The 288,358-nt window shown below is 50.0% G+C and overlaps 1 protein-coding gene across 1 annotated transcript; it reads left to right on the forward strand.

The window, feature by feature from the left end:
* Window positions 1–10,216: 10,216 nt before the first annotated feature.
* On the forward strand, window positions 10,217–200,364 carry LOC147736749 (uncharacterized). The gene is made up of 5 exons (XM_086952689.1): window positions 10,217–11,045; window positions 54,452–57,751; window positions 155,033–156,718; window positions 168,915–169,174; window positions 189,113–200,364. The coding sequence occupies exons 1-5, from the start codon at window positions 10,445–10,447 to the stop codon at window positions 190,400–190,402; spliced, it is 7,137 nt and encodes a 2,378-aa protein (XP_086808815.1). The 5' UTR covers window positions 10,217–10,444; the 3' UTR covers window positions 190,403–200,364.
* Window positions 200,365–288,358: the final 87,994 nt, after the last annotated feature.

Raw genomic sequence — 288,358 nt, forward strand, 5'->3', positions numbered from 1 at the left:
GGCTGAGGATGAGAGGGACTGAGGGTGAAAGGGGAGAGAGGGGATGAGGGGAGAGAGGGGATGAGGGGTTAGGGGCTGAGGACTGAGAAGGGGCTGAGGGTAGAGAGGGGCTGAGGAGTGAGAAGGGGCTGAAGGGTGAGAAGGGGCTGAGGGGAGAGAGGGGCTGAGGGGTGAGAGGGGCTGAGGGGTGAGAGGGGCTGAGGGGTGAGAGGGGCTGAGGGGTGAGAGGGGCTGAGGAGTGAGAAGGGGCTGAGGGTAGAGAGGGGCTGAGGGGGGCTGAGAGAGAGAGGGGCTGAGGGGGAGAGGGGCTGAGGAGGGAGATGGGTGAGAGGGGCTGGACCTGAGGGCGAGAGGGTCTGAGGGCAAGAAGGGATGAGGGGAGAGAGGGGCTGAGGGGTGAGAGGGGCTGAGGGGGAGAGGGGCTGAGGGGGAGAGGGGCTGAGAGAGAGAGGGGCTGAGGGGGAGAGGGGCTGAGGAGGGAGAGGGGCTGAGGGGTGAGAGGGAGGGACGGGGAGAGGAGATCAAGGTGAGGGGTGAGGGGGGCTGGACCTGAGGGTGAGAGGAGGAGAAGGAGACAGGGGCTGAGGGAGAGAAGGGGCTGAGGGGGGGAAGGGGCTGAGGGGGGCTGAGGGAGAGAGGGGCTGAGGGTGAGAGGGGCTGAGGGTGAGAGGGGCTGAGGGTGAGAGGGGCTGAGGGTGAGGAGGGGCTGAGGGTGAGGAGGGGCTGAGGGTGAGGAGGGGCTGAGGGGTGAGGAGGGGCTGAGGGGTGAGGAGGGGCTGAGGGGTGAGAGGGGCTGGACCTGAGGGTGAGAGGGGCTGAGGGTGAGAGGGGCTGAGAGTGAGAGGGGCTGAGGGTGAGGAGGGGCTGAGGGTGAGGAGGGGCTGAGGGGTGAGAGGGGCTGGACCTGAGGGTGAGGAGGGGCTGAGGGTGAGAAGGGCTGAGGGGATGAGGGGAGAGGGGCTGAGGGTGAGAGGGACTGAGGGGTGAGAGGGACTGAGGGGTGAGAGGGACTGAGGGGTGAGAGGGACTGAGGGGTGAGAGGGACTGAGGGGTGAGAGGGACTGAGGGGTGAGAGGGACTGAGGGGAGAGAGGGACTGAGGGGTGAGAGGGGCTGAGGGGTGAGAGGGGCTGAGGGGTGAGAGGGGCTGAGGGGTGAGAGGGGCGAGAGGGGCTGAGGGGTGAGGGGCTGAGGGGTGAGAGGGGCTGAGGGGTGAGAGGGGCTGAGGGGTGAGAGGGGCTGAGGGTGAGAGGGGCTGAGGGTGAGAGGGGCTGAGGGTGAGAGGGGCTGAGGGTGAGAGGGGCTGAGGGTGAGAGGGGCTGAGGGTGAGAGGGGCTGAGGGTGAGAGGGACTGAGGGTGAGAGGGGAGAGAGGAGATGAGGGGTGAGAGGGGCTGAGGGGTGAGAGGGGCTGAGGGTGAGAGGGACTGAGGGTGAGAGGGGCTGAGGGGAGAGGGGCTGAGGGGTGAGAGGGGCTGAGGAGTGAGAAGGGGCTGAGGGGAGAGAGGGGCTGAGGGGAGAGAGGGGCTGAGGGGTGAGAGGGGCTGAGGGGTGAGAAGGAGCTGAGGGGAGAGAAGGAGCTGAGGGGAGAGAAGGAGCTGAGGGGAGAGAAGGGGCTGAGGGGAGAGAGGGGCTGAGGGGAGAGAGGGGCTGAGGGGCGAGAGGGGCTGAGGGGCGAGAGGGGCTGAGGGGCGAGAGGGGCAGAGGGGCGAGAGGGGCTGAGGGGTGAGAGGGGCTGAGGGGGGAGAAGGGGCTGAGGGGAGAGAAGGGGCTGAGGGGAGAGAGGGGCTGAGGGGAGAGAGGGGCTGAGGGGAGAGAGGGGCTGAGGGGAGAGAGGGGCTGAGGGGCGAGAGGGGCTGAGGGGAGAGAGGGGCAGAGGGGAGAGAGGGGCTGAGCGGAGAGATGGGCTGAGGATGAGAGGCTACTGGCTGCCATTGACCGGGTGGTCACACATGCCCAGTCGGGTGGACCCACCATCCGCAGGTGAGCCGTCTTCTCCACCTTTTCCCAAGGGGAGCTCTCCAGGTCATTCCCTAGCAAACAGTCTACAGGCATGGCAGTTCTCACAACAACCTGCAGAGTTCCAGAGACCCCCCCCCCACCACTCAAAGGGAACCTGAGCCATTGGACATTGACTCTCTGAGTTGTCAGCATTGATACCCTACAGTAGGCATGGGGTACAACCTGCTCTTGAGACACCAGGTGCCTCTGGACTGCAGTCACACTGGCTCCTGTGTCTCTAGGAGCCTCTACTTTCTTTCCATTGACGGTCACTACTTGACCATATTTCTTAGTGTTAGAGGGTAAATAGTTTTCTGGGGCCATCTCGCTGTCTCCTAAAGAGACTAGGGTCATCTGAACAGGATTCCCATCCCCTTGGACGGCTACTTCCTCCCCAAAATTAACACTAGCTATTTGCTTGGGGGGAGCAGAAGTGGGTGCGGGTTTTCCAAACATGCAACACTTAGGATCAGTGGCAATGTGACCCTGGTCACCACACCTGAAACAGGCGATGGGCCCTCTCTGAACACGTTTACCTGTCGGGGCCCGGGTCGGTCTCGGGGGTGTGGGAGGCTGAGAACCTTTCCCTTGGTTTCCTTGGGGATTACTTTGGGGGCCTTTTTGGAACCCTTTCTGTTTACCCCTGTCCCCCCCACTCTTTGACTGGGGACCCTGCCCACCTTTGGCTGAGTCTCCCACTGGAACCTTGTGGACCCTGGTGCTGAGTCAGTGGTCCGCCTTCTCAGCGAGCTTCCTCGGGTTGGACAACTTGCTATCGATCGGGTGCTGGCGGAGCTCAGGAAAACAATTACTGGACAAGTGTTCCCATGCCATTAAATCAAGATGCCCTTGAAAATTATCCACTTTGCTACCCTTCACCCAACCATGCAGTGCTCTGCAGAAAAAGGTTACATACTCCACATACGTACTCCCAGGAATCTTAGTACAACGCCTGAACCTCTGTCTATACATTTCAGGAGTTGAAATGAAATGAAATGAAAAATTCCACTTATATAGCGCATAACTACCCGGAGGCCTCGCAGCGCTAATTATTGATTACTGTGTAGGGCTGCGGGCAGAGTTAGTACGCTTTTGAGAACAGGTAGGTTTTTAAGTCTCTCCTAAATGACATCAGGTTGTCGTTCTGTCTGAGGGGTAGGGGCAATGAACTCCATGCCTTCGCCGCTAAGCAAGTGAATGAACGGCCACCCCAACGGGCTTTCTTGATTTTTGCCGTAGTTGCCAGATGCAGAGAAGCCGAGCGAAGAGTTCTAGGCGGCACATAAGGCGATACCAGGGGGTGCAGCACTGCCGGGCCAGTTTGATGAAAAGATTTGTGCAGAGTGCACATGGCCTTAAACAGTGTCTGGCAGCAACTGGGAGCCAATGAAGCTCTTTTAGGGCAGTTCTCGCTGACCGCCAGCGAGGGATGTTAAACAGTAAGCGCGCGGCACAGTTTTGAGTGACTTGGAGTTTTTTTGTCACTGTTGCCGGAGCCCCTAGATATAAAACATTTCCATAATCCAGGCGAGAGAGTATCAGGGCCTGTACCATGACCCTTCTCGCCTGGAATGGAAGTAGGGGGAGCACTTTCCTGAGCATTTTCATCAGCCCCACGCAAACAGAGCCTGTTTTAGTGGCTTGGACCGAGAAATCCAGTGCTCTATCCAGCCAGATTCCTAAGCTCTTTATCTGGTCTTTTGGGGGAGGAGGAGCACCGAGACACGAAGGCCAATTCAGCGACAGGGAGGTAGGAGAGGGGTTACCTAGTAACATTATCTCGGTCTTCTCCCCATTGAGTTTGAGATGGGAGAGTTGCATCCACTCAGCAACAGCCTCTAGACACGGGCCCAGGGTGTTAGACGAACCCTCCTTGTGGTCCAAAGAGACCACAAGTTGGGTATGGTCAGCGTAGGTGACAATCCGTACACCGAAAGGGAGAACTATCTTCTCTAGAGGCTGCATATAAACATTAAATAGTGTGGGGCTCAGGGAGGAGCCCTGAGGAACCCCACAGCTGAGCGGATGCTTGGATGAAACCACCTCGCCTTCAAATACCTAGAAAAAGCGTGCCTCTAAAAAAGAGGTCAGCCACTTCAGGGCCGCGCCCGACACCCCCATGCCCTTCAAACGGTGTAGTAATGTGGCATGGTTAACAGTGTCGAACGCGGCACTGAGGTCCAGCAGTATGATGGCAGTTTTTCCACCTTGGTCCATTATTGTTCTGGCAGCCTCTGTGACCGCCAGGAGGGCGGTCTCAGTGCCATGCTGAGGACGGAACCCTGTTTGGGAGACCTGTAGAAGTTTATTGGACTCCAAGTAGTCCCCTAATGTTTTGTTGATATGTCTCTCCAGCAGCTTACTCATCCACGGAAGCAGCGAGATAGGGCGGAAATTGGATAAGTTGTTGGAATCCAAGTTCGGCTTTTTCAGCAAATCCCTAACCAACGCACACTTCCACGTAGAAGGGACAGAGTTGGAGGTAACAGAGGTATTCAGAACCTCCAGCATAGACGGGCGAATGGCGTCCATTGCTTTCACTAGGGTCTGGGGCGGGGCTGGGTCATTAGGTGATCCTGAGGTGACCTTCTGGACCAAAGTATCGAAGGTATTGGAATCCAGGAGCGGAAACATGACCAGAGAGCATGGCACATGCGAGTCTGAGTCCGAGACAGAGGAGGAGGATATGCCATTGCCATTTATCGCAAGTTGGGAGTAAATGGCCTGAATCTTCTGAGAGAAGAAGGTGGCAAGATCCTCACAGCGGGCCTGTAAACCCTCTGATGGTGGTCCTTCATATGGAGGGGATATCAAAGATTTTGCAATTTTAAAAATTTCCCTCGGGGAGTTGGCTGCCATACTAATTTTGGTTTCATAAAAGTCAGCCTGGGCAAGTTTTATCTGGCTCTTATAGTGCCTTATAGCTGATCTGTACTCTGAACTCTTAAGTTGAGAGCGGTCTTTCCTCCATGCTCTCTCTGCTTTCCGGCAGGCTTGTTTCAACAGCCTAAGGGCAGGAGAGTACCATGGAGCGACTTTAGGTCTTTTTATTGTTTGCAGAGAACACTTCGGGAGGACTAAATCAAGTGTGCTAGAAATCCAATTGTGGAAATTAAGAACTGCTAGAACAGGATTCGTCGTTTTCCGGGGCGGCTGTTCAGAGAGGGCCTGTTCCCATGTGGGAAGCGAAAGAGCATTCCATTTCCTACCCCAATGCCTGGCATGAATTTGACCAGTAATAGGAGTATTAATAGACCATGTGAGGGGGACTAAGAAGTGGTCCGACCAAGGCAGTGGCACCGGCGTTTCCACTGAGAGCTTATCTAAGTTGCTAAAGATATGATCCAAAAGATGACCCCTGTTATGTGTCGCTTGAAACCCCTTTTGAGTCAGGTCGATAGCCTGAAGGTTTAAACGAAGATTGTTGGCAGCGGCATCAAGAGGGTTGTCTAAATGCAAATTTAGGTCACCTAACAAAGTGAAGTTGGCTGAGGTAAGCACAGAATTGGCGACTAAGTCTGTTATGTCGGAAATGAAGTCGCCGGGAGAGCCCGGTGGTCGATAGACTAAGATTCCAGAGAAGGTGCTTGTGGAGGAAAGATATAAAGAAAAGTATAAGCTTTCACATGTTAAAGAGTTTGAGGAAGTAACACGACAGCTGTAGATGTCCTTATAAATGATAGCCAGTCCCCCACCCCTGCCTAACTGGCGATCAAGGCGTTTAATGGTATAGCCTTGGGGGATGGCCCAAACTACAGTAGGATCGTTTTGGAGCTGCAGCCAAGTCTCAGTTAAGAAAAGGGCATCTGGATTGTATTCCTCAATCAATAGTGCCAGTTCTATATGATGTTTAGGGAGAGAGCGACAATTAAGAAGCAGCATTTTTATATTATGTGAAGACTGATGTTTACTGGCTTGTGTCCCTATGTTCAGAGAGAGTAAGCTCCAATTACAGGATTTGCAGCGTATATTAGTCGGGTAAGGAGGGACAGAAATCATGCAACAATGATTGGAAGTGGGTCGTAGAGCGTGCAACGAAGAAGCACTGTAAGAAATGCGCGAACCTACCATGGTGCCTGGCCACGAAGCCTGAAGCGTCTGAACGCGGACTGGCGCAGACTGGCTTCTCTTTGGCGCCTCTTCGGCGCGTCTGAGGTGCTCCCGCTGCGCGTTACCGCTGCGCTGGGGGTGGAGGCTTATAAAGATTAGGAGGTGTGGGGAGACTAGACCGTCGCCCTTGGTAAAATGTCCACCCACCAAGGAGCGATCCGGCAGCACTAGCGCTTTCCTCCCTCCACACAAACAGCCTAAGATCGCTGCGGTGGACCGGGGAGTAGCGCTAGCAATTACAGTGATTCAATTATTCAAAATAAAGTGCTCAACAATTTTTAAAAGATTCTGTTATTTAAAAGTTGCAGTGTTATTATATTAAAACACAATGTTAAAACACTCGTCCCAATGCGTTACTAGTACACCCGTTAGCGCGATGAGGTTTGTAGTCAATCTCTCGAGCGCTAGGAGTCCCGCCCTTTTATAGTCAGGGAGGTGCGGGGAGACTAGGCCGTCGCCCTTGGTAAAATGTCCACCCACCAAGGAGCGAACCAGGAGTTAACCCAAACCTGGTCATTAAGGCATCTTTCATGTGAGAATAAGAATTGTATACTTCAGAGGGTAAGTCTAGCAGTGTGTCCCGCCCTTCGCTAAGGAACCGCCCTCACAACCCCGCTCCCCAATCTCTCTCAGGTACCCGGTGGGAGGACATAGCTACCTCATAGGCTCTGAACCCCTGCCCTATGTCATCCCCTTAAAGTATTCCTTTACCACATCCTTAGGCATGTACACCCTTGACTCTAACTGCACCGGCGTTGTGCTGCCACCAGAGGGAGTTGTTTCCAAACTTTTCGCTTTCAGCTCCAACACCTTCACTCTCATGTCATGCTCCATCTGGAGCTTCTTTTCTTCCATTGCCAATCTTTGTTTCTCCATTTCCATGTGTCCATTTAATTTTGCCATCTCCACTTCATGTGCCCGGTTTGTTGCCCTGTCTGCCAGCTCCTCTGACGACCGGACTCTGCCGAAATCCACAATGCCTTCTGGTAGTTTCACTACCACCGCATTCTGTGGCTCCCTTGACTCCTTCCAGGCTCTCAGCGCCTTGATGTATTAGGCTTTCTTTTTGCATCCTGTTAGGGCACCTCTGAACTTCTGACAGTATCTTCTCAACTGCTCTACTGTGTAGCCCTCCAGTCCGCTGTGTTCCCAATCTACTTCATCAATCCCAGAGATTATGGAGGGTGCCTCGTGGGCTCTGTACAATGCTGTGCCTTGGTTGGAGTCCCGCTCGGGGGACTCAAGATACACAAATGCCCCCTTGAGCCTCTTGGGCTCTAAAACAAATATGCCCCACACATTGGAGCCTCTCGTGGGCTCGGGAAAGGACTGCGGGACAACGTGGGAGCGGCCCGCTGCCAGCCGGGGCCGCTCTACCATCAACAATGCCCCCACGCTCGATGGAGTCCCGCTCTGGGGACTCGAGAAGACAATGGACCCTAGGAGCTTCGGGGCTCCAAATTACAAATTCCCCCTGAGCCTCTTTCTCGCTTTGGAGCCACCGGGCTCTGAAAAGAAATATGCCCCCTCTCCCCTTAGTACTAGGGAGCTTCGTGGGAGCGGCACACTGCCAGTCGGGGCCGCTCGGTGATCGGTGCGAGGATCCCCGCACCTCCCCGAACCCAACAGCCTGGATCTTCACTCACCGGGTCTCTGCTGGTGGGGTAGAGCGGCGCGACTCCTCTCACTGCGGCGGGGGCAGGCACCGACAATGTGCTTCGGGCCCCCTCTGCCCCGCCTCTACTGCTGCTGCCCGTCACGGGCTCTTCTCCTTGATCTCGCCGGCACTTTTCAACCTGACACCGGAGCGCGGGGTGGGCTCCCGTTGACATCTGGTTTTTGGAGGCAGTACTTCCGGGTCACCTCGGGCAGCACGGTGGCCCCTCCAGGCACTGCAGGCTGGGGGATAAATCAACCGAGGGGTATGCTCCCTCGAGTCCAAAAAAACACAGCAGCAGCGGGGTAGACCCCGCGAAAACACTCACAAGAGGGGTGGGCACCTGTGTTAAAAACGGCAATCTTGCTGGGAAAATGCTGGGTGGGCACCGGCTTGGAAATGCAACCAAGGGGGATCTTCCCACACGCTGGGGGATCCCTTAGGGCAGGGATCACCGCTCCAGCGGTGCGAATGCGCTATTTCCAGCAGGGGGAGGCTATCTCTTCCCAGGGGCTGGCAGGCAGGGATCCCCACAGTCCAGGAAAGTCTCTAGGAAGGAAAAAGCAAGAGGGGGCAAAGGCTGGGCCCAGGGACCAGCTCACTGGGCCCTCCAGGCAGGAAGGCAGTCCTAGTGGCGGTCCTCCTGGCGCCCAGCAGCAGCAGGCCCCCTCCAGTCCGGAAGGAACAGAGAACATTTTTCAAGAGGTCACAGCCTCTTCTTATACACAGGATTCCTTTTTTCTTAGGTGCAGGGTAAAGGTAAAACCAGATGCAACTGGTTTTGGAGCACTTTGTTCTACTCAGCCACCCTTTCCATTTACTGGCCAGGCTAGGGACATTAGACGCACCACAGGGGGCGGAGCCAGCATTGTGTGGAGCCTATTCAGGTCCCAGGTGCACTCCTCCCCAGCCATCAACATGCAGATCTCCCATTCACCCCTGGGGCAGACCAATCCTGACTCCTGGAGCCTGTCACACCAGCCAGCTCCAGCCAATCACAAGCCAGCCAGTCATTTTACCTTTTATACACAGACAGGCCAACTTCTAGAAGTGGCACTTCCACACTAGACACAATCACGCCGCACACATCATCGCGCAGCATTCAATCACACGAGTCTGCACATACCAAACTCGCAACTGCACTCCCCACGCATCAGGAACTAACATGGACACATACATTCCCTATGCATTCCTATGGGAGGTCAGACCAATCTCACCACATGCACGCACTTTACCCTGGGACACAGTGGTAAAGTGCGCAGAAACCAAAAATCACTATCACCAGGTCACCATTAAAAAGCAAAAAGTTTAGGGGTGAACCTGCCAGAAGGGCCAAGTCCAACATTGAGGATGGATTATTTTGAAGGCGTGTGGTCCAATGTTGGAGTTAGAGCGAGTAGAGCGGATGGACAGCAGTGTTTCTATAGGTTTGACCTATAATAACAGTCAGAAGCCCAATGAATCCGAGGAGAATGAGGGGATGTCCAGAAGGTGCCAGTGGCATGGAATCCGAAGATGGGCAGTGACGGTGCCCACGGCCATCGGCAATGACATTTGAGAAGGATGCTAAGAGGCTTTAGACAGAGAGGAAGAGCGATAGGGCAAAAGGTAGGGTCAAGGATGAATATATATCACTTCAATACATTGAATTATCAAGAGACATGTCAATGTAGCATCGCCTGGCAGGATGACCGTGGTGTGAACAAGCATTCCATAGGACAGTATCAATCGTATTGAGATAGTTGACATTCTAGCACCACAGTCCTGCAGAGTGAATGAGACTTTCAATAGGACCTTCAAGAAGAAACCTTTAATTACAAGTCTTACAGCTGACAGATTGACTACGCAGGCCCCCAGAGAGTTATTTACATTTGAGGGGTCCTGCAACACCACAACCCACTCCAGTAAGCACAAGCACAACTCTAGGTGTGGATCGAAGTGCACTGAGAAGCCAAGAGTGACATGTTGTAGTAGAAATCTCAAGTGAATGATGCAGGGGGATACTGGGATAGAGGCTGTGACGTCTACCCTGTATGCTCTTCTCTCCCCAGCAAGAGGGGCCAATTTTTCACTCCAGGATGGTTTTTCCAGAGTACTATTCATCTGATTGTGTGCCCCTCAGGCCTGTCTGATGGATTATGATGTGCACCAGCTGAAAAGAAGCTGAGCGTGTAATGTGAGACTCAAGGCGGTAATAGCTGACCAGAGTGAGACGGTGGAGTGTGCAGTGTGAGTGTCATGGCTGCAGTGACTGATGGGAGCGGAGAGACTGTGAATCAGCTCTGATGAGACTGGACGACTGTGAAAAGAAGGGTCTGAGAGGTCAGACACTTATAGTGACGTTATAACAAATATTACAGCATTTGGGTTGAGTTTTATTGATCTGACCATGTGTTTAGTAACCCATTTCTCTTGTTGTTGCAGATGCTATATGGAGTCTTAGAATTTACTCTCATTGCTCATAGATATGATGTGGAAGTGGACACCACGCTGAAGTGATGACATTGGTGCAAGAGCAGGAGATCTCCATGCTTCCCCGCTGCGTGACACTCCAGGTGTGACATCCTGAAGAAGGGCACTTCTGAAAAGAGAGAGGATACTGAACGGATGCTATCGGATCAGACTCGGGGACGCTTCAGAGACTATCAGTGTTTCCATCACTAGAAGGCCACAAGAAGATGCAACCCTTTCAGCTGGACCCTCTTTCGCATCCCTTCGGTCCACACCAGACGGAGATGCAACTAGAGCTTGAGAGTGACCTGGAAGCCTTCCTGTCCGCGTTTGAGCGTGTGGCTGAGGAATCGCTATGGCCTCGAAAGGACTGGCCCAGGCATCTGGCTCCGCTGTTTTCAGGGAAGCTCCAGGCCATGATCCAAGCGTTGCCACCACATGTTACTGAGGACTATGATGAGTTTAAGGAAGCGATCCTCGAGCATGTAGGCGCGAGTGAGGACAGATATCGTAAGAAGTTCCGCAGCCTTGCATTCACCGCAGGAGCACGACCTCAAACGGTGGCCCATCAGCTCAACACCTTGGGTCGGAAGTGGCTCAAACCTGGGATCAGGAGTCCTGATGATATTGTGGAGCTAATAATAGTGGAGCAATTCATCCAGATCCTGCCGGACGGTGCCGGGCAGTGGCTAAGCCGTCGCCCTCTCTCATCCCTTGATGCCACCGTTCAGCTGATTGAGGAGTACTTTATGGGAGAAGCTCTCGGATGTGAGGAAGATAGCTCAAATGTGAGGACATCAGCCCACAAGCCCCAGCACCTACTTGAGGGTATGTGAATTTTTTGGTGATGTCTTTCTGCTGCTTGGTGGTGTCTCTTGTTTGATCTGCTTGAACATAGTGCACATCAGAACCTTTGTGGTTCTTTCTTCTGCCTGATGCTCTTTTTCTTCTGCTTTCTCCAGTTTTTGTCCTTGTGACACTGTCTCTCCTGTTTGATACTCTTTCTGCTGCTTGACTCTTGTGTTCTCCTCTTCATGCCCTCTTCTGCCTGTTACTGCTTGATGGTTTCTCTTCTGCAGGATATCTTTCTCTTCCCTGATGCTTTCTCTGCAGACGAATGCTTCTTGATATGTGATGTTCTCTTCCTGTCAACTGCATGTTGCTCTTTCTGCTTTCTCTAATACATGATGGTTTATTTCCTTCTTGATGCTTTCTTTTTGCACTTGTTGCTATCTCTTTGTGCGGGGTATTCTCCTCCTTCTCTTATGGTCTATTCTTGCAAGATGCTCTTTGTCTAGCACTTGATGCTCCTTATCGGTCTGTACTGGTAGTTTCTGTATTTTTCCATCCCATTCCCTAATTCTTTCATGTGCACAGAATGGTATCTCTTCCCTCCAGGGAGAGGAGTTGGCCTAACGGCTAGCGGATCAACCTTGAATCTGATGAACTGGGTTAGAGTCTCGGCAATGACACTGAACATACTGTGATTCTGGGCATTTCACTTAATCTCCCCTTGCCTAACAAAAAATGAATGTATCCTCATATAACCCAGCCATGATCCATGATTTCTCGGTCTGGGTGAGGTCCGTGTCCTCCCATATATTTAGCAGGCATAGTTTCGGGGTTGCCATCAATTTCTCCCCCCTCCCGCACTCTCCATTTGCTCAGCGACAGCCTTCCAATATATTTGGGTGACTGGACACTCCCAGATGGAATGGTAGAAAGTCCCTTGCTGACGACACTGTCGGAGGCAGTAACAATCAACCCTCCTGCCCATCTTAACCAAGACCCTGCAGCAAGATAGACTCGGTGCAGATTCTTTAACTGTGCCAGTCGCATGGGGATGGCCACCTCCCGAGGGTGGGCCAAGGTGCCCCGCCAATCATCCTCTTTCAGCTCATCCAAATCTGCCTCCCAATGTTTCCCTAAGTGCATTAAAAGATCCGGGCAGTTATTTATTAATTCATTATATGTGCGGGATATGGCCTTCCTAACCATGGCGTCAAGTATAAACCTGTCCTCCAGTTGGTGGGCCTCAAGAAGTGGACCACCCCCCAGCACTGTGGTTTTAAGCGCATGGATGATCTGTAGATATCTAAATGTTTCAGATTGTGCAAGGTCATATTCCCTCTGTTGATCCGCAAAGGTGGCCAGTCCCTTGGAATTTCACATGTCCCCCACCGTTGAAATACCAATCGGGTCCCATTTATCGAAATCGTAAAAAGTGCTCAAACGCCCAATTGCTCAGGTTCCCAGGTGGGATTGCATGTGTAATTTTGTTATGCCAGTCCTGTTTTTTATTGACAGTATGCCAAGTTTCAATGGTGTGTGCTGTCGGTCCGTGAGACCCAATTCCCTGGGGTTTGTGTATAGTTATTTGTTGTATCCACCATGCCCCATGAGCCACTAGTCTGTACGGAGACTCGGGTCTCCCCGGTCCCCGTGAGCCCAACTGTTACCCACCACTAGTTGAGGTGCCTGGTAATGTAGCCGAAGGTCAGGGAGCGCAATTTCCCCATCATACCACCCCGCCGATAGTTTCTGCATCTCAATGCGTGGTACCTGGACGTTCCATAGCTAGGTGCATACAGCAGCATCAATACCAGAGAAGTAGGAGTCTGGAATCTTAATAGGAGTGTTATGCAAATCATAGAGAAAGCGAGGCAATGCCAACATTTTGAAGAGGGCGGCTCGTCCCAGAAGGGTCAAAGGAAGGGAACGCCAGCGTTTTACGTCCGAGTGGAAACGCATCAACTGTCCTTGCAAATTAGTTCAATAAAAACAGGTTTGGTCTGTCGTTCTAAAGATTCCTATATATCGGAAGCCTTCTAGTGCCACGGGGATATCATAGTCCCTTGGTACACGCTTGGACGGGCCTTGCAGTGGGTATAGTTGTGACTTAGACCAATTTATTGTGTACCCGTAATGCTCGCCAAATATATGGAAGATGTGAAGAATACGATGAAGGGTAGACACTGGAGAGGCCATATATAACAGTATATCGTCCGCATAAAGCAAAATTCTATCCTCATGACTGGCAGTTCATTTAAGTCCACGAATCAGAGGGTCTCCTCTCACCCAGACTGCCAGTGGTTCCAGCACTAAGGCACCCCTGTCGAGTTCCCCAGCCTAGTTGGAATTGCCGGGATGTATGTGGGTTCACCACTACTTGAGCGATCGGGCTAGTGTACAATAGTTTGATGCATTTAGTAAACTTGGGCCCGAAGCCCATTCATTCCAGAAATGCAAACCTAAAGTTCCATTTGATGGTATCAAAGGTCATTTTGGCATCGAGGAACATCAGAGCCACTTCTTCCCTAATTGTATACTGCCTCCCCAGCACCCTATGCAGGCGTTGCAAATTTAAGGCGGTATTCCGGCCAGGCATAAAAGCTGACTGGTCCGGGTGTATCAGCCCAGCGATCAGAGGGATGAGTCTATTGGCCAACAATTTCACAAGAATCTTAACTTCTACCGTAAGGAGAGAGAGGGGTCTGAATGCCTTACAATCATTAGTTGGTTTGCCCGGTTTGTGAATAACTACGATTGAGGCCAACCGGATCTCCTCTGGCAGCAGCCCTCTCTCATTACTCTCAAGATACATCTGGCAGAGATAGGGAGTTAACTTTGAAGCCATTGGCCTAAAGAGCTCAATTGGGAGTTTGTTAGGTCCCATGGCCTTGCTCGAGCAGATATCCGGGATGGCTTGCTGGATTTCCTCCTCTGTAGGTTCCCCCTCAAGGGAGTCTTTGTCCTCTTGCGATAGGCAGGTGACTTTGATTGTGATGTGAAGTTCCCGCGCTGCCAGTAACGAGACCGTCCGGGCAGATGTGTGAACCGAGTCAAAGTAGGTGGCGAATGTCTCTGCAATCTGTCGGGGTTCAGTGATTTCTTCCCCGGTGGGCCCTTGTAACTGATGTACCCATCTCAATGCCTCCAATAATTTACATGTTCTCGCCCATGCCCAAGCCACCTCTCTGCAGAGCTGTTAGTAATCCAGTATCTTAACCTCTAGTGACTGCTGCTCCACCTGGTCAGGGGACCGCGCAAATGTTTTTTCCCCTTGTATGATATCTTTCTCAAGTTGGACTATGCGTTTCGTCAGTTTCGTATTGCGGCTTACCATTAAAGCAAGGGCTCTTCCCTTTATAACCTCCCCAAATGCACCCTAAAGGACTTGGGATGAAGTGACCGAGCCAGTGTTTTCTTTCAAATATAATTTGGTGTCTTTGATTAACGCCGCCTTGATATGGGGTAGTCGGAGTGCCCACAGATTTATAGTCGGGGTCGGCACCTTGGTTGGGGGCCCACCGCCATCGTGGTCAAGACAGGAGAGTGATCTGAAATTCCATGTGCAAGGCAGCGGGCCTCACTAAAGACGGGCAGATCCTCAGCGTGAGTAAGCATGTAATCTATTTGCGATTGGCTGTTATGGGCCACGGAGTGAAAGGTGAATTGTGTGGTCGTGGGGTTAAGTTGTCCCCATATGTCAACAAAGCCCTGGGTTGATAGGAATTCGGCCAATTTGGACCCAGAAGTTGGATCTCTACGTGGGGGCAGTCTAGCTAATGAACCATCTACTGTCAGATTAAAGTCTTCTCCGATTACTCGTGTGCCAATTGGGAGGTCAAGAATACATTTACTGAGGTCTTGCAGGGTAGACTGTCTCAATGCAGAAGGATATAGACTGAAAGCACGTTGAGTGTTCTCCCCTCCCAGGAACCAGACACCGCAACAAACGTTCCCTGTTCGTCAGTCCATGTTTTCTTAACCATGTAGAGGCAATTTCTCTGCAGGAGTATCCCTGGCCCACAGGAGCCTGAGGTAAACTCCGCGTGTTCAATCAATTGATAACCCCATCTGTTTAGGGCCTCACACGTATTACCAATAAGGTAGGTCTCTTGCAAAAGTGCCATATCGGAAGCCTGTCTCTTTAGATATTGGAGGACGATTCCTTGCGTCAGTTTGTCCCCAAGCCCATTTACGTTCCATGTGAGGAACCTAAATTCCGTGCTTGATCCCAATAGTGGAAATACGAGTGTGAAGCGTGTATGTCAGTAATGCAACACCCTTTCCCCAGGAGTCACGGTGATAATTCAATTTGCGATGGCACATATTGTAAATTTGCCCTGACATTAACCCTAGAGCGCTGTGTGAAAGCAGACAGAAACAACCCTCCCCACGTACCATTATTAGGTCGCCAACCACCCAGATATTGGTATCAAACGTCATTTTTGACTTCTATCAATGTTGCATCGCTGTGCTACACACAAACTACAAACTATCCAACTCCCCCTCTCTGCCTCCCTACATAATGGAATCCAGTGACCCGCTTCCACAACAGTGCAGAGTGCCCGTCGTCCTCCCAACCCTGAAGTGGAGGAAACGTAGGCTCAACCCGTCCCTCCCCTCCCATCTCCAGATAAGCTACAAGAATCTGTATATACGGTGGAATGTACTCATCACCGTCCCAGACAGCGGTTCTCCAGTTCATCTGTCCTGTTGGCCGGGTCATACTAGACACCAATGTGTTGATAGGTCAATGCCGATCACCCAGCTCACCTCAGGCCCCCTTATAGTGAGGCGGCACAGTGTATACCCCGAGATGGTTATCAACACCTCAAGTCTGAGTACAGGTTACTGGAGTGGTTTCAGGGACCACCTGTGTAGGTTCACCAAATTGCAGACAGATTCTTGTTGTTCTACTTCTCTGGCCCTTAATGGTCCTGCCGATCCGGTCTTCCTTTCGCACATACTCTCCACCAGCCAGCGAGCCAGTCCATTGCTTTTGCGGGGTCCGTGAAGAACCAGCTTTTTCCATCTGCTTCTACACGCAGTTTCACAGGAAACATCATACCTCATTTGATTTCCTGCTCCCTGAGGGCCTTTTTTCTGAACTTTGGTGGTGAAATCCAGAAAAAATGTTTTAATACTATTTTCAAATTTAAGGGGGAGGGCACACCGAGCAGTCTGTAAGTGTGGTAATGGTTAGAATTAGATGATGCAGTCATGATGCAGTGGAATTGCGTCAATGTGAATGTTCCAATTTATACCAGTATTTGGTGGGCTTTCTGATGGTTGCTGTACTTAACTTGTATTGAATAAAAGATACTTTAACTCAATTTTGAGTGGATTACTACATATTTTGGCGACGAGGACCTGGGCAGAGGACAGGTAGACACTCAACCATGGATGGAAGTGTGACTCTCCGTATATCGAGGTGGTTATTATCGGTCTTAGAATACAATTTTGTGGTTGAATATGTGCGAGGGAATAGAAATGTTATTGCAGATTGTCTCTCTAGGATGCCTGTAGAGGATGATGCTTATGTGTACATTTTGGAAGATTCTGTGGTAAATATTGACAGTGAATTCGCTGTTAATCAGGAAGAGTGGAGAGAAGCTTTGGAGTTGGATGTGGAATACAAGAAAGTGAAAGAACTGATTATGAATTCTTGGGATGGATCTAGTGAAGAAATGGTACATGAACAATTTATAACTGTTAAGGATGAACTTAGTTTGCAAGGTGACAAAATTTTAAGAAGAAATAGCATAGTTCCACCAATGTTGTTGACATCAAAATTGTTGAAAATTGTACATGAGGGACACCTAGGTAGGAGTCAGACTAAGCGTAGACTATGAGAATTTTATTGGTGGCCAGAAATGGACAAGAATTTGGAAGATCTTGTGTGTGATTGTCATGCTTGTAGCAATAGTGATAAAGTGAAGATTACAAAGGAACCTACGTTGAGATGTGTGGAATTGCCCATGAAACCTTGGGAGAAATTAGCCTTGGATGTTTTGGGTCCGATTGACAAATTGGGTAGCAATAACCGGTTTTTATTGGTGTTGGTTGATTATCATAGCAAGTGATTTACTTGCAAATCTGTTGGGCAAATTTGCACTGGAAACGTGATAGCATTTTTGAAGGAAGTTTTCTTGGAAGAAGGGGTACCCAAAACTCTTATAACTGATAATGGTGTTCAGTTAGTTTCGTCAGATATGACTAGTTTTCTTTTAAGTTTGGGTATTAGTCATGAGAAAGTGGCTTTGTTCCGTCTGCAGGCTAACGGACTTGTAGAAAGGGTTAACAGAATGATAATGGATTCTATTCAGCTTTCTTTGGCTAATGGATTATCTTGGAGAGATGAGTTGCGAAGGATGATGTGGGGTCACAGAGTTACTTCACATTCAGTTACTGGAGTTTCTCCTTTTGTGGCCTTGAAGGGAAGAGAACCAGGTACTAAGGAGTCTCCAATGTGGTTGAAGGAAAAAAATCAAGTTTGGGTTGATAGAGAAAGGATGAGATCGAGAGTTATTGATTGTCAGTGGCGCAATAAGATGGAATTTGATAGTAGGAGACGTGTTAAGAATGTAATCTTTGAAGAAGGTGATTGGGTTGTTGTGAGGAAGTTTGGTTTTGTAATAAAGGGGGAAAGTAAGTTTTCTCAGCCACATAAAGTTGTTTCTGTCAAAGGCTCTGTGGTTGAACTAGATGATGGGAAGAAATGGAGTTTTGGTAGTTTGTGTAAAGTATCTCATTTGGAATATGTTTTTATATGCAATGTAAATTGTGAATGTTTTCCATTTGTAAACTAATTTATGCATTGTATCTTGCAAAGAAAGGAAAACAAAATTCGTTATATTTTCTAATGTTTCTTATTTTTCTTTCTTTTAGCTTCCATAGGGGGGAAGATATGTGGTAATGGTTAGAATTAGATGATGCAGTCATGATGCAGTGGAATTGCGTCAATGTGAATGTTCCAATTTATACCAGTATTTGGTGGGCTAGCTGATGGTTGCTGTACTTAACTTGTACTGAATAAAAGATACTTTAACTCAATTTTGAGTGGATTACTACAGTAAGATATGATCCCGATCTCAAAAATTGAACACTCTCGCCAGGCAGGTAGTGGGGGCGCCCCTGGCAGGGGCTTATCCCCTGGGATACGATGAGCTGTCTCAATCGAGAAGTAGTTGGAAAGGTGCTCAGGCTGCAGGTGTTTGACCACCAAGTTCTCCACAACGAGATCTACTGTTGGCTTCTCTGCCCTCTCCGGCTCTAGATGCGAGCATTGTTACGCTGTGACCTTCCTTCATAATCATCAAGTTGGGTCACAAGGGAATCAGTTTGTTGTTGTAATTCCGCTAAAGTGGATGCATCGGCGACAAGCTTTTTTGTGACATCCTCCACTTCCTTCACTCGAGAGTCCATTTAACGTAGGTCTGCTCTGAGGAGGGATATGTCCGTAGCAACGGAGTCAATATGATTCCCCAGTGATGTACATACGTACGCCATTGATGGCCGCGAGGACGTCCTGGGGCGTGGGTGGTTCCTGTTCACTCGCCCCCCGTTGGGTGTCCAGCTCTGAGCCTGGAAGAGGCTGTCCTCCCTCCTGTGCCTTCTGTAGTGTGAATGTATTGATTTTCTGTTGGTGCGTATTGCGACTTCCCTTGTTCGTCGCCATCCTAAGTAAGTTTGCGGAATTCACGACCAGGGGTGTCCACCACCGCCTACCGTAGTAAAAACCAGGTGGCCTGTCGGTTCTCCCCCTCCCTCATAACTACAGTTTCCCGCTAGAGTCCCCCTAGATCAGGTGCAGAGTGTGGTTGCGCCAATGCAGTTATTTGTGTCTACCCAAAAGGGCAATAACACTGGTCACTTAGATACTAGGGCACCAGTTGTATGGAGTCTAGGTAGGCAGCACTTTCCCCCCCCCGAAACCCCCCCCCCCCGACAGGATCCGGAGCCTACCTCAAGGTCTACACCGATTCTGCGAAAACAGATCCACGCTAATGCTCTGTATCTTCATGGATAACGTTTTCAGTACCATGCACGTTCCTGCAGGTCAGGTTACATGAACCTGGTGGCAATATGTTGTACCCTTGGTCCTCCAAGTGCCTCCAGGCTAGCAATCATGGGTCACCTCCCACTACAATCTCACCAAAGGGACCCCAGTACAAGGCCCCGGGTCAGGGGAGAACTCTGAGACTAGGTGGCTGGAGGTGTAAATGAGATGTATCACAGGGTCACCATATCCTTTGTCTCTCGCGGTGGCGGTCCCAAATGCAGCGGCCTGCAGGCAGAGTGAATGATTCAAGGGCCAGCCCGCCCTTTATAGTCCACATCGAGCCCCGCGACAGGGGTGTTATCGGCACTAACGATGGGTGCCACCAGGATCCAACTGGCAACATGATAGGCACATGTGCATAGATAGTCGAGAAGGCCCCCCCCCCGACTGGAGGCCGTGCGCTCCGACATAAGCGCCGGATTTTCGCTAGCCCCGCACCCAGACCCACCTCCACATGTCCGGGTACATAGACCGCGCAAGTCCGCGGCTTCTCTGTCGTGTCAGGCTGCGGCAAGCGACCATCGTCTCCGACAGTTCTATAGGAAAGTTTTGATCAATATCACTTCCCAATGCTGTTTAAGCATTTTGTAGAATGCCATTGTGACGCAGTGAGACTACATTCTAGCTGAGGCACAACCCCGCTACCTCTGATAGCAGGTTACACCGCTGTGTATTAGGTGGTGATATTAATCTCAGTCAAGGGGTGCTGTGTGGTCCTGTGTGTTGCTAATGGTATTCAGTTGCTGGTTGCCGTTTAGAGGTGGGGGGTCTTGGGGATTTGGGAATACTCATCAAAGAGATTGTTTTCAAGGTTCTCTTGAAGGTGAAGAGACAATTCTGTGCCCTTATGGGCCTTAAGTGTCCCTTTATCATTAGGATTTGGGGGGAGGGTGTGTGTGTGTGTGTGTGTTTGTGTTTCATATGTATCAAATTGGCTGAAGGATGTCTGGTGTTGCCGACCACAGATATACACACTCTATAAATTTAGGGAAACTTTCCACTGGTAGTCCATGATACAGTCAACAAAGACCCACACTGAATGAAAAAGGGGGCAAGAAGAGAGAAAAAGAGAGAGAAATACTCCTGTAGGCTGTTTTTTGAAAATTCAGACTGAATTACCAGGGCATACTCCTTCATGTCCCAAACTATAGTTGGTCAAGAGTACACGAGTTTATGAAGTTTTACATAGTATAGGGTAAATGTGATACTGAAGGAAAGGAATTCAAGACTTATTCAGTGCAAGCAGGTGATACACTTTCTGTAGCCCCTGGCTGTACAGTGAGTCCCACTCAGGTGGGAGAATAAGATGGAAAGCCAGTAGAGCACTAGGAAGGAGGAGGTCTGGAAAAAGAGAAACAAACTGACACGAGGATGACAAAGCAGCTAATAGAACAACAATGAGATGAGGAATCCTGGAAACTGAGGGGAACCAAGTAGGGGAAAAACAACAAAGGTGAAGGGAAGAGAAACAGAGTGTGCACTATAACGAGTTGAGAGGCTTCAGCACAACCGATGTTGCTGGACAAGGGAGCTCGCTGCAAGTTGGGTCTTTATATCTTGTGCCCTTATTGACCATGAAATGTATCTGAAAATGATGGTCCTATAGTGGCTGGAATTGCGTACCCGACTCTGGGAAATGTGGGTTTATAGCATGGGTGGATAAAGATTGTTTTTGTAAGGCCTGGATGTTTGCAACTTAATTTTGTTCAAAGAAGTTAGTCACAAGACCTGTTTTGATTCCTCTTACGGTCCTCAATGCAGAAGGATGTTAAACTACACCTTAGATTGTTTTCTTCTGTCATATATTTGGTATGCTTTGGGTACAAACTCTGAGCATTTGAAACGGTGCACTCAGAAGGCAGCTCGCAAACATTCTCCCACCGCCTGGACGCTACTTGGACAGCTTCTTACTTACAGCCGTCGGCGTCACATGAACCGCGGCCCTTCTAGCATTAACTGGCATTTGACAATGTTACAAGAAATACTGATCGTGTTTTTCCGACAATGACTAAGGGACCATTATGTTTACTCTGAACATTATGAACCAACTGCAACTTTACACACTGAAAAAAGAGATGCTGGATGCATGTGTGTAAAATGTGTGTGTCTTGTAAAGCGCACTGCTACCCGGAGGCGTCCTGGCGCTATAGACCACTGGGGAACCCGTCCTGGCTTTCCCTGTGAGATGTTCCCTCCTGGGTATCTCCAAGGTGAAGCCAGGCATCCCCGGCGTTTGTGGGGGGCCTTTGTGGAGATGAGGCAAGCTAATGCCCAGAGTTGCCGAGTGTGATCTCTGGTTAGAGTAGGCACCGAGGCGAGAATTATCGAGCCCGCTGACCCTGGTTCACGACCCTGACGCGTCGGGAATTGAACCCTGGTCCCCGGCCATCCTCTGCTTCCGGGTCTGCCGCCTCTAACCAGTGAGCCACACCACTCCATAAAATGCTGCAACAGCCCTCGTACTAGGTCCTCGACGTGTTTGGGGAACAAGACTTTCTTGTCGAGGAATGAGAAGTAGACTCTTCAGGCCTTCCAACAGAGCAAGGCGTGATCAGCCAGAGGTCGTCTCCAATGCCTCTAAGGAGAAGCGTGAAAACGTTGACCCTCTGGCTCTGAAACCTTCGGGCCTACACACCAAGATCATGCCTAGAGCCGCAAGTCCAACACCAGCACTCAAGGGCCAGGTAACAAAGCCTCGATCTCCGATGGACACCCCAGCTGAGGAGTAGCACTGCTCGCGAGAGAGTCGGACATTGGGCCTCAAGCCATGCCTCAAGAAGTAGCGACTCCTCCACCGGCCTCCTGTAAACCCTGAGAGCACCTTTGATGTCAAGCTAGCCTATGCTGTAGGGTTTAGAGGCATGCAGTGTGTTAACTCTGCCACAATGCTGACGCGTTGATGTTCCTCCTTCCAGCCATGGTCGAAGTGATGAGCTCTACCGAAACCTTCTGCTGGGCCAGCATCAAAAAGCGCCAAAAGCTCCTTTGCTGTTGAGGTCGGAGGTTACAGAGGCCGCTATTCTTCTGCAGCTGCCTCAGATCACCGAAGCCAAGTAGAGCTCTCTGTTTATACATTCCGACTCTGTCATGATCCTCATCAAGGCGCCTCCAGGTGAGCCTCCACATATGGTTTTGAGCATCCCCAAGAAGCACTCGCTCACATTTGCGGAGCAGCGAGCTTTCCAGGTAGCCATGCCTCCCCGATAATGTTAGTGATAGAGGCACAAGCCCAAACTACTATTCCAAGACACTCTCCTCCCCTATCACCATGACTCCATGGCCACCATCTCCTGAATCCCCGTAGACATCAGTCCATACATATTCAGACCCAAGCAGTCTCTATTAGCCACTTGACACCTTCGGCAAGCCTCTAGGTCTGGGGTGGGGAGGGGGGGGGGGGCTGAGTTGGACATTGCTGGTACTGACTACAAGTTACCCAGCACCATAAGGCGGACTTACATGTCCTACAAGAAGGGAATGATTTCCTCATTGTAACCCTTTCTAAAGCCAAAAGGATAGTTATGTTTCTCCCCATGATAAAGTACATGTTAAAGACTGCTGCAGGCATCTTTAAACAAGCATTGACATAGCCAATTGGTCTCGCCTTTGGGACCTTATAAGTTTTTAGCCATGCAACAGTTGATGTTGTTGCACAAAGGATGTTGTGCTGCATAACTAAATACTTACACGGTCCCAAAAGAGAGACCTATTGGATATGCCAATGCTCTTTTTTTTTTTTTCTTTTCTGATGATGATTGCTTTGCTGTGGGAGTCAATGTGCTGAGGTAGTTATTTGCCACATAATGAAGTGAAGAAAAGAAAAACAAAAGTAACGTACAAATTACTTACGCCAGTGTAATTTCCATCTCCTGGCCGAAGCCAAAAAAAAACACTTGTCTACAATGTATTTATTTAATTGTGGTGTTTTCAACAGCGCTGCATGGTTATCTTGCGGCTGCTTCAAACTAGCTTTTGCAATTAAAACTAATCCATGCAAATCAGAATTATTTAATAACATTCTTCCTATTTATATTTCCTTTGTGCGCGGGCTGCCATTGCATTCCTGTCAAATGTTTGCACAATTTGTGGAAGTCTTCAGTAAGGAGGTACCACTGGATCCGCTAGTGAAATTCCTGAACTTGAAACACAGGCTGCCGTTGCTGCGCTGGCACGAGGCTGGAATGCCTGTTTAATCTCACTGTACTGGGGTTGCCAGCGGTGCCGAGGCACCCAATCATAAGGGAGAACTGCCCTCCACCGAGAGGTAGCTAGTAGATGGAGGCCAAATGGGCTGTAGATGGGATTAAAACCAATGGGAAGCAGGGACAGCCTGTACGACCTGCCAATCAACAACAGGTTTACAACCAGCGCAAGTTTGTGTTTGCATGGGACCAGGTAGTGCAGGCATCCAGGCTGCTTGCAGCTAGTGACAGTGTGTCAGCTGACAGCTCAGTGGCCGGTGACAGAGTCGGTTGGTGGTGCAGAAATGGGTCCGGTGGGGGTGGGTGGGGGGTGTTCTTGTGTTCGAACGATGGGGTCATATTGGTGTCCTCGAGACAGAGGGCTTGGAGACAGGTGGGGATCTGGACTCAAGGGGAGGGGAGGGTGGGGCAGACGATAAGACACAGGGAGGTAGAGACGAATAGCAACAATAGGATTGCGGTGGGGGCCGGTGACAGCACAGGGACGTAAGGGTCTGAGGGTGGAGACATCTGGAACAGACGTGGTGGTGGGACCAGGACTTGGTTTTATCTTTGGTTACAGTCCAAGGACAGAGGTGTGAGTTGGAAGGCAGCCATGGGGTTCCAGGGATAGATTTGGGCGGAGTGCCCAGACGGAGTCCTAGAGCCTGAAAGGGGCATGAGAGGGGACCGCTGGCAGCACACGGGCAGAGCATCCCATCTAGAGGAGATGGTGACACCCGAGGACGGTAGGACAAACCCCTTCCGTGCTCTCCTGTTTTGCTTGTGAGACCCCTGATGCCAACCTTGAGCTACCTTGTATGTTTGCTTGGTCTCACTGCGCTTCTGGGTGAGTGAGTGCTCCTTAGGATTCTAGCTCAGTGACCTGAATTGCCTCTAGCCGTTTGTTTTGTGAGCTAACTGTGTTGGACACTGGATACGGCTGCGGGTCACCGCACACCCGACCTTTCCATAGTCAAGGCGATTACCTTTTAAAGCCATACCTCTGGATTCAGAATGTAGTGTTGCCGTCTATAGTACGGGCAAATGCTGCGTTTAGCAGGTGGCTTTGCGCCAAGGATCGTGCCACACTCCAAAACGAGCGATTGGTGTCCCTGCCAATGACTTACATATGTCTTTCTTCGTAAGACCACCCTACATCTATCTCAAGTGGCAATAAAACCACTGCCGCTAAATTTTTATTAGTTGCCTTCCCGAATTCTTTGGGGTAACCTAATAAGATATGTAGTGACTGTTTCTGATAGATTTTACCGGAATATGTACAGAGACTGAGGAGAAAGCAAGGGAATCGCCAAACGTGCACGGGTTGCCATTCCAAGCAATGCAACGTGTGCACGTTTTTGGGCCACTAACTAAATCGATTCCTAAAGGTCTCCTCCTATGCAGCGCATTCTCGCTTCGTAGCCGAGACCTAAAAACTGGTAAAGGCTAAAGTTAACACTCCAAGGGTGGAGAAAATGTTGAAGGCCTCACTCACTGGCCCACTCTGCACCTGGGGCCTGATGTTTGAAGGTGGAGGGGAAGGGCGTTCCAGGATTTTACTGCGAGTTGGGAGAAAGATCGTCCTTTGGTGCAGCAGATGTGCGGTGTCTGTGTGAGGGCGAGGTGAGCGGAGCAGAGGTTTCTGGCTGGCTGGTAGAAGTTCAGGCAGTGGTTCATGTATGTCGGCCCTTGGTCATGGACGGCTTTGTAGGTGTGGGTCAGAAGCTTGAATTTGCATCTTATCTGGATGGGGAGCAAGTGGAGCTCAGGTGCTGGGTGATGTTAGTCCTTTTGGGCAGGTTGAGGATCAGTCTGGCTGCTGCATTCTGGATCGTCTGGAGACTTCTCACGAGTTCGCTAGTGGGGCCTGCGTAGAGCTCGTTGGCATAGTCCAGACGACTTGTGATGAGGGCATGCGTCATTGTTTTCCTGGTGCTGATGGGAAGCCATTTGAAGATTCTGCACAACATGAAGAGAGTGTAGAAAAAAGCTGAGGCGACCTGCCGTTTCATGGAGACTTCGCTGTCCAGGATGATGCTGAGGTTACGTGCTTGGTTTTTTTGGAGTGGGAGTAGGGCCGAATTCCGCTGGCCACCAGGAGCCATTCCAGAGGGCGGTGTTGCTGCCGAAAATTAGCGCTTCGGTCTTGTTCATGTTGAACTTCAGTTATCATTCATCTAGACTGAGACGTTCTACAAGCAGTTGTGGAATTTGGTTTTCGTCATGGTGGGGTCTGCTGAGAGAGTGGGGACGAGCTGGGTGCGTCGGCGTAGGAAATGATGTTGATGTCATGGGTTCTAACAATGTTTTCTAGCGCCTTCATGTATATGTTGAGGTGGGATTGAGCGATGAACTTGCGGGACACTGCAGATGGTGCTCATAGACTTATGTGAACGGTGGGATATGGATTATCTGGGTGCGTCGTATAAGGAAAGATGCAATCCATCTAAGAGCATTACCTTTGAATCCGATCTGGTGCAGTCGGTTGTGGAAAATGTGATAGGTGACGAAGGCTATAGAGAAGTTGAAAAGGATCAGGGCGGCTGATTCACCTCGGTCAATTAAGTGTTGATGTTGTCTGTTGCAGCGATCAAGGCCATCTCGGTGATGTGGTCATCTCTGAATCTTGATTGTGAGGGGTCTAGTGGTTTGCTTCTTCCAGGTGTTCGGTGAGCTGATGGTTGATGACCTTCTCCAGTACTTTGGTTGAAAATGGGAGCAGCAAGTTTGGGTGGTAGTTCTTGAGGTTGCTGGAGTCTGCAGAGGGTTTCTTGAGGAGGGGATCTGACCTCTGCATGTTTCCAGCCATCGGGGAAGGTGGGTGTGGCGTTGGAGGCATTGAGGATGATGGTGAGCTGGTGGCTGATCACGTCACCTAAGAGTTGAAGAGTCGGTGGGGGCTCGCCTTGGTGGGCGCTCCTGGGTTGATTGAGTTCATTAGGATGTAGTGTTAGACGAGGTCTGTGGGTTGGGGCTCGAATTTCTGTATAGGGTGGCTATATTGTTGTGGAAATAGACGCAAAGTTCCAGTCATGATGAGATCAAGTTTTCATTGGCTGATGGGCAGGTGAATTCTCTGACAATGGCAAAGAATTCCTTGGTCAAGGTTGGTGCTGGCCACGATGCATTGTGTCAGGGCCTCCTGTTTTCCAACTTTGAGTTGGTGGTGGTAGTTATTGAGGGCTCGCTTGAAGGTGGCTCGATCAGTGTTGTTTCTGCTGAGGCTCCTTCATTTTTCCAGTTGTTAAGAATCTGAGCTTCGCCACGCTAAGTTCTGGGGCGTTTAGGTTGGCTCGTTTGGTGGGTCCGTGTGTCCTGGCTGGTTTGGTGGGGTGACTTTGTCGGCGGCGCTGGTGATCCAGGCATTAAAGATCTCTACTGCCCACTTCAGGTTGGTGAGGACGTCGAGCTGCGTGACGCTGAGGGCTTTGGTCCAATGGGGCTGAGTGACCTTGGTCCAGCTGCGGAAGGGGACGCTCTGACGGTTAGGGTTGGTGCGGGGGATTCAGCGATGAAGTGTGCGATGGAAAGGTTGGACCAGGTGAGTTCCATGGTGTGGCTGTATCTGATTCTGTTGCTAGACGTGAAGATGGGGGTCCAGTGTCTGTTTTATATCTGCTGCGTGAGGCCGATGTTTTTCTTTCATTCCAGGAGGTTGCTAAAGTTGGTGTCTGTGGGGTCATCTAGGTGGAAATTGAGGTACCCCAGGAAGACATCGTGTTTGGATTTGATGGGAGAGGGGTGATGAATTCTGTGATGGTGTTGCTGGGACCGGTTCATTATCCTTGGGGACTTTATGCAAGGTTGATGGTGGTTTTGTCATCGGCGTAGAGTTGGAAGTTCAGGTGATCCATGATTGACGTGGTTTCATCTTTGGTGGGTGTGCAGAGGATTGATTCTTTGTGTACGATGGCGATGCAACCTACATGACTGTTGGTGCATGTTAGAAATTGGAGTCTATAATTGGCAGAGGTATGCACCTTTGTCCAAGTCGGGACCCTTCTTTCTAATCAGGGTAAGGGAGTTACGCACTTTGGATAACCTCTGCCCACTTGCTTGGTAGCTCCCAAAGACAATGTGTAAAGTATTTGTACGCAAACTCACAGTAACACAGTGAAAACACCACAAATGAACACCACACCAGTTTAGAAAAGTAAAGTATCTTTATGTATACTAAACAAGACCAAAACCTCAAAAATTCCACATACAATTATCATACTATGACCTTTAGAGCAGTTATTTCACAAATAACACTTGTAGAAACTAATAGATCCACCTGGGGCTAATACGACGTTGTGACAGGCATACATCCAAAGTACGGAGCTGACCTCGATGTGCACGGCGTTAGGCACGGAGTTACATGGACCCCCAAACAACAGTACCTTAGAAACGAAGTCAGTAGACTGTGCACGGCATAGTGGAGGTGAGGCGTCTGTGTTGAGGCAAAGCCAGTTCCCTGGTTACCAAGGGGAGGTGAGGCGTCGAATCCAGGACAGGGGAAGTTAGGCGGTGTCGGCGGTTAGACGTAGGTTCTGGTGAGGCGATGCAAGATGAAGAGCTAGTGAGGTCACCCTCGTTGGTTATTGGCTCCGCAATAACTTGATCCTGGGGGTGACGGCGTCAATCAATCAATCCCTGTACTTGTAAAGTGCGCTACTTACCCATAAGGGTCTCAAGGCGCTGAGGGGAGGGGCGGAGGATGCTGCTACTGCTCGAAGATCCAGGTCTTGAGGAGCCTTCTGAAGGCGAGAAGGTCTTGGGTCTCCCGTATGTGGGTAGGGAGGGTGTTCCAGATCTTGGCGGCAAGGTAGGAGAAGGATCTGCCGCCGTAGGTCATTCGTTGGATGCGGGGGACAGCTGCGAGGGCGAGGCTGGCGGAGCGGAGCTGGCGGGTGGGGTGTGGAAGCTGAGTCTGCTGTTCAGGTAGGCTGGTCCTGCGTTGTGGAGTGCTTTGTGTGTGTGGGTGAGGAGCTTGAAGGTGATCCTCTTGTCAACGGAGAGTCAGTGTAGGTCTCTCAGGTGGGGGGTGATGTGGCTGCGGCAGGGGACATTGACGTTTTGGATGCGTTTTTGTCGTTGTAAGTGTTTGGCTGGGATTCCTACGTACAGTGCGTTGCCGTAGTCCAGTCTGCTGCTGACGAGGGCCTGCGTCACCGTTCTTCTTGTTTTGGTGGGGATCCACTTGTAGATCCTGCGGAGCATGCAGAGGATGTTGTAGCAGGAGGAGGAGAAGACGGTGTTGACTTGCTTCAACATGGAGAGGGAGGAGTCGAGGATGAATCCTAGGTTGCGTGCATGGTCGGTGGGTGTTGGTGCTGTTCCCAGTGTGGTCAGCCACCAGGAGTTGTCCCAGGCTGAGGGGTGGGTCCGAGGATGAGGACCTCCATCTTGTCTGAGTTGAGCTTGACGGCTGCTCCTCATCCAGTCGGCGACGGCCTTCATTCCCTCGTGGAGGTTGGTTTTGACAGTGTGTGAGTCCTTGGTGAGGGATAAGATGAGCTGGGAGTCATCGGCGTAGGAGAGGATGTTGAGGTCGTGATGGCGGGCCACTTGTGCGAGGGGGACCATGTAGACGATCAACAGCGTCGGGCTTGGGGATGAGCCCTGGGGACGCCGCAGATGGTGTCGGTGGCTTCGGATCGGAAGGGTGGGAGGCTCTGGGTTGTTCTGGGGGGGAAGGACGTGGTCCAGTCCAGAGCCTTCTCTTGGATTCTGGCTTCTAGGAGGCGTGTCTTTAGAGTGCGATGGCAGACCGTGTCGAAGGTGGCTGACAGGTCCAGGAGGATAAGGGCTGATGTTTCGCCGTTGTCTAGTTGGCGCCTGATGTGGTCTGTGGCGGCGATGAGGGCAGTCTCGGTGCTGTGGTTTTGTCTGAATCCGGACTGGGACAGGTCCAAGATGTTGTTGTCTTCCAGGTGGTGGGCTAGTTGCATGTTGACGATTTTTTCGATGACCTTTGCCGGGAACGGGAACAGGGAGATGGGCCGGAAGTTCTTGAGGTCCTTGGGGTCCGCTTTGGGCTTCTTGAGGAGGGCGTTGATTTCGGCGTGCTTCCAGCTTTCCGGGGATGTCGCTGTGTCGAAGGAGATGTTGATGACCTTCCGTAGTTGGGGTGCGATGGCAGCGTCTGCTTTGTTGAATACGTGGTGTGGGCATGGGTCAGACGGATATCCTGAGTTGATGGAGTTCATGACCTTGCGTGTCTCGTTGTCGTTGGACCACGAGGTCAGGTGATTGGCGCTGGTGGTGTTCACGGGGGGGGGGGGCTGTCTGGCGCAGTCGGGGCAGCCGTGGTGTTTAAGCTGTCATGGATGTCAGCGATCTTGCGGTGGAAGAAGACGGCTAGTGAGTCGCACAGTTGTTGTGAGGGCGGGATGTCGTTGGCGTTGTCGCTGGGGTTGGAGAGTTCTTTTACAATGCTGAAGATCTCTTTGCTGTCGTGTGCGTTGTTATCCAAGCGGTCTCTGAAGAAGGATCTTTTGGCTAATCTGAAGAGGTGGTGGTGTCTGCGGGTTGCGTCCTTGTGGGCTGCGTGGTTGTCTGGTGTGAGTTCGTGGAGCCATGTCTTCTAGAGTTTCCGGCATGCGCCTTTGGAGTCTTGCGTGTTCTGGCGTCGTGAAGGCCGATAACTGCAGGCGTTGAAGGGCGTCTGAGCTGCGGTACAGGTAGGGCCGGGGCGGTGCGTCGTGGACTGTGCGAGCTGTGCCTCTGGCCTCGGTGCAAGTTGCGTCACTGGTGGTGTCAAAGTTATTTTTCTTTCTTTGCAGCACCAACCACACAATTCTACAGGCTCGAGCTGGATTCGGAACACTTTTGAATGCAAGAGTCGATAGAGGTGTCCAGGTCCTGCTCAGTGGGTTGCAGGTGAATTCTTTGTGGTGCTGAGACTTCAGAATAGGAGGCCAGCATACACAGGCCCTTGGAGATTCTTCTTCAAGCAGGTTCACAGCAAAGTTCTAGTCTTTGTCCTCTCTTTGGCAGAAGCAGCAACTGCAGGCCAACTCAACAAAGCACACACAGCAAAGGGGTAGTACTCCTCCTTACAGCTCTCCAGCTGTTCTCCTTGGCAGAGGGTCCTCTTGAGTCCAGAAGTAATCTAATTCTCTGGGGTTTAAGGTCCAATACTTATACCCCATTTTCTCTTTGTTCTCGTTGTGACAGAGGACTCTGAGCCCATTCCAAAACAGTTCTGTCGTCTCTGGTGCTCCATGACCACAGGAGGTGGAGACCTCATTGTGCAAAGGAGACACAGCCTATTCAGGTGCAAGTGAAATTGCTCCCACCACTCTAAATGCAGCCAAGGTCTATTCAGCCCAGCTATGAGTCACTAGGAAAGGCAGCCCACACCTCAACCCCCTTTGTGGCTGTCAACACTGAATGCACATCCCCAGCTCCGGTCACTTCAAAACCAGACAGGCAGAAAGTGCCTACTTTCTAAAAGCCTTCTATTGATTGGGCAATCCGAAACACCGTTGTGGGCTTGGGTAACATCATCTCTTACCTGGTAAAGGTGCCTACAAGGGATTTTGTTTTGATTTATAGAAATAGCATTTTATAATATCAGTTCTGAGTGCCCCAAACTGGGAACTCAAGTATATGTATAAAGATACATTTGTATGATCAAACATGAATGATCAAATATAGCAAGTGGATGTATTCTTTTTCTGTATAGAAATGTATAATCAAATTAATCAAGTTCAAGGGTACAAAGCAATATTCACATAAACAGAAGTGACAGAGATTGACAATCTTGAACTGAAAAAATATCTGCTTGTCACTAATGTACAATACCCATTTCTAATACCTATTTACAAAAATAAATTCTTCCTATTCATTAGGTAAAGAATTATGTACAACGATATTGTTTCATGGATGAAAGCGGGTATGCCGGTCGAAGTTTCAGCCATCTTGTGTTATACATCTAAAAGACCATCTACAGGACATAACGATTCTTGTGTAGAGAGAAGGCCCTTTTTTAGCAGAATTAGTCTGGTTTAGACTTTAAATTAATTGGTCCAAGATAAATCTATAAAATGTATAAACGGTTCCCTGCGTTTTTGTTTTGGAATCCTCTTGCTCAATCAAACATGTGACAGGTTCAGCATTAGGTTCTCCAGGTCTCAACTTGCTTTCCAAATCCCAGAAGGATTCAACACTGAGCTTGATTATTTTGGGGGGAGAGAGCCAAATCACCTACCTGCTTGGCGCTGCCACGCCGCCACCGCCAGGAGTCATTTTTGGGGCAAACAGGCGCCAGGATACAAGCCGCCACCGCCGAGAGTCATTTTCCGGCAGGACTACACGCGCCGCCGCTCCGGGACTTCAATTTCCGGCAGCCTACGCGGCGGCGCGCTCACCAACGACGCGAGGGTGCCTGGAGGCGCACAAAAGAGCCTCAGTTACCCGCTCCGCGGGACGCCCGGGGCTAAGCCCGGGCAAAGGGCGGGCCCTCTGAGGCCCTCCGAGCCCTGCTCGATTACGTTTAGCCCAAGGACATCGAGACTTCATAACTGTAAGTTGGCTAATTATTGAAGCTACCCACCACTGTGAGCCTGTAAGATATTGATATATTGAGATTGGGTTTGGTAACTGGCTGAAACCTCCACTTGCTTTACTGTTGGACATCTATTAGGCCTGCCATGAACTGCCCAGAGACCAGAAGCATGGCAGCTGCGGGAGTAAAGAAACTGACTGGTACCCTAGATTACTTTATTGTCCGCACTCATGCCCTAATTGACGAAGGGATTATATTGATGGACAGAAGGGTGTCCCAAGATTTAGCCATGGCAAAGCACTCTTCTTTAGGTCATATTGCGCAAGCTTGTACTCCTAATAGTCTATCCGCTCCAAACACACGTGTAATGGTACACAAGGACGGGGGCTGTGATGTACCAGCCTCACAGGAAGGACTGGAGGCAACCCCCAATCTTTCCTTATTGGTGGAAAGTGGCCCGGCCGCTAACGAGACGGAAACTACAGCTAGTACCTTAAATGAAAGGGGCAGGAAAGAGGGGGCAATCCCTAAACAAAAGTGCAATAAACAAAAGCCCATTAAAACTACAACCCGAAAAGGGAAAAAAGCCCAGACTGGTAAAAATCACGATCCAATTCAGCTGGATCCGATTTCTTTGAATATGAGCGCCAATTTAGATGCTCATACTCATATTAAGGACAATACGGGTGGGCCTCAGGCAAACGTGGGCATAACATTAAGTCTGCCAGACGAAACTGTCTTAGATAGCAGCTTGGAGGGAATTATGGAACTAAGCGGGGAAGTTGATAACCAAGCTAGAGGGAGTGAGGACAGTAGTAGCCTAATCATGGTCAATAATAACATCCTTGAAATGCTAAAAATTCTCTTAGAACCAATTGAGGTTAGGCTACGACGTTTGGAATCCATACTGAATAATATCCATAAAGATATTAGTGCCCCTAGCTTTAATTTGAACAATAAAGTTCCACAAAAAAAAACGATTACGAATAGGCCACCTACAGCTGCTAAAAGCGTCCCTACCACTAATCTACCTCCAAAACCCTCCACTAACCTACCTCCAAAGCCCACCACTAATCTACCTCCAAATCCCATACCAACACCTAAAAACCCAACCACAACTGACAAAGTAGCGCCACTCACACAAACTCCCAAATTACAACAGGACAAAGACAACTTAGAAAAAAGGGAGTTGCGTAGAAACATACACCTACCCCCAGAAGCTGCACCATATGTTGTGGTTCTCACCGGAGTCCCTCAACCGGATGCCAAATCAAATGAAAATAACGGAGGACTTGTCAATAAAACAATACATTGGCTGAATGATAACTACCCTCTTCCCCCAGCCTTCAAAAGTAACATCCTGATGGTTGAAAGGGCTCCATGGGTGGGGTATAATAATAAAAAAAGGACACACGGTGATTGCGTGGTGATAACATTTGAGAACCCACGCACCGCTGAATTTATCACAACGAGGCCCCCAAGAAACTATGGTCTGTCCCTTGTGGCTAGGGCTTTATCCTACTTCTACCCTGAGGGTGAACACCCGGATAATAGGTCGAGTTGGACCAGGGATAATCGACATCAAGGTGGTAATAATGGTCAGGTTTTTGAAAACAACTACCATAATACACAGTGGAATGGGAGGTATGATGATGGCTGGAATGTTGTGAAACATAGAGGAAGGCCTCCTTATTTTCGCCCACAAGGTTATGACCCAGGATGGTCAGGCAATCTGCAATTTCCTCCAATCTTTCCGTGTTACAATCGGTTTGATTGTTTGGAAGCGGTGGATTGACTCCCCAAGATCAAGGAAGATGCCCCGACGACTAATAAACCTGTGGACTTGGGTCTGATAAACTGTTCGGGGTGCGAAGAAACCCCAGAAACACGAGTGGGGGATGAGATTATACAAAGGAGCGAGGTCAGACAAGCTGGTGTCACTGTAGACATTTTACCCGCAGAAAAAGATTATTGCAAGGTGGTCTTTTGGAACGTGGCAGGGTTAAAACAGAAGATCCCCAATCCAACTTGGGACGATGCCATTACCGACGTGGGTATATTAGCCCTTCAAGAACCCTGGGCCACCACGCCGATACATCTTAATGGCTATAAAACTTACTTTACCCACGCGGTGGGAGGAGTACACGGAAGACCCAAGGGCGGGGTGACTGTATATATATCCAATCTCCTAGTTTATGACAGAATCTCTTTTTCCCCTGGATCCAGTTACTATCAAAAAATAGTGATAGATACAAGGAAGGGTCCAAAGATGGTTCTTTTTAACTTTTACAATAACTGTTTAGATAGCATGATTAAGGATGTACTTGCTAAACTAACTTCAGACATGCAATACGAACTTGATATGAGTAAAAGGGGCGAAGTTATGTTATTATGGGGGGGTGATTTTAATTGCACTCTTTGTAAAAAGGGCCAGAAGGGTATTTGTGGTTTAATGCTAGAACAAGATATCAACCTGACGCATTTTGAACATACCCTACTAGGTGATTTATTAAATGAGATGATTTTTAATTTTGATTTTGGGTTTTCAAATGAGTTAGCACACCACACAACGCCATTTACTCCAACCTTTATTGGGCGGGGGCCTCATCTATTATTGATTTTAGTTTATGTACGCAAAGCTCCGCGAATAGACTGACTAGCGCGAATATCATGGACTTACCATTGAGTGACCACCTCCCACAGGTATTAAAAATGGAGAACCTATTTGTTGTAACCGATAACAGAGAATGTCCCAACCAAATGGTCCAGGATGTGAAGCTGGGTACCCAAAATGGCTATAACCTTAAATGGAGTAGAGTGGTTCCGGATGATTTTCTGTTTAAAATATTGAGTAAGTGCACGAGTAGTTTCTCGATCTGTTTAGATGATTATACGGAGAGTAGCGAAATAATAACCCATTTTAATATCATCTCTACTACAATTAAGGAAGCACTGTGGGTTGCTAGGAAAAATTCCCTAAAGTCCAATAGGAAATGGTTTGATAAAAAGTGCACCAAAGCCTTAACAAAGCTCAGATATGCTATCCATAAAAGACCACGGGATGTAATCCTAATTAGAATTGCAAGGAGGGATTATAATGTAGCATTGAAGGACAGGAAGTCCTTGATAAAAAGGGAAGCATGGGACAACTTATGTGCGGCGTCACAATCAAAGGATCCGGCTGCTTTCTGGAGGGTCATTAACACTCCCCTCCTACACGAACAAAAAGCACGTATGGAAATCGCCGTTACAGAAGATGAGTGGGTGGCTCATTTTTCTTCCCTCTATAAGGTTGTGGATTCAACCTCTGACACAGGCCAGGACGCAGTGCTGCTAAATTTAGATACATCTAGAACCCTGGTAGTAACACTTCCTGAAGTTATTGCAAGCTTGAAGGCGACTAAGGGGGATAAGGCGGCTGGACCAGACGGTATACCAGCTGACCTCTATAAGGCTAACATCGAACTATGGGGGCCACTGCTAGTCCAGCTCTTTAATGCCGCTTTGGCAAATAGTGCAATTCCCACTTGGTTTACATCGGTCATAGTCCCTATTTTTAAGAAAGGTGACAGGCTAAGTTGCAATTGCTATAGACCAATTTCCCTATTGGACTCTTCCATAAAAATTTTGGGGAGAGTGATTTTAGCTAAATTGCAAAGCTGGGCTGAAGATACTGGGGTGTTAAGCGATTTTCAATTTGGGTTCCAAAAGGGTTTAGGGACCATAGAGCAAGGATTGAATCTGTTCACCTTGCAACAGAAGTATATAAAGGTCAAAAAACAACGTCTATACCTCACATTTGTTGATTTATCATCAGCTTTTGACTGTGTGTCACATATTAAACTGTGGTCAATTATGGCCGAACTGGGGGTAGACAATGCCATTATATGCTTTCTGAGAGATCTATATTCCGGGGCCACCGCAAGTGTCAGATATGGGAAAAATGGTGAATGCAGCAGACAATTCGGGATTGGTCGGGGTGTGCGCCAAGGGTGCGTTCTTGCCCCCTTTTTATTTTTGTTATATATAAATGGAATGGAGAAGCACCTCGTGCAGGAGGGCAGGGACATGCCTATGGTGGGAGGTAGGCCTGTCCCTGCCCTGATGTACGCTGATGATGCTGTTTTGATGGCACGCACCCCAATGGCTTTACAAACTTTGGTCACATCCTTTAACAGTTTTATGCTTGATTTAGATCTGAAAATCAATTGTTCTAAAACTCTGTCTATGTATTGTGGGTCAAGAACAAGCAAGCATCTGAAGCCAATTTTTATAAACTCCAATCCCTTAGAAAGGACCCCCACCTTCCCATATCTGGGGATATTGTTTCATGAAAGTGGCTCATGGACTACTGCAATCCATGCTAGATCTGTTATTTTCTAAAACTATTATGCCCTAAAATGCTTTATGAGAAAATTAGGAAAAAAACCCATAAAGGAGATTTTAACTGTTTATAACGCGACTTGTTTATCTGTAGTTTCCTACGGTGCAGGATTGTGGGGTTACTCAAATATCAGTTCAATTCAAATCATGGAAAATAAGTTTTTATGCCACATTCTGTCCGTGCCCGAAAGTACTGCAACGATGATATGCCATGCTGAATTGGGAATACCTTACGTTACTGATACTATTAAAATTCAGCCAATCCTTCTTTGGCATAGGGTTTGGACAAATGATGAATGTGTTGTTAATCGGGCTATTTTAAAGGATATTTTAGCATTGGACAATATCAATGACTTTAAATGGATATGCTATGTCAGAAACTTTTTTGAAAAATTAAGTTGCCCCCAATACTTTGAGGACCCACAATCAATGGCATACATATCTAGAAGAGACTTGAAAAATCTGTGTATGTCTTACCTCAGGGAAAAAAGACATATAGAGGAGGCGAGAAAAAAGACTGTTTCTGCCCACCAGGACATTTTATGCGGAGAGAAATTGCAGCCATATTTATCATTGTACATGTCCAATCATGAACGCTTCCTTTTGACCCGATTTAGATTTAATACTGTTTTTAGGACATTATCCTTCCCCGTGATGAATTGCTGGTCGAAGGATTTATGTCTTTGTCCATGTGATGATGTATCCCAACAATCCGATATACATATACTTTTTTTCTGTAAATTTTATACCTTTTTCCGAAGGAAACTCATCATCCCTATCCTCAAAGATTTAAATGTATATAGATGTCGCCTAGCGTTTTTAGAGTGCCAGAAAATGGAAACTGTTTTTATGGTAGCCTCAATTGCTGAATTTCTAAAATTAGTTTTTAAGTGTCGCAAATCAATGCAAATGGATTAATTTTTTATATTGTGTATATATGAACTTAATTTTGTAGTTTTCTTTTTCTTTCTTCCTTTGTGATTTTAAAAATGTTTACTTGACCCCTTGTAAATTGTACCTTTCATGCTACTTTTATGGTTATTTTGCTTTTATAACCGAATAAAGTACTTTTGAATTTGAATTTTTGATTATTTTGATTATAAATTTGTATACAGAAAAAGAATACACCCTCTCTCTATATTTGATTCATTTATTTTTGATCACAGAAATGTATCCTTATTCTTTTATTTGAGTTCACTGTTTTGGGTAATAAGAAGTGATATTATAAATTGCTCTTTCTATACATCAAAACAAAATCCCTTGTAGGCTCCTTTACCAGATGAAAAATACTTTCTAAAGGTGGCATTTTCAAACATACAATTTAAAAACCATCTTCCTAAAAAGACGTGTTATTCAAAATCTAAGTTCAGAGAGCCTAAACTTTATTTCTCCATCTTGTCCCACTTGAAAGTTATACTTGTAAGATGTTCCAAAGCAATTCCCATGTTAGTCCATGGGATATATGGCCTTTCAATAATGAAAAACGAAATTGACAATATTTCACTATAAGGACACGTGACATACACCAATACTTGTCCTACGTTTTACATACACTGCACGCTGCCCATGGGAGTACTTTGGGCCTACCTGAGGAATGCCTTACATTTAGGAATAGGGAAGGTTTTGACCTAGCAAGTGGGTGCACTTGCAAGGGCGACATGGTAGTTTAAAACTGCGTGCGCAGACACTGGAGTGGCAGGTCTGAGATACTTTTCCAGGGCTACTCATGTGGACGGCACAATCAGTAGCATTTGATTTACAGGCCCTGGGTACACTTGGGACTTACCAGTAAATCAAAAGTGCAAATCCATGATAACCAATCATAATAACAATTTACAGAGAGCATATGCACTTTAGCACTGATCAGCAGTGGTAAAGTGCCCAGAGTCCTAAAGCCAACAAAAACAGGTCAGGTAAAATAGGAGGACGAAGCAAAAGCAACTTTGGAATAACCCTGCAAAAAGGCCATTTCCAACAGTGCGGTTGCGGTGTTTGATCTTGTATCAGTTGGGGGTTGCACTTGCGATGTCTGGGGCCGATGAGGGGGTGAGTCAGATTTTTATGATGAAGGTCTTGTGGGGGGTAAAGGGTGTCCTAGAATTCGGTGGCGTGTTTGCACAGTGATCTGGCGTTGATCAGAAAGCATCTGAATTGTTGCGGGGGAGGTCTTGGCCGGCAGGGACATTGTGGAACAGGTTTCCATGAGGGCAGTCGGTATTGTGGTGGCAGTGAACTGGCTGCAGAGGCAGGTAACCAGTGCTGCTGTGGAGTGGGGTAATGCGGGCAGCACTTGTTGTGTCCGGAGTCCAGGGCACAGAGATATGTGGCGGATTATCTGTGGGGGACCGGAGGGCCAGGGCTCCTGGCTCTGGTCACAGTCCAGGCATGGGAGGGCGCAGACGGGCTTGCCTTTGGCGCACCTGTGGCGCGCCCACCGCAGACTTCAATAAATTGGTCATGACAGAGAACCTGGAGAGGCGGGAAGGCGGTAAAGGCGATTTGGTGAAATGAAGAGGGCGCAGGCTGTTGGAGGCGAGAGCTCAGGGCCTGGGCTTGCACACCACTAGTACCTCTGCTTTGTAGTATATGAACAACACTCCCCTTTCAAAGTGCTGACCTGTGGAATCACTACAGCTCCAAGGATGTCCAAATATTGCCTTGCTGTCGTGGGAGTGCATCTGCACATAAATGCCATTCAAGTCTTGGACGAATGGCTGATCAAGAACAGCAGCAACCAGCAATCCCTGGCACACACTCAGACAGTGGTGACCCTACTCAACAGTCTAGGGTTCATCATCAGTCCCTAAGTCCCACATCCAGCCTTTCTTAGGTTCCATTATAAACGCTGTTGTATGGAAAGCATGCCCCCAACAAGCAGAGGGTGATGGCATTCCAACAGCTTCTGCCCCTTTTTCAGACGGGATGTCCTCTGACTGTAATGCAGCTGTTACACTAGATGGCAAATGTGCCTACTCCAGGAGTGCTGGCGCGACAATGGTCGCAAAAGCAGGGATATGTAGAGGAGTCTAGTACAGGTTAAGGCCCATGCTCAGCCCTCACTGCAATGGTGAAAAGCCATCATCATCAAAATCGTTGTATTCGACTAACAAGTCATGAAAGCACATACAAATAAAAACAGATATATTAAAATAAGTTCTCAATACAAAATTAAGATCAAGTTAAAATCTAAAATCAATACATTTATACAAAATACAGACAGTGCTATCTTTTGCAAGACCATTTGGATGAGAAAACCTTCAGCTGTAGTGTGCCAGGTCTAAATTGAAAGTAAAGTTTCCGATCCAAAGGCTTTGTAATTTGGTCCCAGTATGACTTGGGGATGGTTTGATTTTTAAAAAGAGCCCCATGAGGGAAGATGGATCATATAATTTAAATTCATCTTGTGCGACCATTTCCCTTGAAGTCTCTTTAAGAATGTTTTTTGAGGGCATGACTAAGTGGAGGGGAGATCCCACAAGTGTGAAAGACCCATTTTATAATACACGTCTCCCAGATCTCGCAGCCATCTTATTTTATGGAATTGATATGAGTTAATAACATCCCTTAAACCCTCAGTATGTACAAACAATTCCTACGTTAACCATAGTCATCGACAATATAGGATCGGGTGGAGCCTAGCATGATCCTTTAATGCTTTCCTACCCAAATCATACCTTACAGGGAGGGTGGGTGAGCTCTGTGGGAGGCTCGTTATTGCACGTATAAACGCGTTCTCTGCTAATGTGAGCTGGTTTGCATTTTCTAATCCCCACAGCTCAGCCCCATAGAGAACTGAGCTCACCACTTTGCAGTCATAAATGGCTGATTAGCTTAGTCCGTGAGGTTTTGATTTCTTTTCTAAGGGTGCCCGCTAACTGTCGGTGCTTAAATACCACATCTTCAATTTGAAGCTTCCACCTCATATCCTTATGAAGTTTGATGCCCAGATCGAGGAAAGCATCCATCTGCTCCAGGGGGAGCCCATCGATCATTATTTCCCCCCTGAAAGATCTACGCTGGTTAAATGCCATGAGTTTTGTCTTTGCAGCGTTGATCTTAAGGCCTCTCATAAGACACAACTCTTCATAGCAGTTTAAGGCACGCTGCAATCCTCTAGATGTTTTAGAGATTATCAAAGCAGCAGCGTGTTGCTCGGCAGGCCTTCTCTCAACCCTCTTCTGCGGGCGACCATTACTACCGACTCTGCACTCATAGAATGGTGAGCGCACCTAAATCATATAGCTCTCCAAGGCACCAGAACCCCTCAGAACTAGGGCCATCACATATACTCTCTGAAACACCTGGCAGTCCGTCTACCCCCTAAAGCTTTCTTCAAGCTCAACCAAGGATAAACAGTCCTCATACAGTTGAACAACATGACGGTCACGTATTACACCTAGAACCAGAGGGATATGGGCTCCTGCTAGCTGTCTACACTCACTCGAGATCTGTCATCGAATAATCTGCAACAAGATCAGCGTCTTAGTGGAGCGCTTACCTGGAGTGGACAAGAGTAGATTTTGGAGATCTGCTCAGCTGAAACATCAAGTCCGTGAGCGGGAGCTACGCCAACAAGTCATGCACAAGTATTTCCATTGGTGGGGCACCCTGGCCATCGCTCTGTTTGCCACCCATGCAAATGCAAAAGGATCAATCTACGCCTCCAGGTACCAACACCCCCACAGTCCATGTGGAGGGTTTCAAGATGGTGATTCCTCCTTATAGCGCCTCATGTCCGTGTGTAGAATCTCAGCTAGTCCTCACTCGACTCACGAGACCATCCGTTGAACTCCTGTGACTTGCAGTTCCTGTCATGAAAAGCCTTCCTTGAAGCAATAACCTTGCTTAGGTGCATTAACGAGCTTAAAGCTCTCCCAGCTCAAGACCTTTCACCTGGGTCTGCAAAAACAGGGTGGTCCACTGTATGCTTAGAACCAACCCAGAATTTTCTATCAGTCACAGCATTGAGTTGTCAGTCTTCTTCCTGCCCATTAACAGAAATGGGGTAACCCAAGTCGTGGACCTGGGTATATCTAGGTATAGAGAAACATTGGTCCTAGACCTTTTACTTCATTGAACTGAATCAATCAGTACATATTTATCAATTCAACCAAATTATAGAGCATATTCCATGATTCCGCTCCAACAAATAAATGTATTAATCAAAGGAAGAAAGAAAGCAACAAGCCAGAATTAAAAAAATAGAAACTATTTTAATTAATTGGATCTAGGTTGTAGAGCGTAATTACTCTTTAGTCATTCAAAAGAGTGAAGGTTGCCTCAGAAGGCGTGCAAAAGGAAGGGTGATTGAGAATTGTGTTTGATGAAAAGAAAGCAGAGAAAGATCATTAGGTTTTGTGACATAAAATCTTTACAATTTTTATATATACAAAGGATCGATTCGACTAATCACCGTCCTAGTACACCTGGCCGTAACGCATATTAATCATGCATATATTTACAGAAATATTCACACAAAACTGGACATATTGTTCCAATAGTGAATGCAAAAAAGTATAATGAAAAAACAGGGTCCAGGTTGAAAACAACAAGAGCATCGACGTTTCGACTCGTCTTAGGGCCTTTGGGATAGTTAGACCTTGGCCGTGCGAGTCTTCATCAGGATTATAGAGAAAGGGACATCCAGGGGCTGCTGAATGACCCCTTCCGGTGAACTGTGTGTGTAATTGTCACTTTGTTGAAGGAGATCACTTCATATCAATAATTGTATCACACCTGGAGGGAGCAGATTCAATAAATGTATATTGCTCCTCTGTGCTGTGGAGGGAGCAGATTCAATAAATGTATATCGCTCCTCTGTGCTACAGATCCCAAAGAATTCAAGGAGCTTATCGCTTAAATATATCAGCGTACCTTTTAACCCAGTATCACGAGGATCTAGAGGTTCATATGGCTGTAATACGTCAGTGTATCTTTTTAAAAACGGGTTTCACGGGTATCCGAATGTTCATATGGCTCAACGCTACTGTGAGTCAGCGTATGTAATCAGCGTGCTGCGCGTTGCTGCAACTGGAACAAGCCTTATGAACATTCGGATCCCCACGAGACATATACATGTATTGAATCTGCTCACTCTTTTGAATGACTAAAGAGTAATTACGCTCTACAACTTAGATCCAATGAATTAATATTGTTTCTATTTTTGTAATTCTGGCTTGTTGCTTTCTTTCTACTTTTGATTAATAAATGTTTTTCTTGGGACACGCCCATGGTTGGCCAAATTGTGTTAAGAACTTTGTTCCAAACATCTGCATTATCTGTTTGCTTGCTACCACTTTTGGGGGACACTACTTTACAGTTTATGCAGAGCATGTCCGACCATGTGTATCTACAACCACACGTGTTACAAACTGAAAATGATACTTAACCTGTAAGCATTTGTTCGTAGCTTGTTGTGCTGTAGCTTCTTACCCTCCTCCCCACAAGCGGGCACTGATTACAGATGTTTAAACACCTTTCTGTTCATTTTACCAACCACAATACACAGTACACATTACATTTGCCTTCAACATTTCTCCCCGCTACTCCCCTGCTAAGCAGAAAACCGTCTGAGGTGAAGCGTATGTCCTTGTGCATTGTGGATAAGGGGAGGAGACACAGCTGGAATAGTGACTCTAATTTCTTTGAACAAAAACAAATTGCCAAGTTTGGGCCCAACAGTAGATGTCAGGTGAATGCAGAGCATGTGACTGTAAAGCACTACACACTGTGAGCAGACGTGGACAGGACAACTAACATATTCCTTCCACAGGTACGATTCTTCCCCCGTTCAGTGCACCGTCTCCTGTTTTCCAGCTTCTTAGCCTCTTGTGTCTTAATCTATCCTGTGACCTGACATCTGTGGCAGTAAGCATCTTGTACAGATCTCAAAACATTAAACGTGACTCTTCATAGCCAGGCAATGCGATCTGGTTTTACCTCGTCAAAGCAGAGGCTGACTATACTTTTTGCAAAATTTGTGCAAAATCGCAAGTTGTGAAACATTGGGCAAGCATAAAAAGCATTCTTTGTAAAAAATAATTCAGCAAAGAGAGCACACTCAGACCACAAACGCATCCAACATGGTCCAGTATTTTGAATATCACTGAAAATGTCTGAATTAAGCAATGTTTGGTTGCACAAAATCTGTCAATATACTTTGTAGAGTGAATTGTTTACTGTTGCTTTTGGTTGGAATGGTTGGGGCAATACTCCACCAATCACAAATTGAGAAGTTTCATCCCACACCATACATGGAAGTGCAGAATTTGGATATCGGAGAAAGGCCACAAGGGTGAAACTCTCAACCTTTGGAAGGTGGCTTCTGCTTTTGGGTTCCAAGAAAATAAATCTCCTTTCTGCTTCAGGGACTGGTTACAAGGGCAACAAAGCTACAGACGTTAGCAATCAATTGTCTGTAAAAATGTGTAAACCCTCTGTATTTTTTAGTCCGTTTAAATACCTGCCAGGGTGTTAACTTAGTGTAGAAAATCAGCATTTGTTATGTGGAAAATAACATTTTCAAGCTCAATGAAAAGATGGTGCACAGGTAGATGCTGAAGGATAGCCTGCACCTGTTCCACAATCTCAGTATTTGTGTATTATCATCTATGTAGACAGCCACACATACATCAAGAAAGACCAGAAGGACCTCTTTTATAAAAACCTGGAACCCTACTGGAGCATTACAAAAGACATAATGGAGTGCTTGTAGAGATTTGTATTTCATACAAAATGTGGTTTTCCATTTGTTTCCTCACCAGGTCTGACAAGGTGGCATGCCCTGTGTAGGTTGAGTTGTGCATAAATGGATTGCTATTGTATTTTTTTTTCAGAGCTCTGTACTCTATCCTGGTGCTGCTTTTCTCCACTCTTTTTTGGCACAGTAAAAGCATTAAGGACAACAGAGATGTTGTGTGTAAGATTAAACCCATTTGCAGAAACTCATCCAGGTATTCATACAGCTGTTCATTTTATTCTCAGTTAAGGTGCATACTCAACTGTTTACAGGATGATCCTGCAGTTAAAACTCCAGTGTTGAGGGCAAGACACTAGTCTTTATTTTCTTGAACACATCTTGGAAATCAGATGGAAGGCAACCCTTAGGTGTGGTTTCCACCTATGTTCAAGAAACAAAAGAGGGTCCCTGAAAGTAGATAACCAGGAGAGGAGGCAGGGAAATACAGTCCAAAAAACGAAGAAGATTCTTTCCTAGAACCTTATATAACAATAGGTAATATATCCATCAATTTTTATATAACATCATTGTCCCACACAAGAGAATGTTATGCTGGTGGTCGCGTAACTAGTTAGCATGATAACGAACGAGACTCCTCCATGCTAACTAGTTATGCGACCCCCAGCATTAAATTCTCTTGTGTGGGACAATGATGTTATATAAAAATTGATGGATATATTACCTATTGTTATATAAAGTTCTAGGAGAGGTTTTTTTTCGTTTTTTTGAGTTGTTTCCACCTCTGCCCATGGTTTCCAGCTGTGCCCAAGACAACGAGTTAACTGACTGTGGAGGTCACTCAGAACAAATCTGGTAACAACTAATCAAAAAGCACCAATTAATCTATGGAATATGTGCATAGAGACATGGGCTACTCAGTATGACACCAAATAAGGAAGCGTCATCAAGGCCATGTCCACGTTTTATGATATCATGATCCCGGAGGACAGTTCAGTGCCCTTTATGGCGCGAACAGGTTTGGGTGCTCTTTCTTATGAATCAGTATATCTAAGAACTTAGCAAAGGTTACGTCAGTGAAACTCCAGCGTCGCTCCGGAGTCCTGGAGGCTTCAGGGCTTCGTGGCGTAGGGTGGCCATAATCTGGATGTGGCTTTTTTAGTCTGTGGGATCCTTGAATCCTGCTCCAGCCTGACACTCAGATGGGGACTATGAGCACAATGTTTTGGGTGCCTTTATGGGGACAAGATTGACTGTACTGGTGATTTGGAAACAGGGGGCTTACAACAACTAGACTGCACACATGTGATAGCCACAAACCTAGATGGCATGGTTCCTGTCACATGGATGACATCCTAACTCGTAGTACCCTAAGCAAGGGTTGAAGCTTCGGCTAATAATGTCCAGCAGTGCTGCTGTATAAGAGTGGGGATGCGCACCTCTGAAAAGCTGTGACACATAGCCCGAAAGTCCCAGGAAAATATTACAGTCCATTTCCTTCTCTTAAACCTTTGGGTTGTAACTTCTTTGGTCCCTGTAAGAGAGACAAGTCTTTGGTCTGGATACTTCCCCTTCTGCTTTACATTATCTTCCTCCACCCATACCCTTTCTCCACATTTTCTTGTAGATTGACATGGTTTTGCATGTTATACACTTTTTCTGTACTACAGGTCTCTGCCATAGTGCCCCATTGAGGGATTCACAGTAAACCTTCTACCTCTGTATCTGCCTCCTTTCCTTCATTGGGTCTTTCCCTTGGGGCGTCTCAGCGAGGCGTATAATGCTCACACGGAGTTGATGGCAGTATTCGGTCCACCCACTTTGTGACCCGGCAGCATCTTACAGACCGGTAGAGCTGTCTCTTCCGTCACCAAGAAGACAGACTCCCAAACCCTCCAGAAATCTCCATCACACCGTACTCTGGAGTCTGCACGCTGCAAGGTTCATAATTCACTGCTCCCCTGACTAACCACCTCAGGCAAGCTCCTAATGCATCCAGCTTCTCAGCCTCCAATATACCCCTCCTGGGCCCTGCTGCTGGGCAGGGGTATGTAACAAAGACTCCACATTACACAGAGGTGAAAAGGACTTGTTCATGGCAGATCATGTGAAAGGTTGCAAAGCTAGAAACCAATGTAACACTGGTTGGTTTGAGTTCCTGTTGTTTGCTAACCAGACTAGTCGTGTGTGGTTAGTACAGATGGAAATGAGTAGTTTATATCTCGGAGATTCTGCTGCCACTTGCGAGGCAAACATTCTTTCTTGATTGTTGCTTCGTTTATGTTACGTGGCGACAGGTTCATGCTAAAGTGTAGCATTTCACGTATGATGGGGACATTCTGGGATAGGATAACTGGTGGGCCCACCCCAGCAGCATCAGGAATATCAAAGCTGGGGTACTGAAGCCCAGGGCCAGATGTCAATATTTCCTTTAACTGGGCAAAGGCTTGTTCTTCTGGTCGCCTCGGAGCAATATGTTAGGCACTGTCTTTTGAAACAAAGCAGGAAGGAGGCCAGCAACATCTGCAATTGTAGGGCTACATTTTCTGTAATATTCCAGAAAACCTAGAAAAGCTCTAACTTTTGATTTCAGTGTTTGGTTGAAAAATAATGTCCCTTAGTACCTCCTCTTTGTCAATCTGGAGTTGTATTAACCCATTGTCAAGTGTGTATCCAAGACACAACACTTTGGAAACATGATGCTGGGACATGACCAGTGGACTGGTGCAGGGTTCAGTACTATCCATTCTAGCATGTTTTCAGTTTTTTAGCTTTCCTTCTGGCTTCTGGAATACAATATGGTTGTATCTTGGTTCCAGTACCTGGTTTTTGTTTATTTTGTGTTTAATGAAAGAGGTGAGGCAAGGAAAAACTGGAAACAAGTCTTCAAGTTGTGTGAAGAACCTCTGAAGACCCACTGATTGAGATACTATTGATGTGCTTTGTTTACTACATTTTCTGCCACACTCCCGGTTACTTATGAAAAGCAGGTCCTCCTCAGACTGAGCGGCTGTAGTTGTAATGCGCAGTAAAGAGTCTTATTCTTTTAATACATTTTAAAACAGATTAATATCATCGGACTGTAAGTGCGGGTTTTATATCTTGTTGTTCAGTGCTATACATTGCGGGTCCCAAAACTTCCTTCACTTCATGGGGTCCATTCCTCGGTGCCAATAGTTTATTTCCCGAAGTAGGTATCCGGAGTAGAAACTTATCATACTCCTATTACCTACTAGCTTTCGTATCTGATGCAATATATCCGAGCTGTTTCCTCCCAGTCTTCTGGTGTGATGTCCAGAAGGTTACAGGACAGTCTTTCAAATACCAGTTCAAAGGTGCGAATCCTGTAAAAGATTTGGGGGGACTTCTAAGGGCAAACCAGGCCAATGTTAATACTTTGCCCCAGTTCTTTCTGACTGCAGTGGTCACTGCTCAGATCTTCTGTTTGATCGTTTGGTTTTATCCTTCAACCACTTGTCTCTTTGTGGATGGCATATGCTCTTTTAATTTGTTTGATGTGAAGAAGGTGACAGTTGTTTGAACAAATGGGACATAGATTTGTGTGTTCACAAATTGCTTTCCTTAGGGAGGTCTGTGCGAGCAACGAATGGCAACAGAACATCTGCGATGCGAGTCACAGGAAGGCCTCTGGGTAACAGGCGGCATAATCCACAGTGGTTTAACTAGTCCCTTTAGACCCATGCCTGCCCCTTGGTAACGGATATAGGGAACTTTTCATATGCAACTTGGATTTTTTAGTTGCTGTATGGTTCTTTTCTGGCAGTGTGCAGTGGTCTCTCCATGCATTCCTGGCAAGTAAAATGAGTTTTATGCGGCCCTTGATGTCTCGCTATCTAGTGACAGTGTGCTAGTTGGAAGACCACCTTCCTGAAAGACTGAGGTGCAAGAAGCTGTTTTTCTTCAGTTTGAGGTACCACGTAATATACTAACCAGCTGACTTTTGAAAACAGTGACTAGTGGTTGCCAGAGTACCGTCGTCCTCTGATGTGGCTTGGAGTAAGGCATTTTGTAGAGTATATATTATTTTTTATTTTCTGAACATAGTGCAGTTGTCAGTCTTATGTTGGTTGTGTAGCTCGGAGTAGCGGCCCTTTTTTAGGTCTCGCAGAGAGACCTATTGCAGTCAAACCACAAAGCTGACTTCACGGTGCGGATTTGTAGAAGTGCACGTGCTCGTGAACGCGCTTCTATCCCCCTGCCTTGCTCTTCAAAGGCTCCCCTTACCATTGGCTCCTGCCTCCCCGCCCACTGCTTCACACTTCACTCGCATTTCTGCCCAGTCATCTGTTCCCCAGCTCCAGCACCTCCCCTCTCTCTCCCCGCACACAGCCTCACTCGGATTTCTCCTCCCCCTCCCCAGCCAGCTTCCCCCAGGCTGTGTTCCCTTCCACCTTTCCTCCTCTCTGTCCCTCTCTCTCCGTACATCCAGTGCAGAATCCACGACTGCATGTGCCTTCTAGCTATCACCCTAATGTGCCTCCTCCCTCCCCCTTAGACTCTGGTTTGCTCTCTGCAATCCGTATGCTTTCCCCGGCCCCCTCCTTGATGAACTCGCCCTTGTGTGCTTCCCCCACATGTTGCTCTCTCCTGCACTCCTCCTTTTCCCACCTGCACTCAACATTGTCTCCTGCCTGGCTGTTTGCTTACTACCAAACTCTGTGGGGATCGACCTAGAAAAAAATTGAACGCTGAGGCGGCCCTGCTGGAATCTGAATATGAGAACCTCATGCTCCGTTGCACGTGCATTATCCATCCATGCTATCTTGCTTGTTATTTGATGGTCTACCTAGAAACAATGGAAGGCTGAGGCGGCCCTGCTGGAATCTGAATCTGAGAACCTCATGCTCCGTTGCACGTGCATTATCCATCCGTGTTATCTTGCTTGTTATTTGATGGTCTGTCTCTGCGTTTTGTCTGCATCTCCATCTCCCTCTCTGCCTTTGCAGAGCACACCTGCCCTCCAGCTTGCATCTTTATAATCATGATTGCTTCTATCGATTGCCTCTCCAGATCCAGCCTGCACACCTGAGCTCCCTGTCCCACCGCCTGGTAAAAGCCACTGACGTCAGATATTACCAGTAGCTATAGCCAACTGGCTCTCTTTGACTGCGGTTATGCATACTTAGTCACTAGAACGCACTTCTCAATGATCTAAAGATGACGCAGCACAAACAAACATTTCTAAAAGTGAATCTGATGGGCCTGTAGGCCTGGGTACACATTATGTCACACTTGTGTCTGAGGTTTGTATTTAGGAGAATAAAAGAATTCCTGAAATGATCATTATATGCTTTTACCAAGGAAGGATTTATGGTGAGCACTTCCAAAGAATTCTTGGACTGAGGCAATCTTCTCCCCTGTACTTCCACACCCCATGCAGCTGTTTCTCCGATTATTCGTATTAACCACAATGTCACTCAAAAATGGCAGAGTTATTCCTTGATAATGGGTGTTGTTGCTACCCAACACTCAAGGTCTTTCTTTTTACTGTGCTCGTAATGATGAAAGACTGAGCCAGCCCTGCTGCATGATCCACGCACGTGTGACCTGCAGTTCATACACAATTCTGCAGCACGTGCTCACTGGGCATCTTTTTTCTAAGCTCCCAGGCCTGTTTCCACGAGGGGCTTTCTCTGGAGGGCTCCCCAGCGAAGGGAGCAATCATGTTTCAGAGAGCAATTCACAAATCCCTCTACACCCACCACCCTCCCACTGTGCAGACCAACTCTGCACGCTGGGACAACTTGTCTTTCTTCTTGGCAGCCTTGTTTACATTTTTCTTTGCTTCATTCAAATCACCCAGTTCCCCATGGCATCTGCTGATAAAGCAGGTAGATATTTATTAAGACCAAAGGTGGGAAATCCTTCACGGTTTTGGCAGCCAAAGCCTGGAACAACCTTCCTGCCAACCTCAGACTTACAGAAAATGAGAACAATTTTAGAAAACTTCTCAAGACATGGGTCTACCAACAACCAGACTCTTCTGTTCTGGCTGCCATTTAGTTCCATTCCCTCATCACACTCCACTCTTTTTCAGTCATCTTCCGCAGCTTGCCCAGCGCCATGATGCTCCCCTGGGAGCGAACGTCCGCGCTTTACAAATGCACATAAATATCAAATAAATAAATATCAAATTAAAAATAACGAGACGAGCAGATGTGTAAGCTGGACTAGGGCGCCGAAAGGTTACCCAAGGTCGCAGTAACCAGACGCTAATTTTAACAACCCTGTCGAGACTGCCCTGACTTAGAAGGAATTGTTTCATTCGCCCAGCTCCCCTGCTTTGCTTAAACCCTTTCTTTCTACTGCTACATTCAGGGCCTCCCATTGTGCCCTCTTTTCCCAGCTTGCCACCCTGCCCCACCCTGCTGTTCATACCCTTTCTCACAAGAACCAGAGGAATTTGAAAACTATGCGCAATCAACAAATACTTTGTTTGAATGCCTAGCTCCTGCTGGTTCTCACCCCCAGTCTTTTAAACTGAACTTTATCTGGAAGAATATGTTTGCAAACTGGATCCGACATCTGACAGATGGAGTTTGTTCGAGTAAATTACGCCATTGTCTTACCACTGGGCACAAGTCTGGGCCTGCTTCAGTAAAGTATTTCAGATCACAGGGTTAATGAGCTTTAAACAAAACTCTATGTATGAGGTGAGGTTACGAGTTTAAATACGTTTAGTCCGTATTTATTATGCTCATTTACAGAGGATCCTGGCACTATCATACCTGTACCACCTCGGCATACACCGGGTGTCTGGTGGAAGCTTGGGGTGGCATTGGGGTGAGAAACCAGGCAAAGGGCAGCTGCAGTCACTGTCTGATTAACCAAGCCAAAGATCAATGTGTAAATGCAGAAAGGGCGTCCATAAATGAGACCGCGTTCCTACTCGTCCACGTGATTTTGTATTTCCTGGTAGTTGCAAGCCTCCCTGTGTAATTGTTGGATTACAAGTCCCATAATGCAATTTGGTGTTTGGTGAAAGTCAGGCCTTGTTGGTGTTCTTACACATATTATGGGACACTAATCATCTTTGCATCTCATCAGTCCCAGCCAACACTTTCCTTCTCCCACAAACTCTTTCTCTTCCTTTCTGTTTTTTCTCTACCTTTCTGTCTTCCTCCTTCTTCCCCTCCCCATTAATTGACTCTTTCTCGCTCACTGGATTTTCTCCTATAGCCCTTCAATCTCTTGTTTTTCTATCTAACTGTCTAATTCCTTTAACCTCATTTCCTGGCTCATGCTTTTTAAGTCGAGCACCCAGCACGGCCATCTGCCTTTCCTTTGTCATGGGTAATTAAGCGCCTCTCTCCGGGCACCCTTTCATGTCCGGGGAGCAGGCCAATGCCCCATGCTGTTGCAGTAACAGGCTCACGTTTCACCCGGCCCTTGTACCACTACAGACACAACTTAACTTTTCCAGAGTCACCATCATTTAAAACAAGACTTATTAAATATGCTGTTTGTGTGTGTGCATTTGTTTCCTGGATTTTTTCTGCTTGTGTAACAGGAATTTAGCAAATGATATTCACTCCTGGCCAAAGCACAAGCTGCGTCAGTTTATGTAACAATAACATATATAATTAATAGGCAATACGTTTATTTTTTAATGCACCCTTTTAAATATTCTATTATGTATCCCGTAGTTGACCTTTGCCTGATCACATTTTACCAGCCTTTTATTTTTAATTTAAAGTGAGAAGAGTCAGTATCTACAGGTTGTGCGCAGATCATGATACCTCGTTGCATTTCCGCCTGCGCTATAAACGGTTAACGCCACACCCCTCTCTGTGGGCTCGTGAACTTTTCATCCCACTGAAAGCACTAGGACTGCCAAAGGGACTCTTTTCCTCAGACCCTGCGCTTTGGCAGCACCGGTGGTTGTGCTATAAAATCTACGCATGCATGGGTTTCAAAGCTCGCATTTCGTGTTTTTTCATGTCAGATGATGCATTTGAAATGATTAGTTGGTGGCGTAGACTGGAGCTACTGTGTTTCCTCTTTCCCATAACACTTTATTTTAAAAGTTCGAAACATGCTCTTGTGACTTGGGGCCCAGCATAGTTAATTAAGGAACTGCAATGAATAAGCCATCTTAGATAAAGGCCCTCCTTAACTCTCTCTACACCCCTCTCTCTCTACACCCCCCTCTCTCTACACCCCTCTCTCTCTACACCCCTCTCTCTCTACACCCCCATCTCTCTACACCCCTGTCTCTACACCACTCTCTCTACACCCCTCTCTCTACACTCCCCTCTCTCTACACCCCTCTCTCTCTACACCCCTCTCTCTCTACACCCCTCTCTCTCTACACCCCCTCTCTCTACACCCCCCTCTCTCTACACCCCCCTCTCTCTACACCCCCCTCTCTCTATACCCCTCTCTCTCTACACCCCCTCTCTCTACACCCCCTCTCTCTACACCCCCCTCTCTCTATACCCCCCCTTTCTTTACACCACTCTCTCTCTACACCCCCTCTCTCTACACGCCCCTCTCTCTACACGCCCCTCTCTCTCTACACCCCTCTCTCTACACCCCCATCTCTCTACACCCCTCTCTCTACACCCCTCTCTCTACACTCCCCTCTCTCTACACCCCTCTCTTTACACCCCCTCTCTCTACACCCCCCTCTCTCTCTACACCCCTCTCTCTCTACACCCCTCTCTCTCTACACCCCCTCTCTCTACACCCCCTCTCTCTACACCCCCCTCTCTCTACACCCCCCTCTCTCTACACCCCCCTCTCTCTACACCCCCCCCTCTCTCTACACCCCCCTCTCTCTACACCCCTCTCTCTCTCTACACCACTCTCTCTCTACACCACTCTCTCTACACCCCTCTCTCTACACCCCTCTCTCTACACCCCTCTCTCTCTACACCCCTCTCTCTACCTCTCTCTCTACACCTCCACCTATCTATCACCCTCACTCTATCTATCTATCTATCTATCTATCGCCCTCACTCCTATCTATCTATCGCCCCCACTCTATCTATCGCCATCACTCTATCTATCTATCGACCTCACTCTGTCTATCTATAGCCCTCACTCTGTCTATTGCCCTCCCTCACTCTATCACCCTCCCTCCATCTATCGCCCTCACTCTATCTATCTATCACATCACCACAACATCAATGAACGCCACAGCATCACTCGTCGCAACCACAACATCACTCCGCGCCACTACAGCATCAATCTGTGCAACCATTCAACAACAACTGGTTCAAATATGTTCTCTCAATGTTTCAAGCTTTATTACAAATGTCACAAAAAGATGTTAATATTTCACTTCTGTTCTTGGATTTTTGTCACAATAAAATACACTGAACATCATCTTCACAAAAGTTATTTACAAAAGTTTAAGCTATTACCATTATAAATTACAATAACTTTTATTTAAGTATTAATTATTAAAAAATAAATTTTAAAAAGCCATTGTTATTTGTAATAGCAATACATCTAAGTCACGTAAATACAACACATATTGCATTACACATGCTATAGGTGTCACATTTGCGAAAGTTAAAACTATTGGCATTGTAAATGACAAAGCTATTAATTTAGCTATTTTCAAAACCTTAGCTTGCCTCATCTTCACTAACGGCCCCACCAGACCGCCGGGGATGCCTGGTCTCACCCTGGAGATACCCATTAAGGGACCATCTCTCAGGGAAGCCAGGAAGGGTTTCGCAGCGGTCGAAGCGCCTTGGGACCCTACGGGTAAGTAGTGCGCTATATAAATGCCTATACATTTACATACATTTACATTTGTCCTGTGCTTTTGTGTGGTTTTGGGGCCTCTATTTTGGATACTTCTGCCTCTTGGACAAGAAGACTGCAAAAGTCAGACATGGAGGGAATTGAAGGGACAAAGACTTGTAAGGCAGGAATTTGTCCAAACCCCCCAGTCGAGGTAACTGAAGTAAAACTCAAACGGTCGACTTTGTATCCACATGAATGCAGGTGACTGCCCCACCTGCCCCTTTGCAAGGCCCACAGTAGACCCCTCCTCTGCACTCCCCACAACATAGATATGGGTCGCTGGGCTCTCTGTGAACCCCAAGAGCTCTTACTTCCTTGGTGCAGGTTTAATGCTCAGACAGCAGCTTTGTGACCCCAGCCGCCATTTCAAACCTTGTGGTCCCATTTGGGCAACGATTCCCCTGTAAGAGAGAGAAAGTGCTTTGGTCCAAACAATCCCTCAGCTCTGCCTCATCTCGTGGACTGACATGGTTTTGAACTTTAAATACCCGTTCTGTCCTTAAAGGCTCTGCCCCGTTGGGAAGTTGTAAGTACAACTCCCACCTCCTTTCTATCATTAGAGCTTTCACCAGAGGCCCCATCCCGTTTATTGGTCCCACCCGCCTCTCTGCACAGAGCGCCAAACCCACAGGAGGACTGCGACGGGAACTTGGTGGGATTTTCCTAACTGGTAAGGCTGCCTCTAACTGGAGTAAAAAGACCTAAATCTGTGCATTGTTTACTGTGTCACTTAAAATTAATTAATGCTTTGCAGGCGTTATTTGGGGGCCTCTTTCCTACTGAATATATGGTTAAAGGAAATGGGAACTTTTTACCATGTATTTCTTTTCTCTTTTGTCTGTTTAGGTGTTACGATCAGGAATGCTCTTGAAACGACAGATCTTGAAGAGCCATCGGACCAGAGCCATGTGACTGTAGCGGGCAGAGAGCGGCTTGGAAGCCCCACTACGGCGAGTCTGGCTGCGGCTCCAGAAGGAATCCAGTTGGGTGCCGACCGAGAAGAACCACTCATTGAGAGCGTGGGGGTGACAGGAAGTGCTATTACAAGGTTCGTCATTGTGAATTCTGAAGTTATACCATTGACCGAACACCGGGCAGAGTCCTGCCTCGTGGATCCACCTGAGCATAGCAAGATCGAGAGCCGCGGGAACTCTGAGGTCCGAGTAGTGATAGCGGAGCCCGAGAAGAGAGAGAGCAACGACCTGTCTAAAGCAATGGGGAACATACTGGCACCAGAGAAAGATTCACAGATGGATGAAGGTGAGGATTGCTTTATTGTGAATCGTGAACATGAGATGAGCAGAAATGAATCCTCTGAGGTGGTTTGTGTCACGGTGGATGCAAGCGATAGACCAAGAACTGAGGAAGGGCAGGATTGCTTTATCGTGAATCACCATGAATCTGAGAGGGGACCCAGCCCAGAGAGCTTGGGAGCACTGGAGGCCAACCTGGAGCCGGAGGATAGATCAATGGCAGATGGAGGCGTCGCTTGCATTATTGTGGATCATTCGGAGTGTCAAAGGAGTGAGATTACAGGGAACGTGGAGGTGGTGTGTGTCACGGTGGAGCCAGACACCAGCAATGGTGGGGATCGCATTGCCATGACTCTTCCCTCACAAGACATGAGAAGGAGTGCCAAGCCATTGAAAGCGCTGAGTGCCACCGTGGAGCTTGAAGATCGGTCCGGGAGTGAAGAAGGTGTAGAATGCATTACCATGACTCACTCTGAGATAGACAAGAGAGCAAGTATAGAGAGGTCTACGTCATCGTGTACCACAGTGGCACTAGAGGACGAGTCAAAAAGTGATGACGGTGTGGATTGCATTCTCATGCCTCACTCTGAACAAGACGGGAGTCGGAGTATGGAGTGGTCGGAGACTTTGTGTGTCACCGTGGGGCCAGGAGATGAGTCCGCAAGTGAAGGAGGTGCAGACCGCAGTATCATGAACCACTCTGAACAAGGCAGGAGAGAGGGTACAGAGACGTCAAAGGTATTGCGTGCTGCAGTGGGGCCACAAGATTGGTCAAACACTGAAGAAGCACAGGATTGCTTTATCGTTAATCACCATGAATGTGAAGAGAAGATGGAGGTCTCCGAGGGAAGGTGTGGCACTGTGAAGCGTAAGCATGTGCAGAACCTTAAAGAACAAGAGGGTTTGTGTGCCGTAGAACAGCCTCAAAGTGAGGGTCGAGCAAACACGGAGAGCTCTGGGGCAGAAGGTGCAATAATGGTTGAAGAATCAGAGGATTGCATGATCATGGATCAACTTGAGCCTGACAGACAAAAAAGTAACAAGAGCTCCGAGAATGTGGAGGTTGTGACTGTGGATCCTGAAAGGCTGGTGGTTGTTGAACCAGAGAAAAGCTGTGCCAAGGGCTGGGCCGGGACTGCCAGGCAAGAGAGCTTTAAGGCAGGCGGCGAGGCCGTGACATCGGAGGGCATGCAAAGGAATGGCAACAGGAAAGCAACATCTGTAGTAGATGTCTCTGACCCTTGGAGGCAAGAGATTGCTAGGAATTCGATGGAAGGGCTTGCGACTGGTAAACAACCGGGGCTATCAATGATTGTAGAGAGGGAGAAATACAGTGACATGGAAAACTCTGAGCATGAGATGAAAGCGAACCCCAAGAACTGTAAGGTTGGGTTTTTAACTATGAATCCAGAGAGTTCTTTGGAGATTATGGAGTGGAAAGCTTCCTGTGAACACAACACTGAACCTGGCCTGGTGGACGAAAGTGGGCACTTAGTGGTACAATTTGTAGGTATAAAACCAGAGAGACAGTCCAAGGTGGATGGGTGTTTATTGACTTCTGCTGTAGGTCCTTCAGAGAGTCGAGAGGGCTCTGAGGTCCATAGCAGGGGGCCTGTGAACATGAGATCTGAACATAACAGAGGTACTGAAGGAGTTGAGGATTCCTGTAAAATAGATAACTCCGAACCTGTGAGGAAGGAGGTCAGCGCGACCTTGAAAGAAGAGTGTTTGACAAAGAAGGATGTAAGGGAGAGGCCATATGCAAATACTCACTCAGAAGTGGAATGTTCTGAGATTATTACAAACTCCACAGTCCGGTTTGTGAAATTGAAAGCAGAAAGTAAGCAAGCAACTAGTGATTGGGAGAACTCCTTTATCATACGCCACCCAGAACTTGAGATCGGAGAGACCTTTGAGACTTGTGAGGCAGGATTTGTATCTCTGACGCCTGAGCACACTCCAGGGGTTGGGCCTGAGAGAACCCTGATCACTGCCGGCCGCAATGAAGGGGCTGCACCTGTGAAGCCAGAGGATAGGCCAGTGGTAGTAGAACTGGGAACGGCTTGGATCATGGACCACCCTAAACCTAAGCATGAGAATACTGAGAGCTGCCAGGTAGAACCTCTCAAACCTGCGAGAATAAGGGAGCGGACCTCTGGCAGGAGTCACAACGACCCTGCGAGGAGAACGAGCACTGGGAACCTTACGACAGGAGTTGCATCTGCAAAATCTGAGCGCATTGGAGGGTTTGAAAAATATGAAGATGACAACAGACCAGATGCCATCTCACCTGGTATGAGAGGGAACATTAAGAAAGCTAGGGTCGAGGCTACAAATGTGAGGACTCCGGGTAGGTCAAGAAGTGAAGAACTAAACACTGAGAACCGTAATGGGAAATGTGAGACTATATCAAAGACTTCAGAGTGGGTGAGACCATACCTTAAGGATTACCTGCACTCTGAGCACATAGCCGGCTGTGAGGACCGCAATGTTGAGTCAGAGGCTGGAGCTGGGGCGAGTTCATCGACTCTGGATACCCAGCACTCCGATATGCTAGAAGATATCGAACAATATATACATGTGGATCCTCGGGCAGAAGAGCACAGTACCTTCTCCAGCGCAGGTTTTGGTTTAAATAAAAGACCGGCGTCTTTACCATATGGAGTCCATTTACCCAGTGACATTACAAACCATTCCTTACCTGGTGCAATCCATCCACAGTCTGAATCCCAAACTGAAAAGCAGTGTTTTGTCGTTGTGAACAATGAAATTATCCCTGTCACTGAAGCAGTAAGAGAGTCTTACGGCCGAGACGTCCCGCACTCTGAGAGGATGGAGAGCAGCAGTCGTTCTTCTTCGAATGAACACGGCGCCTTCACCGTGGCAGCATCAGGTAGTACATCTTTCATGAGGAGAAACCATGTTTTCACGCACAGATGCGCGCGCATGCACATATGCTGGTGTCTGTGTCTGGTCCTTGAGGCATGTTGTAGCAACAGGCGGTGGAGATACGCACATACGTACACACACATACATCCTGGGTTTATGAATTGGGTCAAAAAGTCTCAAGTTTCTCCTTTGAGCAGCTGGAGAGCACTTGATGCTAATTTGGCCACTTTCAGAATCAATGCAGTACTGGATCCCAGGAGATGACGGATGATCCGTGGATCCCATGAGATGACGGATGATCCGTGGATCCCAGGAGATGACGGATGATCCGTGGATCCCAGGAGATGACGGATGATCCGTGGATCCCAGGAGATGACGGATGATCCGTGGATCCCAGGAGATGACTGATGATGAGATGATCCCAGGAGATGACGGATGATGAGTGGATCCATAGGGACGATCACTGCATCCAGAATGACGAGGATGTGGGTGGTGATCCGTGAGTCATAGGACAGTGGTTTCACTGAGAAAACTGATTCCAAGGTGATTAGTGGATCCCATAAGATCATTATGGATCCAGTGAGATTATTTATGGATCCAGGAATCTATGGATCTATGGAGATTATCAGTAGATACAGGGAGATGAGTGAATCTATGCATCACAGAATCCAAAGAGAAGATCAGGTGATTCACGTATCCAGGGATATTGTCGATAGATCCAGGCAGATGGTCAATAGATACGTGGAAGTGGAGGGTTTCCCTAATATAGTGCGGCGGTGTGTCTTGTCGTAACAAACGAGTACCGTTGGGCTGGAATTGACAGAGGAGGAGGATGTCCGAGTGTCTGTGGGAAGGTGGAGGAGGTTAGAAAGGACTGTGTGGGATGCGGTGGAGGAAATTCATGAACCTACAGTTTCTGATGGTTGTGGCTGGGAAGAGAGATTGAATAAAGGAAAGCGAGGCCTGTCCGAGTGCCGCCAGCATGCAGGTAGTAAGAGGACCTAAAGGAGGAGGTAATATCACAATGTCAGGGAGTGTAAAGAGGGAGCGGGAGAGTTCCCAGGAATAAACCTTGGCACATCCACCATCATGTTAATAGCGAAGATCAGCAAGCGAGGGAGAATTAGCGACTGGACCGAGAATAGGGGAGCGGTTTGAAAGATTTGCCTGTGCGGCGTAGGTGGCGTTGGTCGCAGGAGTGGTTAGCCGCTAGATTATACTGAATGGATTGGCCTTTACCTTATACTCGGTGATGTCTAGTTACAGTAAATGCTCACTGATGCCGAGTATGTGGCCGGTTCCAGCTGTGGCAGTGTATGCCAGTTTACATAACTTCGCTGATTGCTGGGCTCCTGATGTCTGCGATGAGTATTGTTCTGCCGCTCACACTAACACTTTGGGCTTTGGTTTGGATTAAATGAGCAGGGTTTTGAGACTTCTGAAAGAATTTCCAAAGTACTTCTTGGAATTTACCACTGACAAAATGTTCCAGGAAGACTGAGATGGACATTTACACTTCCGTAATTGGAGCAGGTGTATATGTGTTCACGCATGAATTAATATAACACTTCAGAGTATTTGCACCTACTGACATTTTTCCTCCATAGTGAAAGTGTTCGGACATGTGTGAAAAGCGTCCACGTTGTAGTGTGTTCATCCTGCACACAAATCATGCAGATGTGTTTTACTTGTGAGTAGATCCAATTATCAGTGCCATTTCACGTGTTGCAGATAGTAAACCTGAGTTCGCCTTCTTAAATAGAGGATCAGAGGGTACTTTATTTCGGCAGAAAAACACAGCCATAAAAGCACAATACAAATATTGAAACATCATTAAAACATTTGTCATGGCCTCAGCTGCGCAAAAACTTGAAAAAAACAGCAAACAATATTTGCTTAATAAAAAAAAGGCCATATAAAACCATTCAGAGGAATCTTCAGCCGAGAGAGGGTTAGGGAGTCACACCGTGGCTCAGAACCCAGGGTGGACCCATCAGGTGGGTGCCCCTCCAGCAGCCTTCCCGCGGATGTGGCTTACAGCTTCAGCCTGTTAAGAAAATGTTTTTCTTTTAGCGATGGCAAACTTTAAAAATGAGCACATGCTAGGAGTGTGGGACAACTTACCTGTTGCAGATACAACAGCGCCTCGGCACACATTCTGATGCCACAGACACTCTTCGTGGCACTAGAAACCTTGTGGAGTCGGCCAAGTAGTACTTGCAAAAGAAGGTGAAGTGGAGTAAACTCGGGGGTGAAGTCTCATCACAGGGACAAAGTATCACATTACTAGGATCAAATTGACCCAGGGGAAAGCTTAAACCCACCTCACGATACCAAACCTGAATCAGGCTACAAAGACTCTGTCCCAAGTGGCATCCATCCATGTCCAATACGACTCCAGATTAGGGGTTGTTTGCAAGTAAACATACTCCCTTACAGAAATTGTAGCTAGTTTGCCTTCCTAGCTAACCTGCCTTTTCCTAGTTTGGAATGCTTTTCTAACCCAGGTTAGATCAGCTTTGAATATTGTGAGAGGGAGAAGAGAGTTCCGGTCTCCCCAAGTCAGACATTCCATGCTTGATGTATGCAACCAGGGTATGGCTAAGCCTCTGTCTCAAGCAAGACCATCTGTGAGCACCCCCCTTTTAAGGCCTGCATGCGGGTTTACACAGACAGCACACCATAACACCAGGGGGCAATGTGATAGTCTTCTACAAACCCAACCCCAAGCTCCTGATGAACTATATAGGTGGCAAAAGCTGGGGGTACACCCAGGAGACCTCGCAGAACCCTGTTCTCTTCAGTATGTAGGGCGGTAGTGTTGATATAGCCCCAGATGCCGGCCCCATAAGTAAGAATGGGAAGGCACTTGTTCCTGAATGCTTCCAACAGATGGGCCATGGGCTGTCTGCCGGCCTGTGAGGTTAAGCTGTGGATGTAGCCGGCCATACTGGCAACGCTTTGTAACACTTTATACTTACATGTACTCCAACCTCCCCTGGCATCAAGGACCTCACCCAGGTAAGAATCCTGGGTAGAGGCAATCTGGTGGCCTCGGAGGTATTCGCTCTTCGGTTTCACAGATTTGGGGGCCGGAAAATATAGTGTAGGTTTTCAAACAGTTCGAGGCTAAGCCCAGGGACCCCAAGAAGCTGACAAACTCCTGGAAAAAGAGGGGCTTACTTAAAGCCGCTTGCACCGCTTTCGCGTCATTTCTCCCATGTTAAAAATGACGCAAAAGTGGCGCAAGGGGCTTCTAAATCTGCCCGAGTGTTTAAGCTCTTGTGTGTTCTCTCCAATAAAGCAGCATTATCTGTGTAAAGTAACGAAGGAACTTTTTTCTTGCTCACCATCAGGACATCCACAGCCGAGGCAGAGAGTGCAGCCACAAGACCATTAATGTACAACAGAGAAAGGATTGGGGCCAGTGCACAGCCCTGGTGCACGCCCTTCCCTAGCAGGAAGCTGGCGGTGCGCTCGTCAGCAGGGCCATACCTGACAGATACTGACAAATCAGAGAGCAAGGCTTGCTAAAGCTGGATAGGCCCGGATCTTCCCCCCAAGCAGTGGTGGCTGTTGACATTTGAAAGTGGTGGGGCGTAGCACGCGTACCCGAACAAACCCTCGTCCACCCTCCCCCTCCTCCCCCCCCCCCCCCCCGAAAAAATTGTCTTTATGTATGAACTGGCTTGGCCGTTCATGCTGGACTGTTCCGTTTGGAGCAGGGTGAAGACTGGTTTGCGTACAGCTGGGTCCAAATTAAGGTGACATGGTTTGCACTGTGCACAAAAATAACGAATTGGAATGCAGCCTGTGTAATCACCTGATGAATTCAAGAATTCCATCCATCACTTTTTTGTATTCTTTAGGATGTTTATTGAGGTCAGCTTACTGTAATCCGCCTCTGACTCGGTGACACCACAGACCAAATGTTGTGGCCCCTGGGAAAACGTTTGCTAGTACCCATGGTTCGTAACAACAAATTATTCCCCGAGGGTCCAGCTTCCCACAAGCAATAAGGGTAACATCCACAATTAAAGCGTCACCCCCTAGGAAACATCTGTTCTACATTTATGCAAATGATCTACTCGAAGTCAAGATAATTTCCAAGTTACTGGCTTGTGGGGGTTTATTTCACCAGCATTGGGGGCAGAGACACGAATCCCGAGACACACATGTCTGCCTGGCAGAATGAATGCTGTTGTACATCAGCGCTGAGAGTTGTCTATGCTGGGCGCTCCACATTTTGGCTAAATGGGGAACAGAGGTACAGCTGAGGGTGTGCCACAGAGCACACAATTTGTTTAATAGTAGCTAGGCATCAAAATGCTGCTGTGCTTATTCCTCCCAGCACTGAGGCAGTGTTCGACGGAAGATCCAGGATTGGCTGTGGAGCAGCGTAACTCCCTGCCCCATTCGGAGACCGGGGGCTGCGGCATGAGGCAACCCTCGGTTTCCCAAGGGGGAGGCTACTGCGCATGTTCAGGCTGGTCTGAAAAATGACCAGCCCGAAGCAAACAAGGGTGCCGGCGCCAGTAGCACTGCTGAGCGGCGTGAGCACGCACGCTCACAACAACCCGTTATCTGGTGCGGCCGGTGAAGTTTCTGATGGTGGTGCGCATTGGTTGGTGGGGCAACGCCCGAATGCCCCAATGGACGCACCGCCGCTGCCCCCAAGTCACTCAACATAATTCACAGCGTAGATCTTACGACGCTGGTGAAGGTGCTGGACAGATTCGTAAAGGCCAGGCAGATGGAGTCATGCTCCGCGATATACATGGAATTACCGTGCCCAGCCCCTCCCAGAAACCCTATTGCACCTCCGACAGCATGTTCGACTCCCTGGCCCATGAGCATGCGCTCCAACACAACCCTCCCTGTGGTTTCTACTGCAGAATCCAGTAGGGAGATTTGGGTGATAACAACTTGGGGATTGCGTGTTGCCCTTTTAGAAGATTGCTACAATAATGGCAGTATGTCAAGTGTCAGTGAGGCCAAAACTAATAAAAACATTAAAACAATTGCATAGCAAGGGAACCGACAGTTCCAGAGCAGGTTCACGAATGCCCATAGGGATCCTAACAGGTCCTGGAGACTTATTCGATGGATACTTTCTGATGTCTTCCCAGATCTTTTCCAGAGTAAATTTCACAGTCATTGGGAAGACCACTGCAGACTCCGGGCTTTCCTGGGACGTGCCAGAGCAGTAAAGAACATAAAGTGGCTCCCCCAGGCCTCTGGGCTGATAGTAGTAATGTCTGAATCATCATGGGACCACGGGGTGCCAATGTCCTTAGCCATCTTCCAGACGGTAGTGGAGTCCTTCTGCCTTCTAGGCTGAACCAGTCTTCCTCAGTACTCCATTTGGATCTCTTTACACTTACTGCACAAGGCACCTTTATACACAGCTCTGAGCTCTTCAATCTTCCTGCTATCTCTGGGCTTCTCCTTCGGACCCGGATGAAGCTTGCAGGCACCTTTCTGCAGGGGGAGAAACCCACTCATCCCCCTGCGGTAACAGGTAGAATTGGCTTCATAAGGAGGTTACAAATGGCTAGCTCCAATTGCTCAAAACAATTATCTTTAACCGGCGGATCGTTCTGGGAGGTTAAGCAATTGAGCAGCATATCAAGGTGGTTTGTGTACAAATTATTCGACTCAACCCCCAAGTCTGCATTCCTCCATGCGAGACGAAGCCCATGTGTCTTAAGGACGAGGCAGGGATGCCACTGGCCCTACCACCCCCCTGGTGGATGCGCATGCCCAGCCACAGGGGGTTATGGTCGCTCAATGCTGTTATAATGGTGCCGCCCCATGTGACCCTCCTCATAAAGGCCCTAGACAGAAACATATAATCGATAATTGACCCGTATACCCCTAATATAGGTAACACTTGTGAGATGGGCGGGGTCAGCTATGTCACAAGCATTAATAAGCTCAAGCATGTTAACCATGGTTTAAAGGGCCCTGGCTTTAGAAGAAATCAGAAGGCAGCGGGGTTGTGAAAGACTGCACTACCTAGGTCCGTCACATTCAGTACCAATATTGTCCGCCTCAAATTATCAGCTGCCATTTGACCACAAATATAAACATGCACATGGGGAGGATGAGATGCAATATAATTTGTAAACAGTACGAAGCAAGGAAAGCAGTGTGCAATGACAATCCGTATTCTTTAGTTTGTAGCCATTGTCTTTTATTTCCAGAGCGGTGGTTTGCATCAACAATGACAGCCAATGCGTTTCGCCCAAACAAAGGGCTTCTTCAAGGCAAAGAGTAGTGCCGGATAGGTCATGCCTAGTCGGGCCCCCGACAAGCCGTGGTCAGTGGAATGAGTCCGTGTTGGGATGAATTATGGGGCCTCCGACTCAGTGGTGTGCCTGTTTAAGACTTGGTTAGCGCAAAGAGAATGTATCTTCAGTAGTAATTTGTCAACGTTACTAGTGTCCAGTAGCTCGAGCCGTGTCCGGCAGGCATCCAGGTCTCTGCGGGATAACCGACCTACTGACTTGGCTTTCGGACCACCCTGCTGGGACACGCCCCTTGGATTCGCCCCTTGGACAGGCACCTTGGACAGGCTGCTTGGACACGCCCCTTGGACAGGCCCCTTGGACACGCCCCTTTGACAGGGCCCTTGGACAGGCTCCTTCCAGGGCCGGTCACTCTTTAATCTGAGGCGCATGTCCACGTTTGATCTACACATGGCCACCGATTCAAGGGCGCTCATCCAGTGTCGAAGACATGAGACAAAGTGGTAATAGTGCCCGCATCAATGCCAAGGAGTCTATTATAAAAATAATAAAGAGAACAAGTGTGGCATTGTGCCACGTCAGTAGAAAGGCTTGAGGTTCAGGACGTCCGGTACCCAAGGGGCAACCTTTGCCCTCCAGGGTAACTTGAAAGTGGCCATTACCCCATTTCTTGTCTTGGACAGAAGGGAAGGGACGCTGAGACCACTCAGACAACAACACCATCTTAGTGGAGAAGTGTGGCTCAAGTGGTTGGAGCGGCAGACCCTGATGCAGAGATCTGGCCCGGACCAGGGTTCAATTCCCCGCCTCGGCGGGTCTTGGGCTCAAATTTCCCCGGACCTGACAATTCTCACCTCGTGCCTATTCCAATCATGGAGTCCCACTCTGTAACTCTGGGCAATAGCTTGCTTAATCTCCACAACGGCCCCTCGCAGCGGGATGCCTGGCTTTCACCTTGGGGATACCCAGTAATGGGTTATCTCACAGGGGAATACCAGGACGGGTTCCCTAAGCAAGCGCTGGGACGCTTTCGGGCAGCCATGTGCTCTACAAATCAAATTTCATTTCATTTCATTCATTTCATCCACGCCGGAGAGAAGTGAAGGGGGCGCTGAGACCACTCAGGCAACAAATCCATCCACGCTTCAGCTTTCGTCGCCCATGTCTTCTGCAAACATCACATATCAACGAGCTCAGTTATCATCGTCCATTTTGGAGATAACCCAGCAATGTTCCAAGAGTATTTTCAACCGGGCTCATTGCACTGACTACATTTACAGCTTACAGGGCCTTTTCAGGGGAGACCCCCCAGTTTCATCAGCAGGGGGAGGGTGGCAGGCGTGAAGGTCCACCCTCATATCAAGTCCTTCAGGGGGCCTGCCTGGGCCATCGGCGATACACACAGACCCAAGTCAGTCCGCATCGGTCAGTTCCCCAAAGGTCCTGAGTGATTCTTCACCCAAATGATGTAACCCGGTGGGGCTTGTCCTGCACCTTGTGGGGCGGTTGTCCAGCACCCTGTGGGGCTTGTCCAGCGCCCAGGGTGCCCCCTAGTACTCTGAAGTGGAAAGGTAAATGATCCAGGGCCTATGAAAGTAGCCATGGGGTACGACCTTGTTGGCCTTGTGCTGGCCTTGGGAGAAAGCCCTGATCGAAGTCTCAGCTCCTCTCAAGTTTAGAAAAGTAGCAATGACTCAATCGCCCCAGAGTACCTTTTGCCACTTCCCTTCCCAGCCCCACCTCAGACCCTCAGCACTTCATTCAATAACTTGTCTCTGTCGCAAATGTTTCCATGAATCCAGCGGGTGCATGCAAACATTAAATCCTCTGTTGACGCCATCACAGGGAACATCCTTTTCCACTAAATGTTTACACCGAAAAGAAATTACAATGCATTTTTTTACATCGCAATTACTTTTACCACACAAGTCTTTCCTACGTATATATTTCTATTGGTGAGTTTGTGGTAAGGAGTTTGTATATTTTAAAGGTATTTAAAAAGAGGGCGCTTGAGAAGGGTCGTCTCACCCAAAATATAAAAATTTAAAATATTACCTGTAAACGACATAAATGTCATTTGTTAAATATATATAATAACGTATTCAGAATTAATGTATAACCTTTGAGCTGGAGGTGGCAGTGTTAGCTGTGACTGGATTTACACTGACAGTAAGCGTGGTAAAAGTATGAGTGGTAGCGGATTGCGTGGTGAAAGTATTTCAAATGTGTGTGAATGTGAGTGCGTGGTAGTGGTATGCGTGGTAAAATCATTACCAAGTGTTCATTCGCCACACACGTCTGTGTGTGGCGAATGAACACTTGGTAATGCCATACAACCCTCCAGAACACCAGGTCAGAGGGGGTTGGCACATCTGCAAGCACGATAACGTAGGGGCAGGCTGCAGGTGGGGGAGTCGCACCTAGAAGTAGCATCCACAGCCAGACCCAAGTGGCTACAAGTACTAGGACTGGTACAGCGAGCAGGAGGCGCAACTCTCGTCATCCCTGCACCTGCCGTGCTGATATAGCATGGGAAGTTGCCTGGGATGAAGATGGCTCTCCCTTACTTAACCTTGAATTTGTAAAGCGCACAGCTACCTCCAATGTGGTTTCCCGGCGCAGGGGGCCCTCGGGAAGATTAAGCGAGATATTGCCCAGAGTCACATGGTGCTGGGCTGACCTGCCGCTGGCGCAGGGGATCGAACTGTGAACCCCGTGGTCCGGAGTCGGGCACCCTGGCCGCTGCACCACACTTCTTCTCTTGTTAGGGCCTAATATCTTTCTCGAATTCCCAGCCTCTAGCTCGGGGTATCTTGCTGCACCCAGCAGGGCCGGCTCCTCCATGTGGGCGGAGGAGCATCACCCGCTGCTTTCTCGCAGTGTGAGAAGCAGAAACATAAAATGGTATTCTGCTTCTCGGACTGCAAGAAAGCAGAAGGGTTTGGTTGGGGGCAGGCGGGTGTGCGGTCCTCTTCTAGGGCAGGGGACGAGTGGCTTGCCCACTCTGAGGGCACTGACTGTTTGGTTGGCTCCAAGGCCGACCAAACCAGTTATACGCATGTTCCCTTTTCTCCATGTAGGTTTCAAGCAACCTACATGTAGAAAATGGCCTCCCCATAGACGCCTGTGTGGTCGGCGTCCCTGGCAGTCACAACACTGCCATTGCAGCATTGTGATTGGCTTAGGGAAGGGGAGGGAGGCTTCCTGCTTCCTGTGAGGAGCAGAGAGAGAAGCAGATGTGACGCCGGACCAGGCCAGCGAAGGTAAGTTAAACTTTTTTTTTTTAACAATGCCATTTGCCCGCTTTAGGAACAGCGTACCTTTTTCTTTTGAGAATTACCAGTACTATTGATTGGAGTCAGACTCTTCTGGCTGGCATGTAGGGGCAGAATCAGAATCTGGTATAGTGACCGCTTCATCAGTAGAGGTAGTGGGAACAAGGTAAAGCTTTCTTTCTACGTTTAAGATTTCTTCGATTACTCTCACTACCTTTTCGATGTAACCATCAGGGGCCGTATTATGAAAGTGCCCTGGGGCCGCAACGGGCGCCTGCGCCATCTCTGCAGGCCCACGAGGCACTTTGAGATTATAGAAGGGGCCGCAGATGCTTGTTTGTTCCCTTCTGTAATACCGATAGGGCAGGTGTACATAAAGCGCTTGCGCTCTCTTCAGAGGGCGTTCCCTCCATGAAAATGAGGGAGTCCCTTTGCCTCTGCGCCCGCTCCGTATTACTGATGTGGGCACAGAGTCAAAGAAGCTCTAGGGAGGTGCACTGACAGTGTGCCACGTAAAAGGTGGCGCACTGTTAGTGCATCCCCTGATTGCATCTCTCTCGAGGAGGTGAAGGAGGACCCATGAACCCACCAGACATCTCCGTGCACGCAGGTGCAGTGACTGACTGTACCCGCCTGCAGGAGGATCTCAAATCCCCTTTAAAGGTGCAGGCAGGGTTGTGTGTCCAAGATGGCTAAGTCCAGCTAAGTTGCACATCCTGGAGCTCTGCCGGACGCCGTGGGCCTTTCAGGGCAAGGCCTACACTGATACTGCTGGCAGCCAGAATTCAGATCGCCCTGGATGTGGGGCACCAACACAACGCCTCCTGTGAATCCGGTAGTTGCCAGGTGGCTTGCGGCCAAGGAGAGACGTGGGATAGAGCGACACCTCCCTGGCTCCTCACTGGAGGGAGTCCCCGCTGCCTTTGCCTGTCAGACGTTAGTACTCGTGGGCCCACGGGCGGAGAGGTGCGAGGTAGAGAGACAGAGCAAGCACTGCGCTTGGTGTACCTGCGGCTCGAGATGGACTGCCTGGATCATGGGGCACTGAGGCAGTCAATCCTGTGGAACCGGCTGCCCCCAGGCAGAGCATGACCCGTGATAGGCATAGATCAGAGTGACCGCGCAAGCCGCAGACCCCGGGCCCTGCAAATCTCGGTGCCTGCCAAAGTGATCTAAGAGGGGGAGACCCCTCTCGCTCTCAACTACACCATCGCACCTGGGAACCCCGCTGCCCTACCTTGGATGACGTGCAGGGGGTGTCGGGGGCAGACCCATCAGAGTCCCGGAGACTGATGAAAGCCGCCGTCAGTTGTAGCACGGTTGACCTGGGACTACTGCTCTTCCCGAGCGCTTCCTTCGAGGGAAGTCCCTACAGACCTTGCCTGCAATGTGGGAGGACACACTGGCCCACGGCCCAAGAGGTGCGGAATAAAGTGGAAATAGTCAGAAACTAGCGTTCTATGAATGACAGTGATAGTCTGGGAGGGGGACTGGGCACAGCACTTATACTATCCCGACCGGGCCCCCGAGCCCTCGCGGCCCGCTGGACTAGGTCCCCCTTGATTTGGATTTGACTTGGTTCCCCGCCCTCTCCGTGTGGTGGTCTCATCAGCTTCACCTGGCTGCCAACATTCTGCGCTGTCTAAGGCACCTGGTACTGCGGATGCCACCCTTTGAGGGCCAGGTGATTTAACATCTTCATTCCTGCGCTACACGCCTGGCATTATGGATCAGCCCAATGACGTATCCTAGGGATGTGGGAGACGAGGGTCGCTCAAGTGACCTTCTGCAGTTCACAAGTGGTGAGCCAGCCTGCCTCTATGACAGAGAGCCCCTCCTCATCCGCTTCCACTCAGCACAGACATTGGCAGCAGACCCATCGTGGTCAGCGGATACCCCCCCATGGACCCTGAGTTGGCAGTCACAATTGGACACCACAGCGTGACCTGGGCACTGTGGGTAATCGCACAGCAAACTTGCATCACTTAAACTCTGTTGGTTGCATCCCCACCTGCAGCCTACCCTCACTGTTAGTTGTGGGGCAACAGTGGCAGAGTTCTCTCATAGTACCACCCGGAGAGCTCACCAGTCCTGGCTGCGATGGCCTCTGATAAGTGGGAACGGTGGTGGCTAGTGAGGCTCCGCTCCTTCACGGCGGTATGTCTTCTCTTCGGACTACAATGATTGAGCCCTCAGTGAAGGACATTTTCACTAAATCTGCTCCTAGGAAGGGCGAGGGAATGAGCGGCCATAGGCAATAAAACCTACAAACGGATGCTACAGGTGTCGGTTGTCCAGAAGGTGAGGACTTCCCTATACCCAAAACCTTTCTGGAACACCCATTTGGAACACTCCGGGAAGATTTTGCTAGTCTTAAGAGGTAAATTGCAACTGACATCAAGGAGCTGAAATGAAATTAAATACCAGCATTTGTAAAGCGCACAACTACCTCCAGAGAGGTGTCCCGGCATTGGGGGCAGTCAGGAAGATTAAGCAAGTTATTGCCCAGTGTAACCGTGAGGCCCTGTGTTCCGGAGTCAGCCACCCTTGCCGCTGCACCACACCTCTTCCCAAGATGTAGAAACAGTGGGTATGAGAGTAGCTGCACTAGAAGAGGGACAGGACACATTTGAGAAGGAGCTAGAGGGACATTGACAGGAATGAATGGCTTATGCTACTCCAATCTGGACCCTCAATACCACCTCGAGGACCTGGAAAACAGATCCTGCCGCTCCAATATACGGATCAGGGGCGTCCTGTTCCAAGCAATCTCTGATTCTTTAAACAACTTCCTTGTTCGCCTTTTCAGATAGGTTGCCCCATCACTGCAGGATGAGGTGATCGTCTTGGACTGGGCCCACCGCGCCAGTTACCTGTCTACTGCGCCAGGACAACCACAAGAGATAGTGACCTGCCTTCACTCCTACCCCCAGAAAGAAAAGATAATGTCTGCGGCATGAGATCAATCCTCTATCACCTTTGATGGTCACTGCTTGTGGCTTCACCAGGACCTGTCCCTAATGACATTGCAACGCAGAAGAGAGCTTAGGCCCTTCACTGACCTTCTTTGGGATAAAAATATTAAATACAAGTGGGGGCACCCGTCCCGACTTCAGTTTGTGTGGCGGGAGGAGACCTGTATAGTGCGGTCTTTGGAGGACGCTTGGGCACTTCTGTGGATGCCGAGCCTGAACCCTTCCCTGAAGGCCGCCTCCCCGCGTCGGGATCCCACAGCGGATGCCCCGACCTCAAGGCGCTCCAGGCGACGACGAGTGACGGTCCTGAGCAAGCCAACTGAACATACAGTCGAGAAGCGCACAACAAACTAATCCAGCAGCTCCAGCGAACTGGTGAATCTGACCAAACAGACAGAGGCAACTGATAGTCTTTCGCTGCTCCACCTTCGCACCACCCCTCACCCAGCACTCATGCAACGCGCCGATCCGTGAGGGATGTGTGACCAAATCCAGTGTTGGCCTTTAACTGCAGACTTTATTTTCCGTCAGGGCTCCCCCCTTGCAACTACTACTTAGTTGATCTAGCCGGCAGCATGGCCCCTTGTGCATACCAATTGTTTGTCCCCAGATGGGGGAATTTTTTGGGTTGTTGTTTCCTCTCCTACCGGAATGTTATATCCTTTGCTTTTTGTGATCTCTTTCTCTACTCTCTCTCTATTACTGCCCTACTATACTCCCCTCTGAGACTTTGGCGCTCTTCCCTGGGGGCCGTCTCCTCTCACATCTGCTCTGAAATAATGGTGTGGTGCTAAATATCCTTAGCCTCAATATGCGAGGTATTAATGCACCGTATAGATGCCTGACAGTCCTTACATCTCTGTGGGACTCCAAGTGGGGTATATGCATGTTACAAGAAATGCACCTACTGCAAAGTGACTGGCGAAGGCTCTGCTCCCGATGGTTAGACTGCCAGTTTTTCTCTTCAGAGGGCTACAAGAGACCAGGGGTGGCTGTCCTGTTGGCCACGCATTTCTCGGGAAGGGTGGTGTGTACTCCATCAGACATTTCGGATAGACTGTTAGCTTTGCAGGTCCTCTTTGCGGGTACCACCTACACAATTTCCACGATCTACACCCCAAACATCGGCCAGGATTCCTTTACTAGGGACTCCCTGAGCCAACTTTTGTTGCAGGCCGACAAAGGTATACTAGTCGGGGGAGATTTCAACATTGTAATGGACACACACACAGATCGCACCTCACCCAGAGCGAGGCAATCCTTGCGATTCTCTACGGCCCAAAGGCTCTGGTTGGAGGAAGTGGGTCTGACAGACATTTGGCAACACAGGCCCCCTTCGGCATTGGAATAAAAGTGTTTTTTCGGCTGCACACCAAACATATGCTCGCATTGACTATTTCCTCACAGCACCTGAACTCACCCACAACACTGTCTCAGTGGGTTTGGGGGGGCAGCCCTCTGACCATTCCCCCATCATCCTACACCTTGATCTACTGGGGCAGGCATGAGCCGCACTGACGCCTTTATACAAGACCCCTAATACATAAATGATACGCCAGTGACTACCCCAGCCAACTTGTGTTATACACTTAAAGTGGTAATTAGGGGACAATTCATTGCAATAGGTACGGCTCATCACAGAGAGAGGCAGACTAAACCCGGTCAGCTAGAGGCACAAGTTAAAGAACTTGGAGCCAAGCACATACATACCGGGTCGGTGTCAATAAGCCGGCACCTAACTGCAGCTCGGAAACAACTCCGGCAGTTGGACTTGGGCAGGGAGAAGTACGCCCTACTCCGTATTCGCCAAAAAATACTATGCTGGGGGAATAGAGCAGGGCAGATGCTCGCACACACTTTGCCTCCAAGCGCAGGACATGGAGCAAAGTGTTTCAGCGACAGTGAAAGCGGATGGGGTTCGCCTCCATTGAGACTTAGAAATTGCCGAAGCTTTCTGTGTGTTCTATGAGTCTCTATACACAGCGGAGCCTCGGGTGGACTCGGGTGCTCATGCCTATCTAGCACTTGTGCCTCAAGCCAACACAGGGGCATCTATGTTCATGCCCTGGACGCAGAGATCACCAAACAAGAAGTTTTAACTGCTGTCCAGAATTTACGGCCTACTAAGGCACCAGGTCTGGATGGCTACAGCGTGGAATTCTAGAAGACTTTCACCCCCGATTTCCCCCCTCCCCCCTCTTTGCCCACTTGTTTAATACCCTTTGTTAGACAGGAACCCGGAGGGTCGGCCGAGCAAGGGGGAGAGGCCTCCTAGCGAGGGCCCTCTCCTTCAATCGTACGGACGAGCAACTACCCCCCCACAGATGGACGCCACACAAAGATAGGTTCTGTACACTTTTATCGGTATTCTTAGGCAGGTTAAACTTGACGATACAGCAGGACGAGGATACGATGATCCCTTCAATTCTAGTCTCTTGGGAAAGGGGGTAGTGGGACAGTCTCAGTACCGGTCTGGTACAGGGGTAGCTGGTGTATAGCTCTCAATCCTCGAGCTGGTGGGTTCGCAAGTAGGAGCCGCGGCAGCACCAGCAGGCCTTCAAGGATGGTCTACGAAGAGGAGCCGCGGCAGCGCCAGCAGGCCTCCAAAGATGGTTCACGAGGATGGGCCGCGGCAGCGCCAGCAGGCCTTCGAAGATGGTTCACGAGGATGGGCCGCGGCAGCGCCAGCAGGCCTACGAAGAGGGTTCACGAGGATGGGCCGCGGCAGCGCCAGCAGGCCTACGAAGATGGTTTACGAGGATGGGCCGCGGCAGCAGGCCTACGAACATGGTTCACGAGGATGAGCCGCGGCAGCGCCAGCAGGCCTTCAAAGATGGTTCACGAGGATGAGCCGCGGCAGCGCCAGCAGGCCTTCAAAGATGGTTCACGAGGATGAGCCGCGGCAGCGCCAGCAGGCCTTCAAAGATAGTTCACGAAGAGGAGCCGCGGCAGCGCCAGCAGGCCTCCAAGGATGAGTTTGTCTCGGTGTCTCTCGACTCCAGGATACAACTGGCTTCCTGCTCTGGAGCTACCCCAGTTATAGGTCTGGCGCCCTTTGATGTCCGGACCCTCGCACTTGGAGGTCGGGGGGTCCGGGATGAGGGAGTCCAGACACCCAGCAGGGGGGTGGAGCCAGCGCCCAGGGAGGCTGGGAGTGATCGAAACCTGGTGGAGGGGAGCCATTGACACTCCTTCTTCCATTGATTCGCCAAGTGGTCTCTTTACCCCCTGGGTGGACGGTGGTGCCTCGATGTCGGGGCTTGGCTGGGCCTGAGGCTGAGGTCGACCCGTGGCCACGCGGCCTGGTCGTGGCGGGTCCAAGATGGCGGCTGGGCCGGGGACGGTGGTTTGGGAAGGAACCCTGGCCAGTCGAGAATGTGGTGGGTATGAGCCGGGGTCCCGTGGGGGAAGAGCTGGGGGTTGACCCGGCGGCTGCAGGTGTGGTTCTTGTCCGGGGAACAGGGGTAGCAGTGATCCGAGACCCGCCATGCGGGGAGGTGTCGGGCCTGCCACGAGGCCTGTCCAACACCCTTAGTGACACAGGTGCCCTGCCTGACTCAATGTGCATGGCCACAATTACGGTGATTCCCAAAATGGGCAAGGACACCAAATATTGTGCCTCCTATTGTACGAACTCCCTCTTGAATGTTGATGCAAAACGCATTGCCAGTGTACCTGCCCGCAGGGTAGCTCCCTATGTGCAAGGTTTAGTGGATCCCGACCAAGCCGGGTTCATCCCGGAACGAGGGTGCAGAGATGACATCGAACGTCTGTGTCACCGTCACCTGGTGGACAAAGTTCATCGCACCCAGTCACCTGCGGTCCTCCTATTGATCGATGCCGAAAAGGCCTTTGATTGAGTGCACTGGCCCTTCATGCATACAGTGCTGCAGAGGGTGGGTGTGGGCGCCTGGTTCTGCAAAGAGGTCCAGGAGTGCGACCAGGCCCCCAGGGGAAGGGTACACTTAACGGAATGGACACCCTATGAATTAATATTCAAGGACAAGTAATAATCAGAAGTAGTTAAAAGAATGCGGATCAAATAAGGATCGCTCCAATGCTGCTGTGATAAGGTGTACCTGTTGAATTAGGAATGCTCTTTAGATAATAGGCGATCGAGCATCCATTTAAGTAGTATGGGCTGTTAGAAATAATGAACGAATGTTCAACCGATTATTTCCAATGTTTTGTAGATATTTGTGTATGTGATGTTTGTTTTGTAAATAGTGTAATATATATGTTTATACTATGCAAAAGAAAGTGAAAAAATTGAAATACAAGATACTGTGAAAATACTATAAAGTTCCAAAAAAGGAAGACATAGCCGGTGAATATAATTCATTTATTGAGGGAACGGCGGGTAACAGACATATTAGAATTGTAGAGATTGACTCTAGAATAAGAAATGGGATCAGAAAGGTAATTTATAAACCTGTTTGAGCATTGTTTCAGATTCAATTGGTCCCATAGCATCATATTTTTGCTTGTGCACAGGGTGGGTATGGGCGCATGGTTCTGCAGAGAGGTCCAGGAGTGCTACCAGGCCCCTAGGGGGAGGGTACAGGTCAACTGGATGAGATCCAGCACCTTCCCCATTGCACGTGGGACTTGGCAGGACTGCCCCTCGTCTTCCCTTCTTTTCCCCTCTATATGGAGCCCTTAGCGGAGCATATACAAAATAACGCTAACTTTGCTGGTGTCTGGAGGGCTGGAAGAGAACACAAAATCATGCTGAATGCTGACAATGTTCTTGTGACCCTTACTGACCACGAACGATGCTTAAGGGCCGTCGTGACTGAGTTGGTTGACTTTACCGCCTTGTCAGTCTTGCAAACGTCACTGCACTCGGTTTCTCTATCCTGGCAATGGAGAGGGCCATGGTGGCACCCCTCACACCCTACTAATGTACTGAGGGCGGGAGTCCGTATCTGGGACTCCAGATTCACGCCACTCTTCCATCCGTAGCTGCCCAAAACGATGGTTTCGACCCTCACAGCGTGGAGCTCACAGTCTGTCCTGGCTGGGCGCATAGCAGCTGTTAAAATTACACTGCCACCCAAGATTCTCTACGTGATGCAAACTCTCCCGCTTCAGCCTCCCCGACCCTCGCAGATAAACTACAGACACTGATCTGGAACTTGATCTGGACAGACAGACGTGTGAGGATGGCCAAGACGCGTCCTGTTCACCGGTCCGAGCAGGTGGCCTGAACATTCTGAACCGAGGCTGCTGTTATCTAGCTGCGCTACATGGTGGGGTGGTCCTGCACCCTAAAAGAGGAACACTGGATATCTGGAGAGTACCTCGGCTTCCGAGGACCCGAAGCCGCTGAGTGTCTATGTCTCGCTGGTGACGCGCTCCACCATCGGTGCAGGGGACCGTGGCCTCCCCAAACCCTCTCATAGGCAACCCCGACTTTCCTCCAGCAGCATATGGGGTGGCATTTCAAGCCTGGCAAGACGCCAACTGCAAACATATCGGCAACCTGTTCAACCGAGGGAGAGGTAGAGGTGGTATGATGGAGTTTCCTACCTGCAGGACTCCTGTGGTCTACCAGAGACTGCAAGATGGTAATATATGGCAGGAGAGCACGGGATAACGCAGCCGTGGATTAGACCGGATGCTAGCAGAATCTTGACACCCTTTGAGAAATGGCTACTCACGAGACGCACAGATAAGAAAACACTCTGACATTTACAAATGTTTAAATAGAGCGCACTCCCCGCTGCATTCACCAGGGCAGGGCAGGTGGGAAAGGGAATGTGAGAGGCCCTTCACAGACAGGAAGTGGAGCGACTTACTGCGCAGAACCTTGATGTCTGCTCTAAACACAGCTAGTAAGGAAATGTTCATGAAAATCGCCCTTTACATGTATCTCACAGCAGCAAAAGTGATGGTCTGGAACCAATTTGGAGCAACCATTGCTGTCGGGTCTGTGGACAACAGGGCATTCTCACCCACCTGCTGTGGCTCTGCCCCAAGCGTCAGTCCTTCTGAGGGAGTGCTAGAAGACATAAACACTATTTACAAGACGGACATTCCTAGATCCCCTAGGTATATATTACTGGGCCTCCAAACCCTCTCACCTAGAGGTAGAGCCATCACTCTCGCACTTGGAGCGGCCAAACCCCCTCTTTTTAGGTCTTTTTAGGTCTCGCTGGAATAGCATCCGAAGGATGCGTCCAGCTGGAGACGTATAGCTGCCCGTCTCGGGGGAATTAGGGACAAGAGGGTGTTACAAGCTTTTCGTGTGGATTCGTGTGGATTTGGTTCGCGCACGTCCAGCCCCGCGCCGTGCACATCCCCGGCTCCGATTTCTTGAAGTTGGCACACATGCGCGCGCATATACACATACAGACAGACAGACACTCGCTCGCTCACACACACCCCCTCCCCCCGCCACAGTCATCGGTCTCTTTTAAACACACACACGCATACACACAGACTGCAAGACACATACACACACGCACGCTTACACACATACAGAGCCCCCCCCCGCGGCACGCGCACACTCGCCTCCGCCCTCGCAGCTCAGCAAAGGCCCCCACTCACCGGTACTCGTCTCCAGCTCTCCAGGCGAGGGCTCGTTGCAGGCGACGGCGGTCTCTTCCTTCGGTGCGGGGCTCTCGCACCTCACGGGAGCCCCGCTAGCGCCAGCCACCCTTCTCCTCCTGCCCACACGTCCCAGTGCTGGGTAGGCTCCTGCCTGGGCTTCCGGTGTGTCTTGATGTCCCGCCCCCGGCCTGCCTGACTTCCGCCCGGGATTGTGCACGCCACGCAGTGTTGTGCCCCAGTTCCGACTCCCGCCTAACAGGAACCACTGATTAATCAATAAGGCAATGATTGTCCCGGCCCTCTTCTGTACAGCCCAGGTAAATTAACTTTAAGTATATTACTAGCCGCCACTGCACCAGACCCGTGGGACTGGAATGTTTAAACGGTCATGGTCGGTACCGGGGTGCCAGGGAAGAACCCCATCCTCTCACCTGCCCTGCGCCCCGAATTCTAGTGTTCTACTGTTGCTCCCCCCACCCGATGTATGCATGGCTTTAATATTCCCTAAAGCCCACAGTTCCATGGGTGGGGGGAGGCTTGAACGAATGGCTCCGGTGGCTATGAGATGGTGGCAAAGCGAGGAGCGTAGAGTTCGGTGATAACGACACCTATTATTTACTGCCTTGACAGATGATTGGTTTCGTTGTGCGCTCGCTATAAAATGCTGGCTGTTAATGTACTCCTATAAAGGTGGGGTACACGCTTTTGTTGTGCTGAATCACGCACAGTGTGGCAGCGAGCATGCGCCTGGCCTCGGCGTGGCGTTGTTTCCACATGTCTAACCGCCTCTGGGGCCGGCGGGCCAACACTCCTAGCGAGGAATGCTATTTAATGCGAATCTTATTATTCATTTGGCTCGCCAATTGAATAAGTGAAAGGTGTCTCCCAGAGTTGCTCATATCTGCCCGCCCCTCCCCATTCGGGGCAGACATGTGCTGGTATGGTGGACCATCTGTCATTCTTGAGGGGGTGTCTGTCATTTGGGGGGGGGGGCGTTCTTCTTCGGGGTTTGCTCGTCTCCGTTCTCCGGTGCTTGCGACGTTTCTCCCTCCTTTCATCAGGGAAGGGTGAGATGCGAGGCGGTGTTTGGAGGCATGCATGCAGTGTTGAGTTTAAGGTGTATTCGTTACTCTTGGGTTTTGAGGCCAGCAAATCTTTACAATGCCTGGAGCAGCTGACACTGTCCTTTACACCTCCAGGGTAGCGAGAGTGGGTATGCTATATATATGTGTGGGTGCGCACAGCTGTGCTTGTGAAGGACTTGATACCGAACGTCAAACGTCGCCAGAGGATGTACATTATATATCGCAAAACATTGAAACAAGCAAGAGGCAAATAATATTGTTTCACCCTCACACACTCTGCACCCACACACACTCTGCACCCTCTCACACACTCTGCACCCTCTCACACACTGCAACCTCTCACACACTGCAACCTTTCACATACTGCACTCACACACTGCACTGTCACACACTCAGTGTCACATAATTATATGCCACACAATTACACTCTACTGAATACAACATACGCTCACACAGTACCACTCAGTGCCACGTAATTATATGCTACATAATTACACTGCGCTCAACGCAACATACACTCCAAATACCACTCAATGCCACTTCATTACACACCACATAATTACACTCTACTGAATGCAGCACACACTCCACACAATACCACTCAATGTCACATAATTACACGCCACACAATTACTTTACTGAATACCACATACACTCCTCATAATACTACTTAGTGCCACATAATTATATGCTACATAATTACTGCGCTCAACGCAACATACACCCCGAATACCACTCAGTGCCAAATAATTACACGCCACATAATTACACTGCACTCAATGCAACATACACTCCAAATACCACTGTGCCACATAATTACATGCCACATAATTACACTGCACTCAATGCAACATACACTCCAAATACCACTCAGTGCCACATAATTACAAGCCACACAATTACACTGTACTCAATGCAACACACACTCCACACAATACCACTCAGTGCCACATAATTATGTTACATAATTACACTGCACTCAATGCAACATACACTCCAAATACCACTCAGTGCCACATAATTACACGCCACACAATTACTTTACTGAATGCAGCATACCCTCCTTATAATACCACTCAGTGCCATATAATTACACGCCACATAATTACACTGCACTCAATGCAACATATACTCCAAATACCACTCAGTGCCACATAATTGTTACATGATTACACTGCACTCAATGCAACATACACTGTAAACAATACCACTCAGTGCCACATAATTACACACCACCTAATTACACTCTACTGAATACAACATATACTCCAGACAATACCACGCAGTGCCACATAATTATATGCTACATATGTACACTGTGCTCAATACAACATACACTCCAAATACCACTCAGTGCCACATAATTACACGCCACATAATTACACTGCACTCAATGCAACATACACTCCAAATACCACTCCGTGCCACATAATTACACACCACATAATTACACTGCACTCAATGCAACATACACTCCAAATATCACTCAGTGCCACATAATTACATGCCACATAATTACACTGCACTCAATGCAACATACACTCCAAATACCACTCAGTGCATATAGTTGCATGCCACATAATTACACTGCACTCAATGCAACATACACTCCAAATACCCCTCAGTGCCACATAATTACACGCCACATAATTACACTGCACTCAATGCAACATACACTCCAAATACCACTCAGTGCCACATAATTACATGCCCCATAATTACATTCTACTGAATGCAACACACACACTCCACACAATACCACTCAGTGCCACATATTTATATGTTACATAATTATACTGCACTCAATGCAACATACACTCCAAACAATACCACTCAGGACACCCCCGCGCCGCACGGCCACCAGCTGTGTGTGTGCCCCTGCCTCGCTGCTGCCCGTAGCCTCGCTGTGACTGCCTCCGTGCTCCCCGCCCCCATGCCGCATTTTGCGAGCGTGTGTTTCTGCTTTCTGTATTTCACCAGGTTTTTGTCTTTTTAACTGTTCCCTTCCTCGTGCGTGTATCACTGTCTCTGGTTTTTTCCTAGATTCGTTTTTAAACTGTTTCCTCCTCGTGCGTGTGTTTTTTGCTTCATTGTTGCTCAGCCCCCTGTGCCCGGCCCGCTCCCTGCTTTCCGCTTCCCGCCGCCGTCCAACGGCCACGCCCCCTTTCTGTTCTGTGCCCTCCCCGCTCCCGCCTCCCAGCTGATCCTCCCTCCCTCCCACTTGGCCATGAATGGCGACCGCGCGGCGCAGGTGAGTGTGACCTGTCCCAGGACACCCCCGCGCCGCACGGCCACCAGCTGTGTGTGTGCCCCTGCCTCGCTGCTGCCCGTAGCCTCGCTGTGACTGCCTCCGTGCCCCCCACCCCCACGCCGCATTTTGCAAGCATGTGTTTCTGCTTTCTGTATTTCACCAGGTTTTTGTCTTTTTAACTGTTTCCTCCCTCGTGCGTGTATCACTGCCTCTGTTTTTTTCCTAGATAAGTTTTTAAACTGTTTCCTCCTCGTGCGTGTGTTTTTTGCGTCATTGTTACTCAGCCACCTGTGCCCGCCCGCTCCCCGCTTCCCGCTGCCGTCCAACGGCCACGCCCCCTTTCTGTTCTGTGCCCTCCCCGCTCCCGCCTCCCAGCTGATCCTCCCTCCCACTTCGCCATAAAGGGCGACCGCGCGTACGTGCAGCGGTCACGCTCAGCGGGCGCGCCGATTGTGCACCGACGGCGCGCCAAAGGTAAGCCCGTCTGCGCCCGTCCGCGCCTGGACCGCGCCCAGCGCCAGGACCCCTGGCCCCCACCAACGCAAGACGAACCGAAGGACCTACGACGCCCTCAACGCACTCAACACCGGCCGCAACCCCGCCTGCTGCCGAGCCACCCCCAACCGCTTCCATGGACCCTTCACCTGCACTACCTGCAAGTTCACCTGCCGCCGAACCTGCACCGCACCCGCCAAGCCAAGCACCAGCAACAATCACCTCAAGTGCCTCCTGCTCAACACCCGCTCCGTCCACAGACACGCCGTCGAACTCTGGAACCTGGTCGATACAACATCACCAGACCGCGTTCCTCACTGAAACTTGGATGAACGCCTCCTCAACCAGACCGGAGGAGGCATCGCCATCGTGCACAAGAACACCATCCGCATCACGACCGACGACACCTTCACCGCCGCCGAACACCTCCACTTCTAGATCCACACCGACCCAAAGACGACCTTCAGAGGCACCCTCATCTACAGACCCCCGGGACCACGCACACAATTCAGCGAAGACATCACGGACTTCATCAGCCCACACGCCCTCCCCTCCGCCGACTACATCCTCCTAGGGGACCTCAACTTCCACCTGGAGAACAACAAGGACCGCAACACCGTCACCCTGCTGGACAACCTTGCCAACCTCGAACTCAAGCAACTGGTCAACACCCCCATCCACTACGCCGGCCACACGCTTGACCCCGTCTTCTCATCCAGCCAGCACATCGCCTTCAACCACTCCACCGGACTTCACTGGCCCGACCACAGCTGCATCCACTTCAGCTTCATGAAAACCACTACCCAACACCACCCGCAACAGGTTCCCCACAGAAGCTGAAGCAAGATCACCGCAGACCAGATCACCACCTCCCTCAGCCAGAACCCACCTGCCAGCACACCGGACCCCAACGAAGCTGCCCGCAACTTCACGCAATGGCTGACAGCCTGCGCCGACGACCTCGCACCACTGAAGAACCCTCCCAGCAAACCCAGAGGCAAGAAGGCCCCCTGGTTCACCGACGAACTCAAGGACTCCAAAAAGACCTGCCGCACCCTCGAGAAAGCCTGGCTACTCGACCGGACCACTGACAACATGACCGCCCTCAAACACGCGACCCGCAAGCACCACCAGCACCACCAAGAAGAAATCTCCGAAGGAGCGACTGGACAACAACGCCCACGACAGCAAGGAACTCTTCAGCATCGTCAAGGAGTTCTCCAACCCCAGCGCCGGCAACAACAACATCACCCCCTCACAAGAACTCTGCGGCTCCCTCGCCTCGTTCTTCCACCGCAAGATTGCCGACATCTACAACAGCATCGGCACACCATCCTCGCACCCAACTGTCGAACCAACGTACCCCACCACGACCCTCCGCACCTGGACCGCAGTTACCACCGAAGACACAGCCCGCACGATGAACACCATCCACTCCGGCTCTCCGACTGACCCCTGCCCCCACCACGTTTACAACAAGGCCGACTCCACCATCGCACCCCAACTCCGAGACGTCATCAACACCTCCTTCGACACCGCCACCTTCCCGGAGAGCTGGAAGCATGCCGAGCTCAGCGCCCTGCTGAAGAAACCAACAGCGGACCCCACCGACCTCAAGAACTTCCGCCCCATCTCGCTACTCCCTTTTCCTGCCAAAGTCATTGAGAAGATCGCCAACAGACAGCGTGCCTCCTTCCTCGAGACAAATGGATCCCTCGACCCCTCGCAGTCCGGTTTCAGAGCCAACCACAGCACCGAGACCGCCCTCATCGCAGCCACCGACGACATCTGAGCCCTTCTCGACAACGGGGAAACAGCGGCACTCATCCTTCTGGACCTCTCCGCCGCATTCGACACTGTCTGCCACCGCACCCTAGTCCAACTCCTCAGCAACACCGGCATCCAAGAGAAAGCATTGAAGTGGATCATCTCGTTCCTCTCTGGAAGAACACCGAGAGTCCGCCTCCCCCCCGTTTCGTTCCGAAGCCACCGAAGTCATCACTCAGCCCCACCCTCTTCAACGTCTACACAAGACCTCTCGCAGCAATCGCACGCCAACAAAACCTCAACATCATCTCCTACGCCGACGACACCCAGCTGATCCTCTCCCTCACCAGAGACCCCGACACCGCCAGAACCAGCCTCCACAAAGGGATGAAAGACGTTGCCGAATGGATGAAGAACAGCCGCTTGAAACTGAACTCAGACAAGACGGAAGTCCTCATCCTTGGACCATCACCCTCCGCCTGGGACGACTCCTGGTGGCCCCCAGCCCTGGGCACCGCCCCCAAGCCGACAGACCACGCACGCAACCTGGGCTTCATCCTGGACTCCTCCCTCTCGATGACCAGACAAGTCAACGCCGTCTCCTCTTCATGCTTTCACACCCTCCGCATGCTCTGCAAGATCTTCCGATGGATCCCGATCGAAACCAGGAAGACGGTCACCCAGGCCCTCCTCATCAGCCGGCTGGACTACGAAAACACCCTCTACGCCGGAACCACAGCCAAGCTACAGAAAAGACTACAACGAATCCAGAACGCCTCTGCCCGACTCATCCTGGACATCCCTCGACGCAGCCACATCTCCAGCCACCTGAGAAACCTCCACTGGTTCCCCGTCAACAAGAGGATCACGTTCAGACTCCTCACCCACGCACACAAGTCTCTCCACAACCTGGGCCCCAAGTACCTCAACGACCGCCTGACCTTCCACACGCCCACCCGCCAGCTACGATCCGCTAGCCTCGCCCTCGCCGCCGTACCACGCATCCGAAGAGCCACCGCCGGAGGCAGATCCTTCTCCTACCTGGCGGCCAAGACATGGACTCCCTCCCCATCCACCTTCGGCTGACCCAGGACCACCTAGCCTTCAGGAGACAACTCAAGACCTTGCTGTTTGAGCAGTAGCGGCCCCCCTCCCCCTAGCGCCTTGAGACCCTTCCCGGTGAGTAGCGCGCTATGCAAGTGCCGTTATTGATTGATTGATTGATTGCCACATAATTATATGCTACATAATTACACTGCGCTCAACACAACATACACTCCAAATACCACTCAGTGCCACATAATTACACACCACATAATTACAATGCACTCATTGCAACATACACTCCAAATACCACTCAGTGCCACATAATTACACGCCCCATAAATACACTCTACTGAATGCAACACACACACTCCACACAATACCACTCAGTGCCACATAATTATATCTATCTATCGCCCTCACTCTATCTATCGCCCTCACTCTATCTATCTATCTATCTATCTATCTATCTATCTATCTATCTATCTATCTATCTATCTATCTACCACCCTCACTCTATTTATCTATCGCCCCCACTCTATCCATCGCCCCCACTCTATCGCCCTTTCTCTATCTATCTATCGCCCTCACTCTATATATCACATCACCACAACATCACTCAGCACCACCACAGCATCACTCAGGGGCACCACAACATCAATCTGTGCAACCATTCAACAACAACTGGTTCAAATATGTTCTCTCAATATTTCAAGCTTTATTATAAATGTCACAAAAAGATGTTAATATTTCACATCTATTCTTGGATTTTCGTCACAATAAAATACACTGAACATAATCTTCACAAAAGTTATTTACAAAACGTTAAGCTATTACCATTATAAATTACAATAACTTTTATTTAAGTATTAATTATTAAAAAATAAATAAAAGCAATTGTTATTTGTAATATCAATACATCTAAGTCACGTAAATAAAACACATTTGCATTACAAATGCTATAGGTGTCACATTTGCGAAAGTTATACCTATTGGCATTGTAAATGACAAAGCTATTAATTTCGCTATTTTCAAAACCAACACATACATACAAAATTTGTCATTTACAATACCAATAGCTCAAACTTTCCTAATGCGAGACCTATTGCATTGCAAATGCTTGTTAGTAAATGGAACACTACAACCATCCCATCGCACTTGGACTGGGTGCACAAACTGTGGGACTTAATCGGCATGGAGAAATGAACAGCCGAAGCAATGCAGCGTCTTCCCCTCCTTGACAAGATGTGGCAGCCTGGCTTGACATCCCTCACTACCACATTTCGGGAACTGTCCTGTCCCCACTCCCTCTGAGTCCAGCGCTTAATACCAGCAGACGCGCCTGCAGAACCCCAGACCCCTGGAAGACACCCCGCAGACCCCTGGAAGACACCCCGCAGACCCCTGGAAGACACCCCGCAGACCCCTGGAAGACAACCCGTCGACCCCTTGAAGACACCCCGCAGACTCTGACTCCTGGGCAACCTTCTCTCTCTCCCAGCTCCTCCTTCCTCCTCTCTATTGCTCGTGTGTTACACTACTGCGTACTCTCTGCTCCTACAAGACCTGCCTTCCCCATTGTCCGACCACCACTGACCGAGCCGATGTAGGTGGGTAATAGAAAAGTGCAGTGTGAAAGCAGGGAGCGGCTGTTTTTCACCGGAATGGGGCATGAACGCTGGAGGCAGTTCATGCACCATCACACGTTGCATTTTCCTGGATCTGGAGGCAGCTCCTGCACCATCACGCGCTGCATTGTCCTGGATCTGGAGGCAGCTCATGCACCATCACACGTTGCCTTTTTTCCTGGATCTGGAGGCAGCCCTGCACCATCACGCGCTGCATTGTCCTGGATCTGGAGGCAGCTCATGCACCATCACGCGTTGCATTTTCCTGGATCTGGAGACAGCTCATGCACCATCACGCGTTGCATTTCCCTGGATCTGGAGGCAGCTCATGCACCATCACGCATTGCATTTTCCTGGATCCGGAGGCAGCTCAGGCACCATCGCGCGTTGCATTTCCCTGGATCTGGAGGCAGCTCATGTACCATCACGCGTTGCATTTTCCTAGATCTGGAGGCAGCTCATGCACCATCACGCGCTGCATTTTCCTGGATCTGGAGGCAGCTCTTGCACCATCATGCGTTGCATTTTCCTAGATCTGGAGGCAGCTCATGCACCATCACGCGCTGCATTTTCCTGGATCTGGAGGCAGCTCATGCACCATCACGCGTTGCATTTTCCTGGATCTGGAGGCAGCTCATGCACCATCACGCGTTGCATTTTCCTGGATCTGGAGGCAGCTAAGGCACCATCGCGCGTTGCATTGTCCTGGATCTGGAGGCAGCTCATGCACCATCACGCGTTGCATTTTCCTGGATCTGGAGGCAGCTCAGGGACCATCGCGTGTTGCATTTCCCTGGATCTGGAGGCAGCTCATGCACCATCACGCGTTGCATTTTCCTGGATCTGGAGGCAGCTCATGCACCATCACGCTTTGCATTTTCCTGGATCTGGAGGCAGCTCATGCACCATCACGCGTTGCATTTTCCTGGATCTGGTGGCAGCTCATGCACCATCACGCGTTGCATTTTCCTGGATCTTGAGGCAGCTCCTGCACCATCACGCGTTGCATTTTCCTGGATCTGGAGGCAGCTCATGCACCATCACGCGTTGCATTTTCCTGGATCTGGAGGCAGCTCATGCACCATCACGCGTTGCATTTCCCTGGATGGCCGGAGCGCATCTTTTGAAAGGGGCACCCAGGGCAATCCAGGAAAAAGCGCCACAGTTGTAATATGGCCCCGGGCGGGCTAGCCTTTCTTTTGGCCGGTGAGCTCCCCGACTGGATTCTAACTTCCGCTTGGACATCCTTCCTGGACAAAAATTATCGTCTGGCTGCCCCTCCTCACAGAATAACCGTACCCTGGGGGATCACTCCTGGGACGAACAGCGGCTGGGCAAATTATAGCCGTAAAAAGGCGAAATGAAAGAGAAGACGTTGCTTATCCCAAGAAACCAGTGTTAGGGAGACCCCGCCCAGCCTCCTCTGGGTGCAGACGGGCCTGCCTGGGCCCATGCTTCCGCGTGGCGCGTCAGGCGCTGCGCGAAGGCCAGAGCATGCTCTGTGCGCGTCGAAGAGGGAACGCTCCGCCCCTTCCTGGATCTGTGCAGCACCTCCGGGGGCTGTGAATGATGGTGTTGGTGGTCCCCTACCCAGGGACTGTCAGCCCCTCACAGAAATCCCAAGCAGCCCCCCTCACAGTAGTCACAAGAAGTTAATAAAGGTATTTCTACAATCATGTTCAGTTTAGTTGGGGAAATACCTTTCCGAGCTGACCCTTTAAACTTACAGAAACAGACGGTTCAGGATTCCAGTCCAGCCTAGATTGAACGGAGCTTTAGACATGTTAGGCAGAAAAACAGAAATGCAAAAAAGATGCAACTAAGAATTTGTCCTAAAAATGCAGCGATGTAGTTCATAACCTTTCTCTAATGTGGGTTTTTAGGCTTACTTTTAGTTAAACATGTGTTGTTCATGAAAAGGGATAAATATATAATGCATTTTTGCTCACAATGATACTGTTTGTTTTGTGTTTCTGTCAAGATCAAAAGAAGTTATTAGAACAACTTCAAAATGTGAAGTAATAATTCAAAGAGCACAAGTATCGGGCTTCCTCAAGAAGAGGCCCCGGGGGTTCTAGATTCACATGAAAGTGAGGAACGAAAGGGAAACAGATCGCTTGTGCAGCCAGGGAGTGGGAGCATTGGGAGATTTGGCCACAGGTAGTGGCGTCCTACCCTCCCATGTGCCTGACTCCCCTCCCATGTGCCTGACTCCCCTCCCATGTGCCTGACTCCCCTCCCATGTGCCTGACTCCCCTCCCATGTGACTGACTCCCCTCCCATGTGCCTGACTCCCCTCCCATGTGCCTGACTCCCCTCTCATGTGCCTGACTCCCCTCTCATGTGCCTGACTCCCCTCCCATGTGCCTGACTCCCCTCTCATGTGCCTGACTCCCCTCTCATGTGCCTGACTCCCCTCCCATGTGCCTGACTCCCCTCTCATGTGCCTGACTCCCCTCCCATGTGCCTGACTCCCCTCCCATGTGCCTGACTCCCCTCCCATGTGCCTGACTCCCCTCCCATGTGCCTGACTCCCCTCCCATGTGCCTGACTCCCCTCCCATGTGCCTGACTCCCCTCCCATGTGCCTGACTCCCCTCCCATGTGCCTGACTCCCCTCCCATGTGCACCGCTACTGTTTTCTTGTGTTTCTGCCGGGGTTTTCCTGGAAAGGATTTACTGTGCTGATGCTACATTCCTCTCAATTTTCCTCCTCCCGCCCTTTTCGTCATGGAATCTCTGGGTTCAGCCTGATGGTTAGGCCGATCTCTAGCCTTCAGGGAGTAGTGAAAAGGGCTTCATAACAATAAGCCTTGGTTCCCTCTCACTCCTCTGGTATTCCAGGCTCATGGCTATGTGCATGGATTCCAGTCTAGCCCTGGTCATGACGGCATCAACTGCGATGTATCCAGCCGGCAGCGCTGCAGCCGCTCTGGCGCAAGTCATAGGGAACATACAAAGGAAACAGATGACTACAGAGTTTGAAAGGGTGTTTTGTTGGACAGATTAAATCATTTACAAAGAGGGACTGCCTGCCACCTTCTACAACAGCGAGCAATCCATTGGGTTCGTAGTGCCTCCCGCCACACAAGAGAATGACGTCGGAGTCTCTCATACTCAACCTCCATTATCCAGTATTCCTGCAGTGCCGATTGTCAGTTGCATCTGCAAGTTACCACAGATGTGGCATAAGTCTCCTGTACGATTACCTATCCGAGCATACCTGGACAGTTCCATTGACACTATGGAAAGATCCATGTTTATCGAACTATAAGAACTGTATGGCTCGATTTCTTTGGGTTAGTAAAAGGCAATTAAGGTTATTATTATTAGGCTAAGGCACTCCAGAGCTGATACCATACATTCCTCTGTTCCAGAGGCACTTGTTCAAGGCTTTGTGGACGAATGATGTAGCAGCGACACTTTTTTAGCAGGGTCGGAGAGAGGATCTAAAAAATGCTGTATCTGCATTTGTGACTCGACCCCCGTCTAGTGCATCTCTTATTGGTGTAGTCTTACAAATTGATCAGCACTTAACACGTTCCAAAAAGGGAAGAAGGCAGGATACTCGCCATTCCCATGTGTGTTTCTGTTCCTCCGTCCCTACCACTTCTCCGTCTGCTTCCACCGCGTCTGATCCAGTGGCGGAGCCAATGCAATGGTTCTGGTCAGGAGGAAACTGACCTTTATGAAAAGCAATATCCGAGGGAGAATGAACATTGCCTTTATTGTGGGCAGTTGGCTGGACATTGGAACATCACAACACAGAACATTGGAGGAAGAATCAACTTGGCGTTTATCTGGGCATTTTGTTAGACATTGTCCTCGGCAGCAAGAAAACTTGAACACTCGGCCTTGAGCAGCAGGATAAGAAAGAGTGTTTTATTTATTTATTTTTCACATTTTTAAAGCTCGCTGTTACCCGAAGGTGTCCTGGCGCTGAGTGATCACTAGTATGCGTGCGCTGAGGAATTAGTGTGTAAAGAGCCAGGTCTTCAAGACTCTCCTAAATGACAGCAGATCTGATATCTGTCTGAGGCACAATGGCAGCGCATTCCAGGCCTTCGCAGCTACCAGAGAGAAGCTCCTGCCCCCCAGCGGGCTTTCCTGACTCTTGGGACTACGACCAACCCCTGTTCGGCCGATCATAGTGATCTCACCGGCTTATACCACTGGACGAGCTGCGTCATACATTGGGGGCCTAGGCCATGCCGAGCCTTGAAGATCACACAGAGCGATTTTAAAAACTATTCTTTTGCGAACTGGTAGCCAGTGTAGCTTCACCAGATCTTGTGCTACCGATGCAAATTTGGGTATACCCGTAATCAGTCGGGCTGCAGCATTCTGCAGGATTTGTAGTTTGTTTAGCAGCCCCTGTTGGGCATTCAGTAGCAGGCTGTTGCAGTAATCAAGACGGGACATCACCAGTCCTGTTACCACTGTCTTCCTGTGTACATCCGCAAGAAAAGGCCGGACTTTCCAAATGGTTTTTAGCACATAATGGGTTACAGAGGACAGCGCGTGAATTTGTGGCCTAAAGGACAAGGAGTCGTCCATTAGTACACCCAGGTTTTTGACCTTCGCTACTGGGGAGGGGGGCCCCCATTTCCTCTGGCCACCAACGTGGGGACCAGAAGTTATCTCTGGATCCAAATAGCAGAACCTCCGTCTTTGCTGAATTGAGCTTAAGGCAGTTTTCTGCCATCCAGTTGCTGACCTCTCTCTTGCAGCCTCTGAACCTATCTGCCGTGCTTTCTGTTTCACTCGGAAGCAGCGACACCACTATTTGTGTGTCGTCTGCGTATGATGTAAGGTTAAAACCAAAGGATCTGATAACTGGCGCCAGGGTAGAAAAGTACACGTTAAAAAGGGTCGGACTCAGGGAGGACCCCTGGGGAACTCTGCAGGGGAGCACAAATGGGTCCGATTCAAAGTCCCCCAGGGCCACCGTCTGAGTCCTGCTGGATAGGAAGGCCTGCAAGATCTTAAGTGCCTTTCCCTGGATCCCACAGGCCTCCAACCGGTCCACCAGTAACTTGTGGTGGACTGTGTCGAAGGCCGCGGACAAATCCAGCAGGATCAGAGCAGCTCTTCCACCTGCATCCATCACTATTCTTATATCTTCGGCTGACTTGATCAGTGCCGACTCTGTGCTGTGCCCCGCCCGGAATCCGTGCTGCGATGGATCCAGGCGTTCTCCTGTCCCCAGGAAGGTGCTTAGCTGCGTGTTTAATATGCCCTCCATGATTTTAGCTGGGAGGGGTAACCTGGCGATCGGCCGATAGTTGTTCAGGTCGGACAAGTCAAGGTTAGATTTTTTTAGAAGGGGCAGAATGGATGCTTGTTTCCATCGTGAGGGGAATTCCGCGCTATCCAGCATTACATTGAACAGTGGGGTAAGTCCTGCGGCAATGGTAAAGGGTGCTAGTCTTGCAATAGTGGCTGGGCAGGGGTCGTTTGGGGAGCCTGATTTTATCCTTTGTAGCCGGGACGCTACCTCCTCCACACTGATTGGGGTGAAATTAAGAAGTTTTTCCATTTTCCTATCAGACTCTGCATTTACTTCAGGGGCATCAGTCCTGACTCGGTTATCCAGGGAGTGAAAGATCTTTTCCACCTTTCCCAAGAAAAATGTGGCCAAGTTTTCACACAGTTGACGACTACGGGGTATCTCCACTGGATTAGGGGCTGCCAGAGAAGACACTGTGCAAAATAGTTCCTTTGGGGAATTACTTGCCTCCTTGATGCGTTTGGTGAAGAACGCGCGTTTAGCCATTTGTATCATCTCTTTGTACACTCTCAACTCAGCATTGAGTAGTTTTTTGTCCGCCACCCAGTAGTTATTAAGCGAACTTTTTGGTCCCTGAGCTGTTCTGAGAACCAGGGGGCTGACGGGTTAAAGCGCGTGGAGTGATACATTTTTGGAGGTGCCAGTTGCATGCATGCTGCCTCCAGCCAGCTCGTGTAGGCTGTGGCCGCCTCCTCCACATTACCTAGGGGGGCGTCATTGAGGTTCTCAATAGGTCCTCAAGTGCCTCACCTTCTATACTTTTCCATTTCCTGATCTTTCTGGGTGGAATTTTAACCTTACAAGGTCTAGAAGGGGGGGCTAAGGCAATTTTAAAGTGGACTGCGGCATGGTCAGACCAGGAAACCGGCTGAACTGCCGTGACTTCTAAGTTGGGATGGTTGGAAAATATACCATCTAGGGTGTGTCCTGCCGTGTGAGTCGGGCCACGTACCCTTTGTTTGAGCTCCACCCCATGCAGCAGTTCTATGAGATCCTGAGTATCTGAGTCTGAAACGCACTCAAGATGAAAGTTAAAGTCCCCTAGTAAAGTAAAGGACTTTGTGCATACCGCTTCTTCCAGCAGACTACACAGAGCCGTAAGAAATTGGGCTTTAGCCCCAGGGGGCCTATAGAGTAGGCAGCCTCTGAGGGTTTGGTGGTCAGAAAGTATAAAATTAAAAACTAGCGCTTCGTCTAAGTCAGTTGCTCCAGGCTGGAAGGTCCCTCTGACTGATTTGTGATAATTAATAGCCAGTCCTCCGCCTCTCTTCCTTTTTCTATTCTGGATAAAACAGTGATAAACCGGAGGAGTGCCTTTAACGATATCTGGGCCCGAGGTTGCGTCTGTCCAGAATACTGTTTTACAAGAAAAACCTTTTGTTGCTGTATTAAGGAAGTGATACTTTAGTCAGCCCGAAGCCCACTTGCAGTTTTTGTGCTCCTTGATTCAGGGTCTGTGTGTAATTTCATTGACAACTTGTTCGCGCAACAACATGGAATTAGGTTACTAAAGGCATGGATGGAATACTGTTACCACCTGGAGATGTTGCACAAGAAGCCGCCCAAATCATCATGGTTTCTCTGTCAGGAGATCTCGAGCCTTTCCTTTGATACCATGGGAGCCCCTTCTTCAATATCATTTTAGGCACAGTCTGGCTTCAAAGACATAATGCGGTCATTGATTGGATAAAAGACACTTCAATCTTTTCCTTACCTAGATGTCAACAGCTCTGGTTCAAGGGTGGTAACAATGCCAAACACAGAAACTACACAGCAGATGGATCTGGACTTGCCTCAAGTTACCAACATTTTGCAGATGATTTTTGTGAGGAATCCCTTCTAATGAATCCTTTTTGTAGAGTATAACAGTGTTAACACACCTGACACCCACTTTCCTAGAAGCATGGAAGGGGCTCAGATTGACATTCCTCAGCAAGAGTGGCCCGTAGCAAATCCAAACTGAAGACATTTTTCATCAATGAATCTGCTACAGAGAAATATAGTTGTTTGCCCCACCAAGGAGTTACAAGATCAGATTCCACAGTGGGGACACGATATCCCTTAGCTGTGCATCCTGGAAACGGACAAACGTTCATTCTAGTGTCCGAAAAGAGAAATAATACACGAGTGCACTGCCGCGCGTTGCCTGTTTCAAACAGTCAGTCATGATCAGGGTATCGTGAAGTTCAAACCCAGATATGTTGGTCCCTTCCCTATTTCACAGGTAATCAATAAGGGATTTATAAAGCATGACTACTCACCAGTGAGGGTCTCAAGGAGCTCGGGGCGGGGAGGCTGCTGGTCCCGCGGGTGTTAAGGATCAATCAAAGAGCCAGGTCTTAAGGGCCTTCTTGAATTAGGTCAGCAACACAGATTGCCTGAGGTGGAGGGGCGGGGTTTTCCAGGTCTTGGCAGCGAGGCAGGAGAATGAACTTCCTCCGGTTCTGGTCTTGTGGACCCTGGGGACGGAGGCGAGGGCTCGTTGGGTGGAACAGAGTTGTCTGGCGGATACGTGGAATGCGAGGCGGTGGTTCAGGTCGGCTGGTCCTAGGTTGTGGAAAGCTTTGTAGGCATGTGTGAGAAGCTTGAAGGTGATTCTCTTGTTTCCCGGGAGCCAGTGGAGTTGTCAGAGGTGTTGAGTGATGTGGCTGTGGTGGGGTGTCAAAGACCAGTCTGGTAGTGGTGTTTTGAACGTTCTGTGGTTTCTTGAGCTGTTTGTGGGTGATGCCGGCGTGGAGTGCATTGGAGTGGTTGAGTCTGCTGTTGATGAGTGTGTGCGTGACAGTCTTTCTGGATTCTGTGGTGATCCAACCGAAGGTCTTTCAAAGCATATGGAGTGTGTAGAAGCAGGCCCAGGAAACTACGTTGATTTGGCTGGTCATTGTGTGTGATGAGTCCTGTATGATGCCAAGGTTGCGTGCATAGTCCGTAGGGATGGTTGGGGGTCCCAGGCTGAAGGGGTGGGCCCCAGGATGAGTACTTTAGCCTTGTCCGAGATGAGCTTGAGGTGGCTGTCTTTCAACCTTGTGGCGACGGCCTTCATTCCGCTGCAGAAGTTATTGTGGGTTTGTTGTTGAGTCAGAGGATCAGCTGGTTGTCGGTGTAGGAGACTATGTTGAGTCCGTGGCTTCTGAAGATGTCTGCTAGGGGGGCCATGTAGACGTTGGAGAGGGTTGGGCTCAGGGAGGAACCCTGGGGCACACCGCACTGTAGGTTCTGAGAGGAACGGGGGTAGTCTGATGCTCCGTGTTCGGCCGGTAAGGAAGGAGTTGATCCAGTCCAGTACCTTGTTGTGGATCCCAGCGTCGTGGAGTCTCGCGATTATAGTGTGGTGGGAGTTGGTGTCAAAGGCGACTGAGAGATCCAATAGGATGAGGGCTGAGATCTCGCCCCGGTTGAGGGAGCGGATGTTGTCGATGGCGGTGTGGAGTCCAGTGTCCGTTAGGTGGTTGCTTCGGAAGCCGGATTGGGAGGTGTCCAAGCCGTGGTTCACTTCGATGAAATCCGAGAGTTGGTTTTTGATGGCTTTTTCAATGACAATGGTTTGGAAGGGGATGAGGGAGATGGGTCTGAAGCTCTTGAGGTAGGTCGGGTTGGTGGATGGCTTCTTAAGCATGGGGTTGATCTTGGCATGTTTCCAGTCATCAGGAAAGGTGGCGGTTTCGATGGAGCAGTTGATGGTTCAGCGAAGCTGTGGGGTGATGGCGGTGGCTGCTCCGTGCAAGATGTGGTACGGGCAAGGATCTGACTGGCCTCCTGAGTGGATGCTCTTCATGATCTTGAGAATGTCCTCGGTGGTGAGTGGGGTGAATCCCGTAGTAGTGTGTCTCTCATTGCTCACACATTGGACATCAACCCAGTTTTCCTTGTGTGAGATCCTTGTTTAGTATATGGTGCTCACCTATGTTCGTGTAGTACCCTGCTCTAATCCAGACAACCCTTATGGGGATTGTATTGGTCTTAGACAATCTCACAGTGCAGTTATAAAAAAATAGGTATTTATTATCAACACTCACTAACCGCATATATTATCTCCAACCCGGACATACCACACAATATACACAATATTTTGTCAATAGACTTTGTAAATAGCACAGAATACACAGTGGTCCCCAGGGGAAGACCAAACCAGAACCACAACCTAAGTCGAGAATGGACTCAGAAGACGTAGAAAAGCCGGGGACCCAAGGAATCACCCAAGGTGAGTATCTAGGAACCCCACAGTGGTCGTGTGCAGAGTAAGAACACAAACGTGTGCTCAATGTTAGTCAATGGGTAAGTCGCAGTTGCAATTTTAAAGAAGGACCCTTCCCAGCAGACCCCGAAGAAACCCCATGGAATATGGAAGGTTGGAGAGTCAACTTACCTGTGGATACCCTAGGAACCCAGATACCTACACCAGGGAAGCAGGGTGCATAGGTGTGAAGTGGCATCGGAAACTGCCGTAGACCACAATGGAGGACTTCGGAGGAGATGCAGCTGGCGAAGCAGGTGAAGGTGGCTGGTGGAACCCAAAGGTGGATTCAAGGTGAGAGGTACCTGCAAGCAGATGGGACAGAGCCTAAGCCACTTAGGAGTGACCAGTAGATGCAGGGCAGTTGACGGTGCCCTTGAAGTTGCAGCTGTATGGACCAAGCGATGCAGATGAGGACCAGGAGCCGTGCATGAGCTGTCCCATGTTGGATGTCAAGGGCTAAGGGGACAGTATCCGGCAGGGTCACCAACAAGCCTTGGAAATGGCAATCAACATAGGTGAAGAAAAAGATGCAGTGTCTGGACCAGCAAGATCCAAGTGACTCACCACAAGCAGGTAAGTCAGAGCTGGCCCGGGGAAGCAGGGGAGCTCCCTGGAGCCAAGGTTGACCCTCAAGAGGTCCCACAGGCCGAAGGCACAGGAGTCGCAAGAGGATCTCGAGCAGCTCACCAAAGGATGAAGGCAGATGGTGCAAAGGATGCGATGCAGGCGAGGATCTTGGCTGCAGGAGATGACTGAGGTTGGAGCTTCTTGGATCCCAGAGATCTCTCGAGGAGACAGTCAACAAGCCTTGGCAACAGAAAGTTAACTCAGTGTGCAGGGGTTCTGTTCCATCAGTTCCGACGAGGGATACTGGCCTAAAACTCAGTGAGAAAACAGTGCAGGCTTCGAGGGAGTTGTAGAACCACCACCTGTGTTGCTGAGCCTTTTGGAGTCAGTGTGAGCCCAGGATCAGCAGACCGGTCAGCTGCATTGTGGTGCCTGCCAATGCAGGGAGTGACTCCTTCACTTCACAAGCGACTCCTTCAGGTGTCTTGGCTGTCCACAGGCCTTGTGAAGATCCTGTATGGAGCACAGGACCAGATCTTGCAGCACACTTGCAGGACGACGAGACCAGGAGCAACAGTAGTCGTCCCAGTTGCAGTCTTGGTTCCCAACGCGAAGCCTAGCAAGGTTCAGGGTGCCCAGACGGTCGAAGTTGAAGTGGTGTCTGATCTGAATCTTGTCCCACGGCAAATCTAGGGACCCATCCACAGGTAAGCCCTTAAGTTCCCTAAGAAAAGAGCTAGAACAAGTCTGGGGTCCCTCCCAGAGGAGGGGGCTGGACAATGGGGAGGATACTCCCATTTCCTGTGTCCAGTTTCGTGCCAGAGCGGAGGGCAATGGTTCCCTGAACTGGTCTGAACTGTAATATGCATGGAGGGTACAAAATGTATCTTTCAATCAGTCTAGTGGCGCTGGCATGTGCCCTCACCCTGTCCCAATACACCAAGTCCTGTCTGGGAAGTGGTCACACCTCCTTCTGACAGGATACCTATTGTTCTGCCTTCTCCTCCTCGAGTTTGGCTCAGCAGCAGGAGGGCAGAATCATGTCTCTGGTCGGCAGCAGCCATAGTTTGCTGTCCGGGTCTAGAAGATTGGTACCTGGAGCACTGAGGGCCTCCCGGAGGAGCTTTACAGTGCATGGAATCATACCCCCACACCGTTTACTGTGTGGTGTTGATACCAACCACAACAGGGTTTGTTACAGCCAGTTTAGAGATGGTCATCGCGTAACGACGCATGACCGCTCTGTATCTTAACGGCTGATGCACTTACAACCCAGGAGAATAGTCTACGAAGATTGTTGGGGTGTCCTGCTCATGCAGGGGCACTTTCACACTTAGAACTGAGCACTTTGTCGTTAGGATTAAAAGGCCTGCCTTAGAGGTGACTTATAGGTTTTAAGTGCAGTGACCTCGGGTATAAGGAAACGTATATCTGTCATTAGTGGTGCTAGCACCAGCTCACACAGGCTTCAGTGGCAGGCCTGTAGTCCCAATTTGAGTGGTCTCTCATGGGTGGCATAATGTATGCTTCAGCCCATGCGAGACTTCTGGTGTACCTATGCCCTGGGTACCTTAGTACCATATACTAGGGACTTATCAGGATACACCCGTAGCCAATCTGGAGTGTACTTAAGTACTCAGCATGTCCAATTTAGGGAAAAAGCACAGAGACTGAGGTCCTGTCCTAGTCAGTAAAACAATGACACCAGCAAAAAGCGGGGTGACCATGAAAGTAGATCCTACTTTCCTACAATGTATCTGTGTTAAATTCAGCTCCTTCCATGTCACTTCTTTCTACCCCGTGACCACCACCAGTAGTTAACAAAAAGGAACATAAATATGAAGTTTGTTTGATCCCCGCTTCTTGGAGGACAAGGTCCAACACGCTATCTAAATGACTGGGTGAGCTATGGGCCAGTTGAAATGTCTTGGGGGAAAACCTCCTTTTTTAATGCTCTTTGCCTGGTTAATTCTTTTCATCATAGGTTCCCCAACTAACCAGAGGGAGCTTCAGAGCGTGGTGGTACTGTCAGAACTTACTCGAGAATCAGTTCAAGGGGTCCTAGGGATTCAAAGGAAGGTCCATAACTAAAGGACAATATGGCACTTGTGGCACTCCAAGAGATGGAGTTTGAAGAGTCGTGTTCCATATCGCCGAGGTTTCCAGTGCAGGGAATAGCATCAGACCGAGGTGCAATGGAAATCCCAGGCCCAGCTCTCTCCGATCCCAGGCCCAGCTCTCTCCGATCCCAGCCCAGCTCTCTCCAATCCCAGGCCCAGCTCTTTTCGATCCCATGCCCAGCTCTCTCCGATCCCAGGCCCAGCTCTCTCCGATCCCAGGCCCAGCTCTTCCTGATCCCAGGCCCAGCTCTTCCCGATCCCAAGCCCAGCTCTTCCCGATCCCAGGCCCAGCTCTTCCCGATCCCAGGCCCAGCTCTCCCCGATCCCAGGCCCAGCTCTCCCCGATCCCAGGCCCAGCTCTTCCCGATCCCAGGCCCAGCTCCTCCCGATCCCAGGCCCAGCTCCTCCCGATCCCAGGCCCAGCTCCTCCCGATCCCAGGCCCAGCTCCTCCGATCCCAGGCCCAGCTCCTCCCGATCCCAGGCCCAGCTCCTCCCGATCCCAGGCCAAGCTCTCCCCGATCCCAGGCCCAGCTCTCTTCGATCCCAGGCCCAGCTATCTCCGATCCCAGGCCCAGCTCTCCCCGATCCCAAGCCCAGCGCTCCCAGGCCCAGCGCACCCAGGCCCAGCGCTCCCTGGCCCAGGTCTCCTCGATCCCTGGCCCAGGTCTCCTCGATCCCAGGCCCAGCTCTCCTCGATCCCAGGCCCAGCTCTCTCCGATCCCAGGCCCTGCTCTCTCCGATCCCAGGCCCTGCTCTCTCCGATCCCAGGCCCAGCTCTCTTCGATCCCGGGCCCAGCTCTGTCCGATTCCAGGGCCAGCTCTCCCCGATACCAGGCCAAGCTCTCCATGATCCCAAGCCCAGCTCTTCCCGATCCCAGGCCCAGCTCTTCCCGATCCCAAGCCCAGCTCTTCCTGATCCAAGGCCCAGCTCTTCCCGATCCCAGGCCCAGCTCTCCCCGATCCCAGGCCCAGCTCTCCCCAATCCCAGGCCCAGCTCTCCCCAATCCCAGGCCCAGCTCTCCCCGATCCCAAGCCCAGCGCTCCCAGGCCCAGCTCTCTCCGATCCCAGGCCCAGCTCTTCCCGATCCCAAGCCCAGTTCTTCCCGATCCCAAGCCCAGCTCTTCCCGATCCCAGGCCCAGCTCTTCCCGATCCCAGGCCCAGCTCTTCCCGATCCCAGGCCCAGCTCTTCCCGATCCCAAGCCCAGCTCTTCCCGATCCCAGGCCCAGCTCTTCCCGATCCCAGGCCCAGCTCTTCCCGATCCCAGGCCGCGCGCTCCCGATCCCAGGCCCAGCTCTTCCCGATCCCAGGCCCAGCTCTTCCCGATCCCAGGCCCAGCTCTTCCCGATCCCAGGCCCAGCTCCTCCCGATCCCAGGCCCAGCTCCTCCCGATCCCAGGCCCAGATCTCTTTGATCCCAGGCCCAGCTCTCTTCGATCCCAGGCCCAGCTCTGTTCGATCCCAGGCCCAGCTCTCCCCGATCCCAAGCCCAGCGCTCCTCGATCCCAAGCCCAGCGCTCCTCGATCCCAGGCCCAGCGCTCCTCCATCCCAGGCCCAGCTCTCCTCCATCCCGGGCCCAGCTCTGTCCGATTCCAGGGCCAGCTCTCCCCGATACCAGGCCAAGCTCTCCATGATCCCAAGCCCAGCTCTTCCTGATCCCAGGCCCAGCTCTCCCCAATCCCAGGCCCAGCTCTCCCCAATCCCAGGCCCAGCTCTCCCCAATCCCAGGCCCAGCTCTTCCCGATCCCAGGCCCAGCTCTCCCCGATCCCAGGCCCAGCTCTCCCCGATCCCAAGCCCAGCGCTCCCAGGCCCAGCTCTCCTCGATTCCAGGCCCAGCTCTCCCCGATCCCAGGCCCAGCTCTCCCCAATCCCAGGCCCAGCTCTCCCCGATCCCAAGCCCAGCGCTCCCAGGCCCAGCTCTCCTCGATTCCAGGCCCAGCTCTCCCCGATACCAGGCCAAGCTCTTCCTGATCCCAGGCCCAGCTCTTCCCGATCCCAGACTCAGCTCTCCTCGATCCCAAGCCCAGCGCTCCTCGATCCCAGGCCCAGCGCTCCTCCATCCCAGGCCCAGCTCTCCTCCATCCCGGGCCCAGCTCTGTCCGATTCCAGGGCCAGCTCTCCCCGATACCAGGCCAAGCTCTCCCCGATCCCAGGCCCAGCTCTCCCCAATCCCAGGCCCAGCTCTCCCCGATCCCAAGCCCAGCGCTCCCAGGCCCAGCTCTCCTCGATTCCAGGCCCAGCTCTCCCCGATACCAGGCCAAGCTCTTCCTGATCCCAGGCCCAGCTCTTCCCGATCCCAAGCCCAGCGCTCCTCGATCCCAAGCCCAGCGCTCCTCGATCCCAGGCCCAGCGCTCCTCCATCCCAGGCCCAGCTCTCCTCCATCCCGGGCCCAGCTCTGTCCGATTCCAGGGCCAGCTCTCCCCGATACCAGGCCAAGCTCTCCCCGATCCCAGGCCCAGCTCTCCCCAATCCCAGGCCCAGCTCTCCCCGATCCCAAGCCCAGCGCTCCCAGGCCCAGCTCTCCTCGATTCCAGGCCCAGCTCTCCCCGATACCAGGCCAAGCTCTTCCTGATCCCAGGCCCAGCTCTTCCCGATCCCAAGCCCAGCGCTCCTCGATCCCAAGCCCAGCGCTCCTCGATCCCAGGCCCAGCGCTCCTCCATCCCAGGCCCAGCCCTCTCTGATCCCAGGCCCAGCCCTCTCTGATCCCAGGCCCAGCCCTCCCGATCCCAGTCCCAGCCCTCCCGATCCCAGTCCCAGCCCTCTCTGATCCCAGGCCCAGCCCTCTCTGATCCCAGGCCCAGCTCTCTCTGATCCCAGGCCCAGCTCTCTCTGATCCCAGGCCCAGCTCTCTCTGATCCCAGGTCCAGCTCTCTCTGATCCCAGGCCCAGCTCTCTCCGATCACAGACCCAGCTCTCCCGTTGCTGCTGTGGTTCTCTTGTTCTTGTCTCCTTGCTTTTCCAACGTTTTTTGAGTGCTTTCTTGTGGTGATCTTGCAAGAATGGTGCTGGGGCAGGCACACACATACACAGACACACACATACGCAGGCACACACACATGCACGCAGGCACACACATACACACAAATGCACACAGAGACACACACATATGCATGCACACACATACGCCCACAGGCACACACATACATACACACACACACACACAAATGCATGCAGGCACACACATACACACACACACACACACACGCATGCAGGCAAACACAGACAGACACACACACACATACGCACATACACACACACATGTACTCATGCACGCGCACACACACAGACACACATACGCGCACACAAACACACAGACATACGCACGCACACGCAGGCACACACATACACACACATGCACACATACACAGACACACACACATACACACACTCACATGCGCATGCAGGCAAACACACAAACACATGCACACAGGCACACACATAAAAACACGCACGCATGCAGGCACACACATACACACACACACTCACACTCACACACACAGACACACACTTACTCACACACATACACACGCACTCACACACACACAGACATAGGCACATACACTCACACACACATGCACTCATGCATGCACACACACAGAGCCACTTGCACGCCCAAAGCGACTCTCAAAGTCGCCACTTCAAGCATTGGCGTCCTCTGCTTCCCGCAGCCTCAAACATCACTGCCACAAGATCAGTAACATGTTATCTTTTAACACATTATCCATGAGCAATAGTGCGCTCTATCTGATGCGATGTATACAGTTACAAATTCTTCATAAGTCAACTGCCAAGATGTTAGAATTGGGGGTCTCAGGTTGGCACAGGTGTGTACTTGTGACAAGCAGGGACCCTCTCCTCTATTCAGGGCAAGGGACTTACTCTTAAAAAAAAAACCCTGCTCACCCTCTGGGCAGTGTGGGGCGAGCAGACCAGGCTAAACTTCAGAGCGTTATGGGTTGAGCATTTATGACCACTTACAGTAATTCAATGAGACACCACAAATGGACACCAGTCTAGTTTTTATCAAAAATAGGCATTTTTTTATATATCAGAAATGACTTAGCACAAGACCCATATAACGTTTTAAATCCGGCCACAATACTTTTTAGGATTCAAGAGTTCTTTAAAAAATGCTTAATTCTTGGGTTCGGTGTGCTACGTGCTGCGTTGGGACAGAGTCTTAAAAGGCAATACAACAAGGTTACGGACTCTCTGGTCCGAGGCGTACACCTGTAGGGGTGCGAGTCGGTTACAGTACCTTGAGGATCATATCTTTTGACATGAGGGATGCGTGTGCAGGTGAAGGCGGTCCCTTGGCGTATCGGCGGCTTCCCAAAGTGAGTCCGGCTTGTACAGGCGTCGTGGTGTGAGGCGTAGGAGCGGGACTCCGAGGGGCGATGCGGACGGTCGGGGCCTCCAGGCGTTCACGGTGCGGTGCGTTAATCCTTGTTAAGCCTTCCAGCGGGGATGCCGGGGTGAGGGGCGCAGCGCGGCACCAGGCTGCCAGTACGAGGCGCCTGGTGCGGTGCTGCCGGGGGCCTGATGAGCGCGGTGCACAGCGGCCAGTACGCTGCGAGCGCACGGGCCGTACTTCAGTCATGCGGTGCGCTCCTAGTCCCGAGCCAGGGGCAGGAGTGTGGGTCAAACAGTGAGGCTCGAAGAGGGAGGGGGGAGGAAGCGAGCTGCAGGCGGCCCTTGGGGAACGGTGCGAGCGGCCCTTGGGGAACGGTGCGAGCTACGGCTCGAGTTGAGAAGCGGAGCCACACGGGGCGGGGGCGGCCAGGCACGCACTTCAGAGCGGGCAAGAGTACGGGTCGCACAAAGATCGCGACTCCCACGACAGGCAGACCGTGGCAATATCCAGCAGGCTGGGAAGGCAGAAGGAGTCCAATATTCCTGGGACTCGTTCAGGGGGCAAGCTCACACACAAGCCCTTGGAGATTGTTTAAAGAGGCACAAGTAGATAAATGTTCCTTCAATCTTTTCCTCTCTTCTCGCAGCAAGGCACCCACCACAGGCCAGTCTCCCTGGTCAGAGACAGTATTCTTCCTTTTAGCTTTTCTAGGTCCTTCTTGTCAGGCAGAGGTTCTTCTTGCTTCAAACAGCATCTGATTTCTTTGGAGCAGGGCTCCCATCTTTATACTGAAAATCCTTTGTTCTTTCAGGCCAGGGGTCCTGTGCCTAGTTCAGTCCAGTTTCTGAGCACTTTGTTGACATGCTGCAGGCTTCTTCTTTCAGGGAGCAGGGCAGAGACATCAGACGCCCGCAGTAGGTAGAGCCAGCATTGTGGTGGCAGAGCACAGCCCTATTCAGAGTCAATGGGCACTCCTCCCACCCATCCTGGTGTAATCTTTCTATTCACCACCTGGCTGCCCAGCCTGTATCCTGGAATTCGCCAGCCCTGTCACTCCCAGAAACCAGACAGCAGATACACATAAGAGCAGAGGCGGGCTGAAATGGTTAGGCAAGCAAATACTAACTTTCTAAAAGTGGTATTTGCAAACACAGAACATTAAAATAAACTTTGCTAAAAGATGTATTTTATTATTCTGAGTTCAGGCATACCAAACTCGAATTTCTACCAGGTTCCCTGAGCCTGCTAGGATTATAGAGTGTAATAATTCCAGCAGCCCATTCTGGCCTATGAGAACAGGTAGCCTTACAATAGTGAAAAACGAAAATGGCTGTAATTCACTATTAGGACATGCCACACACATCAGGGCTTGTCCTACCTCAAGCTTACAATGCACCCTGCCCTTGGGCCTACCATAGGGGTGACTCACATGAAGTAAAGGGAAGGTTTAGGGGCTGGTGTCAAGAATTCCTGTCATGCGAGGGGAGGAAAACGGTAACCAGCGAAAACGTACTACATCTCCCAGGATGCTTAGCGGTTGAGAGGTTATGTAAACAGGAGAGCTGTTACATAACTCAAGGAAAACACGCCCTTATGTAAACAGGAGAGCTGTTACATAAGTCAAGGAAAACACGCCCTTATGTAAACAGGAGAGCTGTTACATAACTCAAGGAAAACACGCCCTTATGTAAACAGGAGAGCTGTTGCATAACTCAAGGAAAACACGCCCTATAAAGGATATTGTGTTTACACCAACGTACCTGCTTCGTGAAGAGCAGTGTTCCGGAGTGGTGCTCCAGTAAGGCAAGAACGGAGGTAGGTCGAGTCGTTACTCCCTGGGCCGTGTCTTGCCCCATCGTCACCTGTGAAGGACCCGGAAGCTCTACCGGTCAACCATTGAGCTTCGCTTTTTGACGCATCTCGGTTCAGTCTTCTTGCTTTTGATTGGGGTATCGGTGACGCATCACCAGGAGGTGACTCCGCGTCCCGGTGCAGTCTGAGGAAGAGGTTGAGCGGCTGCTCCCTTCAGGTAGAGACCCCGGCTGGGTGTTTCCCTGACTCCTCGATTCTCCCCAACACTCTTCGTGCCCCGCACAGCCTACCGATTGGCATTGTCGGCCATTTCATTTCTGCCCTCTGTTGGCATACGCCGGGATCGGCGTATATGCAGAGGACGGTTAGGACCATCCGTGCTGTGGGCTGGTAACGTACTTAGCCTGGAGGATTCCAGTGACTATAACTTTTGTTTACTCTTTGTATTATTTTTGCCTTCATTAAAATAACTAACCCTTCACAAGTGGTTGCGTCCTCATTATCGTGTCTGTTAAACGATCCTGAGACGTTCAGGGCGTTGCAAAATATCCAACCTTAATAACACTAACTGTCTCCCGGTCGATAACAGACATGGCAACACTTGATGATGTGCTGGCTGCTTTAGCGACCGTGCAAGTTGAATTGGCTGCCTCTAGGCAAGAAACAGCCGATGTAAAAGCCAGACTGGATGCTATCCAATTGGACCCGCTCACGCCCAGCACCTCCCTCACGAACCAGACCCCTTCGGTAGTAGTGGAAATGCCGGTAGCCATCCCCTTGGCAACACCAGAGAGGTACAGTGGGGATCCTAACACAGTGCAGGTATTCCTCACACAAGTGGCGCTACATTTATCGTGCAAACCAAAGGCGTTCCCCACGAGTCAGGCTCGTGTGGCTTTCCTTATTTCCTATTTGGCTGGAAACGCGGCACAATGGGCCGTACCTCTGGTGAGCAGGGACGACCCCATCTTATGTGATTGGGGTGCTTTTCGCGAGGAATTCCTGAAGGTATTCGACAGAAGGGCTGACTCGTACACGGCGGACCGTGAAATGCTTGAGTTGAGACAGGGATCCAACGACCTGGTGCAGTATCTCAACGCGTTCCGAAGGCTGGTTGTGGAAACCAAGTGCCCCGATCCGGATCTCCCCTACGTGGTGGAAGCGGACGCATCGGATGTGGCGCTGGGGGCTATCTTGTCCCAACGCAACCACGACACAGGGGTGCTTCATCCCGTTGCGTACATGTCCCGCGAACTCAACGCGCCGAACGCAACTACCATATTGCGGAGAAGGAGCTTCTCGCAATCAAGGACGCCTTCACCGAATGGAGGCATTGGTTGATGGGGGCAAGACATGTGGTATCGGTGTACACGGACCATCGGAACCTACAGTTCATGACGGCCACAAGACACCTTTCTCCCAGGCAGCTGCGGTGGATGATCTTCTTTGCGGGGTTCAACTTCCGCATCACATATCGGCCGGGGACGGAAAACCGGAAGGCGGACGCCCTGTCCCGTCAATCTGCAGTTAAGGAACCATTGCCTGCGACCGAGCATTCCATCATTTCCCCGACGATGGTATTGGGGGTTATCCAACCGGATACTTTCCTGAGGGGAATAAAGAGAGGGATCAGGTCATTCGCATGGCGGAGGTGGCTCCTCAGTCACAGAGAATGGCGCTGAAGGACGGGATACCCCTGAAGGGCAGGTGCCTATTGATACCCACGCCTAGGCTAAGGAAACAAGCATTCATCTGGTGCCATGACTCTCCATGCGCAGGTCATTTGGGCTTTGAAAAAACGGTGGCTAGCATGGGACGGCATTTCTGGTGGCCAACCATGAGAGTGGATGTCAGGAGGTGGGGACAGGAGTGTCCTACGTGTGCTACCATGAAGGCCGACCATAGCCGAACCCAAGGGCTCTTACATCAACTTCCAACCCCGGATAGACCATGGGATAGCATATCACTGGACTTCGTGGTGGGCCTACCGGTAGACCAGGGGATGACGGCAATACTGGTGGTGGTGGATTACTTGACGAAAATGGGGCACTTCATCCCCTGCAAGAGAGTCCCTACGGCCGGGGAATTGGCGTCACTACTCCTAAAGAATGTGGTACGACTGCATAGATTACCTGGGGTGATCGTGTCGGACCGGGGGTCGCAGTTTACTGCGCAATTCTGGAAGACTTGGTGCACTTCGCTGCATGTTAAGACCGCCCTCTCCACCAGCTACCACCCTCAAACGGACGGCCAAACCGAGCGCCTGAACCAAACGCTCAAACAGTATCTGCGATGTTTTGTGGACCAGGGCGGGGAAGAATGGGTCGACTTGCTATGGGTTGCAGAGATAGCCTACAACAACGCCACTCACAGCTCCACACAGTCATCTCCGTTCTATAGCAACTATGGCCAACATCCCAGGTTCTTGCCATTTCTACATCCGTTCAGAGAGGACAGGATTCCCGCCACAGCGGACAGGGTGGCACACATAAAAGACACGTTGATGCGCTCAAGGGCTGTCCTAATAGAGGCCAAGAGAAGATACAAGGCTGTGGCAGACAGGAAGAGAAGGCCCGGGCCACTGTACCGCACTGGAGACTACGTCTGGATATCCACAAGAAACATGAGGTTTCGAAAGAACAGTGTGTTCCATCCCAAGTACATGGGCCCCTATCGAATTACCAAGTGTATGGGTCCCGTGAACGTGAAGGTGTGCTTGCCCCAGTCATTGCGGATACACCCTGTCTTTCATGTATCATTGCTCAAACCAGCACCCTCCAAGCCGTCTGGGACACCTAGGCCGGTATGCGTGGAGTCGGAGGTGGAGTATGAAGTGTCGGGCATACGGGCGTCCAAATGGCGCAGGGGGAAGCTGTGGTACCTGGTTGCGTGGAAAGGCTATGGCCCGGAGGAGCAATCATGGGAACCGGCTGAAGGGGTTCATGCTCCGCGCTTGGTCTCCTTGTTCCATCGGCGTTTTCCTGCCAGCGCTGGCCCCGTGGGGAGCCGCTGAGAGGGAGGATGTACTGTCAAGAATTCCTGTCATGCGAGGGGAGGAAAACGGTAACCAGTGAAAACGGACTACATCTCCCAGGATGCTTAGCGGTTGAGAGGTTATGTAAACAGGAGAGCTGTTACATAAGTCAAGGAAAACACGCCCTTATGTAAACAGGAGAGCTGTTACATAACTCAAGGAAAACACGCCCTTATGTAAACAGGAGAGCTGTTACATAAGTCAAGGAAAACACGCCCTTATGTAAACAGGAGAGCTGTTACATAACTCAAGGAAAACACGCCCTTATGTAAACAGGAGAGCTGTTGCATAACTCAAGGAAAACACGCCCTATAAAGGGAGGAACCCGGAGGTACAACGCTGTCGGATATTGTGTTTACACCGACGTACCTGCTTCGTGAAGAGCAGTGTTCCGGAGTGGTGCTCCAGTAAGGCAAGAACGGAGGTAGGTCGAGTCGTTACTCCCTGGGCCGTGTCTTGCCCCATCGTCACCTGTGAAGGACCCGGAAGCTCTACCGGTCAACCATTGAGCTTCGCTTTTTGACTCGGCTGAGTCAAAGCGCTGTGGCGCTTTTGCTGGTTGGAGTCGTAACTCCCAGCCCGACCAGAGATACAGGGACTGCCAGCTGTAACGCACACCAGGAGGTGTTTGCCGCGTTACAGACTCGGAAGTCCACAGGATCGATCGAGCGGCTGCTCTCGGTTCAGTCTTCTTGCTTTTGATTGGGGTATCGGTGACGCATCACCAGGAGGTGACTCCGCGTCCCGGTGCAGTCTGAGGAAGAGGTTGAGCGGCTGCTCCCTTCAGGTAGAGACCCCGGCTGGGTGTTTCCCTGACTCCTCGATTCTCCCCAACACTCTTCGTGCCCCGCACAGCCTACCGATTGGCATTGTCGGCCATTTCATGTCTGCCCTCTGTTGGCATACGCCGGGATCGGCGTATATGCAGAGGACGGTTAGGACCATCCGTGCTGTGGGCTGGTAACGTACTTAGCCTGGAGGATTCCAGTGACTATAACTTTTGTTTACTCTTTGTATTATTTTTGCCTTCATTAAAATAACTAACCCTTCACAAGTGGTTGCGTCCTCATTATCGTGTCTGTTAAACGATCCTGAGACGTTCAGGGCGTTACAGCTGGCAAGTGTGTGCACTTGCCCAGCCAACATGACAGTACCAGACTGCATGCAGGTTCTTCAATGGCAGACCTTAGACACATTTTACAAGGCTGCTTCTGTGGGTGGCACAACCAGTGCTGCAGGCCCACTAGCAGTATTTGGATTTACAAGCCCTGGCACTCCTGGTGCACTTTACTGGGGTTTGACAGTAAACCAATTAAGCCAATCATGGAAACCAATCACATATACCCTTTATACAGGGAGCACTTGCACTGTGGCACTGATTGGCAGTGGCACAGTGCTCTGAGCAGCTAACACCAGCAAAACATATGAGGCACAGCAGCAAAAAGTGGAAGTGAGACTCACGCCAAGGTGCCAGGTCTAACACAAGACATAAAATTCCGCGCTGCACTATGCATGCATCTACCATACAGAGGACAACATTTCTACAGCTTCTTGGAGCCCATCTTGCCTTTCACGTCGAAAACCTGATGGACCTGGTGCCCTAGGCAGCGAAGGGTCTCCTGGGCCTGGTGCCCTCAGTATAGAAGGGTCTCCTGCTGGTGCCCCCAGTAGAGAAGAGTATCCTGGGCCTGGTGCACTCAGTAGAGAAGTGTTAGAAATGGGATCCCCGGCTGGCCAGGGCTTGCGCCAAAGTCAGTCAGAGACCATCACTCCTAAGTCAGGCCAAGGGAGTTACACGCCAAGATAACCCCTGCTCACCCTCTAGGTAACGTGGCGCGAGCAGCAAGGCTAAACTTGGAGGCGATATGAGTTAAGTATTTGAGCACGCACCCCAGCAACAACACCCAAGGCCCACCACAAAGGAAACTCCACACAAGGTTATATATAAAAATAGCCTTTGTATTACACCAAAACACATTAGATGAAACACACACTTTACAATGTGCCACTGGCACGGGCAGAATTTACAGGGGATTATATACATGGGACAGGGCCATATGGACCACTGTCAGGAATCAGCACTTTTAGAAATTAGCACTAGGTAGAATTAGCACTTAGAACATAGAATAATATTCTCAAAGTCGCCACTTCAAGCATTGGCGTCCTCTGCTTCCCGCAGCCTCAAACATCACTGCCACAAGAGCAGTAACATGTTATCTTTTAACACATTATCCATGAGCAATAGTGCGCTCTATCTGATGCGATGTATACAGTTACAAAATCTTCATAAGTCAACTGCCTAGATGTTAGAATTGGGGGTCTCGGGTTGGCACAGGTGTGTACTTGTGACAAGCAGGGACCCTCTCCTCTATTCAGGGCAAGGGACTTACTCTTAAAAAAAAAACCCTGCTCACCCTCTAGGCAGTGTGGCGCGAGCAGACCATGCTAAACTTCAGAGCGTTATGGGTTGAGCATTTATGACCACTTACAGTAATTCAATGAGACACCACAAATGGACACCAGTCTAGTTTTTATCAAAAATAGGCATTTTTTTATATATCAGAAATGACTTCGCACAAGACCCATATTACGTTTTAAATCAGGCCACAATACTTTTTAGGATTCAAGAGTTCTTTAAAAAATGCTTAATTGTTGGGTTCGGTGTGGTACGTGCTGCGTTGGGACAGAGTCTTAAAAGGCAATACAACAAGGTTACGGACTCTCTGGTCCGAGGCGTACACCTGTAGGGGTGCGAGTCGGTTACAGTACCTTGAGGATCATATCTTTTGACATGAGGGATGCGTGTGCAGGTGAAGGCGGTCCCTTGGCGTATCGGCGGCTTCCAAAAGTGAGTCCGGCTTGTACAGGCGTCGTGGTGTGAGGCGAAGGAGCGGGACTCCGAGGGGCGATGCGGGCGGTCGGGGCCTCCAGGCGTTCACGGTGCGGTGCGTTAATCCTTGTTAAGCCTTCCAGCGGGGATGCCGGGGTGAGGTGCGCAGCGTGGCACCAGGCTGCCAGTACGAGGCGCCTGGTGCGGGGATGCCGGGGGCCTGATGAGCGCGGTGCACAGCGGCCAGTACGCTGCGAGCGTACGGGCCGTACTTCAGTCGTGCGGTGCGCTCCTAGTCCCGAGCCAGGGGCAGGAGTGTGGGTCAAACAGTGAGGCTCGAAGAGGGAGGGGGAGGAAGTGAGGTGCGGGCGGCCCTTGGGGAACGGTGCGAGCGGCCCTTGGGGAACGGTGCGAGCTACGGCTCGAGTTGAGAAGCGGAGCCACACGGGGCGGGGCGGCCAGGCACGCACTTCAGAGCGGGCAAGAGTACGGGTCGCACAAAGATCGCGACTCCCACGACAGGCAGACCTTGGCAATATAAGACAGAGTCTTAAAAGGCAATACAACAAGGTTACGGACTTGCTCTTTAAAAAAAAAAACCCTGCTCACCCTCTAGGCAGTGTGGCGCGAGCAGACCAGGCTAAACTTCAGAGCGTTATGGGTTGAGCATTTATGACCACTTACAGTAATTCAATGAGACACCACAAATGGACACCAGTCTAGTTTTTATCAAAAATAGGCACTTTAGCACATAACCAGTAACTACTGGTAACCAGGACCTCACTAGCACCACCTGTACTAGGAGAAAAACCACCTAAGTATCACGATACCTGTAGGGGTGTAAACATATAACACATGATGCATAACATACATTTAGAGGTGTAAGGAACAAGGCACATTATGCATCAACAACACATTCAGAGGTGCAGGCTAAGTAATTGCGCATAAACTCACAAGTCACCACCTGTGACTGTCCATAGGCCAACTGGCCTTGTTGGGGCTCAGGACGCCCGGTGTTCAAAGTTAGGGGGCCTAAACATGGCAGCTGCCCACAAAGTGCTGGGCAGCTGTGAAGTTGGCGGGGCAAAACACACTTGGGAGCCTCGCAGGCTCGGTGCCCCAGGACAAAGATGTGCCCCCCTAGAGCCTCTCTGGGCTCTCAAAGCAAAGGTGCAGCCTCACTGGGCTGTGGGGTCCCTCACGGGGGACCCAGGAACACTTGGCGCGCCTAGAGCCTCTCTCAGGGCTCTAGGCACAAATTGGGGCGTGGAGTCCCTCACGGGGGACTCTGCATCAGGAGGAAATGCCCCCAGAGCCTTGTGGCTCTACACAAACTATAGCGCTTCGTTGGAGTCCCTCACGGGGGACTCTGCACTTAAAGGAAACTGCCCCCAGACTGGTGGAGCCTCGACAGGCTCAAAAACGATCTAGATGCCCCAGGAGCCTCTCCGGGCTCGACAGACAATGCGGCCGTTATGGTGGAGTCCCCCCACTGGGGACTCTGAACTTAGAATTGCCCCCAGGAGCCTTGTGAAGTCACGGAGTCCCCACCAGCCCTCTTCACTTACCGGGCGGTTTGTGGGGTGCTCCGGTCCTTTCTTCTGGGCGGCGGCTGTCAGGGGAGAGCTCCCGCTCCTCGGGACTCTCCTGGGCGTCAGGGCTCCCTCCTCGGGGGAGCCTCACTGCGGGACAGCGCTTCCTCTCTGTCTCGGCCTCCACGTCAAGTCCCGGGCCGGCAGCCAATCCCAGCGCGGCCCGGGAATGACGTCACAGGGGTGTCCCGCAGTCCCGCCCCCGGCCTGCCTGACTTCCTGGTCGCGGGCCGGGCGGCGGTGATGCAGGAAGGAGTTTGCTTGTCCCGAGCTGCGACGGTGAAACACGGGGCAATGCCGGGTGGGCACCGGCCTCCAATTAAATTAAGAAGCGAGGTGGCACTCGCAAATTCAAATAAAGGGGCACAGCCCAAAAAAGGCAATAACAGCCACAGGTGCGGCGTGGGCAGCCGCGAACCGGCGGCAACACGCAGGGCGGCCCCTGCTTTCCCCACGCAAAATGCGGGGCGGGGAAGCGCGATCGGCAAACGAACAGGCAAATGCCGGGTGGGCACCGGCCTCCAGCAGACCACGCGCTCCCAAGCGCCAGGGGCATCAATAAAGCGCTCTCAGCGCTAGGAACAGGGTCACAGCGCTCCCAAGCGCTACAAGGGGAAAGTAAAGCGCTCCCAGCGCTATAAGCAAAAGAAAGCGCTCTCAAGCGCTAGGGGGCACTCAGTTCAGCAACAAAGTCCTTGTAGGCAGGCAGGGGGGCAAGGTTGGGCCCAGAGCCAGCACACTGGGTCTCCAGGCAGGGAGACACTCCAAGTGGCGGTCCTCTGGCCCAGCAACAGCAGCAGCCCCCTCAGGATCCTGGAAGAGAACAACTTCTGTGGGGACACAGCCCCATTTTTATACACTAAATCCTTTGTCTGTAGGTGCAGGGTGGGGGAGAAACCAGTTGCAGCTGGTTCTTGAGTACTCTGTTTACCTCAACTACCCTCTCTATTCACTGGCAGGGCTTGGGTCATCAGTCGCACCACAGGGGGCGGAGCCAGCATTGTGTAGGGAAAAGCCCAGCCCCATTCAGGACACAGGTACACTCCTCCCCAGCCATCAGCATGCTAATCTCCCACTCACCACCGGGGCAGACCCATCCAGGCTCCTGGAGCCAGGCTCACCAGCCAGCTCCAGCCAATCACACGCCAGGCATATTTTACATTAATATGTCAACTCCTAGAAGTGGCATTTGTACACAAGACACAGTCATGCCACATAAACCATTGCGAAGCATTCACTCTCACGAGTTTGCACATACCAAATTCGAACATGCACACCTCACGCATCAGGAACTACCAGGGACACATACATTCCCCATGCATTCCTATGGGAGGGCAGGCCTATCTCATCACATGCACTCAGAGTGCGCACGCACTTTCCACTGGGACACAGTGAAAGTGCGCAGAACCCAAAAATCACCATCACCAGGTCACCATTACAAGCAAAAAGTCTAGGGGTGAACCTGCCAGAAGGGCCAAGTCCAACAGAAGGGTCTCCTGGGCCGGGTGCCCTCAGCAGAGAAGGGTCCCCTGCTGGTGCCCTCAGCAGTATTGTGCACAGTATTGTGGATTTTTGTCGCTTGTGGTCTTGTGGTAAATCTATATAAAGAATTCTTATTTTTAATATACAACTGTGGGGTGTTCATCTGTAGTGTTGTCACTGGATTACTGTATGTGTTCACAAATGCTTTACACACTGCCTCTGAGATAAGCCTGTTTGCTCGTGCCAGTCTACCAAAGGGGTGAGGAGGGGTTATTTTAGTAGTGTACCTCCTTACCCTGACTAGAGGCAAGGGTCCCTATTTGTCACAAGTACCTACCTGTGCCAACTAGAGACCCCCAAAGCTAACACTGTGCCTCTGTTAGAATGTTATTAGCATCGGCCCAGGTTTCTAGCCTTCCCACCATGATTCTTCCCATCACTTTGAAAGTTGAGTCGAGAAGGAATATTGGACAGTAGCAATTTGCCTTCACTCTATCCCCCTTTTTGAAAATGGGTACGATAATGTTTTCTGCCCAGGATGCAGGCAGTACTCCTCCTAAAGTAGCATTAAAAACAATTTATAAGATTGTTGTCCAGAAATCAATATGTTTAAAAACGTCAATAGGTACCCCATCCGGTCCGGCGGCCTTCCCATTGGTGCCTTTTTTGCGAGGCTGTTTTAATTTGCTCTGGCGCTGTTGGGGCTAGATTTACAGGCTCAACTAGTATATTATCATCATTGTTGCAATTAGAGGCTTTAACAGCGCCAGGATTAAAAATACGTTCAAAACGTATTTTCCAATCTTTTGGAGGAACGACAATATCGATTCTCACCGCTGTGTTCTCTTTAAAAAATGGGTCTTCTATAGTCTTCCAGAATAAGGTTGCATCTCTTGTCTCGCCAGCCTGAACTAATTTTTCGCCGGCCTCCTTATGGATTTCAATTTTCCTTTGCTTCAAAATGTTTTTATAGCCTTTCCTCAGGGGCTTATTCTGACACTATCCCCAGGTTTATGTTTCAGGGCACATTTTAATTCCCTGTTTAACGTAGAACAATCTTGGTTAAACCATCTGGGATTATGGTCCCGGGCCTTTTTCCTTTTTTGAGATATAAGGTCACCTGCAATTTAGTTTGTAATATTACCGAAAGCACTTATAATTCCACATCTATAGAGGAGCTATCCAGACAGATATTTATATTGTTTCGTTTTTTCCTTGTAAGGCTGTCCATAAAGGTTGTTGGATTCGCGCCGGTCCATATTATTGAAACTCCATTATTACCCTGGGTTTCTATGTTTATATCTGCAGCCTTCCCCCATCTTGACAAGTCAGGCTAAGCTTCAGAGTCGGAATTAACGGGTGATGGTCGCTAAGCAGATCTGCACTAATTCAAAGATTTTCTACCAAACCCCTGCAGTTAGCTGACACCATGAAGTGGCCAATGTTAGAGGATGACCGGACACGTACGTAGCGTAGCATAGCAAACTCTCCATCGCCGCTGTCCACTTCCATTATGCTAGGTTATAGTTATGGATTGTATTATTAATTGCCTCCCCATAATAGCCGTGTGGAAAGTGCGGAATTCGTTCACCAAAGCGGCCACAATAGCCTCATGATTCCCCCCCAAAATATCAGGTCTCACAATTAAAACCGCCCAAATGAGTATTTACTCCCCTCCCGCGGCATTTATGAAACACTCCAGATCTACTTCTAATGACTGAATCCCCCCAGATCTTGTGCCATCAAAATATTATTATACAAATGTATTATAAGTAAAGGATGTTTCCCCTTCAAATAAAGATATGAATGCTGATAATACTGTGACAGAATATTGGCTTCCCTTAAAATTAGAGGTGAAGTTACGGAAATTAAAACCGATAAACCTCCTTTTGCTCTCCCCAGCATCCCCAGAGAGGCCAGCATTAGTACAGATAGCTTGAAAGCCATTAATAAAAAAGGGCTCAGTATGCCATGTTTCCTGAAGCAAAATGAATACACACCCCTCAATCGCTTTTAGCTATGCGTCGTTATTGAGCTTATTTTTGGTTCCAGCCACGTTCCATGACATGATATGTAAGGATTCTTTAGTTTGTGCACTTATTTCAACTTCCAGCAATTTACAGCTAGGGATATTGGCCAGATTATTAGTAGATACCTCACGCAAGTCCTCCCTATGAACTAGAACACAGTTACAGTGCATTCCGGACTACTTTCTAATATAATACCCACTTCCTCCCTCTGGCAATCAATATCACTGCACCTTCTCAACGGTTCATATCTATTGTTAGTAAGAACAGTTTGATTTCAATTACAAATATGAGGTCTACCTACTTTATTTACTGTGTTCAGGCCTATAGAAAAAGCCTAATGGAACACCAGTTATGTGATCATTTTGACTAAAGTTAGGCAATGTAGTATTATTCAGAAATCCTTCCATCAAATTCCCTACCAGATCCCTGCTACGAAAGTTCACTACAACGTAATGCCCCTGACACGTTTTCCTAGAGCTACCTACCCAATTTACTCTCCTTAGCTTTATAATATTTTGTTGTAACACATTAACGCCGAAGTTAGTTTTTACAGCTATTCAATGAACCACTTGATTTTTCAATGTCTCACAAGATTCACAGCTTTTATCAGCTAATCTGGGAACATGTTTCAATACAATGACGTATGGGGTCGCCTGGGAGGGGGGTTGGGGAGTTGTAATGGCTCTTCTATGTTACAAACATGCACAGCCCTAGTCAGTCTATCTGCTGATTAGATTTTACCAGTCCTAAGGAGGTCGCTTTATTATCCTTAATAAGCATTGGTGCTTCGGTGGGTTGTAACTTCTGTCTGACCCTTGAGGGTGGTACAACAGGAGTCATTCTTTGTTTCGGTTCGCCAGCAGGGGTGGTGGTGTCTAGGCCTTCATCTGGCCGTGTAACTGAATTATTGTTAATAATAGTCTTGCTCAAATATTTTGTAGAAATAATTTCAGAGACCAGGTCAGTCAGAAAAGTCTGTATTTAGTTCAGACATCAATCGTCGCTCTATATTGTCCAATTTGCCATGTAGCTTTTTAAAAATCGTTTCAATATTTTGTGACCCTAGTATTTTACTTGTTGGATTATTATCCCCCTTTATCACTCCATGTTGGAAAGGGGATCTTAGGGCTGGCCGAGCGAGGTCGAGAGGCCTCCTGGCGAGGTTCCTCTCCTAGGATCGTACTGACGAGCAATCACCCCCCTACAGATGGACACCACACAAAGATAGGTTCTCAATGTCTTTATCAATACTTTTAGGCAGGTTATCGTACGATACAGGGATAACTGGATCCAGGGATCCTTTCAAGATTAGTCTCTGAGGGAAGGGGGTAGCGGGACAGTCTTGATACCAGCCTGGTACAAGGATACCCTGCGCTCAGCTCTCAATCCTCAAGCTGGGGGTTCTTAGGTATGGGCCACGGCAACGCCAGCAGGGCTCCAGAGATGGTTTCACGATGATGGGCCGCAGCAGCACCAGCAGGGCTCCAAGATGGTTTCACGATGATGGGCCGCAGCAGCGCCAGCAGGGCTCCAAAGATGTCCGGACCCTCGCACTTGGAGGTCGGAGGGGCCGGGATGTTCGTGTCCACACACCCAGCAGGGGGGTGGAGCCAGCACCCAGGGAGGCTGGGGGCGATTGAAACCAGGCGTCGGGGGACGGTTGGAGGACCATCGAAACTCTTTCCCCCATTGATCCATCAAGTGGTCTCTTTACCCCCTGGTTGGATCATGGTGCCTCGATGTCGGGGCTTCGCTGGATCTGCGGCTGGGGTCGGGCCGAGGCCACGAGGCCTGGTCGTGGAGGGCCCAAGATGGAGTCTGGGTTTGAGATGGTGGTCCGGGATAGGGTTCGGACCAGTGAGGGTGTGGAGGAGAGGCTGCCGAGTTCCAACGGGGGAGAGCTGGGGGCTGCCCGGAGGGGCAGCTCTCGTGGAGGGTGGATGGTGCTGCTCTCGGCCGGGGAACAGGGGTCGAGGTAGTCCGGGACCCGCCATGCGCGAGGAGTGGGACCACCGTTGAGGCCGGGTCCAACACACGTCTCCCCCAGCTGAAGGCAGGGAGAGTGACCCATCTTCTTGGGTGTTCTCCTCGCCGAGGCGGAAGAAGCCGGACAGGCCGTCTGCATTGGCGTGGTCGTTGCCTGGGCGATGCTCCACAGTGAAGTCCATCCCTTGCAGGGAGATGGACCAACGCAACAACTTCAGATTCTCCCCTCCCATCTGCATCAGCCACCGCAGAGGTCGGTGGTCAGTTTGTACCCGGAAGTGGGTGCCGAAGAGATAGGGCCGGAGTTTCTTGAGGGCCCACACCACGGCGAAGGCCTCCCGCTCAATGGTGCTCCAGCGCTGTTCTCGGGCCAGCAGGCGTCGGCTAATGAAGGCCACCAGCTGATCAATTCCCTCGGTGTTGACTTGTGAGAGAACTGCCCCGACGCCGTGATCCGAGGCATCTGTTTGCACTATGAATTCCCGGCTGTAATCGGGAGCTTGGAGCACGGGGCGGTGCACATCGCTGTCTTGAGGGTCTCAAAGGCGGTCTGACACTCATGGTCAGACCGCCCCTGAGTCCAGTGCACCTTCTGTGGTTGTCGTTTGGAAGTGAGTTCCGTGAGGGGGCCTCAATACTGCCATAGTCTTTTATGAAGCGCCGGTAATACCCAGTGAGCCCCAGGAAGGCTCGGACCTCTGTCTGGGTGATCGGGGGCTCCCAGGCCATGATGGCGTTGATCTTGGGTTGGAGGGGGGCCACCTGGCCACTTCCCACTTGGTGCCCCAGGTAGGTCACGGAACTTTGGCCGATCTGACACTTGCTGGCTTTTATGGTTAATCCGGCCCTTCGGAGGGCGGGCCAAGACCTCCCGGAGGTGCTGGAGGTGCTCAGCCCAGTGGAGGCTGTACACCGCGATATCGTCCAGGTAGGTGGCGCTGAACTCCTCAAGCCCCGCCAGCACCTTATTCACCAGTCTCTGGAACGTGGCGGGGCGTTTTTCATTCTGAAGGGCATTACCCTGAAGTGGTAGTGGCCATCAGGGGTGGAGAAAGCGGATTGCTCCTGGGCGCCTGGAGTGAGTCCGATCTGCCAGTAGCCCGCGGTCAGGTCGTAGGTGCTCAGGTAACAGGCCGCCCCCAGGCGGTCGATCAGTTCATCAGCCCGGGGGATGGGGTGAGCGTCTGTTCGGGTGACGGCGTTCAGACCCCGGTAGTCCACACAAAACTTGAGTTCGGGGGCGACGCCAGGGGCGGCGGCCTTGGGGACCAGGACAACAGGACTGGCCCATGGACTGTCGGAGGGCTCGACTACCCCTAGAGCCAGCATTTTGGACACTTCTGACTGGATGCAGGCTCGCACTCGATCGGGAACTCGGTAGGCCCGGTGGGGCTATCCCCTGTATCGACATCGTGGAGGCACCACGGTGTGACCCCGGGGGTGAGAGAGAATAGATCGGCAAATTGTCCCAATAGCTCTTGGCAATCTCGGCGTTGTTCTGGGGTCAGGGTGGAAGAGAGGTTGACTCCTTCCACGAGCCGTATTTTTCGAGGGCATTCAGGAGGTCTGGTAGGGGCTCGGAGTCATCTTCAGCCCCACTGTCGGTAGCCATCAGGAGGCTAAGTTCTGAGCAGACAAAGTGAGGCTTGAGTCTGTTGGCGTGGAGGACCCGGAGGGGGTTCCTGGGAGACTCCATGTCCACCAGGTAGGTGACGGGGCTCTTGCGCTCCACCACCTTGAAAGGCCCGGTCCATTTGTCCTGGAGGGCACATGGTTCAACCGGACACATGACCCAGACCTGTTGTCCTGGCTCGAACTCAATGGACGAGGCATTTTGATCATACCAACATTTCATGTCTTCTTGAACCTCGAGGTTGGCCTTGGCAAGTTCCCGGAACCGCCGAGTCTGGTTCCGGAGGGTCAGGAGGAACCGGTACACATCGGGGGGGAGCATCTTGGGCGATCACCTTCCATCCTTCTTTGACCAAGCTTAGGGGACCCCGGACAGGGTGCCCGTACAATATTTCGAAGGGGCTGAATCCCAAGGACTTCTGGGGGACCTCCCGATAGGAGAAGAGGAGGCCGGGCAGCAACACGTCCCATTGGCGTCGTAAGGGCTCCTCTAGGCCCATGATCATCCCCTTCTAGGTGCGATTGAAGCGTTCCACCAGTCCGTTCCCTTGGGGGTTGTAGGGGGTCGTAAATTTGTACGTGACCCCGCATTGCTGCCATAGAGACTTCATGTATCGGGAGATGAAGTTCGTGCCCCGATCAACGACGACTTCTCGGGGGAAGCCCACCCGGGAGAAGATCCCCATCAGGGCCCGGCCCACCACGGGAGCTGTCACGGTCCAGAGAGGGATAGCTTCGGGATAGCGGGTGGCATGGTCCACCAGGACGAGGATGAACCGGTGACCTTGGGATGTCCGGGGCTCCAGGGGCCCCACGATGTCGATTCCCACCCGCTCGAAGGGAGTGTTGACGACTGGAAAAGGTTGCAGGGGGACTTTCAGTTTTCCGCCGCTCTTCCCGCTGGCTTGGCAGGTGGGGCAAGTCCGGCAGTGGTTGATCACATCGTTCCTCATCTTGGGCCAGTAGAAGTGGGTCACCAGGCGGCTGTAAGTTTTATCCTGCCCCAGGTGCCCGGCGAGGGGCACATCGTGTGCCAGGTTCAGGAGGAAGTCTCAATCGGAGGGGGACTACCAGTACCCGGCTGGCCCCTTGCTCGGCAATCTTCTGCTCGCTGTAGAAGAGCTCATTGTCCCAATAGACCCAGTGGGCCCCCGAGGCATCCCCTGTGCTCTGGGCTGCGGCTTGCTGACGTATCCCCTCGAGGGAGAGACACGTTTTTTGTTCTTGACAGAACTGTTCTCGAGTGGGGCCACCTTCTTAGCGCCACTGGGCCAGTTCCGGGAGGTCGCTGAGCTGAGGAAACAGAAATTTCATGTGGTCAGTGTGTCCCCCCACTCGCACCCTATCCACGTATCTATGCCCCATGTATGTCCATGTTATCATGTAATTCCCTTACCGTGCCTGTCATAATAATGCCCCTGCATTTCCGTCTAATGTCAGCATGTCAGTTAATAGGCCTTCCATGAATGAAACGTTAATTCTGCACTGAGGCCTACGTTGCCAATGCATTTACATGGTACACGTTTAAATATCGAGAAGCACACGTTTTTTGTGGCCCAGCCGAGCCAGGCCCTGAATTCAGGCTCCGAGCCTCTTCTGTCTCTGAAAGCTGCAGTTTAGGTATGCATCCCTGACCTCTCCCTTCCTCCCTGCTCAGTCGAGAGGTGCCCGGCCTGGCCTGCCTGCCAAGACGGTATTTTGCCTACAGTTATCTGCTCAGCCTCCGCAAAAACACATTCCAGTCTAGTGAAAGAGGTAAACATTTTCTGCCTGCAGAGCATAGGGCCTAGCCTTCCTGTCTCCATGCAAGTGATTTACTGAACCCGTTGCCATAGTAGGCCCATGGCCCCCACGCAATGCACGAAGAAATATATGCACACACTAGCATTTAGTGATGAACGGCTTCTGCTCGAGAGACCTTTACTTCAGACAATACATCCTCCAAACACAAGATATCAGATATGCCAAAGGTGCAGGTCGTTCTGACATCCCAGACTCCAGACTCCTCTACTAGTGCTAAAGTCAGCCCCCCAGCTCTCCCCAGTTCCACGTCAATTTCACGTCATGACCAGTTGCGCGCACATGTAGGGTAAAGGTTTCTGCTGACCCTGCAGACCTCCTCTATGCATCCACCCACCTATGACACACCTATGACTCATTAAGTGTACACCCACATGTACGCCTTCTTTCACACCTTCTTTCACTTGCTCCGCCTGGAGTGTTCCGCCTACTGTATTCATTTCAATTGTATGGTTTTACTATATATAATGTGTGATGTTAATAAAATGTTAGATATCCCTTCCTGAACCTTAGTGGTGATGGAACCCGATTCTCATTGACTCGAGTCATTTGAATTAAAGCCCTTTTGACTCAGATACCACGGACTCTGCCTCTCATTTTATGAGCTATCCTTATTCTTTATTAATATATAGAAACTATGTCCGGGTATTTTTATTTACCACACGGAAAAGTCGAGAGGTGCCCGGCCTCTCCATCTTGCTAGGAGTAAATCGTCCAATAATTTATATAGGGGACCTGGATTGGAATGCTGACTCTCGTACAATGTGATGAGATGTTGAATCATGTAAATACCAGCTAAACGCTGTTCTTCCGGAGGAAGACTCAAAAATGTTTGCGCTACTATATCATCCTTATATATGTTAGAATTGCCAGCCCATTGAACTGCTGACCGGGCTAGTTCCTGTTCATTCCTGTTCATGCATAGTACTAAGTTCGCTACTCCCTACTCGTTTTTTCAGTGCATGTTCAGTAGCTTGGAATAGGTGTTCAAGGGAATATCGTTCTGGTATGGGAGAGAGAGAACGTTTATTGTATTCTAGGCGTATGGCATTTTGATCATACCAACATTTCATGTCTTCTTGAACTTCGAGGTTGGCCTTGGCAAGTTCCCGGAACCGCCGAGTCTGGTTCCGGAGGGTCAGGAGGTACCGGTACACATCGGGGGGAGCATCTTGGGCGGTCACCTTCCATCCTTCTTTGACCAAGCTTAGGGGACCCCGGACAGGGTGCCCGTACAATATTTCGAAGGGGCTGAATCCCAGGGACTTCTGGGGGACCTCCCGATAGGAGAAGAGGAGGCAGGGCAGCAACACGTCCCATTGGCGTCGTAAGGGCTCCTCTAGGCCCATGATCATCCCCTTCTGGGTGCGATTGAAGCGTTCCACCAGTCCGTTCCCCTGGGGGTTGTAGGGGGTCGTAAATTTGTACGTGACCCCGCATTGCTGCCATAGAGACTTCATGTATCGGGAGATGAAGTTCGTGCTCCGATCAACGACGACCTTTCGGGGGAAGCCCACCCGGGAGAAGATCCCCATCAGGGCCCGGCCCACCACGGGAGCTGTCACGGTCCAGAGAGGGATAGCTTCGGGATAGCGGGTGGCATGGTCCACCAGGACGAGGATGAACCGGTGACCTTGGGATGTCCGGGGCTCCAGGGGCCCCACAATGTCGATTCCCACCCGCTCGAAGGGAGTGTTGACGACTGGAAAAGGTTGCAGGGGGACTTTCAGTTTTCCGCCGCTCTTCCCGCTGGCTTGGCAGGTGGGGCAAGTCCGGCAGTGGTTGATCACATCGTTCCTCATCTTGGGCCAGTAGAAGTGGGTCACCAGGCGGCTGTAAGTTTTATCCTGCCCCAGGTGCCCGGCGAGGGGCACATCGTGTGCCAGGTTCAGGAGGAAGTCTCTGAATCGGAGGGGGACTACCAGTACCCGGCTGGCCCCTAGCTCGGCAATCTTCTGCTCGCTGTAGAAGAACTCATTGTCCCAATAGACCCAGTGGGCCCCCGAGGCATCCCCTGTGCTCTGGGCTGCGGTTTGCTGACGGATCCCCTCGAGGGAGAGACACGTTTTTTGTTCTTGACAGAACTGTTCTCGAGTGGGGCCACCTTCTTAGCGCCACTGGGCCAGTTCCGGGAGGTCGCTGAGCGGGGCAACTTCTTCACAGTTAGGCCCCGGTGAACCGGGTTCAGGGTCGGTGTCTTCGGCGACGACGGGCGGTGGAGGCTCGGGCCACTCGGGTTCTTCGGTGGAGGTGATGGCTCGGGCGGCCATGGTTCGGGTTGTCGCACAGACTCATTCAGGGAGGCCAAGCATCCCCAGGTGCTCCCTCCGCTCGACGTCAGCCCAGGGGGAGCTCTCGAGGTCGTTCCCGAGGAGGCAGTCTACGGGGGCATTGTCTCGGACAGTCACTTTCAGCATGCCTGACACTCCTCCCCATTCAAAGGGGACGCGGGCCATCTGGCACCGGCTCTCGGAAATATCCGCGGACCGTACTGGGCACAGTACATTGGGAAAAATTTGATCCGGGGTCACCAGGTGGCAACGGACGGCCGTCATGCTGGCTCCTGTGTTGCGGAGGGCTTCGGCCCGGTGTACATTAATGGTGACCCACTGGCTGTACTTCTGGGTGTTGGCTGGGATCGGGGCCCCGGGGACCATGTCTCTTTCGCCCAGACATACCAGGGACATGGCTGCGGGCTCCCTCTCGGTCTGGTATTGTTCATAGTCTTCTGCTTCTTCTTCGCCCGGCTCCTCCACCAGGGAGGCGGCGGCGATCTGGCGGTTTTGCGGACCCGTGGGAATGGATGGCTGGTTTCTGGGACAGTTGGGGTCATTGGCGTAATGACCGGGTCGCTGGCATTTGTGGCAGATAACGTTCAAGCGGGGACCCGGCCGTGCAGGGGGGCTCCTCTTCCGGCCTGGGAAGGGGAAGTGTTGGTGGGGGGCACCGTGGCGGTGTCCCTGCCCCGGCCCTGGCCTCCTCCTCCTCCGCCTCGCTGATGGTGGGATCGCGGATGAGCTCGGCCTTGGTCTCCCATCCAGTTCCGGGGAACCCGGGTGCTCTCCCATCGATCAGCTTCGATGGCGAGTTTACGTGGCTCGGTCAGTTTGCTGTCAAGGAGATGCTGCCTGAGTTCGACAAAACAGTTGTTGGAGAGGTGTTCCCACACAATGAGGTTGAACAACTGTTCGTAGGTGGTGACTTGGCTGCCCTTGATCCACCCCTCTAAGGCTCTACTATAGAAGTTCACATATTCCACCCAAGTGGTACCGGGGATCCACTTGCAGTCTCAGAATCGCTGACGGTACATCTCGGGGGTGAGCCCATAGCGAGTGAGGAGGGCGGCTTTCATGTGTTCGTATGAGGTCATCTCGGCGTCGGGGAGCTGTAGCAGGGCGTCTCTCCCCTCATTGACGAACCTCCCCCATAACCCGGCACCCCAGTCTTTTTGTGGTACTCGTAGGCCTTAAACCATTGCTGGATGTCGTTGTTTTTATAGTACTCTCGGACGACATCTTTGGGGATGTGGACCTTGTTGTCTGTAGAGGGAGGGGGGCTCCGGCTCCCGGAGACGCCGGTGTCTCCGTTTTTTGCCTTAATCTACAGTTCTTTTAAACCGCGCTCGTACGCGAACTTCTTCTCCTCCAACTCCCTCTGCCTTCTTTTCTCTTCCAGGTCTCCCTGTAGCCGTAGTTGCTCAAGGGATATCTTCTTTTCAGCCAGTTGTAGTTCTCCATCTATGCGGAGTCTAGCCAGGTCTAATTAGTGGAGCCGGCTCCTTTCTCGTTCTCGGGCATCCTCGTGGGAGAGGCCTGTGTTTCTCTCCTCCGCTGGGGTTGCGGTGTTCTCTGGGTGCAGATGGGTGACTGTGATGCCTTCGTTTTGGGGTGGCAACGCTCCTGTCTCCACCCAGGTCTGCAGAGCCTGCTTGAGGTCGTCTTTGGTGCTTAGTCCTGTGGTAGCAATACCCAAGTCTTTGCAGAATTGCTTCAATTCTTTGTGGCTATAATCTTCTAGTCGTTCCATTTGGAGCTCCGAGGTTGGTCCGGTTTCTTTAGTCGTCATGGTTATCGTGTGTTCCTGTTCGTAGTGGGGCGAGTTACTCTCTGTACGATCTGCGTCGGCTCGGATCGCACCGCCTGCCACCAATGTTGGAAAGGGGATCTTAGGGCTGGCCGAGCGAGGTCAAGAGGCCTCCTGGCGAGGTTCCTCTCCTAGGATCGTACAGATGAGCAATCACCCCCCTACAGATGGACACCACACAAAGATAGGTTCTCAATGTCTTTATCAATACTTTTAGGCAGGTTATCGTACGATACAGGGATAACTGGATCCAGGGATCCATTCAAGATTAGTCTCTGAGGGAAGGGGGTAGCGGGACAGTCTTGGTACCAGCCTGGTACAAGGATAGCCTGCGCTCAGCTCTCAATCCTCGAGCTGGGGGTTCTTAGGTATGGGCCGCGGCAGCGCCAGCAGGGCTCCAAGATGGTTTCACGATGATGGGCCGTAGCAGCGCCAGCAGGGCTCCAAAGATGGTTTCACGAAGATGGGCCGCGGCAGCGCCAGCAGGGCTCCAGAGATGGTTTCACGAAGATGGGCCGCGGCAGTGCCAGCAGGGCTCCAGAGATGGTTTCACGAAGATGGGCCGCGGCAGCGCCTGCAGTGCTCCAAAGATGGTTTCACGAAGATGGGCCGCGGCAGCGCCAGCAGGGCTCCAAGGATAGTTCGGCGAAGATGAGCCGCAGCAGCGCCAGCAGGGCTCCAAGGTGGTTACGGGTTCCACACGGATGAGTTTGTCTCGGTGTCTCTCGACTCCAGGATACAACTGCCGACCTGCTCCGGAGCTGCCCCAGTTATAGGTCTGGCGTCCTTTGATGTCCTGACCCTCGCACTTGGAGGTCGGAGGGGCCGGGATGTGCGTGTCCACACACCCAGCAGGGGGGTGGAGCCAGCGCCCATGGAGGCTGGGGGCGATCGAAACCAGGCGTCGGGGGACGGTTGGAGGACCATCGAAACTCTTTCCCCCATTGATCCGTCAAGTGGTCTCTTTACCCCCTAGTTGGATCGTGGTGCCTCGATGTCGGGGCTTCTCTGGGTCTGCGGCTGGGGTCGGGCCGAGGCCATGAGGCCTGGTCGTGGAGGGCCCAAGATGGAGTCTGGGTTTGAGATGGTGGTCCGGGATAGGGCTCGGACCAGCCGAGGGTGTGGAGGAGAGGTTGCCGAGTTCCAACGGGGGAGAGCTGGGGGCTGCCCGGAGGGGCGGCTCTCGTGGAGGGTGGATGGTGCTGCTCTCGGCCGGGAACAGGGGTCGGGTTAGTTTGAGAGATTTTTTTTTTTTAAAAACCTGTCCTGAAGAAGGTGTTACCATCGATACAAGACACCGAAACGCCGCGTCGACTTTTGGTTTTTTAAATCTGTATCTGATTGTAAAAAAAAAATTTTATGCATTGTTAGACTGTATTATGTTATAAATTTTAAACAATAAACTGTTGATTTTAAATAATGGCGAATATTAGTTTTTAAAAAAAATGTTGTGAATAATTGTACACAGAGTTCCTACACTGACTGTTAGCCTCTATTTAGGTATTGTATGCATGTTGAATTTAAAAGATAATTTTCTCTGTCAAGTCGTAGATAGCCCCCAAGCCATCTTGGTGAGCTACCGTACGACATAGGGTATACCCCCAACGTTTAGGGACCTTTTTCTTGTTTTCTTATTCTAAAAAGTCCAACACAAGGAAGACACATGCTACCAACCGGGGTCGAACCCACAATTAAAATTTAAAAGCAGGCACAATATAAAATAAAACCCTCAGATTTCTCTTTGCCCAGGGAGATATCCTGACTTTCATATTTGCATCTCAGAGTGAAATACAAGCATAGCCCAGCCAACTTATCTTGAATCTATGAAGCGCCCCTACCCTCTTTGCATATGACTCTTCAAAATGGTAGGTCCGGGCTAACTTGGAAAGCCATTGTCCCATTGTAGGCACCTTCTAAGATCTCCAGTTTTGAAACACCAGAGATCTGGCTACTGCTCTAGCAGCAAAAACAAAATATTGTCTATACTTTGGCAGCTGGCTAGTTGCGTGAGAAAAGCCAGAAGGCCAGCGGTAATCAAGGTAAGATGACCATAGACATACAATCACTAATGAACCTGAACATCTCCTCCCAGAAATGATATAGCTTAAGATATGTAAAGAATATGTGCACCCAATCGCCTGCCCCTGCCAGATTACATCTAAAACATTAATTTGAAAGTGCTTGAAACCATTTGTGTAGTTTGAGAGGGGTATAATATACCAGCCAACTTGAAAAAAAGGACATCCTCCTAAAATCTGCCTCCCTTAACGCCTTTTCCCCAAATTTGCAGCTTTGTTGCCATTCCGTTATATTAACCCAGAAAGTTGGTTTCCTGAGCAATTTATTTATTTATTTTTAAGCATTACCTCAACGAGATTCTGATTCGAACCCTGTCGTCGTAAACAATACCAGGTACCAATACCACTTAGATTCAAATTGAGGGCTGCTTTTAGAATTATTCTTTCCCTCTTGTTGATTATTTTATACTTATTTGTGGGAAACAAGTTATCTGTCTAAAACTTAACCAAAGATCGCCTGCCTGAGGTGCAAAATGCAGTGTGAATGCCTCCCACGATATCAAATTTGTTTTAAAAAGCTTTATTTATAACTTTTCACCACAAACTCATATACAGAATCCTTCAAGACAATATCCATAGACTTGTTTACATTTTACACATTAGAACCCCAGTCACATAGCACAGGTAAATGCACTTTACATTTTTTATGGCTTAGTAGTAGACACACCATCATATACAGCTAGGGAGACAGGTGCGCCTGCGCTTACGTACTATCGTCACCATCTTTCTCAGCAGCCTGATCACTTTCTGTCCTAGTTAAGTTCAACAATTCTCTGCATAATTCTCTTCAAGTTGCTATATCCTCATCCAACCTTTCGTCCCTGCGGCAAGCTTTCATATGTAGTTCCTCCGCCAGGGACCACTCCTCCATGTCTCTCAAACGGTTTACGATATCAAATTAGTGTCCTTGTAGAAGTCACCCAGTTTACCAAATCCTAGCCTATTATAAGTCTGCAGTAGCTTTTGTGAAAGCTAGAGACCCCACAACTCAGTCTTTAAGGGGAGTAAATGCATGGCACAATGGAATTTTGTATGCTTTATGGAACCGTCGTATGTGGTTAGCAATTATATTCACAACCCTATACCTTGTTTTTGTTGGGTAACTTTGCAGTACGCAGAAATGCTGGTAATTTAATTGTGCTTTCTATTAGCATCAGATTTTTTTAAAAGTTATCAAATTTCGATGCAGGAGCCACCAGCTGCGTCAATAAACTACTCGATGCAGCTTGATAGTGGGTGGGGAGTTTTTTTTTACCCATATAAACTGCCGTCAAATCTTGTCTACTTCTTTAAAATAAATAATCAGTATTTTTAGGTTTAAATCTTTTTATTTGAAATCTGCACCTGGGAAACAAGTTATTCAATCCAAATGTTACATAGCCGTCAGCAATCATAAACATGGGAAGGGTGATGAGAATGCTTAACAGAGTGAGCATAATAGTCCAATATCTTTCTAACCCACGGCAGCATGGAAAAACATGAGGTGTTACATAATGCCAACCAGGCGAAAGGCCCCCCCACCCCCCAAACTCCCCCTGCCCTCCCCCCCCCCCCCCGTCCAGTGCTCGAAACTGTCCCTCTCAGCCTCCTCTCGCCAAATCTTGTCGTATACTTCCTCTGTCCCCCTCTCATGAGGCCTCCCCTTCTGGTCCTGTGAGTCTCAACAAGCGGAGATACCTTGGGCAGGTAAGTTCTCTGAATTCAGTAACCAATAGTGAGCGGAACGGCTGCCAAAGCTCTTCATATTGATCTATATCAACGGCAAGAGTAAGCGACATCTTCTCCATCCCCAAAACACACCACAGCCGATGAAGCCAACCTGTAGTGGAGGGGACCGTGGTGGTGCGCCAGTGGGTATACACCCGTTACAACGCATCTTTTACAACTACCTACTATTACAACGCATCTTTTACAACGCATACAATTACAACGCATTGCGCTGGGGGGCGCTCTAGGATAGGGAATAAGTATAATTTACTATCCAACACCTTCCCTAGTGTCCACGGGGACTGGAGTTAGAATAGTAAATTATACTTACCACTATCCAGCACCTCAAAGCGCTATGCGTTGTAATGGTATGCGTTGTAATGGTCGCGTTGTAATAGTAGGTAGTTGTAACGGTATGCGTTGTAACATGGTACATCCGCGCCAGTGTATTAGGATATTTTGTATTGCGGAGCCTAGTGCGATAGCCATCTGGCGTCCCCTACATGAGCGCATAGGGTATGTCAGGGGGTTAGGAAGTCCTAGTATAACCCTTTCTATGCGGCCGCGATTCCCCTGGTGTGCTGTAAACAGCACAAACAGGGGCGGGCCGTGACGAACCCCAGCCGTCATCAGCACACGAGCACCGTAGTGCATGACGGCTGGGGTTCGTCATCAGCATGGAAGGGGATAATGTAGGCAGGAAAGTGTGGTAGTTCAGTGTGAAAGTGTGTGTCAATGTCGTCTATCACTTGTGTCCAGTACGGCTGTACCAGGGGACAGTCCCACAAGATATGCAGTAGCGTGCCTATGTGTTCACAGCCCCTCCAGCAGTTTTTATCCTTGCTACGGTCCATCTCACTTATCCGTTCCGGGGTGTAGTACCAGTATGTGGTGATCTTAGTTAGTGTCTCTGTAAGTCTGGTGTGGTATGCTGAATGGCGTGCCCTGTATGAGATTTGGTCCCATTCTTTGTGGCTCAGGGTCCTGCCCAGCTCACGCTCCCAACGCTCCCTGCCCGGGTTATAAAGGTGAGCCGATTGCTGATGAAGGAATTTGTAAAGATCAGATATTAATTTGGTGTCTGTGGTGCGGGACAGGAGCCATCTCTCATATGGCTGATGGCGCATGTCTGCCATCTCCCTCACCTGTGGATGGAGTGCCCAGTGGTGGTCCTGGAGGTAGCGCATCCGCTCCATCTCCGGGGAGGTTGTATTCCTGTCTAAAGAGTGGGAAGGGGAGCACGCCCTCCGGGCTATAGATGTGAAGAGGCAGCGACATCCCGCCGATCGCCAATGGGCGTAGGCTCCCTTGGCCATGCCTGGAGTGAAGTCCGGGTTATCGACCAGGGGCGTGAGCGGCGAGGGAAAGGTGGTGAGTTCATGTGTAGTGTTAGTGGCATCCCACACTTTAAGTGGAACCCGTGTGATGAATGAAGCGTAAAGGTTAGCCGGTCGGGCGGTTTTGTTGAGGAAGGGGATTTCCTGAAGTGGGCGCCCTGCCACGGCTTGGTCCTGGAATAGCCAATGTTTTTCGGACTCCCACTTGCTCCATTCCACCAGATAGCGTAGCTGCACTGCATGGAAGTGCTACTGCAAATCTGGTATTCCCAATCCCCCTGCTTCAGGGGCCAAACTGGTCAGTGCCCTTTTCATTCTCGGCTTCCGACCTTGCCAAATGAAGCCGGCGAGGTCAGTCTGTGTTTGCCGAATCCATCCTGCAGGTGGCTGGAGCGGTAGTGCTCGGAAGAGGAACTGGATTTGGGGTAAAATGGTCATTTTGACCGCTGCTATCCTGCCCAGCCAAGAGAGGGGGAGGTTTTTTCAACGGCCCAATTCTTCGCGAATTTCTCTTTGAAGCGTATTATAGTTGACTGCTGTCATTGTGGGGAGTGTGGGGATCAACTGGATCCCCAGATAAGGCACCGCGTCCGTCGCCCATTGGAGTTGAAAGAGGGTCTGCAGGTATTTCTTGGTAGGGGGTCTCGGAGATAAGTCGAGGGCCATCGATTTTTCAGTATTCATTTTAAATCCGGCTACCACCGCAAAAGCATCTATTTCTGCCATGCATGCCGGCAGGGCTGTCTGTGGGTTGCGAAGTGTAAGTAAGACGTCGTCTGCATAGAGGCTAATGGTGTGTGTATAGCCACCAAACTGTATCCCCGTCGCTGTTTCGTTTTGGCGTATCCTCTGAGCAAATGGCTCCATATATAAAGCAAAGAGCAGAGGCGACAGTGGGCATCCCTGCCTCGTGCCTCTCTCGATGTCAAAGCTCTGTGAGCTATAGCCGTTTACTCGGACCACTGCTGTGGGGGATTTATAACAATTAAAAATGAGAGTGCAGAATTTCTCTCCGATGCCATTTTTCTTCAGGACTATCTCTAGGTACAGCCAGTGGACTCGATCGAATGCCTTCTCGGCGTCCACCGCTAGCATCATATACTCCCCGGGAATTCGGGAAGTCTTTTCTACTAGGTGTGTAACCCTCTTGGTATGATCTACTGTTTGGCGGTCCGGGATGAATCCCGCCTGATCCGGGCCTATAAGTCCTGGTAGGTGGGGGCCCAATCGTGCCGCCAGGATGCTCGTGTATAATATGAGGTCTACGTTAAGTAGCAAGATGGGCCTATACGATCCGCACTTGGTTCTGTCTTTCCCAGGTTTTGGGATGACTGAGAGGGATGCACGCAGAAGGTCATGGGGAATGGCACAGGGTTCCGAGAAAGTATTAAAAAGGTGGGTAAGAATCGGGGCTAGTGTTGTGCAGAATGACTTGTAAGAAAGGGCCGTGAAGCCATCCGGCCCGGGGCCTTCCCCGGCTTGAGTTTGGCTATGGCAGAGATCACCTCCTCAATGCGAATAATCCTGTCAAGGTGTTCCGCCTGGGAGGGCGCTAGGGAGGGTAGTGTGACCGAGTCCAGATATGCAGCCGCTGCCTGGATGTCTAGAGGGTCACTAGTATAAAGAGTCGCATAGGATTTTTGAAACGTTTCCGCGATCTCCGCGTCTTCCGTGACCGTAGACCCATCTGGGCAGGAGAGTTCTTTCACTACCTGTTGTTGACGCATGATTCGGAGCCTGCTTGCCAATAACCGGCCACATCTATCCCCTCCCATGTAGTAGGCATGTCGCAGCCTTAAGGCTGCGTATTCCGCCCGATCCATATCTAGTGCTGACAGTAGGTGTCTGGTCACCTTAAGTTGTTTCCATATTCTAGGAGCCCCTGTTCGTTGGTGCATGAGCTCCAACTCCCGTACCTTCTGTGTAAGCTCGTCCCGTTTGCTTTGTCTGTCTTTATTCTCTGCAGAGGAGAGGGCTATAAATTCTCCTCTTATCACCGCCTTCAAGGCCGCTCATTGGTTGCCCGTGTCGTGTCATCGTTAGCGTTATGTAACTGATAGCCGTGAATAATGTCCTGGATGCGTTTTACAACATCTTTTCTATGCAAAAGAGTGTCCCGTAGTTGCCAGACCCTGGGGGGAATTGAGGCAGGAGGTAAGGCGAGGGTGGTGGTGACTGGCGCATGGTCCGAGAGTGAAAGTACCCCTATCTCCGTTGAAGTGGATAGAGCGCAGACTGGGCTAGTGGCCAAGAGGTGATCCAGTCTGGCGTAGGTTTTGTGTGCGTTAGAGTAGTAAGAGTATTCTCTGTCGTGTGGGTGTGTGTGGCGCCAGAGGTCGTGGAGGTCAAATTCTGTCAATCGGTCTGTGCAGTTGGTGGAGAACGCACCAGTTTGGGGGGGACGTTGTACTGACCTATCTAGTACCGTGTCGAACACCATGTTGAGGTCCCCCCCCCCCAGTATGATGTGTCTATCCGGCGTGTCAGTAACGTCAGTGAGGGCTGAGTGCAGAAAGCGTTCCTGGCCGTCGTTAGTACTGTAGATGGACCCGATTGTAAACACTAGACCACCTAAGGCAAAGCGGTATACTAACAATCTCCCCTTTTGTTCTGCACATTTATGTAGAACCTCCCCTCTGAATGTCCGTGCCACTAAGATCGCCACCCCTGCTGTCTTGTTGGGGCCCGAAGAGAAGAGTTGAGTTGGGATCTTTCAGGAGCGGAGTCGATGATAATCGCAAGCCACCAGATGGGTTTCTTGTAGCAAACAGATGTCTGCTTGGGAGTTTTCTAGTAGGGACAAAATGGCACGTCACTTAACAGAGTTGTTTAGACCTCGCACATTCAAGGTTAAGATCTTAAGGGCTGTAGGCGGCATGATGACCGTTGGGAACAGACCTGCTAGGCCTCACACCGGAGGGATGCGGGACGTTGGTATGGGGCTCATACTATTGTGAATAGGACGGAGCACTGGGCAACCCACCCTCTCTCCCACCCTTCCCCACCCCGACCACCCCCCCCATCCAACTTCCCCCAATCTCTTACCCCAACATCCACCACTTCCCTACCCACACCCACTCCCTCCCACCAGTCCCTCCCAGAACAACCCTGCAAAAAACTGCTACTCATAGTCTCGGACCTACCGGAACAGAGTTCAAGTCCGTAGAGTGTCAATGTGGAGGGTAACGTGGCAGCAGCTGACTGAGCGGCTCCCCCCCATATCGAGCTCTAGTATGAAGGCACATCCCCTGTTAATAACACCTTACAGTTTGGTCGCTGTGTTTTCAACCACCTCCTGTATCGCCGCCTCTCGTTTCTGAGCAGCAGTGGTGGGATCAGGCCTCGGGAGAGACCTGGGGGACCGTCGTCGTCGCACCGTCTGCCACCCATCTCCGGAGCGTCGTGCGGGCCCGTCCTGTGATCTACTTGGGGAGGCTTCTCTAGACCCAGCTTCCTCCGGCATTTCATTGCCCAGCAACGTACAAGTGTCACGGAGAGATCTGAGTTGATGCAGTGACCCCTTCCACTTGAAAATGAGGCGAAATGGGTGTCCCCAGGAATATGGCACTCTGTTGTCCTTTAGAAAGTTTGTGGCAACTCTGAAGGCCTTACGTTTCTGCAGGGTAATGGCGGAGAGATCCTGGAAGAGGGCCACAGGGTCCCCCCGAAAATGGATTGGGTGTTTCGATCGAGCCTCTCTCAAAATGCGTTCCTTCAGTGAAAAATCAGGGAGGAAAGCCAGTATGTCCGGAGGGGGGGGGCGATGCTCGTCGCGCCAGTCCGACTCTATGTGCGTGGACATTACGAATGTCAAACTAACCGGGCTCCCCAAGGATCTCTCGGAACAGCTCCTGTAGGTAGTTGACCAAGCTGTTCCCCTCGGATTTTAATGGGACTCCCCGGACCTGTATGTTGTTCCTCCAAGAGCGGTTCTCAAGGTCTTCAGAGTGCGCTTGTAGATCCACCTGTTGTTCCTGAAGACGGAGGATCTAGTTCAAGTTCATGTTCGGGCATTTGTATAGCGCACTGCTCACCCAGAGGGTCTCAAGGCGCTTGGGGAAGGGGTTCATTATTTGTCGAATAGCCAGGTTTTAAGTTCTTTTCTGAAGGAGATGTGGTTTTGAGTAAGTCGGAGGTGAGTGGGGAGTGAGTTCCAAGTCTTGGCAGCAAGGAAGGAGAAGGATCTGCCACCCATGGTGGATTTTCGGATGCGTGGGACAGCGGCGAGGGCTTGATTGGACGATCTTAGTTGGCGGGTGGGTTTGTAGAAAGACAGGAGAGTGTTGAGGCATTCGGGTCCTAGATTGTAGAGGGCCTTGTGTGCGTGAGTGAGAAGGCGGAATGTAATTCTTTTGTTGACGGGAAGCCAGTGGAGGTCTTTTAGGTGTCCGGTGATGTGATCTTGGTGAGGGATGTCCAAAATGAGTCTCGCCGATGCATTTTGGATGCGTTGTAGTTTTTCTGTAATTTTGCTGTGATTCCGGCGTATAGTGTGTTACCATAATCCAGTCGACTCGTGACCAGTGCGTGGGTGACAGTTTTTCTTGTCTCGAGGGGGATCAAACGGAAGATCTTTTTGAAAATGCGAAGTACGTTGAAGCAGGAGGATGAGACTGCGTTGACTTGTCTGGACATCGAGAGAGAGGAGTCTAGGATAAAGCCAAGGTTACGTGCATGGTCTGTGGGTGTGGGTGCTGTGCCCAGAGCGGAAGGCCACCAAGAGTCGTCCCAGGCAAAGGGGGAAGATCCTAGGATGAGCACCTCCATTTTGTCTGAGTTGAGTTTTAGGCGGCTATGTTTCATCCATTCGGCAACTTCTTTCATACCTTCGTGAAGATTATTTTTGGCGGTGTTAGGGTCTTTGGTGAGGGAAAGGATTAATTGGGTGTCGTCGGCGTAAGAGATGATGTTACGGTTGTGATGATGCGCGATGGAGGCGAATGGACTCATGTAAACGTTGAAGAGGGTGGGACTGAGTGAAGATCCTTGTGGTACGCCACAGATGACTTCAGTGGCCTCAGAGTTGAATGGGGGAAGTCGGACTCTTTGAGTTCACCCAGCGAGGAATGAGGTGATCCAGTCCAAGGCTTTTCCTTGTATGCCGATGTTGCTGAGGCGTTGTATAAGGGTGCTGTGGCAGACTGTGTCGAAAGCGGCGGAGAGGTCGAGTAGAATGAGGGCCACTGTTTCACCGTTGTCCAGTAGTGTTCGGATGTCGTCAGTCGCTGCAATGAGGGCGGTTTCGGTGTTGTGTTTGGCTCGAAACCCGGATTGGGATGGATCGAGGGAGTTGTTGGATTCAAGGAAGGCGGCGAGCTGGCTGTTGACGGCTTTCCCGATGACTTTGGCCGGGAATGGAAGGAAGGATATGGGTCGGTAGTTTTTGAGTTCAGAGGGGTCTGCTGTGGGTTTCTTCAGAAGGGCGCTGGGTTCGGCGTGTTTCCAGCTTTCTGGAAAGGTGGCAGAGTTGAAGGAGCAGTTGATGACATCACGGAGATGGGGTGCGATGATGGAGTCCGCTTTGTTGAAGATGTGGTGGGGGCAGGTGTCGGTTGGCGAGCCAGAGTGGATTGAGTTCATAAGGCGGATGGTGTCTTCAGTGGTGATTGGGTTCCAGGCGCTAAGGTTGTTAGTTGGCGGTGTAGGATCTGAGGGGGGTGGGGAGGGTTGGACGCTGGGAGTATTCTCGAAGCTGTTGTGAATGTCGGCAATTTTGTTGAAGAGGAAGGAGGATAACGCATTGCAGAGGTCTTGGGAGGGAGTGATGTCGTTAGATGCTGCGATGGGGTTGGTGAATTCTTTGACGATGTTGAAAAGTTCCTTGCTGTTGTGAGTGTTGTTGTCGAGACGATCCTTGAATGCTGATTTCTTGGCGGATCGAATCAGTTGGTGGTGTTTGCGGGTGGCTGCCTTGAGGGTGGACATGTTGTCGGTGGTTGGGTTTTTTCTCCATGTTTTCTCCAGGGTGCGGCATACCTTCTTGGATTTTTTAAGGTCATCATTGAACCAGAGAGCCTTTTTGCTGGCTGATTTGATCTGGTGCTTTTTCAAGGGTGCTAATTCGTCAGCACTGTGGGTGATCCATAGCTTGAGATTGGTGGCCGCTTGGTTTGGGTCCGATGAGAGGGTGGGAGGGTTTTGGTTGAGTGATGTAAGGAGTTGTTCGGAGGTGATTTTGTTCCAGTTTCTTCGAGGAATAGGTTGTGGGCGGTTGTGGGTCAGGGTAGTTTTGTAGCTGAAGTGAACACAGCTGTGGTCCATCCAGTGGAGAGCTGTGGTGCGATCGAAGGAGATGTGCTTGCTGGAGGTGAAGATGGGGTCGAGCATGTGTCCGGCTACATGGGTGGGAGTGTCAACAAGTTGTTTGAGTCCCAGATTGGCCAGGTTGTCTAGAAGGGTGGTGGTGTTGCTGTCGTGTTTGTTTTCAAGGTGGTAGTTGAAGTCTCCTAAAAGAATGTAGTTCTCGGAGGCGAGGGCATGTGGGCTGACGAAGTCCGTGATGTCATCGCTGAATTGAGTGCGGGTACCTGGAGGCCTGTAGATGAGGGTGCCTCTAAGTGTGGTCCTATGGTCGGTGTGGATCTGAAAGTGGAGATGTTCGGCGATTGCAAGATTATCGTCGGAGCTGGTCGTGATTTGATGGTGTTCCTGTGGATGATGGCGACGCCTCCTCCTGTTTGATTGGTGCGGTCTTTACGGGTAATCTTGTAAGCGTCCGGTATGGCTATGGCGATGTCGGGTGCTGATGATGTGTTCATCCATGTTTCTGTAAGGAAGGCGATGTCCGGTGATGCAGTGTCGAGTAGGTCCCAGAGTTCCGTTGTGTGTCTGTGGACCGAGCGGGTGTTCAGCAGGATGCACTTTAGGTGGTTAGAGTCGGAGCTATGTTTGGAGGAAGTGGATTTGGTGAGGGTCCTGGAGCAGGTGAACTTGCAGGAGTGGCAGGCGAAGGGACCGTGGTACGTCCTGGGGTGGCTTCGCAGCATTGTGGAGTATGTCCGGGGTTGAGGGCAAGGAGAGTTGCAGCATCATATGTGAGTCTAGAGGGCTGGGTACGGCGGGGGCCAGGGAGATTGTGGCCGCTTGGTTTGGGTCCGATGACAGGGTGGGAGGGTTTTGGTTGAGTGATGTAAGGAGTTGTTCGGAGGTGATTTTGTTCCAGTTTCTTCGAGGAATAGGTTGCGGGCGGTTGTGGGTCAGGGTGGTTTTGTAGCTGAAGTGAACACAGCTGTGGTCCGTCCAGTGGAAAGCTGTGGTGCGATCGAAGGAGATGTGCTTGCTGAAGGTGAAGATGGGGTCGAGCGTGTGTCCGGCTACATGGATGGGAGTGTCAACAAGTTGTTTGAGTCCGAGATTGGCAAGGTTGTCTAGAAGGGTGGTGGTGTTGCTGTTGTGTTTGTTTTCAAGGTGGTAGTTGAAGTCTCCTAAAAGAATGTAGTTCTCGGAGGCGAGGACATGTGGGCTGACGAAGTCCGTGATGTCATCGCTGAATTGAGTGCGGGTTCCTGGAGGCCTGTAGATGAGGGTGCCTCTAAGTGTGGTCCTAGGGTCGGTGTGGATCTGAAGTGGAGATGTTTGGCGATTGCAAGATTATCGTCGGAGCTGGTCGTGATTTTGATGGTGTTCCTGTGGTTGATGGCGATGCCTCCTCCTGTTTGATCGGTGCAGTCTTTACAGGTAATCTTGTAAGCGTCCGGTATGGCTTTGGCGATGTCGGGTGCTGATGATGTGTTCATCCATGTTTCTGTAAGGAAGGCGATGTCCGGTGATGCAGTGTTGAGTAGGTCCCAGAGTTCCGTTGCTTGTCTGTGGACCGAGCGGGTGTTCAGCAGGATGCACTTTAGGTGGTTAGAGTCGGAGCTATGTTTGGAGGAAGTGGATTTGGTGAGGGTCCTGGAGCAGGTGAACTTGCAGGAGTGGCAGGCGAAGGGACCGTGGGTACGTCCTGGGGTGGCTTCGCAGCATTGTGGAGTACGTCCGGGGTTGAGGGCGAGGAGAGTTGCTGCATCATATGTGAGTCTAGAGGGCTGGGTACGGCGGGGCCAGGGGGTCTGGCGCTGGGCGCGGTCCAGGCGCGGACGGGCGTAGCCGGGCTTACCTTTGGCGCACCTTCGGCGCGCATGGGGCGCGATCGCTGCACGCAAAAGCATCTGTCATATGTGGATGGTAGAGGGGGGGAGGGGCGAGGGCGGGTTAGCTGGGAGGCGGGAGCGGGGGTGGAGACTCGGGTAGGGAGCCACAACAACAACAACAGTACTGTAAACTAAACAAAATGGATGCGGCCAAAAGCGTTGCACAATTAAATAGCTACGATCCCAAATGCGCTTCGCAATTAATTAATAATTTCTTCGTCAAGGCTACGATGTACTTGCGGTACTTCGTGCAGGCAAGCAGGCAGGCGAAGGTAGGAGTCTGGCAGATCGGGTATCAGCGTGAGGGAGCGACCGCCTCTTCAGAGTGCAGGATGGTCACAGCGCTACAGCGGGGGGAGCAGGGCTAACGCAATCAGTGGGAGGGCGGGTCAGCTGGGAGGCGGGAGCGGGGGTGGAGACTCGGGTAGGGAGCCACAACAACAACAACAGTGCAGTAAACTAAACAAAATGGATGCGGCCAAAAGCGTTGCACAATTAAATAGCTACGATCCCAAATGCGCTTCGCAATTAATTAATTATTTCTTTGTCAAGTGCTACGATGTACTTGCGGTACTTCGTGCAGGCAGCCGTTCTACCTCTGTGCTGCGGGTCTGGTCCGCTTCCTCCACTGCCGCCACGCGCTCCCCCAGGCCATCCACCTCCCGGCAGAGCTCCCGCTGCTCCCCCGCCAGTTCCTGCTTCAGGGCTTGAAAGTCGTCCCTCAGGGTATTAAAAAGGGGGGCTAGGAACGCTTTTGTGATGGGAGCAGCCTCGTCATCCTGGCCTTGGGGGCTGACAGGTGTCTTCGGGGGTGGCGTCACTTGTGCCTTCTCTCCTTTTGGAGCGTTTTTGTGGAGCATGTCCACAATGTTGTGGGAACCTTTGTGCCCCGCGGTAGCCATGTCTCAGGCGTCCGTAGCCGCCTAACGTCCGGGCGGGGTATTCTGGGAGGCCGCAGGTATCACCACGGCGGTGTCGAGGGCAGAGCACGTTAGACCTGTGAGTCCGCTTCGGGGTCTTAAGATTTGTTATGCTCGAGCCACTGGGGGTCCTCTAGTGTTCCAGCCCGTTTGGGAGGGCCGAGAGCCAGTCAGCGCCAATCCGGGCCCGCTGCACCCCCAAGGTCGATGGGCAGGTGCCCTGGTGCCCAAGCTGAATTCCAAGGTGCAGAGTTGTGGGGGCTCCCCGCTCGGTTCCTTTGTGTTGCGGAAGGCGTAGTAGTTAAGCAGAGGTCCAGTAAGTCCGACGGGGGGTGAGTCGCCCCAGACGAGACCTCCGTGTGCACCGTGACAGCCCTCAGGCCCTGCGTCGTGAGGCAAGCTGTTGGACCCACGCCCCTGTCCTGTCTGCCCACTTGGCTCACTGGCCCACCGGCCCCGGTATGAGTGTCCCAGTGTAGCTGCTCCTCGGGCAGAATTTATGGAATGTGATAGCGAGAAATGCCTACGGCAGGTAAAAGGCAGTGGCGGTGTCCCCTCCCCAGGCCGGGTCCCGCCGAAAGAAGGCGCGTTGCTCCCTTTGATGGTTGCCCCTCCTCCTCACCTCAGGTGCGCAGGTAACAGGTCGATCGGGGGGCACAGTGGGACCCCCAAAACCGACAGATGCGTTGCAGAGCTCTGACTCCCTCCTCCTCGCGGCAGGCCCCGAAGCCTGGTCCTCAATGTTCGCGCCTCCCCCAGGCCAGGTCCGGTTTCAGCCCGTGTGCCTCCCACTGGCAGCTCACCTCGGCGATCGGTGCTTCCTCGTTCTGTGCTCTGTGTACTGTAGGAGGCTTCAAGGCAGGTCAACGCCATTTCAGGCACCTGCGTGGGCGCTCCAACAGCAACGGACAGGCCCCAGACCGGGGCCTCAATTTTAGTGGCAGGCCCTCCGCTGTAGCGGCTGTTCCCGCGGTCTCGGGCGTCTGGTGCAGGACAACGCCGGGGTGGTAGCCCTATCAGGCAATAGCAGGGCGATGGTCGCAGGCGAGGGGGAGCTTCTAGTTCCAGGCGCTTGCTTAGGTGTCCCGCCAGCTCCAGACAGGCCCAAGACTAGGGCCTCAGTTTTCGCGGCCTGCCACTTACCGCTCGGGGTTTCCTCCGTCACTTTCCCGGCAGGTCCCGCCAGGTCTCCGCGGGCTCCGTAGCAGGTCTACCCTCAGAGCCCCCGCATTCGCCGGCCATGGCAATGCTTGGGCCTCGTCCGCTGCAGGCTCCCCCCAATTCACCACCACCAGAGGAGCGCACCCGGGCTTCTATCCCCCGGGCAGCAGGGCCTCTGGCAAGCCGCAATCACTCCAGCGTAGTGGCGGTCCCAGCAGCCCCAGGATGGCCGGTGTAGGTCAAAGCTGGAGCGGGGGCCCCACCGGGCAGCAGCAGGGCGACACTCGTAGGTAGGGGGGATGTTTCTGCTGATATTTAGGGGCTAACGGGGTTCAGGGCCGGGGAGCCTCCGATCGGACGTCTGGTCAGTCCGCCATCTTGGCCACGCCCCCAGAAATCAGTATTTTTAAAGGAAGATTTAAAAACAGGAATATCAGCAGGGGAAGGATTGACATTTTCACTAAAGATACTCGGCGTACTATTATCAGAAGTGAAAGCGACCATTTCTCCAAAATCTTTTTACTTTTATTGAGCGTTTTTATGTAGTTTAAATGAATCAGTTGCGAAAAATCTGCTGTGATCAGCAAGTTTATCAGACTCAATCTCATTTTTCCTTTTCAACCACTACAACTTGGAAAGATGATTTCCTTTGTCTCCACAACTCACAAGGCATCTTGTCTGACGCAGAATAAGGAGTAATTCTGTAGGACAATAAAATGTCCTGAAGAGCTCTCTTCCATGACAACCCAGATTTCAAAGCTGGTTGAATAGTTCGTTTTATAACTCGATTAAAGCATTCTACTTGACCATTACTGTCTGAGTGGTACAAGGAAACGTTTCCATGTTTAATTCTAGAATCCTTTAAAAACATTTGGATCATTTCTGATGTGAAATGCACCCCATTATCAGATACCTGAACTTCAGGAAGACCGTCCGTTGAAAAAACACCCTTGAGGAGTTCAGTTACCCCATCAGTAGATACTTTGTTCACCATACGCACCTCTGGCCACTTAGAACAATAATAAATAAATACTATGACATATTTCTCCCTGGAAAACAAAGCCGAGAAATGTTCCATAAAGTCTATGGCCCACTTATGCCATGGTCCAGCTGGTAACTCCACTGTTATTAAAGGTACAGTCAGTGGTTTGATAGACTAATTGCTTGCACTACTGGTTTTGCAGTTCCCCACCCAATGATCAATCCTAGCATCTGCCTCTGGCCACCAAAAATGTTATTTTATTTTCCTCCTAGTACTCAACATCCCCCCATGTCCATCATGATCTATTTTGGCGATATTCTCATGTACACCACTCTGGAATACAATCTTGTCTCCTCTCAACACAAAAATATTGCACACTGATAATTCATCTTTAACTTTCCAAAATGCACTGCATTCTCCATGCAGTCGATAGTCCCTTCGCAAACACTCTCTTACAACCTTCAAAAACATATCCTCTTCCATATCCCGCATCCACACTGCTTCAGACAAAACTTGCCCATACTTTTATTCCTCACTCAACACAACATCCTCATAGTGAAAGCCATCCTCACACTCCTTTCCATTCTCTGCAATTACATTCCCTTCCTCTAATGACAACTGTGACAAAACGATTCAGAAAAGGGGGTGGTGATGGACAGAGTATCTGAATTAAACAGAACACTCTTACCCAGTCAAGAGATCAGGGCTTGATCCATCACCGTTTTTTAGCTCACTGCACCATCCCAGCTCAGATCCTGGCTACATGCAAATTAGTCTGTCCCTGGCCCAGTGCATCATGGGAACAGGACAGACAAAACTACCAAGCCAATTCTTTTACTGGGAAGGAAACAAGCTTCCGGGGACCGGTTTCTGGCATTACAGCCGTCTTCGGCCCGGCTTGCTTGAATCCTGATGGTGCAATGAGCAAGGGACTCACATCTGAGTATACACTGTGACAATCCATCAGCAATACTGTTATCCTTCCCAGGTACATACCCAATCTCATAAAAGAACATTTGAAATTTGATTCTAACCTTGCTAACCTTAGAGTAAGATTTCTTTCGCCACCAGGCTGCAAAATATTTATTAGTGGTTTATGATCGGTGCAAAGTTTGAATTTCCTACCCCACACAAATAAACTAAAGCACTCTACTGCCCAGGTCTCAACCAGTAACTCCTTCTCAATGACAGGACACAAAGTATGCGATGCATACGCCAATATCCATTCCGTCGTCCTTTTTTTGTGACAATACTGCACCAATCCCATACACACTGGCATCTACTTATATCATGACAAATTATTTTAAATATGGTGCATGCAAAATGTCCTTGATTGCTCTGAAACACCTTGTTTGATCTTGGGATCAACAAGATTTAGCATTCCTCTTCAGTAACATTCGTAACTAATCTACTTTTGTAGCAAAGTTCTGCAAAAAGCAAACAACAAGAATAAAATGATCATTTCTGTGAGAAGTTGGCCCGATATGCAACGTTCGCTATTCTAGCGACCGCTATGTATCGTTCCAACGACCCTTATGGTGTTTGGTCGTAAGTCAACCTATAGACCAGCTATCCTAGTAGCGTGGATACGAGCAGTCTAAGGCTAAAGACTCGAGAGGGCGTGTTAAGCCAGCTGTTTACCACACATGTACCCCTTGAACACCCAGTGAAAGGACACCACACAAGTGTTATGAAAATAAACAGGATATTTATTAAGAATCACAACAGCCCTGTACTCTTTATGAGGACAGGGTACTAAGCACAAACCAAATCTCTTTAGCAAATACTTCAAGTGCACAATTAAAACAAGTGTCCGAGGACACGGAAAGGTTAAGGTCTCGGGCGGACCCGATAAGGCAAGTCGGAAGCGAGGGACTCGGGACCCTAGAGTAAGGAGGCTATGCAGGCACCGAAATGCCGAGTTACCTAGCCACGAGGGCTGCGGCTGCACAAGTCTTACAGGCGTCGGGGTCTTCGCTGACGAGCCAGGAGCCGGAAGAAAGGAGTTGCTGGCCGGCGACCAGTGCTGAATAGTTCGTAGAGATCCAAGCCTGGATCGGAGATTGATGAAACCTGAAAGCAGAGGGGACCAAGTTCGTACTACTAGCCAGTAGTCAGAGGGTACCAGGAAGGCACCGGTTGGCCGTCACCTCGACTAGGTGAGTGGGCGACGCTAGGCTCTGCAGTCTCACGGACCAGGAGGCGTTGTCGGCGACCACGGTGGAGGTGCGAGCTGTCCCACGAAGGATGATGCTGTCGGCGTCGCTGGGCCCAGGATGGGGCAACAAGCCTTGGCAGATCTCAGGGCCACAGGGTGGGCCTAAGATGGCGTCTTGAGTGGACCAGGAGGGTCCAGGGTGCTTCTCGAAAAGATGGAAGCAAGGGCCAGTCTGGAGCAACCAGACCAGCAGTGATGATTCTCGGATGTCGTCACAGAAGGGCACAAGCCAGCGGCGAGTGACCAGACAACGGGCTGAGCAGCGAGCAGAAGGGCCCCACGCAGATCGTGGAGATGCTGGGAGACTGCACTTCGGTGCTAGAGCGGCTCAGGGTCGGGGCTTCTCGGACCCCAGAGCACTCACCAGAGAGTTACCTCGATGGTCGTGCTGGTTTTTAAGAGCGTGCAGGTTCTGATGATGGCCGGTCCCTCGAGGTCTCGTCGCACCCACAGATCACAGCTGAGCTGATGACGTGGGTAGAGGTCAGAGGTGCCAGGGAAGCCGGTTCTCGTCGAGCTGGGCCGTCAGATCCTTGAGGAAGGACTTGCAGCAAACCGCAGAGTTCTTAGTTGGTGCCCGCTGATGCAGGGTGACTACTCCTTAGCCACAAGGGAGAAATCTTGAGAAGAGTCTTGAAGTCCTTTCGTAGAAAGTATTCTTGATTCAAAGATGATCTAATTTGGAAGGGTCCCCGCTCCGGTCTTTATCCTAAAGAAAGGGGTGGGTACATGACTAGGTCCTGCCCTAAGGGTGGGACCAGGAAGGGGGGTAGTTACGCCCCTCTCCCCTGCCGGGCTTTCCCCAGGCCAGGGCTGTCGCCCCTGGAACTGGTTCTAACCGGCGGATGCGTAGTGAGCACCGGGGTGCCACTCCGCAGTCACCTTCTCGCCAAAGCCCTACCTACCCAGAATACACAAACCCTGTCTGGGACGGTGCGAACAGCGCCCTCGACAGGAAACCCTTTGTCCAAGTGCTCCTCGCTGGAAGGACTCCCAGCAGCAGGAGGTCAGACTTGTGTCTGTGGTGGCAGCATCCATTTTGTGGAGCTGAGGCTTTCGTTAACTTTAACCGGGGTTCACAGTTTCGTACATGTCGTGTCCCTCTAGAAGAGTGGAATGCTAACCTCGTCGCCAGGGTTGGTGAGAGGGCAGCATCCCGATTCGTATGACACCTTACTCGACATGCCTTGATAACGCGACACCGAAGTTACCGATGTGGCACGCGTTATCATGGAACAGCCATTGGGTCCTTTGTCCGCAAGCTGCAACCGGGCTCGGCTCGGGCCAGAGCACAGTTCACACGAGCCCACGCACTCTGCCTTCAGGATTGATAAGGCCTGCCATAGGAGTGACTGATAGGGACTCGGGTGTCCATTGTATGGTTAGATATAGGGCTACTATACCTAAAGCGAAGGGTGGTTACACGTCTTCGCCCCAGCTGTCGTGCAGCCAGTTGTGTCAGATTTAAGAGGCCAGCCAGTGGTGGCATAATACATGCTGCAGCCCCTGGCGGCCCTGGGTACACCTATGCCCTGCGTTACGGGGTCTGATAAGGTGGTCCAGTACCAATTGGTAAATGCACCTAGGGTACATATCGTAATTTAGAAAGAGAACAGCCAGGCTGTGGGTCTGATTAGCAGGCCCACAGCCAGAGAAAGTCGTAAACCAGTGAAACAAAAGCAAAAAATCTGAGTGATCATAGGATTGCAGACCCTACTCTCCTACATGACCCCCCCCCCAAACGTCGGAACAATAAGCTAACCTTGACCAGGTGAGTCTTCTTGTTCTAAGTGGAAATATCTGGAGAGCCCATCGGCATTGCCATGATCAGTACCAGGTCTATGTTCCACTGTAAAGTCCATCCCCTGTAGGGAAATGGACCACCTAAGCAGTTTGGGGTTTTCACCCTTCATCTGATTTAGCCACAAGAGGGGCTTATGGTCGGTCTGAATCTTGAAGTGAGTGCCAAACAAGTATGGCCTCAGCTTCTTCAGGGCCCAAACCACAGCAAAGGCCTCCCTCTCAATAGCTGACCAATTCTTCTCTCTAGGGGTCAGCCTTCTACTTATAAAAGCAATGGGCTGGTCTTGACCATCAAAATTCAGTTGAGAAAGAACAGCTCCCACACCCAACTCAGAAGCATCTGTTTGGACAATGAATGGTTTGGAGTAGTCCGGACTCTTGAGGATAGGCGCCGTGCACATGGCCTGCTTTAGGTCATCGAATGCTTTTTGACAGCTCGCTGTCCACTGAACCTTTTTTGGCATTTTCTTGCTTGTCAGTTCGTTTAATGGTGTCACGATGGAACCATAGGTCCTGACAAACTTCCGGTAGTATCCAGTCAGGCCCAAGAAAGCTCGAACCTGAGTCTGGGTGGTTGGAGGAGCCCAGTCCCTGATTGACTGTATCTTGCTCTCCAGTGGCTGAACCTGGCCTCCACCTACAAGGTGGCCCAGGTATACAACCTGTGTCTGCCCTATCTGGCACTTGGTGGCCTTGATAGTGAGACCTGCTGCTTGCAGTGCCTCTAACGTCTTCCGCAGGTGGACCAGGTGATCCTCCCAGGTGGAGCTAAAGACAGCGATATCGTCAAGATACGCCGCACAGAAGTCATCCAGCCCAGTAAGGACTTGATTCACCAACCGTTGGAAGGTGGCAGGTGCATTTTTCAGACCAAAGGGCATCACCACGAACTGATAATGCCCACCAGGGGTTGAAAATGCGGTTTTAGGTTTGGCGTCCTCAGCTAACCTGATTTGCCAATACCCAGCTGTCAGGTCAAACGTACTTAGGTAGTTGGCCGAAGCCAATCTATCGATAAGCTCGTCTGCCCTTGGTATTGGGTGGGCGTCAGTCTTAGTGACTGCATTGAGACCCCGGTAGTCTACGCAAAACCTCATCTCTCTCTTACCACCCTGGGTGTGAGGTTTCGGCACTAGAACTACGGGACTAGCCCAAGGGCTATCCGAGGGTTCAATGACTCCCAGCTCCAACATTTTCTGCACTTCACTCTTGATGCAGTCTCTAACGTGATCAGGCTGCCGGTAGATTTTACTCTTTACGGGCAAGCTGTCACCAGTGTCAACCTCATGGGTGCACCAATCGGTCTGGCTGGGTGTTAGAGAAAACATATGTCTGAACGACTGAAGAACCTGTTTACAGTCGCTCTGTTGATGTTCGGAGAGGCTGCCACAAAAGACAACACCATCTACCGATCCATCGTCAGGGTTCTGAGTGAGCAGGTCGGGGAGAGGGTCACTCTCCTCCTCCTGTCCCTCATCTAGGGCCATGAGCAAACTCATGTCCTTCCTGTCGACATATGCTTTTAGCCTGTTGACATGAAGCACCCTGTGGGGGCTCCGGGGAGTTCCCAGGTCGACCAGGTAGGTGACCTCTCCCTTTTTCTCCAGGACGGTGTAGGGCCCGGACCATTTGTCCTTGAGTGCTGCTGGGGCCACTGGCTCCAACACCCACACCTTCTGTCCGGGCTGGTAAACAGTCAAGACAGCCTTTTGGTCATGCCAAGCTTTTTGGAGTTCTTGGCTGGCCTTAAGGTTTTCAGATGCCTTTTCCATGTATTCAGCCATCCGCGAGCGGAGGCCAAGCACATAGTCCACTATGTTGGTTGCAGGCTTTTTGAGAGGTCTCTCCCATCCTTCCTTCACCAAACACAGGGGTCCCCTTACAGGATGCCCGTACAAAAGTTCAAAAGGGCTGTAGCCAACCCCCTTCTGTGGGACTTCTCTGTAGGCGAACAAGAGGCAGGGGATCAGGACGTCCCATCTACGCCGAAGCTTTTCCGGTAGTCCATGAATCATCCCTTTTAGGGTCCTGTTGAATCTCTCAACAAGCCCATTGCATTGTGGGTGATAGGGTGTAGTGAACTTGTAGTTAACACCACATTCCTTCCACATAGCAGTTAAGTAGCTTGACATAAAGTTTGCACCTCTGTCGGAGACGACCTCCTTAGGGAAGCCCACTCTGGAGAACACTCCAACTAGGGCTCTTGCCACAACAGGGGCTGTAGTGGTCCTAAGGGGGATAGCTTCAGGATACCTGGTGGCATGATCCACTACCACCAGTATAAACTTGTGCCCTGATGCTGTTGGTGGTTCCATGGGACCGACAATGTCGATCCCCACCCGTTCAAAGGGTACCCCCACCACAGGCAGTGGTATAAGGGGGGCCTTTGTCGTGCCACCTGACTTACCACTGGCTTGGCAAGTGACACAGGAGCGGCAAAACTCCTTGGTATCTTCGTTCATGTGAGGCCAGTGAAAGTGTGAGACGAGCCTGTCCCACGTTTTCGTCTGGCCCAAGTGACCTGCTAAGGGAATCTCGTGGGCCAAGGTAAGTAGGAAACCACGCTGAGACAAGGGTACAACCAGCCTCCTGGTCATGCCAGGCTTGGGGTCTCTTGACTCAGTGTACAGGAGTCCATCTTCCCAGTATACCTTGTGGGTACCTGTGGCGTTCCCAGCAGCCTCAGCAGCAGCCTGCTGTCTGAGGGGTTCAAGAGAAGGGCAGTCTAACTGGTCCTTCCCCAGGTCTTCCCTTGAGGGTCCCCCTGAACCCAAGAATTCAACTTGATCAAGTTCGAATTCCCTAGGCTCAGTTTCCCGCAATTCCTGTAGGTCAGCCTCCTCTGAGACTTGATCCTCGACCTGGGGCAAGGGGGAAGGCGCAGCCTTAACCCTACTGCTCTTTTTCTTGGGAGGTGTCTGGTCCGTTGTTCCAGGATCCAGCACCTGTTCAGTGGGGCATTTCCTGACCTGTGACCTAGTCACAGCGAACACATGTGCTGGCAAACCTAACATTTCCATGTGAGTCCGGTGCTCCACTTCTGACCATTGTGACGACTCCAAATCATTGCCCAACAAACAATCCACTGGGAGGTCTGGACTAACTACAACCTTCTTTTGGCCAGTTACCCCTCCCCAGGAGAAAGCTACAATTGCCATACTGTGATTGGTAGTGACATTGCTTGCATTGGTCACCAGGAATTCTGTACCTGGCATGATCTGTCCAGGGTCCACAAAGTTAGGCGTCACCATGGTGACGCTGGCACAAGTGTCCCTATAGGCCTGAGCCATCTTTCCATTTATGAAAGGCGTCTGTCGGTATTTGCCCAAAGAATTGGGGCTTACGTCAGGGGACATGTCCACGTCCCCTGTACTGACAAGGACAGCCTGAGTGAGTGTGCCAACTAAGTTGTCACGCCCCTCAGAACCCAGGGTTAACCCTACTAAACCCTTGGGAGGCGCACTACCACTGCTGACTGTACTAGGGGGCACAGGTGCCTTAGGGGCTGCAGTGGCAGGAGTCTGCCCTCCTCCTTTCTTGGTGCACTCACTAAACCAGTGAGATTTACTTTTACAGTACTGGCACCACCTTTTGGATTGGCCTTCTTTCTTCTTTTGGGGAGCCTGACCCCCACCCTCTTTGGGTTGTTGGGGACCTGTCGAAGACTTCTGGTCATTTTGTTCCCCCTTAGAATCTTTACCCTTCTGGTCTGCTTTCTTCTGACCACCTTGATTCTGGCCCTGGTTCTGTTTGACTCTCGTACGAACCCATCTGTCTGCCTTCTTTCCCAATTCTTGGGGAGAGGTCAGATCCGAGTCGACAAGCTGCTGATGCAACAACTGGTTCTGACAATTGTTTAAAATTTGTTCTCTCATCATCAAATTATACAATCCTTCGTAATCAGTAACCTTACTGCCCAGCAACCAGCCCTCAAAAGCCTTAGTGGCACAATCGACAAAATCAGACCAATCTTGAGACTGCGTTTTCTGGGTATCCCTGAACAGCACCCTGTACTGCTCAGTGGTTAGGCCGAACCCTTCAACGAGCGTATTTTTCAAGATTTGGTAATTGTTAGCATCCTCTACCCTTGTGGTGAGGAGCTTGTCTCTTACTTTTCCTTCAAAGGAGAGCCACAAGATAGCTGCCCACTGACTCTGGGGAATGCCCTGCACCGTGCAGGCCCTCTCCAAAGCAGTAATCCATTTGTGGATGTCGTCCCCTTGTTTAAAGGGGGGCACTATCTTACCAAGGTGTTTCGTATCGAAACTCTTTTCCCTATTACTAGGTACATTGCTGCCACCAGTGGGGACTACCCCACTTAACTGTTGCTCTCTTGCAAAGGCAAGCCTCTCTTTGGCCAGGGCAAGTTCTTCCCTTTCGATCCTTAGATTAGCTGCCCTTTCCTTAGCTTCGTACACTCTCCTCTGAGGGGACGTCATCCCTCTCTGAGACGAGTTGTGAGAGCCATTGGTTTGAAGGGATCTGCCAGAGCCTCTCGACCGAGATCTGGCTCGTCCATTCCCAATGTTAAGCTGACCTGATAGTGGCCCCAGGGGTCCCCCAGTACCGCTATCATGTTTGCTTAAGTTGGACCTGCTTAGTCTGACGACTTCTACCTGTCCCTTATCTGCCTCATCCCCAGAGAGATCCTCATCCTCATCCTCCTCCACATCCTCGTTCTCGGTTGCGAGGTGAATGAGGTCAGGATCGTCTCGGGTTCCCTCGAGGGGAGGCATGTCTCCTTCTGGATTAGAAGAGCTACGAAGTTTCTCAGCTCTTCTGGCATCATAAGCCTCCAAGAGACCAATCAGAAAGGATGTTGTGGGGTTAGACCCCTGCTGAATCTTCCTGGAGTGACACAACCGTCTCAACTCCTTGAAGCTCAGCACAGTATATCCTGAAGGGATGACCTGTGGTGGGTCAACTGACACAAGGGGAGACCCAGAGTTTCCTCCTTTGTCCGACATACTGTTTCTAGTGTGGTGTAAGTGATGCACCTACCTACACTACGTGTTTACCTACTGTACCCTTGCTAAGAGTTGTAGCCAAGGTGTGCTAAGCCTTGAGGAGCTACAACAGCTGGTTCAGTAGAACTCAGAGTATTCTAAGCTTTGGTTATATGTACTAACAGTACTTGTGCGATCTTTCAACAAGATATTCTTAGGATACGTGTGGTAAAACAACAGCAAGCTCAAATCCCAACCGCTGCTCACCAATGTGAGAAGTTGGCCCGATATGCAACGTTCGCTATTCTAGCGACCGCTATGTATCGTTCCAACGACCCTTATGGTGTTTGGTCGTAAGTCAACCTATAGACCAGCTATCCTAGTAGCGTGGATACGAGCAGTCTAAGGCTAAAGACTCGAGAGGGCGTGTTAAGCCAGCTGTTTACCACACATGTACCCCTTGAACACCCAGTGAAAGGACACCACACAAGTGTTATGAAAATAAACAGGATATTTATTAAGAATCACAACAGCCCTGTACTCTTTATGAGGACAGGGTACTAAGCACAAACCAAATCTCTTTAGCAAATACTTCAAGTGCACAATTAAAACAAGTGTCCGAGGACATGGAAAGGTTAAGGTCTCGGGCGGACCCGATAAGGCAAGTCGGAAGCGAGGGACTCGGGACCCTAGAGTAAGGAGGCTATGCAGGCACCGAAATGCCGAGTTACCTAGCCACGAGGGCTGCGGCTGCACAAGTCTTACAGGCGTCGGGGTCTTCGCTGACGAGCCAGGAGCCGGAAGAAAGGAGTTGCTGGCCGGCGACCAGTGCTGAATAGTTCGTAGAGATCCAAGCCTGGATCGGAGATTGATGAAACCTGAAAGCAGAGGGGACCAAGTTCGTACTACTAGCCAGTAGTCAGAGGGTACCAGGAAGGCACCGGTTGGCCGTCACCTCGACTAGGTGAGTGGGCGACGCTAGGCTCTGCAGTCTCACGGACCAGGAGGCGTTGTCGGCGACCACGGTGGAGGTGCGAGCTGTCCCACGAAGGATGATGCTGTCGGCGTCGCTGGGCCCAGGATGGGGCAACAAGCCTTGGCAGATCTCAGGGCCACAGGGTGGGCCTAAGATGGCGTCTTGAGTGGACCAGGAGGGTCCGGGGTGCTTCTCGAAAAGATGGAAGCAAGGGCCAGTCTGGAGCAACCAGACCAGCAGTGATGATTCTCGGATGTCGTCACAGAAGGGCACAAGCCAGCGGCGAGTGACCAGACAACGGGCTGAGCAGCGAGCAGAAGGGCCCCACGCAGATCGTGGAGATGCTGGGAGACTGCACTTCGGTGCTAGAGCGGCTCAGGGTCGGGGCTTCTCGGACCCCAGAGCACTCACCAGAGAGTTACCTCGATGGTCGTGCTGGTTTTTAAGAGCGTGCAGGTTCTGATGATGGCCGGTCCCTCGAGGTCTCGTCGCACCCACAGATCACAGCTGAGCTGATGACGTGGGTAGAGGTCAGAGGTGCCAGGGAAGCCGGTTCTCGTCGAGCTGGGCCGTCGGATCCTTGAGGAAGGACTTGCAGCAAACCGCAGAGTTCTTAGTTGGTGCCCGCTGATGCAGGGTGACTACTCCTTAGCCACAAGGGAGAAATCTTGAGAAGAGTCTTGAAGTCCTTTCGTAGAAAGTATTCTTGATTCAAAGATGATCTAATTTGGAAGGGTCCCCGCTCCGGTCTTTATCCTAAAGAAAGGGGTGGGTACATGACTAGGTCCTGCCCTAAGGGTGGGACCAGGAAGGGGGGTAGTTACGCCCCTCTCCCCTGCCGGGCTTTCCCCAGGCCAGGGCTGTCGCCCCTGGAACTGGTTCTAACCGGCGGATGCGTAGTGAGCACCGGGGTGCCACTCCGCAGTCACCTTCTCGCCAAAGCCCTACCTACCCAGAATACACAAACCCTGTCTGGGACGGTGCGAACAGCGCCCTCGACAGGAAACCCTTTGTCCAAGTGCTCCTCACTGGAAGGACTCCCAGCAGCAGGAGGTCAGACTTGTGTCTGTGGTGGCAGCATCCATTTTGTGGAGCTGAGGCTTTCGTTAACTTTAACCGGGGTTCACAGTTACGTACATGTCGTGTCCCTCTAGAAGGGTGGAATGCTAACCTCGTCGCCAGGGTTGGTGAGAGGGCAGCATCCCGATTCGTATGACACCTTACTCGACATGCCTTGATAACGCGACACCGAAGTTACCGATGTGGCACGCGTTATCATGGAACAGCCATTGGGTCCTTTGTCCGCAAGCTGCAACCGGGCTCGGCTCGGGCCAGAGCACAGTTCACACGAGCCCACGCACTCTGCCTTCAGGATTGATAAGGCCTGCCATAGGAGTGACTGATAGGGACTCGGGTGTCCATTGTATGGTTAGATATAGGGCTACTATACCTAAAGCGAAGGGTGGTTACACGTCTTCGCCCCAGCTGTCGTGCAGCCAGTTGTGTCAGATTTAAGAGGCCAGCCAGTGGTGGCATAATACATGCTGCAGCCCCTGGCGGCCCTGGGTACACCTATGCCCTGCGTTACGGGGTCTGATAAGGTGGTCCAGTACCAATTGGTAAATGCACCTAGGGTACATATCGTAATTTAGAAAGAGAACAGCCAGGCTGTGGGTCTGATTAGCAGGCCCACAGCCAGAGAAAGTCGTAAACCAGTGAAACAAAAGCAAAAAATCTGGGTGATCATAGGATTGCAGACCCTACTCTCCTACAATTTCCAACATAGTTCAAATATTATTTAAAACCGAACACTCTAAAACCTACTTCTACGTGCTACGCTAGAAGAGCATGGAAAGTAGAACTTGCAATCTAGGCTTTCTTAGGGAGAAGCAGTTCACTGCATACCTTGTTGACATTAAAAGCTGTGGTTATTAGGAGCTTGTTTCCTTCCCAGTGTAAGAATTGGCTTTTGTAGTTTGGTTTGCCCTGTTCCCATCATGCACTGGGACAGGAACAGACTAATTTGCATACAGCCAGGTTCTGAAACTGGGATGGTGCAGTGAGCTAAAAAACGGTGTTGGATCTAGCCCTGATCTCTTGACTGGGTGAGAGCTTTCTGCTTAATTCAGAGACTCTGTCCCTCACCACCCCTTGTTGTAAATATTTTTGTCCACCCTAAGCGTGGAAGGGTATTCTCAGATGTGAGACCCTTGCTCATTGCACCATCAGGATTCAAGCAAACCGGGCCGAAGACGGCTGTAATGCCAGAAACCGGTCCCCGGGAGCTTGTTTCCTTCCCAGTGTAAGAATTGGCTTTTGTAGTTTGGTTTGCCCTGTTCCCATCATGCACTGGGACAGGAACAGACTAATTTGCATACAGCCAGGTTCTGAAACTGGGATGGTGCAGTGAGCTAAAAAACGGTGTTGGATCTAGCCCTGATCTCTTGACTGGGTGAGAGCTTTCTGCTTAATTCAGAGACTCTGTCCCTCACCACCCCTTGTTGTAAATATTTTTGTCCACCCTAAGCGTGGAAGGGTATTCTCAGATGTGAGACCCTTGCTCATTGCACCATCAGGATTCAAGCAAACCGGGCCGAAGACGGCTGTAATGCCAGAAACCGGTCCCCGGGAGCTTGTTTCCTTCCCAGTGTAAGAATTGGCTTTTGTAGTTTGGTTTGCCCTGTTCCCATCATGCACTGGGACAGGAACAGACTAATTTGCATACAGCCAGGTTCTGAAACTGGGATGGTGCAGTGAGCTAAAAAACGGTGTTGGATCTAGCCCTGATCTCTTGACTGGGTGAGAGCTTTCTGCTTAATTCAGAGACTCTGTCCCTCACCACCCCTTGTTGTAAATATTTTTGTCCACCCTAAGCGTGGAAGGGTATTCTCAGATGTGAGACCCTTGCTCATTGCACCATCAGGATTCAAGCAAACCGGGCCGAAGACGGCTGTAATGCCAGAAACCGGTCCCCGGGAGCTTGTTTCCTTCCCAGTGTAAGAATTGGCTTTTGTAGTTTGGTTTGCCCTGTTCCCATCATGCACTGGGACAGGAACAGACTAATTTGCATACAGCCAGGTTCTGAAACTGGGATGGTGCAGTGAGCTAAAAAACGGTGTTGGATCTAGCCCTGATCTCTTGACTGGGTGAGAGCTTTCTGCTTAATTCAGAGACTCTGTCCCTCACCACCCCTTGTTGTAAATATTTTTGTCCACCCTAAGCGTGGAAGGGTATTCTCAGATGTGAGACCCTTGCTCATTGCACCATCAGGATTCAAGCAAACCGGGCCGAAGACGGCTGTAATGCCAGAAACCGGTCCCCGGGAGCTTGTTTCCTTCCCAGTGTAAGAATTGGCTTTTGTAGTTTGGTTTGCCCTGTTCCCATCATGCACTGGGACAGGAACAGACTAATTTGCATACAGCCAGGTTCTGAAACTGGGATGGTGCAGTGAGCTAAAAAACGGTGTTGGATCTAGCCCTGATCTCTTGACTGGGTGAGAGCTTTCTGCTTAATTCAGAGACTCTGTCCCTCACCACCCCTTGTTGTAAATATTTTTGTCCACCCTAAGCGTGGAAGGGTATTCTCAGATGTGAGACCCTTGCTCATTGCACCATCAGGATTCAAGCAAACCGGGCCGAAGACGGCTGTAATGCCAGAAACCGGTCCCCGGGAGCTTGTTTCCTTCCCAGTGTAAGAATTGGCTTTTGTAGTTTGGTTTGCCCTGTTCCCATCATGCACTGGGACAGGAACAGACTAATTTGCATACAGCCAGGTTCTGAAACTGGGATGGTGCAGTGAGCTAAAAAACGGTGTTGGATCTAGCCCTGATCTCTTGACTGGGTGAGAGCTTTCTGCTTAATTCAGAGACTCTGTCCCTCACCACCCCTTGTTGTAAATATTTTTGTCCACCCTAAGCGTGGAAGGGTTTTCTCAGATGTGAGACCCTTGCTCATTGCACCATCAGGATTCAAGCAAACCGGGCCGAAGACGGCTGTAATGCCAGAAACCGGTCCCCGGGAGCTTGTTTCCTTCCCAGTGTAAGAATTGGCTTTTGTAGTTTGGTTTGCCCTGTTCCCATCATGCACTGGGACAGGAACAGACTAATTTGCATACAGCCAGGTTCTGAAACTGGGATGGTGCAGTGAGCTAAAAAACGGTGTTGGATCTAGCCCTGATCTCTTGACTGGGTGAGAGCTTTCTGCTTAATTCAGAGACTCTGTCCCTCACCACCCCTTGTTGTAAATATGTGGTTATTAGTGAGGCATGAAGGCATTTTATCCTATCTCTGATCACGGACTGTAAGTTCAGGAATTTCTGGCATTGATTAATTGCATCGAGGTGTGTCTCCCAGACATATACAGATGATCATATATGTTGAATGGGCCTCTATTCAGACTACACTGTTTTGACGATGTGTCTGTATTTGCTGTTATTTGACCTTGACCTTGAGATAATAATTCACTTGTCCTAGACTAATGTTGTATGGAGTGTTTTATTTATGTCATTGTCTGAATCACTTAACACTTTCACAGACCTTAGAAACGTACATTAAGAAGATATTTGCGACAATGGCAGACATGATAAGGATTCTGAAGAAGCAGAAAATCTGGAGACTCTGTTTACCTAAAATAGAGTCGGCCTACACAAGATGGAGTCAGGTCTTATTTACTTTGTCAGCAATAGATATATAGTTAGATTTTCAAGGTGGCATGTGGTTAACCAAATGTAGTGCAATTGCAAAATATTTTGGACACGGTCACATTACAGGAAAGTGAAACTCTATTATTAACAATTTATCTTGTATGTATTCATGCGCTAATTTCTATCTTTATTTTTTGCCTATGTAGAGAATGGCCAGAGAAGCAAATCTAATATGATGCATGGAGACTATGACGGAGAATTGGAGCCAGGCAGAACATTATCTGGAATCAATACCAGGCAGTTACTCCCGTTCACAACATCACACGATTCAGTCCAGGAACAAAACAAGAGTCAGTGGGAGCCAATAACGTCCCAAGAAAACAGACCGCATCAACCTCTTCAAAGAGATAGCAGTTTTAACAAAGCTTTCCTTAATTTAATAAGCGAAGAGGAACCAAGTGCTTGCATGTTTCCTGATCACCAAGGAGGAGAGGTTGGAGCAAATGCAGCCAACGGTGGTGAATATGGTAGGCGATTCAACAATTTATCAACCGCAATTATGCCTCAGCATCTCCGCCCAGGGGACAAACCATATGAATGTAGTGAATGCGGGAAAACCTTCAGGTTTTCATCAAACCTGCAAAAGCATCTAGAAGAGCATGCCAGAGAGAAACTGTACCCATGTATGGTATGTGGCAAAGGCTTTGATACCCCCTCATCTCTACTCTGGCACCAACACATGCACACTGAAGAAAGCGTGTACACATGCACGGTGTGTGGTAAGAGTTTTGGAACAGCCTCGTCCCTACTCTGGCATCAGCACATACACACTGGAGAGAAGCCTTATCCATGTGCCAACTGTGAGAAAAGTTTCAGGTCCCAATCAAATCTATATCAGCACCAGCAAGTACACACTGAACAGATGCCGTACTCATGTTCCATGTGTGAGAGGAGCTTCAAGAACCCCTCAGCACTGCAAAGGCATGAAGAATCACACGGAGGGCTAACATCGTACTCACTCACTGCATATGATGAAGGTTTCAATGACTTCTCATCTATCCACAGGCAAGAACGAATGCGTACAGAGGCTAAGCCATACTCGTGTACAGACTGTGCCAAGAGTTTCAAGGACCCATCAGCTCTTCTGAGGCACAAACAGGCCCACACAGCAGCTAAACTATCCCCATGTCCTGAGTGTGGGAAAACCTTTCCTGACCCAATTTCCCTGCACGCACATTATCAAAAACATACTGGAGAGAAACTGCACCCATGCACGGAGTGTGGAAAGACTTTCCTGAGCCCTTCAGCTATGCACCAGCATCAGAAGCTGCATACAGCGGAGAGGCTCTATACATGTCCTGAGTGCGGGATTAGTTTCAAAGCTCTGTCAAACTTGCATACTCACCAACGAATGCACACAGGAGAAAAGATATACCCGTGTACTGAGTGTGAAAAGAGTTTTCTAAGCCAATCAGCACTACGTAAACACCAAATAATGCACACAAAGCACCAAGAGAGGCCATACCCATGTCCTGAGTGTGGGAAGCGTTTTGTTGACCTGCCCTCTCTGCACAAACATTTAAGAACACATTCAGGAGAGAAGTCATTCCCTTGTGATCAGTGTGGAAAAAGTTTCAGACTCCGGAAATCCCTGCGTATACATTATCGAATCCACACAGGAGAGAAACCACATTCATGCACTGAGTGTGGGAGGTGTTTCAGTGACCCATCTTCATGGCGCAAACACCAAAGAATACATCGAAGAGAGAAACCTTATCTGTGCACAGTTTGTAAGAAGAATTTTTCTGACCCTTTGTCTCTGCAGAAGCACCAACAAATACACACAGAGGAGCTGGAAATGAGTAGGCCTATCACTCTTCTCCCCACACTGAGTTGAGTAGCCCTACCATGTGCGTCCCTCTGCAGACGAAGCAAGAGAAGCAATGCAATAAGCATGAATGTCACACAAAGATCCACAGTGCCCATATATACCTCGATGTCCATGGTCTTTGCCTGTGTGCCCTAAGTGTTAGCTCATTCCAATGCTCTGAGTCATCCAACTAGTGAGGCCGTATGTCAAACTCCAAGAAACAGAGCAGACATGAGAGTGCCAATGATGTTAAGGGCAGCATCCTGACTAGTAGAGGAGCTTGAACTAACAGCGTCTATTCCTAGGATTGCATCCTCCTTCTTACAAAATAGGAAACACTTAGGACAAAACAACACGAAAAAGTGTCTCTTAATATAGGAGGAAAAACATCAAAACGTATCTAATTAAACATAATAATACTGTCTATGGTAGACAGAGTAAAAGTGATGCATCTATTGATGTAAATCTAACATATAAAACCAGCAGAAAAGGGAAGGAATAGAAGTCAAACTTAAGAATGCCCTAAACAAAACATGGGAATGTAACTACTTGAGGGAGAAGGATGAATAGAAACCTCAACGTTGAAAGCGTAAAAGTTGGAGAAGTAAGGTAAGGAGACAGCAGGAGATTGTACGCGTAAGGAAAGACATTATTCTTGACCTAGAATGGCTTCAAGAAACCGATCACCTCTTGGAAGCAACTAAAATCTGCAAACAACTGTACAATGTAAGAGAAGTGAATCTCTGTGAAACTACTCTCCAGCCACAAACAAGATTGGTACTAAAAATATGAAGTGCAAATACACCTTAAGTTTTCATTATTGAAGGTGTCAAAATGATGCCCCAAAAAGTACAAAGGGTTATGATTGCTGCAATAAAAAATATTAAACTTGTGTTCACACGTGATGCCCCGCGCCCAGAGGAAAGGAATAAACTATTTCTACTGAAAAACACAAAATCAGAAATATAACAATACACTGAAAAGGAGAATAATCTGCTTTTTCAAAACTTTATTGGTGTAACACTACAAAACGGCTACAGAACATTAAAGTACCTGAACATTTTCTTGTGGTTTTAAAAGAGATTGCATCATGTTTTTAAATTGAATCTTTAAAGACTCTTATCAATTGTGCACAGATAGTAGGGAAAATAAAATAAATTCTAGAGCGACAATATGGATAACAAAACTAGATAAAAACATTAAATGTCCGAATATTAATAGTAATAGCTCCAGATTAACACTCTATATTTTGGAATATTAGTGAAAAGAGATGCAGCCTAAAAGATAATATATTGGAATACTACAGGTAAGGAAGTAAGCTCAAACCATTTTATATTATCAATGTTAGAGACAAGAGATCGGATAAAAATATTATATAAAGAATTATTTGAATAAGCGATTCAGATAAAAGTATTATATAAAGAAACCCATAGTATAACATTGGGGTAAAGTTTACGATTGGTGCAAACCAACAGGGTCATACTACCCCAATCTACAAGTTCATTTACTTCAGGTTCAAGTCAGACTGGCTTCATACCAGAAAAGTCTTACACTATCAGCCTTGTAGGCTTGTATATTTAAAAGGTATATATACTGTTAAAGTGCACAAAATCATAAAATCTTTTCAAAGCCGAGGCTTCCTCCTCTTCGTTGTAGCATTTATTATTGAATGATAATGGCCTCCCTTCTTCTTCAAGCACGTCTTTCTCCCAGGACTCAGATCTCTAACTTTATTTTAGCACTATTTATCTGAAAATAGACCTAGGCTACGTTTACATATTCTCCACAAAAGATATGTTGACACTCCACATATGTTCCAGAGATGTCATGTGGAGAGTGAGCATGGACCACACCCCATGTCTGTGCTTGGTATGCTCACGGTGCGGAATGGTCAAAGATAGTCTTTAAGTTGTAGCCTCAGTTCAGTGCCCTGAAACATTTCATTACTAGAAAGACGGTGAAGTTACACGACTTTAGCGCCAGGAAACCCTCGCGGGTGGGAGCACAGTTTACAAACACACATAACATAACAAATACAAATACTGAAAAGTAATAAAAATGTGATAACATTGCTTTTGCCCAGAATGAGGCACAATTAGAAAAATACAACACGGCTACGGCTTGATATTAGATCAAAGGGATGTTGTGGTATCTGCATCAAGTACAAAAGCCAGGATACGCAAAAGTCAATGTTGGTGGAATATCTTCGTAGCATCACTTGTCTTGGGTGAAATACAACCGATAAAGATCTATGCTCCCTAAGATTGGTACCAAAAGAACTCTGAGCGGAAGCGGCCTGTGACCGAGAGCGGATACGAAAACAACCCTTGAAGAATACTAGCCCAGGGCACTCTTACTGTGGCACGAATGCCACAGAGAAACTCAACCGGGAGAGTCACCCTACAGAATGGTGCCACGTTTGGAGGAGGCGCTTCCAGTTTTCGACACTTAATGAGTCAAAGAATCATCATTCTTGACTTCACACGAAGAGCCCATTATAGAGGTTACCCATGCACATGGGCCTAGAGGGTACAGCAGATTAGATCCTGGGAAACTGCAGGTGGTGGTTCTTGCCCTGACACTGCGGGGTAATCGCCAGGAAATTGAGCGTAATATGATATTGGCTTCTGCAGATCAAATCACCACCTGTCAATGATACCATCAATCCACAACCTGGAGTTATGGGATGCAGCCTGAAGTGCTATCTCTTAGCAGGACATTTCTACTTTTTGTATAGACTGTTTTCAGCAGCCCTCCCAGCATCACCTCTCTGGTGCATCCATTAGTGTAATCCCCTTCATTAAGAACAGCATTTCTACCACCCTGACCGTCCATGAGAGATGTGACCCTTAATCTCAACTTTGATCAGCATTGATTATCACCCCAGGAAATGCAGCCACTTCAGCTCTGCCTGCTGAGAGCTGTCGAGGAATATATCCACTGACTTCAGGATAGTTCTGGGAGCTCTGATGCTTCTAAGACTTGACTCCAGAGATGTGTGTGTGCTTCATCGTTTAAGCTCATCCACCGCTCTGATTTCCCACCACGGACGCCTGATGGTCCGCCACCGCGGTGATTCCTCTCCACAAATGCTTCATGCTCATTCGCTGCAGTGATTCCCCTCCATGAACTCCCTGGGCCCCGCTGGATAGATCAATCTGCAAGCCTATCTGACAATCTGTTCCCACCAGAAGCAAGACGCCTGTACATCTGAGAGGCCTGCCCACCACAAGAAAGACGCCCACGGTGTGGGGCCATATCAACAAACTTTCAGTTATTGCCTTGAAAACCTATGTCTTTGCGCTTCATTTCATTGGATCTCGTTCTTGGTTCCCTTTCCCCACCCTTGGCTATGTTTAGTCTGTTCCATTTGTTCTTCTAGGCCAAATTCTATCTGAAATGTTTCGTTCCTTTGTTCGTGCTTCACAGTGAATATCAGTGTCTCTTGAGTCAAGACTGTCTAAAGAATTTTTTATAACTAAACGAATATGTCTTATCCAAACTCTCCCTTCTCATTTTTGAGGATTATTGCTGTTATTGCGTTTATAGAGAATGCTTGTTGAAAATCCATTGTAACAGTTAACAAAGTGTTGTCATATGCAAGGGAACCAGATGTACCACGAATACACAAGAAGGAAGGGTGTATGTCCCAGAGCAGTGAACGTGACTGTAGTATGTGGCTTTTCCACCTGCCTGTAGAGCTACTGAAGCATGATGGACTTACGCTCACTGGATCTGTAGGGTGTTCAGTGTGCTGGGGTGCTCAGGAGATCCCTGGGTCCTTTGACTGACACATGCAAGCTGTGTAAGGGGAGTCACTGGGTCCTGCAGAGCTAGAGAAAAAGTACTGAACTGACCAGCCTCTGAAGGCAGTGGTAAGATGCCTGGCACCAGCAAATGCAATAACAACAGTCCCCATCCGAAGCTCAGGCTCTGAAGCCCCGTCTTCCCTATTGTTGACATCCGCCAATGAATAACGCCTTAAGATCATTGGCTACCTCCAACGTGTGCTGTGGACATGTAGACAGCAGAAACCACTCAAAGATGGACCATCCCTGATTGCCCTCTACTTCCTGAGTCGCTCCCTTAATCCTGAAATCCACACCTTGTCCCGTGGACCATCCCTGATTGCCCTCTACTGCTTGAGGCACCTTCCCATTCCTGAAGTCCACATCTTGCCCCATTGGTCCATCCCTGATCGGTCTCTACTGCTCGAGGCGCTCTCCCAATCCTGAAGTCCACTCTGTGCCCCGTTAGTCCATCCCTGATTGCCCTCCACTGCTTTAGGCGCTCTCCCAATCCTGAAGTCCACGCTGTGCCCCGTTGGTCCATCCCTGATTGCCCTCCACTGCTTGAGGCACTCTCCCAATCCTGAAGTCCGCCCCTTGCTCCATTGGAACTCCCCTGATTGCCCTCTAGTCCTTGAGGCGCTCTCCCGATCCTGAAGTCCACTCTGTGCCCCGTTGTTCCATCCCTGATTGCCCTCCACTGTTGAGGCCCTCACCCGATCCTGAAGGCCGCACCTTGCCCCGTTGGAACTCCCCTGATTGCTCTCTGTTTGAGGCGCTCCCTTATTCCTGAAGTCCACCCCTTGCCCCGTTGGTCCATCCCTGATTGCTCTCTATTTGAGGCGCTCGCTTATTCCTGAAGTCCACCCCTTGCCCCCTTGGTACATCCCTGATTGCCCTCTACTGCTTGAGGCGCTCTCCCAATCCCTACACCCACACCTGGCCCCGTTAGACAATCCCTGATTGTGCTCTCTGCTTTAGGTGCTCTCCCAATCCTGAAGTCCACTCTGTGCCCCGTTAGTCCATCCCTGATTTCCCTCCACTGCTTGAGGCGCTCTCCCGATCCTGAAGTCCACTCTGTGCCCCGTTGTTCCATCCCTGATTGCCCTCCACTGTTGAGGCCCTCACCCGATCCTGAAGGCCGCACCTTGCCCCGTTGGAACTCCCCTGATTGCCCTCCACTGCTTGAGGCGCTCTCCCGATCCTGAAGGCCACCCCTTGCCCTGTTTGAACTCCCTTGATTGCCCTCCACCCCTTGCCCCGTTGTTCCATCCCTGATTGCCCTCCACTGCTTGAGTCGCTCTCCCAGTCCTGAAGTCGACACCTTGCTCTGTTCCTCACTGCATGTATTGTGGTAGTAGTAGGCTTCCTCTGTCATCATTTGGGATCTTCCTCTCCATACATTAATCTCTACATCACTCTCCCCACGCGCCCGCCTTCTCTTCTCCAAAACGCCCGTCCCTGCTCTCATCACTATGCGCCTCTTTTTTGGGAAGAGGTGTGGTGGAATGGCCAGGGCGGCTGACTCCGGACCACGGGGGCTCATGGTTCGATCCCCGGCGTGGGCGGCAGATTAGCCCAGCACCATGTGACTCTGGGCAATAGCTCGCTTCATCTTCCCGACGGCCCCAAGCGCCGGGATACCTCGTCTGAGGTAGCTGTGCGCTTTACAAATGCTGGAATTATTATATTCATTCCGTCTACCTTAACCCCACTATTCCTTCCTCCTTCCACCCACCCCTCTTTACACTAATGTATCCTCCATTCTCATCATTCTGTCCATCTGTTGCTGCCATGACTCATTAATCCATTCATCCTTGCCTCTCCCTCACTGGTACACCCAGTGCACCTTTCTGAATACTGCTGCGCTGTCAAGACCAGGACCAGGTAAAACTGAGAACATTCTTTTCAGCACAAATGAATTTAAAGGGATTTGATCCAAGGGTCCAAGTGGAACTTGTAGGAGCCACTACCACCAGGCAGGTCATCTCCCAGCTACAAGATTCACCCTCCCAGCTACAAAATGCACTCTACCAGCCACAAGATGCACACGCTCCCTGCTACAAGATGCACACTCTCGCAGCCACAATATGAACCCTCCCAGCCACAAGATGCACACCCTCCCTGCTACAAGATGCACTCTCCCTTCTTCAAGATGCACTCTTTCTGTTACATGATGCTTTCTGTCTGCTACTAGATGCACACTCTTCGCGATACAAGGTGCACCCTCCCAGCTACAAGATGCAAACCCTCGCAGCTATAGGATTCACACTCTCCCTGCTACAAGATGCACACTCTTCCTGCCACAAGATGCACTCTCCCAGCTTCAAGATGCACACTCTTCCTGCCACAAGATGCACTCTCCCAGCTACAAGATGCACCCTCCCAGCTACAAGATGCACCCTCCCTGCTACAAGATGCACCCTCCCTGCTACAAGATGCACCCTCCCTGCTACAAGATGCACCCTCCCTGCTACAAGATGCACCCTCCCTGCTACAAGATGCACTCTCCCTGCTTCAAGATATACACCCTCCCTGATACAAAATGCACTCTCCCTGCTTCAAGATATACACCCTCCCTGCTACAAGATGCACTTTCTCTGCTACAAGATGCACCCTCTCCCAGCTACAAGATGCACACTGTTAGACGGGGACCCGGAGGGTCGGCCAAGTACAGGGGGGAGAGGCCTCCGGTGAGGGCCCTCTCCGATAATCGTACAAACAAGTAACTTCCCCCCCACAGATGGACACCACACAGAGATGAGTTCTGCACACTTTTATATATATCTTGGGTCACGGTGATAAACGATACAACAGGACCAGGATACGAGGATCCTGTCAATTCTAGTCTCTTGGGGGGAAAAGGGTAGCGGGACAGTCTGAGTACCGGTCTGGTACGGAAGCAGCCGGAGATGGAGGCTCACAATCCTCGAGCTGGAGGGTTTGCAAGGAGGGGCCGCGGCAGCGCCAGCAGGCTCCGAAGATGGTTCACGATAAGGAGGGCCGCGGCAGCGCCAGCAGGCTTCGAAGATGGTTCACGACGACGATGAGCCGCGGCAGCGCCAGCAGGCTTTGAAGATGGCTTACGACGAGGATGAGCTGCGGCAGAGCCAGCAGGCTTTGAAGATGGCTTACGACGAGGATGAGCCGCGGCAGCGCCAGCAGGCCTTGAAGATGGTTTCCGACGAGGATGAGCCGCGGCAGCGCCAGCAGGCCTTGAAGATGGTTTACGACGAGGATGAGCCGCGGCAGCGCCAGCAGGCCTTCAAAGGTGGTTCACGAAGAGGAGGGCCGCGGCAGCGCCAGCAGGCTTCGAAGATGGTTCACGATAAGGAGGGCCGCGGCAGCACCAGTAGGCTTCGAAGATGGTTCACGACGACGATGAGCCGCGGCAGCGCCAGCAGGCTTTAAAGATGGCTTACGACGAGGATGAGCCGCGACAGCGCCAGCAGGCCTTATGAGCCGCGGCAGCGCCAGCAGGCTTTCAAAGGTGGTTCACGAAGAGGAGCCGCGGCAGCGCCAGCAGGCCTCCAAGGATGAGTTTGTCTCGGTGTCTCTCGACTCCAGGATACAACTGCCTTCCTGCTTTGGAGCTACCCCAGTTATAGGTCTGGCGCCCTTTGATGTCCGGACCCTCGCACTTGGAGGTCGGGAGGTCCGGGATGAGGGAGTCCAGACACCCAGCAGGGGGGTGGAGTCAGCGCCCAGGGAGGCTGGGGGCGATCGACACCTGGCGGAGGGGAGCCGTTGACACTCCTTCTCCCATTGACCTACCAAGTGGTCTCTTCACCCCCTGGGTGGATGGTGGTGCCTCGATGTCGGGGCCTGGCTGGGCCCGAGGCCGAGGTCGACCCGAGGCCACGAGGCCTGGTCATGTAGTGTCCAAGATGGCGGCTGGGCCGGAGACCGGGTTCCGGAAGGGACCCGGGCCAGCCGCTACGGTGGGGTTCAGGAGCCAATGTTCGGCGGGTTGTACGGGTGGTTCTTGTCCGGGGGAACAGGAGGAACAGGGGTCCACGACCCGCCATGCGGGGAGGGGACGGCTGGCCACGAGGCCTGTCCAACACACACCCTCGAAGCTACAAGATGCACTCTCCCTGCTACAAGATGCACTCTCCCTGCTACAAGATGCGCTCTCCCTGCTACAAGATGCACTTTCTCTGCTACAAGATGTACCCCCTCCCTGCTACAAGATTCACTCTCTCTGCTACAAGATGCACACTCTCTCTGCTACAAGATGCAACCCCTCCCTGCTATAAGATGCACTCTCCCTGCTACAAGATGCACACTCTCCCTGCTACAAGATGCACACCCTCCCAGCTACAAGATGCACACCTCCCTGCTACAAGATGCACACTCTCCCTGCTACAAGATGCACCCCCTCCCTGCTACAAGATGCTCTCTCCCTGCTACAAGATGCCCACTTTCCCTGCTACAAGACACTTCATCTTTTCCGTGTATGCATATATAGACTGGGCAATGTTGACATCTGCTTTTTTGCACAACCTCCATATGTGAGTATTAAGTATCTAAATTTATTCTTTATTACCGTTAAAGATCCATCTTGTGGCAGGTTCATTTCAGGGCCCGCTTTGCCATTTTATATAAGGGGGCGTGTTCCCCTGATATCGAAGGGCTTTCTCACTCATCTCTGAGAGCCATCAGCGGCCACAGATAGCGCGGAGCATGCGCGGGGAACAGTGTCTCAGGTCTGGTGCCCCTAAACAGTTTTGCGCATGCGCAAAAGAATAGTGTTTTGCCGCGCCGGAAATCACAGCTGCTTGGTTTCCGGACATAGAGATGAGCACCTATGATCCCTGGCCAGTTTTTTGACCCTGAGCATTTCCGTAGCCTATGAAGCCACGTGAGGCGTCCCACTTGATATTTAGACCGGGTGGGCGGTCCCGTCGGTGCCTCCCCTTCCGCTCAGTTTTCAGCGACGGGTACCGACGGAGAGGTAGGCTGATAGATGCTTTGCTTGCCATTGTGTTTATGTAATTGACACGAGCGCAGGGTAGCTGGATAATAATAATAATTTTTTACACCTCCTTTGGCAATTCCTCAAGACTTGGGTCTCGTCTGTCTGGATAAGTGTACTTTCTTTCCTGCTGCACCTCTTTAAATTTCAACTGCACCATTTATGGTATCTTATAGGGTGATACAGAGGGTCCCCTTTGGCCTTGATATTACTAGACTTTCAGAGACAGTCACTTATCTTATGCCTCTGGTGTGGGTCCAACATTGGGGTCAGCATTTGGAAGGGCAGTCCGGTGTCTATCACACGTTCTTTGGGATGTATGTGTAGAGCTATTTGGCTTGGGCACAGAACAATTGTGTGTTTACTGTGTCCTTTATTTCTACACACTAGAGCGGGCCTCTATTTCCCGAGCGGTTGCCGGGTGAGGTGAGGTCTTCACCCACACAAAGTTGGGTGAGTATCACTAGTAGGAAATGCCTCTATGTGATGGAGCTAGTATGCTTATTGTTATGCGGAACACAAATTGTTTCCGCAGGTTTGTTTTGCCTAAGCGGTGTCTGAGGTTATGTGGATTCATGTGTGTTACCGAATTCATGTGTGTAACTTGATACATGGTATGTACTTTCCGTTTTCTTGACAGGAAGAAGATCATTCTGTCTACAATGGACACTTGGGGCTCCAGGGTCCGGGCAGATAGATGACCCTTTCAAGTACACTGCATGTGATTTCATTATTTTCACTTTGTTACTTTTACATTTATCACCGGTTGTTGCAGTAGCCTATAACTTATAAGGTCCTGAAGAAAGCTGGAGTATCTTTCCATCAAGCTGAAACTAGTTGACCACTCTGCACAGCGCCATAATGTAGTTTTACTCCTTAACTACCAGGCGTGATTTTAATCTTGACACCTACACCACCTTTTACTAGCTACTCTTGAGTTTAGGTAGTCAATTTTAGTGAGCACCACCATTAGAGCACTGCACCCATCTAGTATCACTCTTTGAGCAACACTGTGGCTAACATGTCGTTATCCTCTTTCGCACCATCACATGATGGTCAGGGCGACAAATGGAGCGACTACTTATCCCCATATGATGTAATTCCGCCACGAGGGTGGTCTGATGGGAACCTCATAGCCCAGTGTGACTCAACACACCTTTTCACACACGTACCTGTATGATCCCGGTTACCGCCTTGGCAGCACACCACCATCCCAGAATGCTGCAAGATCATCCGAAAAGACCGCACCTACCAAACAGGAGGAGGTATCGCTATCGTCCATAAGAATACCATCCGCATCTCAACCAGCTCAGACGCCAACCTCGCTAGCGCCGAACACCTTCACTTCCAGATCCACACCGACCCCAAGACCACACTCAGAGGCACCCTCCTCTACAGGCCACCAGGACCCCGTGCACAATTCAGTGAAGACATCACTGACTTTATCACCCCACACGCCCTCCCCTCCGAGGACTACATTCTATTGGGAGACCTCCATTTTCACTTGGTAAAGAGCAACGACAGCAACGCCACAACCCTTCTGGACAATCTCGCCAACCTCGGACTCAAACAACTTGTTAATACCCCCACTCACTACGCAGGTCACACACTCGACCCTATCTTCACCTCCAGTAAACATATCTCCTTCAGTCATACCACAGTTCTCCATTGGACGGACCACAGCTGTGTTCACTTTATCTACAAAAAGACCACAACCCACAACCATCCTCAACCTACTCTGCGAAGAAACCGGAACAAAATCACCATCGACCAGATCTCCTCATCGCTTCTTCAAAACCCCCCTGCCCACTCTTCGAACCCCAACCAAGCAGCCATTAACCTCACTCAATGGCTAACCAACAGCGCCGACAACCTAGCACTTTTGAAAAAACGTCAAATCAAACTAGGCAGCAAAAACGCCCCCTGGTTCAACGGTGATCTTAAGAAATCCAAGAAACTCTGTCGCTCCCTTGAGAAGGCCTGGATAAAAGACCTAAACACCAGCACCAGGGACGCCTTCAAAAACGCCACCCGCATACACCAACAACTGATCCGGACTGCCAAGAAAGCCGCATTCAAAGACCGACTAGACAACAACGCCCACAACAGCAAGGAATTATTCAACATCGTCAAAGAGTTTACCAACCCCACTGCCAACTCCAACGACATCACTCCCTCTCAAACCCTTTGCGACTCCCTAGCTTCGTTCTTCCACGACAAAATCGCAGACATCCACAACAGCTTCGACAACCAACCCGGAGACCAACCCACCCAACCTTCTGCCATACCTTCACCCCCCTTGAACATCCTTAATGACTGGAACCCAATCTCCACTGAAGACACCATCCGCCTGATGAACTCCATCCACTCAGGATCCCCCACAGACCCATGCCCTCACCACATCTTCAACAAAGCAGATTCCATCATAGCACCACACCTCCGAGACGTCATCAACTGCTCCCTCAACTCCGCCACCTTCCCGGAAAGCTGGAAACACGCCGAACTCAGCGCCCTTCTGAAAAAACCCACAGCTGACCCCACCGAACTCAAAAACTACCGCCCCATCTCGCTCCTTCCATTCCTGGCCAAAGTCATCGAGAAAGCTGTCAACAACCAGCTCGCCGCCTTCCTCGAAACCAACAAATCCCTCGACTCCACACAGTCCGGCTTCCGAGCCAAACACAGCACTGAGACCGCACTCATCGCAGCAACAGACGACATTCGAACTCTACTGGACAATGGAGACACAGTCGCCCTCATCCTCCTCGACCTCTCCGCAGCCTTCGACACAGTCTGTCATAGCACCCTGTTACAACGCCTCAGAAACATCAGAATCCAAGGAAAAGCACTGGAATGGATCACCTCGTTCCTTGCCGGAAGAACTCAGAGAGTCCGCCTCCCACCATTCAAGTCAGAGGCCACTGAAGTCATTTGCGGTGTGCCACAAGGATCCTCACTCAGCCCCACCCTCTTCAACGTATACATGAGCCCCCTCGCAGCCACCGCACACCAACACAACCTCAACATCATCTCCTACGCTGATGACACTCAACTGATCCTCTCACTCACCAAAGACCCTAACACCGCCAAAACCAACCTACATGAAGGAATGAAAGAAGTAGCCAAGTGGATGAAGCACAGCCGTCTGAAACTGAATTCAGATAAAATAGAAGTCCTTATCTTAGGTACCACCCCCTCCGCCTGGGACGACTCTTGGTGGCCAGAGGCCCTTGGAAAAGCACCCATCCCGTCGGACCACGCACGGAACCTGGGCGTCATCCTGGACTCCTCACTCTCGATGACCAGACAAGTCAACGCCGTTTCATCGATGTGGAACGGAGGCTGCACCTACCTCTTTACAGCGGTGTCCGAGCGTGGGAATCCTGTCCCCCACGCTCGGTCGATTAACGTCCCGGTCACCCAGGACACCCTCTCTTTCTCGTCCCCTGCAGGTGCCGAACCCCGAACGCGGAGAACCGGAAACAGCAGTCCCGGAAGCGGAAACAGGACGACCCCTATCAACCCGGAAGTACCCGCCCCTGACCCCGGAAGTGGTCGGGCTGTCAACCAGCCAGAAGATAGAAAAAGCCCCGAGGAGAAAGTAACGACGTTCGGAGCAACCGACTCGTGGCAGGAGGCAGCGGAGAGCGACGAACCCCCGACAGAGAGCGGCGCAGCACGGCTAGACCGGAGCGAGGAAGAGGACGAGGACGTCTGGACGGAGGACTGGTGGCGTCCTCAGGAGGAGGCTGGAGAGCGGCCGCAACTCGGACGAGAGTTGCGGCGGGGCACGTGAGTACACGTCACCCTTTCTCAGTGCCCCTGTACATAAAGTTGTATATATAGAGTTGTAAATATCCTAGGATTCACGAGCACCGAGACACTGTATATTAATCCCCTATTTCACGCACACTGTATAGAGCCCGATCACTGCCCAGCACCTGGCACCTCTCTGCCTTCCCCCCCCTCTTCCTTGCCTCTTCCAACCCCCTTACCGTCCCTCCCTCACCGTCCTCTTTCATACCCTCTCACGCCCGGGTGTAGGTGGAAGCATTCCGACTGTGTTGCTCGGACTAAAGCCCTTACGCTTCTCTCCCTTTCTTCAAGCCTCCGTGGAGCCCCAGTACCATACCGAGGAGACTACTGGTGAAAGCGGGAAGCAGCACTTGATCCAGAATCCACCTCACCGAGCCGGGTCATCAGCCAAGTCCACCATCCCTATCTGCATTGTGACTTTGTATTTCCATTCATCTGTTGAATAAATACCACAGACATAGCTCACTATATTCGGCCTCCCCGCCTGTTATTCCGGTCCGCACGTTCCCCAAGTCCACAATCATCTTGCTTCAACATTCTTCGCATGCTCAAAAAAACATTTAGCTGGATCCCCACCGAAACTAGAAAAACGGTCACCCACGCACTGGTTACAAGCCGCCTGGATTACGGAAACCCCCTATACGCCGGTACCACCGCAAAACTGCAGAAAAAACTCCCAAGCATCCAGAACGCATCAGCCAGACTCATACTAGACATCCCGCGTAAAGACCACATTTCTGGTCACCCGAAAAACCTCCACTGGCTCCCCGTCAATAAGAGGATAACATTCCGCCTCCTAACCCACGCACACAAAGCACTTTACGAACTTGGACCCGAATGCCTCAACACACGACTTTCCTTCTACACCCCCTCCCGCCAGCTACGCTCTTCCAACCAAGCCCTTGCGGCTGTACCTCGCATCAACAAAACCACCATGGGAGGAAGATCCTTCTCCAACCTGGCGGCTAAAACCTGGAACTCACTTCCCATTCACCTTCGCCTCACTCAGAACCACCTAGCATTCAGAAAACAACTTAAAACCTGGATATTCGACAAGTAATTCCCCACCCTTCTCCAAGCGCCTTGAGACCCTCTGGGTATGTAGTGCGCTATATAAATTAATTGACTTGACTTGACTTACGATTGTACATGTGCTGTCTGTTTCAATTAATTATACTTTCATTACGAATTATGAACGTGTCCATAAATTAATTTCGACACGCGGCTCCAGGGTGTTAAATTGAGGAGCGCTGCCACAGACGTACCCTTCTCAGAAGGGCCTTCTACCCAGATCAGCTATAGGTCCTTTGTCACTTCAGTCATCTCTTTCTGCCCATCCGCGGTTCATCCTGCCCCCCCCACCGCCTCCCGTGCCCCGCACCACAAATCCCTGTAGATCCGTCACTTTACTCCTTCCCGCTGTCCGTGTGCCCGTTAACCCGCCCCCCCTCTCGCTGTCCGTGAGCCCGTTTACCCGCCCCCCTCCCGCTGTCCGTGAGACCATTACCCCGCCCCCCCCTGTCCGTGTTAGTAGTTGTTACGATTGTACATTTGCGGTCTGTTTCTATTAATTATACTTTCATTACGAATTATGAACGTGTCTATAAATTCATTTCGACACGCGGCTCCAGGGTGCTAAATTGAGGAGCGCTGCTACAGATGTACCCTTCTCAGAAGGGCCTTCTACCCAGATCAGCTATAGGTCCTTTGTCACTTCAGTCATCTCTTTCTGCCCATCCGCGGTTCATCCTGTCCCCCCCCCCACCGCCCCCCGTGCCCCGTGCCCCGCACCACAAATCCCTGTAGATCCGTCACTTTACTCCTTCCCGCTGTCCGTGTGCCTGTTAACCCGCCCCCCTCTCGCTGTCCGTGAGCCCGTTTACCCGCCCCCTCCCGCTGTCCGTGAGCCCGTTACCCCGCCCCCCCTGTCCGTGTTAGTAGTTGTTACGATTGTACATTTGCGGTCTGTTTCTATTAATTATACTTTCATTACGAATTATGAAAGTGTCTATAAATTCATTTCGACACGCGGCTCCAGGGTGCTAAATTGAGGAGCGCCGCCACAGACGTACCCTTCTCAGAAGGGCCTTCTACCCAGATCAGTTATAGGTCCTTTGTCACTTCATTCCTCTCTTTCTGCCCATCTGCAGCTCTTCCTGCCCCCCCCCCCACCGCCTCCCGTGCCCCCCACCACAAATCCCCATAGATCTGTCACCTTACTCCTCTGTCATATTTCCTCTTGTCCGCTGTGTCTTTATTCATCATTTATTCTCGTCCCTCTCTCAACCTTATCCCGTCTCTTTCTCCCGTTCAATGTCAGTTGCGCCGCTACCTTGCCATATTTCTAGCCTCGTTGCACCTTTCATTCCATCGTTCTATTACCCTCTCTCCCTTCCTCTCCTCTGTTTTTTTACAATGTCTCCTAACTCTTTATTAACCTCTCTCCGCCCTTCCTTCCCTCCTACTCTATCACTCCCCTTCCCGCTCTTTATTTTCCCTCTCTCCCCCCTCCTCCGCCGCCCCCTCCTCTCCCCGGAGTGCCTGTGGTTTTAAAGTGCTGATACTAATCGGATTAGTGCCGAGTTGTTGTCAGAGCAGCCCTTGGTGCGGCCTGAGGGGACGTGTGCCCTGGTCCGGTGCAGGCCTCAAGCTCTTCAAGATGCAGAGAGCTCAATGGGTTAATGCCTGCGCCGCAGAAACTTCTACATAGCATGCTAGACTCAGGATCACTTCCCTGGTACGCCTCTCTGCCTCTCATCCTTTTGAGGTCGGCAAACTGAGCCTGTTACATGGGGTGACCGGAACACCTGCTATTTACAGTGCTTAGAAGCGGCAGGAGAGCAGTTTGGAGCACTATTAAGAAAGTTCTCTCCTGCGGACACTGGAGCCTGGAAACCCCGGGACACTAATGCGGGTGTAACTCAACCGCACAACCGGCCTGCCACAAAGCATTTGGAACAACAGTCTCGTAAACTGTGCTTGCGGGTGCACGCCACAGAGCATTTCTGGGAACTTACTTATCGAGCGCCTGTTCAGCTGAATGCCTCTAGGCGCTAGCCAGGTCGTAGTTAGCGGGATACCCATTTCAATGACAACCATTTTTCCAGACAGTGACGTTTGCAGGCTGCATGTGTGCGGCCACTGTGACTCTTGACACATGGGTCGGCACTCTGCGCTCCTGCACCACGTCAACCAGCATTTACAAGATGGCGACTGGTGAAATCTCCGGGCACACCTAAAGAGCGAGTAATGGGAAGGCTGGACTTAATTTTGACCATTGGAAACAACTAGGCCCGGCCGACATTTTAACAACAGCATTATCATTTCAGGAATTTGCATGAAATTCCCAAAATTACGCCAGATCACATAATTACTACACTGCAGTTCGCAACACCATTATAGCGCGAGTGCGTAAAAACAATGAGAACCAGAGCGTCAGCAGCTATGTTGACAATTGTGTACTGCGCTGGACTCATTTTGGGCTAAAAATAAAGCGTTAAATGGTGGGTCCCTATTTTATGTAATTAAGTGTAACATTATATCATTTTCTTGAAAATCGGTGTAGTTACTCAAAAGCAAAAACTTCGTCATGGCCCTGCGCCATTTGCGAGAGATTAAGCTATTGGCATTGTAAATGACAATGCCATTTATTTATTTATTTTCAAAACCAACACATAAATAAAAATGTTGTCATTTACAATGCCAATAGCTCAAACTTTTCAAAAGGTGAAACCATTGCATTGTAAATGCTTGTTTTACGACTTGTGCCCGGAAATTCGGGATACTATCCCTCCACTCTGGGGCACTAGACTCATTGTTACAGGCCACACCGTCTGTGGCTAGAGAGCATGGGTCTGCAGCTAGAGAGCATGGGTCTGCAGCTAGAGAGCATGGGTCTGCAGCTAGAGAGCATGGGTCTGTGGCTAGAGAGCATGGGTGTGTGGCTAGAGAGCATGGGTCTGCAGCTAGAGAGCATGGGTCTGCAGCTAGAGAGCATGGGTCTGCGGCTAGAGAGCATGGGTCTGTGGCTAGAGAGCATGGGTGTGTGGCTAGAGAGCATGGGTGTGTGGCTAGAGAGCATGGGTCTGTGGCTAGAGAGCATGGGTGTGTGGCTAGAGAGCATGGGTGTGTGGCTATGTGGCTAGAGAGCATGGGTGTGTGACTAGAGAGCATGGGTGTGGGCTATGTGGCTAGAGAGCATGGGTGTGTGGCTAGGGAGCATGGGTCTGCGGCTAGGGAGCATGGGTCTGCGGCTAGGGAGCATGGGTCTGCGGCTAGAGAGCATGGGTCTGTGGCTAGGGAGCATGGGTCTGCGGCTAGGGAGCATGGGTCTGCGGCTAGGGAGCATGGGTCTGCGGCTAGGAGCATGGGTCTGCGGCTAGGGAGCATGGGTCTGCGGCTAGAGAGCATGGGTCTGCGGCTAGGGAGCATGGGTCTGCGGCTAGGGAGCATGGGTCTGCGGCTAGGAGCATGGGTCTGCGGCTAGGGAGCATGGGTCTGCGGCTAGGGAGCATGGGTGTGTAGTTGGAGTTGCTGCAGAGTCCTGCCGGGATCTGCTGAGAGGCCACCGTCGGCTCGTCCCGCCCGGGCTAGTCCCCGTAGGAAGTACGCATGCGCACACCGGATCCGGGCACTGCGCATGCGCATCAGAGCGTCCGGCCTGAAACTGCGCAAGTGCAGCACTGGTACCGGCCTATCCTGCGCGCGCGCTTTAGAAGCCAAGCACTTCAGTGCGCATGCGTGGACGCGATTTCCGGCTCACACGTGAGGGCGGAGTTAGATCTCTTGGAAAATTAAATTTACAGAAAAAAAGGAATCACCAGATCCGTAGAGAGACCGCGGACAGTGCGAAGGACAAACGGAGCGGGAGGGGACGTTTTAGTGAGATTGAAACCACGAACACCGGCGCTGTCTCTGGTGCGCCTAACCCGGAAGTGGTCACCATTTCCGCCTGCGCAGTCTGTGCCGTTCTAGACCTTAATACGGAAGTGATGTCACCATAATAGAACAGCGGCGGTAGCATCACTTCCGGCTTCCCCGTTGTCTTACAGGCTGCGCCAGACCTCGGCCCCGGGAGGAGGAGAGTCCGAGCGGCGCTGCAGCCCCGAGCCCGGTGAGGACAGCGGCCCCTCCGCGTCTGGAGAGAGAAAGAGGAGGCCGGGGCGGGAGGGGGCACCGGGGCCTGCTCTGGGGGCCTCACTCCGGTCCTGGGGGGGATTGCACGCGGCGCTGCCAGGGGCGCTGCACTGCCGCTCACTGCACTGCCAAGGGCGCCGCACTGCCAGGGGCGCTGCACTTCCAGGGGCACTGCACTGCACTGCTGGTCGTTGCACTGCCTGGGTCAATGCACTGCCTGGGTCAATGCACTGCCGCTCACTGCACTTCCAGGGGCCCTGCACTGCCAGGGGGCGCTGCACTGCTGGTCGCTGCACTGCCAGGGTCACTGCACTGCCGCTCACTGCACTGGCAGGGGCGCTGCATTACCAGGGGGTGCTGCACTGCCAGGGGCGCTGCACTGCCAGGGGCGCCGCACTGCCAGTAAGAGGTCCAGTGGTTCAGGATAGTAGAGCAATCCTTCTGAATCTCCGCAGGTCCAAGAGTATTCTGAAAAAAGGGTATTTGGTATGCCACACTGATACCCAGTGCCAGGCAGTCGGTGGGTGAATCTCCTGAACAGTCCCTAACTAATGGGCTAAAGGTTTCCGGGAGGGACCCTACCCACTTTTGCAGCACTTCCTCTGTGTCACTGGTGCTCATAGTAAGCCCCACAGGTAGCCCAGCAAGCCTTCCATGGCGGCCCGCAGACCTTGCAAACATCGTACCTGTGTTTAAAAAAAAATAATAATAATAATAGTGTCAGCAAACACTGCTGGTTGCAGCAGCCCAGACTCTCAGAGACTCTGTGATTGACAGAGTGGAGATGCAGGGGCGCGAAGAGGTGAAATGCAACAAACCTTAATTAACATGTAAATGGTCTTTTAAAGACCTGTGTAAAGTACCCCGGGTGCGGCTGTGTATGTGCGCTGGGGAAGGGGCTGAGGGCTGATGCACACACTGGGTGAGATGACAGAGGGAGGGAGGGAAGGAAGGAGAGGGAGGGACAGACACAGAGGTTGAGAGAGGGAGACAGAGAGGCAGTCGGGTGGAGACAGAGGGAGAGGGAGGGAGAGGAAATGAAAGGAGACAGAAAGAGAGTGGGAGGGCGACAGAGGGAGGAGGGCGACTGAGGAGGGACAGAGACTGTGGAGGAAGACAGAGGGACATCACTGCTCCTTTCTTCTGGAGTTCATCTGAAACCCATTGGTTTCAGATCAACTAAACCTTCAATATCAAATGGAAACAGTGGGTGTAGGGTGGCTCAGGGCTGCCGGGTGGAGCAGCACTGGGGTATCACTGACTGCACAGATCCGGACCGCGTGAACATGATCCCACTTCTGGCAGTGCAGCGACCCTGGTAGTGCAGAGTGTCAGTAAGATGATTATGAAGGGGCAACGTTCAGAATGATGTGGAAAGGGATGGGCAAGTGGTCTGATTAATCCACTTGGTAGGGCGAGGAAGGTGGAGGACTTAGTGCGCATGAGTTCTAGAATACAACCTTTCAATGTGGGTAGAGTTCTTAAAAAGTCACTGTAGACTGCGCCTGGATAGGTTGTTGATATTGACAAAGGTTTTGTTGCCCCAGTGTACATTGAAATCTCTTAAATAAATGTTTTTGCTTGACAGCCTATTCCTGAGGGGTAGATATGGTCTGATAATTACCTGTTTAATTTGTCTTTAGTTTAGGAGGCTCGTATGCGAGGTACAAGGGTGTGCACCCTGACTATCAGATCGAGAATATCAAGGCATGTAAATATTGGGGACAAAATATTGAAAGTGGCGTCCGCTTCAGATTTTATATTGATCGATCTCTTCAAGGTACGTAGAAGTGGATTTAGGAATAGTAAATCTATACTTCCATGTATGCGCTTACCTCTCGATGTTTTGTTCACGATATTCTTTAGGCTCAATATTCCGTAGTACAACAGGTATACATATATACTGTTTTGATATTGAAATATGTAAAAAATGAAATGCGGTAGAGTTCTTTGAGGGCATGCGTTTACAAAGTAAGGCAGCCTATTTGATTCCAGTGCCACCTTCTGGTTTGTTTACTTGTTTTCATGAATGTTGCAGCAAGCTGTTGCAAGTGAGTGTCATGGCCGGGTTTTCTGATTAGATGGGATCAGCCCCTAGGGGCCCCTCCAACCCAGCCAGAACGTAACCACATCCCTCCTCAGGACCATCTATCCAGGAACCTAGGTACCTACCTGAGGATGGGGAACTCGCAATATACAAGCTCATATTATTAGAAACACCACTAAATCTATAGGGATACTAAGAATACTCACTGATGACTAAGGATATCCATGCCCTACCTTATAGTCTCGCGGCCACTCAGACCCAGACTAATCTACCCCAGGGCAGATATGACACACAATCCGGTGCGTCTACACATGGGCCTGCAGAACCCAATGCTCTCTTTTCCAAACGGTTTACAATCCGGCAAACCTACACGCCAGTCATCCCCCCTGACGCTCTCACTTACACAAGCCACAATCCTGTGGGTATCCGCGCTGGTAATCCACCCCAACGCTCTCACTAACGCCGCATATCAACGACGACCACATTCCTATGAACACCTTCAGTTATATGTTGGGAAGTCTCTCTCTCTCCCTATTCACTAAGGGCTTGACTACAATAATATTATGGGATAGCCGAATTACTTAGTGTCAACAATTCCCTAGCTCAAGGGCTCCCTGTTCTCCCTATTTATTCAGACTTACCGGATCAGGGGCAGCATCTGTTCTGGCTGTAACATCTGACTAGGAGGAAAAAGGTTACCTATGCTTTGGAACAGAAGACGCTGTTTACAGGATTATGGGAGGGTGTACTAACTTGGTCCCTTAGTTGCAGGTCTCCTCTCTCCCTAATTATTCACTATTACTTACCTGATCAGGGGTAGCATCTGTTCAAACAGTAATACCTACCAGGAAAGGAGATTACCCTCACTGTATGGGGACAAAGATATACACACTATGTGATTGAGTTATTTCTTGATTTAAGCGCTCCTACTCCCTTCTGATCCATCAGTGGCTCAACGGCAACTGGCTAGAAGCCAGGCTAGCTTTATCATAAAAAAAACTCATGCACTGTAGTTATGGGGATGTTTATTGTAACAATAATAAAATACACATATACAAAACTATGGGGTCTCTATAACTAGCAGTAACTTTAACACACCGCTGCAAGGAAAAGGATTAGCAACACAAAAGCCTAGGTAATAAAGATAAGATTAAGATGTAAGTGTGATTAGTTCAGACTACCTCACCTATTAGAAGGAAGATTTCTCTCTGCCTCTGGTGGGATTAGGGCTCTCTCTGTCTCTCCCTCCTTCACCACATCATCACGCCTCTGGTTCAATTGCTCCAGCTGACAGCCTTCTTTGATGCTCTCTGCACTGCTCTCTCTCTCTCTTCATCTTCAGCAATCGTCTGCCTTCTTTCTCCATTCAAGAACTGCACTCTATTCTGCAGCTCCAGCAGACATCCTGTTCTCTCTCTCTCCAAGCTGAACTGAGCTCCAGGCTGAACTGCACACAAGCTGGAATGAACACAAAACTGAACTGAACACTCCTCCTCTCCTGTAGCTCGCTAATATGGAAGCTTGTCCTTTCATGGAAAGTTACGGCCAGTAACCTGCCGCCCACCAAATTCTTGTACCTCCCCGTACCAAAGACACGTTCCCAGCTGGCCAGCCTGAAGTTGTGTCTTCGGAGTGGAGAAAAATACATTCCTTCGATAAGGGCCAGCCTGAGCCGGTTCTCTCCAAGCGAACAACAGCTTTAACTATAAACTTTACCTTTACTCTAAAAAGCCTCTCAGCTTCATCAAGATGGAGTCCCTCTAGTTCTAGGCCTGTAGGCCTGAGAAGGATGAAATACCCCTTAGCTCTGTCAGAGTACCTACATAAACCATACCAATGTGTAATATAAAGTCAGGATCCACCCTCTACTATAAGCAAGTATGTCAAAGCCAATAGGCAATAGACAGATTAGAGTCAAGAATAAGGGATCTATCATCATATTAAGCAGCTATCCTCTTCTAGGTCTGGAAAAAGGGCTTAAAAGGGCCAACATAAGCTAGGAATACATATCCTAGATGTGAGCAAGATTAAAGTCTATACTACTGCTAAATAGAGCCAAAAACCATGTCAGCACAGTGAGTCGAGAATTGTTTCAGAGTGATTTATATAACCACGACTCTGTAATTCACAATATGTCTAGCTTGTGCTCCTTGAGAAATTAGCAAGGTCGCTATGGTGGGCATTATTAGATGGGACACTTTGAGCAGGGGAAATATTTGTAATATGGGGCACGCAAATGATTGAAATGGTGTATTGAAAATATTGCAGACACTACACAGATGAGGAGTCCCTGGTGTGCGGGGGATGAGTTTAGCCTGCAAAGTGTATTAAGCACTTGATGTACCACGAGGTCTTGGGTGTCTTTCAAAGAACAGTAAGGACATTGATGAGTATCAATGGAAGACTGATTATAAAGAGTGCCATAGCGTTGGTCCTGGTTCAGTCTGACAGGCCTGTCTGTTAGAAGTTGGAGAATGAGGGAATGGAGAATTTCTCATATTTTGCGGACGTCTTCAAAAGGTACAGGCAGTTTAGAGTGTTTTTAGGTCAAGCCTAGGCAGCGCATCCTCTGCAAGGCATGCCATATCCAGAATATGTGCTTGAAGCACCTCCAATATTTTCCATTGGCTCCTGTTAGTCCCCTCACTAAATGCCTGCTATTGTTTGGTGGATATGCTTAATTAGTACCGCCTTTTGGTGTTTTGGACCCTCCCTGCCAACTGCTCCTGCTACATGTGGTCTTACACTATTTTTTTGTGTTCCTTCCTGTGCACCCCTTTGCTTACGTCTGCTTGTGTAACAGCGCAGCGCTTGCTTCACGGTGCTATGCTGCATGTTTTGGACGGTAACGCAAATTCGGGTTTAGCTGACAGTATTAGTTTGCACCTCCCAACAGAGTTCACATCTCCTGCTCTGCTGCTGGCAACTGACCCCCCCAGCCCCCTTTCTGTTCCTATTCCTTTTATTCACTCTCTCGTTCTGTTTCTGACTCGTTCCTCCTCACTTGCTGAAAACCATGACCTCAACGAACAGCTCTGCCCTCTCTTTCCTCTCCTTACCTTTATTTGTTCCCCTGTGAAATAGATCCAAAAAAGAAACACTCTGGCTACATCCCCTCTCGTGCTCTTCGCTCAGGTCAAAAGAACTTGTTAGTGGTGCCTCGTATTAGGAAACAACGCCAGGGAGGCGGTTCTTTCCACTTCTTGGCCTCCTCCCTGTGGAACTCTCTGCCACTGACACTGAGACTTCACGAAGACCTGCTGGCTTTTAGACAGGCTTTCAAAACTTGGCTCTTTAGGCAAGCCTACCCATAGTTAATTTCTGCCTCTCTCTGTTATATGTTATGTCTCTGCAAATCTTCCAACAGCGCCATGAAGCCTACGGGCGTACGTGCGCTTAATAAATTTAATTAACATAACATAACATGTCATCTTTTTCTGACATTTTTCTATTCCAAAGTACTGCCTCGGACAGAGAGGAAAAAAAGGTTAAAAATAAGAAAAATAACAAGGAAAAGTAAATAGAGGAAGACTGAGTGGTCACAAAGTGGGCAGATAGGTTTTATGCACAACCAGGGTTTATTCACAACCATACACCTTAGAGCCACTTTACAGAGTTTGCCAGTTGAGTGCTACTTTTATCTTCTCCTTTTTTTTTTAACAACATTGTTTTCCCCGGGTGTGGGAAGTGCACCATTCCTGGAGTCACTGCAATACCTGGCTGAACTGTTCAGTGGAAAACATTTAAGTTTGCTGCTCTAATCGTCTTTGGTCCACTCGCAATAAACCCAACCGATCGCATGGATTTATCTTCCTCGCCAAGGTGTAGTGGCCTCCTTCTGAATATGATGAGCCACCCCCCCCCCCCACCACCACCACCACCACACTCATATCACACCGCCCACCTCCATACTATGTTTACTTCTCTTGCTTTACTTAATCTTGCAATCCCTATGAGTGTTTGCTTTTTCAAGGATGTTGTTACATATTCCCCATTTTCTGGTTCTCCAGCCCTGCACGATCATACGAATGGCAATAGTGCTATGCAAATATCATCACTACATACAGAAAAACAAAAGTTAAGAACATTGTCATTTAAATTGCCAAGAGCTCCAACTTTCACACATGCAAAAATAATTGCATTGCAAATGCTTGTTTTTATTTTATTACATATGTGTTCGAACTGAAGCAGACCTTGTGTTCCAGGGTCTGATCTAGGCGTATGTGCTTGGATGGTGTGTTGGGGGTCATACTGGGATAATAGAATAGTTACTGTTTTTTTGTTGCTGGGAAGACTTCTGTTTTTGACTGCAAACTGTGATTTGCACAATGTAGTTGTTTGTTTGAATGTTGATAGTTGGGTGGGAGATTTCTAAAACGTGCCCCTTGAGTTCTGGTTGGTCCTGTTAGTGCTGTCCAAGGCCAATGTTTTTGCCTCCTTCGGGCCTTTGACCTGTCTGTTTTTCTTTCGTATATGCTTACCCGACAATACAGTTGGTCTATATATAACGCATTTTCGGCTTGGACTTCTTGATAATCAGTAGCCTTCTTTATGTGATTAGACGCTTTGGGCGATACACACCAGAAGTTTCCAGTGAGAGGGTGTCCGTTTCTTATAATATATATAAACGCTCCAGCGCCGAAGTCCGTCCTCTTTCGTCGCTGCCGGAAGTTAAGTCGTCCTCATGTTAATCCGTCTTCTGATCGGATCCTAGGAGAATAGAAAAACGTTACAATCTCTTGACCACGGAATCTCATAAAGCAAGAGAACTACAGAAGTAAGAAAAATGCAAGCATTATCAGTAGCATAAACAGAATCCAAAATACTTTGCAGGATACATAACAAATCAATGTATAAGATCATAAATATACACCAAAAATATTACTTTCCTGAAATGTAGAAAGAATGACCTCCAAGCATAAGGGAGGGAGGCTAGAAAAGCCATGGGGGGTAATCCTCGCCTCCCCGTCCTTAATAGAATTGAAACTTTCCTTTGTGATAACTAGGAAATTTCTCATTCTATGTCAGGAAGCGGAGGCGAGGATTATGCAAGTTCAAAGCTTACTCACCATCAGCGCAACGGCTTCGTGAATTGGTTTAAAATAAAACTTTTTAAAAGTAGATTCTGAAGACCAATCAGCCGCGTTCATAATGTCCTTCAATCTGCCACCTTCCTGGACAGCCTTGGAGGCCATAGCTCCTCTAGTAGAATGAGCCCCGAAGTGCCGGACATCAATACCGGATTCAGTCATGATCCATTTGACCCATCTAGCAATGGTAGGGGAAGATACCGCATAAAACGTATTTTTATGGCAATCAAAAGCTGCTGTTCACCCGGAGGTCGAACCTCCAAAGTTATTTTCTCATAAGATTTTAGACATCGGACAACAACACAATTTCGGAGAATCTGGAAAAGCAGGATAGGTTACTGACCTTGTACTTGACTTAGTTCTCCTTGAAATGGTAAAAGTGACCCCATCCGGGGAAAAAACACGGGCGGAGATATCAAGGGCCCTGACATCAGATACTCTCTTACAAGAAATAAGACACAAAAGAATAATAGCAAGTTTAGCCAAAATCTCCTTCCTGGAGAGAAAGTCATTATCTTGCGAAGATAAAAGAAAACGAAGGACCACATTAACGTCCCAGAGGCCTAGGTAGCGAGGCTCTGGAGGACGTGAAAGACGAATGCCTTTCAAAAGCTTACAAACTAATGGATGCTCTCCGATCGGAGCCCCTTCCACATAAGAGTGACCAGCAGAAACGGCTGACCTAAAAGAGTTGATAGTGCAATAAGCCAATTTCTGATGAAAATGCTCAGACAGGAAGTTCACAACCTGTGCAACAGAGGCGCCCACGGGATCCAGGTGTTTCGCCACACACCAACGAACCCATCGTCTCCAAGCTGATCTGTATCGCTGTATGTATGTATGTATAGGCATTTATATAGCGCACTACTTACCCGGAGGGTCCCAAGGCGCTTCGACCGCTGCAAAACCCTTCCTGGCTTCCCTGAGAGATGGTCCCTTAATGGGTATCTCCAGGGTGAGACCAGGCATCCCCGGCGGTCTGGTGGGGCCGTTAGTGAAGATGAGGCAAGCTAATGCCCAGAGTTGCCGAGTGTGATCGCTGATCAGAGTGGGCACTGAGGCGAGAGAATTATCGAGTCCGCTGACCCTGGTCCAGAAACCTGCCGCGCCGGGAATCGAACCCTGGTCCCGGGCCGTCCTCTGCTCTCGGGTCTGCCGCCTGTGTTACTCTGGGCCCAAGCCTGCTGGATAAGGAGTTCAGCTTCCCGTGAAAGCGAGACGTCAGATCACCGTCCCCTGAAATCCTCCATGCCATGAGTTGTAGATGGCCTTGGAGAACCAGGGGGTGAGTAAGTCCTAGAGGATCGGAGAGAATGTTGTCGAAAGACAGCAACCGAAGGGGTCTGTCCCAAGATAACTCTAGAAGGGACGGAAACCAAATCTGGGCTCTCCAGATTGGAGTAATCAGGATCAGAGAGGCCCTCTGTCTGCGGACCTGAGCTGCAACCCTCTTGATGAAAAGGAAGGGGGGAAAGGCGTAAGCTGCCATCCCCGATCAATCCTGAAGGAAGGCGTACACCGCCTCTGCTCCCGGATCCGGTTTCCAGCTGAAGAATCGGGGAACATGAGCTTTCCACCTGGAGGCAAAAAGATCCACCTGTGGGAGCCCCCCAAGGGACACAATCTGAGAGAACACTCCTGGATCCAGCCTCCAGTCGCTGGCATCCCTGAAATTCCTGGAGTTCCAGTCCGCCACACAATTCTGTTCTCCCGGGAGATATTCTGCCGTCACGGAAATCTGATGTTGGAGGCAATAATGCCAGAAATCCTTGGCGAGATCCGCCAGAATTTTGGAATGAGTGCCTCCAAGGCGATTGATATACCTCACCGCCGTCGTATTGTCCATCCGGAGAAAGGACACAACAGGACACCTTGTTGGTCGTGAAAGCGCGGATGGCAAAGGAGCCCGCAAGGAGTTCCAGGCAATTGATGTGGAGGAGGAGTTCCTCCTCCGTCCACCGACCTCCCACCGAAAGAGAGCCGAATCGGGCGCCCCACCCAGACGGCTGGTGTCCGACTCTATTACTAGATCCGGACGGGAGCCGAAGATCGCTCTCCCATTCCAGGCTTCAATATGGTTCATCCACCAAAGAAGTTCTGACCTGGCCTCTGAGGAAAGGGAGATCAACTCGGAATAAGTGAGACCCCTACGAAGGCGCAAGGCTTTCAGCCTCTGAAGGGCCCTGTAGTTAAAACGATCCGGGAAGATGACTTGAATCGAGGATGATAACAAGCCAACAATCCTGGCCAGCTGTCACAGGGAAATCCTGTCTCTGCGGAGAACCTGCCGAATTTCCTTCTTGATTTTGGAAACCTTCTGAGATGGAAGATTCACGGTAGCATCCTTCGTATCGATGCGAAAGTCTAGAAAGATCATGCTCTGCTGGGGAACCAAGTCCAATTTCTGGACATTGATGGTGAACCCCAGATTCTGTAACAGGGAAATGGTAATCTTTAGGTGAAGGAGAAGATGATCCCTGGATTGGTCCATGAGCAGGATATTGTCTAGGTAAATTATCAGCCGAATCCCCTTGAAGTGGAGATGTTTCACCACTGGGCGAAGAAGCTTGGTTAAACACCAAGGAGCTGAGGAGAGACCAAAGGGAAGAGTCTTGAACTTGTAAGTGTGACCCTTCCATTGGAACTGCAGGAACCTGCAATGAGGAGAGAAAATGGGAACTGACAGGTACGCATCCTTGAGGTCTAACTGGCGCCTTTTTGAAAGAAGATCTCGAACTTCGTGGTCTATTAGATCGGTCTCTGAGGCTGAAAAAACCAGAGGGCGAGATGTTTGGATGGGGGACCTGTAGAACTCTATGTGAAACCCTTGAACTGTCTCGAACACCCAAGGATCCGACGTTAAATCTGCCCAGTTTGCCAGAAACAGAGAAATTCTGCCCCCCCCCCCTCCCCCCCCAACCCCCATAGACGAACAGTAGAGAGGATTTCCAAGCTTACTATTGAATCCTCGTGAGTTCTGGTTACCACCGCGGCCTCTGCCTTGTCCCTATCCTCCACGGGAAGGATGGAAGGTTCCTAGTCTGCCATCGTTCCATCCGTTATTTCTTTTCGCCTGGGCTCTATTGGGACCTTGGTTGAACTGGCGGCCAGAAGAGCGACCCCTGCCTCGCCCGGCCTCACCAAAAACCTTCTTGGGAAAAATCTTTTTTGTGGATACTTGAGCCTTATCTAGTACAGAAAATGTGGCTACAAATTTCCCCAACTCCTTAACAAAGGGGTCCCCAAAGAGTGTATCTTGAGCAACAGAACCTGCTTCGGAGGAAGACAGCTCTCCCAGTTTGGGATCAATTTTCAAAAGCAATGAACGGCGACGCTCGGCGGAGAGGGCACAATTGGCATTGCCCAAGAGACACATTGCCCATTGCGCCCATCCCGCTACTTCATCCGTTGGGAGAGGAACGCCTGACTCTTTGGACTTGTGTAAAACTTTATTGTTGCTGGAGCTGCTGGGTCCTAACCATTACAACAACAATCGGAAAATAGTTTTTGGTTTCAAAGCACACATTGCCATAATATTTCCTAGCACTGAACAAAACTACTATGTGTTCTGATACGCTGCTTATTAACACCTTCCACGCTGATGACGAGCTGGGCTTGTCCTGGTGTAGCCTCCTCGCATGCTGATGACGAGCCCAGCTCGTCTCGTAACATGCGTTTTAAAAATCTCACCGCAGGAGCGGAATTCCGCTAGCGCGCATGCGGTTAAAGAGCAGAATGCTGACTCTTACGGTGTAGCCAGTAAATAGATAGAATTTTCATAAAAACAAAAGGCCCTGCTTAACACCAGACCTGATTAGGAACCCAATTATTAAAGAAAGTCACGAAAGTTCACCCATGGTATATTTTCTTGCATTGGTGCAGATTCACAGCTTTATTGTATTTACACGAAGGCCAGGAAATCGTACTCCTTGAAAATATTTGTGAACTGCATTTTAGCACTACCAAATATGATTGCATAGTTTTGCTCATGCGAAAATCTGTTGAGCGTTTACATGTTCACTTTTCCTCCAACCACATTTTCCCAGCCCAGGAAGAACTTTTCCTTCTGCCATTGTCAGTAGTACATTTCTAACCTTTTGTCAGTGTCCGAAAAGATTAGAGAAGAGCTGGTGAAAAACACTTAAACGTGAAAGTTAGTAAGTTTGCACAGACTCTAAAAAGGCATTCCAACCTTGGAACCATTGCTTACCACTACCTTTAGCCCCAGTCTGCAGAAAGATGGCACCATAAGGAAATTGCTAGTATTCAAACCTTATATAGTATGAACCCTGGTATAATCAAAGAGGCGATTATCAGAGCTCTTATAAAAGATAATATAAAGATAAAATAGATTGCTGCTATTATTTGTCACTGCACTACATGGCACCAAAGGGGCAAGTGGATTTTGTTACAGGGGAATTTATAAAGCTACATGTCCCATGGACAAGTAGATATTTTATTAAATTCCGCACCCCTGGGGTAGAGTAGAGTGGAGTGTCATGGAGTGCAGTGGTGTAGAGTGGAATGATGCAGAGTAGGGTCCACTTGCTTTGAGTAGGGTGGTGTGGTGCAGTAACGTAGAATGCAGTAACATGGAGTGTTCTAGAGTGACGTGGAGTGACGCAGAGTGCAATAGACAAATGGCGACGAGAAGAGTGCAGCGCCCCAGAGGGGTGCAGGCAAAGGCATGTGTCAGAGCCTCAGTTCATGTTCTACGGGGTCCTTATTCTCGGAAGAGAAGCCTCTCTCTCAGTTTATGTCCATGTTTCACAGAAACCCTGCACTGGTGAGCACTGTATACTGGAGACAGTAGAAGAACACAGCTGAGACAATGTTTTACTTGGTAAATTATATTTGGGGGACAATAATTAATGTTGCAGTGTTCATTATTTGAAAGGCACTCAGAATCAGTCACATTTTTCAGTACAAGGAGATGCATATTCTGTGTCATAACGAACCTGTTCGCTGTTCGAGACGATCAGATTTGCTGACATTGGGGATGGGAGGGTAAAGAGGCAACATGTAAGGGGGTGGATAGGAGGTAATAGAAGCTACATGGATGGGGATCTGGGGCTCACTGAAAAAACAAGCACCCTCCCAAAGTAGATCCAAAAACGGGAACAGTGGAAAGACAAGAGGACATTTCCCATGCATGCCTTGGCAACCAGTAGTGAAGCAAATGAGTGCCACTGAAGCTAACCAATAGTAAGCTATGGGCGGGCTGTAAGCCCACTGCATGTAAACAAGGTATCTCGCAGAGACCGCGCATGCACTGTCTAGGTAAAACCTAAAAAGTAGAATAAAGTTTAATAGATAAAATGACATCAGAACAACAAAATCCAATCAAATGTGAACTTTTAAAATTTGAATTAAAAATGTAGCCAAAAAGCACAAAACACTAACCACCATTATCTGGTTGCACTAGACCTGGTAAAAGTCAAAAGTTAAGACCCACCATGATGGAGCCATGGTTGGATACAGGGACCAGGTTTGTCCTGGTATAAAGTTTGCATTCTGACATAAAAACATTTTTGGGAATAAAACTGGTTGTCGACTATTTGGTAGTGAGGCAATCTGCCAGCTGGATCCAAGGCAAGATACTGAAGAGCGTCGATGAAGGCAGGAAGGTTCAGAGCGGGAAAAGTCTGAAGTCTATGCACAGGGAGGCTTTGACGTCAACTGGGTTGCTGCTCGATGTCGGTCCTGATGAAGCCCTCTATATTATTCCTTAGTAACTTCTCTCCAAGCCAGATCTCCTTCACTGAGGCAAACCAGCAAGCTGATGCCAGCCGGGGATTCATTGGTGATCCTAATCTCCATAGGTTTTCCAGGCAGAAAGTGGTGAAAAGTTTTCAAGTCTCAGTTTTTGAAGTGTAGCCAGGTGGATTACACTCCATCACCAGCCACGGGTCCTGTACCTGGAAGGCACCACCTATCGGTTAGAAGTCACTCTAACAGTGGTCACCAGCAGGGTCCCGGGAAGATCTGGTTGGTACTGGCCAGCTGTGCAATTGTAGGGAAAGGGCCTCTGGAAGCTTGTTGTTTCTTTGTAGCTTAAACACCAAGGCAGCCAACGGACTCTTGGAGTCACTTATGGGGTCCTGGGTGAAGCCAAGCTGGTTCAGGATAATAGAGCAGTCCTTCTGATTCTCCGCAGGTCCCAGAGTATTGGGTATTGGGTATGCCACACTGATGCCCAGTGCCAGCCAGTCGGTGGGTGAATCTCCTGAAGAGTCCCTAACTAATGGGCTAAAGGTTTCGGGGGTGACCCTACCTACTTTTGCAGCACTTCCTCTGTGTTTTACTGGTTCATAGGAATAAAGTGTGTCACGTCCTATGACCATCAAAAACTGATTCATCCATACCTGGTCGTACATCATTGGTCCAATATAAAATAAAAACATCCCCTTACACAAGGAAGGGTTCAACTATATTGTATTCCCAGGGAAAGACCAGAACCTGTGGGGGGGTTAAATCAGTACAGTGCTGTTTGTGTAGTTAGTTCTTGTTGAAATTGAAATACGCATGAAGCTTTTTCTGTATGTTTTTGAATTTAGAGCTATTAATGATTCCACTCATGATCTCTGCTGGTATTCTTCCCACATGCTGCAACATGAATATTGCAGTTTTTCTAAATTTGGCTTGTTCACAAGGATGCTGCTCTATAACTTTCCAAATGGTCATCCCTCTTTCATTCTTTTAATCATGTCTGCCAGCATAGTTTTGCTTGATGTTTTTGAAATGCTTCTATTGTTGTGGGTAATGTTATCGTTTCCCATATTTGCTCCTGTGAGTTTTTAAATATAACTTTAATTTATACACTGTAAGCTGTCGTATTACTTGCTTGCATCTAATCTTGTCATAGTTTAAGAGTGGAAGTAGACATTTGATAATCAACAAGCTAAAGGATTATAGCCTCTTCTAACTATGATTTGAAATGTCTTTACATTTTAACAGAGAGGGTCCATGAAGATGATGAGTAAAGGAAAAAAAGTCTGAAATACTGAGTTCATCGGAGGTCTACTCGAAGAACCAGGGCCAACAATCATAAATATTAAGAAACTGAAGAATTCAGTGAGAGCCAGAGGAACCCATACATTGACAGGTTTGTCTTGGGGCGTAGGAAAGTCTAACTTTGTGGATGCAAGGGTTTGAGCTGCGACCTCTCTACCATTAGCTACGGAGACTGAAAGAAAAAAAATTACCAGGGCCTTGGCAGCCCGTGCAAACAAGTATTTAAAAACAAACTGTATTCTCTGATGTGGTGTGAGCTGGTAATCACAGTGCCTAAAGATCTTAAGTCCTGACACCAGTGGTGATTCCAGTTTAGAGCATATTTATTCCGACATCATTCTGATTTGTAGAAATCATCAAGCCTAAACCAAATACTGACACCCTGCTGCTTAGAACGAGGGGCGTTGTCACTTTATTTAATCACTAATAAATGAGCCTTAAACTTTGTTCTTCTGCTTGGACAAAGAAAGCTAGCAGGCAAAAACCGTAAGAGACTGTTTACAGCATTTGAGCACAACCCAGAACTACTATGCAAAGTAGCCAATAGATATACAACTGTTGTATTTTATCATCAGTTCTGAACCGTCTGCAGAAACAGTCAATGGATAAATCCAAAACCAGAGAACAATCAGAGACACAGATTGCAAAAGAAAAATCGTACACATGCAGTGAATGTAAGAAGGGCTTCGATTTCCCATCTCAATTGAAACAGCATGAACGAATACACACAGGAGAGAAACCATTCAAGTGTAGTGAATGTGGTAAAAACTTTAACAACTCCTCAAACCTACGGGCCCATCAACAAATTCACACTGGAAACAAACAGTATGTTTGCAGTAAATGTGGCAAGAGCTTTAAGCAAGCATCCGGGTTAAATCTCCATAGGGGAACACATATCGGACTAAAACCATACCAGTGCACTGAATGCAAGAAAAGCTTTAATAGACCCTCACACTTAAAGACCCATCAACGAACACACACTGGAGAAAAACCATACAAGTGTAGCGAATGTGGAAAGAGCTTTATAAGTGCAGCACCCCTATCCATTCATCAGAGAACACACAGTGGAGAAAAGCCATGTAAGTGCAGTGAATGCGGGAAACGCTTCAGTGACCCTTCAGCGCTAAGGCACCATCATTGGACACACATATTAGAAAAACCATACAAGTGCAATGAATGTGAAAAGAGCTTTATCACTTTATCATACCTAACCAATCATGAGAGAACACACACTGGAGAAAAACCATACAGGTGCATCGAATGTGGGAAGAGCTTCAGGGACCAATCAAACTTAAGATGGCATCATCGGGGACACACAGGAGAGAAGCCGTACAGTTGTACAGAATGTGGTACTAGCTTTATTAGATCATCACACCTAGCTGCTCATAAGAAAACACACACCGGAAAAAAACCATATTGGTGCAGTGAATGTGGAAATTGCTTTACTGAACAATCTGACTTGACAATTCATCAACGGATACACACAGGAGAAAAACCATACAAGTGCAGTGAATGTGACAAGCGCTTTACTAGTTCGTCACACCTAGCTACTCATAAGAGAATTCACACTGGAGAAAAGCCATACAGTTGCAGCGAATGTGGGATAAGCTTCAGTGATTCTTCAGCACTAAGATCCCACCTCCGAATACACACGGGAGAGAAACCTTTCAAGTGCAGTGAATGTGGGAAGAACTTTATCACAGCATCACAGTTAAAACGCCACCAGCAAATACACTCTGGAGAAAAACCATACTGTTGCAGTGAATGTGGAAGGAGCTTTAACAGATCATCAAATCTAAAGGCCCATCAGCAAACACACAGCAGAGAAAGATTATAAAGTCGGAAGAGCTTTGCTCTCTGTTTTAACAAAGATAAAATTATCCTACACAAATAGTAAGAAAACAAATCTACAGGTGCAATAATCTTGGAAAGTATACACCCATTGCATCGGAGCCACTGCATTGGGGGTGGGGTCACTGCATCACAGATGACACAGCATTGTGAGCCGCTACGCAGCAGGTTAATTTCGCTAATATGTACATTGGGATTCACTACAACACAGAGGGCCTTCGACAAATGTACGTGTACATGAAATAAGGGGATACGGGTAAGGGTAAGTGTGTGGGTGTGTGTGTGTATATATATATATATATATAAGGTTCCTCCTCAGCTCGCTCTACGCTCGCAGACACCGCCTCCACGCCATCAAAAATGAGGACCGGACCAACAAAGTCAGCAAGAATTATGTTTTTATTCAACAGAACCAGCGACGCGTTTCGAGCGAAAAGCCCTTTTTCACGCTACAACATGTTTGGAATAATTATGCTTTTTTATATTCTTTCAGTGATATTGACACCGCCCCCTGGTGGTGTCCACCATAATCACGTGATTTACAATAAACAGTGAAGAAACACTATCGCTGGTGTCCTATTGCGTTTGCTGACAAAATATGGCATATGATTACTGGTTAAATCCAGAAATTAGTTAAATCATATTTGATAACATTCCGATCTAATATCGTTAAACACATTTCTCTTATTATAATAAAGTGCAAAAATCGCGGGAACATACCATACTACCATGAGAGCAGAGATACATAATAATTCAATATATTATATTTATATATAATAGCCACTGTGTGGTATGATTCGGATTCATTTTAATTGAAGCAATGATTTCTACTTATAACGTTGCCATGCTTGACAAAACTGGTTAAACCTTCCATCAATTATCTAAATCGTAAACTTACACTCTGTCAAGTTTCATGCTGGTGGTTTCAGTGTTACCTCCTAGTGGAAACTTTACTCTCCAGTATAGCGCAAACAGATTAATAAGAATTAAACATAACCACAATCTTCGCCTCTAAACTACTTAACACAGACTTAACACAGAAGTGCGCTATGTCGAAGTCTAAATTTGTTCGGTGGTTCTCGAGAAATTATAGCTACACAAAAGAAAAGCTGTTGCGCTCGGTTCGAAGCATTAGTCAAAGAAAGACTTTTCTTTACTTTGACTGGTAATTCAATTATGTGAATCTTTTAATCCTCCAAGGATGATACATTTGAATCAGAATTGAGAGATGGTTATTAGTTGTGGCAGCCATCACCGGAAACCAGGACTGAAACCTGTTCCTGAAAACAAGTAACAAAGGTGCAATATATATTCAGCAACAAAGGAGTATGACATATATTATTAAAAACCCTACTGTTATGGAGTTATGGTTGTTTTGGCTTCTTCCGCTCCTAAAACATTTTTCCATGTTTCAATAGATCTCAAAATTCCCTCACAAATGATTGTTCATGTCAAGTTATGGCTACTAAATAAAAGTGAGAAATCCCTGAAATTGGCCAGTCATAGTTAGCTTTACAATCCATAGCTCAAGCCCCAACCAAACAAACCATAATTCACGCTGAAATGCGCGGATTTATTTCAGCCGTTCTCATTGTTGACCACGCCAATGTCTGGAAGACTGCGGTGTATCAGCAGAGTCAGTGGAAGTATGAATTCAATAACAAGCTTGCATCCAAGTCTTGTCTTTTTTTTTAGGTCGAGTCTAGACGAAAGCAAAAGCGAAGCTTTTGCTGTCTTGGGCGAGACAGCTTATGTTATCACTTTTGGGGGAATGTGGACAGCAGACTTCTGCCGGAGATTTGACCTCGTGGGCGCGCTTTGGCACTCACGCATGCGCACAGCCACACGCATACACAGACACACGCATACACAGACACACACACACTACATACACACACGCACTCCCCCTTAAACAGACCCCCGCGGACACAGACAGACACACGCACAGACACACTCGAACACACACAGACACACGCGCGTACACCCCCCCACTCACCGGGCTCTTTCGGCGTGTTCCGTGTCTCCTCCACAGCGCTGGTCTTCACCCGGGCCCCCTCCTGGGACCGGAGACTTCAGATGCCGCACTCCGCTTTGGCGCCGGGGCTCGGAACGCGCATGCGCGGGCAGCCCCCGCCCTCTCACTCAGCCCGGGCTGCTTTCAGTTTCTGTTCTGTGTTTTCTCTCAAGCAAAGGTCTCTAAGGAGGGCTGTACTCTGCATTGACTTCACAACAGAGCAGCATTTTGCAAGTTACAAGTTGCAAAGGTTGGTTTGAAAATACAGACGCCAAATAGCATAGCTTAGATCTCGCACATCTTTAGGACGCATATAATGCTGCCCTCAGTTCACATATGTTCATCATTTCCATCTCCCTTAACCGGACAGGAACCGTGGCAAGCAGACATGTGCATAGGAGCTAATCGAGCAAGCACATGGCATAACCTCCGGCGGGGCAGAGGCTTCTATTTACAATCCAGTAACCTAACCAGGGAGATCTCGCATTGCCAATGGTAGGAAACTAAGGGGGGTGGGGGCTCAGTTATTAGAACAGATGGTAGTACTTTTTTATATTTACATGTTCCAAAACTATTTTTGTCAGAGTTGGGGAGGTGGTGTGATATGCAGCGGGTGTTGTATGCCCTAAAATATTTTATGATTGTAAAAGTGCTGGCTGTTGACCTCACTCTGCGGCTTCCCCATATCACGCAGTTGAAAGTATAGTCATTTGAGCGGATGAAAGGCGACAAATGTAACCTTTTCATCACATTGGATTGAACAGGATGGATGTATAGGAGACTGACTAATAGCGCATACAATACAACACGTATAGGTGTAGGATTGGGCATTTGGGATGTGTACCCAAGAATAGTGAAGATTGGGGTAGGGGTTCCATTTAAGAACCTTAAATTGTACATATGCACTTGTTATACAGCAGAGCTATCCTTGTGCTTACAAACATTTACAGGCTTAGCCTTCACATTGCAAACCTACTTCTCAGACTGCACGCGCTGCTCTGGCCTTGGCCAGTAGAGGGACCCCTTGCCAGCGTGACCTGCCTTTTGCTGCCTGCTTGTTTGACCTGGGGGTCACTGGTTTGACTCCTGGTGGATCAGCTGAGCATTAAAAATGAAAACAATCTGTATAAGTTAACACTACATATAAAACTATTATATCATGCCGAATTTACATACCCAGGCTTCGGAGAGTAGCGCTGTTTCTACAACTATACATGTTGCAGACATATCCCAGACAGATGCATATTTTTGGGGTCAGACCATGGAGCTGGGGCTTGCACAAACATTAGGAGATAGACTGCGGCTACTGAAAGGGCTCCAGCTGCAGGGCAGACGTAATGTAAGACACATGTCAAGCTCGACAGGTAGGGCCATTAAATGCACAGCAGGGCTCTATCAGAGGCAAGCAAATGCTCATCTGACAGGGCAAGTAAAAACCAGTTAAGGCTTTGGTCCTGAGCAGAGGCAGTCACAGGCAAAGCGCATTTGTAAGGCCTAACGCCTGGCCTGTGTTTTAAAGAGGCTTCTGTCAGACTTTATGGCCCTTTCAGATCACTTTAAACCCATTCTTTTATGACATGGTTCAGTGGTATTCTTCTTTAAAGTGGGCCATTTATTGCCACAGTTTTGAAAGTTTCGGAGTGGAAGCTGAAACCTGGACTGCAAGATTGGAACCCTTCCTTTAGAAGTGACACATTCTGCGCGTCAGAGTGAAATTAAAAACCGCCCGAGGCCGCTCATGGCCTTCTATGCTGGGCTGCAGCCTACCAACACAAGCTCATTCATGTTCAGCCCCCTCCTAAAGCTCCCTGGCAAATCCAAATATATTCTTCACCTAGAGACTAGCACCCCATGCATCTCTTCTAAGGCCTCAAGGCACCACATCTGCTTCAGAGACATTTTCACGTTTTGTTTTGGCGGGCCTTGGCATTTAAGGTGTAAAAGAAACCTAGAAGTTTAGCAATGTTAAAACATTTGGTAGAAAATGTGGCGTAACGACAGAGCTTCCGACTTTGGCGCAGCGGAACCTAGTTCATCAATTAAAAACAATTTGATAAATTGTTTTTAATTGATGAATTTCTATGTACTATGAACCAAGTATTATGTTTAGTAAATATTGTTGATCTTAATAATACTATATGATTTTCATTTTTAACTGTGATCAAGTGTTTATATTAAGTTTATGAGAACAACTTTTTAAAATAAAATGTGTTTAAATACATTTAAGTTTCTGTTATGGTTTGAATATAATGTATGATGAGTAGAGGGCATAATCAAAACACATGTCATTGTTCACAAGCTACACTAACGCTCTAAGAAAATATATTACACAGAAAGGAAACTTTTTTTGGTTCAGGATAGGATCACCCTGTCTCTTATCCCCTATTGTTTCTCAATATAGTTTAAATCAAAATTCTTTATTCGGAGCAAATACTGGTACCATAAAAGATCATAAAATATATCACCAATAAGTATAGCATTTAAAGGCAATAAAACGGTCAAATCATTCCTAAAAAATGTTACAATACTTTTCCTAAGATGTATTGCACCCCAAATGTAAAGTGCAGTGCTAACGCATACAAAAGGATACTCAAGTGCAAATATATATCGAACCGCAGTTTTAAAATCCCTGATATTGTGTGTGAGAAAAATTGCTTGGAAGTATTGTTTCCTCAAACCACAGAATAAGATAAAGTGCTGCATGCTTTAGGTCGATACACCATCACAGGAAGGGGAGGGTCATACTTGTACGACTTCTATTCATATCCGACTTCTATTCATATCAGGAAAGGCAATCCGGTGATGAACAGTTCCCAACTGCCATCTGGTTTGAACAAAACAGTGTTGCCCAGATAAGATACGATTGGCAACTGTCTGGCAGATCACTTAATAAAAATGTCATAACTGTTTGCTTCGTGGGTTCTTCCTGCATCCTTCACTGCAGTCTATAATTCATAAAGAAGGCCTTGATTACATTTCTCAATGGAGAGGCTTCTGTTGGGGTCTCTCACAACAGGTAGATCAAACAATAACAAAAGATACATTTATATAGAAGAACCGGATATATTTTTTGTACAACCGAAATCTTTCAGTGACATCTAACCAGTCAAAGCATACAGATCTGAGGATCTGATTCTGGAACCTCAAATCCACATTGAACGACGGGGCAAAAAGCTTCAAATGATACAAGAGATATTATGCCAATTCCTAATCCCAAGTCCCAACAGTGCTCACTAATGAAGCACATACCAAGGAGCTATAGAAGGTAGCGGAAGAGTTAGATTACTCTGAGACAGTCCAGAGACAGCGCGTGTCTTCCCGAAATCACATAGAAAAGTTGGTTAGTTCCCAAGCGTGTGCCAGTGAACGCACTTGAGAGGACAAGGAATTGGCACTGTTGTCTGGACGATGGCCAAGAGGAACACCCTCCCTGTGTGTCCCCTTCCCTGAGCCATAAATGGCCCCAGGCATCCCTTCTCCTGGTGCCAACTCTATACCCCAGGAAGCCCATCCTCAGGACCTAGCGGTTTCTGTACCCACATAGGCATTCCCGTCCCTGGAAGCAGACTTTTGATCAGTTTCAAAACAGGTCAAAATATTGCTACTGTTTGGAGAGAGCAGCCTCAGTAGCTGCTCCCTCCGAGCGGGAGCTGTGCCGGCTCCTGCTGTATGCGGGGACCTGGATGGGCCTGTGGTGGATTAATGGCTCTGCCACAGGCCCCCAATGAACGTGTGATGGGTGCCCTGATTGATAAAGTCCCCAGGGATGGGGTCTGCAGGGCTGATAACAGCTCAGGGAGGATGGCCACAGGGGGGGGCCTTTAAATATAAATAAGACCCTGGGGATGGTGTGCCCAGGGCCAAATCAGCCTCTGGTGAGGAGGGGATGCAGCCCCCCCCCCTTATAATATATATGACCATGGGGGGTTGGGTCCAGATATACAATCAAACATATATACAATTATTTATATCCGTAATTTCTCAAAAACTACTGAATGGATTTACACCAAATGTGATGTAAATCAGTTTTGCAGCTTTTGCTGTAGCCTGCCTTAAAGAAGTCGGTGGGAAATGCATATGAATTTTGCCTTTTGGTACCGCCCTCCCCTTTTTTCCCCCTTGGCCACCGCCTGAGGAAACACCCCAAAACTTTCCAGGCACAAACTAGTCAAAAAGTAAAAGATTTTCCAATGGAACACCTGAAATAACTATAGCTGTCTAGTGTTGACCACCACAAGGTAATATATGTCTTTTGAGTCTTACCTGCAATGTAATGACTCTAGTGCTATAATTGTACTGACAGTGTAGGGGGGCCTGAATGTAGTGACTCCAGTCTTTGTGACGTATGTAGTGACCTGAAACCTTGTGGGAACAATTTGAACCATTAACAAAGCTATGGGTCCATTGTGAATATATATACTGGGCATGTATCTTGTAAGGGTAGTGATTATAACCTATTTTTAGTGAGCCATTAGAGCTAAATAGTCATTATCGAAAACATAGAAGTGAGAAACTATGCAGGTGCAGTTAAAGTAGGAGGAGCTTTAATTCAATACTGTATCCGTCGAAGGTGTCATCAGAAAACACCTGCAGGGGAGATACCAGGAAGATGCAGTTAATATAGGAAGAGCCTTAATTCAATCCTTCATAAGTGAAGATGCCCTCAGAGAATACTCGCAGAGGAGATGCCAGGTCCTAGCTGATGAGAATGACCTTCACTCAAGAATATGCACGAGTTCTAAATTCTTAAAGTGGGAGGATGAAAGTCTGCCTTGCTGTTCCAAACATATCCTTGCAATCTCCCTACCATGGCATTAAATTATTGGCTATTAAAAACCAAAGAGGCATGGCTTAATAGGAGTGCGAGCGGGCAAATATTGGTGTTAGCATTTATTGTAGAGTGCCCCCCCCCCCCGGTGTAGCCTATGGAGCAGCCCAAATGATTCTTTTCACCTTGCTTTCTTTTTCATTGGCTATGGTGTTGTCCGAATCCTGAGGTTGAGAGTTGGGTGGCTCTGATAGAGGTTTTTTTTTGCTGCCCTAGATATACATGGGAGTGAGACTTCTCACCACCCCATATTGTGTGGTTCGGCACCTGTATAGAAGATTTTTATTGACATTCTGGAGAACAGATTGAATCTGATCCTTTCAAAAGAAACTTTTGCGATGCTTCTAGTAATAGCATTGTTTTACCTGTTTCTTATATGAAATCTGGCAACTTTTGATCAAGACGCATTTTATTATCTGATTTTTCTTAAATTCATCTTTAATAAGAAGAAAAGCTAGCTATCAAGGAGATGCCAAATGTACCTTCAGTGAGGAAATGCAAGTTCTTAATCATTTGGAGGTGTAGCAGTGATGTGTTCTGCAAATCTTTGTTTCTGTTTTAGTCACTGTGGAATGTCACATGTAAAAGCATTGTAAATGTTTTTTACAAGAGATCTTAGAAGTGCTAATTCAGGAGGACTCCTGCTGAAGGAACATTGGTTTATCATGCTGCTATTCACTTACGTAGTTCACAGTTAATGGACTGTCCATTGACATGGATCCGAAACCTGCACATGAAAGGTTCTGCATTGGTCCTATCAATCTGGAACCCTTCTTTAATACAATATTGTTCCCTCTTTCAACGGTTGATCTGAAGAGTGACGTGAGCAGTGTAACTTGTATATCTGTATCTTTCGATGCTTGCAATAAGAAAGGGGCTATGTTAACACTTTAGATATTTCAGTATATCAAGTGCTTTAAGCGTGTGAAAGTGAAAGGCTTAGTGTTTTATACATATAACATAAACATATATTTTGGGGAAGAGTTTGAGCCACAAAGATCCGCTTTTCGTAACTTAGGCAAGTAGTTAATGATTTAGGAGAGAATCAAGTCTTGTCAGTTATAATTTGAAAGCAGTGGAAAATGCAAAAACCATAGATGTCGCACAAACACTGACACAACCAAAAGGAAGGGGAAGGGGAAACAAAGAAGAAATGTGTGCTTGATGTGTCTAAAATTAAAAGACTGTTCTACCTCCCTGAGCGATGTAGGAATAACGGTATAAGCACAATCTCGTAAAACTGTGTTTTTTAAATGCTGTTTTTTGTGCACCTAGGCACATTTTGCTCACTTTGAGTAATGCTTTAGTTTGGAAAGGTGAGGTACTTCAACATCATACAACTTGCAACAAATCACTCAAGCTGGTTGACGGAATGCGCTGTGTATGAGAAGACACGGAACATCCAACTGATGATCTGCGGGTGTACATTTTCATGTATCAAACCAAAACTGTATGTTGAAATACACAAAGCTTATAGTTTAATTTGTGCTGTATCGGTCAGGGACTAATGTACCAGTCGACCTGATGAGAGAAAGTGTATGGAACTGTAAACACTGAAAGCATTATAGGATCTAAGAATTATCGTTAAAAGAAAATAGAGGAATGTTATTTATTGTCAGATGATGCAGCAAACACATAAGGCAGAGACGTGATCAATCAATCAAGACCTTTGTAGAGCGTGCGACTCACCCGTAAGGGTCTCAAGGTGGGGGGGGTACTGCTACTGCTCGAATAGCCAGGTCGTGAGTACCCTCGTGAAGGTACGTAGGTCTTCGGTCTGTCGTAGGAGGATGGGGAGGGTGTTCCAGGACTTGGCGGTGAGGTAGGAGAACGATCTGCCGCCAGTAGTCGCTCTTCGGATGCGGGGGATGGTGGTGAGGGCGAGGTCAGCGGAGCAAGTGGAGCTGGCTGTTCGGGTGTAGAAGGTGAGTCGTCTGTTGAGGTATGTTGGTCCGGTGTCGTGGAGTGCCTTGTGTGGGTGAGGAGCTTGAAGGTGATACTCTTGTCGACGGGAAGCCAGTGCAGGTCTCTCAGGTGGGATGGATGTGGCTGTGGCGAGGGATGGCGAGGATCAAGCGTACGGAGGCGTTCTGTATGCGTTGCAGTTGTTTCAGCAGTTTGGCCGGGGCTCCCGCGTAGAGGGCGTTTCTGTAGTCCAGCCTGCAGCTGATGAGGGTCTGGGTGACCGTTCTTCTTGTGTCGGTGGGGATCAACCTGTAGATTTTTCGGAGCATGGGGAGGGTGTTGAAACAGGAGGATGAGATGGCGTTGACTTGCTTGGTCATGGAGGGTGTTGAGTTGAGGATGAATCCCATGTTGCTTGTGTGGTCGGTGGGTGTCGGTGCTGCTCCCAGGGCAGTCGGACACCATGATCTGTTACGCATGAATAAAAGCAGTGATGCTCTGTCTCCCTTGGGTTCAAGCTTTCTTAATATATATTATTCTTAAAAGATTACTTCTTTGCATGGTTTATTAGTGATACCAACAATTCATTGTACATATGAAAGCTATCTGGTGTTCCTCATAGAAAAGCATTGCTTATCCACCAGAGGTGAACAGGATAGGCAGTTCCATTTAGTAGAATATTGTGACTAAATTGAATACAATGATGCAGACTTTATTATTTTGGAAATTATTTTCTTTATCTTATATTCAACACACATTGACTTCTTTTAAAGAGACTCGGTATCCTGTTCTTAGTCAGTGGTCTAGCTTCTTTCTGTGCTGAAGCAGAGGTTCTTAAAGTGTGTCCAGGGACCCCTGGGGAACCCCAGCACCGCCTCCGGAATCTGTGACTGCTTAGAACATTAAATAATATTAACAGATGAATAAAGTGTATATAAATAAAGCAGCAAAATGTAAAACTGAAAATGTTTAAATGTTCTGTAAATATAATGGAATTTGAAGTTAGGGGTTAAAAATGACCTTGGTATCTTCAGATTGATTCGATGAAACAGTTCAAGTTCATTAAACAGAGTATAGTATGGACAACGGGTGGCGTCAATTAAATTTAGAAAAGCTCCAACCTTTCAGTGTATGACCTGTTTTTTTTATATCTGTCAATTAAATAAAATAGTTAATACAATTTGTGTATTTGTTTACTAAATGCTTGTTTCCTTATTTTTAATTCTTTTGCACTTCAAATTATAAAAATTGCTTAGGCTGTGATCACTGTCTTCCAATAATAACAGTATTGAGGGTTCCCGAATTGAAGGATGATGAAGTGGGGGGGCTGATCAGCAGATGATGGGAACAGGCGCAAGGGGTGGTTCCTAATGCATAGGAGTACTGCTCCAACTGGACAGTTCTCTTTAAAATGATTAATCATTGGATGTTTCCTTATGTCATGCCCTGTAGTTGCCATGGAGGCAAGTGGGATACAGCTAGCTTCCAGACACACCATAGGGCTCTCGCTTGAATAAACACACTTGGATTATTTACCACTCTTTTGTGGTTTTATCTACAACCTTTTTGGCGACGCTCAGAACCAGCTCTTCATGTAGCAAGACTGGGACAGTGAAGACCGAACCTGACCTGATCCAGAGATCTTCAGTTGGCTGACTCGTACATTTGGCAAAGTTCGCCTCACCTGCCCTGTCAAGTAAAAACACCATTGCATGTATTTTAAAAAGCTACTAGCCTGCTCTCCTGTACAGATGCATAGAGAGAAGCTTGCGCTGTGACTGCGTCCTTCCGCATGTTTCTCCATAAGTGGCCTAGAGGTGCTACTGTTCGAAGGGAGGCAAAAATTAATTGGATTACATTAACACACTTAGGGCCAGATGTAGGTAATCTCAATTTACCTATTCTTAAATACTGAATCTAACTGATTCAGTATTTAAGAATAGGTAAATGGGATGTAGGTAATTTTTCGTTAAAAATTACCAAATCGGTAAGTTTCAGTAATTACCGAATCAGTATTTACCGATTCGGTAATGAATGGCAATTGCCGAATAAGAAAAAATACTGATTCTGTAAAAGGGGGAAAACATTGAAGGGTGGCAGGGTGTCACTTTGACACCCTGTTGCACCCCTCAATTGCGTATGGGTGCACATGTGGCACACATACATGCCCTAAGGGCATGTATGTCTGCTACATCGCACTGTTGAAAAAGCAAAAAAAATACTTTTTCAAAGGTTTGCATTATTTACCACCAACTTGTAGTTGGTGGTAAATAACGAATCCTTAACTGAGGAATGCACCAACTTGAGTGCTCCCTACATCCTGGATTCAGTAATTTACCGAATCGGTATGTTAAGAATTCAGTATTTTACTGAATCCTTAAATTACTGATTCAGTAAAATACTGAATCCTAAAAAAATGCCACCTACATCTAAAAAGCCCAATACCAGTCGGTAACGGCCGAAATTCGGTAATTTCGGCCGTTACCGACCGGTATTGGGCGACCTTCATCTGGCCCCAATTCTGTTTTATGTGGGACCAGTACTCACTGGAAGGAGTCTCCCTTATCCTCTTGTTTCATGAAACTGGATACGCCCTCCCACTGCAACATACACGTGACAAATGACAGCACTTTTCCCCCCAACAATTGGCACTTTGTGATGAGCATAGAATACTGCATTTGCCATCACACGCCTTCATATGTATTCATACCTTACTAAACTTTGATTTTCTTTGCCGCTATTGTTGCTTTATGGGTCTGATCCTAGTCATTGATAATATACAAGTTATCATAACCCATCCATGCTTCTTCCCGCTGATGGTCCTTCCTCAGACTAGCAGCAGTCCAGGTCCTTCCTCAGACTAGCGGCAGTCCAGGTCCTTCCTCAGACTAGCGGCAGTCCAGGTCCTTCCTCAGACTAGCGGCAGTCCAGGTCCTTCCTCAGACTAGCGGCAGTCCAGGTCCTTCCTCAGACTAGCGGCAGTCCAGGTCCTTCCTCAGACTAGCGGCAGTCCAGGTCCTTCCTCAGACTAGCGGCAGTCCAGGTCCATCAGATTAGCGGCAGTCCGGGTCCTTCCTCAGACTAGCAGCAGTCCGGGTCCTTCCTCAGACTAGCAGCAGTCCGGGTCCTTCCTCAGACTAGCAGCAGTCCGGGTCCTTCCTCAGACTAGCAGCAGTCCGGGTCCTTCCTCAGACTAGCGGCAGTAGGGGCAGTCCAGGTCCTTCCTCAGACTAGCAGCAGTCCAGGTCCTTCCTCAGACTAGCAGCAGTCCAGGTCCTTCCTCAGACTAGCAGCAGTCCAGGTCCTTCCTCAGACTAGCAGCAGTCCAGGTCCTTCCTCAGACTAGCAGCAGTCCGGGTCCTTCCTCAGACTAGCAGCAGTCCGGGTCCTTCCTCAGAGTAGCAGCAGTCCGGGTCCTTCCTCAGACTAGCAGCAGTCCGGGTCCTTCCTCAGACTAGCAGCAGTCCAGGTCTTCCTCAGACTAGCAGCAGTCCAGGTCCTTCCTCAGACTAGCAGCAGTCCAGGTCTTCCTCAGACTAGCAGCAGTCCAGGTCCTTCCTCAGACTAGCAGCAGTCCAGGTCCTTCCTCAGACTAGCAGCAGTCCAGGTCTTTCATCTGCTTAATAGAGTATTATGCAAAGTAGGTGGAAAGTTTTGCTGCCAAAGGGCCTTGTTGAGGGAAGTTTATGAGTTGTTCTTGGCAAGAGGCTCAACATGGACATTGTGTTGATTAAGGAAGCAATGTCCTTGATGTTTTCATATAAACTAAAGGAAAATTATTACTGTTGGGGCTGTTTTGGCGCAACTGACGGGCACAGGAGTGAAAACTGTGCTTTTGCCCCTCGATCCTTATCGTAAACAGAAAGTAATTTCTCTGTTATCGACTGAGAAGCATTGACAGCAGCATGGGGTTCTATTAAAGTACTCAAGGAAATCTTTTCTTGAGATGGGGTATCTGTGCATTGTAACTGACAATGACCCTTAATTGATTGATTGAAATGAGATGATGGTTGTAGAGTGATATGGGTGTGAAACACACTAGATCTGTATTGTATTACTCCCAGTCCAGTGATCAGGCGGAGAAAACTATTCGGATAATCAATCCTGCTATAGAGATAGCTCACAAGAGTGGATTGAAGGTTGACGGTGCTTTTAGAGACCGATTATGCCACCTCTCTGAGCGAACATGTAAAAAAGTCACTTTTCACAGTAACGTGGAGGTACCCAACCTGTTCTAGGTTGGTGCCTCACTGGTTGGAGCAGCGGTGAACATAGACCTGCAGTGCCCCAATTACATGTTCAACCCGAAGTTGGTAAGGGGCTTGCTGTCAGCATGAACCAGAAAGAAACGCTCTCCAGAGGGCGAAGGGCCAGCTAGTAGGCGACCAGACCCACTGGGCCATACCACATATCCCCCAGTATGGTGCAACCAGAATACCTTCTTTTGCCGAGCCTAGTCCAACTTTGATCTTCTCACCACACCCCTGTATAGGAGTACCGCACCGGCCCAGAATTGGGACAGTAGTCCCCTTGTTAGCTGAGAACACCCAGGATATTTTGTTTAGGTGAAGCAAACTAACATGCAATGCTTTTGGATCAGAAGGCCTTGCTTAAAACCTATGACAATGTACCTGCACCCTCCTACTGTGAATGCACAAGGTGCTCTTGTAGTTGTCAGTATTTGTGATCCACCCCCTTTATTTCAGCACTATTGAGGTAAGAGCACCCTTTTAAGACTGACAAACTCGCGCCCCAGCTGACTGAATATTGCCTTTTCGTGTGTAGCTCATAACCCTGAGTTTTTCCTGAAGGTGTACCAGGGTTATGCTGAATCTTAGCTTACTTCGCTGGTGAGTGCCCCACGCACAATCCCAGGTATTTCTTGGCCTTTCCTGTTTCAGGCTGACCAATTTGAATGACATTGCATGCACTAATCCCGGGCGAATTAAAGGAAGCATAAATTGACAAGGGACTTGGCCTATTCTTCACCCCATGTGTAGTGCTCTGGACTGCCATGACAAGCGTCAGTAAGGCCTAACAATCACGTGTATCAGATCCTCTTGTTATACACATCCTCTGGCTAGCTGATGTGCTCCCTATCTGTAGTGCCTTGTAGTATTCAACGATGCCACCAGCGAGGCCATTGTCATCACCCTCCCTCCTCCTGTGCATTGATCATTTGGCTCAGCCATGGGGACCCTGGAAAGCTTGTTGAACCTCCTGCCCTCTGCCCAATAGCAAGCACCACCCACTGTTTCCACATAGGGGCTCCCGTTAGAGAAGAGTGTGAACATGTCTTTCTAGCTTGGCCACCACAGGCTAATATACCTTTGGTACCCTCCTTCCCAAAGTCTGCGCCTGCCCAGCTCCTGGTGCGTCTAAACAAGAGGCTTTAGGGAAATGCCTGTCGCAGTTAACAATATCAGTGGTGCAGGAACATTTTGTCGGAATCTAACCTGTGCAGTTTCATGGCCTGGTGCAGTCCCGAATTATGTGAATCCACTGGACTCCTCTGCCCAATGGGCGTGACCTAGGTACCTAGTCCAGCTTGCTAGGCAGCCTGCCTGTGAGTCAATACACCAGCCCCAACTGGACGTACTGCTGCTGGACCCCAGCACTCAGATGGAAGTATCGCTGGGATTCAAGAGGGAAAAAGTAGGCAGCTTTATTACACTCTGTCAGCAAGAGTCCTCCCATAAGTGTACCCCGCACAAAAGAACCCTGCCCCTTATAAGGGCAACCACTCTTACACCTCCTAGCTGGGCCAGCTATGGGGCAGGCAGTCTCACAGCCTTGGGTGGAGCGTCCTGAGGTACCCACTGGTTATTCTGAGGAACAGTCCCATTAGCCGGCCACCAAGTTTGCCCCTCCCCCGAATTACTGATACTGTATTGTACCAATGTTGCATCATAGTCCCTACCCCTAGGGAATTGTCTTTACTGCGTCACCAAGTCAGTCCCCTGCTGATTTGAACATGTGAAAATTCTTGCAGTAACTACATGCTTTTTAGATGAGATTGATAGACCCAACAGGTTCTGATCCTGTGACCATGAGGTTGAAACCACCACCACCAGCCGCAGCCGGCGAGTCGGTCCAGGTTTTCTTTGTCACGACCCATCCTATGCCCTTAGTAATCACCATAAAACCTGAAAGTGGCCATGTGGCAGGCACCCCAGCGGGACCTGCCAGTCCTCTTTAACTTTCATATCCTTGCACCATCGCGGCACTCACTGCTGCAGATGTCTTGGCGCACCCAGTTCTCGCCCCTGTTGCAACAGTAATTGTCTAAATTAATTTAAGCAATGTATATGAATGAAGCAATGTACAGGCAAAAGGAACATTTTGCACGTACTGTAAAGACTCATATTTGACTTGTCCATCAGCTTAAGTTGGTCGCCTTCGAACAATTCGAGTGACCAGTGCAAGCGATAGGTGGCGAAAATAGCATGCCTATTCAACTGAGCATTTGCAGGTTAAAATTATCCTGAGGTGCCCTCCTGACCTAATGATTCTGACCTGAACACTTGCTCTGTCCTGGTCATTGGATTAAACATAGGGTGATAATCTATGCGTAGCTCTCAAGGATATGTTTCCTGTCCCTGCTGCATGGGGAGTAAAGCTTGCCAACAGGGTATGCCAAACATATCATGTGTGTTTGCGCAACCTCTCCCCGAGAGATATCCTGGCACTGATTGACAGGGGTTTATTGCTACCCTCCTCGATGGCGCTCATTTTATTGACCTCAGGAGGGAGAAAGGCTGGGGAAGCACCCAGTGTGAGAACGACCCATTCCCCCGAGCAACCCCATGTCCGTGCAGTTTCCCCAAGACGGCAACTGCATCTTGGGGAACCACAAAATGTGCGATCTAGCCACACACATCCAGAAAGGCACGTGTGTGATCATTAATTAACTTTTGTTGTGTGCATCTCTAAATTGGCCAGACAGCCACCCTGTGGCAGGCTTTCTCACACACTGGTTTTGGCAATTAAGTGCGAGTGCCATGGCCCGAAAGCCACCGCCTTGAATCAATCCCTGAGAGTGAGCCCCTCTGTGACATGGGGGCCAAGTCACCGGTCGGCAGCGCATTCCACCGCCTTGAATCAATCCCTGAGAGTGAGCCCCTCTGTGACATGGGGTCCAAGTCACCGGTCGGCAGCGCATGCCACCGACTTGAATCAATCCCTGAGAGTGAGCCCCTCTGTGACATGGGGTCCAAGTCACCGGTCGGCAGCGCATTCCACCGCCTTGAATCAATCCCTGAGAGTGAGCCCCTCTGTGACATGGGGTCCAAGTCACCGGTCGGCAGCGCATTCCACCGCCTTGAATCAATCCCTGAGAGTGAGCCCCTCTGTGACATGGGGTCCAAGTCACCGGTCGGCAGCGCATTCCACCGCCTTGAATCAATCCCTGAGAGTGAGCCCCTCTGTGACATGGGGTCCAAGTCACCGGTCGGCAGCGCATTCCACCGCCTTGAATCAATCCCTGAGAGTGAGCCCCTCTGTGACATGGGGGCCAAGTCACCGGTCGGCAGCGCATTCCACCGCCTTGAATCAATCCCTGAGAGTGAGCCCCTCTGTGACATGGGGTCCAAGTCACCGGTCGGCAGCGCATGCCACCGCCTTGAATCAATCCCCGAGAGTGAGCCCCTCTGTGACATGGGGTCCAAGTCACCGGTCGGCAGCGCATTCCACCGCCTTGAATCAATCCCTGAGAGTGAGCCCCTCTGTGACATGGGGGCCAAGTCACCGGTCGGCAGCGCATTCCACCGCCTTGAATCAATCCCTGAGAGTGAGCCCCTCTGTGACATGGGGTCCAAGTCACCGGTCGGCAGCGCATTCCACCGCCTTGAATCAATCCCTGAGAGTGAGCCCCTCTGTGACATGGGGTCCAAGTCACCGGTCGGCAGCGCATTCCACCGCCTTGAATCAATCCCTGAGAGTGAGCCCCTCTGTGACATGGGGTCCAAGTCACCGGTCGGCAGCGCATTCCACCGCCTTAAATCAATCCCTGAGAGTGAGCCCCTCTGTGACATGGGGTCCAAGTCACCGGTCGGCAGCGCATGCCACCGCCTTGAATCAATCCCTGAGAGTGAGCCCCTCTGTGACATGGGGTCCAAGTCACCGGGTGGCAGCGCATTCTATCTATTGCAGTACTTGATGTTGCGATGCCTGTATATTACCTGCACTTTACCATGGCTCCAGACAGCCCGTGCTTCAGGTCGCCCTCGGGGCAGTCGTGCCACGAGCGCTGCAGCGGAATACCGGTTCAGTTAGGCCCCCTCATCCACCCCGCGACCACGCTGTGTGTGACGCTGTCCCCTGCAGCTGTTGCCAGCGATTCCCAGGTCTATACATGCGCTCCCCTTTCACCACTGGCAGAGGGTGTCTCAAGTGCAGGCAGAGCAGAACCGGCAGAGCAGGCGCAGCGATAACCTCTCAGACCCAAGAGTAGAGCAATGCCACCTTGTGGCCTGACGCTTTATGCCATTGGGGGATACAACAACTTTGTTTACAACTAGTCTACATATTGTGCCCTACTGCAAACCTATCAATTGTTTTCAAACCTTTGTTACTCAGGTTGAGTTACTACTTTATGCAATCTAAACTGACAATAGCCTATTTATGATTAAGCGATACACCTGTTAGTTCTTTAGTTTGCATTGTGCTATAACATTTCCGCATTAACATTTATGAGAAAAACCCTCCAGAGGTCCTAACGACAAGAACCCCACTGCCACACGTGTCCATCCCACCCAGTCTGGGCCGACGAGACTGCGCATGCCCCCGGGGTGTCCAGTGCACCGCCGCCCCAACCGACTAGACCCAAAAGGACAGGCCCCCGTAGGCAGCCGCCCCCTGAAGCACAGGCGGCCTAACCCGCCCCATCCCGCTCTCCCTAGCACCCTATCTGAACCTGGGCTTGGCCACCCACAAGACCATACCAGCCCAGGCCAAATGCCCCACGATTCCAATAAGGTTGTCCCAGCAACGCCGGGCCCGAGACAGGCCACGCCCCGCCCCCTGGGCAACATGGAAAACTACCTAATAGGTCAACACCCTGAACCCGCACAGGCAAATTGAAAGGCCGATTTACAATTAATGCAAATGGCGGGCGCGCTAGTTCGCCCCACGGAACTACTGGATAAAAGGTATAAGCATGCCCCTTGTTCGTCCCCGCCATGGCGCAATTCCCATGCTGTACCGGCAGAATACCCGTGTCTCTTCGTCCGGCATAGGAGCTCTCTGCCCCCATGTGACCAGTCTGACTCCGCTCCCATAGTCAGCCCACCCCAATGACAAAATGTGCAAGAGATCCCGCGAATCTGCAACCAGCTGCTTGGCAGGAAGAAAGTAGAAGCAGAAAACACAAGCATGGCCGACCCATCTGAAGTGACGCACTCCCCACAAGAACCACTACCTAGAGACAGAGATGCAGGCACGCACAGTATAATTCCTGCTCAAGAAAGTCCATAAGCATTAAAAAAAACGGGTTTGAACACATCCTTTAGAGCAAGAGTCAAAGTCCTTAACCACTAGGCCACAGTGATTCCTCTAAAATCCCACTGCTACTCGCCAAGGCCCGCAGCATCTGCCCCGCCCATGGGAGAAACATGCCGGTTCAGGCCACAAGCATAGGGGCATGAGCACACCGACGGCCGCTCCCCCTGACTGCAAAACCAACGCGACCAGACAGGGTAGCAAGGATCGACCAGGGGATCCTGACCTCCCCAAACGAGGATGCCCAACCCCCAGTAGGGGGCCCGCACACCCGGGGGCCATGGACCTCCTCCAAGTATTAAGGGGCCCCATAACGGTTAACGATATGCCCCACCAGGAATACATCACAGGGCCTGGAAGCTGCGGCGGGTACGTGCGCAGACTCGGCCGGCATTCTCCAACAGGCAGACAAACCGGTTCCACCAACAAACACGGCGCGTATCTCTGCCACTCCGCCTCCCCTCTGTGCGCACTATGCCGCATGAGGTGCACTCAGAACCAAGAAACTAAATATGTGGCAGCTAAGCTACGGCCCAAAACACGCACCCCGGCTGTGCCCAGCGAGCTCCCCATGGGCCAAGTGCACTGGAAAGACCCGAAAGCCCGGCTTCACACACCAACCCTGTATGGGAAAGGGAGCAGACTCCGCAGTTTAAACAGCAAGTAATACTGCTTAATGCGAATTCCAGAGGAATTTGCCCATAGATTCATCAAGTATCCATTTTGCGATTCCTTATTAGCGAAAAATAAGGATTCGCTAATAAGGAATAGCAAAAGGCTATGCATGAAGAACTCGCCTAAAAAATAGCTATTTCTTAAAATTCCTTAATTGCGACTCGCAAATTGCGAATCACAATTAAGGAATACCTCCCTATTCATTCCTATGGGCCTAGTGAATGGGAAGACAATCTCAATTTGCGATTCTCAATCAGAGAATCGCAAATTGAGATTGCAATTTCAAAGGTGCCAGGGTGTCAAAAGGACACCCTGTTGCCCCCCTGAAATCTACATATGGTTACATCTTGCTCACACACATGCCCTAAGGCATGGGTACTCACAAACTTTTTCTCGGTGGCCAAAATTACAGTCTGGCTTGTGGCCGAGGGCCGCACAGATGGGCCTGCGTGATGGAGACGGGCGGTGGGAGAGGCGGGGTCAGTAGGGGCAGGGCTACTGGGGCGAAAATAAAATCACCCCCTATTCAAAACATGACTAGACAGTACTGTATTTTTAAATGCGATATATGTGTGTATTTAACCCGAATAAATGCTATCAATATATTTTTTTTTAATTGGGGTCTGTGTGTTTCTGACCATAGTTTTCTATCTTTACCTTGTTTTGGCAAAAACCCGGTTCCCTGCTCTTTGGCCCTCAGTTGCGCAGATACTTGGACACACCCTTCATTTGTCTCTCAGAAGACACAACTCATACCACTATGCCTCTTAAAGTCGCTACGAACAACCCTCAATGGGTCTGTTGAGTGTTTGCAGTACCAAGCCCCAAGATCATCCAGCAAAACTCAGAAGCGCAAAAGCAAAGTCCATTGATAGAGGTAATGTTTTCTGTGCTCTGTCCAGCCCGCTGTGCACACCCCAGCTCATGAAACTTACCACATGAATGTAACCGCAGGCAATACAAGCATCAGTGACAGCAGGCAGCCACATTCTTAATGGACCGAGACAGTACATGCATAACTGGCCCCTTGCTGTAATGTGCATGCTTGGGCCCACACAGTACATGCCTTCATGTACTTGGGCTGTAATGCACATTTAAAATGGCACAATGTCCGGCATAATGGGCAAGAGACGTGCTGTGTCTCACGCTGCCTTCTCCTGGTAAATGAGCTCGCCCAACAATACATCAGAGGTATTGTAGTGTCATCTACAACATGACTATCACCTGAGGTAGGTACACATCATTTAATAATAATGCATGTATCAGGCAGCGCGTCTACTGCTATTCTTCCCTGAGCCCCACACTCAATTACTCTGCTCTTAGGGTCTGCTGTGATCCTTGGTTTTCACTCTGTCCCCGCACTCTGACTCTACCTTATGACTGTTTCATGCTTGCCATATTCCTCTACTCTACCCCCTCATCCCACCACTTTGGCCGTAATAATTTCCTGACCCTTCCTGCAGCCTGGCACTCTGTCACAACTTTACTCTTCTATTGTTTTACCCTCAATGTTCACCACTTGTTATTCCTCTCCTTTTACCATGGTTATTTCCTTATCTAATGAATGCTCCTCACACTGTCCCTACCCCCACTTTCCATTACCATCATCACAATCTGCTCCAGTACCTCTTTGCTAAGCTCATAAGCTTCCGCTCTTCACTCGGCTTCTACTCATTTCCTGGCCCTTTTTTTCACTATGCTCACAGCCTGTCATTTTACACCTACTCTGACCCCAAGTTCTTAAACTTTATTCTCTCTCCACACCTTGACGTTTTAATGCTGCTCCTGCTCTCCCTTCATCACAGTCTACCCCTATCTCTAGTGGTATCTTCCCCCAACTTCACCATCCTGGGAGATCTCAATCTCCACTTCGATTCCATGTCTGATCCTACCATCAAGAACCTACAGGTGGACCTCACTGCCCTTCAGCTAAACCCACTAATCCACACCCCCCACCCATTCTGCCGGGCACCTATTGGACCCTGTCTTTTCCAACCTCTTAGCGACCACGGCTGACCTCCCCAAACCCATGGGCTGGACCGACCATTTCCTTATTAGATTCTCCTTGATGGTTAGAGACCCGCTCACGAAAAACACCTCCAGTTCCTGCTACAAGAGGCCTTGGCACAAACTTTCATCTAATGACCTCACTAATAATCTAGGCGACTTCCACTTTAACTCTGAAAACAGAGACATAAACACCACCTATGATGCTTTCCATGAGTGGATTACCACAGGACTTGACTCCCTAATCCCAGCAAAGTGGACCAAAACCCGCAGCACCCCTTCTAACCCATGGTACAATGAGAACCTAAAAACCATGCGGAAAGACTGCAAAAGAGCTGAACGTTGCTGGAGGAAAGAGTATAAGGATACGGATAAAGCCCTCTACCTGTCAAAGCTAAGGTCGTACCACAAGGCGGTACGCACCACCTGTGCATCCTTTTATGCTAAAGAAATTAGCTTAAGTACAAACCCCTCCAAAACCATCTTTAAGCTAGTACAAAAACTCCAAAACCGCTCTAATCCAGCTCCATGCACTACCTCCTCACAACAATGTGACGACCTTGCTACTTTCTTTATAGAAAAAGTGAGGAAAATCTACAACGCTTTCCCACAGGACCTCCTGGAACTCCCCAATCCTCGTAAACTCTCGTCCGACAATCCCAGTTTGCCACTTATACCTAGCATAACCCATGACGATCTAGCCAAACTATGCACACAGGTTAAGTCTGGTTCTCCTACTGATCCTATGAGACCAGCCAAATTCCTAGAATCCCTGGAGTTCTTCCTCCCCCCACCCCCCTGGCCACCCTACTCACCGATTATTAAAAAGCCCACGATAGACCCCTCTAAGCCTGAAAATTTTAGACCAATCTCGCTGCTTCCATGGGCTTCGAAACTGGCAGAAGCCCATGTGAACAAAGTACTGTCCAATTACATGACGCAAAATCAAATCCTGGACCCCTCACAAAACGGCTTCAGGCCAGGATTCAGTACTGAGTCCGCTCTGATGACTACTATTGAACACCTCCGGAACATTCTGGACGCCGGTCAAAGTGAGGTTCCGTGACGATTTGAACCCGTGTTTTCAAGTTTGTCGGAAATACATAATATTAGTATCAGCGAACCGCAAATGATCCATTTAGCATATCCTGGTGTTTTCGTTACGATACGAGCAAGAGCACTCCTGTTATGAATACATTTCTGATCTACCCACGGCATCCATCTTAGATCATGTCCGCCATTTTGTGTTTCTTGCCCTCACATATGCAATAACCTCTGATCACTTCATTTCGATTAAGGACACGTAGCCTTAGCCGGAGATTCACCTCTTTCATGACACGTGTGCCTTAAACCAGATCACGCTGTAGTTGCATGACTGGACAAAAGCTGCCTCCTCTGCCCGAGGCCAGCCCACCTGAACTGGTTCTCGTATCCATTGTCCCGATCATGATTAGACGGCCGAAGCCGGTAGCCTTGCCCATTTACAACCCACAAACATCTCTTATCCCGCTTTTCTATCTCCTGCACCTGGCTCTGCTCCTTTCCTTCTGGGCCTTTATTAGGGGGAGGTAACGAACTTTACGATGAGGCGGTCCGGCTCTTGAATGCAATATTGACAAGGGATTGTGATGGACTAGTGGGAACCCCTCTTCGTGATGTTTGGCATCAGATATTATCGACAGTTCCTGTGTAACGCCAAATATTTATTGTTTAAGACACAAAGGTTTAGGAATGTACTAACATGTGAAATATTTGCCTGAAGCACAATTTTCAGTATATAAGGAGCAACCCTCAATGTACAAATCGAACAGGCTCCTGGTTACTGCCCATGCGTAGTTTCTGTGACTTCTGTGTCCCTGCAGTAATAAACCTTTGGTCTTTGACGCCACCATCGAGAAGCCCGTGTTTCTGTTCATTTGCGCACCAAGGCAGGTGGAACTCCGGGGTCTTTGGGTGTTGTTCCCTGACACCTCTGGACGGAACCAAAAAGTCCAGAACTCCAATTGGCGCCCACCGTGGGGGCGACGTCATTCGGTACCGGTCCAAAAGCCTGAAGAGTTCGAGGAGCTTCGTGTGAAGATTTCCGAGGGAGGCGCCCCACTTCATCGATCCCGGCATATCGCAAAAGTGGCCCGAAGTTCTCTTCCACGAGGGTTCCCGTTCAGGACGGCTGCAGTGGGCCGTTGCCTTGACCGTCGCCCTGTCTTGGACCCGAGGTGCAGCCCTTAGTACAGCGAAACGTGACGGGTTTCTCCTTGGTGACGTCTTCAGTGCCTCAGTTAAGTATTTAGTGATAGCTAGCTGGTTACTTTGTGAGGATTGTTAAAATCCTTGATCGGTTCTTGGTTTGGTTTGGTTTCGTAAGATTATCACTAGTTGTTCTGGTTACGATAATCTATTTGGTTCAGTTTGGGTATCGATACATTAGTTTGGTTTTGGTAGGCCTAAGTTCTTGGTTCGAGTGCACATATTTGTTTCGTGTTTTGTTTGTTTTGTGTTCCAGACTGAAAATGGTAAGTCGGAAAATGTTGTCTTGTTTTGGTTGCAACCATGACTCACGATTGGAGGATTCCTGTCTGGTTCCTCCGATTGGGACTCCCCTATATGACTTGTACTGTAAACATGGTGTGGGTCCTATATCCTATAACGAGGTGTGGGTCCGCTATTGTAAGAAGGATGGTGTCCTTAGTTGGCCACTGCATGGTAGTTTTGAACCCGAGATTCTTGATAATTTAGAAGCGAAATTGTTTAGGAAGAAAGCCCGGCCGGCAATGTTTGATTCTTTCCGTTATTGGCGAAAAGAGTCCAAACAGAGAGAGATGAAAAGGTTGAAGAAAGAACAAAAAGAGAAAGAAGAGCTAACTCTAGAGCAAGCAACTAAACAATTGCAAGATAATGAGTGCGAAAAAGCCATAGATGTAGCAATTAGAGAACATAATTTAGCGATTGACAAGTGCTACCCTGCCTTGCCATCGAAAACAGCTAAGATACTGGAGGATCCCGAAAACGATCCACTGTTGTCTTATCTGTTACGGTCACCTCCCCCGTACGCACAAGGTGCTACGGCCCAACTTGTACCGAATGTCCAATTGCCGGTTGCTGGACAACCTGGTGTTCTTGTTCCTCAGAATCTAGTTCCTGTACCTCCTGTGGTTAATGTGAATATTCCTACGGCTCCTCCTCTTCCTGGGTTGCCAACTTCTATACCTGTATCTGTCTCGCTTACACCTACTACATCACAAACTATTTTTCTCGATACTCCTACTGCTTCGCTATCTGTTCCTACCTCTACTGTGTTCTCTACGTCTGCAAGTGTGTTAACTCCACTTTCTGTACGTCGGAAAATAACTGATTCTGTTGCTAATATACTGTCTCCTTTATATAAATCTTTAATTAAGACTCCTGCTTCTGATTCAGTTCAGAGACGTAGTCAGCTACCAAGTACTGAAGAACGGGGAGTTTTAGATTCCACGGCTCTCAGATGGATTACGAAAGTTAGAAGATATAGTACGAGAGATGTACTAGATACGTTTATGCAGTGGAAGGAACCAACGCAACGGTACGTCTTTGATGAGATGTGCTCGTTGTTACGTGAGGAAATAGAGGAAGATGATGTTGAATCAGACTTGGAGGATTTAATTAAAATTCAAAAAGAGTTTGCTGCAGGAATGATAGTGGGTGATAATATAAAAGAAGCGATGGAACTCATTTTAAGTTTTAGGAATGATCCATCTCTTCGTTCGCCGAGAGATTTAGAGAAAGGTAAAATGAAGCCAAGTCGCCAATATCCTAATATCCTATGAGGGAGGTTCCTCCAATTTGGCGCGAAGCAATACAACGTGATGATAATGCAGGTATTGCAGCTGCTCCAGCACAGTTCCAACGAGTGTGGATACACATTCCATGGAAGCGAGCTGAAGTGCTAGCGGTGAAACAGGCCTTGCCAGATCCGCGTAAAAATCCAGCTGGATATTACAAGGAATTAACACAGACAGTTGAGGCTTGTATAATGAACTTAGCAGACATCGATATGTTATTTGGCAATGTAGTTCCACAACCAGTGTGGGCTAAAATTCGTAGGGAGGATCATCAAGCAGCCTTAGGTGGTGATTGGGCAGCTATCACTGCAGCGGATGGTCAGCAAACGGGTGGTGCAAAACCCGAACCACTAATTGCTAATCTTCCAGGTAGAATAATTGACTTAATGAAGACTCTGATGCCTGCGTTGCGTGTTAATTGGGATAAATTATCCGCATGCAAGCAAAAGAAAGATGAAAGTGTCTCCGACTTCTTCACGAGGTTCGAAGAGACTTTTGTAGATCATAGTGGTCAGGATATGAGCACTGAAGGAGGACAGAGACTGTTTGTCGATAAATTTGTGCATAATTTGTTACCTGAATTATGCAATAAATTAAAGGATTCAGAGAGCGCGTGGGCTGTTTCCACAACTGCGCAAATACTTGCGACTGCACAATACTACGAAAATAGGGATAAAGAGGAAAAGGAAAAATCAGAGAAGAAAACGAAAGATTTAAAGACTAAAGTTCTTTTACAACAGGCGTATCCGCCTCGCACGAATCAGACTAATATGCAACAGAATTCGTATCAGAGGACAGATTATAGTTCAACCAGGCCTCAATACCAGTGGAATCAGTGTGCGTACTGTAAGAAAGAGGGTCACTACAAAAATGAATGTCCAATCTTAGCGCAAAATAATGCAGCAGCAGCTCAGAGAGGTCGTGGTGGTTTTGTGCAGAACTCTAGAGGTCGAGGGCGAGGTGCTATGCCTCCGCAAATGAATGATCGTCCCTCCAATCACTTTGATCAACGAAATGTACAGTCAGCTCAACAAAATAGATCTCAGCAATATCTTGTTGAAGATTATTGTGAAGTGGATGAGGGATTTCAGCAAAATGGGTACTAGGACAGCCATGGACAGAGAGAGGGAGTAGTATCAGTTCCAGTGGATCAGAGTGGGCCTTATGTCGCAGTAGCAACATCAGGTGTAGTCGAACCGTTTCTGTTGGATACTGGTGCCGCAAAAAGTTCTATCATTCATGCGAAACTCCCTGGCGCACCTTTGTCTGGCTCAACAAATGTTTCCGTAGGTTTTTCAGGCGCCCCTGTTTACAACCCGATATCTGGTCCTTTGTCTATTTCTGTTGGACCGTGTCAATTGAAAGCACCCTTGATTTTGACGACAGGTTGTAATGAAAATCTGCTTGGTTTAGACTTGTTAAAACGACTATATGCGACATTGTACTGTTCTCCGGAAGGGGTACAGCTTACTTTGGGTAAAAGAATCACTTCTCCGATGTACCTGTCAATGGACGCACTCCCGCCAGAGCTGCGCTCACTCCCTGATTCTCTTTGGGCGACTGGTCCTAATGATGTAGGCCTTTTAGAAATACCACCGTATGTAGTAACTTTGAAAGCAAATGTAAAATTTCCAAGAATTCCCCCATATAAAATATCCAGTGAAGGAGAACGTGCACTTTTATTGATTGTGCAAGATTTGATTAAGAAAGGTGTGGTTGAAGAAACTCGAGGAAATGTTTGTAATAGTCCTGTATTGCCGATTCTGAAACGAACTGATCCTACGAAACCTCCAGTGTACAGGTTTGTCATAGACCTTAGAGAAGTTAATAAAATTGTGGTTCCGCAGTTTCCTGTGGTTCCAGACATTACTGCATTGTTAACATTGATTCCTGCTACAGCCACTTGGTTCTCAGTCATCGACTTGAAGAATGCCTTTTTCAGCATTCCGATAGCCGAGGAAAGCAGGGATATTTTTGGCTTCTGTCTAGGAGGTCGAAGTTTCAGATTTAAACGCGCTCCACAGGGCTACTGTGAAAGTCCATCTATTTATAGTCAAGCATTAAAAAGCCAGTTAGATTCTTTTGTCCTTCCTCCAGGTTCTGCCCTAGTACAGTACGTAGACGATCTTTTAGTGGCTGCCGATGACAAGGAAACTTGCAAAGCAGCTACAGTATCGTTGTTGCATCATTTGTCTGATTTGAATCACAAGGTGTCACCTTCAAAGATGCAATACTGCTGTCAAGAAGTGACCTACCTAGGTCATCTCTTGTCAAAGGAGGGAAGGAAGTTGACCCCAGAAAGAATAAAAGCAATTACGCAAATGAGTGTTCCACGCACACAGAGAGAAGTACGTGCCTTTTTAGGTATTACCTCCTACTGTAGGCAGTGGATTCCAAATTTTTCTCTTTTAGCGAAACCATTGGTAGCTTTGACTGGGAAAAATGTTCCGAGTCCGGTGCCATGGTCTGATGAATGTCAAGAGAGTTTTACTGAATTACGAAAAGCCTTGTGTTCAGCTCCTGTATTGGGTACACCTGATTACAGTAAGCCATTCACGCTCTACGTTCACGAGAGAGAAGGTTGCGCGTTGAGTGTCCTGACACAGAAGTTTGGTGATAAACAACGCCCTTGTGCGTATTTCTCATCAACATTGGATCCGGTAGCCAGAGCGTTGCCTAGTTGTTTGAGAGCTACAGCGGCAGCTGCGGCTTCCATTCGGCAATCTGCTGGTTTGGTGATGAACAACATGCTAGTGGTCATGGTTCCTCATGCAGTGGATACACTCATGAACCGAACGAAGACACAACACCTTACTAGTGCGAGATTATCTGGTTACGAGCTGACATTACTAGCGAGTCATATTCAGATCAAAAGATGTAATGTATTGAATCCAGCAACGCTGTTGCCGACTGATCAAGAGTCGAGTGATTCTGAGCCACATGACTGCTGTTTTAAAACGGAGGAAGAGACAAAAGGACGCATCGATTTGAAAGATACTCCGTTACCCGATCCGGATGGTACGCTGTATGTGGACGGGTCATGTTTTAAATTGGAGAATGGTGATGTGACTGCTGCTTACGCGGTGACGACGTTGAAGACGATTGTGGAGACTGCAAGAGTGAGTCAGAATTCTGCCCAAGCTGCAGAATTAATAGCTCTAACGAGAGCATGTGTTTTAGCTGAGGGAAAGAGAGTGAATGTGTTCACAGATAGTCAGTACGCATTTGGCGTGGCCCATAGTTTTGGCCGGTTGTGGAGAGAAAGAGGTTTCATTACGTCCCATGGGACTAAGATTCAACATGGTCAGCTAGTTAACGACTTGTTGGAATCTCTAACCTTGCCGACTGAAGTTGCAATTGTAAAGTGCAGTGCTCATAAAGCAATCACGGATGATGTTGGACGTGGGAATGCTTTTGCTGATGAAATTGCTAAACAGACAGCTAGAGACATGATGAGTAGAATGTATGTTGCAACGTCTGCAAGATGGATCGCTGAGTCTGGGATGTGTGAAGATACAATGGAAAGTGTGAAAGAGATTCAGAGAGAAGCAACTGAGGAAGAGAAACGTGTATGGAGAGAGAGTACGGGCAAGTTGGACTCGAATGGATGTTGGATTGATTTGACAGAACAGCAGCGTTGGATGTTGCCGGATGCGTATGTGCTTGCGGTAGTGACAATGGCGCACGGAGTAGCGCATATAAGTTCTAAAGGGATATGTAAGATGTTGGCTCCGGTCTGGAAGAATGAGGGAATTAGTAAGTGTGCAGAGAGAGTGGTGAAAAATTGTATGGTGTGCTTGATGCATAATCCTGGCAAGGGAACTCCAACTCCAGCTGGTCATTTCGCTCCTCCTTCCTGCCCCTTTGAAGTGATTCAGTTAGACTTCATTCACATGGAACGCTGTAATAATTTAAAATATGTCTTGGTGGTGGTTTGTGCTTTTTCCAGGTGGATAGAAGCATACCCACTGAAGGACAATACTGCCTTATCAACTGCCAAAATTCTTCTCAAAGAATATTTCCCTAGGTTTGGAATGCCACGGATTGTATGGTCAGATAACGGAAGTGAGTTTATAGGGAAAGTTATGCAGAGTGTATGTGCAGGCCTAGGTTTGAAACAAAAATTTCACAGTGCGAACCATCCCCAGTCAGCTGGTTTAGTGGAGGGTTACAATGGCACCCTCAAGCTGAAGATAGCTAAAATACAAGCATCCACAGGTTTGGCCTGGCCAGACGCACTTCCTTTGGCTCTGTTATCAACAAGAGCAACTGTACATTCTAGAGTGGGGCTTAGCCCATACGAGGTGGTCTTTGGCCGCCCAGCAAATATCTGGGGTGTGCCAAGGCCCAAGGAATTTAAATCTATAGAATATCCTATGTTGATAGACTACCTTTACGACTTGACTGCTAAATTGAGTCTTATTCATCAACAGGTCTTCGATGCTTTGCCAAAACCTCCGGAGAGTCCAGGGCATCAGCTGAAACCAGGAGACCTGGTTGTCATCAAGAACTTCGCGAGGACGAAGAACCTTCAACCAAGATTTGTGGGGCCCTTTCAGATCTTACTGACAACGAGGACAGCCGTTCGTGTAGCGGGCCGCAAACATTGGGTACACGCGTCTCATGTTAAGCGTGTACCCTTGCCGCTACCTTACGACAACTGGGTGAAAAAGGGAATTGGTGCCTCCGAAACTGAAAGCACACCGAAGTTCATTCCTTTCAGCGATGCCGAATTGATTACTGATGCTCCAAAATCTGACTCTCCTCCTGAAAAGACTCTTTTGAACACTGAACATTTGTCTCCAGCATCAGAAGAAACTTTGCTATCTGCGAACTTAAACACTGCAACAGCTGCTAGGGATACACTATTTTCCGATCAGACAATACCTGCGAAGCAGAGATACAACCTGAGAAAACGTAACATGGACAAATAAAGCAGGCAACTGCATATTGTGATTTTGATATATTGAACATTTGCCTTCAGCCAGGAAGTTTGCTATTGTTTATTGTTTTTTAAATTGCCTTGCCGTCTGGGTAGCCGTAGGGTCGTGGCTGTGTGCCTAGTTTGAATCTGCAGGGGTCTGACACAAGGTCGATCTTTCCGTTGGTTCTGGGAACTCCCAGGGCTGACAGAGGCATTTTCATCTACGTACACATCATCAGTGGTCGCGAGCGGATTGTAGAAGATGGAGCTTCCTGCGCTGCAACGAGAAAATGTGATTTATGTTCGCAGAAACAGACTGTACAGAATTCTTCGTAGCAAATGCTTTTTGATGCAATGTGCCATTACATTTTTGATTATTTTAGCAACATTGGTGGGTGGAATCGTCTTTAGTATAAATCTGATTTTTGTGCCAGTTACTACAGTACCTCCCCTTGATCCTGCCATTTCTACTGTTTCTTCTATACACTCTTTTCACTCGTTTCCTGAACATGAGCAAGCCCGACGCACAGAGTTCATTAACAACACTTTTGTACAGCTCTTGCACCAACACCAACTGGTAGTTAACACTACAGACTGCTGGGTGTGTGGCTTGATACCCCACACTATGGATAAAGGTATTCCCTATCTGGTTTTGCCTTTCGGCTACAATGGATCATTTCAGGCCCTTCAAACCATCTTTGCTTATGCCCTTGAGACCAATCCTCCGCGTCCACCACGTTCCACTAGATATAACTCTGCCAACAAAGCTTTAGTCCAGGGAATTATTGACATGATCAAGGATGTCAATAATACTCCATCTTACCCTAGAGACGAACTACGAGTGTATTTAAGTTGGAATACTTCAGAGTATCGCCTTAGTTTAGGAGAAAGCAAGCGTAAAAGCTCAACTCCAATCTGGGTCGTACCTCACCGAGGTCAGGTCTGTTTGCAAGGTAATGGGAGAAATCCGAGAGCTCAGCTAGGGAGGAGTGAGTGCGTTGAGACTTATGTGTTTCCGGCTAACTCTTCCCCTGCCTTCCTTACTGCTAGGGGTACCTATTTCATTTGTCGAGACCGAGCTTATACATGGTTGCCTGCTGACTTTTCAGGTTCATGCTATATTGCTCGATTGTTGCCTCCAACATACACTGCTTCATCTGATTACCACAGAACCAGAATAGCGAGAGGTGTCTTCAGTAAGGAAGATACTGCTGGTCAGGAAGCTGGAGACTTCTTCAAAGGCTTCCTTCCGTTCTGGGGGCCTATGGCCAATAGTAGAAACATACGTCAGCTAACACGGGTAGTTGAATCTACTATTACTGAAACTGCAGGCGCCCTTAGCAATCTGACAGCTGAGCTTCAGGCGGATAGACTCATGACGTTGCAGAACCGTATGGTTCTAGATGTTATACTTGCAGATCGAGGTGGGGTATGCAGAATGATCCAATCGAGCTGCTGTGTCTTTATTCCTAATAATGCTCCAACAGTCTATGAGGCGATCTCTAAGCTACACAAGATTTCCGACTCTATACATGTAGACAAGGGAAACTGGTCCTTTATGGAGTGGTTTTGGACTCTGATCTCAGTGTGGAGATGGAAGGTTCTAATGGTCATCGGTGTCATCTTAGTATTCCTATTCTCATGCTGCCTGATTATCCAGTGTGGTCCTGCTCTATGTAGTTTTTGCTCTGCAACTTGTCTCAGAAAACCACCTGCGTTTGGAGAAAAGGCACGAGAAAGGATGATGATACAACAACATGTCACTGACCTGATGAATATAGAACTAGACTCTGATATAGACTGAGTAATTGCCTATGAAAGGGCAAAAGGAGGGTCTGAGGTTCCGTGACGATTTGAACCCGTGTTTTCAAGTTTGTCGGAAATACATAATATTAGTATCAGCGAACCGCAAATGATCCATTTAGCATATCCTGGTGTTTTCGTTACGATACGAGCAAGAGCACTCCTGTTATGAATACATTTCTGATCTACCCACGGCATCCATCTTAGATCATGTCCGCCATTTTGTGTTTCTTGCCCTCACATATGCAATAACCTCTGATCACTTCATTTCGATTAAGGACACGTAGCCTTAGCCGGAGATTCACCTCTTTCATGACACGTGTGCCTTAAACCAGATCACGCTGTAGTTGCATGACTGGACAAAAGCTGCCTCCTCTGCCCGAGGCCAGCCCACCTGAACTGGTTCTCGTATCCATTGTCCCGATCATGATTAGACGGCCGAAGCCGGTAGCCTTGCCCATTTACAACCCACAAACATCTCTTATCCCGCTTTTCTATCTCCTGCACCTGGCTCTGCTCCTTTCCTTCTGGGCCTTTATTAGGGGGAGGTAACGAACTTTACGATGAGGCGGTCCGGCTCTTGAATGCAATATTGACAAGGGATTGTGATGGACTAGTGGGAACCCCTCTTCGTGATGTTTGGCATCAGATATTATCGACAGTTCCTGTGTAACGCCAAATATTTATTGTTTAAGACACAAAGGTTTAGGAATGTACTAACATGTGAAATATTTGCCTGAAGCACAATTTTCAGTATATAAGGAGCAACCCTCAATGTACAAATCGAACAGGCTCCTGGTTACTGCCCATGCGTAGTTTCTGTGACTTCTGTGTCCCTGCAGTAATAAACCTTTGGTCTTTGACGCCACCATCGAGAAGCCCGTGTTTCTGTTCATTTGCGCACCAAGGCAGGTGGAACTCCGGGGTCTTTGGGTGTTGTTCCCTGACACCTCTGGACGGAACCAAAAAGTCCAGAACTCCAATAGTGCTGCGCTGATTTTACTTGATCTCAGCGCGGCCTTTGATACGGTCTCCCACACTCTTTTGCTAAAACGTCTCGAGGCCATAGGGATCACCGACCTAGCCCTTGAGTGGTTTCGGTCTTTCCTGAAGGATAGATCCTTCCGGGTCTCAGCCCCACCATTTATCTCACAGCCTCACTCCATAGAGCAAGGAGTCCCTCAGGGGTCGGCGCTTAGCCCTTCCCTTTTTAATCTCTATGTCCAGCCCCTCGCTGAAGTGGCAAAAGAATGGGACCTCACGCTGGTGTCGTACGCCGACGGCACGCAGCGGGTCATCTCTCTAACTGAAGGCCCCTCAATCTCAGCTGCGAAATTTAAGAATGGCTTAGCGGCAGTCGCGCAGTGGATGACACACAACTGCCTACAGCTGAACGCTGGAAAAACAGAGGTGCTGCTCCTAGGTAAAAATCCCTGCTACTGGAGTGAACACTGGTGGCCGTCCCTACTTGGCCCCATCCCTTCCCCCAAAAAAGTGGTGAAAAATCTAGGTGTCTGGCTGGACTCCTCCCTCAATTTCCAGACCCACACTAAGAAAGTCGCTGCTACTTGTGTGGGCCTGCTGAGGAGCTTCCATCCGATACTTGGCTTTTTCGACCCCAGCACGCGCCAACTGATAGTTCAATCTATCATTTTGGCTCGACTGGATTATGCCAATGTTCTATTCTTAGGCATCAACAAAGCTGAGATGGCTCGGCTGCAACAGATACAAAATTCTGCAGCCAGGGCCCGGGTTCAATTCAAGGCTCTCACCACTGCTTTTAAATTTCTTAGATCTGACTGTCCTGGACTCCTACGCCCACTCCTGGTACCTTACACCCCCCAGCGTGCTCTACACTCCTTAGGACAACACTTGGTGGTTGTCCCTCGTACAAGGCTCAGCAGAATGGGTGGCCGTTCCTTCAAAGTTTTGGGGGCGAAGCTTTGGAATTCTTTGCCACCCCACATCCGCTCCATGACCAACTTGCTGGCCTTTCGTAAAGCAATTAAAACCTTTCTGTTTTCCCTGACATAATCTTCCTGCAGCTCCTCTCCCTCCCTTCCCTCCCTTTCAGGTATCTGTTATGGTTCAGCGCCGGGACGCCTCGTTGCTGGGGCAGCTGTTTTGCGCTTAATAAAATATTAACATAACATAACATATCTGGTGACCCCCTTTTGGTGCCACATGTGTGTACTATTTTTAGCATTGTTTCTCTCACTCTCCTCATAAGCCATTCCATTCTGAAAAACTTTATTTCGGTCATTACGACCTTAAAAAGTGCAGCGCTAAAATAAACATGACAATAATATAGTTGATTCTTAATATTATTATTATTATTATTTAGAAGTTTTCTATAGCGCTAACAAGACCCGAAGGTAGCAGAGCGCTTTACAATAGAGGGAATGAAAAGAGAACAACATGACACAAATCCAATAAAGCGATCAGCGAGCGACAATTTGGAATGCGGAAAAGTTCGGACAGCAGGACTTCTTGGTAGCAGGATTCAATGTTACTGCATGGGTTCAGGGGACGCTTGCTGATCCAGGTTACCCGCAACCAAGGGAACGGACCAGGCACAAGGATTTGAGTTGGCTCTTGAATTCTGAATAGGATGGTATAGTTCTGATGTGCGGGGGGATGGCGTTCCATATTTTGGGAGCATTTCCTGAGAACGAGCAGTCCGCAGTTCTCTTCTTTCTGGTTTTTGGTAGGATGAGCAGCAGGGAGTTGGAGCTTCTCAAGCTTCTGGCTTGGCCTGCTTTTTTGAGCTTGTTTGCCAAGTATTCCGGTTTGCCGGTGTGGAGGGCCTTGTGGGTGAGGCAGGCCGTTCTGAAGGTGCTCCGCATTTCCGCAGGGAGCCATTCGAGTTCTTTGAGTGCCGGGGAGATGTGGTCAGATTTTATGCAGCCTGTGATCATTCTCGCTGCCGCATGAAGTGTTGTTTTTAGAGGGGCCAGGTGCGATTTGGGGATGCCTGTTAGGATTGAGTTCCCATAGTCCAGTCTTGATAGAACTAGAGATTGCGTGGCTAGTTTGAGGTCCTTGTTGGGAATGTAAGGTTTGATTTTGTTCAGAAGTCTGAGGTTGAGAAATGCGCTTTTCGCCGAGTTCTTAATGTGGTTTGTCAGGGTTAGTTTGGGGTCTAGGGTGAAGCCCAGGGATTTGACGGAGTCGGCTAGCGTGAGGTTACCTTTGAGAGCATCGATCGATTTTAGCCACTCGGTGATTTGAGGGTTGTCTTCTTTGTTTGAGATGAGGAGTGTTTCTGTCTTGTCGGGGTTGAGTTTCAGGTGATTCTTTGTCAGCCAGTCTTGAACTTCATTTAGGACATTGTTAAGTCTATGGATGTCTTTAAGAGAAGAGGTTTCCAGGTAAATCTGCGTGTCATCCGCGTAGAGGTGGAAGTGGATGTTGGCGTTCTTGAGTAACTTGGCGAGTGGTTCCATGTAGATGTTAAAGAGCTGGGGGGAGAGCACTGATCCTTGAGGGACACCCTTGTTGACCTGCTGGGTTTCGGAGGTGAAGTTCTTCATTTTTATTATTTGCGTACGGTTATGTAGGAAGGAGGAGAACCACTTGAGAACTACCTCGCCGAGGCCGGCTCTTTCTTGAAGGGTCATGATGAGGAGCTTGTGATCCACTGTGTCGAACGTTGCGGAGAGATCAAGGAGTATGAGGAGGCAGCACTTGTCAGCGTCGAGAGAACCATGAATGTCGTCTATGATGTTCAGCATCGCGGTTTCTGTGCTACGGCCTTGTCTGAAGCCGGATTGGAGGGGGTCCAGGAGGTTGATGTGGTCCAGATGTTGCGTCAGTTGCAGGAGTACGCAGCGTTCAAGTGTTTTTGAAAGCAAAGGGAGGTTGGATATCGGTCTAAAATTGTTCAAGTCACTTGAGTCAAGACCGGGTTTTTTCAGCAGAGGAGTGACTTGCCCCATTTTTAGACAATCGGGGACCACTCCGCTTTGTAAGGAGCTGTTTATGATTCTTCCCCAGATGGGCGCTAAGGTAAGCTTCATTTTTTTGATTAAAGAGGGGGGAAAAGGGTCTGAGACGTGTGCTGATGGTTTGGAGGTCGAGATCAGCGAGATTTTCTCAGTTTCCTGGACGGGGCGAAAGCTTAGCCAGGGGGAAGGAAAGGAGTTGGTTGGGATTGCCAATGGGAAGGCCGGGTTGCTCTTCTGGAGGTGCGGGTTGTTGATGTCTAGAGACAGTTCGATTTTTAAGACCTTATCGTTGAAGAAGTTGGCGAAGTTATCACAGAGTTCTTTGGATGCCTGCAGGGATGAGGGCCGGGGTTTGGATGTTTGTTGTCTGATTATGTTGTAGAGCTCTTTGGGTCTGTTTTTGGATTTGACCAGTGCCTCACGGAAGAAGCTGGATTTTTTGTTTTTGATATGGTTGTTGTACTTCCTGCGGGCAGATTTTAGTTGGAGGCGGAGAATGGCGGTAGGGTTGTTTCTCCACTTTCTTTCTTTGGCTCTCAAGTTTCTTCTTTCTGCGTTGAGGTCCGCAGTGAACCAGGTTCTGGATGGAGTGCCTCGGCTTCTTTTGAGCTTTAGAGGAGCTAGATTGTCAAGTATGGAGACTAACCCCGCGTTGTAGTGGTCGACGAGATCATTGGTCGAGAGGTGCAGTGTGTTATTTGGAAGAAGTGAACTTAGCTGACCTTCCAGGATATCTTGGGGTACTTGGGAGAGGTTTCTTGACCATTTGGGGGGGTCTTGCGGAGGTTTAAGCGAGATGATGGGGTGATTGATATGAAATAGGATCATGTGGTGATCTGACCAGTCAACGGGTAGTATGTGGTTGACCGTGATAGAATTCTTTTGGGCAATGATGGCATCCAGTGTGGCTCCTTTGTAATGAGTCTCCTCGGTACAGTGTTGGGTGAGGTTGTTATCATCAAGGAGGCTAGATAGCGATCTGATTAGAGGGTTATGGGTCTCATTCCATCGGAGGTTCAGATCACCAAGAATTAAGATTTTGGAATCGCCAAGTGCGTCTTGAGCAATCAGGTTTGATAGTTGTTCTCCAAACTCATTATTTCTGCCCGGGGGGTGATAGAGTAGGTGGCACAGTAGAGAGTCGTTGTCTTTTGTCTTGATGACGGTGGATAGGCATTCAAACGAGTTGTACTCGAAGGAGGAGGTTTCTGTGATGCTCCAGCTATCCTTGTGGATGATAGCGACCCCACCTCCTCGTTGTTGTTTGATCCTGTCTTTGGAGATGAGGGAGAAACCGGGTGGAACCAGCATATCTAGGCAGGGAGGGGATGTCTTATTAAGCCAGGTCTCCGTGAGGAACGCAGCGTCAATGTCATGTGTGAGGATGGCTTCAGCTAGGTCTGTTGCATGTAGTGAGGCCGATCTGCAATTGATTAGGAGGCAGTTGGTGAATTGCTAGTGGTTCTATCTTTAGTCTCTCTGGGTATAGCGGTGAGGACTGGTAATCTCTGTGGTTTGACGATGGGTAGAACTTTCCGGTGACCTGTGATAACTTGGATTTTGGATTTAGGTGAATCAGCAATGGGGGAGTCGTAGGTGGCGGCTAGTAAGGCTGCTTCCCTGTCTGACATGGGAGCTTCTGATCTAAGCGGCCATGAGGTTAGGTGTTTTGAGCCCGCTGAAGTGGGAGAAGAAATGGAGAACACGGGTCTGGCGCAGGGGGCTCTTGTTGTTTCGGGTTTTTTTTTATCGGAACCCTGGACCTTGGGGAGGGGATCGAAAGGCTGGGCACTGAGGGCTTTTAAGGGCCCTTGGGAGATGATGGTATTGGCGTGCAGGTGGGTCTGGGGAGAGTGTTTATGGGGGTTACAGACTATACCGAGGTTAGAGAGGATTTCTGATAAACCTAGGGTGATAGTGTCGACCTGATTTTCCAGGGCTGCGAGCCGTTTTGTTATGGACTCAAGGGAGGGGATGTGGGCATCCGGGTGGGGCCAAGTGTGGTAGGGTTCGCGAGGGAGGGTTGGGCGATGGGGGTCAGGGAGAAGGACGAAGGGAGGTTTGGGGGGGGGCCGGGAGGATGTTTAGACAAAGGGGAGGTAGGGAGGAGGACAGGAGGAGGTTTGGGCATGGATGGTTTGAGGATTGTAGGGAGATTCGCGGGGATGAGGCTCGTTGGCTGAAGGCCGACTGTTGGCGTGGGGGTGATTGTCGTAGGAGGCTGTCGGAGACTGAGGCTGGAGGAGGTGAGGTATTTGGAGGAAGGGATAGAGGGAGGGGATTGAGTGTCCTGCTGATGTTGGGTGGCTGTGTGTGGGGGGTGAGGTATGGCTGGGTGGGGGGGGGGCCTGTCGGGCTGAATAAGGATCGCGGAAGGGCGTATCAAGGTCTTCTCTGTTAGATGTGGTCGTGGTTGGAGGCGGCGTTGGGGCGAGGTTAGAGGGGGTTGGGAGGGCTGACCTAAGTGCGGGAAATATGGAGTCGAAAGCTTCCAGGTGCTCGTTATTGGCTTGGATGAGGACCGTGCCATTGGTGAAGATGGTCACGGTTATGAAGCCTCTACCAGCTGATCTGAACGGGAAAATCGCGGTTAGTATGCAGCTGTGGAGAGTGGAGGTTGTTTTGGCGATAAGCATCCGCGATCTAATCGTGGAGACCCAGTATTCCGGTCTTTCAGTGTGGAATATTAGGTCCATCTTCGTTGGTCCATTGGAGGCCGAGTGGTAGATGTCAGTGATTAGGGTTTCTTTATGATTGCAAATGAGTTTCTGCTTGAAAGTGCGTCGCAAGCTCAGTTATCCTTTACAATAGATAGACTATATTAAGACAGACGGATTCTACTGTATAGATCTGGAGTTGCATAATAAAAGTGAATAAATAATTTAAAAACTACTAATCTAAAAAAAGTTAAAAGCACGTTATAGCAACTTAATCATGGTTTAAAAAGACTATTGTAAAAGGTTCTGGTAAAATAATTGCCACATGCCCTGAACCTCATTGAGTAATGTTTAGTAGGGCCCTTCTAGTACACCACATGGAAAACAAAAATCTAGAGACTGAAAACACAATCGGGGTACTGAGGTCTGATTTCAGAATCCGAAAAGCTTCCAGATGGTTCCTGGAGCCAATATTTCTACAGATCTGTACCAGCCATCGCTTTCGAGCCTTGTGGTAGCCAGGGCAAGCAAAGAACACATGTAGAACTGTTTCAGCTGGGGAACCACAAGCAGGGCACTGTGCCTCACTATCCTTACTGCATTTTACCGTATAGGAATGGAGTGGACGGACCCCAAACCTAAATTGTAGAAAAATCTTTCTTGCCTCTGCCGGTGAAATGATGTCCAGTATTGGCTCAAAACGGGCAACGTCCTTGACTTCCAAGAAAGCCATGGTTAATTTGCCCATCCTGGGGCAAGAGTAGAGTTGTGCACTTCTATATTCTACAAACCGAAATTTAATAACATTTCTTGTGGTTTGGGGGCAAGCGTGTTCTGGGTCCGACCAGCAGTTGCCCAAGCGCAGGTTGGTTAGGACAGACTTTATATGTGCGAACCAGGGAAGGTTTGCTGCACCCCTAGCTGACATACCCTCTGCTAGCTCCTCCCTATATGGCTCTAGTTCGGGTGTAGTCCAGATGCGCCGCCAGTATAGAATTGGTCTAAGGCGTGAAATGTCTTGTCGCCATTAGTCCGGAGTCTAGTCGTATTGGGATCAGCGGGGTACTCCTTGGGAGTCTATACAACTGCCTCAAGAATTGATTTTCTACCTTTAGAAGGGCGTCTAATTTAGCGTGACCCCACAACTCTGCACCATAGAGTGCTCCCCCTCTAGCTTGGGCATTGAAGATTTCTAGGGCTGGGCTAACCACTCTCTGGCTTGATTTACTATAGGCCTTTAGTATACCACCAGTTGATTGTGCTAGTTTTAGTGTGCTCTTATTTATGTGAGCCTCCCATTTCATATTTTCAGCGATGGTAAAGCCCAGATAAATAAAAGATGATACTCTTTCCAGGGGTTTCCCATTTAATTGGGGATTGGAACGAGAGCTTTTTGGGCTATTGAATGCCATATATTTCGTTTACTGTAAATTAATATCTAGCCCTCTTTCTGTACAGAAAAGTTCAAATTTGTCCAAGACCTGTGAATCCCCATGGGTGATTTTGAAACCAGGAGGGTGTCGTCGGCAAACATCATTGCTGAAACATGACGGGACGCTATCTTGGGTGCATTTAGATCTTTTACAATTGCGAGTTCATTAATCAGCCCATTGATATAGAGGCTAAATATTGTTGGCGCTAAGACGCACCCCTGGCGTACCCCACGGTTAACGGGGATTGGGGCAGTGAGTTGGCCGTCCTTCCCAAATCTGATTTGTGCATAGTTGTCGTCATGCAATCTCCTAAAGAGATTGATGAGATATGCAGGGACCCCCATTTCAGAGAGAACTGTCCATAGCTTTCCTCGTGGCACCAGGTCGAAAGCCGACCTCAAGTCTACAAATATCAGCTATAAACTCCCCCCTGTAGGCAAACTATCTTCCAATATAAAAGCTGAAGCCTAAGAACCTGGTCCAGAGTTGAGATCTTTTCTCTGAACCCCGCCTGGAGACAGGACCCTGTTTTCTTCCATCCAGGTTTGTAGCCTGGCTAGCAAAACCTAGCAAATAGTTTCTGGGATATGTCTATTAGACTTATGGGTCTATAATTTATTGGCAATAGTGGAGATCCTTTTTTGAAGATTGGAATAATCTCCGCTCCCAGCCAGCTATGTGGAATCTTCATACCCTGGATTATGGCATTAAAAAGACCAAAGAAATACGGGGCCCAATGGATGGTTCGCTCCTGTATAAGTCCCCGGGGATCTTATCCAGGCCGGGGGCTTTACCTGGGGCTATTTTTAATAGGGCACCTTCGATCTCCTTTAGGGTTATAAATGGACAGGTGGTAATACCAGGGTTTGCATCACAGGCCAGAATGCTAACACTATTCTCCTCTGGTAGAGATATCTTTGGAGGTGACCCCATCTCTGAAGGTACTGAACCAGGGTTTTCATTAGTGTAGAGGGTTTTGAAGTGCACCCGCCATACCTCTTCGTTCAGGTTTGTTTCAATTGCTGTGTTGGCCATGTGGGCACCTGTATTGACAATGCTCCAGAACGTCCTCATATCCCTGTCTCCCAGTGCCATTTTGAGTAAGTCCCAGTTCTCCCTTTCCAAGCTCTGATTCGCCTTTTGAATCATTTGCTTGTATGACTTCCTTAAGATATTAATAAGGGAATTGGTTTTACTTTTAATAGAATCCAAAAGAGCCTCATAAGCTATCAAACTGCCTACCCTCTAAGTGTGCCCCTAACATTTCATCCTATGCCTAACCTTGCATTGAACGCTAATGCACCACTTTGCGCCTACCCGCTCATTGTGCCTTATTGCGTCATTCCGCGCCTACCTACTCATTGTGCCTGAACACCTCCAATCCACTGAAGGTTCACCCTATTGACAAGACAGTCCCGTGTTCTTCCTGAAGTTCTGCTCGACTCCTTCACTCCACTGCTTCCCTTCACTCTGCTGCTTCCTTTCACTCTGCTGCTTCCCTTCACTCTGCTGCTTCCCTTCACTCTGCTGCTTCCCTTCACTCCGCTGCTTCCCTTCACTCCGCTGCTTCCCTTCACTCCGCTGCTTCCCTTCACTCCGCTGCTTCCCTTCACTCCGCTGCTTCCCTTCACTCCGCTGCTTCCCTTCACTCTGCTGCTTCCCTTCACTCCGCTGCTTCCCTTCACTCCGCTGCTTCCCTTCACTCCGCTGCTTCCCTTCACTCTGCTGCTTCCCTTCACTCTGCTGCTTCCTTTCACTCTGCTGCTTCCTTTCACTCCGCTGCTTCCCTTCACTCCGCTGCTTCCCTTCACTCTGCTGCTTCCTTTCACTCTGCTGCTTCCTTTCACTCTGCTGCTTCCCTTCACTCTGCTGCTTCCCTTCACTCCGCTGCTTCCCTTCACTCCGCTGCTTCCCTTCACTCCGCTGCTTCCCTTCACTCTGCTGCTTCCTTTCACTCTGCTGCTTCCCTTCACTCTGCTGCTTCCCTTCACTCTGCTGCTTCCCTTCACTCTGCTGCTTCCCTTCACTCTGCTGCTTCCCTTCACTCCGCTGCTTCCCTTCACTCCGCTGCTTCCCTTCACTCTGCTGCTTCCTTCCACTCCGCTGCTTCCCTTCACTCTGCTGCTTCCTTTCACTCTGCTGCTTCCCTTCACTCCGCTGCTTCCCTTCACTCCGCTGCTTCCCTTCACTCCGCTGCTTCCCTTCACTCTGCTGCTTCCCTTCACTCCGCTGCTTCCCTTCACTCCGCTGCTTCCCTTCACTCCGCTGCTTCCTTTCACTCCGCTGCTTCCTTTCACTCCGCTGCTTCCCTTCACTCTGCTGCTTCCCTTCACTCTGCTGCTTCCTTTCACTCCGCTGCTTCCCCTCACTCTGCTGCTTCCCTTCACTCTGCTGCTTCCCTTCACTCCGCTGCTTCCCTTCACTCCGCTGCTTCCCTTCACTCCGCTGCTTCCCTTCACTCTGCTGCTTCCCTTCACTCCGCTGCTTCCCTTCACTCCGCTGCTTCCCTTCACTCCGCTGCTTCCTTTCACTCCGCTGCTTCCTTTCACTCCGCTGCTTCCCTTCACTCTGCTGCTTCCCTTCACTCTGCTGCTTCCTTTCACTCCGCTGCTTCCCCTCACTCTGCTGCTTCCCTTCACTCTGCTGCTTCCCTTCACTCCGCTGCTTCCCTTCACTCCGCTGCTTCCCTTCACTCCGCTGCTTCCCTTCACTGTGCTGCTTCCCTTCACTCCGCTGCTTCCCTTCACTCCGCTGCTTCCTTTCACTCCGCTGCTTCCCTTCACTCCGCTGCTTCCCTTCACTCCGCTGCTTCCCTTCACTCCGCTGCTTCCCTTCACTCTGCTGCTTCCCTTCACTCTGCTGCTTCCTTTCACTCTGCTGCTTCCTTTCACTCCGCTGCTTCCCTTCACTCCGCTGCTTCCCTTCACTCTGCTGCTTCCTTTCACTCTGCTGCTTCCTTTCACTCTGCTGCTTCCCTTCACTCCGCTGCTTCCCTTCACTCCGCTGCTTCCCTTCACTCCGCTGCTTCCCTTCACTCCGCTGCTTCCCTTCACTCCGCTGCTTCCCTTCACTCCGCTGCTTCCCTTCACTCTGCTGCTTCCCTTCACTCCGCTGCTTCCCTTCACTCCGCTGCTTCCCTTCACTCCGCTGCTTCCCTTCACTCTGCTGCTTCCCTTCACTCTGCTGCTTCCTTTCACTCTGCTGCTTCCTTTCACTCCGCTGCTTCCCTTCACTCCGCTGCTTCCCTTCACTCTGCTGCTTCCTTTCACTCTGCTGCTTCCTTTCACTCTGCTGCTTCCCTTCACTCTGCTGCTTCCCTTCACTCCGCTGCTTCCCTTCACTCCGCTGCTTCCCTTCACTCCGCTGCTTCCCTTCACTCTGCTGCTTCCTTTCACTCTGCTGCTTCCCTTCACTCTGCTGCTTCCCTTCACTCTGCTGCTTCCCTTCACTCTGCTGCTTCCCTTCACTCTGCTGCTTCCCTTCACTCCGCTGCTTCCCTTCACTCCGCTGCTTCCCTTCACTCTGCTGCTTCCTTCCACTCCGCTGCTTCCCTTCACTCTGCTGCTTCCTTTCACTCTGCTGCTTCCCTTCACTCCGCTGCTTCCCTTCACTCCGCTGCTTCCCTTCACTCCGCTGCTTCCCTTCACTCTGCTGCTTCCCTTCACTCCGCTGCTTCCCTTCACTCCGCTGCTTCCCTTCACTCCGCTGCTTCCTTTCACTCCGCTGCTTCCTTTCACTCCGCTGCTTCCCTTCACTCCGCTGCTTCCCTTCACTCTGCTGCTTCCTTTCACTCCGCTGCTTCCCCTCACTCTGCTGCTTCCCTTCACTCTGCTGCTTCCCTTCACTCCGCTGCTTCCCTTCACTCCGCTGCTTCCCTTCACTCCGCTGCTTCCCTTCACTCTGCTGCTTCCCTTCACTCCGCTGCTTCCCTTCACTCCGCTGCTTCCCTTCACTCCGCTGCTTCCTTTCACTCCGCTGCTTCCTTTCACTCCGCTGCTTCCCTTCACTCTGCTGCTTCCCTTCACTCTGCTGCTTCCTTTCACTCCGCTGCTTCCCCTCACTCTGCTGCTTCCCTTCACTCTGCTGCTTCCCTTCACTCCGCTGCTTCCCTTCACTCCGCTGCTTCCCTTCACTCCGCTGCTTCCCTTCACTGTGCTGCTTCCCTTCACTCCGCTGCTTCCCTTCACTCCGCTGCTTCCTTTCACTCCGCTGCTTCCCTTCACTCCGCTGCTTCCCTTCACTCCGCTGCTTCCCTTCACTCCGCTGCTTCCCTTCACTCTGCTGCTTCCCTTCACTCTGCTGCTTCCTTTCACTCTGCTGCTTCCTTTCACTCCGCTGCTTCCCTTCACTCCGCTGCTTCCCTTCACTCTGCTGCTTCCTTTCACTCTGCTGCTTCCTTTCACTCTGCTGCTTCCCTTCACTCTGCTGCTTCCCTTCACTCCGCTGCTTCCTTTCACTCTGCTGCTTCCTTTCACTCCGCTGCTTCCCTTCACTCCGCTGCTTCCCTTCACTCCGCTGCTTCCCTTCACTCTGCTGCTTCCCTTCACTCTGCTGCTTCCCTTCACTCTGCTGCTTCCTTTCACTCTGCTGCTTCCTTTCACTCCGCTGCTTCCCTTCACTCTGCTGCTTCCTTTCACTCTGCTGCTTCCTTTCACTCCGCTGCTTCCCTTCACTCTGCTGCTTCCCTTCACTCTGCTGCTTCCCTTCACTCTGCTGCTTCCTTTCACTCCGCTGCTTCCCTTCACTCTGCTGCTTCCTTTCACTCTGCTGCTTCCTTTCACTCCGCTGCTTCCCTTCACTCTGCTGCTTCCCTTCACTCCGCTGCTTCCCTTCACTCCGCTGCTTCCTTTCACTCCGCTGCTTCCTTTCACTCCGCTGCTTCCCTTCACTCTGCTGCTTCCCTTCACTCTGCTGCTTCCTTTCACTCCGCTGCTTCCCTTCACTCTGCTGCTTCCCTTCACTCTGCTGCTTCCCTTCACTCTGCTGCTTCCCTTCACTCTCCTGCTTCCCTTCACTCTCCTGCTTCCCTTCACTCTGCTGCTTCCCTTCACTCCGCTGCTTCCCTTCACTCCGCTGCTTCCCTTCACTCTGCTGCTTCCTTTCACTCCGCTGCTTCCCTTCACTCTGCTGCTTCCCTTCACTCCGCTGCTTCCCTTCACTCCGCTGCTTCCCTTCACTCTGCTGCTTCCCTTCACTCTGCTGCTTCCCTTCACTCTGCTGCTTCCCTTCACTCTGCTGCTTTCCTTCTCTCTGCTGCTTCCCTTCACTCTGCTGCTTCCCTTCACTCCACTGCTTCCTTTCACTCTGCTGCTTCCTTTCGCTCCGCTGCTTCCCTTCACTCTGCTGCTTCCCTTCACTCTGCTGCTTCCCTTCACTCTCCTGCTTCCCTTCACTCTGCTGCTTCCCTTCACTCCGCTGCTTCCCTTCACTCCGCTGCTTCCCTTCACTCCGCTGCTTCCCTTCACTCCGCTGCAGGCTCATAGCTGTTGGTTCCGTTGTTGTTGTGCCCCTCACTATTTCCTTGCTCATGTCCCTGACTTAGCACTCACCTTCCATATATCTCACTCAATATAGTCCTTATGTGTAGAGCAGCCCATTCTGCCTGTCCTTACTCTGCTCCTGCCCCTTACACTCCTCATAACCGGCAGCTCCCTTACTCTGCGGTAAATATTTCACTTTGCTCCAACTTCCTTGCTCTCTTCTGTTAAACCCTAACCTCTCCATACCTCCTCACTGAGCTTCTCATTCTGCTTTTATGCTTTACTCATACGGAGTCTGCCAGTACCTACGTGTTCCTTTCTCTCCCACTTCCCCTTACCGCTACCATCTCATTCTGCCTCTGCCTGCTCATCTCTTTGTACACACTGTGCTCCTGTCTTGTCCCCTCAGCTCGGACTCTACCTAATGAGGGCCAAAACCAATAACTATTTGCTGTTCAATTCTGCAGCATAAAAGACCTGATGGAACATCTGTGCCATGCGCTGGGACGCTTACGGGCAGCCATGCGCTTTACAAATCAGTAAACATTAAACATTAAACATGACTATAATTGAAAACACTTTCTTGAGTAATGCACAAAGCAGGCCGGGCTTGGCTGAACCTAACTTGTGGCCATAAAGATATAAATTTAATTACAGAGACAGCTGATTTACCAGCACCAATTGAGACAATAAAGAGGCCACACTGTGAGCAGCATGCACAGGCACAGAGGCGCAACTAGAGTCAAATTTCGGGGGGGGGCTAAGAAATATTTTCGGGGTGGGGGAGGGCTGATTCTTCAAGAAAAAAGGCAGAGTGGAGCTGCAGGGGCTTTAATCAGGGGGCGGGGGCATTAAAGCCTCTTTAATAAACAAAAGGTCTTCAAAAGACCTGTGAAGTGCTCAGGAGCGGACCGGTGGGGGGGTGAGGGGGTGGGCGGGCAAAGGCCATTGAGTCCAATAGGGCAGGGTGAGCAAGTGACATCAGAGAGGCAGGTGACGGCGGGGGCTCCGGGTGAGAAAATGGTGTTGAGTCCGCGCCTGCTGTTTTTCATGGGGGCCGCATGGAGTGACCTGGCGGGCCGCAACTGGCCCGCGGGCCGTACTTTGAGTACCGCCGCCCTAAGGGCATGTTTGTGTGTAAAATGGAACTTGGAAAAATGCACTTTAGTGCATTTTTCAAAGTTTTTGCAAATTACCATGAAGTTCAACTTCTTGGTAATTTGTCCCCCCCCCCCCCCCCCCCCCCCCCCCCCATCATTAGTGAAATCAGAATTTGTTTTGAGATTCCTTAAATGCAATAGCAATTTATTTTATTTTATTTATTTATTTTAAGAGTTTTATATAGCGCTGGCTAGACCCGGAGGTATCAGAGCGCTTTACATGAGGTTCCACAAAATTACAAGATTACATCAGTTCCAATTTACATCAGTTGCTAGACAAACAATTACAAGAGCATAGAGTAGACTGCCCTTATTTAGGGCCGGCTTCGGACCCCCAACTCCACCTCCGGAGACCAGCCCAGCGAACCCCACCATCACCGTCAACGCCTGGACCCCCATCAGCATTGAAGAGACCATCCACGTCATGAGCACCATCCACTCCGGATCACCCTCCGACCCATGCCCCCATCACATCTTCAACAGAGCCATCACCACCATCGCACCCCACCTGCGGAACGTCATAAACAGCTCCTTCACGTCAGCTACCTTCCCTGAGAGCTGGAAGCACGCAGAGATCAACGCCCTCCTGAAAAAAACCACCGCAGACCCCAGGGACCTCAAGAACTTCTGACCCATCTCATTTCTCCCCTTCCCAGCTAAAGTCATCGAGAAGACCGTCAACAAACAGCTGACTACCTTCCTCGAGAACAACAACTTGTTCGACCCTTACCAGTCTGGATTTCGAGCAAATCACAGCACTGAGACCGCCCTCATCGCAGCCACAGACGACATCAGAACCCTAATGGACAACGGAGAAACAGCCGCCCTCATCCTCCTAGACCTCTCAGCTGCCTTTGACACCGTATGCCATCGAACCCTAGGACACCGCCTCAACAACACAGGAATCCAGGAGAAGGCCCTGGAATGGGTCACCTCGTTCCTCACCGGCAGAACCCAGAGAGTCTGACCCCGCCCCCCCTTCCGCTCCTCAGCCACCGAAACCATCTGCGGTGTACTTCAAGGATCATCACTCAGTCCAGCACTCTTCAATATCTACATGAGTCCCCTCACCGCCATCGCCCGAAAACACAACATCAACATCATCTCCTACGCCGACGACACCCAGCTGATACTCTCCCTCACCAAGGACCCAGCCACCGCCAAAACAAACCTCCAGGAGGGAATGAAAGAGGTAGCAGACTGATGAAGCACAGCCGTCTCAAGCTCAACTCGGACAAGACGGAGGTCCTTATCCTCGGACAATCCCCCTCTGCGTGGGACAACTCCTGCTGGCCCCCGGCGCTGGGCACCGCACCGACACCCACGGACCACGCACGCAACCTGGGCTTCATCCTGGACTCCTCGCTCACAATGACCAAACAAGTCAACGCCGTCCCATCCTCATGCTTCAACACCCTACACATGCTCCGAAAGATCTTCCGATGGATCCCCACCGAAACCAGAAGAACAGTCACCCAGGCCCTCGTCACCAGCCAACTGGACTACGGGAACGCCCTTTACGCTGGAACCACCGTCAAACTTCAGAACCATCTCCAACACATACAAAACGCCTCCGCACGACTCATCCTCAACATCCCCCGCCGCTGCCACATCTCAACCCACCTGAGAAACCTCCACTGGCTCCCCGTCAGCTAAAGAATCACGTTCAGACTCCTCACCCACGCACACAAAGCACTCCACAACATGGGCCCAGAATACCTCAACATCCGACTCGCGTTCTACACCCCCACCCGCCAGCTCCGATCCACCAACCTCGCCATCGTCCCAAGAATCCGCAGAACCACCGCCGAAGGACGATCATTCTCCTACCAGGCAGCAAAGACCTGGAACTCCCTTCCCACCCACCTACGACTGACCCAGGACCATCTCCGGTTCAGGAAGCACCTCAAGACCTGACTCTTCGAGCAATAGCAGCGCCCGCCCCCCCAGCGCCTTGAGACCCTAACGGGTGAGTAGCGCGCTCTACAAATGATTGATTGATTGATTGATTGATTGATTGATAGAAGACGAGATAAGTGAAGTGTAGAGGGGAAGGGGGTATGGGTAAAGGGGTGGGAGGGAGATACGGCAGAAAGACGGAGGAAAGTCTGCCCAAAGTCCGGCTGGGTGGGTGACGGTCGAGGGGGAGTCCCAAAACCCATCTCCTTTATAGTTATCAGGTAGCTCCACCGGGCATTGGCCAAATAGCTCGGTCTCAATGGGAAAACATTTAAAGAACATGGAGGGCAAAATAAATGGAGCGTGGAGGGTAGGGGACAGGGAAGGTGAGAAAGGGAGGATAGTGGAAGCGACAACAAGCAGAGACAAAATGAAGTCTGTCTAAAGGCCGACTGGGTAGGTGACGACCAAGGGAGGGAGTCCACGTCCCATCTCCCCTATAGCTAAACCAGGTAGCTCCATCGGGCATCAGACAAAATAGTTCAGTCTCAATACATTGAGAGAGGAGAGAAGGAGAGACAAAAATAGAGGGAGGATGAGGGAGGAGGCAGCCGAAGGGACGAAAGGAAGTCTGTCTAAAGACCGACTGGGTAGGTGACGTCCAAGGAGGGAATCCCCGACCTGTCTCCCCTATAGCTAAACCAGGTAGCTCCATCGGGCATCAGACAAAATAGCTAGGTCTCAAATGACGAGGGAAAATTCACAGATAAGCAGGGTGGGGACCAAGGGCCAGGACAGAAGAGGGCAGAGGTCAGTAGCAGGAAAGTAGGGAGGAGTTGAGTGAGGAGGAGGGAGATACAGCGGAGAGACGAAGGAAAGTCTGTCCAAAGTCCGGGTGGGTAGGTGACGGCCGAGGGGGAAGTCCACAGTCCATCTCCTCTATAGCTATCGAGGTCGCTCCACCGGGCATCGGCCAAACTGCTAGGTCTCAGCGGTCGGCGGCAAGTTCGCAGATTCAATGTCTTGATGGGTGAGCAGGATAGGGGACATACTTGAGGACTGGTCGATGACCAATAGTAGTATTACAACGTGATAGAGGACCACTGTGGGTCCGAGGGGGTCACTGGTGTCTTGAGGAGGCATAGGTATTTGGTAGGTTTTCCCGTGTGGTTTCTGGTCCCGTTGCGTTCTGTGAGAACCTTGGTTTCCCCATTCTGCTGCGTGGAGCTGGTGTCACCTGATGGTCCAGTGTAGTGCACTGTCTGTCTGTGCGGTTCCCCAGCTCAGAAAATCGTGTCTGGCCTCCCCCTCAGTAGTCACTTCCGTTCAAGCGTAGTCCACACTCCACTTCCCCGTGGGTACTCAATGCGCGGGTGATGGATTGCGCCTCAGGAACTCAGTCCATCTGGCTGGCGCTGGGAGGCCTCACTCCAAAGATATCAGTGGGGAGGGAGGTTGCATCAAGCTGGGTGCAGACCGGCGCTATTTCAAGTAGGTGCCCCAGCAGTGCGGGTGTTCAGTGCGTGCAGTCGCACGTCATCCAGCGTATTTTTACAATATTGTGCCCCACTCTCAATCTGTATGGTGTCCCTAGCGTGTCGCGGGGTATGGAAGTTATTGACAATTCGCGTTGGCATACTCACTGCTCTTCAGGGGTTCAACAGCTCTCAGTGCGGCTGTGATGGACAGCGTTATAATGAAGAATAGAAGGGGTAAGGGGGAGTGCATGACCTGCATTGCAACATGCGTCTCAACAAAGTTTTACTTATCTGCGCGCAGCCATTTCCTTTTTCCTTTTACTCGGGCGCGCGGGGTCGCGCCATGGACACACACGACAATCGGCGATGAGGCACAAAGGTGAAACCCCGCAGTTATCATCCGTGAAAGTTCTGCTTTCCCTTGCGCACACTCACTTCTCACACAAATAGCATTCAGGATCTTGCCTGCGTGAGATTTCTCCGATGTTCGGTCAGGGAACACTGGCGGAGTCCATCTTAGTTCGCATTGCAGCTTCCGTGTCCCCAATCATCAAAGTTGTTTTTTTGGCTAATAATAGCACGATGACTTAGTCCATCGCAGCACTCTCCGTTGGCCCCAGGCACCTCACGGCAATTAGCATTCTGATCCCCAGTACGTAAAGCAATTTCGCAGGGGCAGGTCGGAAAATCAGGCCGGCACACGATTGAGGGTCTCGGCAGCGGTGGAGCGGGGTGTTCTCTCTGCGATGCCCAAAAGTCGCCAAAGCAGGCTAGAGACTCACCCCGCGGAACATGCGGCATCGGGGCACGGATCCCGCTCGAAGAATCGCAATTTTGCGAGCGGTGTTTAGCGTGATGCATCTATGCCTTAGTGTGCTTTAGTACAGCCCATGCCTATTTGGGCGCTCAAGAGAGTACGTACAAAACCATTTAGAAAGAGTCCAGGGTAAATAAATGAATTACAAAATGAATAAGACATAATCCCAGTGCTAGAATCTAGTCGGGGAATCAGCTCTCGAATGAGGGGAAGAATTGCAAGATGGCTTCCCTGTCAGCGGAATGCTGGTGGATGACATTGTAAACCTCCTGTTTAGTAAACTCTGGGAAGAACCAGGACACATGGCGCCTGTGAGCAGCCAAAGAGCATAAAAGTACTCCTGCATTGCCTTCTGACGCCCCCCAGAGATCGCCTCCAGGGTCCGTCCGCACTGCCATCTGACGCCCCCCAGAGATCGCCTCCAGGGTCCGTCCGCACTGCCATCTGACGCCCCCCAGAGATCGCCTCCAGGGTCCGTCCGCACTGCCATCTGACGCCCCCCAGAGATCGCCTCCAGGGTCCGTCCGCACTGCCATCTGACGCCCCCCAGAGATCGCCTCCAGGGTCCGTCCTGCACTGCCATCTGATGCCCCCCAGAGATCTCCTCCAGGGTCCGTCCGCACTGCCATCTGATGCCCGCCAGAGAACGCCTCCAGGGTCCGTCCGCACTGCCATCTGACGCCCCCCAGAGATCGCCTCCAGGGTCCGTCCGCACTGCCATCTGACACCCTCCAGAGATCGCCTCCAGGGTCCGTCCGCACTGCCATCTGACGCCCCCCAGAGATCGCCTCCAGGGTCTGCACGCACTGCCTTCTGACGCCCCCCAGAGATCGCCTCCAGGGTCCGTCCTGCACTGCCATCTGACGCCCCCCAGAGATCGCCTCCAGGGTCCGTCCGCACTGCCATCTGAAGCTCGCCAGAGATCGCCTCCAGGGTCCGTCCGCACTGCCATCTGTCGCCCCCCAGAGATCGCCTCCAGGGTCCGTCCTGCACTGCCATCTGACGCCCCCAAGAGATCTCCTCCAGGGTCCGTCCGCACTGCCATCTGACGCCCGCCAGAGATCGCCTCCAGGGTACGTCCGCACTGCCATCTGACGCCCCCCAGAGATCGTCTCCAGGGTCCGTCCGCACTGCCATCTGACGCCCGCCAGAGATCGCCTCCAGGGTCCGTCCGCACTGCCATCTGACGCCCACCAGAGATCGCCTCCAGGGTACGTCCGCACTGCCATCTGACGCCCACCAGAGATCGCCTCCAGGGTACGTCCGCACTGCCATCTGACGCCCCCCAGAGATCGTCTCCAGGGTCCGTCCGCACTGCCATCTGACGCCCCCCAGAGATCGTCTCCAGGGTCCATCCGCACTGCCATCTGACGCCCCCCAGAGATCGCCTCCAGGGTCTGCACGCACTGCCATCTGACGCCCCCCAGAGATCGCCTCCAGGGTCCGTCCTGCACTGCCATCTGACGCCCCCCAGAGATCGCCTCCAGGGTCCGTCCTGCACTGCCTTCTGACGCCCCCCCAGAGATCGCCTCCAGGGTCCGTCCGCACTGCCATCTGACGCCCCCCAGAGATCGCCTCTAGGGTCCGTCCGCACTGCCATCTGACGCCCCCCAGAGATCGCCTCCAGGGTCCGTCCGCACAGCCATCTGACGCCCCCCAGAGATTGCCTACAGGGTCCGTCCTGCACTACCATCTGACGACCCCCAGAGATCGCCTCCGGGTCCGTCCTGCACTGCCATCTGACGCCCCCCAGAGATCGCCTCTAGGGTCCGTCCGCACTGCCATCTGACGCCCCCCAGAGATCGCCTCCAGGGTCCGTCCGCACTGCCATCTGACGCCCCCCAGAGATTGCCTACAGGGTCCGTCCTGCACTACCATCTGACGACCCCCAGAGATCGCCTCCGGGTCCGTCCTGCACTGCCATCTGACGCCTGCCAGAGATCGCCTCCAGTGTCCGTCCGCACTGCCATCTGACGCCCCCCAGAGATTGCCTCCAGGGTCCGTCCGCACTGCCATCTGACACCCCCCAGAGATCGCCTCCAGGGTCCGTCCGCACTGCAATCTGACGCCCCCCAGAGATCGCCTCCAGGGTCCGTCCGCACTGCCATCTGACGCCCGCTAGAGATCGCCTCCAGGGTCCGTCCGCACTGCCATCTGACGCCCCCCAGAGATCGCCTCCAGGGTCCGTCCTGCACTGCCATCTGACGCCCCCCAGAGATTGCCTCCAGGGTCCGTCCTGCACTGCCATCTGACGCCCGCCAGGGATCGCCTCCAGGGTCTGTCGGCACTGCCATCTGACGCCCCCCAGAGATCGCCTCCAGGGTCCGTCCGCACTGCCATCTGACGCCCCCCAGAGATCGCCTCCAGGGTCTGTCCGCACTGCCATCTGACGCCCCCCAGAGATCGCCTCCAGGGTCCGTCCGCACTGCCATCTGATGCCCGCCAGAGATCGCCTCCAGGGTCCGTCGGCACTGCCATCTGACGCCCCCTAGAGATCGCCTCCAGGGTCCGTCCGCACTGCCATCTGACGCCCCCCAGAGATCGCCTCCAGGGTCCGTCCGCACTGCCATCTAACGCCCCCCAGAAATCGCCTCCAGGGTCCATCCGCACTGCCATCTGACGCCCCCTAGAGATCGCCTCCAGGGTCCGCCCGCACTGCCATCTGACGCCCCCCAGAGATCGCCTCCAGGGTACGTCCGCACTGCTACAAAAACTTCTGCATGTTAACATGTCAACGTGCGTGAATCCGATTTCCGTAGTCCACAAGCTTTAAAACATAGGTACAGTCTTAAATGCAGATTGTTAATCTTTTAAAAGGACATCCCATAAACATTATTAGGTCATCTTATACGATCTAACATGGTCCAGAATTAGGGTGACCAGATTCTCAAAACAAACAAGCATTTGCAATGCAATAGGTCTCGCATTAGGAAAGTTTGAGTTATTTGTCCTGTACATGACAAATTTGTTATTTATGTGTAATTTTTGAAAATTGTGAAATTAATAGCTTTGTCATTTAAAATGGTAATACTTTTATTTTTTTACAATGTGACACCTATAGCATTTTTAATGCAACATGTTTTGTATTTACTTGACTTAGAAGTATTGTTTTTACAAATAATGTTTTTTTTTATAATTCATAGTTAAATAAAAGTTATTGTAATTTATAATGGCAATAGCTTAAACTGTTGTAAATAACTTTTGTGAAGATTATGTTCAGTGCATTTTATTGTGACTAAAATATAAGAACAGAAGTGAAATATCAACCTTTTTTTGTGACATTTGTAATAAAGCTTGAAACATTGAGAGAACATATTTGAACCAGTTATTGTTGAATGTTTGCACAGATTGATACTGTGGTGGCGCTGAGTGATGTTGTGGTGACGACAAGTGATGCTGTGGCGTTCAGTGATGCTGTGGTAGCGCATAGTGATGTTGTGGTGCCCCTGAGTGACGCTGGTGTTGTGAGATAGATAGATGTAGTGAGGGCGATAGATAGATGGAGTGAGGGCGATAGATAGATGTAGTGAGGGCGATAGATAGATGTAGTGAGGGCGATAGATAGATGTAGTGAGGGCGATAGATAGATAGAGTGAGGGCGATAGGTAGAGTGAGGGCGATAGATAGATGGAGTGAGGGTGATAGGTAGAGTGAGGGCGATAGGTAGAGTGAGGGCGATGGGTAGAGTGAGGGCGATAGGTAGAGTGAGGGCGATAGGTAGAGTGAGGGCGATAGGTAGAGTGAGGGCGATAGATAGATAAAGTGAGAGTGAGGGCGATAGATAGATGGAGTGAGGGCGATAGATAGATGGAGTGAGGGCGATAGACAGACTGAGGGCGATAGATAGATAGAGTGAGGGCGATAGATAGAGTGAGGGAGTTAACACCTTGGCTGCTAGGTGTTTTCCCCTCCTGTGCTGAGAGACTTTGATTTCCATAGTTTCATGACGAGCTCAGCTCGTCATCAGCACAGCTCAACCGTGCATCATGACGAGCTGAGCTCATCATGAGCATGGAAAAAGTTAAAGAAGGATGCGTGTTGGAGAGATCAGCAGTTCAGCACAGGAGAAGAGAACAGGGAGCTAGAGAAGTTGGCGGTGGAAGGGAACAGCTGATCAGCACGGGAGATGAGAACAGGGTTTTGGAGAAGGGGGCGGGGTGGAAGAGAGCAGCAGATCAGGATGGGAGAACTGAACAGGGAGTTAAAGAAGGAGGCGGGTGGAAGAGAACAGCAGATTAGCACAGGAGAAAATAACAGTAAAATAAGGAAGCCGGGTGTTTGAGAGCAGCAGATCAGCTCAGGTGAAGAGAACATGGAGCTAAAGAAGGAGGCGGTGTGGAAGAGAACAGCAGATCGGCACAGGAGAAGAGAACATGGAGTTAAATAAGGAGGTGGCTGGAAAAGAGGAGCAGATCAGCACATGAGAAGAGAACCGGGAGTTAAGTAAGGAAGCAGGTGGAAGAGAACAACATATTAGCACAGGAGAAGAGAACAGTGAGTTAGAGAAGGAGGCGGGTGAAAGAGAACAGCAGATCAGCACAGGAGAAGAGAAAAGGGAGTTAGAGAAGGAGGCGGGTGAAAGAGTACAGCAGATCAGCACATGAGAAGAGAAAAGGGAGTTAGAGAAGAAGGCGGGTGAAAGAGAACTGCAGATCAGCACAGGAGAAGGGAACAGGGAGTTAGAGAAGTAGGCGGATGGAAGATAGCTTAAAGATTATTACAGGAGAAGAGAACATAGAGTTAAAGAAGGATGCGGGTGGAAGAGAGCAGCAAATCAGCACAGGAGAATAGAACAGGGAGTTTGAGAAAGAAGCGAGTGGAAGAGAACAGCAGATTAGCGCAGGAGAAGAACACAGGGAGTTAAAGAAGGAGGCGGGTTGGAAGAGAGCAGCAGATCAGCACATGAGTAGAGAAGAGAACATGGAGTTAGAGAAGGCGGCAGGGTGGAAGAGATCAGCAGTTCTGCACGGGAGAAGAGAAGAGAACAGGGAGTTAGAGAAGGAGTTTGTTGGAAGAGAGGAACAGATCAGCACAGCAGAAGAGAACAGGGAGTTGAAGAAGGAGGTGGGGTGGAAGAGAGCAGCAGATCAGCAGAAGTTAACAGGGAGTTAAAATGCAATGCAATATGTTTCTCATTTGGTAAGTTTGAGCTATTGCTATTGTAAATGACCAATTTTATTTTAATGTTTTGTTGTGGAAAATAGTGAAAATAATTGCTTTGTCATTTACAACGCTAATAGTTATAACTTTTAGCAAATTTGACACCTATAGCATTTGTAATGCAATATGTGTTGTATTTATGTGACTTACATGTATTGATATTACAAACACTGGTTTGGATTTGGAGGGTGGAGTTGGAGTTGGAGGGTGGAGTTGGAGGGTGGAGTTGGAGGGTGGAGTTGGAGGGTGGAGTTGGAGGGTGGAGTCGGAGGGTGGAGTCGGAGGGTGGAGTCGGAGGGTGGAGGTGGAAGGTGGAGTTGGAGGTTGGAGGTGGAGGGTGGAGGTGGAGGGTGGAGTTCGAGTTTGAGGGTGGAGTTGAAGGGTGGAGTTGGAGGGTGGAGTCGGAGGGTACTTGGATTGTGGTTTTGGATGGTGGATTACACAATAAGAAAGGAGCACCATAAGTTTGAATCCACTAGTCCTGCTGCATTTTTGTTACCAAGAAAAAAGTAGCCAGTAAATAAAATAGAAGTATCCAGAGCCAGGAAGAACAGTGTCAGGGCCATCATCAGACAATGCTTTACAGCAGAAAACCAATCCACCAGACTGAAACCACCCTCCCACCCATGAAGAGGGAGTTTCAATCTGGTGTGTTCTTTTTGTCAATGCTATGCCATTCACTCATTTACGTGAATATGTACTTCCTTTGTTGGAGTTTCTATGAGCACAATGAATTAGATCATAATCATTTTAAATATCATTAGAACAGGCAGCAACAGGCCTATTTTATTTGAGTTTTCTGTATAAAGTGTGCTGCAAATTAAACGCGTCTGGTGCATAAGCTCAGTCCTTATGCACCACAGCAATAATATCACAATGATGGAGGGGTCCAAGGAAGCATCATCAACTCTGTATTGGTAGAGCTGAAAAGGAGACAGTGACCCTCTACTATAGGTACACATACATGACCGACATTTTAATGAAGGGCACGGAAAGTCATCCGTCATCGCTTAACCACACCCACAGGTTACCAAGCCCTGACATCCTCAGCGCCTGCGTATCATGGATATCAAAGAGGGACTCTCAAGCCTTGTGATAAAATCAACCTCGGTTGATCTCCAACTGTGCAAACACATGGGGAAGCATGTCTCCTTCCTTTGAACCTGTGGTGTGTGCTCTGGTCCTTCAATCCGTCTATATAATGTATTTTTTGAATCAATGGTGAGCTTACGTTATTAAAAAAATAGGTTAAATAAAAGCATTAAGCAAGTTGATGTGCACAGTAAAATTATAAACATTAAAGGGGTCTCTGAAATACTCCTAATAAAGTACAAATGCTAGTTTTCGTTTTTATGCAATAGCATGACTGAGCAATATTTTCAATAATAGGAATTATTTACAGTAGGTTCATTTAATTTGAAAAATCGTTAAATACGTAGTTCATATAATTTCTATTTCCTAATCAGTGAAAAGGAGGAGTGATCGCTTAGGGCTGGATTGACTGCACAGTTGCCTGTAAAATATATTTTAACAATTCTTGAAAATATACATAGTATGCGCTTTGACTACACTCCCAGAAGTATCACCTATCTGATGTGTCATTGCACCTCCTATGAAGAGCATGCTTTTCCATACATGACCAAACACTTTAATACCCCAAAACTACAATGAATCATAACACACTTTTTTTTTACCTAACAGACGTATTTTAACTAGAAAGAAACATTTTGTTGTGTTTTCCGCAGCCACTTGCATTATTAAATGTTTTGTCAAGACTCGAAATGCACACAAGAGATCCACCGGCTTTGCCAATGCTTGTTTCAGCTGATTCTACTCGGGCGTGTGAACATTGATGGGGTGAGTAGTAGTACAGCGCGGGGCACGACACTAAGCAAATTATAAATGCAGAGCTACGGAAAAAATTATTTCATAGCAGGTAAAAGAAACTTGTCGGATAAACTAGTTGGGCAGGAATGGCGCGGCCTGTGCTCGACAGTATGAATGGGCCTCTGCTGGTTGCAGCAATATTGCATCAGACGGTCTGGGCTGAGGAAGCAGCAGCACGCGTCAGCACCCGAGGCCGCATATAAGCAGGAGCGTAGAGACAGCGGCTGCCTGGAGGAGGTTACACAAAATGAAAGTTCTAATTGGATTCATACAAACTAGCAAACAGATTTTCGTGAATAGCCAAGTTAAAAATAGTTAACCAAGCACCTAAACGCCGCAGCTATAAAAAAGGTCTGGATGTGTCTTAGGGACAGTTGTTAAGCATCTTAAATAAGCAGAGCAAGACAGCAATTACTAAATAATAGTTCAGTTTTTGTATGAATGCACATTTGTGTTTGTGTTTAGAATTGCTAAGACTGGTTAATGAAAGTAAAGAAAAATACCTTGGTCCCAGTTATTGAGAATTTGGTACCAAGCTGGGAAGCAATAGGATCTTTTTTCATCACGCTAAGATGTGAAAAGACACCCAAACTCACCCGTGACTTTTTTACCCAAGTAAATGAAGCTACTGCGCCCTGTGACGCAGAATTGTATTTTTTCTTTGTTCACAATATAGTGACTTTTTTAACACAGCTGTTTTGTCCATCTTGCAAAGGAAGCACGAAGTACCCAAGACGTACAAGTATTTTTTTTTAAAACTGAAGTTTGATCTCAAAATCTCGTTAAAAGACAGGTGTTTTCGATTTCATGTACAAACATGTATTGGTTTGCATGGAGTAACCGCTTGAAACAAGCATTAGCGGCAGAGAAACGAAAATCGTCCGCGAAAGGAGCAGGGAGTGAGCGAGTGGGAGGGAACCGCTGGCGACAGGGGGCTGGGAAGGGGATCCCTTTGAAGTGTGAAGCTCTCGGCATTGCTGTGGCGTGTCTGAAGCGCGTGCAAGGACACATGAACTGCATGTAATCCGAATCAGCGCTTGGTGCAAAGACTTTGTTTCAGCTACAATAGATCGACATCTGCAATGCGCAAGCGCTGCAGAGGGGTCTCTGGCTGGGAGCAGGCTGGGCCTGGTGCCACTGCACCTGCTGCACTAAAGAGAACAGCGACCCTGTGCTCCATACCTGGAGCAGGCTGCAGAGGGGTCTTGCGCCACCGAGCCATGGGAGCAGGCTGGGGCCTGGTGCCACTGCACCTGCTGCACGAAAGAGAACAGCGACCCTGTGCTCCATGCCTGGAGCAGGCTGCAGAGGGGTCTCTGTGGCTGGGAGCAGGCTGGGCCTGGTGCCACTGCACCTGCTGCACAAAAGAGAACATATTTACAACAAGGGGTGGTGAGGGACAGAGTCTCTGAATTAAGCAGAAAGCTCTCACCCAGTCAAGAGATCAGGGCTAGATCCAACACCGTTTTTTAGCTCACTGCACCATCCCAGTTTCAGAACCTGGCTGTATGCAAATTAGTCTGTTCCTGTTCCAGTGCATGATGGGAACAGGGCAAACCAAACTACAAAAGCCAATTCTTACACTGGGAAGGAAACAAGCTCCCGGGGACCGGTTTCTGGCATTACAGCCGTCTTCGGCCCGGTTTGCTTGAATCCTGATGGTGCAATGAGCAAGGGTCTCACATCTGAGAATACCCTTCCACGCTTAGGGTGGACAAAAATATTTACAACAAGGGGTGGTGAGGGACAGAGTCTCTGAATTAAGCAGAAAGCTCTCACCCAGTCAAGAGATCAGGGCTAGATCCAACACCGTTTTTTAGCTCACTGCACCATCCCAGTTTCAGAACCTGGCTGTATGCAAATTAGTCTGTTCCTGTCCCAGTGCATGATGGGAACAGGGCAAACCAAACTACAAAAGCCAATTCTTACACTGGGAAGGAAACAAGCTCCCGGGGACCGGTTTCTGGCACAAAAGAGAACAGCGACCCTGAGCTCCATGGCTGGAGCAGGCTGCAGAGGGGTCTCTGGCTGGGAGCAGGCTGGGCCTGGTGCCACTGCACCTGCTGCACGAAAGAGAACAGCGACCCTGTGCTCCATGGCTGGAGCAGGCTGCAGAGGGTTCTTGCTCCACCGAGCCATGGGAGCAGGCTGGAGCCTGGTGCCACTGCACCTGCTGCACAAAAGAGAACAGCGACCCTGTGCTCTATGGCTGGAGCAGGCTGCAGAGGGTTCTTGCTCCACCGAGCCATGGGAGCAGGCTGGAGCCTGGTGCCACTGCACCTGCTGCACAAAAGAGAACAGCGACCCTGTGCTCTATGGCTGGAGCAGGCTGCAGAGGGGTCTTGCTCCACCGAGCCATGGGAGCAGGCTGGAGCCTGGTGCCACTGCACCTGCTGCACAAAAGAGAACAGCGACCCTGTGCTCTATGGCATGAGCAGGCTGCAGAGCGTTCTTGCGCCACCGAGCCATGGGAGCAGGCTGGGCCTGGTGCCACTGCACCTGCTGCACTAAAGAGAACAGAGACCCTGTGCTCCATGGCTGGAGCAGGCTGCAGAGGGGTCTCTGTGGCTGGGAGCAGGCTGGGGCCTGGTGCCACTGCACCTGCTGCACGAAAGAGAACAGCGACCCTGTGCTCCATGCCTGGAGCAGGCTGCAGAGGGTTCTTGCTCCACCGAGCCATGGGAGCAGGCTGGGGCCTGGTGCCACTGCACCTGCTGCACAAAAGAGAACAGCGACCCTGAGCTCCATGGCTGGAGCAGGCTGCAGAGGGGTCTTGAGCCACTGAGCCATGGGAGCAGGCTGGGGCCTGGTGCCACTGCACCTGCTGCACTAAAGAGAACAGCGACCCTGTGCTCCATGGCTGGAGCAGGCTGCAGAGGGGTCTTGCGCCACCGAGCACTGGGAGCAGGCTGGGGCCTGGTGCCACTGCACCTGCTGCACAAAAGAGAACAGCGACCCTGTGCTTCATGGCTGGAGCAGGCTGCAGAGGGTTCTTGCGCCAGAGACCACTGGGAGCAGGCCGGGGCCTGGTGCCACTGCACCTGCTGCACGAAAGAGAGCAGCGACCCTGTGCTCCATTGATGGAGCAGGCTGCAGAGGGGTCTTGCGCCACCGAGCCGTGGGAGCAGGCCGGAGCCTGGTGCCACTGCACCTGCTGCACGAAAGAGAACAGCGACCCTGTGCTCCATGGCTGGAGCAGGCTGCAGAGGGGTCTTCCGCCACCGAGCCATGGGAGCAGGCCGGGGCCCGGTGCCACTGCACCTGCTGCTCGAAAGAGAACAGCGACCCTGTGCTCCATGGCTGGAGCAGGCTGCAGAGGGGTCTCTGTGGCTGGGAGCAGACTGGGGCCTGGTGCCACTGCACCTGCCGCACGAAAGAGAGCAGCGACCCTGTGCTCCATGGCTGGAGCAGGCTGCAGAGGGGTCTTGCGCCACCGAGCCATGGGAGCAGGCTGGGGCCTGGTGCCACTGCACCTGCTGCACAAAAGAGAGCAGCGACCCTGTGCTCCATGGCTGGAGCAGGCTGCAGAGGGGTCTTGAGCCACTGAGCCATGGGAGCAGGCTGGGGCCTGGTGCCACTGCACCTGCTGCACAAAAGAGAACAGCGACCCTGTGCTCCATGGCTGGAGCAGGCTGCAGAGGGTTCTTGCTCCACCGAGCCATGGGAGCAGGCTGGGTGGAGTTCTGGACTTTTTGGTTCCGTCCAGAGGTGTCAGGGAACAACACCCAAAGACCCCGGAGTTCCACCTGCCTTGGTGCGCAAATGAACAGAAACACGGGCTTCTCGAAGGTGGCGTCAAAGACCAAAGGTTTATTACTGCAGTGACACAGAAATCACAGAATCTACACACGGGCAGAATTCAGGAGACTGTTCGATTTGTACATTGAGGGTTGCTCCTTATATACCAAAAATTGTGCTTCAGGCAAATATTTCACATGTCAGTACATTCCCAAACCTTTGTGTCTTAAACAATAAATATTTGGCGTTACACAGGAACTGTCGATAATATCTGATGCCAAACATCACGAAGAGGGGTTCCCACTAGTCCATCACAATCCCTTGTCAATATTGCATTCAAGAGCCGGACCGCCTCATCGTAAAGTTCGTTACCTCCCCCTAATAAAGGCCCAGAAGGAAAAGAGCAGAGCCAGGTGCAGAAGATAGGAAAGCGGGATAAGAGAATGTTTGTGGGTTGTAAATGGGCAAGGCTACCGGCTTCGGCCGCCTAATCATGTTCAAGACAATGGACAGGAAAACCAGTTCAGGTGGGCTGGCCTCGGGCAGAGGAGGCAGCCTTTGTCGAGTCATGCAGCTTCAGCGTGATCTAGTTTAAGGTGTACGTGTCATGTGAGAGGTGAATCTCCGGCTAAGGCTACGTGTCCTTAATCAAAGTGGAGTGAATGAAGTGATCAGAGGCTATTGCATATGTGAGGGCAAGGAAACACAAAATGGCGGCCATGATCTAAGATGGATGCCATGGGTAGATCAGAAATGTGTCCATAACAAGAGTGCTCTTGCTCGTATCGTAGCGAAAACACCAGGATATGCTAAATGGATCATTTGCGGTTCGCTGATACTAATATTATGTATTTCCGACAAACTTGAAAACACGGGTTCAAATCGTCACGGAACCTCAGACCCTCCTTTTGCCCTTACATAGGCAATTACTCAGTCTACATCAGAGTCTAGTTCTATACTCATCAGGTCAGTGACATGTTGTTGTATCATCATCCTTTCTCGTGCCTTTTCTCCAAACGCAGGTGGTTTCCTAAAACAGGTTGCAGCACAATGGCCACACAGGGCTGGACCACACTGGATAATCAGGCAGCATGAGAAGAGGAATACTAGTATGACACCAATGACCATTAGAACCTTCCATCCCCACGCTGAGATCAGAGTCCAAACCCACTCCGTAAAGGACCAGTTTCCCTTGTCTACATGTATAGAGTCGGAAATCTTGTGTAGCTTAGAGATCGCCTCATAGACTGTTGGAGCATTATTAGGAATAAAGACACAGCAGCTCGATTGGATCATTCTGCATACCCCACCTCGGTCTGCAAGGATAACGTCTAAAACCATACGGTTTTGCAACGTCATGAGTCTATCCGCCTGAAGCTCAGCCGTTAGATTGCTAAGGGCACCAGCAGTTTCGGTAATAGTAGATTCAACTACCCGTGTTAGCTGACGTATGTTTCTACTATTGGCCATAGGCCCCCAAAACGGAAGGAAGCCTTTGAAAAAGTCTCCAGCTTCCTGACCAGCAGTATCTTCTTTGCTGAAGATACCTCTCGCTACTCTGGTTCTGTGGTAATCAGATGAAGCAGTGTATGTTGGAGGCAACAATCGAGCAATATAGCATGAACCTGAAAAGTCAGCGGGCAACCATGTATAAGCTCGGTCTTGACAAATGAAATAGGTACCCCTAGCAGTGAGGAAGGCAGGGGAAAAGTTAGCCGGAAACACATAAGTCTCAACGCACTCACTCCTCCCTAGCTGAGCTCTCGGATTTCTCCCATTACCTTGCAAACAGACCTGACCTCGGTGAGGTACGACCCAGATTGGAGTTGAGCTTTTACGCTTGCTTTCTCCTAAACTAAGGCGATACTCTGAAGTATTCCAACTCAAATACACTCGTAGTTCGTCTCTAGGGTATGATGGAGTATTATTGACATCCTCGATCATGTCAATAATTTCCTGGACTAAAGCTTTGTTGGCAGAGTTATATTTAGTGGAACGTGGTGGACGTGGAGGATAGGTCTCAAGGGCATAAGCAAAGATGGTTTGAAGGGCCTGAAATGATCCATTGTAGCTGAAAGGCAAAACCAGATAGGGAATACCTTTATCCATAGTGTGGGGTATCAAGCCACACACCCAGCAGTCTGTAGTGTTAACTACCAGTTGGTGTTGGTGCAAGAGCTGTACAAAAGTGTTGTTAATGAATTCTGAGCGTCGAGCTTGCTCATGTTCTGGAAATGAGTGAAATGAGTGTATAGAAGAAACAGTAGAAGTAACAGGATCAAGGGGAGGTACTGTAGTAACTGGCACAAAAATCAGATTTATACTAAAGACTATTCCACCCACCAATGTTGCTAAAATAATCAAAAATGTAACGGCACATTGCATCAAAAAGCATTTGCTCCGAAGAATTTTGTACAGTCTGTTTCTGCGAACATAAATCACATTTTCTCGTTGCAGCGCAGGAAGCTCCATCTTCTACAATCCGCTCGCGACCACTGATGATGTGTACGTAGATGAAAATGCCTCTGTCAGCCCTGGGAGTTCCCAAAACCAACAGAAAGATCGACCTTGTGTCAGACCCCTGCAAATTCAAACTAGGCACACAGCCACGACCCTACGGCTACCCAGACGGCAAGGCAATTTAAAAAACAATAAACAATAGCAAACTTCCTGGCTGAAAAGCAAAAGTTCAGTATATATATATATATATCAAAATTACAATATGCAGTTGCCTGCTTTATTAGTCCTTTTTATGGCTTCTAAGGTTGTATCTCTTCTTCGCTGGTACTGTCTGATCGGAAAATAGTGTATCACTAGCAGCTGTTGCAGAGTTTAAGTTCGCAGGTAACAAAGTTTCTTCTGATGCTGAAGACAAATGTTCAATGTTTGAAAGAGTTTTCTCAGGAGGAGAGTCAGGTTTCAAAGTGTCAGTAATCAAATCGGCATCACTGAAAGGGATAAATTTCGGGGTGATTTCAAATTCGGAGGCACCAATTCCCTTCTTCACCCAGTCGTCAAAAGGCAGCGGCAATGGAACACGCTTTACGTGAGAAGCGTGAATCCAGTTCTTCCGGCCAGCAACACGTACAGCTGTCCTCGTTGCCAGCAGGACCTGGAAGGGGCCGATGTAGCGAGGCTGAAGATTCTTTGTCCTCGCGAAGTTCCGGACCACAATGAAGTCACCCGGTTTCAGTTGATGCCCTGGACTCTCCGGAGGCTTTGGTAGTGCATCGAAGACCTGTTGATGAATAAGACTCAATTTAGCAGTCAAGTCGTAAAGGTAGTCTATCAACATAGGATATTCAATGGAGCAAAATTGTTTAGGCCTTGGCACACCCCAGACATTTGCCGGGCGGCCAAACACAATCTCGTATGGAGAAAGCCCTATTCTAGAATGCACTGTTGCTCTCGTTGATAACAAGGCCAAAGGAAGTGCGTCTGGCCAAGCCAAACCTGTGGAAGCTTGTATTTTGGCTATCTTCAGCTTGAGGGTGCCATTATAACCCTCCACTAGACCAGCTGACTGAGGATGGTTCGCACTATGAAATTTTTGTTTCAAACCTAGGCCTGTACATACACTCTGCATAACTTTCCCTACAAACTCACTTCCGTTATCTGACCATACAATTCGTGGCATTCCAAATCTAGGGAAATATTCTTTGAGAAGAATTTTGGCAGTTGATAAGGCGGTATTGTCCTTCAGTGGGTATGCTTCTATCCACCTGGAAAAAGCACAAACCACCACCAGGACGTATTTCAAGTTATTACAGCGTTCCATGTGAATGAAATCTAACTGTATTACTTCAAAGGGACAGGAAGGAGGAGCGAAATGACCAGCTGGAGTTGGAGTTCCCTTACCAGGGTTATGCATCAAGCACACCATACAATTTTTCACCACTCTCTCTGCACACTTACTGATCCCATCATTCTTCCAGACCGGAGCCAACATCTTACAGATACCTTTAGAACTTATATGCGCTACTCCGTGCGCCATTGTCACTACTGCAAGCACATACGCATCCGGCAACATCCAACGTTGTTGCTCTGTCAAATCAATCCAACATCCATTCGAGTCCAACTTGCCCGTACTTTCTCTCCATACACGTTTCTCTTTCTCAGTCGCTTCTCTCTGAATCTCCTTCACACTTTCCATTGTATCTTCACACATCCCAGACTCAGCGATCCATCTTGCAGACGCTGCAACATACATTCTACTCATCACATCTCTAGCTGTTTGTTTAGCAATTTCATCAGCAAAAGCATTCCCACGTCCAACATCATCCGTGATTGCTTTATGAGCACTGCACTTCACAATCGCAACTTCAGTCGGCAAGGTTAAAGATTCCAACAAGTCGTTAACTAGCTGACCATGTTGAATCTTAGTCCCATGGGACGTAATGAAACCTCTTTCTCTCCACAACCGGCCAAAACTATGGGCCACGCCAAATGCGTACTGACTATCTGTGAACACATTCACTCTCTTTCCCTCAGCTAAAACACATGCTCTCGTTAGAGCTATTAATTCTGCAGCTTGGGCAGAATTCTGACTCACTCTTGCAGTCTCCACAATCGTCTTCAAAGTCGTCACCGCATAAGCAGCAGTCACATCACCATTCTCCAATTTAAAACATGACCCGTCCACATATAGCGTACCATCCGGATCGAGTAACGGAGTATCTTTAAGGTCAATGCGTCCTTTTGTCTCTTCCTCCGTTTTAAAATAGCAGTCATGTGGCTCAGAATCACTCGACTCTTGATCAGTCGGCAACAGTGTTGCTGGATTCAATACATTACATCTTTTGATCTGAATATGACTCGCTAGTAGTGTCAGTTCGTAACCAGATAATCTCGCACTAGTAAGGTGTTGTGTCTTCGTTCGGTTCATGAGTGTATCCACTGCATGAGGAACCATGACCACTAGCATGTTGTTCATCACCAAACCAGCAGATTGCCGAATGGAAGCCGCAGCTGCCGCTGTAGCCCTCAAACAACTAGGCAACGCTCTAGCTACCGGATCTAATGTTGATGAGAAATACGCACAGGGGCGTTGTTTATCACCAAACTTCTGTGTCAGGACACTCAACGCGCAACCTTCTCTCTCGTGAACGTAGAGCGTGAATGGTTTACTGTAATCAGGTGTACCCAATACAGGAGCTGAACACAAGGCTTTTCGTAATTCGTTAAAGCTCTCTTGACATTCATCAGACCATGGCACCGGACACGGAACATTTTTCCCAGTCAAAGCTACCAATGGTTTCGCTAAAAGAGAAAAATTTGGAATCCACTGCCTACAGTAGGAGGTAATACCTAAAAAGGCACGTACTTCTCTCTGTGTGCGTGGAACACTCATTTGCGTAATTGCTTTTATTCTTTCTGGGGTCAACTTCCTTCCCTCCTTTGACAAGAGATGACCTAGGTAGGTCACTTCTTGGCAGCAGTATTGCATCTTGGAAGGTGATACTTTGTGATTCAAATCAGACAAATGATGTAATAACAATACTGTAGCTGCTTTGCAAGTTTCCTTGTCATCGGCAGCCACTAAAAGATCATCTACGTACTGTACTAGGGCAGAACCTGGAGGAAGGACAAAAGAATCTAGCTGACTTTTTAATGCTTGACTGTAAATAGATGGACTCTCACAGTAGCCTTGTGGAGCGCGTTTAAATCTGAAGCTTCGACCTCCTAGACAGAAGCCAAAAATATCCCTGCTTTCCTCGGCTATCGGAATGCTGAAAAAGGCATTCTTCAAGTCGATGACTGAGAACCAATTGGCTGTAGCAGGAATCAATGTTAACAAGGCAGTAATGTCTGGAACCACAGGAAACTGCGGAACCACAATCTTATTAACTTCTCTAAGATCTATGACAAACCTATATACTGGAGGCTTCGTAGGATCAGTTCGTTTCAGAATTGGCAATACAGGACTATTACAAACATTTCCTCGAGTTTCTTCAACCACACCTTTCTTAATCAAATCTTGCACAATCAATAAAAGTGCACGTTCTCCATCACTTGATATTTTATATTGAGGAATTCTGGGAAATTTTACATTTGCTTTCAAAGTTACTACATACGGTGGTATTTCTAAAAGGCCTACATCATTAGGACCAGTCGCCCAAAGAGAATCAGGGAGTGAGCGCAGCTCCGGCGGGAGTGCGTCCATTGACAAGTACATCGGAGAAGTGAGTCTTTTACCCAAAGTAAGCTGTACTCCTTCCGGAGAACAGTACAATGTCGCATATAGTCGTTTTAACAAATCTAAACCAAGCAGATTTTCATTACAACCTGTCGTCAAAATCAAGGGTGCTTTCAATTGGCATGGTCCAACAGAAATAGACAAAGGATTAGATATCGGGTTGTAAACAGGGGCGCCTGAAAAACCTACGGAAACATTTGTTGAGCCAGACAAAGGTGCGCCAGGGAGTTTCGCATGAATTATAGAACTTTTTGCGGCACCAGTATCCAACAGAAACGGTTCGACTACACCTGATGTTGCTACTGCGACATAAGGCCCACTCTGATCCACTGGAACTGATACTACTCCCTCTCTCTGTCCATGGCTGTCCTAGTACCCATTTTGCTGGAATCCCTCATCAACTTCACAATAATCCTCAACAAGATATTGCTGAGATCTATTCTGTTGAGCTGACTGTACATTTCGTTGATCAAAGTGATTAGAGGGACGATCATTCGTTTGCGGAGGCATAGCACCTCGCCCTCGACCTCTAGAATTCTGCGCAAAACCACCACGACCTCTCTGAGCTGCTGCTGCATTATTTTGCGCTAGAATCGGACATTCATTCTTGTAGTGACCCTCTTTCTTACAGTACGCACACTGATTCCACTGATATAGAGGCCTGGTTGAACTATAATCTGTCCTTTGATACGAATTCTGTTGCATATTAGTCTGATTCGTGCGAGGCGGATACGCCTGCTGTAAAAGAACTTTAGTCTTTAAATCTTTCGTTTTTTTCTCTGATTTCTCCTTTTCCTCTTTATCCCTATTTTCGTAGTACTGTGCAGTCGCAAGTATTTGCGCAGTCGTAGATACAGCCCACGCACTTTCTGAATCCTTTAATTTATTGCATAATTCAGGTAACAAATTATGCACAAATTTATCGACAAACAGTCTCTGTCCACCTTCAGTACTCATATCCTGACCACTATGGTCTACAAAAGTCTCTTCGAACCTCGTGAAGAAGTCGGAGACACTTTCGTCTTTCTTTTGCTTGCATGCGGATAATTTATCCCAATTAACACGCAATGCAGGCATCAGAGTCTTCATTAAATCAATTATTCTACCTGGAAGATTAGCAATTAGGGGTTCGGGTTTTGCACCACCCGTTTGCTGACCATCTGCTGCAGTGATAGCTGCCCAATCACCACCTAAGGCTGCTTGATGATCTTCTCTACGAATTTTAGCCCACACTGGTTGTGGAACTACATTGCCAAATAGCATGTCAATGTCTGCCAAATTCATTATACAAGCTTAAACTGTCTGTGTCAATTCCTTGTAATATCCAGCCGGATTCTTACGCGGATCTGGTAAGGCCTGTTTCACTGCTAGTACTTCTGCTCGCTTCCATGGAATGTGTATCCACACTCGTTGGAACTGTGCTGGAGCAGCTGCAATACCCGCAACCGCATCAGCTTGCACGGCTTCGCGCCAAATCGGAGGAACCTCCCTCATAGGATATTGGCGACTTAGCTTCATTTTACCTTTCTCTAAATCTCTCGGTGAACGAAGAGATGGATCATTCCTAAAACTCAAAATAAGTTCCATCGCTTCCTGTATTTTATCACCCACTATCATTCCTGCAGCAAACTCTTTTTGCACCTTAATTAAATCTTCCAAGTCTGATTCGACATCATCTTCCTCTATTTCCTCACGTAGCAACGAGCACATCTCATCGAAGACGTATCGTTGCGTTGGTTCCTTCCACTGCATAAATGTATCTAATACATCTCTCGTATTATATCTTCTAACTTTCGTAATCCATCTGAGAGCCGTGGAATCTAAAACTCCCCGTTCTTCAGTACTTGGTAGCTGACTACGTCTCTGAACTGAATCAGAAGTAGGCGTCTTAATTAAGGATTTATATAAAGGAGACAGAATATTAGCAACAGATTCAGTTATTTTTCGACGTACAGAAAGTGGAGTTAACATACTCGCAGACGTAGAGAACACAGTAGAGGTAGGAACAGATTGCGAAGCAGTAGGAGTATCGATGAAAATAGTTTGTGAAGTAGTAGGTGTAAGCGAGACAGATACAGGTATAGAAGTCGGCAACCCAGGAAGAGGAGGAGCCGTAGGAACATTCACATTAACCACAGGAGGTACAGGAACTAGATTCTGAGGAACAAGAACACCAGGTTGTCCAGCAACCGGCAATTGAACATTCGGTATAAGTTGAGCCGCAGCACCTTGTGCGTACGGTGGAGGTGAACGTAACAGATAAGACAACAGAGGATCGTTTTCGGGATCCTCCAGTACCTTAGCTGTTTTCGATGGCAAGGCAGGGTAGCACTTGTCAATCGCTAAATTATGCTCTCTAATTGCTACGTCTATAGCCTTTTCGCACTCATTATCTTGCAGTTGTTTAGTTGCTTGCTCTAGAGTTAACTCCTCTTGCTCTTTTTGTTCTTTCTTCAACCTTTTCATTTCTCTCTGTTTAGATTCTTTTCGCCAGTAACGGAAAGAATCAAACATTGCCGGCCGGGCTTTCTTACTAAACAGTTTCGCTTCCAAATTATCAAGGATCTCGGGCTCAAAACTACCATGTAGTGGCCAACTAAGGACGCCATCTTTCTTACAATAACGGACCCACACCTCGTTATAGGATATAGGACCCACTCCAAATTTGCAATATAGGTCATAAAGGGGAGTCCCAATCGGAGGAACCAGACAGGAATCCTCCAATCGTGAGTCACTGTTGCAACTAAAACAAGACAACATTTTCCGACTTACCATTTTCAGTCTGGAACACAAAACAAACAAAACACGAAACAAATATGTGCACTTGAACCAAGAACTTAGGCCTACCAAAACCAAACTAATGTATCGATACCCAAACTGAACCAAATAGATTATCGTAACCAGAACAACTAGTGATAATCTTACGAAACCAAACCAAACCAAGAACCGATCAAGGATTTTTAACAATCCTCACAAAGTAACCAGCTAGCTATCACTAAATACTTAACTGAGGCACTGAAGACGTCACCAAGGAGAAACCCGTCACGTTTCGCTGTACTAAAGCTGCACCTCGGGTCCAAGACAGGGCGACGGTCAAGGCAACGGCCCACTGCAGCCGTCCTGAACGGGAACCCTCGTGGAAGAGAACTTCAGGGCCACTTTTGCGATATGCCGGGATCGATGAAGTGGGGCGCCTCCCTCAGGAATCTTCACACGAAGCTTCTCGAACTCTTCAGGCTTTTGGACCGGTACCGAATGACGTCGCCCCACGTTGGGCGCCAATTGGAGTTCTGGACTTTTTGGTTCCGTCCAGAGGTGTCAGGGAACAACACCCAAAGACCCCGGAGTTCCACCTGCCTTGGTGCGCAAATGAACAGAAACACGGGCTTCTCGAAGGTGGCGTCAAAGACCAAAGGTTTATTACTGCAGGGACACAGAAATCACAGAATCTACACACGGGCAGAATTCAGGAGACTGTTCGATTTGTACATTGAGGGTTGCTCCTTATATACCAAAAATTGTGCTTCAGGCAAATATTTCACATGTCAGTACATTCCCAAACCTTTGTGTCTTAAACAATAAATATTTGGCGTTACACAGGAACTGTCGATAATATCTGATGCCAAACATCACGAAGAGGGGTTCCCACTAGTCCATCACAATCCCTTGTCAATATTGCATTCAAGAGCCGGACCGCCTCATCGTAAAGTTCGTTACCTCCCCCTAATAAAGGCCCAGAAGGAAAAGAGCAGAGCCAGGTGCAGAAGATAGGAAAGCGGGATAAGAGAATGTTTGTGGGTTGTAAATGGGCAAGGCTACCGGCTTCGGCCGCCTAATCATGTTCAAGACAATGGACAGGAAAACCAGTTCAGGTGGGCTGGCCTCGGGCAGAGGAGGCAGCCTTTGTCGAGTCATGCAGCTTCAGCGTGATCTAGTTTAAGGTGTACGTGTCATGTGAGAGGTGAATCTCCGGCTAAGGCTACGTGTCCTTAATCAAAGTGGAGTGAATGAAGTGATCAGAGGCTATTGCATATGTGAGGGCAAGGAAACACAAAATGGCGGCCATGATCTAAGATGGATGCCATGGGTAGATCAGAAATGTGTCCATAACAAGAGTGCTCTTGCTCGTATCGTAGCGAAAACACCAGGATATGCTAAATGGATCATTTGCGGTTCGCTGATACTAATATTATGTATTTCCGACAAACTTGAAAACACGGGTTCAAATCGTCACGGAACCTCATGGGGCCTGGTGCCACTGCACCTGCTGCACTAATGAGAACAGCAACCCTGTGCTCCAAATCCTGGAGCAGGCTGCAGAGGGCTCTCTGTGGCTGGGAGCAGGCTGGGGACTGGTGCCACTGCACCTGCTGCACGAAAGAGAACAGCGGCCCTGTGCTCCATGCCTGGAGCAGGCTGCAGAGGGGTCTTGCGCCACCAAGCCATGGAAGCAGGCTGGGGCCTGGTGCCACTGCACCTGCTGCATGAAAGAGAACAGCGACCCTGTGCTCCATGCCTGGAGCAGGCTGCAGAGGGGTCTTGCGCCACCGAGCCATGGGAGCAGGCTGGGGCCTGGTGCCACTGCACCTGCTGCACGAAAGAGAACAGCGACCCTGTGCTCCATGCCTGGAGCAGGCTGCAGAGGGTTCTTGCTCCACCGAGCCATGGAAGCAGGCTGGGGCCTGGTGCCACTGCACCTGCTGCATGAAAGAGAACAGCGACCCTGTGCTCCATGCCTGGAGCAGGCTGCAGAGGGGTCTTGCGCCACCAAGCCATGGAAGCAGGCTGGGGCCTGGTGCCACTGCACCTGCTGCACTAATGAGAACAGCAACCCTGTGCTCCATGGCTGGAGCAGGCTGCAGAGGGCTCTCTGTGGCTGGGAGCAGGCTGGGGCCTGGTGCCACTGCACCTGCTGCACGAAAGAGAACAGCGGCCCTGTGCTCCATGCCTGGAGCAGGCTGCAGAGGGGTCTTGCCCCACCGAGCCATGGGAGCAGGCTGGGGCCTGGTGCCACTGCACCTGCTGCACGAAAGAGAACAGCGACCCTGTGCTCCATGCCTGGAGCAGGCTGCAGAGGGGTCTTGCGCCACCGAGCGATGGGAGCAGACTGGGGCCTGGTGCCACTGCACCTGCTGCACGAAAGAGAACAGCGACCCTGTGCTCCATGCCTGGAGCAGGCTGCAGAGGGGTCTTGCCCCACCGAGCCATGGGAGCAGGCTGGGGCCTGGTGCCACTGCACCTGCTGCACGAAAGAGAACAGCGACCCTGTGCTCCATGCCTGGAGCAGGCTGCAGAGGGGTCTTGCGCCACCGAGCGATGGGAGCAGACTGGGGCCTGGTGCCACTACACCTGCTGCACTAATGAGAACAGCGACCCTGTGCTTCATGGATGGAGCAGGCTGCTGAGGGGTCTCTGTGTCTGGGAGCAGGCTGGGCCTGGTGCCACTGCACCTGCTGCACGAAAGAGAACAGCGGCCCTGTGCTCCATGCCTGGAGCAGGCTGCAGAGGGTTCTTGCTCCACCGAGCCATGGAAGCAGGCTGGGGCCTGGTGCCACTGCACCTGATGAACGAAAGAGAACAGCGACCCTGTGCTCCATGGCTGGAGCAGGCTGCAGAGGGGTCTTGCCCCACCGAGCCATGGGAGCAGGCTGGGGCCTGGTGCCACTGCACCTGCTGCTCGAAAGAGAACAGCGACCCTGTGCTCCATGCCTGGAGCAGGCTGCAGAGGGGTCTCTGTGGCTGGGAGCAGGCTGGGGCCTGGTGCCACTGCACCTGCTGCACTAATGAGAACAGCGACCCTGTGCTTCATGGATGGAGCAGGCTGCTGAGGGGTCTCTGTGTCTGGGAGCAGGCTGGGCCTGGTGCCACTGCACCTGATGAACGAAAGAGAACAGCGACCCTGTGCTCCATGGCTGGAGCAGGCTGCAGAGGGGTCTTGCCCCACCGAGCCATGGGAGCAGGCTGGGGCCTAGTGCCACTGCACCTGCTGCTCGAAAGAGAACAGCGACCCTGTGCTCCATGCCTGGAGCAGGCTGCAGAGGGGTCTCTGTGGCTGGGAGCAGGCCGGGGCCCGGTGCCACTGCACCTGCTGCACAAAAGAGAGCAGCGACCCTGTGCTCCATGGCTGGAGCAGGCTGCAGAGGGCTCTCTGTGGCTGGGAGCAGGCTGGGGCCTGGTGCCACTGCACCTTCTGCACGAAAGAGAACAGCGACCCTGTGCTCCATGCCTGGAGCAGGCTGCAGAGGGGTCTTGTGCCACTGAGCCATGGGAGCAGGCTGGGGCCTGGTGCCACTGCACCTGCTGCACGAAAGAGAACAGCGACCCTGTGCTCCATGCCTGGAGCAGGTTGCAGAGGATTCTTGCTCCACCGAGCCATGGGAGCAGGCTGGGGCCTGGTGCCACTGCACCTGCTGCACAAAAGAGAGCAGCGACCCTGTGCTCCATGGCTGGAGCAGGCTGCAGAGGGGTCTCTGTGGCTGGGAGCAGGCTGGGGCCTGGTGCCACTACACCTGCTGCACTAATGAGAACAGCGACCCTGAGCTCCATGGCTGGAGCAGGCTGCAGAGGGGTCTCTGTGGCTGGGAGCAGGCTGGGGCCTGGTGCCACTACACCTGCTGCACTAATGAGAACAGCGACCCTGTGCTCCATGGCTGGAGCAGGCTGCAGAGGGGTCTCTGTGGCTGGGAGCAGGCTGGGGCCTGGTGCCACTACACCTGCTGCACTAATGAGAACAGCGACCCTGTGCTCCATGCCTGGAGCAGGCTGCAGAGGGGTCTTGCTCCACTGAGCCATGGAAGCAGGCTGGGGCCTGGTGCCACTGCACCTGCTGCACGAAAGAGAACAGCGACCCTGTGCTCCATGCCTGGAGCAGGCTGCAGAGGGCTCTCTGTGGCTGGGAGCAGGCTGGGGCCTGGTGCCACTGCACCTGCTGCACTAAAGAGAACGCGACCCTGTGCTCCATGCCTGGAGCAGGCTGCAGAGGGGTCTCTGTGGCTGGGAGCAGACTGGGGCCTGGTGCCACTGCACCTGATGAACAAAAGAGAACAGCGACCCTGTGCTCCATGCCTGGAGCAGGCTGCAGAGGGTTCTTGCTCCACCGAGCCATGGGAGCAGGCTGGGGCCTGGTGCCACTGCACCTGCTGCACGAAAGAGAACAGCGACCCTGTGCTCCAAATCCTGGAGCAGGCTGCAGAGGGCTCTCTGTGGCTGGGAGCAGGCTGGGGCCTGGTGCCACTGCACCTGCTGCACTAAAGAGAACGCGACCCTGTGCTCCATGCCTGGAGCAGGCTGCAGAGGGGTCTCTGTGGCTGGGAGCAGACTGGGGCCTGGTGCCACTGCACCTGATGAACAAAAGAGAACAGCGACCCTGTGCTCCATGGCTGGAGCAGGCTGCAGAGGGCTCTCTGTGGCTGGGAGCAGGCTGGGGCCTGGTGCCACTGCACCTGCTGCACGAAAGGGAACAGCGACCCTGTGCTCCATGCCTGGAGCAGGCTGCAGAGGGGTCTCTGTGGCTGGGAGCAGGCTGGGGCCTGGTGCCACTGCACCTGCTGCACGAAAGAAAAACAGCGACCCTGAGCTCTATGGCTGGAGCAGGCTGCAGAGGGGTCTTGCCCCACCGAGCACTGGGAGCAGGCTGGGGCTTGGTGCCACTGCACCTGCTGCACGAAAGAGAACCGCGACCCTGTGCTCTAGGGCTGAAGCAGGCTGCAGAGGGGTCTTGCGCCAACGAGCCATGGGAGCAGGCTGGGGCCTGGTGCCACTGCACCTGCTGCACGAAAGAGAACAGCGACCCTGTGCTCCATGCCTGGAGCAGGCTGCAGAGGGGTCTTGCACCACCGAGCCATGGGAGCAGGCTGGGGCCTGGTGCCACTGCACCTGCTGCACGAAAGAGAACAGCGACCCTGTGCTCCATGCCTGGAGCAGGCTGCAGAGGGGTCTCTGTGGCTGGGAGCAGGCTGGGGCCTAGTGCCACTGCACCTGCTGCTCGAAAGAGAACAGCGACCCTGTGCTCCATGGCTGGAGCAGGCTGCAGAGGGCTCTCTGTGGCTGGGAGCAGGCTGGGGCCTGGTGCCACTGCACCTTCTGCACGAAAGAGAACAGCGACCCTGTGCTCCATGGCTGGCGCAGGCTGCAGAGGGGTCTCTGTGGCTGGGAGCAGGCTGGGGCCTGGTGCCACTGCACCTGCTGCACGAAAGAGAACAGCGATCCTGTGCTCCATGCCTGGAGCAGGCTGCAGAGGGGTCTCTGTGGCTGGGAGCAGGCTGGGGCCTGGTGCCACTGCACCTGCTGCACGAAAGGGAACAGCGACCCTGTGCTCCATGGCTGGCGCAGGCTGCAGAGGGGTCTCTGTGGCTGGGAGCAGGCTGGGGCCTGGTGCCACTGCACCTGCTGCACGAAAGGGAACAGCGACCCTGTGCTCCATGCCTGGAGCAGGCTGCAGAGGGGTCTCTGTGGCTGGGAGCAGGCTGGGGCCTGGTGCCACTGCACCTGCTGCACGAAAGAAAAACAGCGACCCTGAGCTCTATGGCTGGAGCAGGCTGCAGAGGGGTCTTGCCCCACCGAGCACTGGGAGCAGGCTGGGGCTTGGTGCCACTGCACCTGCTGCACGAAAGAGAACCGCGACCCTGTGCTCTAGGGCTGAAGCAGGCTGCAGAGGGGTCTTGCGCCAACGAGCCATGGGAGCAGGCTGGGGCCTGGTGCCACTGCACCTGCTGCACGAAAGAGAACAGCGACCCTGTGCTCCATGCCTGGAGCAGGCTGCAGAGGGGTCTTGCACCACCGAGCCATGGGAGCAGGCTGGGGCCTGGTGCCACTGCACCTGCTGCACGAAAGAGAACAGCGACCCTGTGCTCCATGCCTGGAGCAGGCTGCAGAGGGGTCTCTGTGGCTGGGAGCAGGCTGGGGCCTGGTGCCACTGCACCTGCTGCACGAAAGAGAACAGCGACCCTGTGCTCCATGCCTGGAGCAGGCTGCAGAGGGGTCTCTGTGGCTGGGAGCAGGCTGGGGCCTGGTGCCACTGCACCTGCTGCACGAAAGGGAACAGCGACCCTGTGCTCCATGGCTGGCGCAGGCTGCAGAGGGGTCTCTGTGGCTGGGAGCAGGCTGGGGCCTGGTGCCACTGCACCTTCTGCACGAAAGAGAACAGCGACCCTGTGCTCCATGCCTGGAGCAGGCTGCAGAGGGCTCTCTGTGGCTGGGAGCAGGCTGGGGCCTGGTGCCACTGCACCTGCTGCACGAAAGAGAACAGCGACCCTGTGCTCCATGCCTGGAGCAGGCTGCAGAGGGGTCTTGCACCACCGAGCCATGGGAGCAGGCTGGGGCCTGGTGCCACTGCACCTGCTGCACGAAAGAGAACAGCGACCCTGTGCTCCATGCCTGGAGCAGGCTGCAGAGGGGTCTCTGTGGCTGGGAGCAGGCTGGGGCCTGGTGCCACTGCACCTGCTGCACGAAAGAGAACAGCGACCCTGTGCTCCATGCCTGGAGCAGGCTGCAGAGGGGTCTCTGTGGCTGGGAGCAGGCTGGGGCCTGGTGCCACTGCACCTGCTGCACGAAAGGGAACAGCGACCCTGTGCTCCATGGCTGGCGCAGGCTGCAGAGGGGTCTCTGTGGCTGGGAGCAGGCTGGGGCCTGGTGCCACTGCACCTTCTGCACGAAAGAGAACAGCGACCCTGTGCTCCATGCCTGGAGCAGGCTGCAGAGGGGTCTCTGTGGCTGGGAGCAGGCTGGGGCCTGGTGCCACTGCACCTGCTGCACGAAAGGGAACAGCGACCCTGTGCTCCATGGCTGGCGCAGGCTGCAGAGGGGTCTCTGTGGCTGGGAGCAGGCTGGGGCCTGGTGCCACTGCACCTTCTGCACGAAAGAGAACAGCGACCCTGTGCTCCATGCCTGGAGCAGGCTGCAGAGGGCTCTCTGTGGCTGGGAGCAGGCTGGGGCCTGGTGCCACTGCACCTGCTGCACGAAAGAGAACAGCGACCCTGTGCTCCATGCCTGGAGCAGGCTGCAGAGGGGTCTCTGTGGCTGGGAGCAGGCTGGGGCCTGGTGCCACTGCACCTGCTGCACGAAAGAGAACAGCGACCCTGTGCTCCATGCCTGGAGCAGGCTGCAGAGGGCTCTCTGTGGCTGGGAGCAGGCTGGGGCCTGGTGCCACTGCACCTGCTGCACGAAAGGGAACAGCGACCCTGTGCTCCATGGCTGGCGCAGGCTGCAGAGGGCTCTCTGTGGCTGGGAGCAGGCTGGGGCCTGGTGCCACTGCACCTGCTGCACTAAAGAGAACAGCGACCCTGTGCTCCATGCCTGGAGCAGGCTGCAGAGGGGTCTCTGTGGCTGGGAGCAGGCTGGGGCCTGGTGCCACTGCACCTGCTGCACTAAAGAGAACAGCGACCCTGTGCTCCATGCCTGGAGCAGGCTGCAGAGGGGTCTCTGTGGCTGTGAGCAGGCTGGGGCCTGGTGCCACTGCACCTGCTGCACTAAAGAGAACAGCGACCCTGTGCTCCATGCCTGGAGCAGGCTGCAGAGGGCTCTCTGTGGCTGGGAGCAGGCTGGGGCCTGGTGCCACTGCACCTGCTGCACTAAAGAGAACAGCGACCCTGTGCTCCATGCCTGGAGCAGGCTGCAGAGGGGTCTCTGTGGCTGGGAGCAGGCTGGGGCCTGGTGCCACTGCACCTGCTGCACTAAAGAGAACAGCGACCCTGTGCTCCATGCCTGGAGCAGGCTGCAGAGGGGTCTCTGTGGCTGGGAGCAGGCTGGGGCCTGGTGCCACTGCACCTGCTGCACGAAAGAGAGCAGCGACCCTGTGCTCCATGCCTGGAGCAGGCTGCAGAGGGCTCTCTGTGGCTGGGAGCAGGCTGGGGCCTGGTGCCACTGCACCTGCTGCACGAAAGAGAACAGCGACCCTGTGCTCCATGCCTGGAGCAGGCTGCAGAGGGGTCTCTGTGGCTGGGAGCAGGCTGGGGCCTGGTGCCACTGCACCTGCTGCACTAAAGAGAACAGCGACCCTGTGCTCCATGCCTGGAGCAGGCTGCAGAGGGCTCTCTGTGGCTGGGAGCAGGCTGGGGCCTGGTGCCACTGCACCTGCTGCACTAAAGAGAACAGCGACCCTGTGCTCCAGAGGGGTCTCTTGTCTGGGAGCAGGCTGGGGCCTGGTGCCACTGCACCTGCTGCACTAAAGAGAACAGCGACCCTGTGCTCCATGGCTGGAGCAGGCTGCAGAGGGGTCTCTGTGGCTGGGAGCAGGCTGGGGCCTGGTGCCACTGCACCTGCTGCACGAAAGAGAACAGCGACCCTGTGCTCCATGCCTGGAGCAGGCTGTAGAGGGGTCTCTGTGGCTGGGAGCAGGCTGGGGCCTGGTGCCACTGCACCTGCTGCACGAAAGAGAACAGCGACCCTGTGCTCCATGCCTGGAGCAGGCTGTAGAGGGCTCTCTGTGGCTGGGAGCAGGCTGGGCCTGGTGCCACTGCACCTGCTGCACAAAAGAGAACAGCGACCCTGTGCTCCATGCCTGGAGCAGGCTGCAGAGGGGTCTCTGTGGCTGGGAGCAGGCTGGGCCTGGTGCCACTGCACCTGCTGCACGAAAGAGAACAGCGACCCTGTGCTCCATGCCTGGAGCAGGCTGCAGAGGGGTCTCTGTGGCTGGGAGCAGGCTGGGCCTGGTGCCACTGCACCTGCTGCACAAAAGAGAGCAGCGACCCCGTGCTCCATGCCTGGAGCAGGCTGTAGAGGGGTCTCGCGCCACAGATTTATGAACTTAAGTCCTTTTTATTTGTTCAGCTCATTTGACGTCACATGCTACTGCGGCGTCAGGATTCTGATTATTAAGGATTCGAGTACCTCAGAAGCCGGTTAGCGTATCTAGCATCAGAAAGGGAGATTTGAGCACCTTTCCATCCGTTTGATCATAGGTTTGAACCCGCTCGCACAGACTTATTGGCATCACCCGCCATTCTTTTTTTTAGTACGTAATTGTCACACATTGTTATTGTCTTGTTTCATACAGAGAGGGGTGTTTCTTTGAGCTATCTTGGTTTTGCTGTTCTCGATCGTCCTACCTGACAGCTGAGATTCATCACCGGACTCACTCTGGTGACGGGTGAGGGTTAACATTGGATCATGTGTCACTTTCAGACCGCTCGTATTATTTTTTTTTGACAGGGTATATCAGTACTGTTTCCTCTTTCGATGACTGACAGTGACTCGCCTGCACTCTGACACTTGCGAAGCTCGTTGTAAACACGGCAGGTGGGCCGAGTCTTGTTCAGCAGGTTTTTTCTTATCCAGCACTATCCAGATTGTTGCATCTCTGATATTTATTTCAGATTTTCTATTCAGATTCTCATAGGTATTGTTGGATACTAGCATATGAGCCTCAACCTAGAGTGAAAAGGTACTTTTCTGTTCCACCGTCCTTTTTGTTGTAATACAAGGCACGTTTTCACTGCTAATCAGCATGTTGTGACTTCCTTCGCACTAATGCACTGAAAGCTCCATCGACTTCACGAGAGGGATAATAAGGCCGTTTACAACAGAAGTAGTGGAACGTGTCACATGTCACATGGGGGCACTTGGCCGCTATTAATAATGGGCCTCATTTATGATGCCGTGCGTCACTTTTACGCCGCCGGTGCGTCAGTTTTTGTGACGCACCAGTGGCGTAAAAAATGCGCCTTGTTGCGCCATATTTACAAAGTGACACATCTAGGTAGATGCGTCACTTTGTAAACCCCTGCACCACATTATACCTGCGCCAGGTATAATGTATACGGGGGGGCGTTCTGATGCAAGACAGGGTCATAGAAGTGACGCAGTGAAATCTATAAGATTTCACTGCGCCACTTATAGGACACAAATGCATCAATTTCTTACGCCTGCCTCACAGCAGGCGTAAGACTGACGCAGGCCCTTTCACATGGGGCTGACCCAATGTGAAAGGACACATTGCTGGAGTTGCGTCACTTTTGTGACACACTCCAGCAATGCGTCACTTTTGCGCTTACAGATACGTCAGAAATACTGACGTATCTGTAACTCCTTGCGCCATACTGTCAATATGACGCATCATTGGTGTCGCAAGGAGTGCGCACTGAGAAGTGACGCATTGCTGTTTTCACTCAGCGATGCGTCACTTTTCATAAATGAGGCCCATTGTGTTTAGGACAATAGAGAGTTTCGCTTTAATCCACCCCTTTTCCCAGATGTCCCTTCTAATATGGACGAGACCACTGACTGCAGGGAAGGAATTGTTTTCCTGTGGCCATTGATGGCTGCCCTTAGGCCTGAGTGGCAGCCTTTGAAAGACATGAGCAGGAACGTGGCAGCGCCTACTTCCCATTTCATCTGCCAAAAGTCCCGACTGCAGACTTCCTGCAGCAGAGAATTAAAATTACGTGGGGGAGTCAAAAGTTTGGAAAGCAGCCCTGATCGCCAGTGGAACGATTAATAGACGCCCAAAAGGCAAGGCACCCTTGGCCTGGGCTGGGTGGCATGTGTGTCTTATCTGTGAAAGTTCCTGCACATTTCAGAGTATCCAAGGTGTGGCAAAGTACCTATTCAGAACCCAAGGCTAAGAAACCCTACTCAGAAAATGTGCAATGTCCCTAATTGGTGAACAGCAAAGACATTTTTTTAAAGTCTCCCGCTCGTCAAAGGCATAAGAGATTGGGGGAGCCAGGGTCAAGCAGGACAGTAATGGACTCTATCATACCCTGACTCTGGGATGAGGTATATCTGTGTGAGCAGTACATAAACAATTATCTCTGCATATACATTCTTTTGGGCAACATCAGTTTCTATCAATCTCTTCAGTTGATATCTTTGTAGGTTTGTGTATTTATATAGCGCAAGCCTGAATGTGGATCAACAGAGCACTCTGCAGTATGGTGGTATTGGAATACGAAACAAGTTTGTGTGCATCAAGTAAAGATTTAAAACAATTACACATTTCAAAATATTTTAAGTCTTTTTCTTCCTTCTCCAAATAGGCAAATTCTCAAATACCTCCTGACCCTCAGGCCCCAAACAATGCGTCAGAAGGGAGGTTTTCCTCTCCGGTGTTAAGTATGAACCACAAACCTTGGCATAGTCGCCAAATATATTTACCTCACTTTGCACATTTCATAGGAGGTTCTCCTGGTGAAGTTAGAAAAAATGGTGGGGCTACTGTGTTCGGCATATTAAGTGTTGAAAAGGAAAATAATGATTAAACGCAAAACAAAACTAGAAAAGATTGGAAATATGAGTTGTTTATGTAAAAATGAAGTTACAGAAATGATTTGATTAACTGTTCAAAGGTTTCATATTTCCACGTAAATAATCAATGAGGAAATTGGTGAAAGAATCCTGATTGCTGCAGTAATAGATGAGAAACAGGATCTGTCTGACTGCCAGTAATAAAATGCGCCTTGTTGCGCCATATTTACAAAGTGATGCATCTAGGTAGATGCGTCGCTTTGTAAACCCCTGCGCCACATTATACCTGTGCCAGGTATAATGCATGCAGGGGGGGGCGTTCTGCCGCATGAAAGGGTCATGGAAGTGGCGCAGTGAAATCTATAAGCAGGCACCCCAACATTATGAAGATCACACGGGGCGGTAACAGTGATGGAAAGAAGTGCGGAGGAATCAGGCCAAAGTACCAGACAAGTCTTGTAACTACTGCCGCACCCACATCATAGTAATTACCAATCTATTTATTAAACTAATTGTCTTGTTCTGCTGCATAGATTGCGCTGGGTGTGTACATTGTTTTTTTTGCTGATTCCAATGTTTTTCTACACTATCATCTTGAGGTGTGTTAATGTTCAGTTACTTATGGCTTTGTAATACATTGAGTCGCCTCTTGAACTGATTTTGAAATAATGTTGAACTTTCTTGCCTTTATGCTTTCAAGCTGTTAAATAGAACCACTGGACAGTGAGTGTGCATGCACCTCATTCTCGTGCAGCACGGACGGACATAGCAGTCCATTTTTAAAAAAACATGTTTTATTGATTTTTCATCACTAACAAACTTCTCATCCTTGCGGCCAATTATACACTGTCAAATAAAATTAACATTTCCTGTTTTCTCTGGATTGACATATCTTACAATGCAGATCATAAATCCAACAGTAACTACATTTCCACGTCCATCTTTGGCTCCATCTCTTTTATCCATTTTTAGAATCATGAGTCACAACTGCCCAAATGTTTCTTAGCACAATCCACTCCACCCCCCAAGTCCCCCCTATCCCACCCTACCCCGCTGGCGTGAAGAACATTAAGCATGATACTTTTTATCGCAGTACAGTGCAGTCGTATAAGCATGTAACCACTTTAAAGGTGGCCGCCACCATCACTGCATACTGCAATGCCATAGGAGTGGGAGATTTGCTCGGTCCTGTCTTCCAATGCGTGCGAATCGCCACCATTACTGATCTATGAAGGAGGAAATCTCCCTGCTCCATTTCAAACCTGTCTTGTAGCCACTCCAACGGGAGCATAGTTCCGTCTTGGTATAAGTCCCTGTTAGACCTGGCATCCTTGGCGTGGTTCTCCCTGACTTTTTGATCTCTGCCTCCCATGTTGTTGACTCCGTGCTGGATTATGTTTTGCTGGTCGTCGCCGTCGCTGCTGCTGCCGTCGCAACTCCGAAGAAGGAGGGTGTCGCCGCTGGAGCTGTCGCACTGCACCGCATCAGGAGAAGAATCTTGCAACGAGGTCGGAGCGTAACGCCGTCGCTCCGGGCTGTCATGGCATCGTGAGGAAACAAATCCAAACAGTTCTGGCTGGCCGCGACGTAGAGGGCCAGGTACTGTGTCGGGAAGACCTGCAAACAGGACCGTTTAGAGATGCAGGGCGCCGGCCACCTCTCGTTGAGCTTCCGAAAACAAGGCGTCCGCAGGCGTCGATTCCGGATGTCGTTGCAGGAGTCGTCTGGGCCCTTGAAGTCACGCGCATTACAGATCGATCTCGTCTCTGCTGGAGTCAGGATCACTGGCGTCGCTGGGCGTCGTGTGCTGCGGCGCGAACTGCAGTGGTGTGACGTGTGGTGCCCCCGTGTCGCGATGCGAGCAGCGGCTCTGTGGCGGCGTCAGATGGCATCATTGGTGAGACCAGGGTCACAGTGCGAGCTGAAGGCGGTGCTCATCACGGTACTGGCAGGTCACAGTGCAAGCAGCGGTGTCGTCCTGCTGAATCGCTGTTGTCAGCTGACTAACTAGAGTTGATGGCGCCGGCGTCGGTAGACAAGGCTGCAGTGCGGGATGAGGGCAGTGGGTCGTGTTACCTTATGAGCGGTGCCCTCGAACCACGGTGCAAGCAGCGGCGTCGATTTCAGCGTGTAGTGGCGTCATCGGGGATATGGATGGATGCTGGTCTGGGGATGGATGGATGTATATTAGGTTGGAGATGGATGGATGCTGGGTTGGGGATGGACGGATGCTGGGTTGGGGATGGATGGATGCTGGGTTGGAGATGGGTGGATGCTGGGTTGGAGATGGGTGGATGCTGGGTTGGAGATGGATGGATGGGTGCTGGGTTTGGAATGGATGGATGGTGGGTTGGGGACGGATTTATGCTGGGTTGGAGATGGATGGATGCTGGGTTGGAGATGGATAGATGTGTGAGGGGTGGATGGATGTGTGAGGGGTAGATGGATGGATGCTGGGTTTGGATGGATGGATGCTGTGTTAGGGATGGATGGATTCTGGGTTAGAGATGGATGGATGCTGGGATGGAGATGGATAGATGCTGAGTTGGAGATGGAGATGGATAGTTGCTGGGTTGGAAATGGATGGATGCTGGATTAGGGATGGATGGATGCGGGGTTGGAGATGGGTGGATGCTGGGTTGGAGATGGGTGGATGGATGCTGGGTTGGAGATGGGTGGATGCTGGGTTGGAGATGGGTGGATGCTGGGTTGGAGATGGGTGGATGCTGGGTTGGAGATGGATGGATGGGTGCTGGGTTTGGAATGGATGGATGGTGGGTTGGGGACGGATTTATGCTGGGTTGGAGATGGATGGATGCTGGGTTGGAGATGGATAGATGTGTGAGGGGTGGATGGATGTGTGAGGGGTAGATGGATGGATGCTGGGTTTGGATGGATGGATGCTGTGTTAGGGATGGATGGATTCTGGGTTAGAGATGGATGGATGCTGGGATGGAGATGGATAGATGCTGAGTTGGAGATGGAGATGGATAGTTGCTGGGTTGGAAATGGATGGATGCTGGATTAGGGATGGATGGATGCGGGGTTGGAGATGGGTGGATGCTGGGTTGGATATGGGTGGATGCTGGGTTGGGGATGGATGGATGGAGTGGGGTGGATGGATTCTGGGCTGGGGATGGATGGATGTGGGGTTGTGGATGGATGCTGGGTTGGGGATGGATGAATGCTGGTCTGGGGATGGTTGGATGTGTGCTGGGCTGTGGATGGATAGATGTTGGGTTGGAGATGGGTGGATGCTGGGTTGGGGATGGATGGATAATGGGTTGGGGATGGATGGATGCTAGGTTGGAGTTGGGTGGATGCTGGGTTGTGGATGGATGAATGGATGCTGAGTTGGAGATGAATGGAGTGGGGTGGATGGATGTGTGAGGGGTGGATGGATGGATGCTGGGTTGTGGATGGATGAATGTTGTGCTGGAGATGGATGGATGGATGCTGGGTTGGAGATGGATAGATGTGTGAGGGGTGGATGGATGTGTGAGGGGTGGATGGATGGATGCTGGGTTGGAGATGGAGGGATGGATGCTGGGATGGGGATGGATGGATGGATGGAGTGGGTTGGATGGATGTGTGAGGAGTGGATGTATGAATGCATGGATGAATGGTTGACTGTGGGTGCTTGGAGCACGGATTGATGGATGAATTTGTAGGGAGGCGCGTTTGTGCAATGCTGGATGGGTAACTGAATAAACTGTGAGGCCAGAGGCCTAAGGGCCCTCAAGGCCTGAAGTGCGGCATATTCGCCATTCACGCTGGCTTGTGGCCTCTGTGTGTTTGCAACAAGGTGACCCGATGCCAAGGAAGGTGCTGTATTTTCTGTATTTGACATTTTTTTAATCAATCTTGCTGATAAATTTAATAGGCGGTTTATCTGTAGTAAACCAAGACTCTTGCCCCAGAATGTATTTACTGTTGAAATGAATGCTTACGAATTAAATCCTCGTTTCCCTGTGACTTAGGAATATAAGGTCACCTCCCTGGGCACCATAGAGATGTATGAGTGGGAGTCCCACAGGCGAGGGTCAGTCTCTCCCCTGAAAGTGTAGTTATCCTCTTCTCCACCCGATGTGATTTCACGCTATAGATTAGTGATGTCAATGATATTTAAAAACCCTGAACGCCAGATCTCTGCAACCTGCCCTTTCACCGCCTGCCTCTCCATTCAGATCCTCCAAGTTATCAAGCCAGATAGACATCCACCCATTCACCTCCTTCTTTAACTCCCAGTTCTCTTCTCATGTGCTGATCTGCTGCTCTCATCCACCCACCTCCTTCTTTAACTACCTGTGCTCTTCTCTCGTGCTAATCTGCTGCTCTCTTCCACCCGCCTCCTTCTCTAATTCCCTGTTCTCTTCTCTTTTCCTGTGCTGATCTGTTGCTCTCTTCCACCCCACCTCCTTCTTAAAATCCCTGTTCACTTCTGCTGATCTGCTGCTCTCTTCCACCCCACCTCCTTCTTTAACTCCCTGTTCTCTTCTGCTGTGCTGATCTGTTGTTCTCTTCCACCCGCCTCCTTCTTTAACTCCCTGTTCTCTTCTCTTGTGCTGTTCTGCTGCTCTCTTCCACCCCACCTCCTTCTTTAGCTCCCTGTTCACTTCTGCTGATCTGCTGCTCTCTTCCACCCACCTCCTTATCTAACTCCCTTTTCTCTTCTCCTGTGCTGATCTGTTGCTCTCTTCCACCCACCTCCTTCTTTAGCTCCCTGTTCTCTTCTCCTGTGCTAATCTGCTGCTCTCTTCCACCCCACCTCCTTCTTTAGCTCCCTGTTCTCTTCTGCTGTGCTAATCTGCTGCTCTCTTCCACCCACCTCCTTATCGAACTCCCTTTTCTCTTCTCCTGTGCTGATCTGTTGCTCTCTTCCACCCACCTCCTTCTTTAGCTCCCTGTTCTCTTCTGCTGATCTGCTGCTCTCTTTCACCCACCTCCTTCTTTAACTCCCTGTTCTCTTCTTTTCTCCCTCTGATGATCTGCTGCTCTCTTCCACCTCGCCTCCTTCTCTATCTCCCTGTTCTCTTTTCCTGTGCTAATCTGCTGCTCCCTTCCACCCCACCTCCTTCTTTAACTCCCTGTTCTCTTCTGCTGATCTGCTGCTCTCTTCCACCTTGCCTCCTTCTCTATCTCCCTGTTCTCTTTTCCTGTGCTAATCTGCTGCTCTCTTCCACCCCACCTCCTTCTTTAACTCCCTGTTCTCTTCTCTTCTGCCGTGCTGATCTGCTCCTCTCTTCTCTAACTCCCTGTTCTCTTCTCTTCTCCTGTGCTGATCTGCTGCTCTCTTCCACCCTGCCTCCTTCTCTAACTCCCTGTTCTCTTCTCCTGTACTGATCTGCTGTTTATTTCCACCGCCTCCTTCTGTGACTCCCGGTTCTCTTCTCCTGTGACGATCTGCTGTTCTCTTCCACCCCACCTCCTTCTCTACCTCCCTGTTCACACACACAATCACACCCAACCACACACACAACCACACATACAACCACACATACAACCACACACACAACCACACACACATACAGCCACACACACATACAACCACACACACAACCACACACACACAACCACACACACACACAACCACACACACACAACCACACACATCTATCGCCCTCACTCTATCTATCTAGCGCCTTTACTCTATCTATCTATCTGTTGCACTCACTCTATCTATCTGTCGCCCTCACTCTATCTGCCGCCCTCACTCTATCTATCTGTCGCCCTTACTCTATCTATCTATCCCCCTCACTCTATCTATCGCCCTCACTCTATCTATCGCCCTCACTCTCTATCTATCAATATATCTATCTATCTGCCTCACTCTATCTATCTATCTGTCTATCTATCTATCGCCCTCACTCTATCTATCACCCTCACTCTATCTATCGCCCTCACTCTATCTATCTATCGCCCTCACTCTATCTATCTATCTATCTATCTATCTATCTATCTATCTATCTATCTATCTATCTATCTATCTATCTATCTATCTATCTATCTATCTATCTATCTATCTATCTATCTATCTATCTATCTATCTATCTATCTATCTATCTATCTATCTATCTATCTATCTATCTATCTATCTATCGCCCTCACTCTTTCTATCGCCCTCACTCTATCTATCTATCTATCTATCTATCTATCTATCTATCTATCTATCTATCTATCTATCTATCTATCTATCTATCTATCTATCTATCTATCTATCTATCTATCTATCTATCTATCTATCTATCTATCTATCTATCTATCTATCACCCTCACTCTTTCTATCACCCTCACTCTATCTATCTCATTCTGTACTCCACCACCTGGTCTTCTAAAAGTACAGCCCTGCCACCTTACATGCCTTCTCCAAAGGTGCCAGGATACAGGAATCCTGCAATGATCTATCATCTCCAATGTTGCCTTCAGAGGTTTCTGGGAGAGGGGATCTTTGAATTGAATGCGATTTGTTTTTATAGCTGACCCACTCCACAGTGTCAGAAATGAGGCCAAATTAAATGCAGGGCTGCAGGTTGTCAGCTGGTCGCCATGCCTGCCTCCAGCAGGCAGGTCATAGCTGCTGAGTCCGCCAGTGGTGCCAGTCAGCAGTTATTATAGACTGCATGGCCATACGATGGGGGTTTCAGGCCAGTGGTGGATTGGATATTTGTATAGCCGTGCTGTCCCTGTGGTCCTGTCTTTTGTTGTGCTCTGCCTGTTTAGCGACATACAGCACCACTGTTTGTAGATTGACATTTCTGAGAGTTTTCATTTCTATTACCTACAAACATAGCACCTATGTTAGTAGACTGCAAGTACAACCCCCAGAGTTTGGTTGTGCTATTGAATGGTCAAAGATCCTCTGTTCAATGGTACTCATTTTATCGACCGTAGAAGGATGAAAAGCTATGTACACTCATGTGGAATCAAACAAGTGAACATGTGAGTATAGGGGAGCAAACCCAGATCCTTGGAGTAGGCACATGAGCTCCTTGGGCCACCAGGGTAAAACATAACTGTTACCATACCACATGTCCCAGTAAGATAACGGTGTTCGGACAGTGTAGTGACACACACAGTAGAGTGTTTTGCTGCTACCGCCGTTCGTCTCTGCAATATTGCTGATTAAACAACAGCAGGGGAAGGGCCTGCTGGGGACAAAGATGGCAGATTCTGTTGCTGCTGAGGGCGGGCTCCCTGTTTTCTAGTCGTGCCTGTCTTCAGAGCAGCCTGTGACCGAAAAGGGAGCTCTTTATAAGCTCACTGACTCCTAGCAGTCACTGCAAACCCTCCTGGCCTGATAAACATGTCAACCTTGCTGACCTCGGATTCTCTCCAAACCCACTGACCACTGCCCACTCTGCTGTGACACCTGACACACACTGCAGCTGAGGAAATTCAGTTCCGACTCCATTTTGTGTTTCACCGCCATTTTGTGTTGCCCTCACTCAGGCAGCGCGGGGAACAGAAAACTCTTGCCCTTTGTACTGCCACGTATCAAATAACCCCTCTATCCTTGAGGTGAAGTCGATTCCAGGAATCAGTCCGACTCACTAGTCCTTATCCAAACTGCCTGTTGGCCTCCAGTATTCTTGTCTCGACTCACTAATCCTTGTCTCAAACCATCTGTTGGTTTTCATTGTCCTTCTCCCCGCCTTATCCTACCTTGCAAATTGGCCTTTTCGCAATACACAAACATGTCTACCACTGTTGATTAACTCAGGGACGCCATTATTGAATCACCTGTGGGGTTAGTCAAAACATGACCTAGGGGGTGGACAATTTAATCATGTGACGTCTTGTTTTTACCAAAAAACATATCTTTTCATTGGTTTAAATTTTGCGCATTGGGAGTGTTCTTATGCAGATGTAAAAGAGTATAAAAGACTGTGAGCCCCGGAGTAAAGGGGCAGTCTCCTGAGAACATACCATTGGTGTACTTCTAGGATCACTGTGCATAGCTGCAGCCAATAAATCCTGTTGTCTACGCTTAACAGAGTGTCCCGTGTCTCTGTACAACAAAGCAGGTGCACTCGGAGATTTAGGCATGCCCTGCGCCGCTAGGCCTTTAAAGGCCTGGTTCTTCAATTGGCGCCCGACGTAGGGCGGTGTCAAAGGTCGTGGTCAAGCCCGAGGGTCGTGAGGAGCTACATGAGGAAATTCCGGAGGAAGCGCACCACATAAATGACCCCTGTATGTCAAAAGGGGACCGAAGGTCTTTACAACGCGGCTTCTCCTTTCTGACGGCTGCTGGTGACTGCTACCCTGACCGCCACCCTGCTTTGGTTCATATTAATGATGACTGGCATGTCGAGACGATAGACGAGCCTCTGTTGGTGTGAGAGAACAATTTGGTTAAGTAATTTTGGGTAGCTCCCACATCTTTGTTTTTGATTTTGCTTTGATTCGATTGTTGCAATAACCGAAGCCGAGGGGTGAGTACATTTGTACTGTGTTAGTCGATTAAACCCCTTGATGTTAGTAAGAGGCCAGTGAAATAACGATGCCTGGTTTCAGTAAGTTCCAGAGATGGTGTTGTTCTTGTTGTTTAAGAGATTCCCGACTAGAAGACACTTGTCCAGTGCCTTCAGTAGGGACGGACTCCAAAATATGAAGTTTATTCCAAACATGGAACTGGTCCTATCATCTTTGTCGACCTTTGGGAAAAATACACTAAGAATGACGGTATTTTACAATGGCCGAAGGATGGTAGTTTTGAGCCATGTGTGTTGGATAATTTAGAGGAAAGACTATTTAATAGAAAAGCCGGTCCGGCAATGTTTGACTCATTTCGCATTTGGCGAAAGGAATCAAAACAGAAAGAAATTAAACAAGCAAAAAGAGATAGAAAGGAAAAAGAAATGTCTGTTATACAGGCTGCTCAGCAATTTAAAGACGATGAAACTGATCGTACGATTGAAGTTTTAGATGGACAACATCGTATGACAGTAGATAAATGTTATCCAGCTTTGCCTACTTCTCCATCATTAGATGAGGAGAATGAAAATGATCCCTTAATGTCCCTTATGTTGTCTGCTCCACCGCCTTATGTACCAGCCTTGGTTCCTCCACTAGTACCTGCTATATTACCTGTTATACCTCCACCTCCGCCTCTGTCTGTGCCTCAACCTATGATCCCAGTCACTTCTGCGGGTTCTGTTGTAATACCTCCTGTAACGACGCTTGTTTCTACCCCTGTGACTGTGACACAAGCCTCTACTCCACAACCAGTTAGAAGGCAAGATAGTGGGTTCTTTTCAGCTTTTACTCCTTTCATGAATAAAGTACGTAATTCCCCTATCATGAAGAGAACTCTTAGAAGTCAGAGCTATCCTGAACTTCATGAGTTCGCAATACTTCAATCTCAGGCTCCGAAATGGATGACAAATGGTAATATGTATGGGTCATCTGATATTCAAGACTCAGCTATGCAATGGCCTACATCCACTCAGCGGTATGTGTTTGATCTCATGTGTGAGATATTGATTCAAATGTGGGAGAGTGAAATTCAAAATGGCCCACCTAGGGGATTATTAGAATTAAGAAGGGAAGTAGCTTCTGGAGCAGTGATAGGACAAGATTATAAAGATGCGATATCGAATTTAGTAACATATAGAGATCTTCTATTTTGTAAAAACTCAGGGGCAGAAGGAATTGTTACAACAGACAAATTATATCCTATGTGAGAGGTACAACCATTGTGGCGTGAAGCTGTCGCAGGAGCTCATCCTGTGGCTGCTCATTTCCAGCAAGTGTGGGTACATCTTCCGTGGAAAAGATCAGAGGTTATTGCATTAAAGCAAGCATTACCTGATCCGCGTAAAAATCCGGCAGGATATTATAAAGAATGAACGCAAACATTGTCCTCTTGCACTCTAACATTATCTGATATAGACATGTTGATGGGCCAAGTAGTCCCATCTGAAATATGGAATAAGATTCGTGAGGAGGATCACGCTGTAGAGTTTGGTGGTAATTGGGCTGCCATCTCATAAGCAGACCAAAGGCAAGTGGGTGTAGCTAAACCAGAACAAATGATTACAGAATTACCCAACAGAATAATAACACTGATGAAGACTCTGATGCCAGCACAAGCAGTTAATTGGGATAAATTGTCCGCCTGTAAGCAAAAGAAGGATGAGTCAGTGTCTGACTTCTTTACGCGTTTTGAGGAATCATTTGTTGATCACAGCGGGCAAGATATGGCTATGCCAGGTGGTCAAAGATTGTTTGTAGATAAGTTCGTCTCTAATTTATTGCCGGAATTATCAACAAGACTCAAAATGTCCGAAAGTGCGTGGCCTGTGGCAACGCCTTCGGGAATTTTGACGATGGTTCAATACTATGAGAATAGGGACTTAGAGGAGAAAGAGAAGACGGAAAAGAAAAATAAAGACCTCAAAACATAGGTTCTTTTACAACAGGCTTATCCTCCTCGTTCTGCTCAGCATCCGTATCAGCCACTTCCCCAATTTCAGAGGCTGTTACAGAAATCTGAACCCTTTGTTCCAAGATCTCCATTGGGTCCTAATCAATGTGCTTATTGTAAGGAAGAAGGTCACTTCAAGAATAGTTGCCCGGTTTTGTATTTGTATTTGTATTTGTAGGGGTATTTGTAGAGCGCAGCGTTCGCTCCGGAAGGAGCATCTTGGCGCTAAGAATCCTTGATGACCGGTCTGAGGACAGAGAGGGGTTAGATGGCTGCTTTAGTGAGGTCATCGGGGAGGCTGAAGATCCAAGTCTTCAGAAACTTTCTAAAAGGTTTTTCTTGCGTTTGTTGCCTGAGGTGTTTGGGCAGATTGTTCCATGCTTTGGTGGCCAGGTAGCTTAAGGTTTTACCTCCTTTCGTCTTCAGATTATACTTTGCAGGAAGGATGAGGTTGTCCTGGGATGAATGAAGAGATCGTCTGGGGGTATAGTGGGGAAAACGTCTGTGCAGGTATTTTGGGCCGGATTCATTGAAAGCTCTGAAGGCGACGATTAGAATCTTGAATAAAATTCTCTTGTGAAGAGGCAGCCAGTGTAAGGATCGAAGGGCTGCGGAGATGGAAGCTCTACGGGGCAGTTTGAGTACAAGTCGAGCAGCTGTATTGAGCACGCTCTGAAGTTTCGCGAGAGTGCTCTTTTTTGCCCCTGCCAGTAAGCCGTTACAGTAGTCTAATCGTGAAATTATAAGGGCTACTGTTACACTCTTTCTGGCGTCGAGAGGGAGAAAGTTGAAGAACTTTCTTAGAGATCTTATTATCCCGAAGCATTTACCGGCTACAGTTTTAGCATGTTGATCAAAGGAAAGATCTGAGTCGAAAATGACGCCTAGATCCTGGCCGTTGTTACAGTTTGGGGGGGAGCGACTGAGTCGTCTGGCCACCAGAGGGCTGGGCAGAAGGAGGTGTTCTTTCCAATTGGGAGAATCTCCGTTTTATTTGAATTACACTTCAAATGATTTGCGTTCATCCAATGGAAGACCTCCGTTAGGCAATTCTTGAGGTTGAGTTCGGCGCTGGTAGAGTTACCGTCCAAGGGCACGATGAGCTGAGTGTCATCGGCGTAGGAGGTTACTGGTATTCCAAAGGATTCAATCAAGGACAGGAGTGGGATGAGATAGATGTTGAAAAGGAGGGGACTTAGGATAGAACCCTGCGGGACGCCTGAGGAAATTGTTTTCTCTTTTGACACATCGTACTGGTGATATGTCTGGGTCACGTAGCCGAGGTGGCTATCAGTCAACACCTAGGGGTAGGGGACGAGGTAGATCATCTTATGATCAGCATCAGCGTTCTTTTTCCCCTCAAACTTCCATGAATTATTTTGACCAACAAAATACTCAATCTGCTCAATATTACAATGATAATTATTATAACGAGAATGAGAGTCAAGATTTTCATACTAGCTAGGACAGCCATAGACGAAGTGAGGGAGTCATATCAGTTCCAGTAGATCAGAATGGACCTTATGTTGAGCTAGTTACATTAGGTGTTTCAGAGCCATTTCTATTGGACACTGGTGTGAGAAGTTGGCCCGATATGCAGCGTTCTCTATTCTAGCGACCACTATGCATCGGTCCAAACGACCCTTATGGTGATTGGTTGTAAGTCAACCTTATAGACCAGCTATCCTAGTAGCGTGGATACGAGCAGTCTAAGGCTAAAGACTAGAGAGGGCGTGTTAAGCCAGCTGTTATACCATCACATACCCCATGAACACCAAGTGAAAGGACACCACACAAGTGTTATGAAAATAAACAGTATATTTATTAGAATCACAACAGCCCTGGACTCTTTATGAGGACAGGGTACTAAGCACAGAACAAAAGCTCTTAGAAAATACTTCAAGTGCATAATTAAAACAAGTGCCCGAGGGCACGGACAGTTCTAATGGTCTCGGGCGGACCCGATAAGGCAAGTCGGAAGCGAGGGACTCGGGACCCTAGAGTAAGGAGGCTATGCAGGCACCGAAATGCCGAAGTTACCTAGCCACGAGGGCTGCGGCTGCACAAGTCTTACAGGCGTCGGGGTCTTCGCTGACGAGCCAGGAGCCGGAAGAAAAGGAGCTGCTGGCCGGCGACCAGTGATGAATAGTTCGTAGAGATCCAAGCCTGGATCGGTGATCGTTGATACCTGAAAGCAGAGGGGACCAAGTTCGTACTACTAGCCAGTAGTCAGAGGGTACCAGGAAGGCACCGGATGATCGTCACCTCGACTAGGTGAGTGGGCGACGCTAGGCTCTGCAGTCTCACGGACCAGGAGGCGTTGTCGGCGACCAGGATGGAGGTGCGAGCTGTCCCACGAAGGTTGATGCTGTCGGCGTCGCTGGGCCCAGGATTGGGGCAACAAGCCTTGGCAGATTTCAGGGCCACGTGGTGGGCCTAAAATGGCGTCTTGAGGGGACCAGGAGGGTCCGGGGTGCTTCTCTCAAAGAAGGAAGCAAAGGCCAGTCTGGAGCAACCAGACCAGCAGCGTTGGTTGTCGGATGTCGTCAAAGAAGAGCACCAGCCAGCGGCTAGTGACCAGACAACGTGCTGAGCAGCGAGCAGAAGGGCCCCACGCAGATCGTGGAGATGCTGGGAGACTGCACTTCGGTGCTGGAGCTGCTCAGGGTCGGGGCTTCTCGGACCCCAGAGCACTCACCAGAGGATTCCTTCGGTGGTCGTGCTGGTTAAGAAAGCGTGCAGGTTTTGAGGATGGCCGGTCCCTCGAGGTCTCGTCGCACCCACGGATCTCAGCTGAGCTGACGATGTGGGTAGAGGTCAGAGGTGCCAGGGAAGCCGGTTCTCGTCGAGCTGGGTCGTCGGATTCCTGAGGAAGGACTTGCAGCAATCCGCAGAGTTCTTAGATGGTGCCTGCGGATGCAGGGTGACTACTCCTTAGCCACAAGGGAGAAATCTTGAGAAGAGTCTCGAATGTCCTTTCGTAGAAAGTAGTTCTTGATTCAAAGATGATCTAATTTGGAAGGGTCCCCGCTCCTGCCTTTATCCTAAAGAAAGGGGTGGGTACATGACTAGGTCCTGCCCTAGGGGTGGGACCAAGAAGGGGGGTAGTTACACCCCTCTCCCCTGCCGGACTTTCCCCAGGTCAGGGGCTGCGCGCCCCTGGAACTGGTTCTGACCGGCAGATGCGTAGTGAGCACCGGGGTGCCACTCCGCAGTCACCTTCTCGCAAAGCCCTACCTACCCAGAATACACACAACTCTGTCTGGGATGGTGTGAACACCACCCCTGACAGGAAACCCTTTGTCCAAGCTCTCCCCGCTGGAAGGACTCCTGGCAGCAGGAGGTCAGACTCGTGTCTGTGGTGGCAGCGTCCATTTTGTGGAGCTGAGGCTTTAGTTAACTTTAACCGGGGTTCACAGTTACGTACATGTCGTGTCCCTCTAGAAGGGTGGAATGCTAACCTCGTCGCCAGAATTGGTGAGGGGGCAGCATCCCGATTCGTATGACACCTTACTCGACATGTCTTGATAACGCTATACCGAAGTTACCGATATGATACGCGTTATCATGGAACAGCCATTGGGTCTTGGTTCCGCAAGCTGCAACCGGGCTCGGCTCGTGCCAGAGCCCAATTCACACGGGTCCATGCACTCTGCCTTCAGGATTGTCAAGGCCTGCCATAGGAGTGACTGATAGGAACTCGGGTGTCCATTGTGGGGTTAGATATAGGGATACTATACCTAAAGCAACGAGCGAGTACGCTACGTTGCCCCAGCTGTCGTGCAGCCAGTTGTGTCAGTTTTAGATGGCCATCCAGGAGTGGCATAATACATGCTTCAGCCCCTGGTAGGCCCTGGGTACACCGATGCCCTGAGTTACAGGGTCCGACAAGGTGGCCCAGTTCCAATTGGGTAATGCACCTAAGGTACACGCATCAATTTAGTGAGAGAACAGCTAGGCTGTGGGTCTGATTAGCAGGCCCACAGCCCGAGAAAGTCGTAAACCAGTGAAACAAAAGCAAAAAGTCTGGGTGATCATAGGATTGCAGACCCTACTCTCCTACATGACCCCCCCCCCCCCCAAACGTTGGGACAATAAGCTAACCTTGACCAGGTGAGTCTTCTTGTTCTAAGTGGAAATACCTGGAGAGCCCATCTGCATTGCCATGATCAGTGCCAGGTCTATGTTCCACTGTAAAGTCCATCCCCTGTAGGGAAATGGACCACCTAAGCAGTTTGGGGTTTTCACCCTTCATCTGATTTAGCCATAGGAGGGGCTTATGGTCGGTCTGAATCTTGAAATGAGTGCCAAACAAGTATGGCCTCAGTTTCTTCAGGGCCCACACCACAGCGAAGGCCTCCCTCTCTATAGCTGACCAATTTTTCTCTCTGGGGGTCAGCCGTCTGCTTATAAAAGCAATGGTCTGGTCATTACCATCGAAATTCAGTTGAGATAGAACAGCTCCCACACCCAACTCAGACGCATCTGTTTGGACAATGAATGGTTTGGAGTAGTCTGGACTCTTGAGGATAGGTGCCGTGCACATGGCCTGTTTTAGGTCATCAAATGCTTTTTGACAGCTCGCTGTCCACTGAACCTTTTTTGGCATTTTCTTACTCGTCAGTTCATTAAGCGGAGTCACAATTGATCCGTAATTTCTGACGAACTTCCGGTAGTAACCAGTCAGGCCCAAGAAAGCTCGAACCTGAGTCTGGGTGGTTGGAGGAGCCCAGTCCCTGATTGACTGTATCTTGCTCTCCAGTGGTTGAACTTGACCTCCACCGACAAGGTGGCCCAAGTATACAACCTGTGTCTGCCCTATCTGGCACTTGGTAGCCTTGATAGTGAGACCTGCTGCTTGCAGAGCCTCTAATACTTTCCGCAGGTGGACCAGGTGATCCTCCCAGGTGGAGCTAAAGACAGCAATATCGTCAAGATACGCCGCACAGAAGTCACTCAGCCCAGTGAGAACGTGATTCACCAACCGTTGGAAGGTGGCAGGTGCATTTTTCAAACCAAAGGGCATCACCACGAACTGATAATGCCCACCAGGGGTAGAAAATGCGGTCTTGGGCTTAGCGTCCTCAGCTAACCTGATTTGCCAATACCCAGCTGTCAGGTCAAACGTACTTAAGTAGTTGGCCGAAGCCAATCTATCGATAAGCTTGTCTGCCCTTGGTATTGGGTGGGCATCAGTCTTAGTGACTGCATTGAGACCCCTGTAGTCTACGCAGAACCTCATATCTTTCTGACCGCCCGGGGTGTGAGGTTTCGGCACTAGAACTACGGAACTAGCCCAGGGGCTGTCCGAGGGTTCGATGACTCCCAGCTCCAACATTTTCTGCACTTCACTTCTGATGCAGTCTCTAACGTGATCAGGCTGCCTGTAGATTTTACTCTTGACGGGCAAGCTGTCACCAGTGTCGACCTCATGGGTACACCAATTGGTCTGACTGGGTGTTAGAGAGAACATATGCCGGAAGGATTGAAAAACCTGTTTACAATCCTCCTGTTGATGTTCGGAGAGGCTGCCACAAAAGACAACACCGTCTACCGACCCATCGTCAGGATTCTGAGTGAGCAGGTCGGGGAGAGGGTCACTCTCCTCCTCCTGTCCCTCATCTATGGCCATGAGCAAACTCATGTCCTTCTTGTCGACATATGCTTTGAGCCTGTTGACATGGAGCACCCTGTGGGGGCTCCTGGGAGTTCCCAGGTCTACCAGGTAGGTGACCTCTCCCTTTTTCTCCAGGATGGTGTAGGGCCCGGACCATTTGTCCTTGAGTGCTGCTGGGGCCACTGGCTCCAGCACCCACACCTTCTGTCCGGGCTGATAAACAGTCAAGACAGCCTTTTGGTCATGCCAAGCTTTTTGGAGTTCTTGGCTGGCCTTAAGGTTTTCAGATGCCTTCTCCATGTACTCAGCCATCCGCGAGCGGAGACCAAGCACATAGTCCACTATGCCGGTTGCAGGCTTTTTGAGAGGTCTCTCCCATCCTTCCTTCACCAAA

Source organism: Lissotriton vulgaris, chromosome 1_2, assembly GCF_964263255.1.
Source record: "Lissotriton vulgaris chromosome 1_2, aLisVul1.2, whole genome shotgun sequence".
NCBI classification, from domain to species: Eukaryota; Metazoa; Chordata; class Amphibia; order Caudata; family Salamandridae; genus Lissotriton; species Lissotriton vulgaris.

Bases quoted from the DNA above. Each gene is read 5' to 3' on its own strand.
- LOC147736749 (XM_086952689.1), top strand. From the start codon at position 10,445: ATGCAACCCTTTCAGCTGGACCCTCTTTCGCATCCCTTCGGTCCACAC. The intron at 57,752-155,032 runs GTAGTACATCTT...TTGCCTATGTAG, and splicing joins CTTCACCGTGGCAGCATCAG to AGAATGGCCAGAGAAGCAAA. The intron at 169,175-189,112 runs GTCTGGACGGAG...AGTAGCCAATAG, and splicing joins GCGAGGAAGAGGACGAGGAC to ATATACAACTGTTGTATTTT.